Genomic DNA, 288358 nt, shown 5'->3' on the forward strand with positions numbered 1-288358 from the left:
GCAGGTTTTATTCGGAAATCTCCAGCACGAACCTTCTAACTGCAGGTTTGTGAAGACTGATATATCAAAGCAACCTGGGCTTCCTACACCTCAGCAGAATCACAAGCTTATCGCCTCCAGGCCATGCTGCACTGATGCAGTAATTCAAGCAAAAGGAGAACCAGTCAGGTATTGGGTGCATCCAAATGAAAATACTTCTCAGAAACCTTACATTTCAGTAAAAAATATCTTATTTTCAGCACACCAAAAGAGCAACAAAGTACCAACAGTGAGGCATGGAAATGGCATGATTATGGTCTATGGTTACTTTTCTTCAGTTGAAAATTAGATATTTTAATACAATTCAAAACATTTTGAACCAAAACTTTCAGTTGATTGGTTGAAAACTGAAGATGAAATTTTTTAGCATAACGGCAAATTTCACTCAACCAGTCAACAAATGACTGACTTCAGATAAAGAAAAGTGATGGTTTTGGATGGTTAAAAACCAAATCTGATAGAAATAAGGGTTGTAGCCAAAAACCTTTATTACACTTTTTTTTTTTTTATGTCAATATGCTAAGTGACATCATGGTACTTTTGCACACTTTCCATGATTCTGTGGGAATCTCTCACAGGCTAATGCCTCATGACAACTGTAATAACCTAACCTAAACTCCAACAAGCAAATCATTCTTGGAGAAGCTCGATTGTGTGTTAGATTGTTTTTTTTAAGCCATCCATAGTTGATCTATTGTCTTGGAAACTGAAACTTAAAGAGTGACTGCAGCTTGAGATACACCATAATTCTTATCTGCAACATTGTACACACCATACAGTGTCTGTCTATCAAATCCATTCTCCATATGCGGTCCTTAACAACCTTCTGTCTGCTAAAACAAACATGCGTACCGTACGTATGCAGGGCATCTGAAAAAACAAACAGACAACAGCACAGTGTAGCCACGGACCACAGCGTGAGGTCAAGCAGACTTCTCCGACTGTTTTTCATCCTGCTGTCATGAGTTTTGGGAGGCTTTCGCTAAAGTTTCATAAGCCATTTGATTGTAAATTTTAGTGACCTTAAAGTCACTGGAGAAAGCAGAGATCCGTAAACCAATCATCGCTCGGCTGCCCCTGTCAGCCACGCTCCTGTTCACACGAGGACTGACTGAATTTCCTGATGTTGAACAAAGAGAGGAGACAGGATTAAAGCTCAGTTCATGCTTGTATTTGTGAGAACATTGTGCCAGTTTGAAACTTTATTTAAGATCCAGCTCCTATTGGAGGAATAATGCCTCTGCTAAGGAATTATTCAATAAAAATCTGTCTTTCCCTTCAATACTCACAGGGCATCCAGCAAAAAAAAAAAAAAAAAAAAGACGGGATAAAGACAAATCATTCTGCAGGATCCAGCGTTCTCTAACCACTTCCAGCTACTCTGCTCTGCAGCAGCAGCACAAACATCAGTGCTATTATGGATCTGCTGCAAAATTAATTTGAGGAATGTTAATGTTCTTTAAATCTTTCTGACATAAAGAATGTCTGGTGAATTTTTTTTTTAAATGACTTGTAACTGTATCTATATAGTAGTTGAGTGGCTTCTATGACCAGCTGGTTGAAGGATGTCTCCTGTGATGACCCACACAGGTTGGTAACAAACGTTTCCTAGATAAATTTGACAAGCGTGGAGTTGGTTGAACCTCCACCTGATCATACATCTGTTCTCCAGTTTGCTCAGGAACAGAGGCTGCATGTGTTAACATAGTTTATGCTCATCACTGCAGTGATTATTAACTGTGTCGCCTGGAAGAAATGGCACAGTTAAAGTTTTTAGCACAGGTGAACATGAAATGAAGTGAAAATGGTCATTTGGTGAAAAATTATTGCTGTTTGCTACACTTAAAATGGTTCAGTGATCTTCTGGTTACTATTTCTTGTTTCAAGCTTATGAGGGTAACATGAGTGAACAAATTTCCACACGGTGACTTGAGATATCTGTAACCACCAGAAATATTATCAAACAGCCAAATTAATCCTGGGTGGCAGCCATCCTGCTGTGCGGGGAGGGGATATACATTTCTTTATGCTCTTTTGAGAAATTTTTCGATGAATCCAACAGTTTCACAGCAACCAGGAAATACATTAACAGTAACTATGAGGCCCAACTTCGCCAATCAAATCTCATCCACCAAAGGTGATGAGTTCACAGTTGTTCTGACACATGTAAAATAAATGTTCTCTAATCATTTTCTTTTAGTAAAACAATGTCTATGTTTTCCCTATTCCAGGAAAGTCCCTGCACAACTTGCTTCCATTTCAAGGTTCCGAAATTCATTTGACGTAATGACGCAAAAAGGTGCCATTAAAAACTCGATGCACATCCGTTCACTTTGATACACGATAAAAAAAACTGTTTGCCTTCGTCCCATCTCATCACACCTGAGCACCAATGCACCTGGATTAAACCGGAGTGGAGACAGTGGCAGGTAGCATTTTTACTCTTCCTTGTGCTGACAAGTTACAATAATACAAATAACATAACGTGGCTTCAACAGTGACTTATTAAGACCTTACAGTGCCTTGTAATTAGCCACACAGCTTATTAAAAAAGCTCTTAAACTCAAAATCTGTGTACTGGTCATTATCAAAATTACCCAAACAATAGTAGATTCAAGGATTATTACTCATAAGCTGATCTTTACCAGCGTGCTCACTCAGCAATCATATGGAGGACTGTTGATTTTTATGGGGTGCATGTGGCTGTATTTTACTGTGCTTAATTAAAGCTCTTTAAACTAGGCTTAACGTTTCGGAGCAATAATCCATTATACGAAGCCTTCTGTGAAATATGCATCCACCGTTCAGTTGCTGTATACCGGAGTTGCAATACTGGGGTGTCAGAATCGCTGCTGTCACAACAGCATTTAGTGAAAGAGAGCCCTTCCTGCTTTTAATGACCTGACCTACATCCCAGTTCAGAGAGCTAATAAAGGCAGTCTGGTGCAGGTCCTGGAGCTGCACAGTGTCACTCACAGATGCTCAACTCAGCAAGATCCGGAATGCTCAATTAGTTTCTTTTATAGGTCCCATTAATATGCATTAACTCTCTTTCCAGTGTGCGGGCAGAGACAAACACAAGGTGCTGGCAACACGTCAGGTAGATAGGAGAAGGTTTGACACCATTAATGAAAGAAATCTCACATTTTGAACCCCTTTTTCACATTTTGTCACATCACAGCTACAAATGTCAGTAGAATTCATTAGAATTTTATGTGTCCAACAGAATTAAATTTAAAATGTTGAGTGGATAAAAGAGAAGTATGGTTTTCTGTTGTCTTTTTTTTTTTTACACATAAATATAGCTCCCTGAAACAATATTTCGTGCAACCTTATCAGCAGCTGGAAAATCTAACTAGCTTCTGTTTGGCTGCTACGATGCATCCCCACAGCATGATGCTGCCATCACTATTTGTCAGTATGTGAGTGGTGATTTCAAATAATCTTTTTTGCTGTAGTGTTTTACTTGTAGGCGTTTGTTGTTTCTCCTAAGTGACTTTGTGGAAAACTGTACTTTATATAGCTCTCTTTAAACAGTGGCCTCCTTTTTTTGTCACTCATCCATAAAGGCCATGTTTGTAGAGATAATAGTTGGTTGTCCTCTCAACAGATTCAACAGATCTATGCCACCTGAGCCAGGGATCTTTGCAACTCCTCCAGATTTGCAATGAACAAAGGTGAATCCCCAGTATTCATTGAGGTCTGGAGACTACAATGCTTACGAATAGCCAAAACTATTCGTAAGCATTGATGACTACCTGAGATTCCCTCAAAAAACATAACTGCCTACATTAAGAATTCAGCCACCAAATATACCTTAATATGCTTTAATACACATAGTGGAAACCACCTTAGCATTACTGCAAAAGCTAAGATCCCGGTCTTTCTTATCTCTGTTCTTGAAGGTACAGCCAATCACTGCCAGAGAAAATGAATGTCGCTCCTCAATTGGCTGCTTTCCAAACCCCAGCCAATAGCATGCAAAGTAGCCTGTCAAACATTTACAAGTTAAGCTCCAGGGAAAAATCCACAAATTTACGTGAATTATTGGAATTATGTTGCACAGAAAAATCTGCAAATACTAAACCAAGAAGAGGGAGTCCACTATGCCTTGTTGCGTCCCTGATTAATGTTCTCCTTGCCCAGAGCAGCCAGGTTGATGGCCGTGTCTTGGCTGGTCTGCTGTAAGGATTTGCAATATAAGAAGACCAGGGATATATGATGCCAACGATGGTGATCAAGGAACGAACGGCATAAAAAAAAAACCCTCAGATCTTTGTATTTGAAGTCTCTCTGCGTTGCAGCTCTTGGTCTCGTACAATCCGGGACCATTCCTCCCACACAATAAACTGATCTGGCCCACAGCACACTTGAATCAATCATGGCACTTTATTATCCTGTCACTACTCTGTTTCCTGCATGTGTGTTTACCCCGTCCATGGCCCTGCAATTGTGGCTGTTCAGTGTACATTAAGCCGGACATAATTGAGATTGTGGGAGGCCCATAGTACAGGGCTCAACCTCTTGTCGTTAATCTGTCATATCGTCACGAGTCACGGCGGCGGTGACCTATGGGAGGCTCCATTTTGGACGTTTAGCTGAAGGCGCTTTCATGACAGAGGGGTATCACCTATTTTAAGTTTTATTAGTTTGCCACCTACAGAGACCCCCAACAAAGTGTGATCTATTGGCCCACCACTGGCTTTAATTTTCTGATCTTATCTTAGTTTATGTTCAGATGGGACTCTATTAATCCTCATCTCCACTACATTTAGCAAAGGTTTTGATGATTCAGTTTAATAAAGATATGACTTATTTCAAGGTGTTAGAATGAATTATAAGTAAAAAAAACAAACTCTTAGGAGCAGCAGTCATGCTCCATATAATGAAAGCTTAATTCTGGTTTTTGTAACATACAAAATTATAGAGGCAATCAATTTGAATTAATTGGAAAATCCTCAGATTTCAGCACTCTCTTTAAATTAGATCACAGACGGCTGTGCAGAAAATTTGCCTTCGTTTTGTGCAAATTAAAGCTGTGGGAAAGCATTCGCGGAATAACAAGATATAAATGAATGCAATCGTAATGTTGGGAAAGGTACTTTTTACAATCACGGCCCATGTTAGAAATAATAGCTAAATCTCGCCTCAGCGGCCTGTTATTAATTACCTGGCAAATAGAACCTGTCTGTTTTCAAACTGAGTTATAGTGGAGGCGAGAGATCACCAAAGAAAATTAAACAGCAATCAAAGTACATTTCTATCATCATAATTCTGATTGTCAGCATCACCTTTCCCGAGATTGCGCACAGCAGCACAACAAACCCAGTTTTCTTTTTTATTAAGTGCTTCAATTTTCTGCTGTTCATATTTCATATTTATGCCGTATTACAAACTCGTCACGTGTGCATTCCGCCTTGTTTTCTTTGCTTGTATAAAGCAAGATTTATTAGACATGCAGAATGCGGCCATGAAACTGGATCTAATTGATAGTTAGAGAAACCGCAGCTTGTGGCATCTTATCATATGTGGCAGAATATGTTGACATCACTCTGAAGCAGCAGCAGGAGCAATAACATGAGACTATGTGGTGGGTTTTTTATCACATGATGCATTTCAGACTTGATTTTTCACTGCTGAGATTCAAAAACCAATTGGTTAAAGCCTTAAAGAGGATGTTAAGTTTCTGGTTATGGCTCTTTAGACTGTGGCTTCCTTTATACTCGGGGGTTATATCAGCCTGGAGACCCATAAGTTATGAAATGTCAGGATCCTATGCATTCTAATTGAGTGTGGAACAGTTAATGGCTCTGGAAATTCAGCCGCTTGACGTCTTATTCCCCCGTGTGCCGTTTCGCAGCCGAGCCCATGAGCCTCAATTAAATGACAAAATAGGCCCATTCTTGAAGATAACAACAATAAAAATACGAGCCTATAAGGCGATGATATCAGGTCTTACCTTGAATCAACAATGCCCGCAGCTTGAAAATGGCTAAGACACTGAAAAGAGCTTTTTTTTTTTTTTCTTGTGAGAGGTCTTTATCTCTCAGGTATAATTTTTCAATTAGTCCTTAAATGTATGTTCGATAAAATATCAAATATGTGTCTTGCAATTTTCTGAATAGCTGAGGAGCTTAAAATGTGTTTTTCTTTTCTTTGACAAGAACAGAATATTGTCAAGTTAGAAAGTGAGTTGAATGCACTCTGTCCATACACGACCCCAGTCAGAAATTAACATGCATTTATATATAGCTCTCATTTATCTTGGGTACTTAGTGATGCATTTATATTGTTCTTCTAAAGTGTGGATGAATACATTCTAATTTATTGTGGTGAAAATTATGCATTTAGGGTTAAGTATGTTCAAACACCCCCCAACGATATACAATAGAACTCCATAAAAAGCTTTAAGTAGTGATCAGCAAATTTCAAGATGGACAGTTTGGAAGCTTTTAGGAAGCCAGTTCTAGGTGCTTAAAACCTGGATGGAGTTGGGTTTTCCAACATGGATAAATACATTAAGTTTCTATGAAACCTCTGACTTCAATGTATGGACTGCGCTTAAAAACATGACCACAAAAAAAATGACGTAATGCATACATTTAAATAAAGGGCTAAGTGGGGTAGTGAAATATCCAACCAGAATTATACCAGAAACTTGTTTGTTATGGGCTTCAAACAGCACTTGTTTTATCTACAACATGTTAAGGGACATTCAAACAAATATTTGGATGCATGCATATTATCTGCTTCTGAATGTAAAGGAGAAAATCTACCACAGATTCAAAGTTTTTTTCTAAATGTATTGTAGTATTTTGAATTCCATTCACCCTGCAGGATTTTTTTTACAATTTTTTTTTAAATCAATAATTAAAATCCCCAAACTAATATTCATTCCAGTGATGAATGTATATGAACTCCTGTTATCTTGGTAAACAACAGAGAAACTCATCAGTTAATGTCAAAACTGGCCCAGGGCTGGAAGAAATTGGTCTGTCAAAGACATTCTGATGTTTAGATGTTTTTCTCACACTCAAATCTGTTTTGTTTTTTTTTTTGTTTTTTACACTTAAGCTTCTTGTCTCAAAGCTTTCCGCTCCAAAACCTACTTACCTATGTGTAAGTGAATAAAACTTTTAAGATATCGAATCACTGCTGCTTAACCATTTTCCCATTTTCAGCAGAAGTCTGCAATCTACAAATGCACATGGAGCATATCCTATTAAACCCTGTGACATGGTGAGAGGCTAAATATTGACCCATCTCTGATTGGAGAGGATTTTTTTTTCATACCCTTGCTTATTGTTTTTATCACGCTACGACTTTAACCCCTTTACTGCTTCGCTGATTTCATGCGGCAAACAATGGCTTTTCAATAATTCAATTTATAGCTCGCTATAAATGGAATTCAAAGGACAATGTTGTTGCAAATAAACAGCAACGATGCCTTCTGGCTTGCAGCGACGGCCCTGCTTGCTGGAGGGAACTGAGAATATTTATTTTATGGTGCCTCGCATCCCCATTAAAAGGAGGAAGCTACATTTCCAAGCCTATGGAGTAAATGTAATATACAGAGTTGAAAGAGACAGATGGTGGAGGGAAAAAAATCTCATGTGGCAGCAGTGTGCAATGGTACCACCGCAGCCAGTGCCAATGAAGAAATCCTCCACAAACCATCTGAAGCCGGAGGAGATCCATTAATACGTGTTCATGTGCACACGTCGTGTTTCTGTTGCACATGCACCGTCCATGTGGGCAGTCTGATCCACTTTGGTCAAATCTCGTTCATCATTTGTTGCTGATGCCAAAGCCGAGAGGAGTTATCTGTGGAAATGGATCTAAGACACAAAGCAGAGAAATGAATTACAAACCTATTTATTTATCCAGGCCCTTTCTGTCAGTCACAGCCATAATCAGAGCTAACTCATTCAGATTTTGAGAAAATGAAGGATGTATTCCCTCCAATTTTCAATTTGGAAGTGGCCACTATGGCCATGATGAATGTCTGAATAGTCCATCTTCCTCCCCTCATTTCTCCTAACCTTTCCTGACAGCTTAGATATTGCCTACCTGGTAATTTGCTCGACAATAATTGTTAGTGTGAGATTTCCCCCCAGCTTTTTAACAAGGATTCTCAACACCCTCTGTAGGTGACGAAATGCAATTACAAACACAAGTTGGCCCCCGTGGAGACCGGTCATCAGCAGCTGCCACCCCAACTGGTCCCCATTAACATAGAGAAAAACAACGAGGCTCTGTGAACATTTGCTGTGAATAAAAGTCTAATTAAAAGATATGACTTTGATGAACAAAATCAGTGACTGAAGCATACACCCTCTCCTTTTTTTTTTTTTTTAAATAAATTTTCTATTTTGCTCCCGCTGAGATCATTTATTATTGCTGGTTATTGATAAGTGTGCTCGATGAATGCAGATGTGGCTGTTAGGAGAGCGGGCTTGCTGATGGAGCGATCATATTGTGCGAAACACCAGGCTCAGACGAAGAACAGCTGTTCCGGCTCCATCCGGTGGGACGCCATGTTTCACCACCACCCCGGGTGCACATGCAGGCGTGGTGCTGTAAAGCTGCTGCGGATGTGTTTGCACCGCTCTAACAGCTCTATGAATTTTATGACACATCACCAGAGCTCTCTCATCTCTGTCCAGCACTAAAGCCTTAATTATTGGACTAATTGCCATGGCTATATACATCTCTCGGTAATCCTTCAGTGATTACATTTTGTGTTCAATGCAGGGCTTATCCTTTAATTAAAAGGATTATTAACCTTTAAGATGGAGCCATTTGGGATCACACCCTCAAATTCTAGCGTCTATTCTTTTTCTACCACACAAGTTGAAAAATTGCTCCAGTTGCTCTAGGTTGCACTGGAAACGGACTTACATAAGCAATAAGCCTTGGTCCATATCTACTTCTAATTAACGTCTACAAAATGCTGACACATTGTCCCTGGTGGGCTAACAATCAGTGCAAATAGATAGATAATGATACGGCTCTGACCATGGAGAACATAAACGTGGTGAGAGCAAGGTGAAAGGGTGAAAAAGTCAATGATAAAGAGGGGCGAAAAAATCTCATTATGGAAAAGACTGGGAGATTTTTATTCTGAGAAGCTTTCAAGGCCTTTCACCTCCAGAGTAACACGGCTCAAAGTTCAAAGTCGGACTAAGCGGAGCGAGAGGGGAGATCATTGGAAATCTTGGATTAATCAGAATTATTTCCCGACAGTGCTGCACGGTGGGGACAGTTGGTTGCACTGTTGCATTGTGGCAATAAAATCCTGGGTTCAGATGCCCGGCCTGGGGTCGATCTGCATGGAGTTTCCACGTTCTCCCGGTGCTGCGTGGGTTCTCGCTGAGTACTCCGGCTTCCTCCCACTGTCCAAAAAATAGGTTAATTGGTCTCTCTAAGTTTTCCTGAGGTGTGTGTCTCTGTGTTGCCCTGTGAAAGACTGGTGACCTTGTCCAGGGCCCAATGACCTCTGAAGATAAGCACACCCATGATCCAGTAAGGATATTCAGGAACAGAAAAATGGAAGAATGGATGCATGTATTTTAAACAGTGAAGGTGGAAGACGGATTTTGTTGTAGAATGACGATAAATGAGTAATTGACACGTTGGTCCTTATTGTGAAAAACAATAGATCATATTTCGTTTTATTAGGCTGAAACTATCATATATAAATCCTTCAAGTAAAAAAGGCCTCAGGGAATAAAACCATTTGAACTACCTTGTTACTGAAACGTGCCACGCAAATAAACTTATCATTCCAATTGGCTAAAAATGTTTTCTGTCTGAGGAAACACAAAGACTTCATGGAGTCAATGACTTGAAACGATTTTGAAAGAATTATTAGTTGAAAACTTGAAGAATAGATATAAAATGGTTGTTGAGGGATTGTGCAGGCTCTTTTTAGGTCTTTGCTGGATTTTTCAGCTTTGACCTTCATCTGTTGTGGGAACTTTGTAAGACCTGATACTGAGGAGCTTCTTTCTTCTTCAGTTTTTCCCACGTTTTTCAAACAACACATTGTGTTGTCACATTCGCATACAGGAACTGGGATGAGTACAGCAACAGAGAAAGTTTTAGATATATCTTCAAGTGTCCTGAGGAACCAAAGGATCAAGACCATTTTAAAAGATTATGAGAAAACTTATCTCTTGTAAGACATGAATAAAGAAATTAGCTGTGTTTCAAAGCTTTGCAGAGCACTGCTGATGGGCATAAAGTATGTTCTGTTGATAAGTTCACTGTCATGGCTGTTGCTTTGATAGTCCAATGTAACATAATGTAATTTTGTCTGTTCAATACCTGGCGTCATCAATAACTTAGATCAGCTATTTGGCACCAATGAGCCGAGCAAAGGCGCGGGACCGTGATGCTGAACCCGCCTCGGCTGTGTCACACAGTTGGAATCAAGAACTGTTTGCCCATGCAGCATTATCCAGAGCAAGTCTTCATTTGAATGCCCTAATTAGTTAATTAGTTGGTGGTTAAGGATGATATGAGCATCTCATCAATCTCGGTATCTCTAAGAGTAAACACCCTGGGACGACCGCGGAGCGTCATTAGAATACTGATGACTGTGGGAAGTGTGTGCGAGGATGAGAGGTCCGCTTGTGACACTGTTTCCATAAACCACCCGGAAGACACGGGGAAGACTGAGGAGCAGTGCGCTGTGCGCACTGTATGGATGGCAAGCCAAGCATGGTGTAATGAGTTTACGGGAACTCTGAGGAGCTCAATTAATGTTTTTTCAAGCGATTCTTTTTGGAGGATCCATTTGCTTGCTTATCACTGAAGGAGGGAAGCGAGAATAAGACAAGAGAAAGAAACCGGCTTGTTTTATTCCCTTTTTTTTTCAGGGGGAGAGATGCGATTAAAATAAATTTAAGAAAGAATCAGTCATGCTTCAGATGTCAAAGGGGCAGGCTTGTGACTTCTTATGTAGATTCTAAGCAATCATTCCTGGCAAAGCAGCGGCACAGAGATTTGGTTTGTTCTGTATTTCTTCAGGAAGGTGCAAGAAAGAAGGATGGTAGAAGAGAAGGAAAGAACAGGTTAAAAATAGTTAGCACATGTCAGTGTATGATTGAGCTTTCAGGGCTCTGAAATCTCCCTCTAATTATTCAACGGTATGGCTCTGTCATCCTTCCCTACACGAATTTCTTTGTGCAGAATTACAAGTGACTCCAAGTAATATACATAATTCTGCCACTTAATTGGCACAGATCGGGTGAAAGTGGGCTAAGAAATCTCCTTAGAGACTAATAGGGGCACATATCATTGGCTCCATCAGAACAGCAGTCCCACAGGTGATGGGAGTCAGCATATATTTCATGAGCAGCGCTATCACAGCGTCTCACCTCTGGAGTCTTCTGCACTTTCCTGCGAAGAACACTCCGGAAACGGTTGCACTGTCAAGTGTATTTATAGCAGGCCGGGCCCATGACTGATGCTAATGCCACTGAAATTATGCAGTGCACCGCTGCTGTCATAACAATGAGTTAAACTTAAACAGGAAGGTTAACTAAACTAGTCATTTAAGTTATAAGTGGGCCACTGGTGTATGTCTGAGTACACAGATATGAATTAAACTGAGAGCTGCTTTAACCTCAGCCTGCTTTATGAGACGTCATGGTTTAAATTTAGCCTGGTTTTGATTAAACTAAGTTCCTTTGTGGAGGAAAGTATGCCCTACAGCCTGGGGATTAAATCCATGATGACAATCAAAATTTAGAAAACATCTGTCTGTCCACTGCCTACCTGCTTACTCACAGAGAAGTCATGAAAAGATCATGAAGATTCAATAAGGGCAAAAACAGCATAGAAAGAGAGTACCTTCACAAAAATACCCACATGCCTTGAATAATTTTAGATTCTGTGACATCGTAACTGCGATCTGGAATTTATTTTACTGGGACTTCAAGTGGCAAATAAAAAAGAATATTACATGTAATGGAAGAAAAATAATTATATATGGGTTTTTAAAAGTTTTAAAAGTGTTGTGTGTATATATATTTGTCCTATTTCAATTTGATACATCTAATTAAATCATCAAACTGAGCTCAAAAGTCACCTTTTCAGTAATAGAGTCCACCTGGGTGTACTTTAATCTCATTTTAAATCCATCTGTTCTGTGAACACCCTAGAGATTTTTTGGAGAACATTAGTAAATGAACAGCATTATAAAGACCAAGAAATAAAGGTCAGAGGTACAATACACCAGTATATGTCAAAGCATATTTATGTGCTAGAATGACCCAGTCAAAGATTTAAACATAATAGAGAACCTGCGGAAATGTTTGAATATAGATGCTTAGATATACCCTCGGTCCCGTCTGACTGACTTTGAGTCATTTTGCATAATAAGAATAAGAAGCAAACAGTGGAGCTGCAAGAGACACACTCCAAAATACTAATTACAGCAAAAGCTGTGTCCACAAAGTATACTTTTCATATGTTTATTTAGAAAATGAAAAACTAAACAATAATTGTCCTTTTGTTTCACATTTATCTATTACTTAGTGTTGCTCTGTAACATAAAATCCCAATGAAATACAACAAAATATCTGGTTGCTGGCAAAATGGGAAACATTTCAAGAGATATAATTACATTTGTAATAAAATGATATGGGATACATATTCACTTTACTATAGTGGAAATGTTAAATAATGGTCTAAAAACCATAACTCACAAGCATAAGTGTTTTTAAATGCACATCATCAGATTAGGAAGCAAAAGTGAGAGACGGAAGTCCGTAAGTGGCTCGTTGAGTCTGGTGAGAGCAGTCATTCGACTGAGTCGTTAGCACGGATAATCAGCTCAGTAAGATCTCATAATAGGTAGGGAATATGAGGCTATTTTGCAAGACTGGGTGCACCCTAGGGTGTCAGTGCTGTTCACTCAAGATGCTTCTGCATGTAATTACAAAACGAAAATGCCACAACTACATATATTTCAAGAAGGCTTTCAAAACAGCCTGGATGAAGAGCCCAGCAGTTCACTGCACAGTTCAGGTCGTACATGACAACAAACAAGGGCAACTGAGCTTGATATTCACATCCTGTTCCAGCTCAGGCACTTCCATATTCCTCTGTCTTGTTGTTATGCAGTGTTTAGGGCTGTGATGGTTAAGCTGGTGGGAGCATAATAATTCAGTTTTACTGCAGTGAATGAAAGCTTAGCATATTTAGAGATGAACGTTTGAAAGAAGCAGCCTATATGTTTTGTTTTAGGTACTTTTTTTTCTATTTATATTTCACGACTGGTTCATTTCAGCTTTCAAGGCTTGAGTATTTTCAGACTTTAGCTTTTGTTAGAAAATGCTGGCTCAGACTGAAAACCCACATGGAAAAGCCCCTTTAAAGATCTCTCTCGTTTTTCTGTTTTGTCAGATTTAACTGGTCAGATCACCAAACTAATTCTAAGATCAGACAAAGATATTAGACTATATCTTTTTCTATTTTCTGCTTTTTCAGCAAATAGAAAAAAGCAGTTCTCAGATGATGACTTAATTTGTTAAGGGGAAAAGAAACCGGCTCAATCTGAAGAAGTAATGTTCCCCTGAACTCGCTCACAGCCTGTGCCACCCTATCAACTATCAAGTGCGACAGCTGGTAATCAGTCTTTAATATTACTCTGGACGACTTTTCTTCCTAATTTCCTTAGCAGAATTTTAATTCAACCACATCGGAGAGAATTTCTGAGCCTGAATGACTTGTCCAATGTTTTGTTATTGAGACTTTTAGACACGGACTTGCTGGTGTATTTTTAGATCTTTGTCCAGTAGCTGAAGCAGCAAAGCAGCCCCGACATGCTACCACGTTTGTCTGTGAGTATTATTTATTTCTGACACCAGACGTAATGGTCAAAAAATATTTTCCCAACTGTCTTTTGGGATATTTCATATCATAAGCTTCACTAGTCTATTATATTACAGGCTTATTGAGAAGTATTACAGTGTTATGTAATAAACAGTATTTATCTAAAACAAAAGCGTGGAAATAAAAAATCTGATCTAAAGAGCAAAGCAAACTCACAATAAAAAGATTTACACTATATCAGAAACAAAAATTGTGGCCACTAGAAGAATCAACTGCCGACATTTCACCTCTCTCCATAAAGAGTTCACTGACCTTGGCTCTTAAATTTACAGCTCTGTGCAGCCTCTATCAGAGTGGATGTCAACAACGCATTCAGTTGAAAGTTTTAGTGTAACACATTGCTGATCATGACACATACGGATTTAATGGGCCCTTGAGCCACCCTTATGTGTCTCATGTCTCTCACAAAGGATAAATATCTAAACTCTGAGTGTAATAACACAGGAGTAGATTCGAGGAACAGACCACCATTTGTGATCTTAGGTCTACGAAGCTGCTTGGGAATAAATCATCAAAGCTGTTTATGTCACTGAGGGCTAGTTAGATGGATCAATAGCAATTTCGTGAGGAATGATTTCAAATTTAAGACGTTTATTAACAATTTGTGTAGACTCAAACATGATAAAACATATACAGTTGTTGGAAAAACATTCATACTCTGGACTTTCTGCTTGCTTTTTTACATTAAAGTCACAAACATCAATGTATTTTATCGGTACTTTATGTGAGAAGCGAACACAATGTAGTTGAATCTGTATTTTATGTAGAGAATATAAATATCATGACTTCCCTCCCGCCCCTGCTGACTGCTGATTGCTCCCATCTGTACTGCTGCCTATACAAACTCATGCTCTGCATTCACTCAGTGCAAGATCACCTGTCGTCATTCGTGTCACAGCCTTCGAACATTTCATGTCCTTGTTCCCGATCATATATGTGTTGTGTTTTCTGCCTCCTGTCCGTTGCCTCTGCCTGCTCCTTGTCAACACTGTGAGGTACTAACCCTAACCCTACGATCCAAGCTGAGGTCCAAGACTTTGAGGAGAATGTCCCAGGAAACCAATAGTGTTGAGTAATCCTTTACATCCTGTTTCCACTTAGCGTTTTGTTTCCCTTTCCAGTCACTCAAATTCTTGTTTGGTTTCCAGAATCTGGCCTGAAAGCTGTACTCAAAAAGATGCCAGCAAACCATCTGATGCCAGCATTAAAAAATGTTTTAAAATATATATTTTTAAACTATTTTAACTACTTCAATTTCAAATTTCAAGTACAAAGTACAATAAGAAATCTCATGTTCATGAACAAAATCCAATAGTTTTCTTCTGAGAATCTGAGAAAAGTGAAATACTCAGGCTTAGGATCCCCCCTAAAAGCAGAAGAGATGAAGAGTTTTTCCATTGCTGCAAGAGGCTGTTCAGCTTGCCCAGGGAGAGGGATCATGAGTACAATATTGACTTTAAATTACAGCAATAGCTGCTGCTCATGCTGTCTCAGTACCATGCTGTGGATCAAACACAAAGATCAGACCAGGATTAGGAAAAAGCCACTGACTAGCACAGAGACACCTCTCTGTTGCAGCACACTCAGCACCGCCCAAATCTCACCCTAAGCTCTCCACCGCCCCGCAGCATGTAACGCAAAGACCTTACGCGCCTCTCGTTTAGATTTCAAAGCCAAAATTGATCAGGAAAGAAAATAATTTAAACCCAAAGCAAAAGCTTGGCTGCAGAGCTATTCCCTTACATTTCCTTCACACACCTTCCAAGTATACTTTTACTTCTTTTTTTCCCCTCTATCAGTTAAACACAGAAAAGGAGAAAAAAAAAACAGTAGAGATGATGTGCCGGGTTTCATTTTCTTTGCTCCGGGAGGAGTGTGGGATGTGACGGGTGTGATAAATGATTATACCCTGCGCTTGGCGTGACAAAGAAACAGCAGCACAATCTGCATGTGCTCCATCCTTTCGCCATCATTAGGTGTAATTGGGACTCATGGTGAGGCATGTTCCCTTTCCTCTGTGGAGGCATAGAGAATGAAGCCGCTGCTCCCTAATTGTACAGGATACAGACACGCAGACGTGTCCATGCCACTTCTACGGCAGTAATACTACCTGTATGTACTAATGTCACACTCCTGGCTAATTCTAGACTTAACATATATGAGCTTGCAGTAAATTCAACCTCAGACCAGGGTTTATTGTCATGCTCCACTGTTTCGATGTCAAGGGCAGTGCACTGGTTGTTACTGACATCTGTCTGAGAACGCCGGAGCACGTTCCCCAACTATAAACACAAAGCTGATTACAGTGCTGCTCATTAGCTTTAATGGGGACGCATAAGGAATTTACACTGCTCTGCAACAAGGTTAAAACAGACTCATGAATCGCGGTATTTATGCAGAATGGCCCGCTGCACTATTATTCATCATTAAGAATATCCAAACAGCACAGTATACACAGTAAAGCTGGGAGCAAACTGGAATAGCAATATTTAATGGGGAGTGGTAAAATGTGCGTCCTCGTTGCCCCCGTTTCACCGCGCAGCGTTCCAAATCCCATTTTGCACCGTTTTTAATGCGGCGGCAGAGTAAGTTTTGGTGGTGGCAGAAGCACAAAGTCGTCGTTTCTTGACCTCAGTCTGTATATCCTCTCCTCTTCCTTTGGATCAAAGCTCCACCGCCTCCTCCTCCACACGCACGCCATCTTTAGCATTTAGAATTAATTGCACAGTTATCCTCAAATTAATTCCTAACTGTTTTACAACACACACAGAGAAAAGGGCAAACCAATTATTATTCTGTTTTCACCTTACAGAGGGGGATATTATGCAAATGATCCTCTCTACATGAGAAGGAAGAGTGGGCTTTATTTTCCTCAGCAGATGCTGCTGAGACAGCCTTGCGTTCTGTTGAGGGGGGACACAAAAGTAGGGATGCTGTGAAGATCTGATCGCCCCACCTGGCTTCCTACTGACTCCATATCTGAGCAATAATAGAAAACACACTGATTAATTATTTATTTCAAAGATGCTTATCGTTTTTCTCTCTCTCTCCATATTTCACGCCGGACAACTAAGGTTAAATGGAATGTTCTAGGCGATGTCTGGAAGTATTTTACAACTTCTGTGATTATACGAGCTGAAGGTGTTTCTTGATGGAAGACAAAAGTCTCTGGGCTGGGCGGCCCTGGAAAATGTTTTATTTGCCTTTTTCCCAGGAAATGAATACATACTAAGAAGGGCCTGTGAGCCAAAAATTGTAACGTGGCTGGCAGGGCAGCTTCAGTGCCTTGCACAACTATTCGAACCCCTTGAAATGTTTCACATTTCAACCAGAGTGTACCTTAATGGTCTTTTTTGTGGTAGACTAAATCAAAATATAAAGTAATTGTGAAGTGTAAGGGAATGGAAATCTCAAAAGTGAGGACTATTGAGTCCCCTTCACTTTGTCACCCGTAAATAAGCAGCAGGCAGGCCAGGTGCAAAGCTGTGGAGACGTTTAAAGCAGGGAATCAATATCCAATGGAGGCAATGTTCAATCCATTTTCTAAAGACGGAAATCAATATTGCACAACTGCAAAACGGCCAAGACAGTAAGACGCAAGGAACTATAGAGATTCACAGCTAAAATGGGATTATTTTTTGAGTGGAAAACCTTTAGAAATTGCTCCACTAATATGGCAAAAAAATTGAACACAGTGATGGTGGTAGGATTATGATGTGAGGGGGGGGGGGGGAATATGCGTTTTTTCAGTAATAACTTGGAAGACGGCCAAATCACTAATCATTTCTAAGCCCACAACCACAACCCTAAATTTATAATATTAATTAATTCTTTTGCTGCCATTTTTACCGACTTGGCAAAGGATTGTGACACAGTGAATAGCGGGCGGCTTATTGAAAGGCTTGATAGTATTAGCGTCTTTGATGGCTCTTTCTCTTAGCACTTACATTATTTCACAGAGAGAATGCAGAGTGTGAAGTCAGAACAATTTCTTTCTCAAACTCCTCCTGTGATTGGTGACCTGTTAATATAAAATATTAAATTCTGTTGTAGATTAATTAATTCAAATTTATGCCAAAGACAAAATCCTCTTCTCCGTTGACCCTTTCCATGCTACAAGTTCTCAACAATTTAAACTTAAGTTGAATCAACAGGCCTATCCGATTGCATCTTCAGCTAAACAACTCTAAGATCAAAGTCATATTGTTGTTTGGTAAAAAGCCCTTGTACCATTAAATTCCCCATTATCTGCACTTTTGATAGGACACTTCTAGAACAGGTTACTGAACATCTGGGAATCCAGCTACACAATTCACAGTTTTTTTAAATAACACAGTAACAGTTTAAAGTCTAAGATATAATGAAAAACCAACTTCCTCTACAGAATGCATTCCTCTTTCATTTCATCTGCAAGGAAAACATTGATGCAAATGATGATTCTTTTTCTGTTTGATTACACTGATCTCTTTTACAGATCAGTATTTAAAATGTTTGCTGTAAACGCTTAACAAGGCAAGGCAACCATTAAATTCCCCATTTACCTTACCCCTTGGCAAGGCAAGGCAATCTTACTAATCTGTTGTCTGGTTTGTAACTACCACTGCAGTCTGTATTTTTCTTTTACCTGTCAAGTCACAATTATAAATAATTTGTAGTTTTGCCTGATTGAAGCTTAGCAACAATGACGTAGTTCAGAACCGTATCACTGGTTCTAAACCAATGATCTGTGTCCGTTTCTAACAATGATCTTATTTTCCTAAATGTTTCTGGCAAGATTTTAACAAAAGATTTTCACATATGTTTCTCTTACAATATAAATAACTTGAGTTTTTTTCAGAGAAGTCTGGACCAGCAAAATCATTATGTAGATGTGCAATGCTTATAGACTACTGCATAAGAAGACAGGTGATGGGGAAACAAATGCAATCCATACTATTACAATAAATAAAACAACCTCAAATTATTTTCTTCCTGCTTCCCAATTACACACCACAGTTGAATATGCCAAGGTTTATGGTGACAACAAAATAAAAAAATAAAAAGAGTCTTAAAAGTCCAGTGAGTATTGATGCCACTTGGCAAGGCTGCACAAAGGTTGGTTTCAAAGAGGACAGGAGGCATCTCACCTCCCTGCGATGCTTTGCATTTCTGACCATGGCGAGTGTTTATTAATCTGAGACTTTGAGACCTCAGAGAAGTTTCTGAAATGGTGACATGGAGCACTCTCAACTTTTTAGCTGAATGTTTTTTTTCGTGCAGATTACAACAAAAACCGCCTTTTCTCAATAAGGTGCGGCGAACAAAAGCGCTAAATAAGCTGCAATGATGAGCTAAGGTCAAAGCACTTATCATCGTTACAAATCAGGAGAAGATGCATTCATGGAAATAAGCTCCCCTGAGTATCCATCATCACCTCAAAAAACTGCACGCCGTGGCGCAGCTCCAGGTGCTCGAGCAAATTGGGCTTTTCGATGTGGAATGGATCAAACGTCGGCTCAATATCCATTACTCTCCCTCGCTGTGATCTGCTGGAGTTCTGTAAGAGGGTGTGGGTAATTGTGTACCTCATTGTGTGCGTGTTTTGGACCAAACTTAATCATGATGTCAGGCTGTTAATAAAAGGTTATTAGAGGGAACAAAGATCCAGGTTTTACATATGTTAGGCATAGAGAGGTCCCGGGAACCTCTGTCTCTGAGGTAAACACAGGCCCTCATGACAAATGATGTTCACGCTGAGCTCAGATAGTTAACAAGAGACCCCCTTATTATTAGGTCTGCATAGATAATTGCCATTTGAGCCTCATGTTTTGAATCTGGCTCGAACAGTGTCATTTATCAAGAACTCAAGCATGCTGTCGCGGCTGCGTAATAAGCTGCAGTAACTGATGACTCCAGATTAAGTGGCTGGATTGAGAATGAAGGAGGAGAAAATGGGACACGGCCAACGTAGCAAGCACTTGGATGGATGTCCGCAGCAGCAAAGGAGCCACTGTTTGTTATATGAGCGGACTTTTTCTTGCATCAATCCGTGACGTCGTGACATAAGTCCGGCTTGACAGGATTTTTATGATGAAGGGCTTTCGTAACTTTGCTTTCACTAAAGTTCTAAATCCACACTGAAAACAATGTAAAATATTTTGAGTGATCATGTCAATAAAAATGACTACTTTGTCATTAATTTCAGAAAGTGAACCATGTATTGTATAGATTGACTAAATAGAGTGAAATATTGAAAATCCCAAGACATACAACATTGGAGACTCATGTTATTACACCCTAATCAGCTAATTAAAACACACTCTAAGGTTTTCTGAGGCTCTCAATGGTAAAATAATCAGAAGGTAGACTGCTTACTTGAGAGACACCCAGAAGTCAGTCACTGAGATCTTCCACGAGGAGCGTAAGCCACAAAAGGTCACTGCTAAAGAAGTTGATTGTTCACAGAATCCTGAATCCAAGTAGATATTAATCAAAACTGTAATAAAGAATAAAGAGTGTTGCAGGTGCATACATGGATGATGGGAACAGGATCTCCGTTGAGCTGTGGTGAGGCTGAAGGGCTGAAGTTTGGAAACGTATTAAAAATACAATACAATAAATAAAAATAAAAAAACTTCATCTTTATATTAGACATCTTACTATGCTACCTGATCTTTAGTACCATCCATATTATGTATACCTATTTACAGGCTATGCAGGGTCATGTAACAGCTGCCTATCTCCATGCAGAAAGAGTCCAGGCCAGGGATTCACCTTCAAAATTCCTGAATGTAGAATATGTTGCCCCTCCTCCACCTGTTGCTGTGAATTGTTGGTTATCTGGCTAAAGGAAGGTTCTTGCTATGCTGTCCCCATACTTTCAAGAAAGACAAATTTAGCAGTTTGGAAAAATTTCCAGTTTTCAAAATCCTGTAGTTTCATGGTGTGGAGCACCATCTGTCACCGTTACTAACATAACCCGAGTTTACTACCAAGCTTCAGGGGTCATGTCTGTTAAAGTAATAGTTTGGATTGAGATTGTGACATTTTCATCAGGACTAGATCGTCGACCAATGATAGACTAATGCAGTACAGGACGTTTGCAGAAGAAGAAATAGTCAGAAACACCTTGTTTTTCAGATGTATTTTTCTCCCTAAAACATCTCAGATTGAACATTTCTAAACAGTCATTCCTTTGCCAGTGTTCTTATGTCTGAGGCTGTTATCTCAGCTCATTTTAGTGGCGGCTGCATCAGTTCACCTGATGATCTTACTGTACATAACCTTACTTCCCATCAAAATCAAAATGCCAATTATAGCTTTAAAAATCAGTTTTATGTCATTTTAGGACCAGAGTAATAACTGAGCTGTTTCAATTGAAAGCAATTAGATCACATCTTTTTCCTCTTGTTATTATTATTGTGTGTATATGATGATTTTTCTTTTCTCTTTTTTTTTACTTCATGTTGTGAAAGTGGGAGGATTCCCTTCGGGTCCATGCCCCGTACCGTCACTTTAAGCCACTGCTCCTAGTTTTTTTTTTTTTTTTGCAATATGAAATGAAGATGTCATGTTACAGTCATTGAAGGAAAATAATACCTTGAAGTCAGGGTGTGTGTGTGTGTGTGTGTGTGTGTGTAGGTTCACCGGGCCTCCGTTTATCTCTCTGGTATATAAGTGCAGTTAATTACAGATGATGGGGCCGGTGATCAGCTGCAGGTATGGGACCCACCTCAGGCCTCGCCCAGCTACATGCACCTCCAGCCCTCCCCTCGCTCTGTCAGGTGCTTTTGGCAGAGTCTCCTTTTCCTAAAGTCTCCAGATGTCCAGTGGGGTGTGCCAACTCACAGCAGGAGTGCCTGCAGTCCACTCTGTCTACAGCCCATGTCTTTCTAGGAGTGTGTGTGTTTAAAAGGAAGTGGTGGCAGTGAACAGAGGAGAAAGGGGGAGGAAAGTGTGTGTGTGTTGGGGCGGGGGGGGTTCCTCTCTGTACTCGCATTACTCACGAGCAGAAGGAGCTTGCTGCCAGGATCCAGCATGTCTGCCCACACGCCCCTGCCCCGCCGCTTAGACCTCTCGGTTGGAGGAGATGATGGAGAGAATCTGGGATCGAGGAGGGGGGCGGATACCGGAGGAATCCGAGAGACAGAAAGATAGCAGAGACTCGGGTGCTCACCTCGGACAACTCCACCTCATATGGTAGTCCTCATCTCCTTGTTGAGTTTGTTTTTCAGCTTTGGTGAAACTGACTGTGAAATGACAGCTGGGGTTATTTGTAGATGGTTTGTTATTCTTTTATGCACATAGCACCTTTTTATATTCTAATGTTGACAGCTGCCAGTTTAAAAGAAGCAGCTAAATACCCCATATTGACTTTTCTGTACGAGTACTTGCGAGAATTACATATGGGAACTGAATAAGAAATATTAGGAAAGGACAGTGCGAAGAGTTTGACGGCAAACGTTTATGGGAAACAACTTGGTGCAACGCAAGCCTGTTTGCAGCAACAGAAAAAAATAAATAAATAAGTACAACTTCATAAAACAATAAGAGCACTAAGCTGTTTATAACAATTACTTAATTTGTGAATAAAAATCATACCATTTAGGAAAAATTTCTGCTCCTAAATCCTCCTTTAAGAAGACTTATTACTGCCAGCTGGCAATACTCCCATGTACCCACAGGGGGCTCTAGTGTACCACACATTTTTACTGCCAAGACTCGGTTAACTGTGGCTCAGAGACCAGAGCCACTGATTGTGTTCAGAGTGGACCTTTTGAACCGCTGTGTTATACGATTGATACAAACATTAAGCAAGTACAATATGAGCAAGTGGTAATATTCAAATTAAATGCAAAACAGGAGAACGAAAATGGTTAAAAAAGCAAACAGACATGTGGTGTTTGGTTTCATCAGAGGGGACGGAAAGTGGAGAAAAACTGGAGTGAATACATACCTTATCTCTGTACTTATATTTATATGTGTGTGTCTTGGTGAGTGTGTGTGTGTGTGCATGGCTGTATGAAATTCTGAGGTGGTGAGCAGTACTTGATGAGCTAGCTCTGGAGACCTCTGAATTTTAATGATGTTGGAGATGATATTGTGTGTCCTTCAGCTTGTTATACTGACACAAGCACTCCATAAATCATCATACCTAGCTATCGTAAAATCAATACCAAACTGCTACCTCAGCGCTAACCCGTAATAAGTTTTTCAGCCGTCTAACAGCTTAAACTTTGCTGTAATGCCGTTCGACCTATAGGTTAAGATCAGAGCATGCTTAATTTGTTTTGTAATAGAGACTTTCTAATCCTTAATGAAGCGCCTATTAGGGAGGCTTTTGTTGGCACACTGGTGATCAGTTGGTGGAACAGCCACTGCAATTAAGTTTGAATCTTTGTCCTGGAGCTAAAAAAAAAAAAAAAAAAAAAAAAGCCCAGAAGGAAAATAAGAGGGGAGAAAAAAAGAAGCAGAGGCGGGAAAAAAGCAGCTTGAGCGGTCAATAAATGTTAATCCAGTCAGAAGTCGTCTGCGCCTTTGAACAGGGCTCATGCTGGGTTTTTTTTCACATGCACTTGTTTCATCCTTCCCCCTTAAGAGAGGCCATCCCTGAAGGATACTGCCACTGATCCTGAGACCAGACTAGCTCTCACTAATAAGAGCCCATGTGTAAGCAATATTGTCCACATTAAACACATTATTAGTGAGCTTTGTGTTAAACAAAAGACATAAATACAGCCGGGGAAAATAAGAAACGGGAGACCACACTTCTTCCATGGAGGAGCAGAAATAACAAGAGCCCATTTAGGTCCAGAGAATTATCTCTGCACACTTTGTTTGTACAGCGACAAGGACGCAAACACGATGACACGGTCGCACCAACACTTTGAAGTTGTTTTCGTTTTCCTTTAAGGGAATGATAGTTATAAACCGGGGCAGCATTTTCCAGACACACAACATATGTAAAAGCCCTTTGCACAAGAGAGAAGCCATCGCCACAATTTGTGAAGCGTAAACAGCTTATGAAAGTCAAATTGATATGTGGCATAATCTGACACGGCCAGCCGCTGCTTCAAAAACAGCCTTAACAAACCACCGGTCCAGACGGCAGACAGTGGCGGTGTGTGTGTGTGTGTGTGTGTGTGTGTGTGTGTGTTTTCTTTTTTTTTTTAGACACTCCACAGGTGATCGAGATATAATGGGGAGGGGAAACGCAAAGTCCAACAAAAGACATTAGACTGGTGAATTTGCACACTCCACTGCAGATATGATATTGAATTGCCTTGGATTTAGTATTAACAGGCCAACTGGAGGTCAGCGCCCAAAAACAGAAGGTGGGAAAGGTTGAGCAATAAAGCGACCTGGCTCCACCATTCATTCCTTTATTTGACTGGGAACCAATGTACCAGTGAGTTTTTTGGGGGAGATTCTGACTTTGGTTGTGGTTCACACACAGTGAGTGGTGAAACCATAATGTCAGAGATCTGGCTGGCTGACGAAACATCTGTATTTAGGATGTCTTGATGATTAGATACTGAGGTAGCAGGATGGAAAAAAGAAACTGGATTTTCGGAACAAAAGTAACAAACATGGACGCCTGTGGATGTATTTTACAATGACTGGTGTCTCATTATTTCATGTTAAATGGCAATTTGAATTTTGTTCTTTTATGTTGTAAAATTACTTTACAAAATGCAGTGTTCCAATACATAATGAAGTAAATTAATAAATAATTCTGTCCATCTTATATTAATAGAGATCTAAATCACTGCAATTTACACTTCAAACTGAAAACTACATTTAATTAAGTTACATCTCGCAATATAATTTTTAAAACAAATATAACAAAATGTAGTTTCATAAATTCAGGGCAGCATAATGTTAAAATAATGACACTAATTTAAAAATAAACTGGTTAAAATTATGAATTAAAATTCAAATAAAAAAGGCTAGTGTCAAGGGATCTGTAAATTGTTAGTTACAATTTTGGAAGAATGTGATTTAGAATATGGTCAGTTAAAAAATATGTAACAATACTTGAACAACAAAGCTATAAGCTAATAAAAAATAAATTGAACGTATATGAAGTCATTTTTTGTTGTTGAATTTTTAGTGTTTTGACATTCAAATAGATGCCTCTTCTTATTTTAAGCAACATTCAGACTCATATTTCTCTTGCATAAATTGAATTTTAGTTTATTTCACATACAAAAAGTTTTTTTTTGGTCTAAACTTTGTGAAGAAAACACATTTAGTGGTTTGTGAAGGACGAGACATTCCTGTTTTGTTAAAAAGAGCAATAAATAAATCAGTTAAAATTTCTTTGCCTTTTAAAATATTTTGTGAGGTATTATTAATGTAAGTTATTATGACTTATAATAATAATATTTTCATTGTAATTACTATTTTTAGTAGTAGTAATAGTTAAGCTTACATTTGTTCATATTCCTCCCTTTTATTAGGAGTCTATGCAACACAATAGGAAAACCAGCTGAACAGAAATCTTTTGAACTAATCATATTAAAGCCTCATAGATTAAATCTAACTTCACTTTAATGCTAAAAACTTTGTAAAAGTTTTTTTTTTTTTTCCTGCATGTGAAAAAACACCAACAAGCATCAGTGATGAAAGATGTCTGCAGAGCCGTATTGAAAGGAAGCTTTTCATTTGAATACCAGGCTCAACTGCGGCTCCCTGGTACAGACATGTGTCTGTTAGAGGTCTCCCACGTGGCTCTGATCGGGCTGTTAGGCACTGGTAAGGCCAGAAGAGAGCAGAGAGCGAGAGGAGAGGGGATGGATGGTTTTATACTTGAGGCCAGTGCTGGGGGCTGTCGATGTGGGGGTGTGGGAGAGTTGGGTCATCTTTAGTGTGACCTGCCAACCTTTGACGGAGCTCTGAAAAGTGCAATCTGACTGCTCGGGATCGGGGGATCCCGAGCAGTCGTCTCTCACTGTCATCATCCAAAAGGTGAGCTCTTCCCATATTATAGGTTTATAACACTTGGCTCTATTCAAGTGCAATTAGCAACAAAACCAATCAGGACACAACATTAAGCAACAACTGAGAACCCAGGCATGGAAAACACACCAGTGGCTTTTAATTTGAGCCGCACAACAGCATCCACTGCCTCGGAAAACACTGATACAGTTTTTCACAATTGCACGGTCTGCCAAAAAGTCCGGAGTCGCCCTTTGTTGAGCATCTACAGCAAGAGGGGAGCACATAATAAAGGTCTTTTTATGATAAGGGTCTTTCGCACAGAGGGACATAGAAAAAATATCTATCAGGAGGTGGGAATTACACTGCTCTACGAAGCAGGCGTCTCCGAGCTCGGAGGCAACATAACCTTCAGAAAGATCCTATTTTTCATTAGACTTGTGTCAGCTAGCTCTGCCTTTAATAACATTCATCCCCGCACCAAGGAGAGGATAACTCAAGCTTTAGGCGCATAATGAATGGGCGAATCGGCCCAGGCGCTGTTAGGAACAGGAGGTGTGTGCCGGACAGGCGGAGCTGCGTTGTGGTGAGTCTTTCCCACAGGCTGCATTAGCATCAATGCAAATGAACATTCAGAGGCTTTCCTGAGGTGTCTCTCCCTCCAACGAGGCCCTGTTAATTACTGTCATTAAAGCCGAGGACCAGGGGAGAGTACTAACAAGCCATCGTTCGCATGATCCCCGCATTTGAAAGTCATCTTAGGCGTTAAGAACATGTCACAGCCACGCACAAAGAAAATTGCAAATTGCCAAATTTGCTGACAGAGTGGAAAAAGAAAATTCTGCTGACTCCGAACAGCCCGTTGGTGATGGATGCATTCTTGACACAGTCTTGGTGTTTAGACTAAGGAAATAATGAGTATCAATGTCCCAGCCGAAGAATATGCAAAGACGAAAAGAGCAGTGTGTGGGTTTAATTAAGGGAAGCGGAGGCAAGATCGGTTTTCAAACTGACTGACCCGACATGATCAGGTTCTTATCGCTGTCATTTCGGTGCCCAAACATGGCCGCCAAAGTAGTGATGGCGGTTTAACAACTCCAGTGCAATGTCTTGGCAACTTGCACACTATTAATGCAGATATAAACCCCGAGATATCTTTAAGCCAGAATGTTAAAATGTAATGTTTGCATGAAGGGGCGGGCAGGAGGCTCTCTGGATAAGGCCAATTTTGTTTAGAAAAAAAGAGAGAAAAGAATCGGTCTTCACTGCATCATTACAACCACGGGCGGTGAGGGCACTCATTGTTTCCACAGTCAAGTAAAGTATTTTGTTTTACAAATGCCCTCTGGCAATTTGCGATTCCTACATCTGAGCAGGAGGGGGGAAAAAAAATGTTTCTCATACTTCAGAGAGCAAACCAAAATATACCCTATTATGTCTGTGATGCATCAGATCCCTTGTGTGGCAATGAATTTAGTTTTCCCTCTAAAACCGGAGGGTGACACGGTCAATATATTCAACACGCAAAGGCCACCGAGAGAGTAACATGGCGGACTTTTACTCTGTCTCAGGTTTGACTTCCCTCCCGTCTTGTTTTTCAAACGTCTAAGCTGCTGAGGACAAATCAAAAGCTGAATTTTACTAATGTAACATTGAGCAGACTGCGAGGTGGCTGTGGGGATAATGAGGGACTGCAGGGATGTGAAACAGACAGGCTGAAATGGATAATTAGGACAGAAAGTTTCTGCGATTGCAATGACACTCTTCGGGAAATAGGATCATTAAGTTCCATATGAAGTCTGTGCAGTGTATCTGTATGATCCTCCTCGTCCAAATTCGTTCGTTTCATTACAACTTTTCTTTTCATTACACCCAAGTTCTGCTTAACTTAAGGTGCAGCTCTTACCTTTGTTTGAGAAAGATGTCAGAATGTAGGTACTTTATCTTTACAACAACCTGTGGACCTATTTTACATAATTACTACCTTTACCTGCCAGAGAAACACTCAAGACTTGTGAAAGTTGTAATAACCGTTGAACTTTTTTGTATTGGGACCACAAACTTGGATGCATTTTGTTGGGGTTTTTGTGAGACACCAACATAAAATAGTGCACCATAGTAAAGTGGAAGCGAAACAACACCAGCACATGATGCTGCCTCTGCTATGTTTCATGTAAAGGATTTGTGAATTTCTTTCAGCGATCTTGTTAGCATGAATGAGAAATGTATAACTAATACTAATCCTGTTAACGAATATTCCTTCCTGAGCTTTAAATCTCGACAGCTCCTCCAGAGTTGCCAGGCGCGTTGTAGCTGAGACGCTACCTTACCAGGGCTCTCATTTCAGTTGACAGCCATGCTGGGTTTGAGATACAGTCATGCTCTTCCTTTATTTTTCATTTTTGAATGTGTGTGGTTCTTTATGATGCAATTTGTTCATTAATGTTCTCTAATAAATATCAAATAATATCTAATATTATCAAAGTCCTCCACAACTGCATTTATGCAGAGATTACATTTCTCACAGGAATATCTCTATTAGGTGAGATCATCATTTTGCAGAACTGGACTTTATGGGTATCAGAGTGAAGGGGGTGATGTATAAATACATGTGCATGTAATTTAACTTCCACTTCATGGCTATGCATGATCTTTTTTAGTCTTTCACATAAAATACCTAAAAAAAAAACATTAAAATTTGTGCTTGCAATGTGACACAAAGCAGAAACTTTTAAGAATACATTTTACAATGCACTGTAGGTACTTTAACTCTCTTTAGTGGATATATTTTGCATAATTACTACCTTGACCCACCAGAGAAGTACTTGACCACAGTCCATATTTAGCTATCCTGCAAACCAAGTGAGCTTATTGTTCATACCAGGGAAGAAAGCCCTGGTGACATGTGAGGGTAAAGGACAGGAATACTTCATGCTGCAGAGGGTTTTATGCAGGCAAACTGGATAATAAGCTGCAATAGCTGTTAAAAAGCGTTTGAGGGAGATATCACGCTATGTTGCTCTATTATGATTAGATTTCTCCTTGACAATATGAAAAGATCAAATCAATATCTACTGAGATTTTTATGATCCACAAGCCGGCCCTATCTTGTTCCTCCCTCCCAAGGCTCTATTAAAAGAATATGATCTGACATCACTGCCCGTTAGATCTGCTTCTGTGGAAATATCTAACTTCAATTAGAGAAACGCTTCACAAAAAATAAGCCTTGTTTTGGATTTGCTCCCAAATGTTTTGTTTTGGGCTGTTGATGACGGGAACCATTGTGTTCCACTTAAAAGCAATTCAATTAGGAGTCATTAGTCCTCTGAGTGATTACCAGTGGCCTATCGATGGAGAGAAAGGACACTCTAATTAAAGGGCATTTAGATGTTTCTCAATGGAAAAATAATGGGGAGGAACACAGCATTTAAAAAACAGTTTGAAGGAAAACATCCTCGCGCGGCAAATGATCGACATAACATCTTCACTTTGCTCTCTGTAAATTCCCTTTATGGACACATATGCACTAACGGATCCCTCAGGAATAGTAAAACGTTGCCATACAAGAAGTCACTAGCACTACTAAGGAGCAGGTAAGCGTTCAGATGTCATCTTTACCTGCATAAGGGGTGGGGGTGGGGGGGGACAGACAGATTAAATGGCAGAACTGATGCAAAATCATGGCAGGCATTTATAGTACACATGTGGAAGTGAAAATTCCTGGAAGGATGGCGCGGACTATCTTTCATTTTTAATTGACTGTCAGTGTTGTGCATCTTTGAATTCACTATATAAAGATAGATAGGCACATTCACTGCCTATCATGAAGTTAATTCCAGTCTGGGATGAATCATAGTGATTATATTAAAGTCGGGAGGCTTTCATTTTCTAAAACACTTTCTGTACATTTAATATAATCAGCAGAAAAGAAATGAGTGTATGCTGACACTGTGAAATACATATTCAACCAAGACCTATAATGAAAATGAGGGATCATTTTTGATATGGGCAACATAGACAGTTGCCCAGGGTGGCATGAGAAGGTGAGAGCACCAGCATGGAGCCTTTTTACATCTCGACAGCATTTTGAAGGAAAACTTAGTGGACTTAGTTAGACGGAGGTACTTATCCAGGGTTGCGCATTCATGCAGGGGGCCGCCACTGTCTATTATCATGTTTTATTTATATGTTTATTACAGAGACTCATCTACCTAACATTTGCACATTTGAGAGAATAGCATTGAGTTAAGACCAGCATGAATGATGCAGTATGAAAGCAGGCTAGTTACTCACTTAGAGGCAAGACAAATTCATTTTCACGTTCAAAATATTTTGAGTCCCAAAAAACATAAATAGCATAAACGGACACTAAACGAGCACCACCCATCACATTTACTAGTGTGATAATGTTTTAGAGCTACACAAGACATGAGTGCGGTGCATGTTAAGCAGCGGGATGCAGGCTAGCAGATAGGAAAGTTAGTTAATTCAGCAGCTATCATCAGATACATTAAGCACTTACTACTAAATTTAACCAGTGTTTATATTTTCATTTAAATCTATTCATTAAAATAATTAGCATTAGCAATTGTTACAGATGAAATTATTATCATTATCATCATCAATTATCTTTTAGAAAATTAATCAATATTGCTTTTCTGTTTTGATTTAAAGCATTTTTGGCATATTTGCCGATCAGAAACCCATCATGATCATTTAGATACAGTAAAATCAGCTTTCTCCTTCACTTAAAATTACATAAAAAAAGATTAGGTGAGACACAAAGAAAATCAAAGCCGTTTTTATCTCCTTACCTTGAACATAGCTTCATAATTCTTTCAAAACTTTTGCTACACTGTTTCTTATCTTAACAGTCCTTAAAATTATGAGGGTCTGAATGTGGAGAAATTAATTTTATGAAGTCCTATCACATCTATGTGTTGTGTATTCTGTATAGTCTGTGTGTGTTGGGATAAAGGGTGTAACATTGGAATCAGAGTGTGGTGTATTGAAAGAATAAGCTACTTTTTGCAGTGGGGTCAACATCTGTGCTTATTTTTAATTTTTCATGCTTGATAGTGGTCTATCCATATAATTGTGAAGGTTCAGTGGTTATGCATATCTTTGTGTGTCCCTCTTTGGTAAAAAAAAATTAAAAATGTATTTATCTGTATTAATAAAAAGGTTAGACTACTGTGCCGTTGGAGTTACTCCAAGCATTTATAAGTTGTGCAATCTTCATCAGTGTAAACAAAGTGTCAGAGTAGTGTACAGTGTTAACACCACAGAATGTTTTTGTTACATCTTTCCTGAAACATTTGACTAGCACCCAGATAAGTTTCTTAGTAGCGTGATAAACATGGCGTCTTTAAGCTTTGACAACCATTTACAGGTCCTGAAAATGTGTGACAGTAACTGGAGACCAAATTGTGCGGTTTGGTACTGGAGGCATAAAAAGGCGACCGCTGAAAGGTTATGTGCTTAAAGCCACACATCATCACATGTCACTGAAACTCAAAACAGATTCGTAATAATGTGGCGGGAGTATGAGAAACAAGGCAACACATGGCCAGATGAAAAACCACAATATTTAATTACTTAACCACAATGTGAGGTTGAAGAAAACAGCCGAGTTAAAAGTATGATTGTCGTTTCTTTTCAGAATATTATTGCACTAAATTCTAAATACAATGAAATGACTATTGCTGTTTAAAATTGCAACGCACTAATCACTTAGTCAGTGATCAAATTTGATTTTTTTGACTTGATTACCTCTGACAGGTAATCAGCAGATCAAAATCTAAAAAAGTCAGATATTAACTGTGTGCTTTTTTATTTACTTCCTGTAAATGGAAAAAAAAAATTATATGACTAACTGCAACAATTGACAACACTTAAAAAAATACATTCATCCTTCAAAGAAGAAACTATTTACATCTTTGAATAGCGTGTTCAGGAGGATTCTGATATTTTGTATTATGTATAATAAGTGAATAAACTTATTACAAACTTACTATGGTATGAAAAAAAATAATACAACATTAGGCTTCAAATTGAAAGCAAACAATCTCATTGACATGAGCTTTATTTTGGTAGGACAAGGGAAATAATTTAAAAAAAATCTTTAGCAAAAGTAATTTTTTGGCATCCAATTAGAAAACGTAACTGCATTCTCCAACATACAACATATTAAAATGATTGTTTTCTTGAGTATGTGGAGCTAAAAATAATGTGTTTGATTGAATTTGATCACCAGAACTGAGCAGAAATTTACAATGCATTAAATATTCAGTATTCACTGAACGCTGCTGTGTCCAAACAAATGCCGCGGCAGACAAACTCAAATCTGTTGTAGTAATCAGTGTCTCCTGTTCTCTTACTGTGCCGTTTCCTGACATCACAATAAAATGTCTGCATATTGATAACATGTAAGGTTTACTTAATATCTAAAGTGCGAAATGTGAAAAAGTAAATGATGGGATTTTGCATGCCAGCTGCATTCCTCTGTTTTCACCATACAGCCGAAATAACTGTGAAAAATGTCCCCTCGGTCCGACTTTTATCCCTCACCTTATTCCCAATGTCATTCATTTGCCACTGAAGGTAACAAGCCTTTTCCACTCGGTGCTCTGTAACGGCAGACCTTTAATAGCCATTTCCCGGTGTGGCGAGAGGAGAGAGCGGGAACATGTTTATTTGTGTGTCTGCACATGCTTCTCCAATGATTCTCTCTGCTCCACTCACCCAGCTGCTGGCTGGAGGAGTGATTCATGGGCCTGACAGATGCCTGGTGCAGCTGGATCTGTCCTTGATCATCCCAAAAGCCTGGACAGCACTGTCATTCACCATTGCCCAAATTATCTCTGTATTGACTGCAGAACCCTCTGTGACAGCGCTGTAATGGCTAATTACCCAGGATGCTTTGGGTACTTTTAAGCCCCAGAGTGTTCCCTAGCTGTCTTTGCCATGCGGCGGCTGCTGCTGGCTGCCGGATTGTGTTGCTGTGAGGGCGACCGCTTCCTCTGCCCCACCTGAGGTCTGTAGCCTGGAGCAAAATGTCAAGAGAAGGAAATGCACAATGTCTTCGTTTCACTCCCTGCCTCAATGCAAGGCAAGTTCATTTGCATAGTTCAATTAATAGGCAAGGTGATTCAAAGATACTGGAAAATTAAGAAGCAAGAAAAAGAAAATAAAGATCAACATATATTTTAAAAAGAATTCCAGCAACATTTAAGCATCACATTAAGAGAAGTATATGACTATGCCCTGATAAAAGTGAACAGATTAAGATATCTGTATGCTTTATAGAATCAGATTCAGAATCAAATTTATTGGCCAAGTATTTTTACATACAAGAAATTTGACATTTGACATTGACGTTGTAATGCAGAAATTCAGCATTTGAAAGATGCAGCAGAACAACATTTTCAATCTAGATCCAACGATTTCTGTACATTGTAGATTTTAAGGTAGTTGGCTCCAGAGAAACTAAATGCCACCTCTACTTAGTGACCCAAGAATAAAGCCTTGAGGAACCTCACATTTACTGTTATATGGCCAATATAAGTCTGAGCAACAAAGTAGTCCCTGTGCTGCAAAGTACGATCTGAACCAATCTAACATACCAGACTATTCCAAACAGTCTAACCAACACTTCTGTGAAAGGCAGAAAAATGTGTCGTTTACAGTTTGTCTGTTTCTCTTTCCAGCTTTCTGCATCTGGGGAATTACCTTCAGAAGCATACAGTTAATTATCAAAATCTGTCTAATTACAGCATGAATAATTTGCTAGCTGAAATCATTCTCATTTTCCAAACATGACAGTGTGGTTTATGTTGAAGGCATGCGGTAAAAAAAAGAAAAAAAAAGAAAACTATTTACACAAATGTCTGCTAAGGTTCTTTACTGTCACCTGTTTCTTATGCTGCAACATTACTTACAAAGTCTGAGCCACATTTTAGGGTGACAGAGGAAGGAAAGAGGAACAGAAAGGAGAGACAGAAAGAGGTAAGGAGAAGGTGAGGGAATACAGGGTACAAAATCCCATCCTGACTGTTAGAGAAGATGATGAGGTCCCCTGAGAATGGACAGAGTAGAAAGGGAGCAGCTTTTCTCCGCAAAGATTCCAGTAATTTGCCACATCCTGTCCGCACACCCAGCGTGGAAACCACTCTGTCCTTAATTACCAGGATAACAGGCCCAACCCCTCCCTGCTCCTCATTGTCCTGTTCTCCTCACGTTACTTTCTCCCTCCCCCCCCCTCTTCCTCCAGCCAGGGACTCCACCTCCCGGGCTTCTGCTGCTCTTCCTCACCAGCGGCGTAGGGGTAAAAATGAATGGCCTTTGTGGCTGTCTGCAGGCAGTGGAAGAATGGACACCAAATAAAGTGATAAAAGCTGCGAGAGTGACCCTGAATCTGCTCGCAGCTGTGATCCTGATGGACAGGGGCATTATTATGACACCAAGGCCTTTACCTGGATAAACTAGCAGCTCTGGCAGCACTGTTAGTCAGACAGAAAGGAGAACATTTCTAAAAACAATAGGTTTCTGTTTAATCCAGCGTAGTAATTTAGATCTATTCTTTCATAAACATTCAACTTAAAAAAAAAAAAAAGTGTCAGTAACCTCTATAATCCTGCATAGAAGAGACTGCAACATACTGTGCTTGCAACAACAATCAATGTCAGGAAGCAACCAGGGTGTCAGGGTTGTGGCCTCTTCGTCTGGCTGGCGTCTGTCATCTCCAAGATGGCGTTTTGTCTGCTGCAGCTTTATTTGCATCAGCTTTTGCTAACGTTGCTGCCTCACTTATCCTGACTCCACAGAAACCTTTTTTTTTTATATATTTTTTTGCTTAAAATAAAGGAGGAGATCCACCAGTGACACCACAGTCCTGCCCTGCTGCTTATATAGATGCGATGAATGACGAGGCTGAATCAGAGCTGTGTTTGTGCGCCCTTTCACTGAACAGGCAGTGGGAGGGTCTGATATTCCTCAGGGTGAAGGGGTTAGAGAGGGTGTGTGTGTCTGTGTTACCAGTCACCTGCTGCTAAATCCTATTAGCAAGGCCCGGGGGTTAAACCAACCATCACCATTAAAGGCCTGTCAGGGGGAAAGCCCACAAATAATAGGGCTGATCGCTACAACTCACAAATAATTAGGTGCTTTGATAGAGAATAATCAATTAGCAATGATAGGAGGAGGCTTGACTTTTCTGAGATCTCAGAGAGAAGCAAAATACAAACAAAAATCAATTTTATTAATAGTTGTATCCTATTTTTTTTTTTTAAATCAAATTCCACATAATTAAGATAAAACATAAAATTTTTTTATTTACTTTAATTCAATAATAAATAAATAATAAATAAATGTAGAATTTTGCTGGCAATTTTTGATCACAGTCTGATTGACAGAGCAGTCAATGAAAAGCAGGATTTTGCTATTTTAAAACAAAGAAACATCTTTTGTTGACGGTTTCTGTGTGTATTCGCAAGAGACTGTGGAGCTCTACGATTACCAAAACACTTTCAAATGATCCAAATCCATTTTGCTTAAAACGCAAAAAAATTATACAGAGAAACTTTGCAGCGCTACATTCAGCCCTTCCTTTTTGGTCTTGCTTTCTCTCGCTCTCTTGCAGCCTTAGCAAACTAGACATGTTTTAAAACATAGAAAAAATAGATTCCGTATATATTTATCTGTGAACTTCCACTGACTTTATTTCAAACTCTTCACTGAAAGATAACAACTGCTTTTATTCCATCAGTAACAACTTCCACATCTCAGAATGTTGGTAGAAGCGTGAGCTGAGCAATGTGTGTTGCACATTAACTGTGCAACACCAAAGCTGTACATCCTGAATATCTATTACGGTAAAAACAGAATCAATTCTAAAATTACTTGATTTGGAAATTTGATATGAAAGTCTGGGGAAAACCTTAGCCTTTTCTTTAAAAGTTTAAAATGATCATTTTGATAATATTTTGACATACTGTGCTGTTTTTCTGTATCTCTGTCACTTTACATGTGTTGTTGAAATTAAGCTTTTTGCTGGTGTTTTCACACAATGGCACAAAAGCGAGCAGTCATTAGTTTTTATTTATTTCTGCCGTTATTTAATGCTTCTGAGGCAACGTTGAACACTATACGGTGAGGAAGGCCAGATGGAAAAATAAAATCATTAAAGTTGCTCTTTTAAATGTTACCCTTTTCTCCCACGTTGTACTCATCGAGGCTATACACGAGATACCGGCTTATGCAGCGGGACTCTTGAAGCAGATCCCACTGTTCCAACAACTGAGAGTGTCCATGTAAACATATCCATATGTTTAGTGGCTTGACGAAAATGAGGTGAGAGTATATTGGCAAAGCAAGTGTTAAATAAGATGAGAAGTGACAGCTTACATCTCCAGCCACAATTAACACGTTGATAGCGTTTTTCGCTGGCCCCCTCGCAGTGATAATGCCTGTTGTCAAATCTGTTTAGCACACCAAATCTCCCGGAGCCTTCAACTAGGCAGCAAGCTTTTGACAGATTGAAGGTTCAGAGATAGGCTATCATGACAGATGGAAGCTGGCATCGATGTTCAGCTCTCGCCAATCACAGGGGACCTGCCCCCCTTATTCTGCGGGGCGCAGCTCCGCAACCTTCCCCCCTCTGATGGGAGCAGGGGATGGCATTGTTAAGCAGTGCATCTGTGAGACTCAGTCTCCTCTGATGGAAGCATAAGGCAAAGAGCTCTCAAGCAAAAGACGGCCACTGCTGTAAGCGCATTTCAGATATGATGGGAGGCTAGCTCTGGGGAATTGTGGAAGAGGAAAAGTTTGGAACATTTTGAGGAGCTGAGGAGGACCCAGGAGAGACGAGAGAGACTGCATCAAGCCTCAGCTACTCAGTAATGCCATCATTAAATTTGATTATTACCTAAATGCTGGCAAATGCTCTGTACAGTCACAGCACAGTGGAGTTTGACAGAAAGATTTACTTGATCACTCCTCATGTCTGCTGACTAAAATGACAATTTTTTTTTTCCTTGTGACCAACTGCATCACACCTGTTAAATACCAGATTTGAAGAAGGAAAATCAATTTAGATAGCCTTGGTCTGCGCAGAAAGTCCTCCTAGAACTCATACTACAGTATGATTACCCTTAATGAGATCCATCTGAAAACGGTGGCACAGGAGAAACTCATTAAGCAGAGCTTGTTCTAATCAGACAGCCTGTATGGATTTTGTAGACATCAGAAATTGTTCTGAAAAACTAGAATACACCAGGGCCCCTGAAACAGAAGAAGGGATCCGATAATTAAGTATCTGCCATGCGCTGATGATATCACGAGTGTTAATGATCACTATAATGACAGTTCATGCAGCATTCGGTTGATTTACAATACACCTTCTGTGAGGCACCACTGCAGTAAACACATCCAAATGGAAAGCGTTTAGTATGGATTTAAAAGGCATCATTTAGACCCTGTCGCAACGTTTAGGGAAAAGGAATTAAATGCTTACTTGCACGTAAACATTTTTGCAAGAGGAAACGTTTGACAGGCAGCGATGTTGATTTACTTTGCTGGCAGGCAGCCCTCTAAGTTGTTTGGTCTCTCCCTCCCCTGTTTAGGCGAACACATTGTTGATTCAGACCCATCATGTTGAGGCTTGAGGTCACCCTGTCTCAGGCTTGGCTAGTTAGCAGCAGCCCACCTGATGGCCCAGAGGAAATCACAGCAGCCGCGCTCACAGGAGAGGGCCTGACAGCTAAGGCCCCACACCAGAGAGACGGGTCCAGGCATGGCTGTGGAGAGAGGAGGGTCAGTATGGTGGGTGGGGGGAGACAGAGGAGGGAGATTGTGGTGAATAGAGGGTTGGAGGGGGGTCCTTCAAAGCAGGAAGCAGAGAGGATAAAATATAAGATGTAACTTAAGAGGGTGCTGTGGTGGAGTGTTGTGCGTGAAAATATGTACACACACACACATATACATGTATATTTATATTTAACTATATAAATTTCTTTGTATATACATACAGAAATGTCTCATATATGGAGACTTAGGTGACAGGTGAGTCGGTGATATATCTAAAGCAAATGTTTCTGTTAGGATATTACATTAAATAACAAAAATATATCATTTTAAATGCAGACGGCCAGCCTACAGTAAGCAGAAACATGAAATGCCCTAAAATTAGGCTGTGTTGACTCTGATCTCTCAATCAAGACTGACTTAGGAAACTTTATAACAGAACTGAAGCAATGTGGATTTTTTTGCTCGGTTCAGTCTTCAGACACACTCTGGGACCTTGAAATGAAAAATGCATCAAAACACTTGAACTGAATTTGCTTTATTCTCTTATGGTTAAAATTATCCCTGTTCCCGTGCACCTTTTGAAGCACTTTTTCCTTCCACTGAACTTATCATTTTATGTCTGCGTCTTGTGTTTGGAGGTAACCAGCATCATTTATTATAACCTTTTAGGAAGTTATCAATGACTGTCTCCTGGACCACTAATAAAGCTCAACAGTCCTATTTTCATTTTTTTTATTGGCCTTATATAGTATTCACAGTTTCTGAGAAACCAAACTTTGGGTCTTCAGAAGCTGTAAACCAGTATCATCTAATAAATGTCTACATTATATAACTCTGTGTATATTGAATTTATATAATGTTTTTTTTTATTTTTATGAATTTATAAAATAAATTACCTTTTCGGCATTGTTTTCATTCCAATGCATTCCATGGGAAGCAGAGAGTAAATGGTGGAGAAATCCAAACAACAGTATTCAGCTGGAGGGAGAACAGAGATGAGGATCCTCATTATTAAAGAGGGATTGGTCAAATTTTGAGGAAGGCAGAAATGCTCCTTTCTTGGAAGATGTTGGGGGGGTTGGAGGGTGCTCTACTCTAATCGTGTTGTCTAGTTTTTTTCCCTCCCCAACACCCAACAGCAGTTTCTGGTCAGGCAGAAGCAAAACTGCTCTGTGTAAATGAAGTGAGGCATCAGTGCAGACTATCCTGGGGCAGTGATGCTGCTCTTGCACAGAAAACGTTGGCTGTAAAATGCTGTGATGAACAGCAGACATTTCCAGTTCACAGGACTCCCAGTCTCTCCTGAGAGTCTGCTTCATCCTTATTATGGCCAATAATAGCCCATTGTAGTCAAATGCTCTTTCTCTTCACTGTGACTGAATGAGGACGCATTATTTACAGAGAGGAGACAACGCTAATACACGCCTGCAGAAAACTGCTGACAGGAAGAGGGCAGAAATCACAGGGCTTTTCCCTCCTGGAGGACGTTACACTTCTTTGTATTTATAGCTATGTTTAATAAGATCCCACAGTCTGCCAATACACCTCCAGACAACCTCCACAGCCACTCTCCCTGCAGGTTTAGATACAAGCTGTGAGACTGAGATCAATGTTTAATTTCTGCATTCAACAGTAAGCCTGCGCTGACACTAGCAAGGTCATTCAATGATAGACAAAAAGAACGTTATCATCATTCATATTAGGGTTAGGCAGCTCAACAGTATCACTTTGAATACTGATTTTAAAACATTATGTCGATCATGCAAATTTAAGTTTAAATGTGTTTAATGCTTCTGGTAATCCTTCTTCTTCTGCTTCTCTTTTATTATGTCCTCAACAGTGACCCCTTGTGTTTTTGTCATGCGAGTTAGTAAGTCATATTTGTAAACAATTAGGCAACTATGATGATTGCAGCGCACAGAACACAGCAGGGTCAGAATCAAGACTGAGGATCCTGTAGAGATTCGGTTGTGTTTTAGCTCACATCGTTTATGTGCTATTTTGTCAGTTTTTTGTAAAGCTTCACAAGGTTTTTGGTGTTCCACCCAGATATATATGTTCAAGATTAGTTTGTGACTTCAAACTGAGGAAGTGTCTAGACATCTCACTAAGTGGGCCAGAACCGATAATTTAAAATCCAGTACTCGTAGCATTTTCTATTTTCGTAGTACTAGCAGTTTCCAGAGTTGAGCTAGAGTTAATACCTTTGTTTTTATTTTTTGTTTATGCATTTTGTTTTACTCTAATCAACTCTTTAGTAAAAAGATATTAGTTTGATCAAGTGTAAATAGACTAAGAGTCATTAGTAGTCTTCTTATAATCTTTCCATTTAAGAAGATGATTATAAAGATTAAATTAAAAGATGATGCCATAGGATGAGGGCATGTTTTTCAACATAATCCTTACTGACTCTTTATGAATTTCTCTGCATTCCTTTGCTGCAGAAAACAGCTTTAAGTTTTCGCTATGTGCTTATGTCCAAAGGCATTGTGAGACAAATGCCCAACCCCAAAGTCATACACCATTAATGCAGTCAGCAACGCTGCAGCCTCAGAATCTTATTATCTTAGTTGGTTCAGCCTCATTAGCCGTTCTATGCATATTAATGGGTGGGAAATGGGAAACTATACCCTATTTAAGAACAAAACATGCTCCTAGTGCTCGCTGCGTCCTCGGATACAGAACATAACTCACTCGGCAAATTGCCATCATCGAGCTTGTGGCAGAACCCCGCTGATTTCTTTACCCAAAAGCCCCTGGTTCCCTCACAGACACAGAGTTTCATTAACCTGCACTATATTCAGTTGCCATTATGGCTCTAATTATGGCACATGCTTTCATGAGGAAGAGCACGGATTCTGAGGGACTTTTATGTCCGGCTTGTCCTGTCGCCAAGGCCAGGGTCGTCTCCACTGCGGCTGAACGTCCAGGCAGAGAAGACGTTGTAATCTTAGATGCATTGAAGCTAGCTTTGAGGACTTATGCAGGCTTATCTCTTATGGTCACGATTGCATTAGACATAAGACCTTGAGTTCGAAGCCACTGAATCAGAAAGGGAAGCAAATTAAAGTCGTCTCATCTACCTCTTCAGCTGTGTGCAGATAGCATCAGTACAAAAAGAAAAGACACTTGAGAATCTCTTTGATGATTAAATTGGCACCTAAAAGTGCAGAGGTAAGTCTTTTTACTTTCTTTTGTTCTGGCCGTTCAAAATGTTACTAAACAGTTGTGGAAATTTCCAAGCAGTTAGTAGGAAAACACAACGATGACAGCTTGCCATTTTGGACTCCATCTGCCAAGACAGCGATGGAGATCTTAGCTTGGGAAACAAATAAAAACCTCTGTCCAGTGTCTCATTATCCATGAAAGTATCTCCAGACTTTCCTCTGTCCAATCAAAGACAAAAGAAACACAGGAACAAGTTGAAAAATCCCAACATGAGGGAGACTGAAACAGCTCCCTCAGTGGAGAGCATTGCTCACTCACGGCAGATAGTGGAGGTATGAAGATCCTTTTGGCAGGTGCTGTGTGCTGTCAGAGCTTTAGATGAGCTCTGCTGCTGGGTAACATCTTGCCAAATGCTCGAAGCTTGTCAGTTAACAGTCTGCCAGGAAAAGGTGGACAGCTACTAACCTCTCAGAGAAGAGACAAAGACCAACAGCAAGTTCCATGAAAAGAAAGTTTTGAGCTTCCTGAGTGAAGCTAACAGCATCATTGCAATGATACACCTCAATATTAGTTGTTAAGAAATTAGAAACATGTAACTTTTTCAGCACAATATGCTCAACAGTTTCTGTAAGGCACTTTCCATCAGTACCAATTATGATCTTATTTTATCCACTTACATGTAACATTTAGGTTATTTTTTTTAAATGGAACTTTGAAAATATTTATGCACTGAGAACATTTAAGAATTATTTACCTATGTGCAAACAAAGCTGCTATGTGGTGCAGTCCTTGCAGCAAGAAACTCCTGAGTTCAAATTGTCTTGCATGATTTCCTTGTGATGCCTGGATTATCTTCAGGTATTCCAGCTTCTTCCCAAAGTGATAAAACATGACGATTATGTATACTTGCCAAATAATATCTCTAATGAAAGCTTTATTTCTCTCTGAATCATCACAAAATCGTTTATGTGAGCAGCCCAGAGAAGACAACAAAAGCACTCATCTAAAGTCACACATTTTTCATTCTGTTGAATTTATGTTTAATTTAACATTCCAATCCAAGGAAGTTGCACTCTGCAGCCTAAAGGGGTCTGCTGCCAATGTCCCTGTGCCAGACACCACAGGACGCCATGTTCAGGCCCTGATGGGTCAGAGCTGCTTTGGCACAGTAAGGAGACTCACAAACTGTTCATTTAACTTTCCCACTTCCATAAGGACATGATCATTTAAACACGTCACTTAACCCACATTTGCTACTGCCCTCGATAAAGTCTTAAAATAAATTCAGCTGTTATTTTCTTCAGCATGATATTGTAGTAAAATATTTTTTTTAAATGTGTGTGTTTATTCAGTTTTGGGGGGGAAATAGGAAATTATTGTAATTGCATCAAAATTATGTTTGTCAAAAACAATTTCTAAAGATTAATTCTAATTGAGACATTTGATTACTAATAGTTACTATCCAGGAACTTTTAGTTATCAAGAGTTCCTGCATCTCTGACAAGACTCCTCCTAGCCACTCTTGAAAGACAGAGGATGTGATATTCGTTCTAAGTCAGCAAGGGGCTACAAAGGACACTGCCATGCTGAGACTTACCCACTAGTACAGACAGTAATAAATCAAAAGTTTAAAATGATTGGGAACATGGCAGGGCTGCTTGGCAACGCAGTGGGGTTGTCTTGCAACAGGAAGGTCCCGGCTGGGGTCTTTCTGCATGGAGTTGGCATGTTCTCCCCATGCATGTGTGAGTCCTCCACGGACACTCCAGTGTCCTCCCACAGTCCAAAAATATGACTGCTAGATTAATTGGGTCTCTTTAAATTGCTCTTGGTAAAAGTAAGCCCCGCCCCCCACCATATTGGCTGCCAATAGATGTGTAGGATGGTAGATTTTCAGTGAGTTTTTCTCTGTGGATCACTTGACTAAAGCGATGAATCTGATGTTTTAACGCGACACACTGGGAGGTAAAGGTCAAATGTCTTGAACACGCAGAGTACGAGTGATACTTTAACAGGTGTGCAGCAGAAAGATATTTAAATTGCATATTAAAACAATTTACTCAAAGTGGCGTCTCTCTGTGATCCTTTGTTTTGCTAATAAAATGCGTTTTTGCGTGCAAGTTAGGGTGAGTTCATGATTTAAAAAAAGCACACATCCAAAGTGTGCACACTTGCACTGTGCACCACTGATTCCAATAAGCTCAATAATTTTGCTTTAATTATACCCACTATAACAATAAGCCAGTCTAAGATAAATAAATAAGTTGGCTGTCCTCCCTGGAATAGTGCTGATGCGGAGGCCTGCCTAGGCATTATAAACCTAATTAGCAGAAGATTACTATGCAGTGTGCAAGGCTGTGGTCCAGAAAGACATCATTAGGTCTTCTGATGGGGATATGCCTTCAGCACATTGATTGTTTTTCGCTCCAAGAACAATGCAGATTGCAGACTTTATAATTGGGCTTCCAGGTCACTTGTGACTTCACTTCAACTCTGTGTGGCTGCTGATCTCCATTCAAACACCAGAAGCTCGTAACACAAAAAAAGACATTCCTGCACAGCTACTACAATGAAAAGGATCTTATGAATGTTGTAAAAACCACAATGTGTTACACAATTGAATTAGTTGATGAAGCTGTTTTTATAAGATTTAGAAATACAGAGTTGATTTGTTGCATATAAATTATTTATGACATTTTCCAAATCCTTTAATCCAATTAATTTGATACAGTCGATGATCAGAGGAAGCTCTCTCCTTCGTCCTTAATATTTTGACTTTTTAGTGTACTATGTATGATACTACGTAGTGATGTGATAATGTCTGTGGTTTCCTTCCTCAGCTTTAAGATTTCATTATTTCTGAGTCTCGAAACCTTTCAGAGTCTATAAGCACCAAATGGATCGGAGCAGTATTAGTCAGCTTGTTGGCAATATTGTGTGGATGCATTCATGGTCACTTCTGATTACATTTTTTCTGTAATGTTTCTGTGCCGTTTTTCTTTCCTTTACATGCAATACCAGATATATTTACATATGTTATCTTATAGCTTATTTTGTCCACCTTGCAGTAGATGCAGAGTTTCTGGTGGATGAATAAAAAAATATTTTAGTTGAAATATTATATATATTTTTTTTTATTTCTTAGCAACGTCAGAATAATAAAACAATTAAAAACATTACATTTTTGTACTTTTAGTTTGGTCACTGACTTCCTGTTTCACTAATAGATTCACAATAACAAAATACAGTTTTTTGTGAATTTCTAGTTGTATTGTAATACAGAAAATTGTAATGGCAAGCAAGCTTTGAAACAACTTCAATGCTTGCTTGCCATTTCCAACTCAGTTCTTCATTAATATAGAATCAGCAGAGCCACTGCATCTCTCTAAGTGACATTTCACATATTTAAAATAATCACGAGAGGCAAGATCTCAAACTGGAGATGTCGCCATATTAAACTGCCTCAGAAAGTCCTATCTAGTAGCAGTTAGTCTCTCCTGCGTCTGTTGATGTGTAAACTATTATTATGATATAGGTGAGTAGTTTATTCTCGACAATTCACTACAGAAATGGACTCTTATTTTGCAGTAGGAAAGAAAGCAGTTCATGAATCGCTTCCCCAATTGATGACAAAAGCCTTAAATAAGTCACCGCCACAATAAAATTGTTTATGAGGTGGCATGAAAACCTATACAAAAGAAATAAAAGATTTGTTGGCACAAGCTACTAATTTCCAACACTTTTGTGGAGTTGAAAAAGCATGAAAATCAATATGCAGATTAGTCAAACTTGGACTGAATTGCTGATTGTAGATTCTTTAAAACATATTCATTTTTTTTTATCCTTTATTTGTTGAAAATGAAAAAAATGGCATTCTTATTTTTTAAAATATGTTTATATTTTCATCTTACTTAAACTGGATGTATCTTGAATAGAACATGACAGATATACAGTTTGCAGGGCTTAAAGTAAAAAAAGAATCCTGAGCCTGAAACTTATAGTTATGATATAAATTAACTATACTGTTACTATTGCCACAGTTTAATAAAAAGTGTCTTTGAATAGTGCAAACAATTGCTTCTAACAATACAATTAACAAGCTAAACACTCAAACTTAAATAAGACTTCAGTGCATTTCAACTCAAAACAAAATGTAAAATGTCTGTGCCCTAAAGGTTTGCCTTACAGGCAAAAATCCCTCAACATTAAATAAGAGTCCTTTCAGTCAATGTTTTATCAAGTAATTTGGAACATGCAACATTACCAACTAAATCAGTGTTTCTCAACCTTTTTTGTGCCAGCGCCCCCCTAGCCTTTATCCAGGTCCCTCACCCCCCCCAAAGAATTTGCAGGCTACTTTGCACTGACTATTATTTTATTATTACTATTACTATCACTATTGTAGATGTTTTGATTTTTATGCTTGTTTCTGTATTTATCATCAAAAATAATTTCCCAGACAGCAAAAAAGCCATGAGAATAGAAATTATTTTCACAGGCGTCTACAAAAAATGCAATGAACATTCAAGTTAAAATTGGTAGGCCTAACAGCAGCCAATCAGAGTGGAAAAAATATTCTTATTCTTTGTCATTTTCTAGTTGTTAAATATTACACAAAATGACCAGATAAAAGATGTTCAACATGCCAGTTTAAACTTTGATCTATTTGCAAAATGACTGAGCTCTGCAACATTAAAACATGGATAGAACTGTAACTACATTAATCATAGCACTTCTTCTCTTCAGTGTTTGTCAGTTTCTGGTGGTGCAGCTCTGTGCTGCCTTCAGGAGAATGGGACATTAGAGTATCAACCATAAAATTTCACCCACATGGTATTCATTGTGCAAACCAGAGCTTTCAGTAGAAAAACAAAAGTTCCAGGTCATTTTAATGCTATACAAATATGAGACAGAAACATGGATTATATCTTTATATAGACCTGTCTATTGCTTTATAGATTAATAGTTTTACTGGACAGAAATTACAAAGAACAAATCTGGTTCTTAATCAAATCCTAATGAGTCAAACTGAAAGTGTCATGGCGTCATCAGCCTGATGACATTAACACTGGCATGAAAAATAATATTGAAGAAATAAAAATATCAAATCTAGTTAAAAACATAAATAAGTGATGAGTTTATTCTCAGTATTAGATGTGGTCTCAACAAACCCATGGCACTTCAACAATATTATTTTACCTTTTATCTGGAAATAGTGTCTGTTTATTCTTGCCATACAGTCATCTGTATTAATTATTGCTCGAAATGTCTTGCCATACCAGCTTATTCCTCTGTATTTACTTTAGTTTCTTAGTTTATTCTTGCATTTTGTTCTTCATTTCCATTTTGTTTCCTTTGATTAGTATTATTGCTATGTCCACTTTAGTTTCTTTCCTGTTGCTAGATTTACTTTATCGTTTATTGACCATCAGTAATTTTCACTCATCACTTGCTGCGCCGCCTAATGTCATGTGTTTCACATCATGTTTTGATTTTTCACTGTTCAGCGTCGGGTTCTCTGTTTTTATGCCATAATTCACATCTAGTTCGTCACTCTGTTTTATGTCCCGCTTCTCCTGTTTCAGAGTTTTGCGCAATGTGCGCCTCATTTTTTTTTTATTTTATTTTTTTTACCCCGTATGGTGCAGGGCGTTCGGGAAGCGTATCGATGGGGAAAAGGCAAACTGATATAAACCTTTTAAAACAACGGAAACATTGTTTTAAAATCATTCTGATTATTGAAATTTAAAAGTGCTGCGGTACCGTTGTTCTATCGCACCTGTTTCATACCGGACCACTTACATCTCCGGTGTTAACGCTATAAAATGAACGCTACGAAATACAGTTTTAGCAAGTTGCTCAAAGTCTAAACTGGTATTGTTGTGATTGTAAGGTGTAAAGTTTACCCTCGACCAAACGCCCCCCAAAGGCATCCCAGCACCCCTTGTTGTAAAACTTTCCGCCAGCTTCCCGTCTTGTCCTCTTTCCTCTAGCCATGCCCAGCGCCACTTGTTTTTAATTCCTTTCTCAAGTAAACGTGTTTCTTTACCGGGTCAGACAAACTCCATCTTCTTTCATATCGCATTTGATTTAACCGCCGAACCGAACGCATGCGCTTCTTTTCTACAAACCGTTTTATAGTCATTGGTCAAGAACACGGGAGCTAGAACTCTGATTGGCAGACATCTTTGTAGACGGAGCTCTTTAAGCCCGGAGACTACAGTTTGGTTGAGGCGGACCTTTTGGTCAAAAGCCGGAAATCCGGCCCCCGGCCGGAGCTCTTTAAACCCCGGGTTTGTTTTTATGTTTTTTTGAGGTTGTTTGTAGTGACTATTCCTTTGAACAATTCAGACTTTTGTCCAATAAGTGAAAAACATTAAGGGAAAAAAATGTGGTGCACTTTCCACAATAGAAGTTTTAAATTTGAATCCAACAGAAATAACCGTATTATCCTCATTCTGGTGTGGAAGCAGATTTAAAAATCATTCAGTGAAAATTCATCAAAAGAAGATGAAAGAAAATAGCTGTCTGTCTGTTGCTATGCTATAGCACTTTACAAATTCCATAGAGATCCGACTCCTTTGCACACTCAACCAATCACAGCACTTCTAATCTTTACACAAATGTCAAACCTGAGACCAAACAGCAGGTCACAAAAAAGACACCAGACAATAGGCAGACAGATTGTTATAAAAAAGTAATTTAACAAAAGGGTAATATATTTAGCTAAAGAAAATGTCTTTATGTATCAGTGTGTCCAAAACAGACTGCAAGGCTTTGCTCACTAAATAAATTTAATTAAACTTTTAAAACGACATTTGTTGGTTGATGAGTTCATAGACCAAAAATGATGGGAGTTCTTAGATCAGATGCATTTAATATATTGGAATAATAAATCAAATGTAGATATTTCAGGATTTGCTCTACTAAATGGACATCTCAAGACAGAGTCTTAATAGACTTTATTAAATCAACATAGGACCCAGGATCAAAGTAGGCAGGCCACATCGATGTCATAGTAACCTGTGTTTGTATGACCTTTAACTAGTAGGATTATATGTGTGTTGGTGTTTCACATTTTTGACTGGCTGATCACCGATCAGAGCTAATCAATGAAGAAATTGCCTGTTCCAATGGCCATTCATTTCCAGCCACTACATTCCTAATTTTAACCTACTTTACTCTGCTCAGGTTAAAAGGCCGTTGTTTTAAGCCTAATGGAGAGCCAATATTACTCAAAATGTACCTTTTACCACCAACTACAGATGTTTTTAAGCCATTAACCAATATTAATAATAAAATACAACAGTGGAAATCCCACTTAAATGGCCTAAGGAGTAGAAGAGGTAAAAACTGTGATTATAAATATTCTAATGCTATCTTCCGTCTCCTGCTTGGGTTGCGTTTTGTTTGCTTACTTTGCATTCCTCTGTGTGTGTGTGTGTGTGTGTGTGTGTGTGTGTGTGTTTGTGTGTGTGTGTGTGTGTTCATAGGAGTGAGCTTGTTTAATCAGCTCCGCTTGCTGCCTCCCGATCTGGACTCAGCCATCGCTTGCCTGTCTGCTGCACCATCGTTCTTTCTGGCTGGCGTTTTGTAACCGAGCACTACAGCCCCATTTGAGGTATGATAATCAGCTGATTAGCCGGCGAAGTCCTTTTCCCAGAGGCTCCTTTGTGTGCAAAATCCTCACAGCCAATTGACATGTGGACATCATCAAGCTGATGAAATGCAATTGTAATGAACAAGTGAGGCAGAGCATCTGCAGAGGGACCCTGAACGAAGAGGACCCTTCCCTCCTGACATGCTAATGTTGAAAGCTGCTCTCTGCCTGTACTTCCCGTGGGTCCCTCATGGAAATGTGAGAAGATGCATATTCAAACCAGCGCTTTCTGAGGGGGCTATATGTATGAGGAAAAAGATGAGCTAAAAAAAAAAATAAAAAAAAGAAAAAAAAAGAAAAGATGGCGTGGACTTGGCCAAATGCTAATTCTGAGACAGATTATATTGCATCACGCGCAGTAATGATCTGACAGTTCATTTGTGAGGAGAGTTCAGGATCTGAGGTTTAATGCTTGGGTGGACGCAGGTGCCGAGCCCCAGCTCTTCAAAGCTGTCAGAGGAAGGAAGGCAGGGGGCTGCTGTCAAATTATCCCAGTTAAAAAGGCAGAGGCGCCTCCAAATATGAAAGACATTTAAGAAATTAATGCATTCGTATTCAACACATATTGCAACAGCGTTTCATTAGAGGCGCTCTAGTCATATTAAAACTGACATCTGACCTTTCACATTTCTCTGAGGCACTCAAGAACACTCTTATTACATACATGCTTAAGTCAAAGAGAAGGTAATTGTGATAACTAGCAATAATTAAACATACTGACATTTCAGATTCCATGGGTTTTCTCCTTAATTCAGCTTTTTATAGTGTTGAAGAAATAGAGGGAAACAAATAACACACGTTTGTTTATTTGGGTTTTGATTAGAGTGAAACTGTCAGTATGGAAGGCTCTGTGACTAGAATAAGAAGATTTATTACAGTACTATTGCTGCTCTTGCTACTGCATAATATTGCAGACTTGCAGACAGCTGTTTTGGAAATATGCTATCTGCTTTCAAATTTGAATCATGTATAATAAAGAGATGCAAGAATGATTTAATTTGTTGCAAAAATCTGATTGGAAGTGGCGGAGACATCTCCCAAAAGCTAAAAATCGTTGAGGTTGAAAAGCCTCCTTACAATCACCCTAATCTTTAGCTCCCTCTACAGAAAATACATCAGACTCAAGTCAGGACTGCTAGTAAAATCAAAATACTATTTTATGTTTCAACGTGATCAGAATAATTTTGGTCTTCACCGTATATTTTGGGAAACAAACCTGATGTGATTCAGCAGTTGGTGTCAGTGCAATAATAATTATAGTGCTGATAAATGTGTCTAAAAATGCGTCTTTCTTTCTGACAATAGATCTGAATCTACAGATAGTCAAAAGCAAAAGTATTTACAATTTATCAAACAGACTTCCTCAGTGCACCACTTATAATGGGTTGTGAAATTGTGCAGCTAAACGGCACGCAATAACATCTTCTAGTCACGTATTACTAGTTACTGATGTTATCATGGAACCAACAATATAAAGGCCAAACCTGACAGTCTCAACCCTGCTGTTCATTTGTATTGTTTGGAGACATCTTCAATTACAGGTTATCGCTGTCTCATTAAATCGGAGTTATTATAAAAATATATGTATTTAAATAAATAATAGTAATTTGCAGAACATATGCTGCAACGTTTTTTTCCCCATACGCTTTGAACAGTGCAATGCAGCTAATATGTGGCTTCTTACTAATGGAATTTGAACTGTCAGTTGTATGTATTCAATATAACTTAAAAGAAATTTGACTTTGTAATTTAACACCTCTGTTTAAAAACTGCTCTGTCCGCCTTCAGTTAGTCATCACAACATCGCTCCTCTAGTAATCAATTAACAATGTTTTTTATCAGCGTTGCACTGAGAAGTGGATCAAATAGCGAGCTCAGCAGATGTGCAGTTCCACCAGGTGTTTGCTAATTGCTGCTGGCTAGCCTGAAGGAGCAGAGTGGGAGAGTCACAAAGAAGAGCTGCTCTTTCAACTTTGGAAATTGCAACTCTGAGCAGGAGCTTCCTCCTCAAAGGTGGTGCTTGGTCCCACCAAGTGTTTTACACAGATTAAAGGATTCCTCAAACATCCATAAAATAATCAAAGCAAACTACAGGTATGTTTTTGAGGAGGGAATGACATTATAACATGATGTAAAGCTAAACAAGTAAACATATGAAAACCAAGTGGACCTAACTTTATGTGACTAACCCTGATGATCTCTTCATCAAAATACAAGTAGATTGAAACCAAACTAACATTTTTTTTTTCAATGCTGGAAAAGTAGAGATGTATAAGAATCTTAAGGTTTAATAATGGACACATTGTGGTGAGAACTGGGCAAAAGCATCTCCAGAACTGCAGATCTCGTGAGATGTTCCCAATCTGCAGTGGTATCTACGAGAAGTGGCTCAAGGAGGGAAGAGAAAGACGGTCACGAATAGCACAAGCCCAATGACGCACATAGGGAGGAAAAGCTGGTCTCAGTGGTTCCAGCCAACAGACGAGCTACTGCAGCTAAGATGCTGAAGAAGCCAATGTCAGTTCAGATAGGAAGGTGTCAGTATACACAGACCATCACAGCTTGTTGTTGTGCACCTCTCAGGACCCCGGCCGAACCTTTTTCAAGCTAAACTGGCTGCAGGAGTGGTTGAGGAGCTCAACAACATCTTCATAATTTAGAGTCAGAAATACTTTTCCAATCCAGGGAGATTCCATCTTAGAGGACTCTCTGCAGATATCTTAGTGCCAGACCAACAGGAATCTAGTGGAGTCAATGCCTCAGCAAGTTATGGCAGCAAAATGGGATCGAAGCATCATGTTATGCCTCATAAATCTAAATGTTTTTAGAACTCCCAAACTGTTGCATTGAATTATTCTGAGAGATTCTAAGCTATTTGAGGGAAATCAATCCCCCCTTGTAATTCAACCACGAGCAAACAGTTGTGACATTAAATCTTTGAGCAGTTGGTGGAGGTCAGCTCAAGTAAACAGACCAATGATGCACTCCATATTGTTTTTTTAAGGATAGTTGTAGGTCATTGCACCTATGGCCTCCAGCTGAGTCATTTTGTGATGACAGGACCTCTTTGCTTAGACCTGAGAGCCTGAGCAAATGGGCAGTCAGCAGGCCCCCTGCTTTTCTGGGCCTTTTGGGTATCTGAGGTGTCAAAGCAAGAGTGGGTCACAGACCCTGAAATCCAGCCTCCCACTGTTCAGCCCCTTCCCTAACCCGGTGCAAGCACAACTAGACCCTAGGCTACGAGGTGTGCTCCCCCCCACCAGGTGTTCAGGATGGCACGCATGTCTTTAGGGGTAAGGAGTGCTGTGGGCTGCCTGGGACTACACATGGAGCTGAGGGTCAAACATGGAGCCATGCTGGACCAGCTGTCGCTTTGCTGTGTGCCCCATCTCTGAGCCAGTCCTGCTGGAACAGGCCAGATGCGCCCGTGCAGTCACTCCTTTACACCTCAATGCAAAGCTTCCCCTCACTAATCTGACCTTGTGGCACCTTGGCATTACTTTGCCAGGATTATTGCAGCAAACCAGCAGACAACTTTGGTCGTCTGTGTGGATGTAGCTCCTCCCACTCTCCAAGTAATTGACACGGTCATTTTTCTGTATTCCAACTCCGCACTTAAAGGAAGGGCTTCCTTTAATTTGCAAAGGCTAAGCCACCATGTGCACATGTGCACGCAGCTTGATCACAGATTCAGTGCTGCTTTTGGAAGCCACAGCACTCCATCTTTCTTTCTAACTGCGGCTAAAAGCATGAAAGCGGCAGTGAGATTTCATTTGGCTAACTGACTGAAGTGCACTGAGGGAGTAAAGCTCGCCGGAGAGATTTATACACCAAGTCTGACGCCTCCTGCTCTCTGTAATAGAACAAAAGCTTGTTGTCTCTTCCAATTACAGATGTCAAAACGCTTATTTTGAGGGTTGTGATCTTTTCCCTTTTAATCTGCAAAGATAAAAGGTCTCAGCTTCATTAGCATGTGCTCGCTCCCCCCAGACACAGATCTCCAGCAAGCAGCCAGCTCAGCCTTACAGCCTATTACCCACTCTAGGGGCCATTAAGGTCTAACATTAATGATGTGTAATTAGCATATGATGACAAATAATAACAATGCACACCAATTCACTGTAATGGGGGGTAGGATAATAACATGGAATCCCACTGTTTCATCCGTACATAAGGCTCACAATATCTATGTTTCGTGTTCCACGCTATTGTTCTTAGATATAATCAAGTGAGCTGCAGAACATGGGAATACATTATCCTAAATAATATCTTTATTGAGAAATATTGGGGTGAAAGTAAATCAAAGCAGTCAAATTTGTTTTCCTGCATAAAATCCAGTTAGATTGTCCTGTGGATGCAAATCTTTTGTAAATCTGTTACTTTTAGGGGTCAGGTGTACAAGTAATACCAACCTCTCTACATATCTCCCTAATCCATAAATAAATTATTTAAGATAATGATACAAGAACTCAAGTTAAAATTGAGGGGTATTAGCAGACAAGTGATCAATTATGCTGTAGAGCTGAGGCAAAGCGATCAGAAGTGACAGACCGCCTTCAAACGGCTCTTCTCATCCATTAAACAGGCTGCCTGTTTGTGTCAGCCGCGGGTCTGGAAGAAAACCATACAATTAAAGAGACCCCGCATGTTTTTTTTCTTTTTCACTCCTTCACGCACACACATTCATATGCAGCTCCAACATGCAACATCTTGTATTGTCTTTTCAGCTTTTTTTTTTTCTTTTTTTTTTAGTTTCCACATCTGTCACAAAACCAACCCATCACCAATTATATCGAAGCAGCAAAACACGTCCATTTTCAAATTTGTTTGGTTACCTCCCGTAAAGAAGATGGCGGGGCATCTTTGAATCGAACTAATCAAAGCACCTCAAAAGTAGAAACTGAATGAATTTATTGACTAAACGCGCAAATGTTTGCTGTTGTCGAGATAAACAACTGCGGGATGTGATGAGACATCCTATTGGGCTCGTGTTTTAAATATCTGTGGGTGGATTGGGGGCATCTCAGAAGAAAAAACAAACAACACTCATCTTACTCGTCACTAAAAAAATGACAAGCATTTGTAAACAGGAATATTTAGCCGCAGAACTTCTCATTGCTAAGGACAAAGTACAAAATTATAGACGAACATTCATGTAAAAACACACAACTCTGCTGTTTTAAGTGGAATTCAGCGACTGGAAACACAACACAGTCCTCCCTTTCAGGCAAGCAAAGCAGGGCTACTCGAAACCCTGTTTACAGCACCCAGATCTCAAATTGACTTGCTAATGTTAACTTTTATCCCGTTGCCATGGGTTACCGTGTCGTGTGATTTGACACCGAGCTACAGGCGCCGCTGATTAGTAGCATCCAGTTCTGTCCATCTCTGTGCATCACTGAACCATCTGGTCATTTATTCACTAATAAGCCCCTAATGGCCCAAATATTCAGCGGCCTGTCATTGTGACATGGCAGAAAATGCCTACATCTTTCAACTTGCCTTGACACGTTGCTTGTTTCGCATCAAAATCTCGTCATTTACAGGAGAGAAACTCAGAGGGGTAAGAAACTTGACCTAATCTGCAGTGTTAACACAGAGGCATGGAGCTTTGTTATCTGCTAGACTGACGGAAAGGATGTTAATGCATTCATCCTCTCTCCGTGCTTCAAGATCTTCTTTTCTGCCACAGGGAGAAGGATATGAGCGCTGTCAATAGGAATTTGATTATGCACACATTGATTCCACGCTCGAGGAGCGGAGATTACACCCAGCCCAAAAATTGTGAGGTGCTGTGAGAAGATACAACGGTGCAGCTCGTGGTTCTGCAGGCTGTCATTTGTCATCTAAGCATTGACTTTTAGATATAAATATTTCCTGATGAACAAGGCCAGCGGGGATTGTAATTAGTGACAAGCTATCATAAATTTAACCTTCCCCAGGACACTGGTGGCAACCAATTAACCAACTACTGAATAAAAAATACCCTCAATTATCTGTCTCATTATGGCTGAGCTGAACTGCAAAAGTCTGAGACAAGAAACAAGTTTGTAATGATTATTTTTTTCACCCACTAAGTTTTTATTTTTACACGTTTGGGAAGAAATGATTACTTGTGTTGTTGGTTACCCTGGTGAAAATTTCCAGTGATTAGTATTGCTGTTATGAATTAACATTTCTCTGAAGACAGTTAACTTTGCCATGTTTGTTTGCATCTAAATGTTAGTAAATGAAGAGGATTTTGCAGAAAAGCAAGTACTATAACTTCTTAGGAGCATATGTGTCAACGCCTCCATTTCAGAATAGCTAGTGTTTATTTATATTAACAGGGCTGAACTCATGATGTTCTGTAACTGTAACTATTTTATTTTTCATATTAAAGGATCAGATAACCATCTGAGAATGGCATTTCAATACTCCGTTTTTTTTTTGTTTTTGTACCAATTAATCAGAAAGTAGGTCAAGTAGTATCATTTCAAGCATCCCTTATGCAGAGGTGAGAGAAGCATTTTGATGCATTTGCATTTAACAGTGATATTATTAGCTTGTTGCTATGCACAGCATGAGAGAGCTGCAGCATTGATGAAGCAGAAATTTTGACTTGCCGGTTTGTGTATGTCAGAGTCAACTGTGCAGTAAGATGATGGTAGACCATTTTTTTATATCGATGCACCATTTAAATAAAAGGCCAGTAAGAGTTGGCTACACTTAACGCTCCAGTTACTTTGCTAAGTTGAAGGTAGAGCAGATAAAAACAGATATAGCTTAACACAGAGCACAATCTGTTAAAAGTAGAGAGTAGTTGAATTTGGGACTTTTTAATTATGCAAGGAAGGCTTCACCACATTACTAAGTGAATGACCAAAATAATAATACAAGAAGTTGGGAGGGAAACGTTCTGATGAGTGTCTTTGGGTTTTCTATATCGTCAACGGAGAAGATCAATTGAAACACAAAAGGTTTAAAATAAATCTGCACACTGAACTTTAATGAATGTTTAAAAGGGCTGTGGGGATAATATATATTGCTATTTACAGCTCAGTCAAGTAACTATGTTACTGAAGGTAACATAGTTACTGAAGGTAACATAGTTACCTTCAGTAACTATGTTACTGAAGGTAACATATGCTGCATATGTAAAACACAAAATAAAAGGTGCCCTTGCATCATAACCATATCTGATGCCTTGAAATTGGCCTCTTTAAGAGCCTTCTACCCTTTCTCATATTCTCCCTTCATCACAGCAGTGCTTCTCTATGTTGTCCATTGATGCATTTTACTGTTCTTAGGAGCACTCTAGTTTATTTGATCAGCAGACGCACATTTCCCCCAAAGTGTTTGCTAATTGCTGCCACCACTAGTCTGTAGGAGCAGAGAGGAGGAAGAGGATGTGAGGTGCACGTGAGGGTCATTATTCATAAATTAATTCACAAAACCTTGTTTGTGCATTGATGAGAAGACCTTTATTACAGCTATTGCTAGTAATATTACTACTAATAATTTTGCTGCAAGAAAACTGTGAATGAACTACTGTAAAGACAGCATGTAAGAATATGTTTTCCTCAACACATTTGAACAAACCCAAACAAATATTGATAACTGCAAGAAATATTTACATAATATTAATAATACATTTCCAAATCATTACTTCCCTCTTACATACAAAGTAAGTGGGGATTGTCAATACAATATTGAGTCAATATATAATAATTACTTCAAAGCAATCAAAATTCAGCTAACAACCTGAATTTTTGTAATTCTCAATACAATCCTAAAATAGCCCTTTCCTTTATCATTGGTCTGATTGAAGTGCAAATGAGCTTCACGTTGACTGCCAAGTAGCAAAACCTCTCTGTCAACTTAACTAGGAGTCGAAGGATGGTGTGAATGTATACTTAACTCCCTGTCACTTAGAAAGGCGTGCACCCTGAGCCTCCATCAAGAAGAGCTAAGTAAGATGGAAGACGAGCAGGCTTTAGTTGGAAAGGAGACGGGAAATGCCACCTTTGGTGAACTCGCTTGGGACCAAAAAAAAATCCCTGAGACTTATTTGAATGTTGTGCTAAGGGTGAGACGATATGGGCCGTGTATGTGTGCGTGCGTGTGCGCGTTTCACCCATTTAATATGATTTCTATTGCAGAAATCTTAGGAGTTTGGCTGTTTGAGAGATTTACTTCATATTCGCAGCAGTCACAGGAAAATCCCTTATTCTGGCTCATCTTTTCCTCCTCGTTTAAATTTCACACCATGCATTGGCATTGCAAACTACATCGTAGAAACAGAGGAAATCAAATCATCTACGTCTTAAACCATCAGGCGTCATGCAAAAAAAATAAAATAAAGCTGAAAACACAGGCGTTACACACAGGAAAGTGGGAGGGAAATGTTTTATGTATGAAGCACTGTTTCAATATAAAGCAGAGTACATATATTTAAGCTCTTCTAATTATCTGGAGGATTCAAACACAAGCAGCGACAGCTTTGTGGTCTAATTTACGTAAACTTGTTCCATTATATAGGCTGCTGAGAGCATCATTACGAAACGGCTTGCTTTTGAGACTCTTTCGTCTCATTTGCTCCGTGTGTTGGATGTGTATCCTAATGAACGCCTTACAACAATGTGACCTGCCAGCGCAAATAATTAACCTTAAGTGAAACCAATTACATACTTCTCTGCCATCGCGACAGTCTCCAAAAAGCAATCATGTATGCTTTTCCCCTGCACCGTTTGGCTGGTGAAGAAAACCAAACGCTGGCTGCTCTGTAGCAACAAATGGACGCTGAGAAGTCTCTTTATGCTCAGAGAGACATCTAAAGAGGAAGAAGATAAACAACAATTATACCGCTCTCCCTGTCAGCGCAGCATGCCTCGGGTCAGTCCATTTGAGATCACCGCTCGGTGCGCTCTTATGCTGGAATAAGAAGTGCACCCGTTCGCGGCCGGGCTTTTTGACTGGCAGTTGGGACCTGGAGACTGCATGTGTGTGTTGTGAGCTGCCTGCGAATGCAGAAAGGAGGGAGGGAGGGTTATCCAGACATAAACTTCCACTGTCAGCATGGGCAATCATGGCACTTCATTGTCCAGCAGCATCATTACAATATGGTTATCATCTGAGCTTGAGTCTGACACCTTCTCCAGGACCTCTCCAATCACCCCCCCCCCTCTCGCACCCGCATAGTAGGCTTCAGTACCAGGCAGTCAGGGCAAATCTCTGCTTTGTGCTTGTCTGCCTTAATAGACTGGATGTCACTTCTGCCTGTGGAATGTGCCCGGTCTTCAGCTGTCAGTCAGAGGCGCGGGTGTCAGGCCGGAGCGTGGCTGGAGCCGTCTGGATTAGAGGGTAGTTACCATAGCTGTCAGATTACTGACAGCCTGACACCCCCTCTCCCAACTTCCTTTTATTGTTTCTTTGTTTCTCTCAAACATCCTCCAGATGGGGAGAATTACCAACCAGAAGACGGAGATAGAAAGGAGAGCGAGATGGGAGGAGGAAACAAAAGCCGAGACGGGTTTTTAAAAGTTCTATGCCACGTTAGTTTTGTGATGAAGGAAGGCGCGTTTGGTAGATTCTTATGAGACTACACCTATTCCCACCTCTCCTTGTTATCTTTGGGATTCATGTCAAGATAGGTGATGGCGTTGGTCATTAGTGTTCTTATACCCAACAGACCGTCTTAGTTAGTACTTTGAGGAAAGCCTTATCGCCGCTGAATATTCACCTCCAGGACTGCACCTCTCCCGTTCATCTGTAGAGCTGTTCTTTAATTTTGTCTTCCCTTTTAGGACAAATGAACTGGTTTAATGTTGAGATGTAGACAGGCACGATAAAAATCACTTAGACAGTATGAGCTATAATGAATTAGAGGATCATCCGTGGTTTCTGGAAGTATTTTAATGATTGAAAAAGCTGTGGGCAGGCTACGGGTCAGCACTCCTCTCCTACTCCTTTTATTTCCATCCCTTTCATTTCAGTGACCCTTTCTGGGCGACACTGTCATTCTGTCTTTGCCAAATGAGGAATGGAATAAAAGTGGTCTTCTGTATTCAAAAAAAGGATGATAAAATACATTTAAAAGTCTGCTCTGCTTTGCATTTTGGAGGAGATTTTTCTTAAAACTTATTTTTATCAATAGACCGAAAACATGAGGAAACAAATAACATAAAAAAATTTAATTTGAGAATATTAAACAGTGACGGTCCTTGTGAGAATGGCAACCTGGACGAGCCTGTCCCTTTGCTACCTCATACATAACCTTCCTGACAAGGCTCTTTTTATTTTGTAAGGTATAATAAATATTGTGAACAAAGACAGACAGACACACTACCACCTTTTTCCGAGCTTTGCTGTTTGGAAAGCCATACTCACTTCAATGCGGTGAAGCTATTTTGACAGTACAATCTGTAGGCTAGGTGCAGTATGTAGCTAACTGTAGACTAGCTACCCTAGCAGATAGCATGACTAAATTAACAATTAATATCAGCTTGGTAGACTTTTATTGTCTCCCAAGCTGACGAGCTTCTGGCATGGTCAGTAGTGTTTACTATTCTGCTGTAAACCACACATAACACAAAACAACATGACCTACATTTATTTGTTTCCAAGCATTTAGTCACTTAATGATCCTCACAATGAAACCTGGTGGTGGCAGGAATGCTTTTTTGACCTGGGAGATGGAAGTTTTGATGCAATGGATGCAGTAAATTACAAGGCAACGCTTAAAGAATACCTTGGAACTGATTTAGAGTTTCACCTTCCAGTGACGAGAAGCGTCCAGGCAGAGCTACCATGGTTTTGGTCAAACACTTTCATACGTCACCCAGTCAGTAAAGCTATTTATGAAACCGTGACTAGAAAAATTATGTTCATTCTGCAAAGAAGACTACAAAATGAGTCTCTGTTTACCTATGCGTAAAGTGTATAGGTATACATCAAAAGCCTCGCAGCTGTTTTTGAAAAGGAAAGTTGGTCTTCCAAAATATTGACTCGTGGGATGTGAATAAAAAACACATGGATGCTACATTTTCAGTTATATATTTGGAAAATATTTTGAAAATCATGCAGCATTTTCCTGCTACGCTATCATGCAGCACTTTAAAGGTCTGTCGTGTATAACCTCAAGTAACTCATCGGAAATACAGTGAAGTTTGAGGCTCCAATGTGACAAAATGTGAAAAAAAGTTCAAAGGGCAGGGATACTTTCACAAGGCAGAGTAGTTACACTGATGCAAAATGAAAGAAAATGAGGTCTTATGTGCGTAAAATACACGGATACATCACTTCGACCCCTGGCCGTCGGATTTTACCATAAAAATAACGGAAGGCAGATAACAGTTCGCCCTGACCTCCAATCTTCTCTAACAAGCCCTGCTACTAAAAATCAGCTGTGCCGTCATGTACGGGTAAAGATAATGAGGGCCGCTGCCTGAGGAGAAGCTGGATGCAAAACAATTATGGTTAGTTACATGAGCACAGGTTAATATTCTCTCATGTCCCTCCTTTCTCACATTCCCTTTGGTCTCACATCAATCTTAATGAAAGTTATGAGACCTGTCCACAATGATAAGCAGCCACTCAGGCGTACTCTGTGCCGAGGCTCACACATTATGCCTCCCCCTTCAAGCCTATGTTTTGCATTGCCTAAAGCATCTATTAAAATCCCCTTGTAAAATTCATAAAACAAAAATGTGGTGGGTCAAGTCTAGAGGGAGCCAAAGTAAGCTGCTTATTAGCAGGGAGTCGAAAACACAGATCCAATTACACATCCTGAACAAGGAGCACTAAGAATCAGCATTGGGGAATAAGTATTTTCCTTTTCTCTCCCCTTCAATTGGCCTAGGTGCAGAGGAGAGGGAGAGAGGTATCACAAAGCGAGATCCACGAATGGTAATTACACTGTGAGTGTTTAGTGCATGAAGCTGGAGTTGGAGCCATTCAAGTAAAAACTCATGTAAATCTTCACTTTCCTTCAGATAGTAAATTGGTGGGGTTTTAGAGGAATCCCAGCAGAAGAGGAGGAGAGGGGCCGCGCGGAGAGGAGCCATGAGCTCCAGAGATATGTAAAGAATCTCTGTCTGGAATTTAAAGGGCTACAAATTAGACCTGACATTAGCCCTTTTCTTTCACAGAGCAGGCAGAATGTGAATGAAACAGAATAAATAACTGTAAGTCGGCTTTTCCCTCCCTTCTTATAAGATGACATTAATCCTTTCATGTGCAATGACAGCTTACAGGGGTTTGACCCTCTCCCCTGACAGCCATATAAAACCAGGAGATTTCTTAAAATCCCACCAAGAACAAGCTTTTCTTAATAAGAGGTCCTGATAGAGGTCTCCACCTCACGTTTAATACAACAGTTTACGCCACCGTTCAACAGATGGCTCTCATTAAACCCAGCAACAAAACTGTGAATTTTAATTCCCGTTTTTTACTTGAATCATTCTGCGTCTTTAACAAGCAGAGTGCATTTTAAGATGTTTTTTTTTTTTCTTCCTTCCTGTGTAGTGGAGGCTGAAGTGTCCTCCAAGCGTACAATAGTGAGAGCATTTGAGCCCTCTGAAAGAATAAAGATCAAAGGCGTAAAGTCCTCGTGCCGCTGCCGGGTTTAAGCCGTAACCAGCGCCGGCGCTGCTCTTCACATCTCGGATGGCGCATAGTGGTGGGTGGCGAGCTGACTGATTGCCAGGAGTGCACTGTGAGCGTCGCTCCCTTCTTACACAGGACCGTGATGTGGGTGCAGGGTGCGGGCAGTCCGCGTGGATCCACGATCCGAACTACCACCGTGCAGCGACAGAGTGGCATATTCCTTAATGAATTTAGTAAAAAGAGAAATAGCTCAACGTGGTCCTTCGTCTACACAAATGGACAATTTGTCACACTTTCAGGCAACAGAATGTGAATTGAGAAGATTTTTAGCCAGTTTGTTAATAAAAATTGGATTTTTATTCAAAATAAATATACAAGATTTGTAAAAGGAGAAGATAAATAGAAAAATAAACATAAATATTTTTCCCACAAAATACCTTCTAATGTAATGTAATAGGACCTCTACTAATTACTACATAATTATTGTTGGCATTCTATAATTTATGCTCATCTTTTTTTAAGATGACCAGAGTGATTTGAACTCAAGGAACTGCAGCAATTATTCTAAGACTGATATCAGTTCAAACAAAGCATTTTGGCAAAAATATGCAGGATTGGTTATTCAACGGGAGAAAAAAAAAAAAGAAAATAAAAAAGTTTTCTTTTTTCATATTTTTCACCGAGGCGTTTTTAAGTTTATACATTTCATGATTTTTTTTTTTTTTTGGGGCTGATCACAACTTTCATATGACTTCCTGTTTCCATGAAGTAAAAATTTTACATGACAGAATGGACCAAATTGTCTTCGAAATGGGAGACGTGAGCTGACTTTCAAAATGTTCAAAAATGACAGCAAGAAAATTGTTATTCACCAAAATTTTGTCTACAGGTGTTTTTAGCACATCTTCACTGAGGGAGCTGATATGTGTGAATGGCAGGATATGTTTTATGTAGTCATAATGGAGTTAAAGTAGCAATGGTCCTAATAAAAATATATTTTAATGTCACAACAGTATATAGGCAGAGGTGTTTTTAAACGGATAATCAGTCATTTTATCTGTAGTCTCAAAAGTAAAGCAGCATAAAAAGCATGACAATAATAGCGGACTGTGTTGTCTCCTGAAGAGGAAAAGCACTACCTACTTTAATAAATAAGAAGCAAGCATAATCATTATTTATGACAACATAAGATAATGTTTGTATAAGTCGTAGTCATATTTTTGAGATTTTAGCTGTTCTACGATGGTAGAAATTCCCTTCAGGTTTGGTCCCTCTGGACCTAGATATTAGCTACAACCTCCATATAAGCTGGATTTATACCAAATACAGATGCCAAGAGAGTTGTTGACTGCTAGTAAGATACTGTCTGCTTTTAATTTCTTTTAGAAATCCAAAAGTCTCTCTTCAAGACATCACTTGTTTATTCTTTCATCTCAACCTGTCTATCTGTTCACCTCAGATTGTCGTACTCTGTAAAACTGGCAAACTATGTTATCCCATTTTCTACTCTCCATTACATCCATACATGCATTCCTTTGCTTTACAGTCAGGCACACTGCAGTTATGTCAGGGGCTAAGCTAAGTGCAAGGGCCTCACATCCCTTAAATAAATGTTAACACAGCGGCATGAGTTAACAGAAGTGGCTGCACAATTACCAGCCGGTGATACACCGTTGACATTATCAAGCGGAAACCGACGTCGCAAATGGTCCTCCCCTTGAAAGCCGCCGCTAAATGGCCACTTTATATTCCATCACCTTAGATTTTCCTCGTCCGCTTAACCCTCCCCCATCCAATCAATTTCATCTCCTGCCGATGAACCGATACAAATGCAATTCCCGTTTCCGCGGCAGACGGCAGGCGAAAACAAAACTGTGAAAGATGTGCGGTCCAAAACAACATCTGCTAGTCAAAGAGCGCGGATTAATTGGAAGTCTTTGTGCTGCGATTTCAGCTGAGTGCAGTTTGACTAACATCTTAACCTACTTAGTGCAATTAGTGCTTCATTAGAGAGGCTAACTAACTATTGCTTCTCTCCATAATGATGTGCAAGAGTGTAGACATAAAAGTACATAATCAATGGTTTCCAATTACTCCACGAGTGCAACCACTATTTCAAATAAACTGGATAATAATATAGAGCCATTACAAAGTCTAAGGTAGCAGAACCATTTAATTGCAGCACAGTTCTTCTCAGCACCAAGATTTTTCCACACTAATGAAGTGTCATACAAAAAAAAAAAAGGCTGTATTGATTTTTTTTTCCACCACACAGCCTCCACCACAAATATGTAATTATCCTTTTTATATCTGGCAGGGGATTAAAGTAATCTATAGTATCTAGCCTTTGCGCTTCCCTGACAGGGATTGTGTGGGGCTTTTACCCTTTTCAAAATATGCAGCTTCTTTTGATGAATGAACTTTAGACAAAATGATGTTCTGTTCTATATTGTTTTGTCTAAAAAGCTCTATTCTGAAGACATCATGCAGCATGTACAGCTGCCTGAGCTTTCAGTACACTATCATGGCATTTCAAGCCCTGTCATCCCCGAAGCAGGCAGTTAGAGCCAAACACACACGCAGACAGATAGCTTTCACAATCGAACACGGAAATAGAAACAGCTCCTAGCTTTTTTTTTGTTTTTTCAAATAGAAATGTAGCTTCTTTTATTTATTTATTTATTTTTTTGTCCCCCACATCTGGTTAATAAGGTTAATTTCATCCAATAATGCATCCATGAAAATCACTTTTTTTTTCTCCAGAGAACCACAGAGGAGCACCCTGCTGTTCACTGTCAGGCACATCCACGCTCATCCACAGCCTTCACATAATAACAGCAAACGTCCATTTAAACTTTGGGTTAGCTCTTCTCTCTCTCTCCCTCTCTCTCTGTCTGTCTTTGTATCTTCAGACCTGAGATGGACGAGCAACCTTAAGACTACCCCACGCTGAGCTGCCCTTCACGATAATAAAAAGCCATTACCTTGACCGCTGACACGAGGCCAAGTGTGAGGGTCAGAGTGATATTTATTGATGAAACTCTGAGCTCCCAATCTGCTGCACTCAGTGCGCATCATACAGCTGTCAGCACAGACAGGGATCAGGCAGCATGATGGCCCTCGACATGGCCCATCTATAATTTATGAACTACACAGAAAACAACCAGGAGACAACAGAGAAGCCCCCCGGCTGCCCAGGGATTACCCCGCAGCCCGGCTAAAGAGATCTGAACGAGAACCAGCTAAGGGCCACTGCGGGCCACACTGATATGGGGCGGCAGGTATGAGCACAATAACCGCTGTTCCATATTCAGAGGGGGGCCCTCGGTGGGATCCGTCTCTCTGGAGGACGCTGTTGTGAATAATATAATAGACAGTGTTTACAGTGGGAATGTAAAGTGAGTGCGCTGGTGCATCACACAGCCCAGCACACTTCAGCTGAGCCCTGTAAATGAGCTAACAGACGGGGCAGGAGATGTAAAGTTTTACACTTTATTCTACAAGAAGCTCCAGGAAAGCCCCGAGGCAAAGGCAGTCGAGAAGGGCCATCACAACCTGGAGGTGTTAAATGAATGTTTTTTTAGGGGAGTTTCTTTTTTCTTTTTTTGCACTGTTATGAGTAGTATTTGGAACATAATTAGTTTTCTCATAGCATCAAATCCCGTTACGTAAATAATTTCAGGTACATTTTCCCAATTAAAGGTCTCAACCATGAAAAGCATGAACATGATAAAAACAATATTGTTAATAATAATAATAATAATAATACAAATAATAGCTAGTGAGCGAAGGAATGAGACAAGCTATGCGAGCAGCTAAAATAAGAGACGGGGTGAGAAATTCAGTCATTCAGGAGGAACTCAAGAGTAGAGCCGCTGCTCCTCCACATCGAGAGGAGCCAGTTGAAGTGATTCAGACATTTGGTTAGGAATGTTGCTTCCTGGACGCCTCCTTGATGAGTCACGTTTCACTGGGGGAAACCCAGAGGAAGACCCAAGAATATGTTTCGCAGGTGGCCTGGGAAAACCTCGGGGTTCCCCTGGTGGAGCTGGTCCAAGTGGTTGGGGAGAGGACAGTTTGGACTCCTCTACTCAGACCACTCCGCGACCTGACCCCGGATTAATGGATGGCTGGACGGATAAAAATATCTTGAGACTTGCTGGTTTGTATGGGGCTTTGATCAGTCAGCATGAGGCTGAATACAGCTGGTCATTACAGGGCAACATGGAGACACAAATATGCAGCATTGTTTTGGACTATGGGAGGGACGCCTGAGTACCAAGAGAGATTTCCACACATACACAGAGAGAGAAAAAAAGTGCTAAATGTAGCTTCAACGAGAAATATGTAGAGTGCTTGTAAACTATATCTGCTCCCTCAGAGAGATCTCTTGTTTCCGTTTTTGTTGTATAGTAATGTTTCATATCATCAGAAATATCAAAATATCAAACAAAGATAATCAGACATAATTAAAAAAGCAGGTTCCAAATTATGATTTCATTTAGGGAAAAATGCAATCCTAACCAACCTGATCTTGTTTAAAAATGTACTTTATCATCATGAAGCAGCTGTGACGAGTCACATGTTTTGGTTCAGTTTCATAAATTTTAAATGCCAGAAGGCATTTAAAATGAAGTAAATCCCAAACAGAAGCTGTTTGAGTAGATGAAATAGGTCAATACATCTCAAAAAGCTACATTATATTCTGATAATAAGTTTAAAACCAGACGATAGATTTGCCGCTAAAATTAGTCATACTCCTAAAAATGTGGAAAAAAAAATTACTAATAATTTTTACAAAAAGTTTATTTTAAGTTGATCAGAATGTTGAGAAACTTTGACTTAGTAATACTTGACTTTGCTAAGTTAAACATTTTGCTGAATTTTAAATATTCTGTGACAAAGAACTTTTTCTCATAGGCATCCTTCAAAATGGGAAAGACAAGAGAATATGCTTCAAATAAGGCAGATGTGTTTTGATTTCAACATGCCAAAGACAGCAAGAAAATAAATACCTAAATTTTCCCATGTCTAAGGTCAGTGAAATAAATAAAAAACTGGAAATTTGCCAATTATTTTATTTTACATCTTTACCAGGGCTTCTAATGTCTTGTAGAAGTTTTAATATTATTATTATTATTATTATTATTATTATTAGTATACCTTGTTTGACATTTTATAATGGTCACTGTTATGAAAGTACAACAAATAAGCATAAAAAATTTTACCAATCACAACCAAAACATTGATTTCAGCAGATTCAGATTTCCCACTGGAACAGCTTATTGTTGTTATACCCATTTTTTGTAGTGTATTTTAAATCCTGATTGGCTTAGTGTTCGGTGGAAACTTGGGTGGAAAATACATGTATTGTCTTTCTTCAGACACTTGAATATTATGCTTCCATTCTAAAATCCCCACCAAGATCAAATGCAATCCTTCATCAGCCAATTGCACTGACACCATCCTATTATCCTCTGAATTCATCTTTGCATGCCGCGGGAAGACATACATTGTTTCTGATCAATAAATGACCACATAATTGAATACCGTTGCATCTCAAATAAAGCCCTCATTTACCAAGCTTCAGTAAACAGGCTTGATTCTTTGGCAATCTACCGCTGACATTTCAAGACTTCGCACACATTCAGGGCAGTGTCAGTGCGCGGGCCTTCTGTAGCCCACTTAGGCTCCCCCTTTTTCAATATGGAACCACCTCCACCCAATAAATTATTCTGGGCATCTCCAAAGTCATTACACATTTATTTTGATCTCGCATCATAATTCACAGCTTGGCGCACAATGCATTCTCTCAAAATGCATGGTAATTCCTCGGGTGCAGAGCAAAGTTATGATTCATTTATACCGGAGTGACAGCATAATGCAGAGACGTCAAAATCCATTAAACTGTTCAACGTCTTGGGGTTTATTTTTAGATGCAATTGAGATTTAACTGATGGTGAAAAATATACAGTCAGGTGTGTTTACCTCACCTTTGGAGAAAATGTGTTACGGTTCCAATTAATTTGTTATTCCTGTCACTAAAGGCATTGTCTGTGTCAAAACTGTCACAGCGCTTTGGGCTTTGTTTTCTGGAGAATGGCATTTAATTTCAGCACAGGCTTTCATAACTGCATTCATTTAAAAGGTGTGCATTTGATTTAGAGATGCTCATAACTTAATACGTGTTGATTTGATTGCTCATCACAGCGGCAGATTGCAAAATTGCTAGCTGTTGCCTTAACTATTGAGCTGGTTAAACGATCGTGCACGTTCAGTTATTGTACAGGCGCCTCCAGAGATGAGCACACAGCCTAGCAAAGTATTCATACTCTAAACATTTTTCACATTTGGCCCACCATAAACTTCAATCGACTGCATTTAGTTTTCATGTGATAGGCCAACACAGTCGTGCATAATTATGAAGTGGAAGGAAGAATGTGGTTTTCTAAATTGATCTTCAACATTACAATTTTTTTTTTATCTGAAAGGTGTGGCATTCATATCCAGTTGGCCTTCGTCGATCTGATACACGTAAAGAAAATCCAGCTCAGACAATTATTTAAAAGTAATGTAATTACTTATAGAGTTCACACAGCCTCAGAGGTTTATTTGACAAAAAAAAATAGCATCACGAAGACAAAGGAACACGTCCCAGTAGTAGTGAAGGAGCTTAAATCAGGGTTATGTCAAGAAAACAACACCCCACAATTTGCACATCTCACCCAGCCCCGTTCAAGTCAATCATCTGGAGGATAAGAGCATAACACAACTCCATAATCCACGACAACATGGCTGTCCACCTAAACTGACAGGAGCAGAAGCCAATACACCCATGGTAACTCTGGAGGAGTTGTAGTGAACCAAACCACAGGTGGGAGAATCTGTAAACAGTGTGTGTAGGGGGGGGGGTGAAAGCATCATGCAGGGAACCTGGTCAGGGTTAAAGGAAAGATGGATGGAGGCCATTCTTGGAAGAAAACCTTTTGCAAAGATTGTAGAAACTTCCATGAGGTTGAAGTTTCACCATCTAGCAAAATATTGACCACAAATTTACAGCAAGAGATAGATTGGAATTGTGTGCATTGAAGCATATTTATGTTACAATGACCCAGTCAAAGGCCAGATCTAAAACAAAATCAAAATCTGTGGCAAAAATGAAATACCAATAGTCTCGATCAAATGTCACTAAACTTGAGCTATTTTACAACAAAGATTTGGCAAAAATCTCAGCTCATGTGCAAAAAATGATGACGACATACCACAAAAGATTTGCAGCTGCAATTGCAGCAAAAGGTGGCTCTGCAATGTCTTAACTCAGAGTGACTGAATAATAAAAACTCGCCACACTTTAAGATTTTAACTGTAAATATCTGAAAATCATGGATCATTTTGTTTCCACTTTACAATTATGCACACTTTGTGCACATTTGCACGAAGGGTAAAATTCCCAATACAATGCATTAAAGTATGTGTTTGTAAAGTGAGAAAATGTGAAAAATTATTAAAGCTTTAAAATAATCCAGCCTCAAATGTGCCTTTGCTGCCTAGCTGTGCATATTAGTTTGTGCAGGTTACAGGAACCAGCGCTTGTAAACTCCATATTGCTGTTGTTCTTTTCTAGGAAAGCCCACAGGAAGACTGAGCATGGCTCGCTGTTCACTGTCTGCGAGAGGAAGGGCAGCCAGGAGGGATTTTTTCCCCCCTTTCTTCTACACAGATTTTTTTGTGTGCAGTTATGGTCCATCATTATTAAATGTCTCTTGTTGGATGAGAGAGGCGCTTTATCAAAAACAGCCATTCATCAGACACTGCGCGAGACAGCTCACATCTGACCTCTGCAGCAATAATGCCGCATCAAGTAGGCCAACTACCTAGTTTAGCGGCAGAGCAGGGAGCAGGGGCCGGCTCCAAGATTAAGTGCGCTGTTTCAGGTTTTCATTCCCAGGGGCTCTGCTGGCTGATGTTGTATTGATTGCAAAAGTTTACCAGTAAGTATCACAAACAACAATAGCCAGGTCAACGATCGGTGATGCCTGAACTGCTATTCCCCGGCGGAGGGCTGCACGTTCAGGGCTAAAGCACTGCCATCATCATGCCTGTGTGCAGGGTTCAGAGGGGGTTCTCCTGAGTTGGGGGGGGAGAGAAGTGTGCTGGCTGTTCCTACTGACATTTAGGAAAGCGATATGTCAGTGTGAAATGAGCAAGCGTGAGATAATTATAAGCCTTTGCATTATAAAAGGCTGCATCGACAAACTGTCGGATTGGCCATCCTCGGAGGCTTCCAGCCCTGTTAGGTACTCTTATATAGGTTACCTCTCATCCCATTTAATGGTTTGGGTATTTATTTTACCATCAATTGTAAAGATGCCTTTCTGCAAACATATGTGGCACAGGAAAACCTATTTCAAAACAACTCACTTCCCATTTTTATGATAGCACGTCTGAGAAAGGAATTGTTAGCACTAAACAATATTTTCTAGAAGCTGCACTCTGACATTGGTGAAAGAGCTGAGCAGTAAAGAAGACAATTCACCCTGAGGCCATCTCCAGCAGGCTGAATGATGGTGCATCCTTGGCCCTGCATGGGGGACAGCACACAGCCCTCTATCACAACGCTACCGGACCATTACCCAGGGACTGAAACGGCCAGCAACACCGACCAGGCCTGCTCCGCTGCCCCATGAAGCTAATCATGTGATTTGATGCAATGACAGAGTAATGACACAGATTGCTGGTGTGTTCAGCTTCCCCCTGCTGGAGGCAACACAAGGAGATGGAGAAGCACACAAGGCTGTCTGAGCCAGAACCTGAGACATCCCATTTAAGGGCAAACCAGAGAAGATGCCCAAGTCCTCTCACTAGTGAAATCAAGATTAATGGAGCTGCCGAGGGATTGTTTTATGTCCTTGAGTAACTATGTTTCACTTAATGAGGGACATTAGCCATAATAAAACTACTCAGAAGTACAAGCCGTTAATTAATGCCTCCACATTACCACTGAATGAAAATGAACCGAGTTGTGGGACCCATTGGACCAAATACTGAAGGTGCTCGTAATTTCCACAGCTTTGAGCCGCAAAGATATAAATCCCCATGCAAAACCTGTGATCAGTACAGTACAAATTACGAGGGGAAAAGGGGGCTTTGACCCCCTAAAAAAGGCTTTGAGGTAAAAAAAAAACAAGGGAATATGACACACTAACATAGTTAATGTTACCTTCTTTATAGCAGATATAAGTAACTGAAATAAATATGTACTACCACTATAGATTTAAACATAATATATTTAAACCTCTTTGATAAAGTTGCTAATTTCTTCAAAAATCTTCTTAATTTGTCTGCTACTAGAACTAGCAAGAGGCGGTCATGATGTGGAGTCCAAGACGGCTGCATCTTCTAAAAAGTAGTTTCCTTGAATACAATGTCTTGTTATAGTAACGTTAAAAGCAAAATTATTTTTTAATGAAGACATCCAACACATAACTTTGGATTTCATTAATCAAAATGTGTTGATACTAGTGCACATGAGCTAAATGAAGGCTTAAACTAATCCACTTTTAGGCTTTTCCTTCCTTACTTTAGCTACTCAAAGTATTTAGTGGTAACCTACTGCTATACGTTTAGATTAGAGATGTGCCGATCAGGTTTTTTCCTGCCGATACCGATTTCGATCACCCATGAGGGCAGATCACCGATACCGATCACATAATTATTATTATTTTAATCAAAAGCACTACAGGTTACATTATGTGGAAAAAGGAACCATGAATTCACCTTAATTTAGACAAAAACTTATTTTTAATAACTTTTTCCAAGAAAAAAAAAAAAGGGCATTCTGCAAATTGTACTGCTATCAGTAATACCATCTTTAACAGACTGATAACACATGAAGGCTCTGAAGAAGCAAAATAATGCAAAGAGTCAAAATATAACCTCTCAACATTGCCAAAAAATTCAAGTATAAAACTTAACGTTCAAAGGCAAATACAGGATCCATTACAATAAACAATCCTGAGTTACTGAATGAAAACTTCCTGATAGCATGGCGGCTAGTTGATTACTGCTAGTTCTGATTGGTTGTTTCTGACTGAACGGAGTAATTATGCAGAGCAGGGAGGAGATCGATTATTTTTTCTGAGATTTTTCGTCTCATGTTAGGACAGCGAAAGTTTTAATACGTATGTAAAATTAATTTTTTAAGTTAGATGCTGCAGCTTTAAGCAGAGGTTCGGTGTGAGAGTCACTACCAGGTGGAGCAGAAGCGGCGCTCCGTCTGTGAAATATTACTACCTGTAGCGCGTAGCAGAGGTTCAACAGCGAGAGCAGAACCAGCGTCTTACATTGCAGCTCAAAAAAAAAAACAAAAAAAAAAAAACATTTTAGGTGCCATGATTAAAACGTCCACAACCTAAAAGCCATTGTTAGGGAATCATCTAAAATCTATGAATGTTTCAAATTACTCAAAAAGACAATACACAGTCAATATTACTTTTTCCACAATTTAGAGTTCAATCTGATCAATTACCTCTAGAGGTGTGCCGATACTATTAAAGTATTGCAGAAATGTTTGACTTTGTGAAAGTAATTTTTAGTGTTTAGTAGCCTATTAGCCAAAGATAAAGTGTAAAGGTGAGTTATTAAACCTTAAAACCCACTTGGTGAATTTCAGACTCTAGTTTTGAAGTACTAAATAAAGAGGTTCTTGAGTTCAATCTGATCAATTACCTCTAGAGGTGTGCCGATCGATTGGCCACCGATCATAATCGGCCGATTTCCGTGAAAAAGTGTATGATCGGTGATCGCCGATCACGGCCTCTTGTTGCCGATCACACGAACCGATCACCTGCTTCTCATTTCGCAGCCTGCCTGTGCAGCTGGTCTCCTCTTTCCTTCACACTGCACAAACAGCGTAGCAACAAATTCTAAGTGATGTTGTGTGGAACTATATCGCACTGAGTGAATGGGAAAGTTTGCGTGTTGCGGCGGAAAATTGAAGCACGTCAAAATGCATCAACACGACGAATCTAATATGGCATAAAAACAATGCCATACTTGTTTTTATGCCATAAAACAAGTATGCCATAAAACAAGTAAGGCTACATCGAGCCAAGCCTCGATGTAGCCTTGGCTACATCGAGGCTCACTGCAGTAAAAAAGACATATGGAGGATCAGATAGAAGGTAAAGCAGCGCACACTCACCCGGATTAGCATGATGGTAACATAGCTAAAGAAATAACCTGCAAAATTATTTAAGTCTTCGAGCTGCGATGTAAGACGCTGGTTCTGCTCTCGCTGTTGAACTGCTGCTACGCGCTACAGGTAGTAATATTTCACAGACGGAGCGCCGCTTCTGCTCCACCTGGTAGTGACTCTCACACCAAACCTCTGTTTAAAGCTGCAGCATCTAACTTAAAAAAATACATTTTACATACGTATTTAAACTTTTGCTGTCCTCACGAGACAGATAATCTCTGAAAAAATAATTGATCTCCTCCCTGTTCTGCATAATTACTCCGCTCAGTCAGAAACAGCCAATCAGAACTAGCAGTAATCAGCTAGCCGCCATGCTATCAGGAAGTTTTCATTCAGTAACTCAGGATTGTTTATTGTAATGGATCCTGTATTTGCCTTTGAATGTTAAGTTTTATACTTGAATTTTTTGGCAATGTTGAGAGGTTTTATTTTGACTCTTTGCATTATTTAGCCTCTTCAGAGCCTTCATGTGTTATCAGTCTGTTAAAGATAGTATTACCGATAGCAGTACAATTTGCATAATGCTTGTTTTTTTATTGGAAAAAGTTATTAAAAACAAATTTTTGTCTAAATTAAGGTGAATTCATGGTTCCTTCTTCCACATAATGCAACCGGTAGTGCTTTTGATTAAAAAATAATAATTATGTGATCGGAATCGGTATCTGCACATCTCTAATTACCTCTATAAAATATCACACACAATGAATTATCTGTCGCTTTCTTAGGGTAATAAGTTGTAAAGAAAGTTGAATAAAAGTTTGTAGAATTTTTTTTTTTTTACTCCTATTTAAATTTTCTGAAGTAAACAGCTGTAATTGTCAGATCCTGTGCAGGGTTCTTCATACATTCATGTGAAACTAATTACGTCAAGGATGCTTTTAAAATAGAGAAGAATGTGCAAGACCTCTAAATAAATCTCTCTAGTTCTGCATTAGACATCTAAAAATTACCTCTAAGAACACTTTCATGTTGGCTATAATCCCGACTGTAATGTGGCCTCGTTAGGAAAGCACTTCTGGCCCACACCAGTTGTAACACAGGAAAGGCCTCAGGCACCACTGGAATTAATTACAGACAAAAGCAACTGTGTTTGCAATTGTCATGCCAAATTTATCACTAGCCACTTAATGTGCCTCATCTGAAGTGATCCACACTAGCTGAATTGCCCCTGGGCGTCTATTCTTCGTCTTGCTGGGGCGAGGCGGGAGCGCTTAGAGACCGTGTCTGTGTGGCTGTGTGTGTGTGTATGGGGCACAGTCTGCATCTGCTGGGGGCCTGCCTAAATCCTGAGCTGGAGGCGGTGAGTGCTAACAATGCCCCCAGCAAATACAACATGTAGAAGGTGTATAACAAATGTCAACACCCCATCCATACCCCCCCTGTCAGCTCTCCACCCACCCAGCTGGAGTCTCCAGGGTGAGGTTCAAAGCCAATCTTGACATCTTTAATTCTGTCATTTTTGTGATGATAATCCTTGATGTGGTTGGATGGGGTGTCAGTAGCCATTTACTCCACACCAAAGTACATCTCTACAGTATGTGAACAGAAAAATCCTTAAAGATCATAGCAGTCTTTCAACAGTTTGCCCGTACATACTTCACTTTAGTCAGAGAACTAGTGCTAGTTTTGAGAAACATTCTGTTTCTCAAAAGTACTAAAGATCAGTATCAATTAGAATTTGCTTGAGGTTATACACTAAATATGTCAAAGGCTTTCAGCTTATGACAGTGACCACTGAATCCAGAAGGGTTTTATCCCCCTATTTTGTTTTAAGAAATAATGTAAAAGTCTCAATCACTAGTGCGTAAAATAATACTATTAAAGTATTGCAGAAATGTTTGACTTTGTGAAAGTAATTTTTAGTGTTTAGTAGCCTATTAGCTAAAGATAAAGTGTAAAGGTGAGTTATTAAACCTTAAAACCCACTTGGTGAATTTCAGACTCTAGTTTTGAAGTACTAAATAAAGAGGTTCTTGAGTTGGACAGACAAAGTAAAAACATTTATCTGGACCAACAGTTCTCAATTACAAAGCATCGAAGAAGCCTAAGCTGCTTTAAAGCCACTTATCTGACCGCATTTGGGTGGTCTTTAGCAAAAATACAGTAACAGACAAGATACAAATAATTTGTAAGTCATTAGCATCTGACTGTTAGCCACTAATGACGCAAAAGTTAGCATGTGCTTCTTAGCTTCCTATAGGTGCAAAAGCTATTTCTATTAGAGCAGCAGTGCAAAGATATCTAACCTCCATATATGGGGCTTCTATACTATCTACTGCAACACACAGCACCCTGTATGTTCTACTCAAAGTAGAAACCCAAAATTTTGCTATCTATTCTCAGCTATGTGAAAGGGGTTGAGCTTCCTCAACTGGAAGGAGGACTCATGTTCCCCCTTAACCAATTAATACCCCCAAGTGGTTTTACATTATCCTTTCATTTAACCTTATTTGTATTTTGTGCCCTGAGCCAATAATATTACATTTCTCAACATTCATTAGACAACGTCACATATTCATCTTCGCAGACTGACGTCGCAACGCAGACTGCCCCGAGCTGGATTTTTATATTGCACTATGTCATCATACTTTTAATAATCACCATGATTCATAACTTTGGTTAAATATTTCAGTGCAGCAACTAAGTTTTTTGGATTTGCAGTTGAATAGAAATTGTTTTTGGTTTTTTAGATACTATCATGCTTTTCTTTTAAATGTTGTGCAAATCTCAGTTTGCTTCATTTAGTTGCTTCCTTTAATCCCGTCACTTATGTGGTTGTTTATGTCAAAAGAACAAAGGCCGTCCCAAATGTGCACTTACACATAAGCCACCATTATCTTTCTGCTTGTGCAGCTGAAAACCTAATGCCTTAGTTCAATAATAATGCAGAGGGGACAGCTTGTTGGTAGCCCAGTGCACAGCAGAAAAAAACAGAAAAGCTCCAAAGGAGACCTGCTTCTTTAAAACAAATAAGCAGGTGCTTTAGTTCAGGGTAGGAAAAATGCAGCGAAATATCTTATCCACAAGTGCATAATGTCTCATCAACACCAATCGGTTATCAATTAAAGCAAAAACCATCTCATTATATTAATGAATGGACTCAGCTAGTAATAGGGCTGTCTTATTGATGTTCGAACGAGGTAAGCACAAAGCCTCTTACACAGCACCAAGATTCACAGCATCAGCAGCTGAGTGCAGATTTGCAAGGATGAAGAAAACAGGACAAAAAAAATGAGAAGCAAATAGAAATTGAAGGACACAACAGGCTACTCTCAGAGGAACTGCATTTATTCCAGCAATTGTCATGCAAGCCTTGTTGTAAGTAATAATGTGGCCTTTAATGACGGAATGATGGACCTGCCAAACACTGGCTCTGCCATACAGCGCCTGCATGTCCCTGTCGTCCGCTCCTTGCGTACCCATCTGGGACTCATTAGCATATCCCCGTCAATTCGCCGCCCGTTTTAACATAATCCATATTTGTTGGGTAAAGTCCAACAGCAAGGCTCCCATACAGCGGTCACAGAAAGCCATGACACACTTCAGGAGCCCCGGCCTGCATGAGGCATGCTTGGGCAGCAAAGCAATTCAAAAATGCAAAACAGCAGGGCATACCAACCCCTACCTTCTACCTGGAGGGACAAATCCCTTTTGGCCAGACATCTCCAGACTGTTACCTTGGTATTCCTCCACAACAGTACTTTTTGATTTTTATTCTAAGTGCTCAGGGAAAAAAGGAGGAAAAAGAACAAAAAGCAGCCTGCTGTCATAGCTGACAGTGAGTGTGTAGAATACATTGGCCTGCTGAGGCATGTCAAAGTATATGCTTCACCTATCAGAGAATAATGCCATATTTTGATACACATTTGCTTGGTAAATATTCGTATTCAGATTCTTGAAGAAGCGCGACAGCTATAGATTGTGAGAAAAGAAAGCTTTAAATTAAATTGTGACCCTAAAACAAATATGTATACATTTATTTTGTCTAAAACAATTGTGATGGACATCAGTTCAGTCAGAGGTAGTTCATCACATAAATATTGAACTATAATTTAAATTGAATGTTATGTACTGTGATGACTGTATTGCTCGAGAATTAACTAAATTGACCTGAACAGAATTCAGTGACAAATGAATAGATTTGAATTGGATTGAATTTAAAGTATGCAGCAATACAATGCACATCAACTGCGATCAGCTTCATAGTATCTGCTGAAGAAAAACATATCGACAATATGATGCTGCCGACACAATGTCTCGTGGTGGGGATGGCGTAATTCAGGGTGTCAGAGTTCTGCCAGACATGCTATTGACATGAGAGTCAAAAAGTTACATTTTATCTAAAGTGCACAACAAACAGTTGTACAGTAAACAAATGATTCCACCTGAGCAGTAAGTCTCTGTAGCTCCATCAAACTAGCTGCTGTTCTGCTTATTGCTCTTGTTATCCCAAGCTTGTAAGTTTAGGTGTATGCCCATGAGTTGGTGGTATTATTTTCAGAAGTTTGTGAAATGTTCAAAACTTAAAAAGATTTTTAACATTGCTTCTTCTCAAATGTATCCCTAATTTGTCTGCTATGTTCCTTGGTCATCATGATGCTGGTTTACTTGAACTGCATTCTTTTCTTTCTGTGTGATTAGAGTAACTGGGACTCAATGCAAATCCATGCCACACTTTATTATTTTCACTGCAGTTTATGGTTATGCGCTACTTTGTGTTGGTCTATCACATAAAATCCTAATTATATGCATTGAAGTTTGTGGTTGTGTTAGCCTCTGTCACACATGGGTAACATCAGTCCACACTCTCATTTCTTTAGTTATGGTTATTCTGTGTTGTCATTAAAAGCTGCTTTATTCATGAATTTAATTATTTCAAGCACAACACAGAAGCACTGTGTGGTTTTTAACATATATTCTGTTATACTAACTTTGTTTCTTTTTTTTGTTTTGTTTTTGCTGTTGAACTGAGGATTTTTAAATCACAATGGAAGCTCAGCAGGATTTCCAAGTGGTTGTGAGTTGAAGGGTGTTTTAGGCTTAGTTAGGTCAATTTGTATTTAGCTAGCAGTGATGTCTAGCTGTGCTTCCCCTATTGTTTGTAAATGATTTGACCAAGCTATTATATAAGTTACCCACATGTGTGTTTTTGTGTTATTTCAATCTCATGGGTTTAGTTGTATGTGTGTAGTTTGGATATTTTCTTTTTCATTGAGTCAAACTTTTTATAGGATCACAAATTAATTTTTATATTAGCATTTTTAAATATTTTGGATGAAATAAAAACCCATTTGTAAGATTTTCTTTCTGTTCTTTATGTTACTTTGTGTTTCACTGTGGTTATTAACGTGACAAATATGCATAATGTATTATATACTTTGTTAAATCCAGACACAAACAAAACACCTCCAAGATCCTGATATTAATCAGAGATGCTAAGTGAACGTAGTTTTAATGAATATTACCTGGATCAGAAGTTCGATAAATCAATTAAAGCAGCCAAACATGAACTAAATAACAACAATTCCCCATATTTATTGTGGAGTTCTCTGCCGTAAAGAGATTTTAGCAGTATTCCCTAAAACTCGTAAAAGCGACGGCTGTCGTGAGCCATCATCGCAGAAGCCTTTTGAGATATAATCTCGGAGAACTTTTAACCCAGAAATTTCAGACCTTCCTGTCAAAGAGAAAGCAGAAATCCTGGGATCATGACACTCAGCCGGCAGCAGTCACACTCCTCTATGCCGAGTGTTTCTCAAGTGCTGGACTATCTGGCAGACTCAAGGGCCAGCGACTGCATTTTTTAATATTGGTTTAGCTGTCTTCTCTTTATGCGTCTTGGCCAACATAAAACCACTGTACTAATTCAAGCATTCTCCCATCTTCCGTCAAAATGAGCTTGCAAAATTGTAAACACTGAGAGTGTTAAATATTTTGTGTTGTGTCAGCTGTCAGGTGCACCCAGTGTTTGAACCAGAGCTCGGCTTATGATAATGATATTCACTCACATCACAATCTATGGAGTATAGAAAATGCCAAATTAATTTTATGCTGAAAATTTTTTACATTTATCCTCCTTCAATTTTCCCGAGCCATACGCTTGAAAAAAATGACACAAAAACAAACACACATCTCTCAAATCAAAGAGCAGTTTGATTTTCTCGCCAGAGAGGTCAGCCAGTTACCCAGAGGTTCACACACCCCACCATGCCGCACCTCCCCCGCCCCGACCTCTCCATCTGATTCCCCCAAACGAGGCAGTGAGTGGGACGCTTCTCTGAGGGATGTCATGCTGCATGTCATCAGCTTGGTTAAATTGCACTGCCAGTGGGTAAGCAGCAGGGGTCACATGAGGCCCAGTGTGGACTGCAACATGTAACGCATGGCAGCCCACAGTCTGAAGGCTGGCCAGTAATGACTCCAAAACATTCTGATAAAGATTGAGGAGCAGCTGTTTTCATCCAACACAACTCGTCTCAGACACGCGGTGAAGAGACGGCTATGTAAATCTCTGCGGTGAAACCGTACAAACGCTTTGCTTGTTTGCACAATAGTGATCAATACATCAATATCGACTCATTGGAGCCCGTGTGTTACATGGTAATTGTTCAGGTGATGGTCTGCGCGTGTTTTGTTTTAGGAAGGATTAAAAATCTTACAGTGTTGTTTTGGGAGCAGGTCCAAACATTTGCCCTTGTAAACACAAAGCAGCCGTGTGACTGGAAGAGGCCTCAGTTGGGCAGACAGCAGAGGGAGTTAACAAAGCTAATTAGGAGAAGCTGACATGTTAAAGTGAGCTGCGGCTCGGGAGTCGGCTCTATCACATATGTTTCCTTTGTGGTGGGTGAAGTGGCTCCTTTGTTTGTGAATTGATGGCGTTTCGCTCTGCCGTCCCTTTGGGTAGAGGCACTGACCTGCGGAGGCCCCGACAGTGAGAGGAGGCTCCTTTCCCTTTTTTTTTCTTCTTTTTTTTCCCCCCGTCTCTTCCAACGCCTGCAGCTCCAGCTGTCCCACTCTCTCCCAAACCTACACCTTCCCAGAACCGTGGACGCACAACGAGATGGGCAACACCTGTAAAAGAGTGGACACCCCCTCAGCCCAGGCACCTCAACGCAGCCTGCCCACCTGCTACTGCGCTCTCTGGGCCCTGCAGCTTAAACGCTCATTTTGTGCCTCTCAGCACGGGACTTATTGATATAAATAGCTGTGCACAAAGTGCACACTCTGTTTTCTCTTGGTCTGATGCAGTAGGTGTGTGTGTGATTATATTCAATGGCAGCCTCTTTCAGGTGAGGATGAAATATGAGCAGTTTGGACACCGGGTAAATGACAATCTCTGCAAGATTCACTGAAAATTATTACAGCACGTTTGACATTTATCGAAATGGACAACATGATTGGGGTAGCCGTCTTAAACAAGGATTCAATATCTAATATGTAGACACAATGCGCAGTGTATTAAACATTACAGATGCAGCAATAGATTTAATGATGACCTTACCATTTGTCTTTATATAGCTTGTCCTTCCTCACTTTTGAATTGCACGGTTTGTCCTTGAATAAGACACTTTATGGCTGCAATGAAAGAGACAATTTAAAGTCCAAATACAGTGCCGGTCAGAAGATTACATACACTCATCATGGGCATGAATGCAATATTTATTATGAGTTTCAAATAATGTATTATAACTTGTGTTTGTCTGGAATAAAATTATTTTATGACAAAAAGACTTTTAAGCAAGATTTTTTCTAATCAACCCCCGTTTACAATATGAATATGTTCACATGTCTCCAATGATACTTGATTAAATGTGCAGTGGCAAATCACAAATAACACAAAATATCACAGAGTAATGCTATCAGGATCAGACAAGTTAAACTGTGACATGAAATGAGAGGGTGAAGCCAAAATCAAATATAGCAGCTGCCCACATAGATCAGTCAAATGTGTCCTAAAGAAAACTTCTAGAATCTGACGAGGAATAGACTAAAGGATTTTGCAACAATAACAAAAAGAATATTATCAGGAACACTGTAATAACTACAAGGTATGGAGGTGGAGGTATGATGCTCTGGGTCTGTTTTGCAGCCATAGATACTAGGTGATTTCACAAAGTAAGTGAAATATTAGAGCTAGTTCAGCAAATTCAAGTTACTTCATTGGGTCAGCTCTTAACTCTAGCAAATGTGTTAGGCTGGGGGTTAGGCTGAGTTTAAACACAAACTGTATTTGTGATCTAGTATGTATGTATGTAGATGTATGTATATCTTGTTTTGCAGATTTGTGTGTAGCTAGTAGTTGCTACTAAGTTATAGTGTTTTATATGGTGAGCACAAGTTTACATATTTAATTATGAGATAAAGGCAAACATATTAAGTAAAATAAAAGCAGAACCCCAAAGAAAAAGAAATCAATATAAAATTGTGTTACTTAATACTGGAGTTGCTAATACTGCAATTGCTACATTAGACAAGGTTAAAAAAAGGCCACTCTCACCTTTTAAATATTTTAGGACGATATAGGCTTTCTTCTTATTTCTTTAATCTGTCCAAATAAAACATGTATTCAACCAAGTTCATGCTTGGACATCAACTAATTTCACATCAAATCCAGTCTTGATAATAAATGGAACAATGTTAATTGGCATTACAGCAATCAAAGTCCTCTTATTTTTATTGACCAATATTTTGCCTGTTTCCTCTGGACTTTTGAAAATGTATCTTTAAATTCCATCACCCTAATTTTTTGTCATTCAAAGCTTCACTATCAGTTCTATTTCCAATCAAAGGAAGCATGCAGGTAAAAAAAAAAAAAAGAAAAAGAGAGAATCTGGTGTTGAATCTGGCTGAACTACACTAGCAAATAATTTTGGGTATAACTATAAATAGCCATTTTTTTTCTTGCGGTTCTTCCATCGAACAGCACAAAGGCTGTTTAATCCCTATTGACTTGACATCACAGTCGGGAACAATAAAATAACTTAATTTTTAAGTATTTTTGTTGCTCCTGTGGGAAGGAGCACTCTAGATGCAATATTATATTGCCTAATTTGGAAACCCGCTACTGGTTGGCCCTGAGAAAAAAAACTATTCATAAATGCACCGTTACAAGCCTCACGGGCCTCATCAGTAAAATGAGCATACATAAACTTCTAAGCAGCAATGCATTGCAAATCTAACATTTTGTGTCATTTACATTGTTGGATTTGATGGTTTCAGAACAAATAGAAACCAAAGGTTAAGGAGATCTCAGTGAATGAGATCCTAAAGAATGGACATCAATGAGTTAACTTTCCCTTTGAGCATTCGAACAAAGTTGGAAAAAGGTGAGTCTATCTCTCTCTCTCTCTCTTCTCTCTCTCTCTCTCCTATTCGGCTAAGCCTGCATGGACACAGATTAATCCTACCCCATTAAGATGACAAGACAATTTGTGGAGTAGTTGAGTGTAAATAAATACGTTGAGAAGCAGATAATACATTAGGCTGCGGACCGGGCTATTCCATTACAGCAGCACATTTGTTTCCATCCGCGGAGGAAGCCATTCGGGCCGATGGCATCTTTCCTTCATGAGGTGAAAGTGGATTCTTGCCTCTGAGAGGAAAATAAGGACATCAGAACTCTGCCGGTATTAACTTTCATCACAAAAGTCATCTCAGCAACCAGGAATAGAGGCCGTCTCTTTCAAGCCTTGCTCATAAAAAAACGAACAGATATAATACAGAGCCCTCAGTTTAAGAGGTAACAATAGTTTTGTCTCCATTAGCTCCAAACAAAGAATAAAAAATAAAAAATAGACAGCAATGGCAACAACAAGTGCATTTGATGCTTTACTATTTCAACTTCTTGGCTGTAAAAAAAAAAAGACATCCCAATGATATTTCAGCATCACAAAACAATACTACTTTTTATAGGCGTCTTTAAATTCACAAGCTTCTTTACAACTCCAGGTGGTTGTTCGGCTACAGGAGATGAGCAGCAGAAGTCAAGTGGCTGCATTGATTTTGCAGTAATTGATCTGATGGCTCCTTGTGATAATTGACAATTATCCCTGATTACCAGACAGGAGCTTAAAATCAGTCTAAGAAAATGACCGGCATTATGGGATGTTGTACACTGGGTGAACAAAGGTAAATCAATAGCCCTCAGAAACTACTTTGAAAACAAGAAATAAGGGTGTCACACAGGGGCACATGCTGCTCAACCTCCAACAACCCCTGACGGACATTTAAACTACACATTTACTCAGAAGATGAGAAGCCAACAGTGACACAATGGTCAATTTAAAAACAAGAAATAGGCTTCTGAGAAGGTCAGTTTAAGACATTTCTGTGCGTGCATATCCATGCTGCAAGATGCAAACGTCTGCATCTTTGTGTTTGTGTTGCCCGTGTTAAGCATGCATCGCTGTGCATGTGCTGCACGTCCGTTTTTCTCCGCTACTACCCGTCTGACCTCAACTGATTGGTCCTTTTGATTGGAGCGGACAGATGCAACTCATTGCAGCTTAATAAATACTGGGACCCTGGGGATCGACGCTAAACAGTTCTATTAAGTTGGAAACATGTCAGCCAATATAAAAGCAGCCTGACCCCGGAAAAAGGTCAACTGTGACACGCATGTATACTCTGGAAAACAACCAGAGGCTGGAAGGTCTTGTTTTATCGCATGTCTTCAAAAGAGGATGAGCGGGAGAGCGAGGGAGAGCGAGGGGTCGTCTGGTCACCAAATTGTTCGTTTTATGTGATTTTTGGGTATTTGAACCCCCAGAGGAAGGGTTGTGTTGTCACAGAGCATCCCACTACACATTAGATAGATAGATAGATAGATAGATAGATAGATAGATAGATAGATAGATAGATAGATAGATAGATAGATAGATAGATAGATAGATAGATAGATAGATAGATAGATAGATAGATAGATAGATAGATAGATAGATAGATAGATAGATAGATAGATAGATAGATAGATAGATAGATAGATAGATAGATAGATAGATAGATAGATAGATAGATAGATAGATAGATAGATAGATAGATAGATAGATAGATAGATAGATAGATAGATAGATAGATAGATAGATAGATAGATAGATAGATAGATAGATAGATAGATAGATAGATAGATAGATAGATAGATAGATAGATAGATAGATAGATAGATAGATAGATAGATAGATAGATAGATAGATAGATAGATAGATAGATAGATAGATAGGCCCTGCTTTCTGTTGTCACTAATCTGCCTCTTGAATGTGTAATCGGCATATCAAAACATTGAGGGAGAGGAATTTCCGTGCTCTGTGAGCATATTAGGGATGCAGTCGCAGCGCTTAACTAGCATTGATGAACTGTTTGCTTATGCAGTAATAATTAACTTCCATTACATTACTTTGTGTGATTACTTTCTTAATTGCCTGAATTATGCATCAATTTAATATCTAATAACCAGTCCTAGGCATTAGACGCTGTTCAGACACACAGTTTCCCTAGCTTTAATTAAACACACCAGAATAAATGAAACGATGTAGGATGGATGTCTTGCAGTGATTTCCTGGGTGCTTAAATATGCTATTTATTATAAAAGCATGTGAAATCCTCTTTCTCCTCAGGAAAGGAAACCACAAGATGCCAATTATAAAACCCAAGTTGCTTTGCCACGGCTTTTCGAGGTTCCAGACTAATAAATTTGTTGAGTGAGACTTATTGTATATTATGCAAATACAAGACTATGGCATTTTTTAAGTTTCAAATCTGCAGAGCAAAACATGTCCCCAAAGATGATTTTAATTACAGCATGTAGCAAAGTGGGCTCCTGTTTTACATTGTTATTGTCCTCCAGAAAGAATCCAGTTAGTAAGGACAATATGAATGAATGGAGATATTGAAATTATTTATATCACTTAACTACTACATATCTCATTTAAACCCACTTTGCGAATTATGTCCATTTCATTACTTGTTAAAGCAACAGATGACCTAATCAGAAATATAAAATCAGTGTGAAGGTATTATGGCCTCAAAGCAATTATATGAATGCTGTTTGGTAAATGTTAGGTTGAATGTGAAGAAAAACCCAAGTGAAATGACTTTGCTCATCTCTCTCGCTGCAGTGCAGGAATAAACATAGTGAGATTAGGTCCATCTTTCTCAATTGCAACCTTTATGAAGTCTGATGTAAATTTCATTTACAGGTTGTAAGGCAGCTTTGTGTCAAATGAACAAAATATAATTAAAAAGCAAACCCTTGGAGGTCATTCAATGAATTGATATTACCTTTAAGTCCTCTTGCATCATCATTTTGCCCCCACTCAAAAAGTGACACGTGCACTTAAAGAGAAAAATGAGTCCTGTGTTCCTCATCAGCAGTCGTTTTAACAAACATACCTGCACGGATAGGCAGGACTAAAACACATCCCAACTGTTATTAAACTAGAATGTGCAGTGTGTGTGAATTATACGCGTTTTAAAATTATTGCAAATCAAGGTAAAGTTGTTACTTAAGGAAATAACTTATTCCTTAAGTACAAATCCTATTTAGCTGACCCAAAGTCATGCAAATCCCTGCGACGGGTGTTCGGGTCTGGCAGCATCGTTAGTCTGCCTCCTAAATGATTTCCAGAGCCAGTGAGCTGCTGGCAATGCAAGGTTAGACAGAAAATGATGGCAGCACGAGGATGCTTCACAGACCTCATGATAGTTTCCGTCTGTCATTATTTACGTCTGACTAGTCCCGTCATGTCAGCTACCTAGAGAGACACTTTTAATGTGAACGCCCCTCCTCCGATTGCTCCTCGCAAGCAGTGTAGTATACCTTTATTTCTTTGCTTCAGTACCTTTAGGTGAAACTCGCTCTCCCATCAGCCAGAATCAAAGACAGATCCCTGACTTGATATTGCACATGTCCATGGTCTTACCAAAGATGGCACTGAAGCTACATACCACAGAGAGGGAGGGTGATGAGGGGGGAACTTTAAACTCATTTGACTAATAAAAAAATTTGGAAAACATACTGGCGGATATGCAGTTAGCGGACTTAATATTTCAATCTCAGAAGATTTATTCAGCCAACAATGCAGCAGCTCAATACTATATATTTAAAATGTCTTATTCTTCCTGTCATATTGTTGTAGTAACAAACACCTCTTAATTCTGGCCTTTCATCTACAGAGGTTTTTTTTTGCCTACTTCAAATGGCCAGCTATATATTATGATAAAGAAAAATTAACTCATACATTAGTTGATTTCTAAAAATAAGTTAGTTTTTGGAAAAAAAGGGAAAAAAAACATTTTCCAGATCTTCTAATTTGTTGGTCTACTGTTTTTTGTTTACACATAATGTGTAAAATAGCATCGTCGTGGCCAAAATATGGTGATATTTCTTCCAATGTAAACTTGCTGTTAAACAAAAAATATCCAAGTTTGATTGTTCGGTTGAAGACATAGAACCAAGCTCTCAAAAAACTAGTGCAACGAAGAAGTTGTGGTTCACCATGCGAAACCAAGGACGAATTGCACTGGTTGGTATCCAGTTCATTTTAATATTTGCTAGATGGTATGGTATGCTATGTTCAAGTTGTCTATTTGGAAAGAGATCCGTCATTGATGGAAACAATACTTCAATAGAAACCAATCCAATTCCAAAAAGTGAGGTGAAAGACAGCATGGCTCTAACCAAAGATGGCACTTTGGTTAGTGCCAAAGTGCATCATCTGTCAGAATCAGCAACCTGATTCTGACAGATGATGGATTGATCTGGTGACTCGGAAACTTTGTTTTTATCTTGTTTTGTCTTCTGTCATGTAACTTTCCCTCTTAGAATAGTCAAAGTTCAAATGACCATCTGACTATGAAACTGATTCTTGATCACTTTAAAATATTTGTTCTTTCCTCAATTCATAATGTATTACAAAGAAGTTTGTCTTGCAGATTAGACATACTGTAAGGAATAACAGCATTTTTTAAAAGTTCATAACTATGAGTTAGACCTGTGTAATTTGTCGAGATTTATACCAAATAAAGCAACCTTGTCCAAAAAGGCTCTAGGCTTAGGCTTAAGCATGTCTAAAACAAATCTTTAATGACTTTTCAATAAACGTGTAAATAAACATAAAACCAACCAAACATAACTCCTTTCAGTCTAACCATGTCAACATCTACCAATCTAGACCATTTTTCACATAAATGCTCATTAGAATTTTTTGGATTTTGTTGTCCATTACATTCACTATTAGTATGTTCAGAAGTTTAGCAAAGTGTCAGGTTTTTGTTGATTCATTCATAGCTATCAATTCTTGAAGCATAAGAAATATTCTCTTCTTCCTGGAATTACTTTTAATTCTGCGCTAGTGGTGGAGAAACAACTTCCAGCATGTTTGGCCATGCTTATTAATCTATGCATTCATTCTGCAGATTTTGCTGTGGGGAATCACAAACGTGATTGACAGAGCTAAGACCCTCATCCTGGATCTGATTGGTTGTTTCTGACGGAACAGTAAATTTCTACAGATGGCAGTAGGTTCACAGGGAAGAGGCAGAGGAGCTCGATTTGTTCACAAATTATCTCATACTGACACGACATGGGGACAGTTTCAGCAAAATGTAAAATGTATTTTGCTTATAACAGCAACTGCGGCTTTAATTGCTAACCTATGAGACTGACTTGAGTTTTCATAACCCATAATCAACAAGTGTTGATTAAAGTAGCTAATATTTGCTATTATGTACAATGTTGAATAATAGCATAAGAAAGCATGTTTTCTTCAACAGGAGATACAAAAGGCTGCATGGAGCTTCTGATCAACTAATGAAACACTGAAGTCACAGATAAAAATATAATCTTATCAGGACTTCCTCACATTATTCCACAACAGTTACCCAGAGGGTAAGATGGCCATTTATCACAGCGCAACCCATGAATCAAGTCATGTAGTAAGATCGATCATTGATTCACCTCAGTCCCTTGTTTTACCAACTGAGCCAAATAATGATCATTAAACTGACCACTGCATGTCCAAAAATGGATTTATAATACTCTGAACTCTGTCTGAAGCAACGTAAAAATGGTGTCTAGAGGAAAAGTTGACACGGATATACAGAGATAAAACATAAAATAGAGCCGTAATTCCCTGCATCCTTACTTTCTTTTGTATCTGCTAGCATGGTTCAGTTACTGTAAAGGAGGAAACCACAGGCCCAAGACCTCTTGGCTGGAGTCCATCTCTACGCTTTGTGCACGTGATCCCAGCCAAGATGAGCATACTTTAATGGGACTGCTTAGCCCCATCATGACCCAATGAGTGCCGGCTGTGGAGTGGATGTGCTCATTGTGGTGTGTGTGTGTTCCCAGCAGGGAGACTGGTGCCTTATGAAGGTCACAACTACAGCAGTGTGGGGGCTCTCTAAGTGAACCCTGGAGAGGATAACAAGCCACATCTAACGCTTTCTTTGTGTTCCTCCAGCCACTAATTCACCTGAGGGAAGAGCAGGCTAAAAACACAGTTAGCACAAAGCAAAGCAAAAACAAAATATTTTTTTGGACAGTTTATGAGAAACAGCCACATGTGGAAACATTTTCATTTACGACAGAATTATTATCTCAACCCCATTTAAAAGGGTATCAGACCTCGCTCGAAATGAGAAATGCAGTGTTTTGCAAAGCCATTCTTGTACAGCCCGTATACAAAAATGGAAAGATGACGAATACCATGCGTCTCGAGGGAATTTCAGCTCGGTCCAAATGTGATAGCATTGCCCTGTCTTATGGCCACCTAATGGACAATGTAGCATTAATTCAGCTGCAGATGAACAGGCAGGACCCCAGAATCAAAAATGAGAAGGGGGAACTAGGTGTATGAATTATGCATATTACATTACCATATCACTACAATACGCCGTGTACCAAAACAATGCAGCGAAAATTGGCCTTCGACTGAGATATTGAACAATTTTCTACATGGTTCTTGCCTACCATTGAAGTGAAATTGCATTAAGCTGCCTTTATAGCCGCAGAACCCAAGTGAGATTTGTATGTTCACATCAAGCAGGTGAACAAAACACTATGTAAACAAGTCAGGGATAATTGAAAAGAAAGTCTCCTGACCGCCTTACCCGCTACCCATCATTCACATTGATGGGAATTTGGTTAAATGGCAGGTGAGAAATTACTTTTTTCCATTGATTTTCCTTTAGAGATCAAGTGCAAATAAATGAAATGGAGCAAATTACTTTATCAGGCTTTGAAATGGTATTCAAGCAAAACATGTCAGAAACTATTATTTGCAATCATGTTGCTCTTATTAATCTTCAAGAAAGAAACAGCAATGAATCACACTAAGGAATTTTAGCAGGCAACAGCTCATTTTCAGTTTGTGCAGAGCTAAAAGGAGTGGAGAAAAGCAGATGCGGCGAGAGAATATCGAGCAACAAATAAAAGCATAACTTTATAATAAAGTTATTTTTAAAAAATGTCATTTTAAAAAAATGACATGGAACAAATTATTACTATACATTTTGTGGACTTGAAACAACAAAGTAATATGTAATCTGTAGACTTTATTTACAGAATATTAGCTTTTTTTCCTTTGCTGCAGAGGCTTGTTCGGAGAAAATGCAGACAAAAAAGAAATGCAGTATGCATACTCACTCCAAACACGTTGAAAATAGTATTTAGACAACTAAGTTCTGTTGCAAGGTTCCTAGTTCTGTTTGCTTACAAACTCACTGTCCCTCAAACACTGGCAAAAGATCAATGTACTGGTTATCATAGCTGTTAAATGTCATTATTAAAGCATTGTTCTCAGCAACATCAGTACTAAAATATATGAAATACCCTCTACAATGACTATATGTGATAAGTGATTGCCACATGAGGAATAAAAGAATCACCGAAGGGATTACAAATTAGTGGTAATGGCAGTCATTGGAAATTATTTTTTCCTCATATGTAACAGCCTGCAACTAAGAAAAATATTTTAGGAACCAGTGTCTAAACAAAACAAGGTTTTTTGTTGCTGTTAAAGTTACTGCAAAAATTTTATGTCTTCTTGCAGTTGACCTAAAAGCCGTCCCTTTTCTCGTTTTCTGTGGCAGCGAGCTGTGCTGCATTGCTAATGCTAGTTTATAGAGAGGCTGAATATTCGCAATGAGAGGATGTCAGTTTCAGGTTTGAATCAACCCCCTACTCCTAAAGCAATATTTTTCAATCTCCATTATGAAAATAATTAATATTCCTTACTCCTGTTTATATAAGCTAATATTTACATAAACTATTGTGTACTTCAGCTGCAGTGATACACTTCTAGCTCTCTTTTACTATTCGTTTTAGTAACGTCTATAATAAAATGAGTAAAAAGGTATTTGTTTTGATTTTTTGTGCCTCATTTAAATGTTGTTTCTGATCGTCAAACATATTTTAATATCAAACATACCCTGAGTAACTACAAAACGCTGTCAGATTACGATTGTATTCTTTTTATTCAAGGAAAAAGGGTTATGAAACTGACCTGACCCTGTGTGAAAAACTTATTTGTCTCTTAACCTCATAAGTGGCTATGAGGAATCTGTAGGGGAGAATAGTTTTAATTTGACTGAAATGATATCTCAGATTTTTCAAAGCTCTCTATGTGGGCAGCAGATTTGCCACATGCCGAAAACCTCCTCCAATAAATGGTTTACAAATTATTTAGCAGCTACTGAAGTAAAAGTTGTAGAAGGACTAGAACTGACCATTATTTTTGCTGCTTCCTAAAAATAACTTTTGGGGAAACAGATATGCCATGTGGGAAATCAATCCATTAATTCTCACACACTATTCCACAATTTATTAATTCATCATGGCATATGGAAACTTGAAGCTGCTACATTTATAACCTTCCCTGGCGGCTAATTGTAAAGTAGTGCTACTACTAGCATGTGAAATAACAACATCAAGTGAACATTCAGATTTAGCAATTTTATCTTATTAAAGTGATAAAGACAAACAATGTATGGCTGAGATTACATGTCTGAATTATGTCTGATACGTCAATTTGAGAGAGGCCTAAAGGGGTAAGATCTCAGCCATGTTGCCAAAACAGTCTAAACTTCTACTTTTCTGTCTTCATGTTGCAGCTGTCTGTGTTGCAGTGCTAACTGAAACACAGTTGGCACTGCACTGTTAATATTTGCACCACCACTGCACTGGTAAGATTTGCAACACCTAGCAAAAAATCAATAAATGCAAAATAAAAGCTCATGGAAGTTTTAAGAAGTACTTTTCTAATTTACTCTAGCAGCTAGCTGTACTGCAGTGCCTGTAGTACTAACTTGTAATAAAAAGAGGGGTATTCACTTCCATAGCAGAACTAATACAACTGACAACATTTCTGTTTTCCAAGTAACTCCATGTAGCAGATGATTGCTAAAGTTACAGTTGAGCTAATTTGCTAGGTCCTTCAGCTGCAGCCCAGGCAGTCCCCCCATTTCCTGCTCTATTATTATTATTATGATAAGAACTACATGACTCATCTACATCTCTAGACTATATACCTGCAATTCATAAAATAGCCCCATAAAGGCAGCAGCTTTTAGTTATAGCCCACACATGGGGTGAGCTGTGTAAAACAGTATGTGGTATCGGTAACTGCTTCTGTTCAAACCTTGTAATCATTACCTGGCATCTTATTGCCTCTGTGGCTTTTAACGCAGTTGTCTCACCCTCAGAAAACAGGGAGTTATAGCTGATCTTTTATTAAAACTTTAGGAGAGTGTCTCTCTCCGGAGGGGGGCGAAGGAGGAGAGGGACAAATTAGTGTTGACAGTAGACACTTAAAGCGGGAAAATCACAGGCCCACTGGGAGGCAGGAGCCACATGGGGCTCCCCGCCTGTGTAAAGAACACTCCAGATTTCACTTGAGATGCAGTCGCCTTTTAACAGGGCAGGGGGAATGTCAACAGACCCTCTTGAATGAGCCAATAAAGCCACTAAAAGGAGCGGATTAACCAGCTGATATCAGGGACAGCGGTTTGTTTTCAATGCGGCTCCTCCTCCTCTTTGGAGCGCAGCCTGAACACACTGGGCGGAACATTTCCTTTGCCTAACATGCTTTTACGCTTCCATAATTGTGTAGTTAATTGTCCTCATACTTGCTTGTGGTCACACAAGATTTAACCATGTAATTCTACTGATGTTACAAATGCACGACACAAAAGATAATGGAAAAAAAAAAAAGTGCTAATTTTTAACAGAGTCAAGCTCTGACGTTAAAGGGATCTACCTCAGCTCTTCTGAATTGTCCTTTGTCTATTGTTGCTTTTACTGCCCATTTATCAGGGAGCGATGCTGCTGGTGAGTGAGACTACACAACATGAAACAGTAATTACAAGACATCAGGGGCTTTCAATCTCACTTTAATTTCCCAGCAGCTGTGATCAAACATCCTTAGGCCAATTAACTATAATATGACCCAACAATATCACGACCTTCTCACAACCCCATAAACGCAGAATAAACACGGTGGTTTAAAACAGATGTCTCCGAGCACTGACAACAACTCTGCAAAGCACGAAACAAATAAGCCAAAAATGTAATAGTTTCTGCTTAGCCACTTGTGTTTAAATGGAGCGCATTTGATGCAAGGATGAATACGGTTTTGGAAAGGTGTATGATTTCAATTTAAGCTATGTGATATTTAAGCAATCGTGACCAATAAAGGTTCAGATCCTTATCGAGGTGGCCTTCATTCATGACGGCCTTTGTGACATGTTTACATGCAGCTGCATTTTTCAAAAATGTAACTGTTCAGTTTTATTTAGATGAAAATATATGTCAAATTTTAAACTCAACAGAGGTGAAAATGAATGTATTTTTAATTAAGGAATTGTAATAAAATGTTAGTTACAAGAAAATTGGAAACAAGAAAATTGGAGATGAAACGTGTGATAAAAACAGATAAATTGTTATTCTTCTGAAAACAGCTTACAAATGTATTGCTTATGTTAATGAATCCTTTATCTCATGCGACGGTCTTGCAAGTTGCATTGTTGTGATGATAAATGGCCCTTTAAAAGCATTCCATAAAAAATATTTTATGGAATTTTTTTATGGTTTTACTTTTATAAATTAAATATTGTCAAAAAATATATTATTTATTTTTAAAAGGACAAAGATAACATGCATAGAATTAACATTTTGGGGGTAAGGAGCAAAAACTGTCCATTCTTGGTGAATTTCAGTTCATATTCACTATAAGCTGAATATTGGTGCAAGATTTGGTTAAAATTTTGCACCTAAAAAGATAAGTTTGGCTTTACTTCCTTGTGTGTTTTTTTTGTTTGTCTAATTCAGTTAGTTTGAATTAGTTTTTAGAGTGTTTGCTAGATTTTAGTGACTATTATTAAATATTGTTTAATTTTAGCTTAATGTTTATCAGTTGAAGTAGTCATTTTTGGTGAATTTCAGTTTCAGAAAAAAATTCCACAATATTAAATAGGAATGTGGAAAAAGAGCTGGAATACAATTAGTGCTTTTGAGCAGAGACATTTCAAACTTTCTTTTCTATTTCAGGCACGGCGGTGTAAAATGAGTTTCGCCATTTGCAGTGTGCAGCCTATTTATTATGGAGAAGGCGAGACCAAAACATAGAGGGATTTCCCTTTAATCAGATCTCTTAGGAGGCCATGTAGTGAACCAATACCCCAATGACTTCCCCCTTAAAAAAACAAGCAATATTAGATTGGCTACATGCTGCCTTAGTTGGACCATCAATCAGAAGGAATTTGAGAAGATTTTGCTAAATCTAAAAGCCTTTTACGTTTCTGAAAAAAAGCTCATTTCTTTTAATATAGTAACACTGAGCAAGCGGCCATGATCATTTATGCGTTTGTCCATTTAGAAATATTTAAGCTTGTAAGCTCTGGATCTAAGCACAAATTTTTTGAGCTTACGGATGACCAATCACAGAAGTGTGTGAGCCCCAGAGCTCTAAAGCAAATGAATCCTTCACAGCATTGTAAATCAGGACCTCAAAGAGTATTATTTAGCCTCAAGCTAAGAGTGCTTGTTTATCAGATGGTGTCTGAGTCTGGGATAAAAACTTCCTCATAAATTTGGGTACATTTTTATGTGCTCATGGAGGCGGGCTGGCTCATTCCGGGCACAGCGCTCTCAAGAATACAAAGGTAAGCAGATGTGTTTATGTCAAAGATCTTGTTGATGAGATTCCAAACATCTTCTCACTAATGTTAACGTGTTTTCAATGATTTCATTCATTCGCAGCCAAAACATTGGCAAAATCCAGTCGCAAATTAAAATGCAATGCCGATTTTTTTCCCCCACATTCTCAGGTGCTCCAACGTGTCCAACAGATGTATAGTTTTATTTATTTATTTATTATTTTTGCTTTTTACATTTTATTCAGTTGTCTGATGTATTATCACTCAGATACGACATCGCCAACCCCCAGATGATAAATCAGACGAGCGGTGGCTGCTTCTGATAACTCAATAAGCACCTGGACTCCTCCAAACATGTCACACCTGCACTCCTGCGTAATACCACTCTCATTCTCCAGGCCTCACTGGGGGGCTCAATACACCTGCCTCCTGCATCTCAGCAGCCGAGCAGCTGGGAGAGAAGCATCATGCATGCTTAATTAGGAGGCTCAGAAACCACAGGAAGATGTTGGTACTTTTTAATGCACAGGTTTGATGTAAATGCTTCCCTATAAGGAAAAAAAATAAAAAACACTCACTCACATGCTGTGGCATCAGCAAGTGGTTTATTTGTGTAGCCATTTAGTAAACAAAGAAGATGCAGTGGCTGAAAAAAAAAAAATCCAATGATTTCTATGTACCCAAATATGCATATATGTGGTGGAAGTTATTTACATTTTTAACCATTACAATTGGCATTTTCTGCTTCTTTTACAAGGTAGAGAATTATAAGACAACTTAATGAGCATGTCTGAACATATTTACCCACATAACACCAAAGGGAGCCTTTGTTGATCAATAATAATGCATTCTTTCTGTTTCGTCAATTTACTGTCAGTTTAGGTGTCATTACAGAGTATAATGAAACTGGGTTTGTTTAAGAATTAATAACAAACTGGAGGCATTAATTCATTTAAACTGAGGAAGGTTCTGAGTCATGTATGGGCAACACACAAAAACACACTGAATGAATAGATTGTGTCCCGTTACACATTGACTAAAAATACTTACAATTTTAGCCTCTTTGTTTAGCTTGCAGCTATAATTTTGCTGCCGCTAGCTCAGCAACAGCGTTTTGGCTCTTGCAAAAATAAATAAAAAAGATGCAAGGAAATGAAATTCAATTTTAGGAAAAAAGAAAAAGAAAAAAGAAAAAAATACATTGGAAATGTAGAGCTAAATATTTCCTTGAGCTGGAATTTGATATCATATACAAAGCAACTTTAGTTCTGTTACATACACTTCCACAGAGGTAGTGTAATGCATAGGAAGCCATCTCAGACAGGAAGGTAAATTTGCAATGCATTTTTCCTGTGCTTTACAAAGACAATCGTGCAGTGCGAGAGGATTGCTTATAGGAAGAGATTGTTTTCAACTCTGCAAACGCTACGTGTTTATCACAGACTCAGGGTTGTGTATCCAGATCTGATGTTAGGTCCAGAGGCTATAACATCTATAAGGAAGCAGGAGGAGGAGAAGCAGCATGATAACTCAGAACGTCCTGCTGTAATTATGGTATTCATGAAAAGATGAAACTGAGTGCAGACTAAATCTGTAGCTTCGGGCAAAATCAGCAGCTCGGCATTACCGCGTGACCCTGCCTCTCTTGATGGTGCCGCAAACATGTCAAAACTTTGCTGCTATCTGCGCCAGGCAGGAGTGAGGGAATGAAGTGCATCGATTGCTTGTGATTATTAACTAGACTGAGATAAGCCCTCTCCTTATTATGCAGATTACTGAGGCTCCCCGCTCCAGCATATTGTACAGATGCAAGGGAGCAGCTGCTCTTACAGATGGTGGGTACACGGATCTATCATTATGCCTCCATTGTCTCCACTTCAATTGTTTGGGGGACAACAGAACTGCATCAAAGAGGAATCCGACTGCAATGAATTAAGAAAGAGAAACAAAACCCATCAGCTAAATTTATACACGGGAGGCCGCGGGATGGAGAGGAGCGTAAAGCCGGAGCTCTCTCATATATGAAACCGTGGAGTCACCCAGTCATGTATACTGTACCCAAATCTGTTGGATGCAGCACTGTGCACGAAACATATGTTGTTGTTTTATTAACAAACTCATATTAATTCAGGATTCACATATTAATTTGAAAACAAGCTCAAGCCACACACGCATCATAAAAAATATTCAATCAAGAAGAAATCCTTCAAAACACGTTACATTGCCCCACAAGGGCAACTACAGCAGGGGGAAGAATCTGCAGACGACACCAGTTTTTGCCCTTAAGGGGAACCTCTGGTCGTCCGTTTGACTCGCTACAGCTCCTGCTGTGCACCGCTCAGATCAGGACACTAGTAGCTCCTCTGATCAAACATGACATTACACTGGAGGGAACTGCTTGCTCACATTATAACAGAGAAGGTCACACTGTGTTGTAAGTCATGACAGGAGTCTCTTACTGTAATGTAGATCGCGAGGGGTAACACTACCTTAAACTCTTAATGCGGTGACATTGAACTGAGCACCGTTCACGATGCAAACTGTTCCCAAGCAAGCTGGGAATTTAAACTTTGATGGGAATGTCCCTGGAAATGTAAGATGTATTTACTCATTCCTTGATTTCTAGATTTTTCTTCATAAAAAAATATAGAAAAACACACACAAAAAAAAAAGTCCCATATTTCACTTATCTAAAAATTTATATTGCACAACTAAAAGATTATGGACAACAAACAGAAAATTATTTTATTTTCCCTCGATGTTCCCATTTTCTTGCTTTGTGGAACATTATGGAGACAGAATAAAGGAGCATAATAATAAAATAAGATAAATGGTAATAAAAAGAAATAGGAGATGAAGTTCATAGGTATATCTCTTGTGCTTAAATTCAATAAGGAATATAAATGAATAAGTAAATGGTTACATATGTCACTTAGATGAGCAATGATCATATAGAACTGAAAATATCAGCATGTTTTTTTTTTCCAGGGGAATGTTCTCTATGAATTGATTTTCCGATGTGTGTATCCAAGATTATTTTAAAACTTAAAAAACATTTGAAAGTGATTTTTATTTGTTTGTTTTCACAAACAGAATAAGGGTTCATAAACTTAAACTGTGTTTTAAAGAGTCTTTGCTAAGTGTAATACAAAATACATATTTTGATCCCAAGAGGAATGGAATAAGTTATTAATGTTAAAATAGATGTTATAATAGACATTTAAATAAAGATAATCAAATGCAGTCCAGATCTAAAATATTGTAAAATATCCTTTTTTTGAAGCACAGTGTTATCTCTGTGCTTCGCTGCAGCAGAGTGAACTGACTCCCGATTATCCGGAGATTAAAACAAGTATTATAAAAGTACTTTGGGATCCCACGTATTTTTGTGCTGAAATTTGAGTTTCAGTTTAGAGGATAAATAAACATAGTAGGAAAACAAAGACATTGTGATAGTTGGTGACATCACACCAAACTATATCATATTGTTTAATAAATAAAATTATAAAAACAATAATCAAGAATCCTGATTTAAATGTTAGTTTTATGCTAAAGAGAAAAAAACATTAATGGTCACAATAATCATAATAAGTGGCATTGCACAAAAAATGTGGAAAATAACTGATCAGTTTTTGTATAAATGCAACAGTCCTGGTCATATAATGTAAGACAAATACAAGAAGTGTGAAACAAACAGGAAAATAAGTTTATACTGAGCTTCAAAAAACAAGCATCTTAGGAAGACGATGTAAAAACAAGAGGCGCTTCAAAAACTAAAGTCACTGCATAAAACCTGATTTTATTCTGCAACTTGTCATGATTTAATTTGAGAAGTTCCGCTTGTTTAAAAAAAACAAAAAAAACAAAGCCAAACCATGAAGTGATACGTTTTTCATCACTCAGCTGAATTAAATAGGACAAAGAAGAGAAACTTTGAGTTACGCATTGCATGTTTTCAAATTCCTCACAACTGTAACAGTGCGGCTGAAACGTCTTGTTAAGCAGGGAAGCTGGAAGGAAGACCCATAAAAATGTCCAGCCTTCGTTATCCAATCATTTTCCCTAATACCGGTGTCAGTGTAGAAAATTAAGCCCAACCCAGCAGATCGACGAGGGAACTCAATAACCCCTATAACTGGATTCCATTTTATTTCCAGTCGCTGTATAACCGATATAAAGAATGAATGCTGGATCTTTTTTTTGTCTTTTGGTGCATTTATTCTGCATAACAGCAGCCATTGATTACAAAGAAAGCATTTCAACCAGAATGCCCACTAGCATCTATACAGTGTTTGCTGTTATTCCCATAAGGTGGAGAGAACAAACATTATTTTCTCCAAATAGAAAATCAATTCCAAGCAGAATATATTCTGTTCTCAATATCCAAAAGAAGCTGTCTGCAGATGGTCTCGCTATGAATTAATAAACTTCTGCGTGCCAACTTCTTGCAAGCTATGTATTTATTCAGAGTTAAAGTAGAAGTCATTGCATAAGTGGTGCTTGCTAACATTTCAAATTCCAATTACGATTTGCATGTATAAAAAAGAAAACACATAGGTCACAAAGAAAGTGTTGTAGCAGTAATATTGTAACTTGTATCGGCTTTATTCAAATAAACAACATGCCTTTCTTTTACACATGTGTCATGGCTGGATAGATTGAGCTCCTGTCAGAGCACAAAGCTCCCCTGGCAAGGCCACATCGCCGCGTCTGTTGTTAGGACCGGGTCCACATGGGGCCAAATTTGATTGGAAAGCCCAAAGGGAGGAGCTCCACCAGTCACAGGGGCATTGTTAGCGCCTCCAAAATGGCCAGAGAAGAATGACTGATTATACAACCACAGCTAGGGTTACTAATAGGAATTCTATTTGAATTTCTAACATAACAGATGTTTGCTGGGCACCTCTATGGAGTGCGCATACACTGTTATGCTAATTCGCCAGTGTTTCCCTTCAAGTTAGCTTAGAGTCATTAGAGCACACGGCTAGCTTGGATCCCTCTGTCAAACTAATAATTTGCCATTATTGATATTAATTAACATTTTTGCTCTCAATGTCCTTTTTGACCCACTATCTGTTAGTAAACCCAGTTACCGAGTCCTATTAGGGCAATAAAATCCACAGGAATCCATTGTAGCTGTGAGTCATTTATCAGGAGGAAAACATAAAGCCAATTAGGAACGGGTGCAGACAGTTGACTTCATTCTGCACTGACTACTTCTTGATCTCCATTATAAATTGCTAATAGAGCAGATTCTGGTGTAGGGAAGAGGTGGGGGAGCAGGAGGCTGGAGCTGCTCACTCTCATCCATAAAACCAGGTGGATGGTTCTTCTCCATGATGAAGGTACACAACATAAAGCAACGGTTTCATCCGCCAGTCTTTTTGCTGAGGGTTGTCATGGTAAATTTCCCTCTCTATTGCCATGCTAATTGGCATAAATTAGGAATATAACCGAAAGATCCTCACAAGTTGATCATTATTCCTCAAGCAGTTCTCTTATATTGCTTTGTGATGGGAAAAAAAAGCATAAAACACATATAGCATTAATGGCTTAGATAAATAAGTCCTAATCGGTGTATGTGGAATGGTTTATTTTCCAGAAATCTCCACAGGGACTGAGTGAGAAAATACATCAAAAAAGGCTAGTTGGATCTTCCATATAAAATCAATAGCAAACCTTAGCTGGATTTAGTTTTCACACTGCTCTCACATCATTTAGAAGACTACATGGTGCCTGGAAGAACTCACCAACAGTATTTGTCTGAAAGGGACACAACTCAGCAACAGTAAAATCTGTCGCACTATCCATCATCTTTTCTCTGAGATTTTTTTATATAAGATCACAGTGACAGAATTTAAACCTCTGATCAAAACTGTTAGTGCTCCTGCTTTCTGTATCCAGATTTTTCCGCATCCTAGCTTTACGACGATGTACACTGGGTGCTACGTAAATGAGTGGTATTTAATAGCCTGGATTGAAGTGTAAAGGCTTTCTCCCTTGAGTATTACTCCAAGAACCTAATTACAAGTTTCATCATCAATCATCAACATTATTTATTCAGCGAGATGAATTTCTAATTAATAACTGATGAGCGTTATGGCCTCAAACACTGTAAAGCAATTAATTACATTTGGCAACAGGGGATATCCCTGTAAAGTCCTATCTGGTGCACAGTCACAGCAATAGGTGCCAACAGGCTAATGACCCCACCAAGATTGGACATTGGATAGTTATCATTTACTGGGGAATCTCTTTAATACGCATTATTAAAGTGACAAATAAGTTCAGAGAAACCGTATGCAGCTGTTATAAACTGTTAATTTTGATTCAGTTTAATATAAAAATGTACACCAGGTTACCTCACAAATAATCCAAAATCAAAAGAATGACACAATGCTGTTAATTAAGATTCCAAAATACCTGACTTAAATTTAATGTAAGATTTGAAAACTTAAAAGGAGAACCCATTTGGTCGATCAGCACTGGCCACCTCTGTTTGGGAACCAAATTTGGACCTAAGCGGTTTGTTCCTGCGACTGACAATGCTGACAGGAAATATCTCAACAAACACCCGTTCAGGCGGGAAGGACATTCTCAGGCCAGCTGCTGGTCTCTTTCCTGGATTAAACCACCATGTTTTTCATAGATTCCTAGATTATGTCAAACGCCTTCTATCAGGAAAAGGTAGAATGATTGAATACAAACATGTTTTCAAATTATGATTTAATTATTAACTTACAAAGCTATCGAAATCAATCTGATCCTATGTTAAAATGTTTTTGCCCCATGTTAAACAATGAATCAACTGTTGTTACCATATTTGTTTTGGAAAACTAAAATTGTACCTTTGGATTTTACCCTTGGGCTTTGGGACTTTCGTAAACCAGATTAAGAGCTTCTAACCACAACTAGGTAAAACATAAAACTGCAGTGAACCTTCCCAAGAGTCATTAAGACAAATGTTTATCCACTGGTTTATGAACTCAAGTTTAAGAGTTCTCAGGTTAGCAGGACAATGAGCTGAAGCATGCCAGTAATTCCACCTTTGACAGGCTTAAAATAAGGAGATTAGGGAGTGATTTATTCAAAGAGCACACATGCGTATGATTGAGAGGCTGTTTATACTTGAAAATCTGTCTGATGTTGGATAAAGTTTTTCAAAAGAGGGAAAGCTGCATGAAACTAGCAAATGTCAACTGGTTGCTCATTTAGATAAAAAAGAAAAGATATTCAAGATAATCTCACTTTCAGAAGCTAAATATTTCATGATAAACTCAGTTAGTTTTGTATGAAATGCATAAAGATTGTTTTAACATAACAGTGTTGTCATCAACAGCTCTACAAATATTACCATTTTGATCAATTTATAGTGTCAGTGTCTCTTATTAGTTCCCTTTCTCACTATTGCGCCTCTGCTTTAAGATTCATTCGTATAAGAATGGCTCAAGAATCACATTACAAAGTATTTGACACTGAGGCATACACAATCAACAGGTTAGACAGGTTGCTACACATTTTTTGACATGTTTAAAATTCACGTTGTGGGAGGTTCCCAGCTTGAGACACCACCACATACCACTAAGGAACTAATGTACACGCTTCTCAAATGTTATCTCCATAACCTTAAGCCCTCTCATGTTACACTATGCAGACACTCAGTTTGCACTGATGATCATTTCACCCCGGCACGCTGAATGGTCAAATCAGCTCAATCTGATGCACTCTGACCTACTTTATTGATTCATCTAATGATTACTGCATAAATAACTGATGTATAAATACCCTTTACGGGCAGTTATAGACTAGATGTGTATGTGTGCAAAAAAAATAAAAAATACACGACAGTAGCCAACTTCCTTTTCTTTAAAAAATATAAAAATGGTCATGTTTGCTATTTTATTCGATTTGGAATCAAAATAACTAATTGTGAGTAATAATTTTGTGTTTATTCGCAATCTAAGGAGATATTCAAAGTTTAAGTACTTTATATTGCCAATATTAATTGCATACTGGAAATACAGAACACAGATGGACACACCATCTTCTGTACCCATTTCATCCTCAATGGGTCTCACGGAGGTTGGTGCATTTCTCCAGTGGACAATGAGGGAGAGGTGTGGGGTGCGCCATTACAGGTCACCGTCCATCACATGGGAAAAAACAGACAGATACAAAAAGAGCTAAGCACAGTTTAGAGTGGCCAATTAAACTAACATCTATTTGTTCAACTAAATTAAAGTATCCAGCATTTAGAATTAAATGTAATATTTCTCCCTATAATTTTAAGTAAGCTGAGACTATTTAAAACTTAAAAAAAAAAAACTACAGCTGATCAATAAAGTAAATTTTATCAGAAGACATTTTTTTATTTTCATTTTGGCTGGTTTGATTTGTTGAGTTATGGATGCGGTGATCATTTCAAGATATAAATCATGTGAAAAAGCAGACAGATGCTTTCTTGATCATATTAAGGTAAGGTAAGGTAATTTTATTTATATATCACATTTTCAGCAACAAGGCAATTCAAAGTGCTTTACATGAGTTAAATGGGAATATTAGTTTCAGCTGTCCTGCCCAAGATCACAAAAAGGTATAAGCTTATGGCAAGAAGACACACAATCATTGAGGAAAAATACATTTTCTTTTCAGTTTAAATTATGTAGATGATGGGATGAGAAGATTATAAAGAGTGGGGAAGCTTAAGTAAGTCAAAGTGTGGCTACCTTTAATTAGAATTATTTAATATCCATTCAAAGTAAACAGTGTCCTGTCATGTTCATGTTATATACGACTCCCTTTCTTATGCTGTTAATGATTATTTGTAGATTTCTTGAATTATGCTATAAATCTTCATATACAAACCAACTGACATTTATGCCACCGCCGCAGTTTGGTCTAATTTATACAAAGTGTTACATCTTCATATCACTATAATTGTGCTGTCTCTAGTTCTTTTCAAGCCTCATTTCAATCGTAGCATCTTTGCAGTAATCATTGGTCAAATCAAGATTGGTTAAAATTAAAGTAGATTATTGTTTCATCTGCCTCCAGGCGCTAAAATGAAACAATCACATTATGAAAGAAACATGAATAAAGTCCAAAATGATGATAAAGAACCGCGAGAAGCAGTAATTCTTTCATTTAGAAAATGAAAATCAGTGAACCAGCAATTTAATGTATCTATTGTTTCCATTTCAGCACAATTTTTGCCCATTTGTGGCATATTTTTAAATACACATGTATTCATCTCACACCCAGCTCTATCTGCATGGAGCAGAGATGGATTGAGTCATGCATGGCTGTGTGAGCCATTCAGAGTAAATGTAATAAATGTACATGACTTTAATGCTGAATCGCAGTAGTGTCTTAATATGTGGCACTGCTTCTTTATACAACAGAATTTTATTCTGCGTATCCCTTAAATAAGTTTATGGTGACTTCTTGTGGGTACATAACTTAAAGTTTAAGCCAAATGTTTACATACGCCAGTAGATAAAAAAAACAAAAAAAAAAACATAGCCTTTCTTTCTCACTGTGACTTTAAATCAGACTCAACTTTACATTTTGTATGGCAGTAATAACGATTATTTCTAATTGCTAAATTTCAAATGCAAGATAAATTAGTAGAGAAATTTTTATACTTAAAAGTAAGTAAAAAAATGTATACTTACATTTGGTGGTATTGCCTTTTAAATTGCAAAACATGGGTCAAACGTGTCTTCTGCTTTATTTCACAAGTTTCTCACAACAGCTTGCTGAACTTCTTGCTCATTCCTACGGACAGAACTGTACTTTAGTCTCAGAAAGTAAAAAAAACAAAAAAACAACACAGTCAAAAACCTTCAGCTGATTTGAAATGGTGCAACAAAAGTTCTGAAACTTTCCTCTTTTAGATTCCTCAGAATAATCCATGTGTCTATAAATGTGAATACTGAACTATCTGGTGAGTGCAAAAAATAAATAGGGACCCCATGCTTTTCGAAAATATAGATTAAACTTCTGTGCTTTTTTTTATATCATTCATATTTTATGTCCATTAGATTACGAAGCACTGCAGATATTTTAAATACACTTGTAGAACATTTCTCAACTGTTGTAACGTAACTTTGCCTCCCCTACTTCAACCCCACCTGCATATCTCCTTTTTTCCCAAATATGCAAATATTATAAGTATTCCTAATTCATATTGCCAAAATGAAAACCTGCCTCTGTCAATCCGTGCTGTTTTCTTTTGAAGCCTTGTGTATTTGCACTCATTCTTATACTTCGTCTACCTTTACAACGTACAACTTTAAATACTGTGCAACATTATAGAGATTTTAAGTGGGCCAGTCTATAAGTGTAAAACCTGAAGACCAGCTAAAACGTTTATTTTTTGAAAAAATGAATGCATTTAGAATTTTTATTCATAATTTTAACGGTAACAAATATATATATTTATTTTGCTATAAGAAATTTGACTTGGGGACAAATAAATCCCCTACCTTTCATTAGCCATAATTACATTACACTTTTATTTTATACCTATCGGTATTTTAAATAACTGGCTGTAAAACTTGACAAAGAGCTCCAACTCACTCTTGTCTTATACTTCTGGATGAGTGAGACATACAAGAGACAAGAGTGGGCTCATCCTATAAGTGTCCCTCTCTGTAGGTCTACAAAACACACATGCACACACTTCCAAACACACACACACACACACACACACACTTCCAAACACACACACACACACACTCCAATCTCTTGTCTTTCCATCTGGTAAAGTGGGCTGTTGTGATTGATTTGTGGATTTGCTCCCTCTTTTTTTCTCTCCATTTAAGTGAAATAATGTATGGAAGCAATCTGGCGACAGACATTTTGGAAAATCTATTTGAAATCATTTCACTTGAAGCCACGGCAGTTTGTCTTCTTAGGGGAGAGGACCAAAGTATAATTGTCTGCAGTCTAGTAAAACACAGTATAACTGCCATCACACTTGACTGAGCTTATAGCCAGCTAGTCCCGTGGCCTCTAGAAGATAGAGCAGTTAATGTTCCCTTTTATTTTAGAGGATATGTCACTTGTATCGCAGATTTATACCATGATACAGCAATTTTGTCCAAACAGATGGATAATGGTGTCACCAGCAAAAAAAAAAAAAGCCCTGCTTTATTGGGTTTAGAGCATATTGTTTAGATAGGAGGCTGTGCAGAACAGATCCTACAGCATTTTCTCTCTTTATCTCTCTAATCTTGCCCGTATTAGATTTGATCATTTTAGTTTGAAGGAGGAAAATGTGGCTGTAATGGCTTCCTAATAGCAAACACAAGGGATACAAATCCAGGGACCTTGTTCTCTAGTGCTTCCATAAGCACCACTGATTTATAGAGGTCTTTATGACAGAAAAGAAAATGATCTGCTGCAGGTATAAATCAGGTGAGGAGTAGGAAATTGAACTTAGATATCATCTTGTCAGATGCTTAATGCTCTTCCTCCTGTCACATTCGATAGGACCAATTTGGAGAATCCTGCAGAGGTAAAAAGAAGACAATTAACAATGACAGTGTGGTAATAGATGAAGCTATAAAATGAACCCTGCTGCCTGCAGGATGCTTTGTATGATTTCCACATGAGGTGGTGGAAGCAGTTTGCTGTTTTAGCCTTGCGCTTCTTCCCCTCTCGTTGCAGTTTTTAGTGTCCTTTTGAGTGTCATTTCTCAAATACAGGCAACATGAAGCAAGTGGAGATAAATTTATAGTTTATCGTGCTTTATAATTGAGTTATTATTCATCACATAATAGAGCTTGGGAATTTAGATGTACTTTTATGTTATTGAATGCCAGTGCATATCACCCCCTGCAGGTTTATTAATAAGTTTATCAGTGGGGTGAGTGTAAAGTAATTATCTCACAAACAACCAAAATAAAACCCACATATTGTGTTGAATTTTGACATAAATATACCATTTTAAGTAACACCTACTAGAGGATGAGCTTTGGAAGGTGTTAAATATTTGTAAATATTTAACAATATAGATATAGATATTTCAGTCAACCATATTAGTTTCTAAGTGCAACATTTAATAATGACTTCATTTTGGCATTAGGGACTGATTTGGATTCAGACTTAAATAAACTAATTTAAATAAGATACACAACAAAAAACTAGTTTCCAAGTGTGTTAATGTTAGAGTTTAAACTTATTTAAGTTGAAAACTGTCATTATTTTTGTATGTATTTTCAATAAAGGAAATTTTAAATATTAAAGCTTTTTTGGAGTCAGATCCTGAACAATTGTACTTAAGACTGTAAGTTTCCTTAATCGCATTGAAACAAGAGTTGGTATCCAGATTTAATAACAGTGATAATATTCCAAACTGATTTTAACCCAGAGTTACTCATTGCTAACAACGAGTAGATCTCAGATCTGACCGTCATGGAAAAGGTTTACATTTCACATTGTTGAAAATGGAGTTGAAAGATTATGTCTAGCTTTAACTAGTTTAGCAACAGTGCTAATGTTAAAGTCAAACCAGCTGGGATGTGCTGAGGCATGTGCATGGTAAAAATCAACACATCTCTGCTGTGATTGTCGAGTAAAAGCTTCACGTTACTTTGTCAACCTGGGTTCACCCTGTGCAATCCTTGGCCTTCTTAGTCAAAATCTTTAATTGTAAGTTCTCTACAAGATCTTGTGATATTAAAACATCTCCATACTTCTCAATGAAGTGACTTCTGTCTTGCAAGCACTAGCCAGATGTAGTCAGAATGACTTTGTCTGATGAAGTTGTAATAGAAAATGCCACAGCTACTCGTAAAGTATCTGTTTGGCAACATTTTGGATTTCCAGTAGGAACGATAAATGGCAGCAGAGTGAGAGATGAGACACACACAATATGTAAACACAGGAAGTTGTTCAGACACTGAAGGATACAAGACGCATTAATATTAAAAACAATGGTTGGATGTCTAGAGGTACATTGAGTTTGTAACAAAATTGTTAAAAAGGCTTTTTAGCATTGTAAATTTGATCTTTAAAATTTTCTTGAACGTGATATTAAAATCCCATCCCATCTCGTTCTGATGAGGTCAATAACTAGTCTTGTCTTGTGAGTTTTAAGTATCGTTACATCCCTACTGACCCGACCAAACACTAAAATTAAGCAGTGTTATGAATCATCAGGAAATATTTTGCAGTGAGACAGCTACTAAGTCAGATATCTGATTTATTTTTCTTCTTTTGCCTAGACAAGAGTGTTTCGGCCATTGTCTTTTTTTACTTCCTCCTCTCCCTTTTACCAATCTCTGACAATAAGAAGTTTATTAACATCTGTAACTTTTGTAACAAATTACTGATGCGCAGCATCTACTGGGCTTTAGAATAGTTTTTAAAAGATAAGCAGTTTTAGCTAGCTTTGCGACCGCAGTAATGCTAAAGACATCCTTGCTAGTAAGCTGAGCTGCTTCTCCCTACGAAGCTGTTGTCAGTGAAAGTATCTGCTCTTACTCAGATGTTCACAAACTGTTTTTTAGCAAATGTTTTTGTGTTTGTTTTTTTTTACTTAAAGTTAATTAACAAAATTTTATGACTAATATTATCTGCTTTGTTTAATACTGTCGGTAAGCTTAGGCTATCACAGGCTAGTTGATTACATGCAGCCTTTGGAGAAACAAAGTTTTTCAAATCAATAAGAAATTAACCAATTATGTTGAGTTAATACACTTTAGAAAGTGTGGGCTTTTACTCATTAGAATTAGTTTAGCTTTTAAACTTACATAATTTGTCTTTAAATATTTTGAGTCACATACGATGTTTTATTGGTTGAATTACAGATGTTTTAAGGTTACAGTTTTAATAGTAACTCTGCTTATTTGCTTTCTTCAAGTTTTCTAAGTGTTTTAGCATTTTGTTTAGTTTACAGATGTATCCGCTGAGGCGTTACGGTTCTCAAACATGTCATAACTCAGTGGTATAATGAGTACAGGGTAGGACAGAGAATGACAATGCTCTCTGATCCCTGAATGTCACTTTGGTCTAAATGCAACACAGTTTTATAGATAGGATCATGCATTTGGCCGCATGCAGTGACATTTGACAGATACAACTGAGGGGGGTGGGGGGGGGGGATGAAACCCATCTATCTGGGTGTTTAGGTTTCCACTGACTTAAATCTTTTTAAAAATCAGATTTCTTGGTAAGTGATGACCTTTAGTGAAAAGCTCTGTCAAGTGGCAATTCATGCCCAGGCACCCAAAGAGCTTTAGAGTAATAACCAGAGAACCACAGCTTGGGAACCATCAGCCCTCGCAGCTCATCAAGCCAAGCGCTTGTATAATCTAATTTGATTTTAATGCTTCTCCGAAGGAGATTGTGCTCTTATTACTGTGTAATGATGCTGTTGTCAAGATCCAGTGGCGATGTCTAATATCACACCCATGTTAACTACTTCTGTGACACTCATCTCAGCATTGTCTCGCTCCAAGATGGCTTCTGCTGTACACTTATGACTTTGTTTTTTTCCTTTCTGTTGCATTTGGCTTCATGACTGACAGAAACAAAAGCTTTTTTGCACAGCTCCCTTCCTTATTACCTCTGCCTGATGTGGTACTTTTTTCGTATTCAGTACAGTAGATAGAGCATAACGATGAAGGTCTTATCTGAGATGAGGAGAATTTCAAGTTGCTCTCACTCGGGGGCAGCAAATGGAAAAGTGACAAGCCTGGTGCACTTGTCTATTTTACTTATTCTGGCGCCTCTGTTTCATATTCCGCCTCGCACCGCAGGGTTATTTTCCTCCGGGGTTCAGGAGGCCACGCTCTTTCATTTCTTCAGAAAATTGTTTCGCAGGATTTCAATCTTTGGTGGCTAGATATGACAAAACACAGTATCAAGAACACTTATGTATCTTATCTGCCATTTTTTCTAGGTATAAATAAAAGATCAGTATAAATTTAAGTCAAGTGGCCTCCAATACACATGTGAGAGATGAGCATACGAAGAACTATGAACCTTGGGACGGCCTCACTGTACATTTTTATTGCCTGCTCAAAATTACCTTGGAACAGATTTTTTTCCCCCCCATCATTTGTCATCCTTGGAAAAAAATGAGTCTTTACGTGAGAACACTAAATGTCATCTTTAAACATAAATAAAAAGCTACAATTCAAGTAACTATTGATTAACTAATGAAAGTTTGATGCTAGAAAATCATTTGCCCAGTCAGAGGTGCATCTCAAAAAATGAGTAAAGCAGAGAAGCATTTCCGGAATTTATTTGTGTTCATACAATTATGGCTTCCTGCTATACAACTGGAGACCATAATTTTAAAGCTCAGAAAAATTGAACATAGCAGAGGACCAACAAAGAAGGATTTAAAAATGATTATCATATAAATTGTATACATAACTTTTTTCTTCCACTCAACTTTTCATAAATTTGCTAGGCTGCAGCATTCCTCTTCAGCAAAGATTTTTGGTGGCTTACCAAAAATAACACCAATGCATCACTCTGTGTGCAATTAATGGATATACTATGAATTTTACAAAAAAAAAATTTAATTACTGAAATTAAAAAACAAAAACATTTTACTGATATTCTAATTGATTGAGATGGACCTGAAGGGACTTTGCCCCAGATAGATTACCGCAGACAATTTACCGCCAGAGTACCAGAAATATTCATGTTCTGTGATTATTTACCTCACTTTATACCGTCTTTATAAATTATGAAAAAAAGAAAGAAATCAGCAACAAATACTTGGACAAAAAAAATGCATGGTGATAAAACTTCAGAGAAAGATTCACAGCTTTAAAATCCAATGTTTTTCTTTAAACACAAGAAGAATAAAGTACAGCAATCTTTTGTGATGATGCACATACAAGCCGACTATGTATACTGAACAGCATCCCAGCAGTGAGACAAAATCTAAACATTGTCCTATTGATGTTCCATTTTTTTCCCCCCTTTCTGTTCGGCTCTTGTCAGAGGTCAACCTCAAACAGCATGCGGTGGAATCAGGCGTTACTGTTGGGTGTCACATTGATGCATTACAAGGCCCAGGAGGTCACGTCTCAGTAAACATACATTATCAAAACCCATAGAAGATGTGGGATGTTGACCCCCACAAACACTTTACACGGCGTAGTCAGGAGGAGAGAGAAAAGAGGTCACATGACGGCAGAGAGCAACTTTGTTTTCAGCAATGACTTTTCTCGTCACAAATCAAGAAGAGGGTCAAGCAATCAAGACTGGTCAGGCTCCGTGTCAAGCAGCATTATCTCACACTGTCTGAAATGATCAATGAGCGAAAATAAAATAATCACAAGTTAAAATTGGCCTGGTAATGAAAACAGGCTGTTTAAATATGGGGCTAAGAGAGCAGCTGGATAAATAGAAGACTGGACGGCACATTGAAAAGATATGTTAGACTAGTTTGTGTCATTTGGATTGTTAAGGGTGCACAATAAATTATTCTTTCAACACAAATTCTAGCATTATGTTGCTGGAGCAGAAGCTTTAAAGGTTTAACCCAAAAATGTGTGAAATGTTGTGATTCAGCTTGCTAAATAAGAGGCTAAATGAGCCTCATCGGTCTTGACAAGCAGACATTTCCTACTATTGTGCAGACTTTATAGAACCTCTTCAACAGGGTGGAAGCCTGAAATGTTAAAATGGCACATTAATGTTGTACAATAATGAAAGTGAGTTGTGTTGATGACTTTACTTCACACTAGTGAACAGGTTTGTTCACATTCAGTGACATTACCCCTGTGAGTAGTTAGCACATGCTAGTTCTAGCTACATTCAGCATTCACTATTGAACAAAGAATTGATCTTTGAGTCAATAAGTATATATTTCTACAGTGTTACAAAGAAGATTAACCTAGTTCATTGTCTTATATGAACAAAGTTCATATTTATATTCATACTCACTCAACCGTGAATAAAAGTATTTATGAAAACCCGCCCGATTTGGGATTTCTGTCCATGAGGACAGCGAAATCGTCTTGCAAAAATACATTTGGTCCTTTGACTTAAAAGAGGACCTTTGTGTGTTCACTTTTAGTGCGCACAAACACCCGTAATCTGGCTGCAGCACATTATTAACTCTACTTTTTAAAATCATAAAGAATTTTAATAAAGGGGAAAGTAAAAACACGAGGCAACCTGTAAATCTTGTCCACTGACCGGATTAACGACAAGAGCGGGACGACATTTTAATTAAAGCGGACACAACGACAAGCAAGAAGCAACGCTAAATGCACGACACCCAGTTTCAACACCAAGCAGATAAATAATAGTAATATGTAAATTATAAACATATAGCCATAAAAACACACAGCAAGGCTAGTGCAACACTGCTTTAGCTATGGCTAATAGCATGTGCCTTAATTTCTGCTCTTTTTGGTGTATCGGAATCGCCGCTCTAAGGGGAAACTCACTAAACCAGCAGCTGACAAAAAGGAAAAATAAGGGTAATTTCATCAAGCCAAAAACATGAATCCAGTCTTACCTTCGGTGTTTTATGGTCATAATCCGTGTTAGAGAATATCCACTTGGCTCCAGTAATCTGTTGTCCTTGTGTCATCGCTCTGGCCAACGCTTTTCCAATTAGCCCCTTGTTTTAGCAGTTTTAGCATTTGCCTACAGTCTAAAACAGCGCAGAAAATTGACGTCATTGTTCATAACTTTTCCTTCTGTTCGTTGATTGGCCCAGACAAAAATCGACATGAGATAATCTGAGTCAAGGGGAGAAAGCCATAGTTGCAGAGGAAGGCTATGTCCAGGCTAGGATTCTATGGCTCTGAGGAAATTTTCATGTTTTCATGGACTAACAACGTTCAAATGCTGAATAATTTACTGACATGTCCAAGATACGTGTTTTTAGGACACATTTGACATATCAGAGTATCAGATGCTTTCTAACACCTGATACTCTACTTGCCTTTAATCAGAGAATCATATTAAAAAAAAGATTTTTCTTTTTAATATGAAAAATCTATTTGCCTGATTAGTTTTCTACATTTGGCATGCAACTAGTGTGTAGGATGCAGTTTAGTTTTTTGGGGGGGGGTGGGGGGGTTGGCCGTATCAAAACTGGTTTGTTTCGCCAAACTGCAGTGGAAACGACTCACTTGATCAGCAACTGGATGTTGCCACTGGCGCAAACCACGAAGATGATGACAGGACGTGGTAGGAAGATGACGTCACCACGTGTTTTTTTTATTCGTCTGGGAAGAAACTTACGTGTCATTTGGATTTTGTTTCTTATTTAATGGAAACATCAAGAGCAAGACCTTTGAGGTGGACACCAACAATACTTTTAGTGCTTTTGGATATGCATTATCCTTTTCAACAGTTGTCCTTGTAGTTTCTTGTCTAGTTTTGGGGGTGGTAATGTTATACTGGGGGTCGTCTCCAGTATAAAGCGGTATCAGATTTAATCCAATGACTTCATTTAACCCAAAATTTTATTAGCATAAATATTAAGAATTCTTTTTTTCCCCAAACCTAACAGTTGTAAGCTTAAACTTGTCAATTTATCATAGCACAACCTGAACCAGGTGTTATCAGAAACCAGTTCACACAGGTTTTTCTCAAATATTTATTGTGTGTAATTTCTACAACACATGAATTTATACATCGATAGTCTAATAAAAACAGGTAGGTAGCATTGTCTATTAAAATGTTTAATTTTATTGACAAAAAAAAACAAACATATAAAATAGGCACTTAGGAGAAGAGTACAGTTGTAACAAGCCTACTTTCCTTGCTTTTAGTGATAAATACATAATGTTCTGCATGTGCATTGGGTCAACAGTACCGTATCTGTGTAAACATATTTCCACCTATAGGCTGCCAAATACCCCAGTAAGCACTGTAAACAACAAGTGCAGCAATAAAAGAAAATTGGCTATAAATATGTCATAAATAACACTTTTCCCGCAAAATACTTCATGCTTTGTACTATTTCCTGCTTACTGAAACAAAACACCAAAAGTTCAGTTCATCACAAATAGAATAAGGCAATAACCAAAAACATAAAATGCAACTTTGAAAACATCAGATCTGGCATAATCCTTCGCTCTATTATTTTATATAGACAACTTATTACTTCTGCTACAATTTTAAAAGCTTTTTAGCATCAAGGAGTTCAGCAGGTTTTAAGAGCTTGACTATTATTGTATCTTTGTAACTGGAACGGTATTTACTTGTAAACTGACTTATTTACTTTCCTCAAACAAACCCCGATCCAGTGGAGAGAGCTGAAATCGCCACCCTGCCATTTTATTCCACTTCCATAGCAGAAATATCCTGCTCATCATCAGATTTCTCAGAAGGCGAGTCATGTGGCTCCAAGTTGTTTTGGCTGTCTGATGCAGAACCGGGCTCGGTGGTTGTTATTGTGCCTGGCTCCTGGGCATCAGTTCCAAGCGGGACATCAGCAAGCTTGGGTTTTCCTGAGAATTAGACAAATGCTTCATTTTACATGTGAATATATCCCAAGCAAGTATATAAAAAAAGAAAGAGAGCACAACAGATACAATATTGCTAATATTCCAATCACATTATTTGTCTTAAGGCCCCCAAATACTTGGGTGTACTTCTCTCAGCGGAAGTACGCACATGCTTTAAAGCAGACATACGAGCGCAGGTACATTTTTACGATGGTGTACTCCAAGTTGCACAGTAAACTGCCTAGTAGGAAACTGTACTCGTATCATATTGTTTTGTAAGCGCCACCGAGCTGATGAGGTTGAGCATCGGCGCAGCCAGTCAGCCAAACTGCTGCTTTGTACTGCAACAGATGTGTGGCGGCTGCCCTGGGGGAGAAGAACTGGGGTTAAATGTCCAGCTAGCTCTGCGGACTTGTTGATATCTATTTGGATATTGGGAAATGAAGGAATTTGTCATGAGAAATGTAGGCAATTGGTATGCTCAATTATGAAATTTTGCGGACGGTTGTGTGTGGGAGCTTTATGGCTTCAAAAGCGTACAAAACCACAGCTTTACGAAAATAACGTTCCAGCACTGCCCATCTATACACCTGAAAACATAGCAGATTTCATTTACAATTTGTAGATCAGCTTGGAGCTGATGGTCAGAGTTTTAGTCAGGACTCACCTTTGTTGACCAACTCTGGGACTCTAACCAAAAAAAATTTTTTTTTTTAAATCAGATTTTTTTTTCTAATCACCTGAAAGAGGCTGATCCCCTTCACCAGTAGCAGATGATGATGACGAGGCTGCATCGCCTGCTGCCATCTTTAGTTCAGCAGCGAGCTCAGGGAGTCTGGGAGCCTGAGGTCTGGTCTTTCTTGCAGGGTTCAAGAAGTAACAATATGCACATCGGAAGGCTGAAACGACAAATAAAAGTGCCATACATCTAGTTAATACGTACGCTCTAACACACTGCCAAAGAGACAGATTAATCTAAATAAATTTTAACCAACGACAAAATTTGCCTCAGATGCATAAACATTCCAGACTGATGCGACTTTGTGCATTCAATCGTGTTCTGTTTTCGCTTACAGGAGCTTGTAGCAGCGGAGGCATTTAAGAGCCGTGTGATATACTGTGCTGCCAAACGCTAGAGGGCAAATGAAGGCCCGGCCTTTGATTGAGACTGATAAACAGTGCTGTGATTCTCCCAAGTCTTACCGATGTATTCAAATTCTTCTTTTAATGCCATGCCGTTATGGGAGAGACACTGCTGGCAGATGAGAGCATACCTGCAAGAGAGCAAAGGCAATTCTGTGAAAATGGCAATGTTATACAAGATTGGGAGAACGTGAAGGGAATTGCTAATGAATACAATGATTGGATTAAATGTTGCTTCTTTAAGGTCTGTACTGTCAAAATTTGAAAAACAAACTAAAAAAAAAAAAAAATAAATAAATAAATATATAAAAACTACAGTTCATGAGTTTTCAAAACTGCATAACCATGTCAGCTTCACCCATCTTTCCATCAACTCGGATCAGGAAACGTGATTTGTAGATACTTTTACAAAATGTATTTTATTCAAAAGAAAACAAGCAATTTTTAGTATGTTTAAGTACCTGTTCTGAGGGCCGTCTCCGACCAGATACTCAATGACTCTGTCCATTGCACCCCTTTCCCTTGGGAGTACAGGTCTGGCCAGTGGTGGACCTGGGGGGTGCATCCCTGATTTAAAAAAAAAAAAAGTTTGTTAAATATAGCCTTATCTTAACTACTAACCTGAATGCAGAATGACTGCCCAGAGAAACGGTGTGTTGCACAAACCTTTGACTGATTTCCTAAAAACCAGCATCTTTTCCCCTAATGACGCCACACCTGATCTCACTAGGAAAACATGTTGTGAACCCCTGCTATGTTGGTGGGTAGTAATTAATATAATTCAACATCAAGAGCAAATCATAGGAAGATGACTGGTCATTTCTGTGAGACTTGGCAGAGTCTCAGTGTCCTGCTGCTTATTAATTTACCAACATATGGAAACTCTGTGGTGACTCTTTGTATCAAATTGCTTTTCACTTTCAATTTTCAACAGACGCAGGTGATAACATGAAGTCATGTAAGCCATTTGTGAGGTGTTCCCGATGCCAAAAGCAATTTCACCAGGAATTATAAGGTACTTAGTGAGAACCCCACCACCACTGCCCACAGAAGAAATGCAGATCTGGTTAATTAATCATACTTAATGTTATCCAGTATTGTGCATACCTCAGTTGGCATTCCACTTGGCAATTACAAAATGCAGCTTCCTTTACTTCAAAAACATCTCTTTAACCATTTACACTTTTTTTAAATGCAGAGTAGCGATTTCACAGATTTCTATTAAATATATAAATCTAAACTAAGAAGTTCTGTAGTATGCTGGTGAGACATTTTTCTTTGTAAGTTGCAAACAGCCATTTTTATCTTGTGATAAACATATTATTGCCTTGCAGACGTCTTAATACCCCTCAATTTTTACAACATTGTGTTACAACCTCAAAATTTAAATCTCAATAATATACATTAAGTGACAAAGAAACAAAAACAGAGGATACCTGAAGTTGAACAAAATAAAGAGATGATTTAAAGTTTTCACAAATAATCTAAAAAGTGTGGTGTGCATTTGTGTCGAGTCCCACAAGTCAACTTGTGACACCACCTAGCTATGCAGCAAGTCCTAAACCTTTACACGTTTAGAACTTAAATCTAACTTTTGTTTGCAAAATAGCAAAACATGGATTTGGATAAAGAGCAACTTTGAACATCAAATCTTGTAACAGGTTTTTTAAACTGGATTTAGGTCTGGACTTGGATGATACAATTCTAAAATATGACTCTACTTTGATCCCAACTAGAGGTGCTCAGATGAATTGGCCCAGATTTTCTTTATTTTCAGCAATCGGTCGATACTTACAGTGAAACACTGATCTCATCTACCTCTGCAGAAGTTTGAAAATCAGCCACTTTCCCCTTTTGCTTTGCTGTGACAGAGGCCTGACTGACAGACCTGTAGGTTACATCTGAACATACATGGTTAACAATAATGTTGCCAACCTGGACAAAAAAAAAGGATGCAATAAAAACAAAAGGCACCCTATAATTATTCAAAATGAGTCCCTAAAATTGATGATTCGACTTGTAAACATGCACACCAGCTTGAAACAGCCAACCCAGACACATATTTACTCATTTTCGCTCTAAATCTGTCATTCGGTTCATTGCAAATCTCATTTTTATTTATTTATTTTTTTTAAATGGGCGGCACACCAGGGACATAGAGACGGAGAGAAGGGTTGCATGTGTCGACAACCCATGAAAAATTTCTAATAAAAAATATATTGTTTCAATCCAGTTCTGAAATATTTACAAGAAAACAGAATTACAATCTCATCCCTAATTTGCACAATTTCATTGTAGCTCTGGCTGTACGTCGAGCTCCCACCCCAGTAATAAATAGTTTGCAACCTCTAACATGTTCTCTCCCAGGATCGCACTGGATTTAGTTCAATCTATCCTCCTTGTAGGTCTTGCCAACTTCCCTGTACCTGCTGGACAATAACATTGCCACAGCATGATGCTGTCACCACTACAAAATAGTGCAGAGAAAGTTTTCTGAAAAAAGGTAACCAATCAGCAGATGAAGGCACGGGGTTGAAAAACTTAGCAGTAATGTTTGGAGTGAAGCGCATATATAGGAGCATTACTGTTAATGTTCTTAATAAATGCTGTGAAAATCAGATGTCTGGGCATCTCACCATCCATAGGGTTTTCTGCCACACAGAACTTTGCATGCAAGCCATAAAGTCAAATATTATCCCTTCTGATTAGAGCAAATGTTTGCTCTGTTCTCTACATATATGCTGCGTGGCAAACTGCAAACAAGACTTCTCAAGGCTCCTTTTTCAAAATAAAAAGCATTGCAGTTTGTGTTTGCGATATCCCTAAATGTGAAACTTATTTGCCAGGCACTACATGCAATTTTAGGGACTGATCATATGCCTTTTCTTATTTCATAACACCCTATTTGAAGAAAGGTTGAATCGCTTTAAAAGACATTTGAATACAACATTTATGCAATTATCTTTTACAGCTACTGCATTACATACCACAACCTTGGCGAAAACACAAACCACAGAGCTTTGAGCAACTGGGGACACAAAGCCGGGGATGAGTAAATCATACCTTAATCGACCACATTATGATCTGGTCCCCTTGTGTGCAGGTAACTCACCGACTCCTGGAACAGGTGTTCCCGGGGTCATGGGCCTCCTCATCAAGCTCTGCTGAGCAGCTACTGCTGACAGGCCCCTCTCTGGGGGTCCACCTGGAGCAGAATGGGAAGATCGGCCAGGATAGCTGGGCCCAGAGGCGAGAGGAGGGCGGGCAGCAGAACCGTTTGCAGGATTCGGCGCCACCAGTGGCATCTTTGGAGTGACAATCCGCTGACGGAGCTCTAACAAAGAAAGATTGCAGACCACGTAATAGTAGGTAATCCTGGGTTTAAAATCGCATCTGAAGTGGCATCTTCCAGCCCGTAAAGACTAATTCATACCTTGTCCTGGTTTGGGAGTCAGCTGGGGTCCAACTAGAGTGGATTCAAGTTCCTTTACACAGACGGCAAGATAATAGAAGAACATGATTTAACATCACGTAATTAGTTTAATGGCCAGGCTATTTGAGGAAAAAAAACAAAACAAAAAAACTCACAACTCACATTTTTTTTCTTAGACTCAGGATCAAACCTTTCCAAAATCATTTTGGCATTTTTATACGTCTCAGTTTCCATAACTTCCTCAAGCTTGGAAAGACAAAAACAACATCAACAAACATTATAAATCCATGAAAACATAAGTAGACTGCACTAAATAATTCCTCATGTATTAATCCGTCGGTACACCAGTGTTTTAGTGATCATTTGATCAATACAACACAAGCAGATTGAATTCATCGTAAGAGTTACTACCTTCAAAACTATATTCTAAATAAAATATTGAACAGTTGTGCATGTTTGCATTTAATATGAAGAATAATTGGATTCACTACTTCGATAATGGGGAGTGTGAAAATTCATCAGCCCTAATTATTGAAAGTTATTAGAACTTGACAGAGGATGACAAGCAATTTATCAGATTTATCTCCTTTCTCTACTAAATGCCATTAATTAAAGTGACATTAGCGGATTGGCTCGCTGGGTTAACAAACTCAAACTATCTGCATGAATTCCACATGAGTTAAAGTTGCAAAATGCCCTGACCTACATTAAAAGCCAGGATAAAAACACCAATAATTCAGTAAAATGGTTAAGAGTAACAATTTGAGCAAAAACGTAAGAAAATCACTTACTATTTTCCTTTTTTGTTCTTTAAGATCTTCCAGTTTTTCATCTGAAAAACAAAAATGTTGAAATTGCAATCTTTGTAACAAAAAACTTCAAAGAATAGTTACGCGTACAAATCAGGAAGGATCTTACTATTTCTCTCAGTTCTTCGTGAAAAAATAACGACAAGTGCCTTGCGAAGTAGCCACACTCTGAAAGGCGGATTTCAAAAAGAGTTACTCAGTTTTGTCATGTTTAGGTTTTAGTGAACTTTCAATCAGTTCTGTTGCATACTTACAAAGCTGGAAATGCTACAAAGAGTAGAATCAATACGAGTCGTCCCATTAACTGTTCAGGCATGTACCACAAGTACACGACAACGAGAGTGACCAAATACAGCAAACATGAGTACAGTAGCATCCCTCCGACCCATTTCTTTAACTGCTTTTGATACTTTTCACCGTAGTCTTCAAGAGTCTGGATTTCCTGGAATGAAAAGAAAAATTTCAAATTCTATTTGAACAGCAATACTAGTTTACCTTCTTAATTCAAAAACATGCCCCACAATGTAAATGTGTCAATCTTAAACAGCATTTGAAACTGAAAATATTTATGGTGACATACAGGTGCATCTCAGTTATGCTTATTATATTCATTTATATGTGTAGACCAAATTCGAGGTACACAATCACGGGGAAGCCTGAAACCTGGCAGCAGCAGGCACTCATCCACACCTTCCACAAGTTACATATTTGTTTGCTAAAGAAGATTGTTGTTCAAGTTGGTATATCAAAGAATAATAATGGAAAATTGAGTGAAAGAGAAAAAAAAATAACATTGTGGAAAAAGGTGAACAAAAAAAACATAACAGCAATCTTGCCATTTCAAGAGTTTGGGGAAGATTCACAGGCTCAGTACTTGAGCTGAGTATGTGCAATATGTAATGTTCCAATTTAAAAAAAAAAAAGAAAAAGAAAAAAAAGATTTGTTTAGGTTTTCTTTAGCTGTAAACAATAGATTTCAAAATTAACAAAAAAAATGGTTGAAATAAATCACTGTTCATAATCATACAGTACAAATTGTGCTGAAATAAAATAATCTCACGTATCAAATTTATTTGAAGTTAATGAGATGCACCTCCGTCCTTACCTTCCAGAAGGCATTCCTCTACATTATTTTACCTTACTACACTGAAATAAATTTTAAACAGCGCATTCCAGAAATTACAGACTGACGCTGCTTTAAGAGTAGCCACTGTTTAGCCATCACATTCAAACAGCATCTCTTAATATTGTATTGCGTTTTTGCTTAGATGCAAATGAAGGCAAATTCATGTAAGGTTTGAAGGTCTACTTCTGAGAAAGAACCCAATTGTCTGGCATAGGAGTCAAGATTCAAAGGTCACTGTATTACACAGAAGCAGTAATGCAAATACCACATAACAAGGGAACGTCCAATCAGAAAATAATTAGGACAAAGAAAAAAGTAAAAATTACCAACCAATTACATTTTAAAGTTAAACTAGTAATTAATATTCTGATTCTCTAAATGGGAAATGTAAGCCTTGCTTCAAAGTGCTGAGCAGGCTAGCTAAAAATAGCCAGTGGATAGAATAGGACCCCCTCCTCATCCCTGGGATGCCACTGGAACATGTGTGTCTGTCACTCTAGGCAGTAAAATGAGCAGATCTTATGTTCAGTTTTATAATACAGTAGATCCTGCAAGATTATCCTCTCTTGTGCTGTAAAGCAGCAGATAAGAAAAAAAAAAACTATATTCTGACAGAATTACAAGTGGAGACACAAATAGGTCTAATTCCCATCGCTTCCCAACCTAAATACCACTCGACGTCGTTCCGACGTGCAGACCTCTTGTGAATACTACTCCAAGGTCACAAACTGAAAATAGCCCAATGGTGGCTTGGTTTCAATACAGCAATGAAGCTCAATCACTCAGCAAATCAATCAAAATGTTGCCTGTATTTTCAGTTCTTTGACATTTGGCACTGAACGCAGCAGCTTTACTGAAAATGCTACACAAGAGTTTAATTAACCTGAAAAAAAAAAAAACCTACATGAAATAATTTCACTAAATAGTAAATAAATGTAAAGATTATGATCACATTTCAAATATACCAAGATATTAATAAATTTTCCCCATTATATTCAGAAATAAGTTCCCTTTCTGTTAACTTTACCTTTTCAAGTCTTTCCAAAGTTTCCACAGTGGAAGGTTTAGCCTGAAAGACAAAGAAATTCAACGGAGTAACTTATTTTGTGAAACAAAAGTACATTTCCTTGCAAATGGCTTCTTTGTCATTTTCTTTGACACCTTTGCTTCCTCAATACTGTGAAAAGTCTCGGTACATTACATTATTCAAGTTTAATGCAAAAGGGATACAAGAAGACTTTGTCATATGCCCTGGTTACATGATTAATCTACATACCGGTAAACACTTTCAAATGCAATATTAGATGGTTGTAATAGTTAATCAACCAACACTCAGGGCTCTGGAGGACACTCAGAGCAGATATGCAGACTCTGTTGTCCCTAAAGATGTATAATTTAAAAAACACAAAGTTTCTGTAAACTGGTGGGAATGATGAGTAGAAACTTTTTTTTTTACTTTAGTTATCAGAAACTAGGAGAATAAACTGGAGAATTCTCAAAACAAGAGTAGCATGGGAGGATTTGTAGATTTATTCCTAATTTTTTTGCTGCCAGATTTAATACAACTAATAAACCCAAATTACTTTGCTGGTAATAACAGCCATGTTTCCTTGTGGGAAGGCCACTGACACACTTCTCATCTAAATGACCAAATAAACTGATGTACTTCACTGACAACACTGGGTAAGTTGCCACACGGATGTGCGAAATGTTTGGTAGCAAACCACTCATAAATTGGGCTGCATTTGCTAGTTAGAATTGGGTGTCCATTGATTCATTAAAACAAAACAAAAAAACTAACTTTATGATCCACGCTTTGCTCTCCAAGAAGGACCAAGGTGTACAATCTGTGTTGATTTTGCAACCATCTAATCTAGAGACATAACCATGAATACAAACCCTCCATCGTGAAATTGCAGCCCCCATGTTGATGAAAGGGGTGTTGCTTCTCCTCTTCTTAGAATCCTTCCCTGTCTGGTTTTTATATCTCCACCTGTGGACAGCAGTGGTTATCACTGAATCCCAAAACTAATTTGAAGTCAGCTTTCCCCCATCCCCTTTTTTGAGGAACTGAAACATTTGCCATTGCTTCATCTTCGTGCGTTTCATGGCAGAAGTGGGGAACAAACTACACAAAACACTCCGTGTGAGGCAGTTTACCAACTTTGACCAAATCATTGAATTAAACACGGTAATACTTTCTGGCACGGTTTCAGCAGGGGACGTGGTGCCCCTTGCTAACTCCTATTAGCAAATCTTTTCCAACGTAGCTCTGCTTTCGATGGCGTTAGCAACAAAAGACAGACATTTAACGCTTTGTGTTTGTTTGAACGTGGATGTTTCAGCAATATGATACTAAAACAATGTTACAAGCTCCAACACACACGCTCAAATAATACCCGCAAGCGCTGTTGTTACTCTGGCTAACTTTGGATAGCCGCTAGCTAGCAGTAATGCCCCCGTTTGCAACGGCAATCAGAAAAACTATCTAGCTTAAGTTTCTACAGAGTTTGACGTTAAATCGGTTGCAAACGTAGCGTTTCCTATACGGTTACACACGGCGAAGTTACCTTAGCAGCCGAGAAGCCCAGTTTCAACAGCCTTCAACGAAACAGCAGCCCGTCTTGTCTTTACTCCGAGTCAACATGGGGGAGTGTCCTTCACAGAGCAGAGCAGAGGAACAAGACGAACTAGGTTCACTACCCTGGGCGACTCTTTATGTGTTAGTCATTTCAGTAGACCCACAGGGCTCAAATTCATATGATTGACAACTAAATTATGGATAGTTATTCTGGTTATGTACTTAATTGATTCCTGAACCTTCCTGTTTGTCACAGGGCCGTGCAAACGTTTTAAGGATATGTGGGTGCCCAAAGTTTGAGAAGGAACCACACACAGTAAAACAAAACATGCTAAAAAGTAGTACCTTTTACTTGGGTAATGCTACTATAAAGCATTGCAACACTATGGACAAACTATAGTCTCATTATAATCAGACTTTTTTTTAGAAATTGAATTTATAATACTGATGGTTTTTTTTATCTTGTGCAGTGATACATGTGATATTTTAACCCTTTAATTCCAAAACTCAGAAAATGAATGGCTTTATTACTGAAGCCCAGTAGTAGGCAAGAAATGTGGGAATACCAATTCTCTTTTCTAACCCACACCATCCTTAATTCTAACAGATCCATTTGGTTATTGCAGAAACCAAGTGGATCTGTTACACACAAACACACGCGTACACACACACACACACACACACACACACACACACACACACACATACACACAAAAAAGCCTTTTTAATCTGAGTATGTAATGTTTTGCATAATCTCTTTTTGCCAACAGGACAACCTGTTAGTGGTTGACTGAGGTTTGAGCATGAAGAGGAAGATCTTTGAGAAATCCTCTTTGCAAAATCCATCTAATTATTTTAGTCCACTTTATTCAGTTTACCATTTAGGCCTGTGGGCCAAAATGCTCACACACAAAAACTTATTTTGTATGTGTGGTGAACCATTTCTTTGTTAAATTGACCTTTATGGTTTGGATCATATGGCAAAACCTTAAAGCTGAAAGACAATGTTTTTTTTTCAATCTCCTCGTATTTCAAAGAATTAATTGATGCTACTCTAATAACACCCTTTGGAAAAGAAATAGTCCATAAAATAATAGGTCCTCTATCTTGCTTAACAGCCAACGTGAGGTACTTTTCTATTTCATTCTTTGTTTTATGTCAAGCACACCTGAGCGCTCCGGTGAAACTCAATCTTAGTCTGATTTTACTAAGCCCTTATCCACTTATACCTATGAGTAACGATTGCGTGGTAAAAGCCCCCTTTTCAATACCGACTTTGCTGGGGTTCTAAGCATGCTAAGGGGGGCTGAAAATGTCAGAAGACTGCCATTCACTTATTAGCTAGATGTGGAGTCGGTTGTGTCACAAAAGCAACTGGCGTACAACAATTGATTCTTTAATTCGTAAAAACTCACAACAGCGACAAATTAAAGCTTTAAGGAATTGACAATACTGAAAACAAAACTGCGGTCCGACGACAAGGTGCACATGTTTTATGCTTGGTGCATTGTATCACATATGTCATGTTACTTTTCAGACTCACTGGCTGCCCAGCTGTGACTACAACATCACATAGAGTTCCAGGTATTGAGATAAATAAATAAATAAATAAATAAATAAATAAATAAATAAATAAATAAATAAATAAATGGGTTTTCCACCCCACTGGCAAATCGTACAAAAACTAAAAGGTGGATTTTTCAATAGGAGATCTTTTTGTGAGATTATGCAGCTGCAATAAAGGATGAATTTATTCATCCTTTGTACACATATTTACTAGGGTTCGCTAAGAGTGAGAAATTATGGTGCAATATTTGATTGTATTTTAATGGTAACTTAAACTACTAATTTAGACAATGTTATCTGGTTCAGTTTATTTTAGATAATTCTTCTTTCAGCTGGTTTACAACCTGGACTATCAAGATTATTTCAGCGTCTGTGTCAGATTTAATGACATTCTGTTCAGAATTGGTGTGACACTTTACTCGGTTAGCCTTATGATGGTGTTAGAAGAAAAATTGGGGGAAACACCAAACTTATTAACATTTATTGTAGACTGACCCTTGGTAGCTATAAAAAAAAAGGATGCAGCTATTATCCAGCAGATGTGGAGATAAATCGGCCTTTTGGTGAAGTAACAGATCAACAACCCAACATTATCATTTTTAAAGCCATGTTATGCCTTTTTAGCTGTGCAGCTAAAAAGCACCAGATGGTGCATTGAAGTTTTTCATTGATTTAATTTTCACAAGTGTTAGAGGCACATTGTTTGTAGAGAAAACTGTAAATAAACACATCCCCATTAGTGAGGCAGTCCAGGAATGTGTTTAGCTAAAAAGATAGTCGGGTATCCTATTCGACCAGGCACACTTGTAAGGACTGAAAAGGTTTAGAGTTAAAAACACTCTTCAGTGGTTAGTGAGTGAGACCAGTAACAAATAAGATGTATGAACAACTAACAGGATGTTTGTGAACACAAACCAAGCCAGCCTGTTAGATGGTTTTTATGTAATGTTGTCATAGGAAAGACAAGTGCTAAATTATCTTCAGTGATGTGATTAAATTGGTCCCAACAAAATGTGACTATGCTGTTTTGTATGATGTTTGTCCAGTTAGTGCATTGTGGTTACTCACCAAAACCTGATGATAATCATGGTATTTCAAAGATCTGATCAAGGAATGAATACAAGAACTGGTTTGATCCAGTTCTTGTATTGGATCAAATACAAGAACTGGTTGGTTGGTTTTTTATTACAACTAATAAAAAACCAACCAAACTTCTTAGAAGAATGTTATTTGGGTTTCTCATTCTAACTCATCAGTGTGCTGTTTGCATGTTTAACCTGTTTTCTACCATCAACAAGACACAGTGGATTTTTAAACCTTATCATGTACATGTATGAAAATGTCATGTTACATAATGTGAAGAGCCCCGACCCCCCCCCCAAAAAAATAAAATAACAAATCTGTCACAGAATAAATGAAAAAAAAAAAAGTTTAAATCATTTGTAAATTTGTACAATTTAAATCTTTCTTGCAACATAATTGAGGACAGTGGTAAACAATCTATTAGGAAAAGCATAAACAAAAGACAAATCCCATTTTTATGTTATAAGCAGACATCACAAGGTAAGGCTGCAGGGTTTGCTAATTAAATCTATGTGATTTGTTACCATTGGAAACTGTGGCCCCATCTAAGAAAATACATTTTAGGAAGTGTCATGATTTCATTGCCTTGAAGAAATAACATCAGCAATGACTTTAGAGGATATTATAATGGTGCCCAGTGATTTGAGCAAATGTTTTGAGGTTTTTTTCTCCCAAACAATTGGCAGTTGTTCTAGTGTGAAAAAGGATTAAATGTATAACTTTCAAGACCCCCAGTTGTTACAAGATTGATGATTTACTGTGTAATGCTTGACAAATAATAAAAAAGCAACAAGTTAGAAACCGTGGGCTTCAGTTAGCATACTGAAGGTTGGTTTGTTTGGAGGACTTTCCAGGATAATAGATGCAGAGGATTGATGGATTAAACTGTGACTTTTGTGATTTTCTTCAGTGAGCCAGTCTCAATCTTTTGTCCTTCTATTCTTATTAGAACATTGAGGACTTGAAAACACGCAGATCAGCTCAATAGCCTTAAAAAAAAACATTTTGAAAAGTCTCAAGTAAATATGTGGAAAAGATTAGATCTGATGAACTTATATGCATATGTATAAAAAGAAGATGGTGTTGAGGCTTATTGTAGGTTTGCAAAGTTGCATCCAAGAACATTTGCACTACTGGAGCAATGTTCTTTGGACATACAAGACCAGAATGGAGCACAATGTCTGGCTGGAAGAAAACCAGTAGATTGGAGGCATCTTAAGGTCACTTAGATGACCCTGAACACTTCGGAATGCATACTGTGAATTATGACATGCAGCATTTTAATTTTACAATCCAGCAGCAATGAAAAAAATGACAGAACTGGATGCAATCAAGACAATGAAGTGATTGAATAAAACGAGTTGACGTTATTTTGGGACATTTTTACTTCTGCTATGTCCAACTAGCATCATTTGACCAATAGTCAGGTATAACTTCTTCATGTCAACGCCCAAGTGTTAGTTGTTTTTTTATATACATTTTTGTTAAGTTCAGTAAAAAAAAAATATTGTAGGAGAAAAAAACGTCAACATTAGTTGCAAAAATGAATCAAATCATCATAGTGATCGGGGCTTATTGGCTGAAGAAAAATGTTGGACAAACTTTTAACTTGCTTAAATTTGTTTTTTTAATTATTATTTTTGGAAGTGTATTTTTGCATTCATTGATAGTATGTCTAAATTTTCTTTTGAAGTTTTCTTTTAAGCAATTTCTTAATTGTATAAATTCACATTTATCAGATGCTGATTTCAAAGTCCTTCTGCTTTCTTTTAGCTAATTTCTAAGTATATATTTTCTTTTTTTAAAATATCTAGCTGATTCCTGTTTTGCAAATTTAATTCAATCAGGACATACTGGATTTTAGTCACACCAGATCATTTCAGTTTTTACTTATTATAAAACTTATGACATTGAGGGTCTTCCAGAAATAACATTTTCACATATTCTTGTAATATTTTTATAATGACCAGAAATGGAAACAGCTTATTTTCTATTTTGTTTATGGCTCACAATGTATGAAAATGGTAACACATTATTTTATAACTTCATAATAGCAGATTTGTAGCTAATCCCATCAAATGCCAAATTTAGTAAATTTTGAGCAAAATCAGGTTTAAAAAATGTTTTTAGATTAGTTCTCTCTTTTTTTTTAACTTGTGTTTGTATTATGAGTGTTGTTATGGTATCTTAAACCTTTAACAGCTTACTTTTAGTCTGCTTGGATCCCAATCTTCATTAAAAGAAATTAGCATTTAAACAAGGAATTTCTTATGTAGGAAAATAAATTAATATGGCATTGAGTTCCTGAATTATTTAGATAACACTTTAGTTATTTGCCTTTAAAAAAAAAAAGTTTATTATTAAAAATGTGGAGTTGTAAGATATTTTTGATAGACTGAAAGTAAAGCTCCAATTTATATTACCACCTTAAATAAATCCAGGTTGAATGAGCCATTGAAGTAAAAACTCATAAACCAATAAATGGCAATTTCCAAAATAATTGAGAACATGTTTCAATACATATGCATGAAAAAGGCATTTTCCATACCACCGGCTCATATGCGCAGCATAATTGATTGAGGGAATGACCTGCTGTAATAAATGTTATTTCAAAACCATCAAAACGCTACAAAATTGCAAATTGCCCAGCTTGTATCTGAATTAATACCTCATTCATCATCATTATGAGCTGATAAGTTAATTTAACCATTTCATTCTGTCTTAATGAGCTATAGTTGAATTAATGTCATGTAATATATGAAAGTAACATTTGAACAGAGGCAATGATTTGAGACAAACAGAGCAGAGGCTGCTTTAGATGCATAATAGTGGCATGGATCTTTGCAGGCTGCATATAGTCCATAGTGCACAACACAAAAGCAGAGCATTCTACAACTACAATTATGTTTTTATGTATAAATTGCAATGGAATAATCATGTAATTACATTGCTGCGCAAATTAATTTGCACCAGATAAGCCATCACAATTTTAATCATTTAATCACTGCAACTACAAATTTTAGTGCATTTTTTTCAACAGGTCAAAGCAAACTAGTGCATAATTATGAAATGGAAGAAAAATCCTAAGATTTTCAAAAGCTTTTTTTTTTTAAATTAATAATAGGTGTGACTTGCATTTGTACCACCTTTTAACTCTGATACCCCTAAATAAAATCCAGTGTGACAAGCCTTTAGAAATCACCAAGACATGCAGTAAATAAAATCCAAATCTGTGTAGCTAAATCGCTATATAAAAATAAAGGAACACACTAAACAGTTTAGGGATATTAGTTGTGAAGATGTTTGAAGCAGAATGTTTTGATCACATCTGCAAATGAAAAGAGTGTGGTACAAGTGTAAACCTAAAAGGTCTCAGGTTAAGAGGTGTTTAACTCTGGAGGAGCTGTAGATATCCAAAGCTCAGGTGGAAGTATCTGTCGACAGAACAACTGTGATATGAACTCCACAAATCTGGAGTAACAAAAAGACCATTTCCTAGGAAATCCCTAAAAAGTGTGGTTTCAAGTTTACCTGAAGCCATGGGACAGTCAAACATGGGGAAGAGATTTTCTCGTCACTTAAGAAGAAACTGAAACTTTTTGGCAGTTGCACAAAATGCTATGTGGTTGGACGACTAACTCTGCACATCTGCTGAAAACACAGTGACCTCTCTGAAACATGGTGGTGGCTGCATCATGATGTGGGACTCTTGTCTTTAACAGGAACATGAAAACTGATGTGAAGATTGTTGGAGCTAAATTCAGGGCAGTCCAAAAAAATAAAAAAATAAATAAATCCAGTGAAGTTTGCAGGAGAGTTTAAACTGTGGCAGAGGTTCTCCTTCAAGAACCCTAAACATACGACTATGAAACGGTTCAGATCGTTGCATATTCACGTGCTAGAATGGACCAGTTAGTATCCCAACATAAATTCAATTTAGAATCGGTGACAAGGCTTAAAATTTGATTTTCACAGTTTGACTGATCTTGAGCTATTTTGAAAAAAACTACGTATTTGGGTTTTTGGCAAGAAAAATGTATATTTTCCTCCTACTTATGATCTGCTACTGTGTGTTGGTCCACATAAAGTCTCATTAAAATACATTGACTTATTTGGGTGTAACTGCACAAGATGTAAAAAGAACAAAGAGCAAAAACACACACTGTGATCGGTTGAATACTTCGTGAGAACACTATACTTTTTGTTATAGTGGAGTATTTTTACTCTGAAATATCCAGGATACTGCATAATAAATAATAATGTACTTTTCCCATGCCCAGTAAGCAGCCAGTCCCTCCTCTGTTGAGCGATTTGACCGTGCATGTGTGCTCTGTGCTGTCTTCCAGTTCCACCTTAAACGCATTTTGGCCCCGCTTGCTCCCTGTAGTTTAGCTTTTTTTTTTTTTTTTTTTTTTTGTCCTCCCTGCAGCAGCTGTCACCCTGCATTACTCGCAGTCAGCTAAATGAAACATTATTCTAAACATATGCATCGTAATCAGTCCGGTCACACTTACAAGAACACGCGTTAATAAGGCAATCAATCACTCTGGAACAAGCGAGTTGTTCTGTAACAGCTCATAAACAGTGTGTAATGAAGAATTGGAGGTTGGCATGACACGGCGCTGATCAGATAATCAATGTCAAAGATGCGATGAATGTCAGTAAATGCAGTTTTCATGTCGTTTCTATAAAATCCACCAATTTACCACAAGCAGTTCAATTACCCTGAAAATACAGTCAATTAAACGTTGGGGGTGGGGGCAGGGGAGGGGTGAGTGGACAGTAAGGGGCAGGATCATCGATCTTTGCATTTCTATCTCGCTGCTGGACGTTTAATTTGGTTTTTCTATTAGCACCAAAATAAAGAAAATATAAAATATATTAAACAAGCCAAAGATTTATTTTCTTGTCAAAAACCATTCAGTAAGGGTGACAGACAGTCTTCTACATTATCATGTTGTTTTTTTTTTCTTCTTCTTCTCTCTCTTACTGTCGCGCACATTGGATACAAAACTCATCATGTTATAGTGGGCAGTGTTTTTCTGGCCTCTGTCTTTTTCCCCTTTGCAACCCCCATCTATCTCGTTCCAGCCCTCTGTTTAGTAAAGAGCAAGCAAACCTGGTGATATATCACAGCCCCTAATCCCATTTCTTTTTAAGGGGACGTTCAAAAAAGCAACTTATCTTAAAGTCCCCCGGGGACAACTCATGGTGTTGGCTATATTTTTAAACCAAGTGCAATTAACGACAATATCAGCTTGTATCATTTAGAGGTAATGTAAAAATAATGGTAAATTATAGGGCCGGAATGACCCGTGATGGCAGGCCTCATATTCCCTGTAGCTTTCTGCGTATTTTTAATTAATGTTCGAGGATTTCTTTTGATTTACCACTCTCCAAATAAGCCTATCGTCAAAGAAGTTAAATACGAGATATACATTTTCCTTCTAAAATGTAGCAAGTAAATTGATAATTGTGATTTAAAATTAATCTTGACCTTTCATTTATTTTGCAATAACAAACAAATCTATGTAAAGATTTTCTTTTATTTATTTTTCAAGAACAAACACGATCAATAAATAACAGGATTTACATTTCATATTGCACATTTTTTTTCCAAGTTAAAATATTTTAATTGATACAGTCATTGATATTTTAAATACAGAGTTTAACATAGACCCAAAAAGAAAAAGACTAATACTTCAAAAAAAAAAAAAAAAAACTTTTTAGAGGGCCGTGAAGAAATGTTCTCCATTTTAATATTAATTGTTAATTTCGCTCAGGAATTTGGACTACTGTTGAATTTACAGACCAATAGGCAGCTCCTTCCAGTGTTTAAACATTAAAAAAAAAACATTCATCAGGTCACACAAAATAAATTATATATATATATATATATATAAAGGAAAAGTGTTTGGAAAATTGCCTACCATTTACATTTAATTGTGTTTTTCTTTCTTCAGATCAATAGTCCAGTTCTCAGCTATCAGTAGGAATATTTGCCATTTTTTTCTCTCTTTTTTTTATTTTTTTAAAACAATTCACATGTTTTAGAATTAACATATTGTTGATGTCCCAACAGGAACAACTAAAATGCACATTTTTAAAAATTCTTACTGCTCTTTTTTTTTTTTTTTTTTTTACAGGTGCAGACACGTTGTGAAACATTGTGGGGCCATCTGATCGGAGTCCAGTCCCATCACTGTGTGTGCAGAACAGGTCCTATAGGAATTATATATATACTGGACTGATGTAATGAGGTTCGGTAATGTAAATAAAGCAGGTCCTGCTGTGTAAATCCAGTTCACCCCCCCACCCCCCCCACCCCCCTTGGTTGGAGCAGCAGATTATTCAAGGAGCTCTTGGAAAGCTGCTTTATCTGAAACATTTTAAAGCCTCCATGTGTCAGCCGGTCTCCTCGTACAGGGTGCCAGGAGTGTCGCTTTGTTCCAGCTCTTTTGTATGTCTAATGACTTCCCTCCGCGGGTTGTTAGCACTTGACAGCGGGTCTCAAAACGACGAACTTTTCTTGCGGCCGTGTATTCAAAGGAGCTCCATCTAGGTGCGATGATTGGCAATTTTTGTCATGATCCTCTCGTTATTAACATAAAAATTGACACGGAAGTCGCGATGTGAAATTATATGCACCTTCTAGCTGATTAGGGACGTCCCTACAGAGCAGAGACTGGGTGTTGGAGAAGCTATATTGCTGCCAAAATATCAGTCTGCTAGAGGCCTTAGTGAAGAAAGATGGACCAAGCTAAACATAATAATAAAAACGCCTTCTGCTTTTTAAAGTTTGACGGAATGTACTTTGAAGCTGACGTAAAAAGTCAGGTAAAAGTTTGATTTTCAAACCTTAGAAATGTAGGAGTCCATTAGTATGAAATGGCACCCTGATTGAAAAAGCCGATGTAAAGTGATTAAACAGAGGGGGGTTGTTTTTGTTTGTAATAAGACAATTCGTCACTTTGCCAGTTCCTACGTCCATTTCGTACCCAGACAAGTCAATCGGGTTCCCTTCCATTTGCAAATCAGTTCATTTCTGTGGATAAGGTTTTATTGAACTGAGTCAGTTCGCCCCTTACATCACTTATTACCGTTTATTTATTTATTTATTTGCTTCCATTTTTGTGAAAAATAAAAATGTTAAACGAGTTGCTGCATTTTAGCTAATTTCTCCAGGTGGGTGTTTCTGGGAAGAATTATGGATGTTTTAATTCTTGTGTAATTCATAGAGATATGTAAGATTTTACCTCCCTCATATTTCCATTGACTATGACTCCAATGCATATGTAATCCAGTCCGAGTAATAGTAATTTCGTCATTCAATACTTTTCTCATTTTGTTCGTTTTGTATGCAACTTTTTTTTTGGGAGGGTGATGGGAGGCTACGAAACAGTATTGTCTCAAGGGACTCTCCTTTAGTGAGCACATCAATTTGTAAGCCAGCAGATGGAAGTTTTCTGTCGCTTTAACAGCCAATTATTTAAAGCTATTTTCTTTGTTCTACTTTAAGGAGATGTGGTCATATGTCGTTAAGTCAGTGCAGAAGGTTGCGTCGAATTGTTTGGATTTCATCAGATACTCTTTCAGATTTTCTAAGAATAATCTGGTCTTTAAAAGGGGATAGAAACGAATCTAAATGGGTTTTATGTTCCAACAGGGTGTTAATAGGACGTCTTTAGCTAATAATCTAACACTGAATTAAAGAATACGGGAAATTTGAGAATCGTTATCATTTTTATCTCCCCTAATAAAAAATATTTAACTACGAACAAAACTAAACTCATATGCAGTCGTTGAAGTGAAATAAGCAAAATGGAGGTAATGGGAATACATTTTTCAACATGTTATATTATTTTTTTAAATATATTTCTTGGAACCCTTTAATGTCACTGATTTTGATCTGTATCTGAACCAATATTGCAGATTTTGACTCGGATCAAACCGAAATATCTCTGAACGACCTCCTGCTGGCAGATATTTTTAAACTGAATCATAACACATTCCCTTACAAATACATAGGAGCAGACTGAAGAAAACCCCCTTTAAATCATCTCTTCTCAAAGCAGGAAGGAATGGAATCGGGGTCAACACGAAACATCCCGTGGAAGATAAAAATGTTGGGCACGAAACAACCAAAACAGCAAAAGTGAAAAAAAGAAAAATGGTAGAAGGACGAAATAACCAGCCAAGAAAAACTGGTCTACTCGCATGACAGGGGCACGTCTTTTGAAAACTGTTGGCTATATGAATAGCAATGTTTGATGTCCACTCTTGCTGTTGTTGTTTTTTTAGAAATAATACTTAAACAATGTGTCTGTTTACAACGCTTGACGCACACGTGTCTTTAAAAACAGAGGCAAGGGTGACCAGTTATCTGTTAAGTGAGCTCTCCTCTCGCTGATCAGGTGATGGGACTGAGGTCTTGCTGAGAACAGCGGCGGAATACGGCAGAAAGCTGCTCTCTGATCTCTGCGTGGAAGCCGTGCAGGTAAAGTCAGCGCCGGCGCTCCTGGAGCCCAGCGCGCTAGCGGCCTGGCTGCTGCTGTGGCAGCTCAAGCACGAACAGGGCCCGGAGGCGGACGGAGCGCTAACCGCAGCCGCCGCCGCAGCCGCAGCCGCCGCCGCGGAGGCCGCAGCCGAGCTGTTTAGGCCCGCGGGCGACTGGTACAGTCCCGGGTGTCTGAAGCTGCACAGGAGCTCTGGCCGCGAATATGGATGGGAGAGGGCGCGGAAGGTATCAAGAGGCCGGATGGACGTGGCGAAGGGTGAAGAGGCGGCTCCGGTGGCCGCGGCGGCCGCTGCTGCCGCCGTGACGCCGACGTGCGGGTAGTAGTGCAGAGGCATGTGCGAGTGGAAGGGGTATGGTAGACTTCCTGTGGCGGCCGCATGCGTCATCATGTAAGTGTAGAAGCTGGGGTCTGCAGGATGGGGCCAGGACATGGCCAAGCGCTGCCTCTTATCCTTCATCCGCCTGTTCTGGAACCACACCTGCGCACAGAGTCAGAACAAGGCCCATGTTGAAGCTGCCGTGTTGCTTTCAAGCATCACATTTAGAAAAGGGAAGTGTGTGCTTGAGCGTGTGCAGCAGGAGGGACACACACACACATCCCTGCTCTGACGATAAATATTTATTAGAAACGCTCCCGTTTTTATGAAATAGCAATAAAAGTGGGATTTAGATAAGATGCAGCACTTACTATGAACAAATTCGTTTTGTTTGTGCAGTTGATTTATATATAAAAAAAATCCCTAAATGCAAAAAAATGAATAAAATAAATAATAGTAATAATGATGATAATTTCGCGTGCACGTACTAAAACAAATCCTCAAAAGACTTACAGTAATTATTAAAAGATTTGCGTAAAATTGTTAACTTGTAAGATCTGTTTCAGATGTTTACACAGCTACCAGTTATTTTTATGCCCATTGAGCATCATCTTTTGCAGCCTCACCTTAATTGTCGTTTCGGGCAGATTCAGCGCTGCGGCTAATTCGCACCTCCTCGGTCTGGAAACGTAGTTTTCCCGATAAAACTCCTTTTCCAGTCTCCCGATCTGTTCCCGGGTGAAAGCAGTCCGATACCTCCTGACCTGGTCGGTGTTGGAATTGTTGGATCCTCCCGCCGAGTTTCCGTTCATGTTCGTGAGGGAGTTCGAGCTCGTGTTGGAGGACGCTGAATTACTGTCAGAAAAAACTGAAAAAGAAAAAGAAGAATTATAGGCCTATGCTTTTATTATTATTACTATTATTATGAGCTCACTAATAAAAGCAACAAGGAAAAAAATGGACTCTTGTGCATATGTGTGGGCCCACAACTGCATATTGTTTGATCATTTTATTTTTCCTTATTGTACCAGTTTATGGTGCACACGCAAGAGAGAGCATGCTCAAAAAAAAAAAAGAGAAAAAGACAGAAAAATAAAAGGTCTGAAAATTTATTGTACTATTTTTGCTGGAATTGGAAGAAATTTAAATGTAGAATTATGGAAACAAAACATATTTTCAATTGTGTGATTTTAATTTTTGTAAATAACTCCTCCGGAAAAAAAACAAAACATATAGGCTATATATATATATATATGTATATATATATATATAAATTAAAGGGCGGAATGCAGGCAACACAAAATCTCACCCTTGTTGTTTTCCTTGTGCTGGCTCGGCGAGCGATGCGCAGGGCATCCCACCTCCACATCACTATTTATGTCTGATTCTTGAGAAACTTCGGAGTAAAGACTCATTTTCTTTCTGCTCTCCGACGATGAAATCTCCGCAGAAGAGGCGTTCTCGCTGCCGTGGTGCGTCCCGAAAAGACTTTCTATTTCAAATTTGCCTTTCGTCGGGATGTCCCCGAGATTCCCATGAAGGGAAGCCGAGGTTATTCTCGGACTGAGTCGTCCACCGTGTTGGGAGTTTTCCAGGGCCTCCAGAACTGAATTTCCCGGCGCGTCCCCGAGCCTCTTCCCCGCAACAGGACTGTGCAGACCCCTCTCCATCAATATCATCTCTTTTCTTATCCTCTCCATCATTAAGCCGTGCCAAAAAAAAAAAAAAAAAAAAAAAAAGAAAAGAAAAAGAAAGGGGAGGAAAAGGCACTAAGACACAACACTTGTCCAGGGATGGGGCTGGCGCACAAATGAGTTGTGTCAGAGCTAAATCCGCGTGGAACTCTGCTTTACCGTGTCTGGATCAACCGTTTTATAAGCAAGACGCAAAAAATTGTAAGAATCTGAATGCAACCGAGCCGCAGGCGCGCATCCTTCCTCACATGCAGCAGCGGGAGGGGAGAAGAAGAAGAAGAAGAAAAAAAGTCATTCATCAAAAAAGTGCTCGATGTCCGTTGTTAAAATGCTGGGCTGACGCTGCTCCAATGATCATTTATTGTAACAGGTTTATAAGCAAATAAATAGGAGAGGGCTGTCACTTGATGATGGAGGCGGCCTTCGGTCAGACGAATAATATCCAAGTGGAGAGGGAAGAGAGGAGTGAGGAGCGAGGTGCGCGTCCCTGGTTTGATCTCCGAGTCTGTTTCAGATCGCTCTTGGGTTTGGCCTCTTGGGGGGGAATTGACAGTCTGATTAATAAAATGAGCGGAGCAGCATTTCCCTCTTCATTTAGGGATATTATTATGCTTTGATTCTCTATTGTTTGCCTCCTCTCTTTTCGCCCTCCCCCTCTCTAATCCTTGTTCTTTTATTTATCCCGCTTATTACTTTTTTTTATTATTATTTTTGCAACTCCCTTTGATATGTGCATTTCAGTTCCAAGATTAAAGGAAAAACAATGATTTTTTTCCCCCCACCTATTGATAAAACAATTTTTTCTTTTTTGTCTTTTGTTGAAATATGTCACATTTTTCCACCTATAAAGCTTACAACTATGAGTTATTATGCTTTACAGACGCAGCTTCAGGAAGACAAAATGCAGGTTTTTATGGATCCCCCGACAATAGCCCAAAAATATATCTAGGATAAAAACGTAAATGATATTTTAAAAAAGCCTGAACGTGTCAGACAATCATTTAATGACACACTGTTAAATAATAATAAAAAAGTTCGTTTCGTTGACGGATTCCTGTTTTAATTGGTCTTTTATTCTTGCATTTAAATCGAATTCAACAACTTTAATTTTATTGTGGTTTTTTTGCCTTAAGTTTTGAATGAATTTAATGATTTCTTCTGATCCTGAACAAGTTTCTAAGCTTTCAGTAGTTGTTTACTATAATTGTAGTTTCGTTTGTTTAACATTCTTCATGTAATAAAAAAAATATCAATACCCATGCATCGACGCATTGTTTCACAATTTGAAAGGAATATGAAGACGCCTTCAGTTTCCTCTGCGCGTCCTCTGGCGCCCCCTACAGGTTTTTAGTATCAACTACTGGCTTTGACATCAGAAGCGGTTCATTATATGTCCTGACTTGTGTCTTTCCTGACCTTTATTCGGAATATTCGCAGGAATTGTTTTGCATGCCAATGTCTGTAGTTATTTTGATGAAGCAGTTGCAAAAGAAAAACAGTCTACAACTCAGACTGGATTTTGAATTATAAACGTGCCTCAATATCAACATATCTAACTTATGTAAGTTAAGCTTTGACAGACATATTTATATAGTTTTTTTTTTATCGTTTCATCTCGAAACATAGATGAAATAACACACAAATATGTTTGTGCAGGGCCGGTGGGAGGCAAAAGTAAATATTGCAACTGCTGTGGGTCCCTTGCATTGTCTGGGACACCCAGCAGGAATTGTTCACGAAAAGCAAATTGACAAAGGCATCACCTGTATGTCACTTAAAATCACCATAGTTTGAAAGGCATGATAACAAAGACAAAATAATTCATTAATTTCTGCTGTTTGTGTCTGACCTTAGAAAATATTTCATTTGCACTTGTGAATTGATTAGCGAGTTATAGATTGTTTTCTGTGATTGTGAGCAGAACATAAAACTTACCCTCTTCTCTGGTATGTTAAGTAAATAGATCATGAACAGCATAAATAGAAAGTCAGTGATTTATCTGGGAGGTACAGTGTGTGCATAATCTTATACTGGAAAGGACAGAGAAAAAAAAGCAATATTCACTAATATGTAATTTATATTTTATGTGACAGTGAATGCACCTCACTTATTGTCGCCACAGCTGTTAATTCTTTGTATGCCCCCTATTTGTCTCTTGTAACTTTTCACAAGTTTGCAGTCTTGGATCCTCTCTTATGCCACGTTCTTCTCAGTTCAGTGCATGTCTCTACGGTACAAAGATGACCATGGTAAAATGAATTGACTGGTGAAAAGTTTGTGTTTGGAAGTGATCCATATGTTTTGGATTAACACATATGGACCAAAAGACTAGTGGTGACCCATTTCTTTTTTTACACATTTTCATTTAATATCCTGCTATTTTAAATAACTAATAGAGCCACAAACAAGGCGTTCAGTGAGTTTGGAATAAAAACAGGTCCACTTCATTGCAGATCCTCAATCATTGGCAGGTGTGAGGCCCTTTGTTTCACATCAAACTCGCATGGGGTGTTTAATTCTGTGACAAATAGGAAGCAAAGCTTAAATTCTGCTAAAGGGCTCCATTTTTTTGCTCTGTTAAAGTTCTGGTGATTTACATCTAACATAATTAGATTATTTGCTCAATGAATCAGATGTCATAGACACACAAATGTTTGCACTAAAGGCAAACCAAACAAAGCAAGACACAAAAATGGTCAGAGTTCCAAACCCTTTCAAAAGAAGGTAAAATGTTATTTTTTATCATTATCAAACTCTTGGCACTGTATAGGGAACTATAGTTCCCAGAGAAATTGAAGAACAATTTTGCAGTTCAGACACATTATCTCCATTTATTAGTTCTAGGGCAATAGATTCAAGTTTTTATAGTGAGTGTGTTTACAATGATTGCACTTAGCGGATCACAATTTTCTTTAAAAAGTAAAATTCTGTTGCTGAGGTACAGCTTAGTTCTTCCTCTTATAATAAAGATTATGGGAACAATTGAACATGGATAAATACTGTTCTTTATCATGACAAAGAAGAGCCTTTTAACCTTCCTCATGTTTAAAAGGTTCCGTTTAAACCGTCTCTTTAAACGGATGCGAAAAGAAAGCAAAAACAGAACTCTGGATGTGAAATGGCTCTAAATTTAATTTATGTTGTACCATCAACAGTAGGAAGTACATGTAGGAAAAAAGTTATATTTTCAATTGGAATATCGTAACAGCAATAAACTTATACAGGGATGACATCAACCTCATCCTTAGTTACCTGCATCATTGGACTACAAAGAGGTTGTACATTTGAATACCACATTTAGAATAAATTTGCACTGAAGATAGAAATAAAATTCTTTTGACCATGACCCAAATCCATGTTGTTTCACTGAAAACAAACAAAAGCTTTTATTATCATAAAAGAAAGAAAGGCTTGGCAAACCAATTATGTCCGATTTAAAAAGGAATGTCAACTTTTCACATAAATATACTTTCTCTGCGCAAGTAAAACAGAAAGTCAGAATGAATCCCGTTGGTTTATTACTAGCATATTTCATGGCTGCTGATGATCCATTCAGAAACTTGCCAGAAAAAGATTTTGGAAATGACTGATGAAAAATGAACTTAGTCTGACCAGTTTTGTTGGACTCAGTCTCTCTCCAGTGGTCAATGGAGGAACTGCAACATATCCCCATAAGAATCCATTTGTTCCAAAGGTCCAGAATCCTGGTTTCCCCATCTTACCGTTCTTCATGTTTTAGACATTTTAGAGACGCATAATTACATTGAAATCTAAATCGTTCTTAGCTGTTATGCAAAATCAGATATTTTCCCTTTGCACAACAAAAGGAAGCACCACAAAATACTTTTATGTGGTTGTGTTGCCCTGGGCAGAAAACCATATCACCCATTTTCAGGATCTTCAGTGGAATTCCAGTTCCAATAGTGAAGTTTTTTTTTCTTTTAATCTCCCTTTCCTACTTTGTGTGGTGAAAAGATAAATTTGGGTAATGTTTGTCCAATTTCCAGTTCTTTACCACCTTTAATTGTTTATCTATTGATATGGGCTGCTGTCTGGAAGTGGTCTCAAAACTGTGGAAAAGTATATGCCCCTTTACAAATTACTCTGTTTTTGCGGTTCTTGTCTCACCCAAATGTTCCAGATTATCAAGTAAATTTGAATATCTGACAACCCAGATAAAAACAAACAGTAGTTTTTAAGTTACAATGTAATATATTGATGAACAAATCCATTCCAACTAACCTGGGCCTGTGTATCAAAAGTGCTTTGTTGAGTCAAAAGAACAATTGTGAAAAACCATTTATTTGAAAAGCCGAGTTCAAGTTCACCAGAAAATCCAGGTGAGATTAATAACAGATTTAAATAGAACCAGTCTGACTAAATGAAGTAGGCTAGAATATAACAAGCATGTGGTAATGAGACATTTAGTTAGTCTGTGCTATTAGTCTGGAAAGGTTTGAGCAGTCATTCAAAAGACTTTGACTCCAGTGAATAACAGGAAGAGCTATTGTCCACAAATGGGAAAAACTTGGAATATTGTTGAACCTTCCTGGTCAGCCTACCAAACTTGCTCTGCAAGTGCACTAAAGTTTTGGTGCATACTGCATACTCATCCAGGAGGTCAGAAAAAAATCTCAGAGCAACATCTAAATACTCACAGGTCTCACTCGCCTCAATTAGGTTCAATGTTCATTATTCAGCAACAAGAAAGAAATGGGGCAAAAGCATGTAACTCTTCCATGGGAGAGTTACAAGATCAAAACCCCTGTTGAAGCAAAGAACACAAAGACTCTTCTCACACTTACCAAGACGCTCCTTAACAACCTTTTACCATGTAGCTCCAGTGTCAGTGTCCTGACAGGTTTAGATGTGTTTGTGCTCCAACACAGCTGATTCAGACGATCCAGCTTTGTCTGACACATGTCAAACCTCTGAAGAGGCCTGCTAATCAACCTAATTTGAATCTGGTGTGTTGGCTCAAGGAAAAGGCTAAAACATGCTAGCTCTTGAGGACTGACTTTGAAAAATATCCTGTGGACTGGTTTGACAAAAGTTTAACTTTTTGGAAGGTGCGTTTCCCATTACATCTGGAGTTCCGTAAATGAACACACTTTGTAAAAACATACATAATGCTGACCAACATGATAGTGGTAAAGTCATCGTTTGGGCTTGTTTTGTTGATTCAGGATTACTCAACATAGTTTATGGAACTCTTCTGTTCTCTTGTAGAAGATCCGGACACTAATTCACGACCATCAACTCGAGCACACAAGGTTGGAGAGCAGGTTTTAAAAAATAAAATAAAAAATGAAGACTTTGGAATGGCCAAATTTAATCTTTGACTTGCATCCAATTAAGTTACTGTGGTTTTACCTAAACAGGCTCTAAAACATCCCAGTGTCATAAAATTAAAACAATTCTGCAGAGAAAATTGGACCAAAACTCCCCCTGAGGAGCCAAAAACATTGGCAAATGTAATTACATTTAGGATACAGTTATGTTTTCTTAAATGATCAGGTTGGCCTAGATTACTTTTTTTGCTCAGTAAGCTAAATCATAAATTTAAAACACTGCCATTTTTATTTGGAAGGAATCTGTCTAGTATTTAAATTTGTTTAACTATATGAAACATGTCAGTGAGACAAAAAGGCAAAAGTTTGAGAAAGGACAAATTGCAATGTCAAATATGAGCATTTTTGTGTTTGGTGTGCTTTTGGAAAAGAGAATCAAAGCAGATGGGAAGAAGGATGAAATGCATGGAAATCTTGGTAAAAAAATATGAAGTTTGGAAAGACTTGAGAATGGAGTGGTTCACCTTCCAACAAGGGAATGACATTAAATGTACAACTGTGGGATGGTTTAGATTCATGTTTCTCAAAATAGTAGTCCTTTTGCAGCTCGCTTCGCTATACTAAAAGGTCTTGGTCCAAATTTCAGTTCATATCAAGTACCTCATGGAAATGTTATAATATTATGATATGATATTGGCTGGAAATACAATTACTGAAAATACAAACTCCTGTAGAAACTTTGGCTGACATGAAAGGAGCATTTTCATCAGCAGTGTAGTTGGCATTTAATTTTGACTTGATCCAAATCATTAATGTGCAGGAAATCTGACTCCAATAGTATCAACAAAGTAACAGATATTGAATATTAAAAATTAAAAAGTGGTTCAAAGGATCCGGATAGGTCCACACGGAGGGATAAGTATTGGGTCGAAACATGGTAAAATGTGTAAACCTTAAAACGTCATATCGTCTTAACCAACAAGAACATTATTTTTACTTATCAAACCGTCTAATTGTCAGTGTTGGTGTAGTTTAGTACATTTGTCTTCCACAAAAGAGTCTAGCCATTAACTACTCTGATTGCTATCCACATAGGTTTCTATAAACTAAAAACTGTCAGTAGGGTAGCGCGAACCCCCCCAGCCCCCCTTTGTTACAGGAGCCGCGTGATCAACTGTTTTCTTTCCTTAAGTGAGAGGGCCATCTAGTGGCAGCTTCTTGCAAGTGCAGAAAACACAACCAGCAAAATGGGGGTCAGTTGTTCAGGCCAACCTTGTTTTTTAAAAAAAAAAAAATTTAATAAATTATAAGTATTTCTATGTAGATTCAAGCATTTTACTATTTACCGTAGAAATTGGTTACAGGAGATTTACTTTTTATTTTTCCCGGAACCTTGGAGAGTTTTCTCATATTGTCTCACATTCTCAAAAACATAATGCTAGATATTACTGAGTCGCGGAATATTTCTTAAAAGTGCATTTGGTGTTTGCATGTCTCAATTTTTGCTTAGTTTGTTTAAATAGCGCTAATACACATTTGTTTAATATCATGGCGTGTTTTTATTTTTTTATTCATTTATTTTTTTGTTGCTCTGTTTGACGCTTGGTTGCTTTGTTTCATTTCAGGACGTTTTGCAACATAAATAGCAAATTATGTTGCTGTCGACTTGGTCCAAATTTCAGTTCATATCAAATTAATGCATTTTTAACATCCCATCAAATCATTAAAAACAAGTCGATTATATACAATTAACTCGTGCAAGTTTATTAATTTATAAAAATGTGTTTTATATATAAACACACGCACACTTATATAAATGTGTTCGTTTTCTAATAACAATAAGTGGCTCTAAAGACACAAAATAGAACTGTTTGTATGTATATTAGCACAAACTGCTTATACGGCCTGCTGGTTGGCAAAAATGCAGGCTGCTGTCGAGAAATGTATTCAGAAGCAGCGCCTCTTTCCGCAGCAGAAGCTTTAACCAAGACTCTTCCGTTTATTTAATTCCCCACTTTTCCTCGTGGTTCACTGTTTCCTAATTTAAAACGTGCGATCGTGTTGTTCTCAGTGAGCTCCATATTAAAGTGGGAGCTGCATCACAGCGGATTATTATCACCGGCGATAATAAACAAGCCGCGTTTTTACATCAAACGAGCTGTTTAATTTTCCACTCAGTAAAATTAAATTGCTTATTTGAGAAATCACTCTCCGCAGTGAGTCTCAACCCGCTTCCGTCTCCTCACTGTAATAACAGACAGATCGGACAATATTTAGCTGGAAATAATCTGTTTTTTTTAAATTAGTGCCTAATGGCTCTTCTTTCGAGATTTAATTTGTTCGAGCATGATTAACTCACGGCTTCATAATTAACTTTGCAAATATGATAAAAAAAATAATTCAGTTTGCTCCTGATAATGAACACTCGAGTCTAGTTTTGTTTTAATGCGCAATAAAGCTTAGGATGGTTTAGCGCAATAAAGGTGATTTTTTTTTTTTCCACATCCAAAGCGCGTTGCTTATTAACATTTGGGTCTTAATATTAGGCGAAATGAAAAGACTGTTTCTTTGTTTTTTTTCTTTTCGTTTGTTGTGCTTCTGACTAAGCTGTACGCTGCTGGGAGTCTGGACGCCTCGACACGTTTCTCAGTGCAAAGAACTTGAACGAGGGGAGCAGCAAGTTTATTACCAAGGACAATGGACAAGGAAGCGCTTCAGTCAAAGGCCATGGAAATCAGCCAGACTTGAGCTCCTCACTTTGGCTCCTGGCACCGTAAACACGGGGATTGAGGAGCTGTAAACGGCACTAAAACTTTGTCTAAGTTTGCGATTTAGGCGTTTATGAGGGGTGTCCGTGGCTTTGGAGCACGAAATGAACTCAGAAAAAGTTAATTGGCTAAACGGGCAAATATTAACGTCCGCATTTGATGCGTTTGATTCGAGGAAAGATCGAAACAATGTTGCAACATTGGCGTGGCGCTGAATTAATGTCTGTGAAAAAAAAACTATATATATATATATATATATATATATATATATATATATATATATATATATATATATATAATAACTTGAATTCGTTTTCTAAACGTCTGCACATTTTGAGACGCGTACGAAAAATATGACTGCTGTTCAACCTTTGTATCCAAGCGAGGCATCAAACAGCGAGGGGAAAGAAAAAAATCACAACATTTCTGCTAATTTAGATGAGCCGCATGTCAATGATGAGGTAGATAGCTGAAACTCCATTAATGAAGAACCGAGTCCAAGGTTACTAAATGCGCTTATGTTTGACAAAAGGGAGGATGAAGTCGGACACACTTGTAAAACAGATCGTTGCAATTTGATCAATAAGATTGAGTTTAACACCTGCAAGACACTTTAGCAAGTTAGTCGAATTTGATTTATGGTTATTTTTAAATAACTAATGATTAAGATAATTTCCCTTAACTGATCGGGCCTCGAATGCTGTCAAAGCTAAGAATTGTTTTCTGATTTCGGCACAAAACGTTGCTGAAACATTAACAGAGCTTTTTAAGGTTAAATAAAACCAGTTGGACATGTTTTATTGTCATATCTACGTTAGCAAGCTGAAAAAGGAAATATGAGGAGAGTGTGTCAGGCTGGGGGAGGGAATGTTACATTAGAAGGGTTTAGAAACTGTTCTGTATTGCTGTGTGAACTGTCGCACACACACACACACACACACACACACACACACACACACACACACACACACACACACACACACACACACACACACACACACACACACACACACACACACACAAAAGAATAATGAAAAGAATAATGAAATAAAATAAAACAAATCTATTCCACGGAGGTGCATATAAGCCCTTTTCCTGACAACCAAAGCTAGAATGTCTTGCTTATTGCAGCGACTGTCTCAAGGTTTAAAAGCCCCACTTTGGCTTGACTTTAACATAGCTACGTGGCTAAAGTCGTTAAAGAAGAACTTGAACTTTTATTATCACATGTACAGAAACTTTCTCAACCAGAAAACTTGTGAAAACTCTCCACCTTCATTTATTCATTCAGTGTTGCTCATTACATATCAGCCTCACTGTTATGGATGGAATTTTGGACACAAGGAATGAGAAGAAAGATGACTGAGTCAACATGTTCAATGGAATTAAACTTAGTTTGGATTTGTTATTAAAAAAAAGTAGTAGCTAGTAAACAAGGTGTTTCTGTTTTCACTTATTATTTCTGCAAAAAACTATTTTCCTCCTGAAATGAATGACGTGTCTAATTTAGTTCAATTGAAACTTAGAATATAATATTTTTATTCTAAGTTTTATTAAGGAAAACAAACTAATATGTCTGATTGAAACATAAGTAATTTCACCGTCGAATATTGAATACCTTCCAAAATTCATTTGTACAGTGTGGCGTTCGAATAGTGTCGAATTCTCCGAAAAAACAGTTTGAAAGCAAGTTGAACAATGTGTGGACACACCCTGTATGCGTATGAAAGCCGTAGTTTTGGACAACATCAATGCACACGTACAATTGGGTTTAGAGTACAATGCAATATTATCATTCTTTGGCAGGACGCATGGGAAAATAGGAAACATACCGAGCAAGAGCTCACAATCTGTAATCGAGTGCGTCTTCTCTCCAACTGTGTTGTGTGATGTGAACATTTGCCTGAATCATTAAGCATAATTCCTATCAGAGATGGAAATGTGAGTTCCTCGCAGAATCACGTACAGAGAAATGATACGGTCGTTGTGTTCTTCTCTCTGTTAAAAGTTATTTGTGAGAGAACTGCCGTTTTTAATTAAACTGTGACTATTTGCTCCACCGCGGATGTAGATGGGAACATTTCGAAACTGAGTCAACACTTTTTATGAACAAAACATTAAAGATAGAAGAAGAGGAAGAAGAAGAAGAAAAAGAAGAAGAAGAAAGTTGTTGGCCAAACCAAATCCACCGGAGCTTTTCGTGCTGATGTGTGTAATTATAGCTGTGCCTTTTCCCGCAGCTTTAGGGCCTTTATACGAATAAAAAAGGTGGCTTGAACAGCCTGTAAAATGGAGACCACAAAGAAAGAAGCAACAGCAGCAGCAGCAGCAGATCTGTTACCACAGCAGCTCTGAATCTTTCATGTGCGGCTCCCATAATATGCTTATGTTGCGCTTTATATGAAAGAGGAGTCGATCCTTGTGTTTCCTTCTTGACTCTCGGTCACCTTGGTCATGTTATAGGTTCTGTGATCAAACTTATATTCTTAATAGCTGAATGGAAAAAAAAAGTTTCATTAGATGTTGTAATTTAGAGGTTCCAGTGTGAGAAAAGCTGCCTGTTCTGGTTTATACCAACATAATACCCCATGGATTAATTTTGCTTTGTAAGACTGAGACAAGGGTGGGTCGGACAACATATTTTGCATATCACGTGATTCCGCATTAACAAATCAACAATTACCTTCCCTTTATTCTTCTGGAGTTGCAAAAGGACCTTGCAAGAAGGCGGTTTGTGCAAAGCTCCATGGAAATGTGTGAACGGAATCCCTTAAATCCCGGCTATGTTGGTTCTCTGCTGAATTTCGCTGCCCCAGAATCGCTCTACTTCTCCAACCTTTGCGGCAATGGGGCCCACATACCGGGGCTGCATCAGCTCCCTGCGTATGGCAGAAGAGAGGTTTGCGCGCACCCGTGGTCTCCTTCAAGTTCGTGTGCGGCGGCTCCTCCGACTCAGAGCCGCCCCTTCGGAGGCTTCTGCCCGCCGTTTCCCAGCTCCGCCGGCGGCCTTGTCAAGGAGCGTGACCACGCTCGGTGCTTCCAAAAGACCGAGGAGGCTGGCAGGCTACAGGAAGCAGTGTATGCTGCGTCGGAGCACGGGATCCGTGGAATCTCAGAGTTAGAAACTGAGTCACACTGCTCTGAGACTCAGCTTGATCCGGATTCATCGGCGCCTCTGAGCGGCACCAAGCAGGAGCACAAACCCACTGAGGCGCCATCAAATAACCCGTGCTCCAGGACCACATTTGGCCAAGGTGAAGGACAAAACAAAGACTACTTTACTTGCGTATTTCAAGCATAGTTAGGATAATTTGCCTCTTTTTAACCCTTTTAATCAGTTAGTTACTAACTAAAACCTGTGGTTTGGACTTACAATTTTAAGAAACGGCTCCGTAACCCCCTCTTATACAGAGCTTTTTGGAAAGATCCAAAATCCAAGAGTTTGCTTTTCACACTCTGTGCTATGCAATTATGACATGCAAAGATATATTCTGTTCTGAAACAATCATTGTTATCTATATCAGTAGTATATAGCATCGAACCAAAACAAAACCCATTAAAACACAATAAATATAACAGTTAGTATATGGAGAATACTAACTATAAAATGGAATATAGTGATACAAATGGGAAATTGGTCCCGCATTATACATAACAATGCAAATCTGCGAATAAAAACATTAAAAAAGCAACAGAAGATGAAAGTGAAAACTCCCAAAGTAACGTTTCAAATATGACGTATGAACAGCCATACGTTATGGCAGCCACGGTGATATGTGCACGTAAAGTACAAACTGGAATCGACATTACAGGAAGACGCAAGTGCTTTTTAATAATTCAAAAACTTTGAGGAAAGCATCGCTCGGGCTCTTGCTGGAAATTACAACTTTCCAGTTTTCTTTGTTAGCTTAAAGTTTGGACCTTTCCTCTTTTAATTTCCCAAGGACTAGTATCAGGAATATGCGAAAAAAATATATTGATTCACGCTTCAAGTGCAGCACTTTACAACCCAACAGTAAATTATGGAATTACAAGATAACTAGTGCATCGACATGTTTTTGCTTTGGACATTTACAGGCTGTCAGAAATTGGATTCCTGGTGCGTTGGATGAAAGAGGTGTGAAAAAATATCTGCTTCTGAGTGTTTGATGATCAGAACTGATCCAGAGAAACTCGACTGATTCAGGCCTCTGGCCCATTGACCAGTGCAACTCTTGTAATTTGCACCGCTTTTCTGACTTTGCACTTCTGCATCTTTCCAGAACTGAGTTCATTTAAGACCCACTTCCTTTGGGACAATAGAGAAATGCATAATGAAATCCATCCAATTCCGTTCGATTACATGAACAGATTCAGAAGTTACACACAGTCCAATTTGACCGTAATTCTAATAAAATACAGTCCAATTTAGTTGAGTTACATTTACCAGTGGGGAAATGTTGCCTATCCTTTTAATCATTTTTTTCCCCGTTGAATTCATATGTTTTTTTGTTGTTGTTTTTTTGGGGGGTGTTTTTTTTTTTTTTTTTTCCAAAAGCGTGAAACCTGTCGCCTCTCTTTCCTCTTCAGGTGCCCCCTGGTGCTCCTCACACATGAAAGCCCGAAAGAAGAGGAAACCTTACACGAAGCACCAGCTCGCTGAACTTGAGAATGAATTTCTGCTGAACGAGTTCATCAATCGCCAGAAGAGAAAGGAACTGTCAGACAGACTCGCACTAAGCGACCAGCAGGTGAAAATCTGGTTCCAGAACCGCAGGATGAAGAAGAAGCGCCTCATGATGCGTGAACACGCTTTCGCCACGTACTGATGTGACCTTTGGACTTGATCCTGAACCGGCTGGGGAATAATTCCAGACTTGCTGTGTCGTCCCTTCTCTGTTTTCTGTATGTCTCCGCTGGTATTAAATTGTACATCTCATTTTTTTTTATTATTTGGAGTCGTTGGAAGGTTCTTGCAGCGGATTATTGAGCACAAAGCGCACGACTGCCTCTCTATACCGACCGGTTCTCTGATCCTATATTTGCTCCTGTCTGTTTTCTGTCTGAGACAACAAAAGCACTTTGGCTATTTTTAGGAAAGGATGGCAGGAAATGATTGCTTTAGCTCAAACCAGGAGTATTTTCGCTACACAAACGGGCACACTGTTTCACGCAAACACATTTTGTTTCATGGGACTAAAGTAAAAAAGCTTAAAATATTAAGATATAATGCTGGTATTTCTTATCGTAGAGCGCAACGTTCTTATTAGCTCAAGCTAAATCATAACTTTTGTAAAAAAAAAATCAGGATCCCCCTTTTTTTTAAGTACGAAGTTGTATTTCGCGTGAAAGTTGTCTTGTGATGACTCAAGTCGTTCCCTAGTATAACATTACTGTCAAGATTGAATGATTAAAAGTGGTAAAAAATATGACCTAAAAATGTAATAAATGATGTCGTGGTTGCATGTCCTTTTTATCACACGTTTCGGCAAATCAAAATTCGTGCCCGCCTATTTCATTCCTTTCTGAATCTACTTTATAATATTGTTATTTTTTTTGTTTATTTATTTCTGGCTGAGCGAGTCTTTTGTTTGGGTAACAATTCAAACGAGCAATACGAGTTAATGTGGAAGAATTTGAGGGTGCTCCATTAAACAATATATTTTTTGTCTTTTTTCCCCCATATGGTTGAAAAGTGACTCTTGGTTCTTTTATTTAGTTTAATGCATGTCGAAAGGACATTTGAATGCCTCTTTGAATGTTTTTTTTAACACCAGAAATGATGCATCTGTGGAATTCTAAAGAAAATCATGAACAGTCCCCTTCACGGACAGTAGGAAAAAATGGGTCGGTAGTCAGGACGCAACACCGCATCTGCAAATAAACCTAATTTTAAAAAATTTGTTGTTGAATATTGTTGTATAATATATATGGCGATGTTTATGCGTGTGTCAATCAGATATTCAGACATTTGCTCAGTAGAATCTGTACTGTTTTTGCTATATTTAAATTAGTTCTCTCTGCAGCTCTGCAGAAGTGAAACAGTAGTGAAGGAGCCAGAATTTACAATCGCTCCATTGCTTCAAATGCGTGCAACAAAGGGGGTAATCATTATTTTTAGCCACATAGATTCCATAATATCATCTTTCCTGGATATTACGTTATGCACCATATTTGTTGAATTCACAGTCATTTAATAAACCCCACTGCGCTTATTTTTAAAATAAGTTTCCAATTCCACTCAGCAGTCTTGCAGGAGTGAAAAAGTAGTGGAGAAAACAACGGATGCAGGCTCTATCACTACCACTACTGTTTGACATGCGCACACGCAGCGATGAGTAAATGTTATTTTTAGCCCACAAGATCTCCATAAAATATTATCTCCTGATAGAATATCCAGCACTCAGTTTGATACGAAATACCCCAGCGGCTAATACCACCTTGTTTATTTATCTGCGTAAATCTTCCTCGACGTGCGTTACACACAGCAGCCGCAACCATCACCCACAGTGGGCAATTCCTGTGGCTGCGACCTATCGTGTCGGGTGTAATTCAATAGTCAAACACCTCCCGAGTATCTCTATCACGCTTGGTGCACATTAAAAGTCCCCAAAGCAGACGCACAAGCGAAAGTGTTTTTATTATACAGAAAAACTGGCTTCTGACCGTGATTGAGAAGTGACCCGGTGGTCTCATATTGTCATTCCAAGACACAGATAAGAAGAGACTGAAGATCCTGCTTTGGGAGTGGGTGCGTGGGGATGACGAAACAGCAAAGGAGCAGCGTGGGAGACATATAACAATGGAGAGCGTCCATCTGTGGCTGTTCTGCACATAATCAAGTTCTCAACACCGCATCGATGGAGCTTAGTTATTTCTCTGACACTTCACTCACTCTTTAATGTGCAAGAAGAGACGAAACGTCACATTTGTAACTACTGTCTGATTTAAAATAATAAAAATAATAATAATAATGCACTTTTACCATATTTTCCACTCTCAATGAGTTTGTATGTATTTGGCATTTTCTTTGTTTTAACACCTCAATACACACATTTTAAGTGCTGTAAATGCATTTTCAAAGCATTACTTATTTGTAGCATCATATTGCTGCTTCACTTTGCTCTTGCTCCTAAACATAAAAAAGGGATGCAGAAAGAAAGTTAAGGTCAAGTTAGCACGACTGCGGCTTCAAACAGTCCGAACAAAAATGACGCGTGTTTTTGTGAATGCAAAAAGGATTTTTACTTGAAGAATCCACGTCAGTCTTCAGTACACAGTTTAGGATTTTACGCAGTGAGTAAATAAGAGGCTTTGCAACACTATCATAGAAGGTTTTAGAAATAATAGAGCATATATTTTGCATATGTTCTATTAAAAACAACCTTGAGCCAACATTGCCTGTAGTTCACGTCTACTTTTGAGAAATTGATTTGAGGAAGTATTTTGGTGCAACTGTGTTACAATGTTAAAAGTAATAATAAAATAACACTTTTGCCACAAACAGATAATTCATACAATTAACCCTCTTAATTAAGTCCACGGTTCTATGAAAGTCACCACAATTCGGGGTTGTTAAATTGTCAAAATAATTTGCAACGAATAAGGACTCCTGTGTGTTTTCCCTATACAACTTCAACTTCCAGTAATCAACAGCTATGCAGAACTGGATTTGCAGTACTGCATAGCTGTACTATGCAGTACTGCATAGTACAGCTATGCTCTTGATTTCAAAAAAATCAAGAACAATAGCAACAAAAAACGTGATTTCAGAAAAATAGAACTAATTCTAATTTAATTTAGTATTTATACTTGATGGGCAACAAGTTCCTCATAGTGTGGGTCCAGTCAAAAATGATCATAAAAGAGAGAGACCAGAGAGTAACGTACAGGCAGAAATCCTCACTGTTGAATTAAAGAGGATGCCTGAAATCGTGGCGGTTTTGATTATGCAAAGCAGCCATCCAACAAACGCAAACTTTGGTTTCTTTCACATCTACTTGTTGTGGTGCCTCTCAAAGTGGCGTATACTGAACCAGAGGAGTTTGAACATATTTTACCATGTAAAGCCCTTTAGATGCGTGAATATGAAATTTCTGAAAAGCTTTCTGTTTTGTGAGTAATAATAATAATAATAATAATAATAATAATAATAATAATAATAATAATAATAATAATAATAATAATAATAATAAAGCTAAAGAAAAACAATACTCACAATTCCAAACAAAATATTGTTCGAGGCTGGAGTGATGAGCTATCGTCCCCCCGTGTTTTTAACTTGAGTTTTCCCACCGAGGAAGGAGGCGAGCTTTACACGCATGGTTGCCTGCGGGGCAATAAAACGATATGGTTGCAGAGGATACTTGTTGGACATCACCTAGACACGGCAGACGGTCAAAGCCAGTTGTTTTGGACTTGGCAGTGCAGAATGTGTCCAGATATTCACATTTGAATCTACATGATTGTTTTTTTCCCCGGCTTTTTGTTCTTTGTCTGGATAATTTTTTACCTATATAAGTATTGGATTTATTTATTTACTTACTTATTTATTTGTTTAAACTTTTTTTCTTTTAAAATGAATCAGTTTGCAAGCTTTCATACAGATTGAGGCATTTGATTGTTTCCATTGTTGCACCAGTAACTCCTGTTTTCCATCACGCTGCTGGCCGTTGCTATTTGTCTTTTAATTAACATAAACACCCACTTTCTTCAGATCCTTTTGCTTGCTTTATTTTCTTTTTTCTTTTTCTTTTTTGCGTTACCGCACATTGCTCATGAATTTAGTATGAGATTTACCATTTGTCTGCAAGAAAACGTGATTCTGCAGTCCTGGTGACCTTGCATTAAGCGTGCAGATCATTTTTCAACTGTTGCTTACAGACAATGCATTCTCTAAATTTACTGACGCATTGAGTGGGTGTGGCTGCAGAGATCAATCTCCAGCGAGAATGATCCTGCTGTACAGCATTAAAGTCAATATTCCAGCAATGGTTAAAAAATGTCCCTTTTTTTTTCTATGAGCTTTGGGGCAAAAAAAGGGCTGGAGAGGAGTTTCCGTTGCAGCCAGGCAGCCAATAGAGTCTCTTGTAAGCGCTCACATGAGTTGCTTTTTTTTTTCCATGCTGTTTTTAATGACTGATATTGATGTATGGTAATTTCTTAGCTGGATCACATGACACAATTACCTCAGGAATCGATCAAGATGTATTGCAGGTCTGCCTGCGTTTCCGATTTTTCCTCTCTGTCGGGGTCTCTTCGCACACCCGCGGCGCTACAGATGGACAAAGTTTAACGCGGCCGCGCCGCCAACTCCGTCCCTCTGTTGCATGGAGGAAAAAGGAAGAAGAAAAATGACGGAATTCGACGATCGCAGCTGTGCGTCAAATATGTTTTTGCCCAGCTGCACTTATTATGTTTCGACGCCTGATTTCACCTCAGTCTCCTCCTTTCTACCGCAGACTACTTCGTGTCAGATAAATTTCCCCTATTCGCCAAATATAGCCCAAGTCCAACCTGTTCGAGAAGTCGCGTTCAGGGATTATGGACTGGACCATCCCAAATGGCACTACAGGGGCAATTACGCGTCTTACTACTCGGCGGACGAGATAATGCACCGGGAACTGATTCAGTCGTCGAGCGGCAGGGCGGATGTGATATTTAAAAACGAGTCCCTGTACGGTCACCACGGGGGAACCAGCGCGCAGTGCAATTTCTTCGCGGGAGTGGGCCGAAACGGTGTTCTTCCCCAGGGCTTCGACCAGTTCTTTGATTCTCCTAACACGGAGCACCCCAAACAAAAGGCTGCAGAGACTGCTGCCCACGACCACCATGACGATGCTGATGCCACGAACATCAGCCAGGCTGTAACCAAACTGGAGCAACAAAACGCAGAGCCTCCCGGGAGCGTCGACGAGGACTCGTCTTCCAACTGCGGCGACCAGAGTAGCCGTCAGAGTGAGTCTAGTCTGTGTTTTCCCCTCATTATGCGATGAACAAAAGATGTTCGGAGCGTCTGGGATGCACAGTGTCCACCTCCGTGACGATCCGTGGGTTATATGCAGCTTTATAAGCATGCAAAAGCTTTTATATCCCAATAAGATTTACTTTACGGTTGTAAAGAAATTTACAATGGGAAACAGTTAAAGCAACCGTGCTTTAAGGTTTCCTGCGTGCAAGAACAATGCAATGTGAATTGATTTAACTTAGATTGATGGCGCATTAAAAAGTGATCATTTTGGCGGAGGGATCAATATTTTAAAGGCAGATTTAAGATGGAAAAAAATGGGTGCCAAAATACGCATGACAATCAGGTCTTTTTTATGCAGATAACCTCTGAATTGTGTGTGTTTGAGTGAGTGAGTGTGTGTGTGTCTATGCGTGTGTGTGTGTATGCATGCGCGAGCGTTCGAGCTGTCTGCTTAGGTTTGTGTGTGTGCGAGTGGGAGAGTGTGTATACGTAAGGGCCTTCCTACCAATAAAGGCCTGGCTAAATTATTGCATTTTTTTTAAAAACACAGTTTATTTCACTTAACACTCGGTGATCCTGGACACTAACCATACCTTTCTTCTCATGCAGGGGGGTTGGTTGGATTTTGTTCACGATTGTTTTTTTTTTCCTCTGTTTTGCAGGTTCATCAACCAAGTCCAGGAAGAAGAGGTGTCCGTACTCCAAATACCAAATCCGAGAACTTGAACGAGAGTTTTTCTTCAACGTTTACATTAACAAAGAGAAACGCCTCCAGCTGTCCAGAATGTTAAACCTGACAGATCGCCAGGTGAAGATTTGGTTTCAGAACAGGAGAATGAAGGAGAAAAAACTCAACCGAGACCGCCTACAGTATTTTACTGGAAACCCTTTATTCTGATATCTGAAGCTTGCTGTAGCATCCAAAGACACACACACACACACACACACACACACAGACTGAACTGAAAAAGCTTCTTGGTACTATATAAGAACTGAAAGCTAATTTGCCACATATTTTAGATAATTGGTACGTTTATTTTGAGCTGTTCATCCATTTATTGGCTTCACTGGCAATTAAGTCAATCAGAATATTTTCATTGTTATTTTGAATTTATATTAAATATATTCCTCCTTCTTTTCTTTTTTCCTTTTGTAGATATATTTGTAACGTGCATGTACTAGATGTTGTGTATTGTTAAATGATAAGCAGAGAAAACTATTCTCATTTACAAAAATACTCACGTGAGGCTAAAAAGAAAAAGAAGAAGAAGGAAAACGATTTTGTGTTATACTTTTGAGGGGGTTGGGGTGAAACATGAAGGAGCGCAATTTCAGTTTGGTGCTAGAAGTCTTGTATGATCCCGTTGTTTCCTCTGCTTTGAAAAACTGGATTGTTTGCTAAACCTTGAACCGTCTAGACAGCATAATAAAAAGTAGCTGTAAAGATCTAAATAAGGGGCTATTGGACTGTGGTGTTTCAGCCCCCCAGACCACATGAGGACAGATCTTCCATCCGGTCTTAAAGAGCTTTCACTCCACATTCAAGCGCATTTCTATTGGGTTTCCACCAGATTCAGATTTTGTTGTATTTGTTTTGTTGGATGTTTTTTTTTTTTTTTTTTCTGTTGTTGTTGTTCTTGTTGTTGTTTTGGTATGTCACGGACTTCTGGCATCACCTGCAAAGGACTGGGAAGGTGCGGGAGAAAGAGATTTTTACAGGTTTTTCTTATTTTCGAGTTCGCTTGAATGTGCTGAAAACGTGTTGTGCAGCTTCGCTTTACAAAACTGTTTTGCAAAAAAAAAAAAAAAAAAGAGAAAAAGAAAGAAAAGTCTCGACTGCAACAAGTCTGTTTACAGAAACCTGTTAACACTTGCAATGCAGAGGAATAATTAATGTAGTCTCACTGTATTTTTGAGCTGCATTTAAGTCACGAACGAACAGGAATTAATGTTAAAGTTATTCCTGATTCCTTTTTTCATGCACTCTAATTTCCCTGGGTCGTGATTTTATTCTGGCATGAAAAATGGATCACAAACTGCGTGGTGTGTGTGTGTGTGTAGGTGTGTGTGTGTGTGTGTGTGTGTGTGTGTGTGTGTGTGTATGTGTGTGTCTGTGTGTTTTTATATTCACATTGTATCCACATGAGGGCAGACTTTCATATTTAGTTGAATGGAAATGCAGACTCGGGCAATTTTAATATGTATCCAACATGGAAACCAGTCCGAGGTGGAACAATCTGTTCTGCCCAGGGATTACTGCGATTTTATTTTTAAGCAGTTCCTTCAGCTAAATCATCTATTAGGCTTTTCGCAATCTCTTTCCTTTCAGCCTTCCAGGCACACCCATAAAAACACTTGTAAAATTACCAATAAATGAAAAAGAAAAAAAAATACATTTTTGCATCAATTATTATTATTTTTATTAATTATTTTAAATGTCTGATATTATTGCTTAGTATATATATATATATATATATATATATATATATATATATATATATATATATATATATATATATATATATATATATATATATATATATATATATATATATATATATATATATATATATTTCTTCCAAGTGTGTTGAAGAAATGTCCTTTATCAAGCAGTCGGATATTCTAGTGGTTTCATCGGGTCTGAACTAACTGGTGAACAGATTAGATCAGGTCCATCCTTAGGGCTGTAAAGCTACGCAAAGCGAACCATGTGACAGAGCTAAAGGCTAAAAGGTAATATCACATTGTTGATCTTGAAATCTTTGATCTGTTATTTCATGAACAATCTCTCTTTGCCTGTATCCTTTGAAGCATTTGATATAAATAATTGCCAAATTGAAAGAAAAAAAAAAAAAGACATGTTGTTGAATGAGAGTTTAACTTGGGGAAATTTTTTCTGATTATATTATATTATATTATATTATATTATATTATATTATATTATATTATATTATATTATATTATATTATATTATATTATATTATATTATATTGTATTATTTTATGTTATATTATATTATATTATGCTACATTAGACATTGTGTTTTAAATAATAATAATAATAATAATAATAATAATAATAATAATAATAATAATAATAATAATAATAATAATAATAATAAAGTAATAAGTACTAGTAGTAAAACTTTGATTTGCTCATTCATTTACATTTTTTATGTAATGAAATTTTTTTTTAACATATCCAGTTGTATCCTGGAGACAACTTGATATGTTGTGTCCAGTTATATATAATCAATCGTATATATGTTTTAAATGTATTTTATGGCTTCCCTTGGAAACTATAACTCAACGCAACAGAAGTTTGTTTACACATTATTTTGAAAGTGTAACTTGATCAATATGGAACAAGTTCTTATTAAAAGCGAAACATATTTGGCCTAATTTTATCTCCTCATTAAAAATATAATGTTCTGTTTAAATGCGATGTTGCGGTAAATTGAGCCGCATCATCTTAGTCGCAAACTATTAATACTGCCTGTAGATATCATTCAATATATCTAGAATACCTCTGTCGTTATTTCAGACCTTATCACTACGTCTTAAATTGCGTGATTCTGCTTCCTATTGTTATCATTGCCCATAACACTGGGACAAGTCACAGCCAATGTGACATATATTCTAGCATATGCTCAGATATCACTAAGCGCTGATTTGAGTGGAAACACTCCATCGTGCTCTCATTCACCCTCCTTAAAGGCTGAACAATGAAGCTCTTGATACTGCGCACCCCGCTGTTCCCATCAGGTTATTTTTAACGCAACGAGTGAAATTAGGCTTAGATAGAAATAAGAACGAACTAATTTATGACATGAAGAACATAACATATCTATAAAGGTATTATAGATATACTGAATGATATCTACAGGCAGTATTAATAGTTTGCGACTAAGATGATGCGGCTCAATTTACTACAACATCGCATTCTCTGCGGACAAAGTACCAGGGGTACCTTCAGGTTTTGAAAACCCAAAGCGCCAGTCGCATAAAGCTTTGTGCCGTTTTTTGGGGGGTAACGTCTGCGCATATTTTAGCCTCTATGGCTTGTTAAATATATTTTCCAAAGACGATGTCTCACAAATTAGATAAATTAAACGAATAAGCAACAAAGTGTATTTGCATTTAAATTTTAGTTTTTAACTTATTGAATGTTTAGGTAATATCTCTATATCTTTAAATGCACATAATGTGAGCTCTTTTTTGTTTTTGGCTTTGGAAAACATGATGAAATAATAAATGTTTTTAATATGCTAATGCGTTTAACTGATTATAATCTTACGATGTGTTGTCACCAATGCACCATTCAAACTGCAGAACACACACCACGCACAAGCACGCACGCACGCGCGACACACACACACACACACACACACACACACACACACACACACACACACACACACACACACACACACACACACACACACACACACACACACATTGGTACTACTCTATTAGTCACAAAGGGAAATATACATACTTTTAATCTTTGCGTGGAAAAACAACGTTTGCACACTGTTCTTGTGAAACAAAGAGACATCAATGAGAAATAAGAATTGCTCGTGAAATTCCACGTTTTGTTTTTATTTGACAAGTTCCTTTCAACGTAATCATACAGCCTCCTTCAAGTCCTGCAAAACCAATTTCAAGTCCGCGTCATAGGTGTCGCTGTTGACCACGTCTGGCTCGGCAGAGAGAGCGCGTCCAGCCAGAGGAGGCTGCGTCTCAAGGCCATTTTCAAATCTCATTGGTGGGTTTGTCATGTGGTCCGCAGGCATCCTGACTTACAGATTGTTTTTCCTAGACATGTCAGCTTACAAAAAGACATCTCTCTTCTCTTAAGAACTGAAACCCAACAAAAAATATATACACATATATAGAGAGATGTCTTTCCCCAGCAGTTCACCTGCGACCAACCCGTTCTTAGTGGACTCATTGATCGGCGCCTGCAGGACAGACAGCTTCTACTCCAACAGCAGCATGTACATGCCGTCCGGTTCGGACATGCACGGGACCTACGGAATGCAAACCTGTGGACTCCTGCCGTCTTTCGGCAAAAGGGGGGAGATTGGACCCCAAAGCACGGCCATGAGCGTCCACTCGTACATACCTCAGATGGACACCTGGACTGATCCGAGCAGAACCTGCAGAGCAGAGCAGATGTCAAACTGCACGTTTCCACAGAGCATCAAGGAAGAGAGCAACTGCTGCATGTACTCAGATAAAAGAGTCCAAAAAGAGGGATATTCGAACGTCATTGGAGAACCCTGCGCCGTGGAGGGTCCGGAGATCCCAGTTCCGGGCTACTTCAGGTTGAGTCAAACTTACGCTAACGGGAAGCACCCGGAGAACTACTGCCAGGAGCCGCCGAGCCCGAACCCGACACTCGCGCAGCTCAGCCGGGTCACTCCGAAACCGCAGCACGCCACCGCCTCCTCCTCCTCTTCCTCTGGCTTTGCAGAGGCGGAAAAGAACGTCCGGGATCCAGAAACGATAACCAGCACACCGAACCGTGGGGAGAGTCCGGACCCAGTAAAGTCCGGCTCTGAGGAGAAAACCGAAGCGTCCAGCCCAGAGCTGCAGAAGGAAGGGAAAGGTGGGTTGGCTGCAGTGAAATGAAAAGCTTTTATCCGCAGCTCTGAGGAGGCTCCAGTAGCATCATAAAAGCAAGTATAAAACACAAACAGCCCTAAAGTCGTAATGTTTAATGATAGTCTTTCTCAGGTTGCAATAATGGGCAGCTGAATGCTTTTACCATGCTACATGAACCCCTCTGTCTCCTGTCTGTTATTGTTTAGAAATATATATCATAACATCTTTTAAGGGTTATTTTCCTCAAATTGAACTTATAATTAATTCCACAAATTAATTGATTTAAACTAAGTTGTTTCATTAGTGCTAAACAGCAGTTGGAATGTTTAATTGGAACTTTTCAGAAAAAAGATTTTATCAAAAAAAAGAAAGAAAAAAAAAGTAAATGTAATGCAACACCATGGGTTTATTTTTAGTCCTCTGCAATCACCTCCTCTAATTTATTTTTCTTATTCAGGGAAAGCATTTACATTGCGTCTTATTTCCCAGAGGTGAGATCCAGAAGCAGCAGGTGAGATGTTTGTGCTCAGCAGTGTGCAATCGGCCTCGTTTTTTCCCCCTCTTTAATCTGCAGACTGCAAGAGTGACGCGCTGACGAACAACTGGCTCACGGCGAAGAGCGGCCGGAAGAAGAGGTGCCCCTACACTAAGCACCAGACCTTGGAGTTGGAGAAGGAGTTCCTATTCAACATGTACCTGACCCGGGAGCGCCGCCTAGAGATCAGCAGGAGCGTCAACCTGACCGACAGGCAGGTCAAGATCTGGTTCCAGAACCGCAGGATGAAACTGAAGAAAATGAACCGGGAAAACCGCATCCGGGAACTGACCTCGAATCTCACCTTTTCCTGAGCCTCCACGCGCCACTGGTTATAGCTCTTTTTAATAAATTTTTTTTTTGGTGCTTTTCGTGGCATTTGGACGTTTATCTTAACTTTCAACAAAGCTGTGACTGTCTCCTGTGTTGCGTGGCGTCGTGTGTTTGTGTTATTTCATCACAGGGTTGAGCACTTTTTGGTCTTAAAACATTACGTGGCGAACAAGCAGTCTTTCCTTTTTACCAAAAGACTTCCTGATGTAAAGTGGGAATGAAGAAGCTGCGGAGTCACGGAAGCACATTTTGTCGTGTTTTTGTGAAACATTTCTTTTGCTCCTTTTTCGTGCAAGCCTCCATTCTTTTGTTTGCTGCAAACACGTTTCCTTGATGGAAAGCAATGATAAACTGTGGATTTATTGCATGTTTTGGTGCATGTGTATCTTGCAATAAATATGTGGTCAAAGAAGCTGATTTTATTTGCATTCGTGTGATCAGAGATTATTAGATGCTGTTTAAAGTGGAGGAATATGTGCTGGGGGTTGGGGGGGGGGGGGGTGTGAAAGGAAATGTTAGGTTTTTGCACTCAGAATCAAAGAGCGCCGCTAAAACGGTTTAGTTAAAGATATATATATATATATAGTATATATATATATATATATATATATATATATATATATATATATATATATATACTGTAAAAAAAAGTAAAAATCTACGAACTTTCATTTGCGAGAAATACGCATGTTAGCACACCTTTATAATTTTTTTTTGTGTTAAGGTAGAATTAGCAGAATTTTATTTAAACTGTAACCCATCTCGCAAAGAGAAGCTCTTTATGAAGTTCTATGTGAGGCAGGAACGCAAAAATGTCTTATTTATTTGCATTAGCAATAATTATAATTATAATAATTAAAATGGCCCGTAAAAGTAAAAAGCTAAGGACGTAAAATAAAGTTATTCAGATGCAGTTTGTCGCAGAGAAAACACATCGGTGTGTTTCTGCATTGGAATAAAGAAGCTAAGGGAATGCAAAGAGGCGGGGATTCTGTAATTAAAAAAACACGCGAATGCTTTGATGGTTAATCCTGTTTAGAACCTAACTAATACACCATAAACACAGCGTTTATGGGTTATATCAAAGCACGAATTCATTTGGAATAAGAAAGTTCTGCGTGTACTCCGAGATATTCACCCGTCTTGTTATTTATTTTAAAAAAAATAAAATTCACACGTGGCCACAAAATATTAAAAATGTACATATTTTTTTAAATTACAAAAATCCCCAAATTGCTTTTGCAAGATTCATAAACGTTACTCACATGTAGCAATCCAATAGTTTTTAATAAAATGTCATAATTTTGTGGAACTCAGGTAAATATAGTTTGCTTCATATTTGCCTAAGAATTAAAAGTACATTTACAAGAAAAGAAGAAGAATAAAAAACAAACAAACAAACAAGAAAAAGCTCTTTTAACATCTAAACACAGACACAGACCTTTTGGAAAAAATGACGTATTGTCATACGCACCTCATAAAACATTTATTGATGCATTATTGCTCTGTCTTGAATGAATACAGTAATTTCAGCCACTGCTATTTCCTCCTTTAGCATGGAAAAACGAAACCAAGCCGTAATATAATAGAGTTCAACATAATGTACTTTTCCTTGCCAAATATTAACAATGCATACACCGCATTGTGAACGGAAACGGCGTCTGCTACTTTACAGCGTGTTATTACATCTCTTTTACGAGGACTTTGTAAGTCTATAAAGAGCTTTACAGGCATTCAGGGTATGTCGGGGCGATATTAGAAGAGTATTCTTAGACATATAAGGGACAATTCATATTCATCTTACATTTAGATTCTTTAATGTCTGATTTCTTAGAATACATATGTTGATTTCCATCGCATTTTTTTTACTTTATTTTTATGATTTCCTACAATGAAAATCTAAATTAAACCTGATGAAAAAAGGGGGAGGATTTATTCACTGGCTGTATTGGTAAATATGACCACGTGATCCATGCAACCAATCCCTGTAAGAAGCAGGCCAGCAAAAATACTATGATTGTTCATAGAGGGAAGCTTCCCGTTAACAGCGCAGCCCTTTTTATATGAGTAAGGAAGGGATGGAAAAATGTCTTCCAGCGGCGCTCTCAGTAACTGCTTTGTGGACGCTATGATGGGGCAGGAGCCGGAGGAGATGTACGGAGCTCGCTTCATCCAGCCGCCGCACACCATGACCCCGAGGCCGCCGCCAGGTGCCGGGGACAGCGCCGACTTCTCCTCCTGCAGCTTTTCACCTAAATCCGCCGTTTTCACCCCGTCCTGGTCCTCGATGCACCCTCAGGGACTTTATCACCCCTACGTCCACCATCACCACCACCAGTCCCATCTGCCCGCATCGGACAGCAGATACGTCGGCGTGCGCTCCTGGATGGACCCCATCTCCAACCACGTTTCCTTCGCCGGGTTCCACTCCTCCGGCAGCAGACCGTACGGGACTAAGCCGGAGCTCCTCCTGCCCGGGAAGCCTACAGGCGGGGACCCGCTGGAGGAAACTGACGCTGGGACCGGAGCCGAGGCTCGACCCGTGACCGCGGAGTTCTCCTGTGGAGCTGCGGAGTGTCCGGAAAAGGCGAGCAGGGAGCAGAGTGGGAGCGAGGCTTCGAGTCATGGCGATCCCAAAGACGAAAAGCCACAACAACTTGACCCAAGTAAGTTTAAGAAAAAAAAAATAGAAATAGCTGGTGCTGATTTACAACTAGGAGAACTGGATGAGCTGGGTGTGTAAAACTGGAGGTTTTACTAACCTATAAAAGTGTCTGGGACTATACTGAGGCTGCGTATGGGGGTGGGGGGAAGCCGCCCTGAAAAGGTTATTGCAGGGAACTCTGGTCTTTTTCATGCAATAAAGTCACCCAAATATGATGCGTTAATTCAGCAACAATCTTCTCAGGAAGATGAAATTAATCTAATCCAATCACACCTAATTTTTTGTATATAATATCTACCTGTATTCCGCTTTTTATTTTATTTTATTTCCACACTCAGGCCACATCACAAATCCGCTATTTAAGAACTCAAGCCACATTCGAGATCACCTCATGTTGTATCTCCTTTTCTAGATAACCCTGCTGCCAACTGGATCCACGCCCGCTCGACGAGAAAGAAACGCTGCCCCTACACCAAATATCAGACTTTAGAGCTGGAGAAGGAGTTTCTCTACAACATGTATCTGACAAGGGACCGGCGCTACGAGGTGGCTCGCATACTCAGTTTAACGGAGAGACAAGTGAAGATCTGGTTCCAAAACCGGAGGATGAAGATGAAGAAGATGAACAGAGAGAGAAGCGGCAAGGAGGTCATTTAAACTCTGCTGTTGTTTTTTGTTTTTTTTTTCTGTGGCAAAAAGAAAACCCATCTGAACTATCTCACAGTTATTTTGTGCAGCCATTTTTCAAATGGGCCTTTGATTGTAAGTGACAGCATCATCGGACACACATGCATCACATATGAGGAATTTGTCCTGGTGAGATCCAGCGCCGGATAACTTCAAGCCATGCAAACTGGTTTTCATTTTTGTTTAGCCTCATCAGCCGCACACTGGGAAGTTGATGCGATATAAAACGTGCCAGTGTACGTGCCAGTGTGTGTGTGTGTGTGTGCGGGGGGGGGCGGGGGGTATGTGTGTGTGGGTGTGCATGTGTGTGTATTTTTCACCTTTTTTAAGATTTGGAGTAAAATATATCCCCTTGCAGCAAGACATTTTGACACACACACACACACACACACACACACACACACACACACACACACACACACACACACACACACACACACACACACACACACGAATGGGAATGTGATCTGTTATAAACAATGTTTACAGAAAAAAGGTGTGTGTGTATGTGTACAGCTTCTTTAACTAAAAGGATGCGATATATTCCCCAAAGGCTTATTCCATATTTATAATTTACATCAATAATAAAAAACAAAACATGATTCTTATGTTAGTGATTCGATTTTTTTCCCCCCATCAAAAATATCCTTCATTGCATTTTTGACAAATAACACCACGAGATAAGAATCACATATTTTTCTAAAATTAAACATTTTTAAAGGGGACTTTTATATGAGTAATAAAGTGTTTATGATCGGGCGAGGGTGTTTTCGACGGATTTCTAATTTATTGTCCAACTTGCACCAGGAATTGCTTTAAAGCAGGAAGAAGCTCGGTCCAATAAAGCTATAGAACTGGCCAGACGTCTGGCCTAAATTAGTTTATGGGGCCTGCTCAGTAATTGCGCTCGGTTTTTGAAAACCCCCATCAAGCTCCTCTTTTGGCTTTTTGCGCGTCTTGCTGACAAACAGAAAGCATAGACACTCTTTTCTTTTCTTTTCCACCAGGGGTGTCTGGACGATGAATTGTTTTAGAGGAAATCACCCCCCAACACCCCCCCCCCCCACCCCCCTAGCTTAATGGTCAGGTTTATTCATCAACTGCACTTCAAACCGATGGGAAAAACTTCACTTTGACTGCACGGAGCGCGTTGCGACTCCTCAATCTGATGACTCCTATTTTGGTCTAAGATGTGTGAGCCACGCCAGGTGCCACTCCGTCGTCATCATGCTTTGTTTAGTTTTTTTATTTATTTCAATTGTGAATTTTGGTTCTCAAGCTGACTGGCATGCTTATAGGTTAACTTCAACTAAAGCTGAGGGCTGAAACATATAGTTTCAAATGTAATCATTCATCTTCTTCTGAGGGAGGCACTTTTAAGAAGAAAAACAAGACCGCTAGAGGGCGATGTTGGTCTTTAAGTGCAATTGAATTCTGAGGAGCAACTAATGAAATATCCAGTGTCCTACATGCGTCCAGTGATTTACATGGCATAGATGTCCATTCAGATGCAGGTTTGCGCACGTTTTTAAAGCTGGACACTTAATATCTTCGTTTTATACGTTTATTGTGTTTTTAATTTTTTTATTAAATGAAAGCACTTGGTTTGGAAATCTTTTAACAGAATCCAGACCTCCCGCCCTCCTTGTTGATGGAGAATGTCACACAGTTGCACAATGGAGAAGGCAGTTTTAATTGTCGTGAAAGAACAGTTTACTGAAGTCAGCAGGGGTAGCAGGGAGTTCTTTTTAATTTCGCAGATTTATATTTCAACAAAGAATAAAAAAAATGTCTCAATTAAACCCAATTACACGTTTTCCTGCAGAAGCAAAAAGTGTTTTGTTGTTGGAGCAGAAGAAAAATACTTAGATCTTCAACCAAGTTTGATACAATACTTTTTTAACAATACTATTTATTTATTTATTATTGGGTACCACTGGCTCATGTATTTTGATTTTCAAGTCAAAGTTAGAAAAGAAAATGTTACTGTCAAATTGAATAGCAGTAATTCAGAGTTATTTATGCATGAAAAAAAGAGTATACAAACTGCTATATTTTATCATCATGGTTGCTATTACGTTTCTCTTACTACATAAAATTGTGCTTGGTTTAGATAAAGATGAAAGAATAATAATTAATCCAAAATATTCCGGTTAGGAACAGCAGTCTGTTTTATTTCAAGATGAAGAGCTGGTTGTGTATTTCTATGATGTTAATATTACTGTAATTTAAATTATTGCAGATTAGTGTGTGTCCTGGATACTTCCTAGATCTTCAGCGCCTCAGTGTAAATAAATCATGCCAACTTGGAGAAACAACATAGACAACAACAATAACAAAAAAAAAAAAAACTACAACATTTTTTATAAGCAGGGATGACCCAGGGCTTAAATGAACCATAAAGCCATATGAGGCTCGAAACCTACAAAACCCATCCGAGCACTAAAAATAATCTCACAGATCAAGTTTACAGATGAAATATTTTCTGAATGAATTATGCAGCCCTACCCTTGATGTTCAGCTTTGATCTTATCTAGATCATGCAACATGTTTTCTGTCATTTCTTTGTTTTTCTAAACAGATTTATGGTTTAAAAGCATATTAACTTTGGTAAATGCTCCCCCACTTACAATGACCTAATCTTCAAAAGTAGTGACAATAACTACAAGCTTCCTGTAGATATGGAGGTTATTAGTGGAGGTGTGATAACGCCCCCATACTTGCACAGTCTTGACTCAGATCTGGTTGTAAGTGAAGCAATTCTACTGTTAAAACAACAAAAGTTGTTTGCAATAAATGAATACAAGTTTCCCTGAAAGAGGTTTCTATCCAGGGTTAAACAAAATCAAATTCTTAATATAAAATGAATGTAGAAACCAAACTCCTCACTCTTTGTCGTTGAAGTGGTCGAGAAAAAAAATTCAATACCATGAATAACGCTAGCTTAAAAGAATGACAGCTACATTTATTTCAATTAAAAAAGCAAAACAAAAATGACTACTGAATGCTAAGAAAGGGCTAACCACATGCTGGCCGCCGGTAGTCTTGTGGTTGGACATGAAAACCAAAACCTAAGTGAGAAGTTTTATTCCGATATGATCCTGACGCATAACTTGAAAAATAGGTCCAATAAAAACGAGTAGGAAAAATATATATATACACAAACCCCATAGGTGGACACAAAAACCCCTAGTCTCCTCACTACCCTTCTTAACGTACTTTAAGTCGATTTTTTTGTGTGGATATCCTACAAAAATTAACTGAATGAACATGTTAAAAGCATGCTAAATTTAAGAGTCCCTTATTTTGAAATTATTTAATTATCCAAACTGTTTAACCAAGGTGTGAAGTGACTAACTAACCAGCTAACTAACTAATGGATGTTGAACCTTTAACCTCTCTAGTCTTAAAATAAAATAACATAAGACAACATTGTATCATAACTACTACCGAAGTGGAATGAAGAGCCTGACCCTGCACGGTGTGTGAAAGTTTAAAGGGGTGGTCATTAAATTGCCCATAATCCACCCCATGTCCCTCTCCTTGGTGGAACTACTACTAAAAAAAAAAAAACAGAACTTCGAGGATTACATTGCATCAACTTCAACTCAGTTCAGTTATTTTTTTTCCTAATTTGCTAACCTTTGGTTGGATTTGTTTGGAAAAGAAATCACCAGGCAACCATCCTCTCAGACAATAAAAACACCCCTCCAACAATATTAAGACAACTCTCTGGTAAAATAACATAAAAATACCAAATGCCTAAAAACACCACGACCTGTAAATGGAAGTCAATTTATAATATTTACATGGACAAAAACTCTACACAAATACTGTAGAGCTTTGATTCCTTTTGAGACTAACAGTCATGAGTGTCTCCGATGTTCCAAGTGTCCAAACACAAAGAGCAGACGGCGCCGCTAAAGCACAAGACTATGACAAATATTAGAACAACCAGAAGACATGCTGAATTGATTCTTTGGCTCTTAGTCTGCAGGCTTGATGTTTTCTAGGTGTCCGTGTGATGAGCGCACCGCCTCTAATGGAGATTTTAAGGCGACTGTCATGACTGGGGGAAAAAAAAAATCCTTTGAAATGTCGGCCACATGATTATAATTACACCCTTTTAGCTCACAATAAAACATCAGTTCCATATTCCAGCATGTGCTGGAGAGATATCACTTGTCTCAGTTGGTGCAGGCTGTAAAGCAAACAATCGAAGCTGTGGGAGGAAACACTGGTCTGGTTTGCTTTGTTGTGTAACCCGCTGGCTGGCTGCTGAGACAGGCCAGCAGGAATATAACGCAAGCATTCAAATCGGAGTGCATTATGTAGTGTTGCAGGAATTTTTCTCAGTGTCCCAGTTTCCGAGTCAACACAGGGAGAGAGAGACAGAGAGTGAGAGAGAGAGAGAGAGAGACTTGGTGTCATGTGCCTGCGCCGATCATGACAGCAGGGTCAGCTATTTCAGTCTGCAGTGCTGCTGCAGCCGTGGGTTCAAAATATTCACACACGTTTTTGTGACCAGGCTGGAAGGAGGCCAAGAGGCTAAGCATTAGCCACTGGAAATGCACGTGTGGAAGACGCTGTTTATTGAAGCTATTAATTCTATTAATGGAAGCAAGCCAACATTTGTGCTTTAGAACAAGAAATGCTCAAAACCCACACCTATAAAATGCGCTGTTAGTATATTTATGAATGTTTTAGTAAGTGCACAGCGTATGTTTTTTGTTGTTGTTGTTGTTGCTTCAAATTCATTTCAGTTAATTTAGTCACCACAGGACAGTAATAGGCTACACGACATTTCAAGACACTTTACGATTGATCAACTGCTCCAAATCATCTCAAGTTAAATCGATTGAATTCATAATGTTCCGATCGTAATTGTAATGCAATACACGAGAAATAGTTGAATAAATGGAAATAGACATACTTGCATTTTCGTTATAAAGCACAATTTAAGCTAGTTTGGACGCTATTTTCTCTCTAAGAGGATTACGAACAACAACTGAAATATTGTTCTATAAGAAGAAAACTTGATGTTTGTATTTCAGTTCGGTTTTGTCGGTCAAATCTGCATAATTTCGCTTAGTTAAACTGCCTTTGCTCATCTATAGCCTCGTTTCCAGCCTATTTGAGTAAATTATATTTGATTCGTTATATTTCATTTCGATTGAATAGAAGTCGACTCAGAAAAAAGAGCAAAGCCTGAAGCAAGTTTCTGAAGCGCAAAGAGGGTGAAAATAACACAACGACATAATACAGAAACGCACTGCGAAAGGATACACACCCACTTTGTGTAAAATGCGAAGGAAAAAAAAATCCTGCATCTAAAGAGTTCACTGCATCTCAGAGGTGACACTAGAAAATATGTAGGTCGGAATTCAATAAACGAAGCGCTAGTTTTCATTTCACTAGTTTTCATTTCACTAAGTTTGTTGTTCTTGGCTTTTTATGTTTATAATGTTCTCATGACATTAGTTTGTGATCCATATCGATTTTAATCTTCTCCCATGTCTTTTTTCAGTCCTGGAAGGATTGTGAGTGGCAAGCATGAAATAAAAATAAAATAAAATATATATTTTTAAAATTAAATTAAATTAAATTAAATTAAATTAAATTAAATTAAATTAAATTAAATTAAATTAAATTAAACACTTAGCTATCAAAAGCCTGTATAAAAGGATATGGGGCCCAGAAAAAAGCAAACAAACAAACAAACAAACAAACAAACAAAAAAACATTATATTTAGGCCTTGCTACCCTCAGACATTGCAGGTCAACTGATGCTTCCTTCTTACTGGTGTTTGTGATTTATACACAAACACCAGTGTATAATCGACAAACACTAGTGAATTATACATCAGTGTATAATCCACCAAAAAAAAAAAAATCTGTGAATTCTTACTGATTTTACACAAATCAGTAAGAATTTTACTCAAATTTTCAAAAGCTATATTGACATTAAAAGTGGCAAAAAATACATAGATTACTTTTAGAAATGAGTAAAGCAAATAAAAGTAGTAATTCCACTTAATAAATTCAGATCATTTTGCATTTCCTTCTGCTTTTTAGGTGCTTACACTTATTAGGAAAGTTCAGGATAAGAAGCAACAGTTTGGCAACAAAATACGTTGTTCTATTGGTTGAACTCAAGTTTGTTTAATCAAAGACAACACAGCAAACTAAATTACATGTTAAAAACATATCAGCTATTGTTTTATACGTACGTTTTACAACCACAGGCTAATTTGCAAACCTAGTCCTTGCGTGGACCTTTTCTGACAACAGTTTCCATCTGCTTACATGACAGCTTCTTTTTTCATAATTACATCAGTTCTGTCCGGCCAACTAACCCTGCAGCTCAGTTCGCTTGTGTCTTGTCCCAGCCCTGTAGTTATCATATTGACGAAAAAAAAATGCATTAATAAATAAATAAATAAAAATAATGATAAGTTACTGCTAAGGCAAAATTGTGAAATATCGATAAATTCTACTGGAATATTTTAATATTTATGCCAGACATATCAATATTTGATCATAATTACACGATTTCGCTGTGCACTGCAGCTTTGTGCGAGTCTCCAGTCTGTTCAAACCGAGTCAACTAAGATGAACCAAAGCAATTCGAGTATGAGGCAAAATCACTGAAAAAAATTATTGCAGAAAGTTCGTCAGGATGATGATTTTTGTACATTCTCCAACTCAACTGAGATGGAAAGTAGAGAAAGAACAGAAGGGGGGAGGGGAAAAAAAAAAGCCCTGATCTGGTTGTAACATTTTTATTAGCCTTAGGTGTCCAGTAGTGTTGGAGCTGTGCAATTAAATCCATCCACCAAACACCCACCCCCCACTTCAGCTGAATGGAAGGGGGAGGAAGCCCATTTCTTTGAAATAATTAAATGAAAAGCATCCTCGCATTCAGCCGATAAAACTCCACAGCATCAGAACTCTGAGGATAATATGCAGTTGTGGAAAAATGTGGAAAATGCGTTTTCTTCATTTATTTCGAGCACATTGTTCGGTCAATGAGGTTTTAAACCTTTGGAAAAAAAAAATTATGTCGTTTCTCCCAAACGCAGGCAAACGTACAGAAAACAAAAATCAAGAGGCTTGTTTATGTCTCATTTCCATTGAGATCTACTCTGTTTTTTTTTTAGATAAATCTGAACCAAGTTCCTGTAACACATCAGCCCTCGTGTCTATTTGGTTTTGCTGCATAATAGGATCTACTGGAGACCAGTGGAATCCGCTGCAACATGGCGGCTTTCAGACGTCAGACGACTTCAGCATAGGAGCAATAAGTGACAAATATTAAACGTTAATCCTTCTCCCCCCCCCGTCCCCCATTCATGGATCATGGAACAGAAATCTAAATTCACACAAGTTTCCACGTCCACAAGAAAGCACTGCTGAAAACACATGCAGGAAACCAGAGCTACAGTCTGACAATAAATCCCACAGAGCTGACTCCGGCTGCCACCAAGCTGAACGGGAATGAAATGAAGGAAATTCCTCCCTTTTTTTTTTTGCAGCTGGCTAGGAATGCTCACAAGCATGAAACTGTGGTTGCCTTACTATTTAGCCAGCAAATCTCAAGGGTCAGCAGTGTGAGAATATTCACACGGAATCAGATGTTGACTCTTTTTTTTTTCTTTTTTGGAAAAGCTGCAAAGAGGGCAATGCGCAAAATGCGCAAAGGCCGATTTGATTTTTTTCCCGTCAAAAAGGCCAAAGGAAATGTTCCTAAACTTTATAAATGAGAGCTGTCGTTTGTGCTTTGTTTTTGTTTGTTTTGTTTTGTTTTTTAGGAATAGGTGCAAATTAAAATAATATATTTTGTAGGTCTACTCGTTTTGGGGGGAGGTTTCAGCTAAAAATGTGTTGTCTGCCTCTTTTATTCTCCATCTGACCCAAAATGTTTACTAAATTTATGGCTTAGACTTTTTATAGGTGATAGTTTAAGATAGAAACTGCGATATTGAATGAACAAGTAAATGATCTCCCGAAGAATTTAATTATGACTTATTATTATTTTACTATTTTTTTGTTGTTGTTTGTTTTGCATTTTGTGTTAAAAAAATAAAAGGAAAAAGAATTAGGCCCCGCATCTCGCTGTATAGTATAAAATGTAATGTCTGCGTACAAAACGAGTGAGGAAAGCTTTGTGCATGGAGGACATTGAAGGGCTTTTTCATTATGCGCAGAGCTGGGGAGAATTGCTGCAGTCCAAATTCCTTTTTTGTGAGAGGACAATTTACAACTCGGCAATAGAGCATTTTTATGCGCCTCCATCGCCTGTCATTGGATGCCACTGGTCATGTGTGAGAGGCAAACGTCTTCATGGCCCTTTTCCTGATTTCCCAGGCGACTTTTACCCCCTCACTGCATTCTGCGTCCATACGGCGTTAAAACCAAAACGAGTCAGACGCCTTTTTTGTTTTTTCCCCCCTCGTTTAAAATCTCTGACCGTTCGTTTTATAAAAGCGTCTGATCTGATAGGCGCATTTTTTTTTGTGTGCGCACACTTCGAGCTCCCGAGATGAGCGGCACGAAAACAGCTCCTGCTTTATCCCTTCGTCCATTTGCAGAGAAGCAGCAACAGCTCATCGGGGCTTTGCTCAAAATGCGCTGCTTTGGCAAAGATGAAAGAATAAAAGCGGATTTTCTGCAGAATGCAGGTAAGATTTTCACGTGTGTGGCGCGCCTGTGCACGTGCGCTGCCTGACAGCTTCCTGTTTCATTAGTCATGTAAATTAGCAGTGAGGTAATGCCACTTAGGTGATTTCGTGTGATGCGACGTGTGCTAAAATGTATTGGGATTGTTGTTTAGCTGCAGAGATGTTCAAAGCTAACGGATTGAAATCATTTACTGTTAATGCATCCTGAAAGAAAAACAAAAAGTTTGACTAATAAACAATTAACATTTTTTTTTTTATCAAGCAGCTTGTTTACAATGTGCTGAAATGTTGCTCGGATTTCCGACTGGTCTATCTATTAACCTAGATTGTATTCTTTAACTGAACATTTCCCCAGTTGCCTTTTTACTACACATGCATGCTGCTTATTTCATTCCCATATGTGTCAAATCTGAATGCATTTTTATGCTTGGGAGTCAATAAAAACTACAAACTAGTCCGCTGTAACCCTCACGCTACCACAATTCTCGAATCCTGTGCTATGTTGGACACATAAGAGGAGCCCTTTGTTAATATATTCCACATTTGCACAGTCCAACATAAGAAGTCCAGTTCTCAGGGCTGTTTTCAGCTGCTTGGAGACGAGGCCAACTGAACAAAGACAGTATTTCACTGCAGCCTGACAGGCAGCTGCGAAAGTATTTACAGCCTTACTGCAATGCGGCAAAATGGACTCTGCAACGGGGGACAGGCGCAAAATAGAAGCTAGAGAAAATTAGGCAGCGCTTACTTTGACCATTCGTTTATGGGTTTTAAGGATATTACTTTAAATACTAGAATAGAATTAAACAGGTGGATCGTCTCATATTTCAAGCTGATATGCTTTTTCATACTGTGTTTGATTATTTACCATTAGCGTGATATTTGGAGAGAGGCCGTTTCAAGCAAATTGTGCTTTTTTTATGTCATTAGCTATTTATTTATGCATTTTGACTTCAATTTACATCGGAATATCATTTTTAGATGTTTTATTTGTTTCATTTCATTCAAAAAATGCTTTAATTCTGATATATTTTTGGCTCACAATTTTCCTTGACAATTATTTAACAGCAAAAATAAGTGTTTTAATGATTCTGTCACCTTTTAGGCACTTGGAGTCAGAACATATGACAACATTGCATTTGCGTGACCTCACCTTTTGTTGTATCATATCATCCTGAATACATCTGAACATACAGCAAACCAATTGAACTTTTTCGTTGGGTCATTTGATATTTGAAATGACAGATGTCTTTATTCTCAGCTTTTCATTGTTGAAAAATTACTTTTCTTCTACTGAGTCTCTTCTGCATCACTGAACATCCTGCATTACCATAGCTGTTTGGCCCTGCTGTGCAGATACATCAGCAGTGGGAAGGGCTGGTAGAATTCCAGCAGGAGGCGCTGTTGCCCAACACTCAAACGCTCACCTTCTTCAAACGCTGCTACTTGTGAACAGTGAGTGGCCGAGACAGGAGTCACGTGATCAAACTCAGCTCTGAGTGGGATTTAAAAAAATTTTTTTTGTTAGTTTTAGATTTTTTCCGATGATCTTTAGCTGCTTCGAGTGATGCAAGATCAACAAAAAAACCACGTGGGCGCATTTTACATCATGCGGTCACTTCTTTGTGCAGACAGAAAGTGGCTTCATTTTTTATTACATAAAAAAAAAAAAAAAAAAAAAAAAAAATATATATATATATATATATATATATATATTTTTTTTATATGTACTTAAAACTTAAACAGCCAAACAGCGTGTTTAGAGTTAGAATCTACAGGTAAAGGAACGAATCAGTAATTAAGACAGCAGTGCATGCATGTAAGCGCATTTCGGCAGACATTGGAGACCTTCTAGTTGGTCAGAATGTGATAGGAGGAGCAAATATGCGCTGCAGCCAGAGATTGGAGGGAGAATGAATGACATCAGCCTCGCGACAGGCTCGCTTGTGAAAGAAATGCACTTGAGAGACTGTTTAGAAGGAAATTAAAGGGCTGGAGCTTCACCACAGACCCACGCTTGAATGAAGAATAAAACAAACCTGCATTATTAAATCAAATAACTTAGCACCCATCATTTTGCATTATTATTAATATCAATGATTACGTGTTAGGATTGCAAAATTAAATGGCCTGTAGTTGAAATTAAGTAAGTCGTATCTTTTTTTTTCTCTCTCTCTCTCTCCCTCTCTATCTCTCTGGTTCTTAATTTCGGCTCTTTTTCCCCTCCTGCGGCTCACATTAATGCAATCTGCATTATTGAGTAAGTGCAACTTTGAGGATTATTTATGGGCCCGCGCGGCGTTGTGAATGGCTGTGAGGAAGCACGTGACGCCATTAAAGTTTGTTTTATGGCCTGGGACTTGACAAGCCAAAATATAATTCTCATTGTGTATTAGTGAGCGCGTCCAGATGGGCTGGAATAGTGTTCCCAATGACAGACAGAGAGGGAAGCTCCATCGGGCTGAATTTTTATCCTCCTTCACAGTGGATGCGTTTTGGCGCACGGTGCGCCATGTGTTGCGGTCTCCGTGGTAAGCTCTGTTTTATCATTGTGCTATATGGGCGTGTGATGTCACATGCGTAATGCTCAGACCGAGCCGTTTCCTGTCTGTAAAAGCTGGGGCTGCGCAGGGCTGGAAGCAAACGCAGCTAGCTGCTGAGAGGATGTTGGGCTTGATGTTGTTACTTTGGATCGAATCGCCCTGTTAGAAAGCAGCTTGGGAAGCCAAGCTAAGCTGTATGTTTCGGATTTTATGATGCAAATCTAATGTTTTCTATTTATTGCGTTGAAAAGTCAAAATTCACTTGCCTGCCTTGATTGTCTTACATTTTACCAGATAAGGACATGAAGAAATTTGGGGTTGGGACACACAGAAGTTATTCTGTGTCACTTTTCCCCACAACGTATTGTATTATTAATATTATTTATATTTTGCCTGTGATGCTTTTATATATAATAAATAAAACATGCGTCATTTGCAGTCCACTAATTAACATTTCTACATTTGCTAATTTTTTTTAACTTTAAGGGAATTCTGGCCTAAACATTTCATTTGTATTTATTCGTCAATGACCTAATAGTAAGACATACTGCAAAGTTCATCGACAATTTGAGGTTTATTTAGCTTTTTATTTTCAGTCAATTCTGTTTCTTCGCTGTGCAACACGCTGTGTCACCACTTTCTGACCGAACAAGCTGTGAGAATAATTGAAAAGCTGTTCAGACACTCTGGCTGGCCTTTGCTTTAGCTCAAGCTGCAGGAAACGCTGACTTTATCGTCCCCTTTGTTGTCAGGCTCTCGGCTTTGACCCGTCTAAAGGACTGGCAGGGGAAGGTGAAAGGCAGGTCAGGGCGTCTTAAAAATGTTGAAACACGAAGTGGGAAACGTGAGGTTTTTACCCAGATTATCTTTTGCTTGTTGTATTTTCAGCTTTTACATCGGTTGTTGTTTAAATTGATGACTCTGGCACAGAAAAAGACCCTTATTGGTCGTTTTTTTAAAAAAAATTTCTTTCTTTTATTTTTCTGTTAAATTAATTTCTAAAACATAGAGCTTATTCACAAAAACTGGCTTTCAAATCCCTGTGCTTCATTTTGATTTTATTATGACTTTTAATTCTCTTAAAAAAGACGACAAAACATTTACACCATTTTCAACTTTATCGCTAAGCAGTAAAAGTTAAATATGCCAACTAAGTTATTTATTTATTTTTTTATTTATGATCGTGATCGAGTTTTTTTAAAGCAAAAGTTTAATTCGAAAATTTGGTTTTCGAATTGAATAAACAAACCGCCATGAAAACATTTTACTATTAATTGTTATTCTAATGTTGATTGGTGCCACTTTGACAAATACGTACGTCTGCTGGGTTTAAAGAATGAATTGAACAGAATTTCTTAGTTTTATTTAATTTGTAGAACAATTTCTCAGCGCAGGCCTCTCTCCGTGGCGCGCCTCCCTGCTTTGGCGAACGGCTGGCGAGGGCTTGGTAAACTTTTGGACCCCTTTCAGCTGTCAGGAGCAGCAAAAATAATTAAAGTTTTTGATAGTTTTGTAAATGATTCGGTTTGACCCTGCTGGCCTTTAGCCTCATCTTTCGGCCCGTCGGTGATAAGAGCCTCAATATGATCCAGCAGCCAAAAGAAGCGTCTGGGGGTTTATCTCCTCAGTGGTCCAGAGCCTTCGGACAATAGGCTCAACGTTCAATCCCAACGACAAGTTTGGAAAAGTAAAACCTTTTCTCAGATATGTAAAACTTTTTTCCCCATTATTTTTGTTTCTCTTTTTTTTTTTCGTAGGAGGAGTGAGTTTCTGTATAGGGATGAACTTGAGATGAATAAAAGGGGAACCGAAGATTACTGAAGGTTTTTTTGTTTAATTATTATTTTATTTTTACATTTTTGACCAGAAGTAGTCATTATTTATTTATTTACAATCAAAAGTGTTTTATTTTTTAACAAATCAGCAATACAACAGTTATGGTTTTAAAAAATGGGCAAATGTGCAAAAACTGAACAGTTTTTTTAATTTTTTTATTTTTTATGCTTTCAGTCGTTTGATATATAGTGGTACTTTTGCACCAGTGTTAAAGTACGCATTGGACTAAAACCTTCAGTTTTTAGTCCAAATTTCATGGCTTCTTCCAAATTACCAATATCAATTCCAAGATAAATTTTAAAAACTTTGGTTGATGAAAATGGGAATAAATTCAGTAAATTTGACTCATAGTAGGACTGAGCCCATAGCCTTTCCTATATTTTGACAAGAAGTAAAAATGAATCACGGTTATTCCAATGCATTTTACATGCATTCAGTTCCCTTATTTGAAACTTTGTGTTTTCACATTTTTGAGTCTGCTGAGTGGTTTCCACTGTGATAATTTATTGGGTAATTGCAATTTGCACATTGAATATAAAAAGACATTGTAATCGTCCCAGTCGCTTTGCAGATATGAATAGTTTTGAACTTTTGTGCTGTATATATACATACATCATTGTATATTTTGTACATACTTTATTTTCCTTCATTAATATTTTGGCATGTTGGCCTAACAGAAGCTTTTCAACACACTATTATCTTATCTTATCTTATCTTATCTTATCTTATCTTATCTTATCTTATCTTATCTTATCTTATCTTATCTTATCTTATCTTATCTTATCTTATCTTATCTTATCTTATTTGTGTGCTTTTTGCTAGATGCATGAAACAAAAAAGATGTCTAAAATTGGAGAGTCTCGCTTCCCGTCGTCTATATATACCCTGTAGAACCGAATTTGTGTGATGGAATCAGAGTCACAGATTCGTTTCTAGGGGAGTATATGGTCGATGAAAAAACTTCGATTCCTTGAGTTATGGGTGTCTAAGGCTGCTGAGGGCCCAAAGTGTTGTTACAGTGATAGCGCTGGTAAATTTTAACAGCACATTACTCACAGAAACTCTATATGATTACGATGAGAGCGAATAATCTGATCAGGAAAGTGTCTGTTTTGGAGTTTACTGTTTCTTTTTTGGAGTGAGGCTCCAAATGCATTTAGTAAAAGAAGCTGCAGCCCGCTCCAGCTGTGGCTTTTGGCTCCTGTGTCTCCACATTATTGATTTGCAGAGAGGAGTGCTGTTTCTGCCACTGCCCAATGGGATCCTGAGACAGTTTTAAAAAGAGAGAGAGATAGAGAGAGAGATAGAGAGAGAGAGAGAGAGAGAGAGAGAGAGAGAGAGAGAGAGAGAGAGAGAGACAGGGGCAGATGAAGGGATGAGATTGGTGTAACTTTTGGATGACCCCTTCATGACAAAGACACTGTCCATCAATTGTCCCCAGTCATTATTTCACTGCTTTTATGCCAAGGGGCTTTTTGTACCTTTTGTTGCTTCCTCTGTTGAACACCATGCCTTCAAGAAACTGATCTATCTTTATGTGTAGATATAGATGGATACTTGGATAAAACATCCACATGCAAGACTTTTTTTGTGTTAATTATTCCTCTATGTTCCTTTTCTCAAAACAACACGTGGATTTGAATTTGTGTTTTGCGTGCACATGTAACTTCCAGTGTTTATTTCTCTGTCGATGTGCAGCAGATTAATATGTTTGTTTATTCTCATGAGTCTTATCTAGGTGTGTCTTCATTTAGGCAAAAGCGCGTTCGGTTGTATGTTTACTCGTGTTTGGACCCGCATCACCTCCATTGGCCGCTCTGGTCACATGGTTCGCTAACTTTATTCAGTTGACACCAAGTAGGAGGGCTCTATGGAGGAGAGGAAAAAAAGACAACTCGAGAAAAATTAGTATTTTCTACCTTCAGAAATTAATGGCCATGAGTTCGTATATGGTGAACTCTAAGTATGTGGATCCCAAATTTCCTCCCTGCGAGGAATACTCGCAGAATAACTACATACCTGAGCAGGGCTCGGACTTCTACAGCCCGGCGCAGGACGCGGACTTCCAACACCCAGGGATCCTCTACCCGCGGTCAAACTACACAGAGCAGCCGTTTAGCTGCAGCACTGTGCCGGACTCCGCGGTGCAGCCACGAGGTCAAGCCGGCCACACTGCCCACTTTGACGCACAGACTGAGCAGGGCCCCCCGGTCCAAACGGCCGGACCTCGGACTTGTGGGCAGCAGCAAAACGCAAAGAGTCAAAATGGGCTCCAAGCCAAGCAACCTGCAGTAGTTTACCCCTGGATGAAGAAAGTTCACGTAACTACCGGTAAGATTTACCTCCTTTTTGCCTCCTGGTAGTTATAGGAAGTCATTTAATGTAATATTTATGGGCGTCTTTGAAAGGCCCAGACAATTACACAAGTCATAAATTTTTATAGCTCAGGAAATAGGCCACAGAAAGCTTCTGAGAGAACATACTAGCCGCTAGTGATTTTATTTAATCTGAGGGAAATCTGTTTAAAACCATATTTTAAAAGAAAAATAAAAAAACAGGGAGCTTTTTCGTTGGGGTTGCTTTCCTTAAAGTTTTTTTCTTTTTTCTTTTTTATTGCGCACTGCTCACACCTACTTTCTGCTGTAGCATGTTGTTTTTGTCTTCATGCTCCACTTGGCAACATTTGGTGACTCTATTTCTGCTCTCCTTCTTCCACTTCTTCTTGTTTTTCCAAACCAGTGAACCCGGACTACACGGGATCAGAGCCCAAGCGCTCCAGAACCGCATATACCCGGCAGCAGGTCCTGGAGCTGGAGAAAGAGTTCCACTTCAACCGGTACCTGACCAGGCGGCGGCGGATCGAGATCGCCCACACACTCTGTCTGTCCGAGAGGCAGATCAAAATCTGGTTCCAGAACAGGAGGATGAAGTGGAAGAAGGACCACAAGCTGCCCAACACCAAAGGCAGATCGGCGCCGGCCTCCGGCCATCTGCAGAACATTCAAAAGGACAACCAGACTGATATAACAGCGCTATAAAGGACAGAGGTGGAGGATTCAGGACGAATATTTGTACATAAACGAAGACAAAGGCTGCATTTTGACTTCTGCATGGACTGATGTCGTTTGAGCATTATTTTTTAATTTAACAAAAAATATCCCAGCAACTTTGACTCAAGACTGTGTCAGAAAATCAATCATTTGGTATTACTGAGAGGTTTCAACTTTTTTTTTTTTTTTTTTGCATTTTAGTTTTTTTTAATTTTGTTTTATTGATTTCCTCACAGCCATGAAAACATTTTTTTTTCTTTTTCTGCACATTTCTTTGAATATAAAAACCCGTTCACATTCACGAATTTAAACATTTTTTCCCCTCTCACGTCAATATTACGTTGCCATATATATATTTTATTTTATTATAATGCAGCAATGAGGCAAATAGATAAAAATTCCACATATTTTGTTTCACTTTTTTCATCCACGAAAACGCACAACTTAGGTACTTGAAGCAAACGATATTTACATAAACACTCATTGACCTTTCCTTGCAAAAAAAGCAACTTTCTTTTCGTAACTTGTTTGTTTTAACTTATTTTGTAAAAAATGTTCGTAGCTCGTATATTATTCTCAGACCTAAGACATTCCTGCGCGTGAAGGATTCCGAGTGCCCTTATAAATCTCTCCTGACACCTTTGTAAACAGTGTACATTTTCAGAAAACTCTCACATGAAAGATCATTTGTTCTTGCATGGCACCAAATCTGTATTTCTTTCTGAGCATATTCCCAAATCCTGAATATTTAGGAATATATATCTATGTTTTCCTTGATAATTCGTTATTTATTTGATAACATTTTTTTTACATTTTCGCGTAGCACACACTTTCATTAAAAACACTTTCGATCAAAGTTTTTATTATTTTTTTTTACATAATAGGTTTGATTCTTGTGCATTTTTAGTTTTTAATTACAGAAGGGAATCTTTTAAAAAACCAAACCAAACCGAGGGCGAAGAGGGAACTTCTTTCAGGTTACGTTTCCAGGCAGATATTTCTTGTTTTAGACCGTCATTGTCCTCAGACAACAAGAAAAAAAAAAAAAAAAGACCCAGAAGTTTTCCCAGTATGAAAGTCTCTTTTCTAAAGTCTTCCTCAACAGAGAGCTGAAAAGGTATTTGAACCGAAGAGCGACAAAAGCAGCAGAGGCAGGTTCATCCAGGGGACACATTTCAGCCGCAAGGACTGACCCCAGCACCCCCTGACCCGCCGGACAGGCAGCTTTTTCTCTCCCAGGCGCTATTTTTGTTTGGATGGGGGGGAAAAAAACAAAAAGCCAGTTGGACAGTTTAAAACAAAGCTAGACCTGATTCACAGTAAAGGGCCAGTCAGTTCCACAGTCCTACTCGTATTTTAACAGTATTTATATTACCACCCCTCCCTCCCCTGTCGAGAAGGCTCTGATTTGTATTTTGTCGTATTGCATTAATCAATATGCAATTTTTTCATCAATTTTTATTTTTGTAAATGCTTTTTACCTTGTACGGTGCTTTGAAATGTGAGAAGTATATATATAAAAAATAAAGATTTCTACTGATTATTCATTTGAGTATTTGGCAAAAATGTTCTGTCTCCTGGATGCTTATTTTCTTCACGCGGCAAAGACAAACAAAAGACAGATTTCGAGGAAACGACGCTTCCTTAACCGAAAGTGGTATGTACGATCTTTGCGATTGTTTAAAGAAATCTGCAGCTGTTGGAATGGAATTGCAATACTTTTTGTTTATATATACTTTTTGTTTATATATATATACGGTTTGCGTGTTCGCAAGATTCGATCACCATTTGAAGCTAAGCACGTGGAGCATTTTAGAAAAAAACTCACAAATGGAGCAAATGCGCGCTGCGTGGGCTTATAAGGGAGGCCCTGGGAAATTATGACTTTTACTAACAAAGAATGTTTCACTTGCACGACAGCGGAAAGCTCTGTTTTGACACAAAAGGGGGCTCAGTCTTCTGTGTTTCTCGTTTTCAGGTGTGATTTATTTTTATTTTTATTTGTGAACAAACTCTTTTATACGAGTGTTTCACCACACCAAACGCAGGCGCAGGTTAAGAAAGGATAAATTACAACAACACACTACATGTATAAGGACTTTTATTTAACTTAGGTTAGACAAAGAATATATAGATTTGCAGCGAAGTCTTTAAGGAAAGGGTTTGAAAAATGTCGAAAAGACCTAAAAATTTTCAAGGTGATCATATTAATCATTTGCATACTTTTGTTTATTTTTTATTTCCCAGATGAATTTAAAATAAATAATAAAAAAAAAAATCAAGAGATGTGGCCACTCAAGCAGTATAAGACATTGATTAAACTACATAATAATATCTAACACCCCTAATAACCACAACAAATTTGTAATCAAGTGAAAAGCCCAGTTTGCTCTTATCAGCAGGAGCGCATACTGTGCGTAAAAACTTCTTTGTTTAACTGTGCACAGTTAATTCTCTTGCTTATGTTTTTATTCCAAAGGAAGCGTTATTTAAGTCTTACAAATAAAATTAATAAGAATTTTCACGTCATACTCCCCAGTTAACTAGAACCCAGATAAAAAAAACAAAAAAACAAAAAAAAACTAACACATATCTCTCCAATACCACATTAATCAGCTGTGACTCTTTTCCAGTTTTACCACACAAAGACACAGAGTAGAAATGAATACTTTATTTGAGCTGTGGCTTTATTGGGGATGACTCTCTGCAGCGGTGACCTCCGACCCCCCACACTACAGAATCAGCTCTGATCCAAACAAAGCGGCCATAAACAGACATGTGGAAAGACAATCCGCAGCCGCACGCCCCCCAACCCCCCATCTCTATATCATCTAGATTGGGTCATGCTCACAAACTGTAATGTGCAATATAAACATGTCATAAACATGCAGAGGTAAAGGGATGCATGCACATGTGATCTCGGGGACTTAGCATGCCTTATTAGTCTATTAGCACAACTGTGATGCGAGTGGGTTTCAGTTTATGGAGGAATCCCTCCATGCAATCTGAAGCTGCTGGAATCGCAACAAGAATTGGAAATAAAACGCCCCTCAGTTATCAGGTCAGAGCAGCCTACTATACTATACAGCGTGCAGCCACACTGACCTACATGTCTGAACAGCAATAAATGGGAGCCAAAGGCAGTGCCATTTTCAATGACACTGCACCCAGTGCAAAGGAACAGCGCCGCTGCTCTCCATCCGGCCATATTTGATTTCCAGCTGTTGGTTTCGCAGAAGCTTCTCTGAGCCAGACAGGCAACCGACCAACCAACCAGCCAACCAACCAACCAACCAACCAACCTCCCCCCCTTAAGATATATTAAAGTGCGCCGTCTGCATTCAGAGATATAATCCAGAGACTATACCACTCCGCTTCTCTGTTCTCCAACCACGTGATTGTCTAAATAATTAATGCAGCACGTCCCCCTAGAAACACGGCGTCGTCATTAATCGCAAGGACTCTATCAGAGTTGAAAACTGAAGAGATCCCCCCTCCAAAGAAAATAATATCCGATACTCGGCGCGACTGTTAGCTGCGGCTCTGAACCGATGGATGCTCGGGTAGGTAAATATTTCAGCATTTTTCATGTCGCCTCAGCTTGGCAAATGACGATATCAAATGTCTGTGATATTTGATGAATTGCGCCTCCTTTCTCTGATGTGTGCGCTCCTGCATAGGTGCAGTTGTTTAGACTGTGGTCTACGGTCGCTGTAAGCGCATTTCTTCCCTGTTTTAAATAATATTAAATGTCTGCTCCAGTTCCAGAGATGACTGGTTTGCTTGTCTCCGCATAGACATTTGACTAAATGTCGAGGAGTAAATTGCTGGAGCCTAAAGTCGTTTCTGTAGAGAAGATGGAGTTTTAGCTAATTTATTTCTCATTTCGCGTCAGAGTTTTATTGTATCTTAAGCACACGCGCAAAAAAAAAAAAAAAACGTGGACTGAATATTTTTCATACGGGAGCTTTTAAAATGAAGCAAGGATGTGATTTTTAAGGTAATTTTAATGTATAGTTTACTACAGCAGAAGATGAATAACTTCTCGTGTACCTTTTGTATTTTCGGCCATTTTTCTCCCCCGGTATTATTTTTATTCTTAGAGTGGCATGATTTGCTCTCAGTTCCTCAGAAGTGCTGGAAGTTTGGACAGCCTGACAGCTCTGCCTCCTTGTAAATCACTCCCAGTAATTCCTGAAAGGGTGCGAGCGAGCCTGTTTGGGGGGCCGGCCGAAAACTGTAAATCTCTCACTTTTATTACCCCTCTGAACATATGCCGGCGACGCTGTACCAGCCCTGCAACCCCCTTTTTTTTTTCTTCTTCCCTTGTTCTGCAGCGACGACATCCCGCCGCTAAACCAAGCAGCCAGCCTGCGGCTTTGAAATCCTCCTCTGCTAATCCAGTTTGGTTTTTCCAACGCATTTGATGTTTTTTTACTTGGCATCGAACATTCCCTTTATTTAGTGATTAATGCGCAAAACAACACAGGAGAAGGCAAGCGTGCTCTTGTGACTCTTTGTGCTGCATCCATGGTGTTAAGGCAGACACACACACACACACACACACACACACACACACACACACACACACACACACACACACACACACACACACACACACACACACACACACACACACACACACACACACACACATAACAAACGCGGGATGATAATTTGCTTTATTTGAATACAATCCACGACCAGCTGCAAGAGAAGCTCACATGTCATTTATTTCATAAATTTTTTTTTTTTTTGTAAACCGCACATGTCAAACCAGTGTTCTGCAGGAACGCCACTCTCCATTATTTGGTGATACATAAAATGCGTCCTTTCTTCTTTTTATTACTAAATCCCTCCAAATATGTAGAGGTCCTGGATTTCTTGCAAAAAACGTTAGTACCAATGCAACGTGAAATGGACTTGACATTTTACACGAAAGCATTGCAAAAATGCTGAACCCCCCCCCCCCCCCCCCCCCCCCAAAAAAAAAAAAAACAAAACAAAAAAAAAAACAAACAAACAAAAACAATACCGATGGACTAAAATGGACACAGAGCGACAGAAAACATTCTGGAGTTGTAAAACTGAGGGGTGTTGCAGTCCTTCATATTCAAAGAAGAAGTAGGACCATTTTCCCAATCACACACCTCAGACGAGCACATAAACGCCACCCTTTATCAAAATGGACCGGTGAGGTAAGGGTTCCCTGCTTGAAGACGAGAACAAATCACGTGAACATATATGCTTGTATCTAAAAGGCAGTGCCATTTTATTTGTCATCATAAAATCTTCAGAAACAAGCCACCCCAAAAAAATCCCCAATCTACACAGGCCTATCCTCGATATCTCACTGGTTGATTGATTGCCAGTGGATTTTTTTTCTTCTCTCCTTTCCCCCTCTTCCTTGGAATAAGGATACCTTGTTCGCTTTTTTTATTGGTAGCTGAAAGCGAGTCCTTCCATTCTTTCGGGAATACTGTCTCCAACCGGTGTATGGAAATGTCTGAAAAACAGCAAGATCAGGTTTAGGACAGCATCGTCTGCAGACAGGGAGGAAAAAAAAAAAAGAGGAGTGAAGGATTTATTCTAGAAGCTGCACGGAGAGGAAGTCAGAGCTGAGAGGCAGCCGCTTTATGATGAATTGATTCGCAGGTAAGCAATTGCATGGCGAGAAAGCAACCTTTAACCGCGGGTTAATACAATGCAAAGGATTATTCATATTACGATGCATTCCGTCCAAGGAGGCGAGGCTCGTTAAATATGCGGATATGGAGCACCTATCTCTTCCTTTAACCGTTTATATAAAATGTATTTTTCCATTCAAATGGCATCGACAGATTGAGTTCTGCGCTTTTCAGCCCATCATGAAAGCCTGCTTAGAGGAGGAAGAAGAAGTAGAAGAAGAAGAAGAGGAAGGAGTAGGAGAGGAACTTTTCTTTTTTGACTCTTGGATCGTAAATCACATTAATTTGTTGTCTTATCGTCACACTGGCGTTTGGTGTGATTTATGTGGTTTCAGCTGTATGTGGCTTTGTCAAGCCTGCAACGTTGTATGTTTTGCACGGATTCATACTGGCGATTTCGACCAACAACAATAGATTAAAAAAAAATATATTTTTAAAGTTAATAATTCCACAACGGAATGTTTATTACCTCGTGTATCCACATTTTGTCTGTTGTTAAACAACTAGACAGGCGTTGAGACTAAACTTCAACTCATACGTGTTCTTTAATGTAATGCCAGAACGCGTGATTTCACTGCGGTACTACCTGACACATTTCTAAATTACGACCATTCTGTAGTAAACAGTAAATATTTCATCTTCAAATACTGAATTTGGAACAAAGGCTGATTGTTCTCCATTTCCTCCTTTATTTATTTTTATATGTTTTTTATTTAATCAAAATTACACCGGACTATTAAACTGAGATATTGAGGGAATTTCGGAAGGTCTGGATCGACTGCGTGAGATAATAACACTCCACTCCGAGTCCCGACGCATTGTGTGGAGCAAACTTACCGTGACAACGCGTAGGCGAAAAACACAGTTCTTGTGAAAAGGGAGGCTTGTCTGCTACTAGTAATTTAGGGTGCTCAACACCAACTGGAGGGCGCGTATTATCGACCGATCACAAAATATCACAAAATAAAATAAAATAAAAATAAGGAGCAGAATTTTTTTTTTTAAAGGGGAAGAAAGAAATATTTAAATCCCATCATGTTTTACGCATGGATCCTCATGGCGATTAAAAGGAAATAAATGAAAAATCTTGAGATTTATTTTTCCATCCGTTGGTATCCTCCTGCCTCTCTCAGCGCCCAGAAGCTGATCTGAATTTGGTGGAGACTTTTAGCTACTTGAAAGGGGAAAAAAAATCCTCGTTGTTCATTAAACTTTGGCTTAATACAGAATGACCCAAAGGTCACCTAAAAACGCTTATGGCTGCTGGATATTTGGCCTGTCGCTTTGTGCGAAAGTGCAGATGTAAGACTTTTCATTCTTCAAACAAGAAGTAAAAAAAAATAAAAAAAAATGGAATGGTTATTTTATGGTTTTTATTTTCTGTTACTCTCTTTTAAAGCTTTAAATTAACTGAATATTTGTATTTCAGCTAATATTAATTAAAAAAAACATAAATATTGAATGTCTAAATTATCATAAAATGCATATTATATTTTTATGCAAAATAAAATAAAAGAAATAAGAAAACAAAGAAGCAAGTCACCCAATGAGATTTTTTTTAACCCTTATTTGTGTTCCAGGTCACGATGGAGGCGGTGATGAATGCGTGAGCGACATAAAAGAGATCTGCGCAGATTTTGGTGAGTAACATTTCTTCAATTAATAAAGGAGATGCATAACTCAGCCAAGTGCTAACAAGGTGATTCGTTACTACACTGCACATTTACGCTCCAGCACAGGAGGCTGGAATCAAAGGCAGACGTGAAGGATGGCCTCGGCTTTGCATCTGCGCGTAATTCTTTACGCAGAGTCCCAGTTTCTGCACGTTTCAATTTGTTCCCAAACAAAAACAAGAATTAAATCCAGTTGGTGGGGAAATTTTTCCAGTCCATCTTTTTTTTTTTTTTTTAAACAAACTTTACTTGTAAAATAAAAATAAAATGCGTACATTGGGCAGGGGGAAAAAAGTAGGATTTTGGAATCGCAATTTTATCCAAAAGATGCTCCTGTAAATCACACTCTAAGGTTTAAAAACAGGCTCCGTTTTCCAGCCAGAGCTGCTGGCTCGCACTGCAGAGACGGACTGGACGCAGCATCGTTTATAAGCGGTGGAAACCTTGCCAGCTATGAAATGCTTTCCCTCAGACTTCCTCCTACGCACTTCTGAGGGGCTTCGGACTCACTGGGAGTGTTTTGCTTTTTCATTCCTCTCTAAGGCCGTTTTACAACCAGGACATTTGCGGCCATAAATTTCGCCGCGGTCCTCACTGACAGGTGTAATTGTAGTGCGCGGCAAAAACTGCAGACCCCCCGAAGACATCAATGTACAGTAAAAAGGAGTCTTTCTTTTGTTTCTACTTTGGTTTTTATTTATTTATTTTTATTTAGTTTGTTGTACTGAAATAGATAGAAAATTGGGAAAACAATTTGTGAAAGCAAAGTAAAATAGAAAAGTAGAAAATACATAATAGAATAAAATAAATAAATAAACTGTGAATAACACTGGGAACATAAAAACGTGACATGCGCAAGCCATAATGAAAAATTTATGTGCCACCAAATGTGCTACCTCTTTCACTCGCTCCCTCCCTTTCTCTCGCTCACGTGCACGCACGTTCACCTCGTGCACGCTCACGTACAGCCCACTCCCACCCTCTCCCCTTCATAATTCTTTTAATATCAGCCTCTCGCCTGCGTAAAAATGGACCCCTGAATGCGCGTGCACGGAACAACAATTAGTGCGCGGCGGGCTTTGTGAGGCCTGTGATTAGTGAAAAGGGCATTGTGTGTATGTGTGTGACAAATGCTGATTCAGCTTATTTGTGAACGACTACTAAAGCCTCCCAGAAGGTCCCTTTTAGTAAAAAGTTAAACTTTAACTGCTTTGTGGAAAGAAAAAAAAAGAAAAAAAAAAAGCCAAACGTCCAGACTTTGAAGCTGGTAAACCGTTGGAGTTTTGACTTAGAGGTTTTGAGGAGCAGCCACGGCGGTTCTCTTTGTGCGGTCCTGATTTTTGATTATTTGTCTTTCACATTGAAAATGGTGCAGCTGTAACAAGTGATGTGTTTCTGCCTACAGCTCACAGACTGGAGCAACTGTGGGAAACACCAATCACGTGAATAATCAACACCCATTTTGTGGCTTTGAATTCACAAAATGCAGAAGGCAACCTACTATGACAACTCTGGACTGTTTGGAGGCTACACCTACCCCAAACCAGATTCCTACAGCTATGGCCCTGCTCACCAGTCCTACCCTACTCCTAACATTGACACTGATTACCAAGGCTCTGTGTGTCCTATTCAAACCTCCGCGGTCAGGCCACCTCCAGCCCTTAAAGACAGTGACCTGAACGGGGACTGCATGCGGCAAAGCAGCAGTCAGAGCAACAACAACAGCAGCAGCAGCAGCACCAGCAGCAGTGGCAGCAGTCAAGCGAACAGTATTTCTGAGCAGCAGGTACCCCCACTGTCTGCAGCCTCCCCGAGCTCCAACAGCTCCACATCCCAGAAGAAGAAGTCTCCAAACAACAGCGCGTCGGGCCCGGCCACTCCGGCCCTCACCAAGCAGATCTTCCCCTGGATGAAGGAGACCAGGCAGAACTCGAAGCAGAAGAGCAACAACAACTGCACTGCTGCAGGTAGAGATCCTGATGGTGCGTATGTGTGTATGAGTGTGTGGATAGCATGCATGGCCAGCCTAAGGTATGGGCAAACTTTACTCTTATTGGTCCCAGGAGAGCATGCTGATGACACATATGCAGGAAAAGTTTCCAAAGCTGAAAGTCGTGTCAGCAGAGTCTTTGTGGAAATGACTCTCCATCTCCAAGCATTTTCCACTTTGGTCTAATATTTATAGCATAAACTACACTCAGCTGAGTAAAAACCTGAAAAAGTGTCTTTTAGCAGACCAAATATTAATTTCATTAGGAACATGGTGAACAATTTATACCACATCTGATCACATTCTTTCTCTTATGTTCTGAGCTCAGGCAAGCTTCATAGACTCATTATAACATATAAAACACTAGAATAAATCAAATATGTTAATAACAGGCATTATTTTTGAAGTGCTGTTAATTTACAAAATAATTTAAATTGGCTGACTTAATTGTAAGCATAGCATTCTGCATTATGGTCAGTTTAATTAATCTCTACTTTCTATTGAATTAAAAAAAAAAAAAAACTTAAGCAGGTTGAGGCCAGAGGTGCTGTTGTGGCTGGAGGGTGTAACTGGAAAGTTGCCCCCTAATGAAATCCTGCTTTGACCCTCATTCACCTGGCAACTGCAATCCCACTTTCTGGTTTATATGCGAGCTGGAAAATATGTTATTTTCCCCACAACATTTGCTTATCAAATTGCATCAAAATTTTGCAACCTTTAAACAACAGAGTTCTAAAAAGTTCATTTAAAAGACCATTTAAAAACCGTTAGAAAGACCATTAACTTTGTAGAAAAATATGAAGGATAAAGGAAAGACCAATGAATTATGCACAGTATTGTTTGTGCAAACAAGACTGAATTGTGAAGAGAGATCTGTTTGCATTTTTGCTATAAATGTTCAGATTCTGCAGATATTTCTCCAAATTTGGAAGCCACAAGCCATGATGTCTATTTCACATCTAAAAAGGAGTTTGATTTTCTATAAAAAACAATACAAACAAGTAATGTTGATTTAGGTCTTAAATCCAGTAGAAAAATTGGCTAAAGTTCATAAGTGTTGTTCCTTTCAACCTATTTGAAAGCCAGGTTAGCTAAGCTAACTTTATTTATTTATAAGTCACTTTAAAGAATAGCAAGAATTGAGTAAAGCATAACAGAGTAAAATACATTCAAAATATTGTTTAAAGATAATATAATACTTAGAAAAACATGCAGTAAATATTACTGAATAACATGAATGACACACTTAAGATAACATTAATAGTCTGGCAAATATTTTCATTCCAGTCTGCTGATTGGGAAACATGAGTCTGGAGTTAATATTTAGATTCTGTGGCCCTGGATGCCTCCATGTGTGGCAACGCCCCTGGCCTTGTTCAACCTTGAGCCGGCGCTGTTTGTGTCTGGGCCTTAACACGTTTACGCTTCAGACGAACTGCTTTTCGTGTTTGTACGGCAACGCTAAGATGCTGTAATTTGTCTCCTCAGGTGGGGAGGTGAGTGATGAGAAAAGCCCGCCCGGACCGGCCTCCAAGCGGGTCAGAACTGCTTACACCAGCGCGCAGCTTGTGGAGCTGGAGAAGGAGTTTCACTTTAACCGCTACCTTTGTCGCCCACGGAGGGTGGAGATGGCCAATCTGTTGAACCTCACCGAGCGTCAGATAAAGATTTGGTTTCAGAACAGGAGGATGAAATATAAAAAGGACCAGAAGTCAAAGGGGCTGGCGCACTCCCCGATGGGACACTCCCCGGACAGAAGCCCGCCGCTCAGCGGGCCCAATCACACCGGATACGCGGGCCAGCTCCAAAACGTGAACAGCTTGAGCTACGACGCGCCCTCGCCGCCGCCCTTCGCCAAGCCCCAGCAGAACATGTACGGCCTGGCCGCGTACACGGCGCCGCTGGGCGGATGCATCCCTCAGCAGAAGCGCTACCCGGGCTCCGAGTACGAACACCACAGCATGCAGAGCAACGGAGGCTTCGCCAACGCCAATTTGCAAGGCAGCCCCGTGTACGTGGGTGGGAACTTTGTTGATTCCATGCCAGCCTCGGGCCCCATGTTCAACCTCGGCCATCTCCCCCACCCATCATCCACCAGCGTGGACTACAGCTGTGCCGCTCAAATCCCAGGAAACCACCACCACGGACCGTGTGACCCCCACCCCACGTACACAGACCTCACCTCTCACCAAGTTTCTCAGGGAAGGATTCAGGAAGCGCCCAAGCTGACGCATTTGTAATATTATGACGTTTCTTGTGCGTGCGTGTGTATGTGTGCGTGTGTGTGCGTGCGTGCGTGCCAAATTACGTTGCGCTCTTTTTTATTACCTCACTAGACTATTAACTATGCTCCGAGTGAGCCGTGTGTACTATGACAGTATTATTGATATTATTATTAATGCTATTGTGTAATTATTTTCTAAATAATACAGCTTTGTCCATTTCTCTTAAAATTTGGAGAAGCTCTAGCCTGATTGTTAATAGTTCTTTTGTTGTCCCCCCCCCCCCTTTTCGTTTATTCTCATGTGCAATGCGCAATGTTTGACTGAATATTTCATGCCGTTACTTGAAGGTAAGTCTTGTAGATCACAAAAAGTAGAAGCTCATCCTTAGATGGAAAGATTTTTAGGGGGGAAAAAAAAAGAAGAAAAAATTGTCTGCTTGTTAAAGGATCTCATTTTTTTCCCTCACCCTATTTATTTATTGCGTCATTAATTTTGCATAATCCCGGCACTATAGCATATAGCCTATTTAATTATTTAATTGCTTTTGTATTGCACATTATTTATCGTTTATTATGCGAGTATTTATAAGTGTGGATTTCCGTGGCCAGATCGGACAGAGCGGTGCACTTGTTGGGCAAAACAGGGTTTGTGTATTTTTGTCAGAAATGCTACCAAGTATTGATGGCGGAAGGAGCATTTCGAATTGTATAAATCTGAGACAAATGGGGGCATTTTATAGCTAGTAAACATGTCCACGGTTAATCTCGTGTCAAAACCTTAAGCGAAACGTAGACTATCGAAAAATCAAATATTACGCACACCAGCATGTCATTTTGTGTAGTCCTTTGCGTTTCCTTTTTTTGTTGTTGTTGTTATAATTATTTGTCTTCCATTGTTATTCCATTCAGTTGGACACCCATAAATTTATGAAACCCCGATGATATTGAAATGTTATATTTTATTGTGTTTAACATTTTGTAAATAAAGTGCTTAAACTTGTATTTGCTCGTTGAGATTTGTTGGTCTCTGTACACAACGCCGCAGTGTCTCCTTGCTGCCACTGTAGCAGCGCGAAGAAGGTTTATTGACCCGCAGCCTTCACTGTACAGTCCAAACAGACAGAGACGATCAATAATTAGACACCAGGATATCTAAAACTCATCAGACGGCTCTATGCTCCCAACGTAAAGTGCATTTTAGCGGAATAAAAGGCTCTCGCTAATATTGATGTTTTATTGGTATGAAGGGAAGTGAGTCTATGGGCTTATTGCATCCTCCACATGTCACTTATCATATTTTAAGACTCGGCCACATGATTAGCCTTCCTCCCTCGTGCAATAGAAAGGACCAAATAAGCTCTTCCAAGTAAAGAGCGGAGAGTAACCGCTGGCGGTTTAATTGATTTCAAAATACTAATAAAGCAGATAGGTGCCAATAAAATAAACAAAAAGAGAGCGAGAGAGAAAGAAAAATAAAATACATGGTGGCACTTTGACATTGGGAGAGACGCGGCGATGTGTGTGTGTGTGTGCCTGAGAAAGAGAGAGAGGGGGTAGAAAGAGCAGTTCATCCTTTATTGCTCCTGGAGAGCCATTTCAAAGCTCATTAATCAAAAACTCGTCGCTTTCAGGCTCCTCGCTGATTCCCCCCTCCATGTGAACAAAGCATTTGCATTCCAAATCCAAGAAACACATTTCTAACCGAGCCAATCTTGAATGGTGGGGGGAGAGAATTTAAAAAGAGAAGGAGAGAGAGAGAGAGAGAGAGAGAGAGAGAGAGAGAGAGAGAGAGAGAGAGAGAGAGAGAGAGAGAGAGAGAGAGAGAGAGAGAGAGAGAATAAGATGTTCTGGTTTTCTATAAGATGATAGATCCTGCGATTTAAGAGCGCATGAAGGCAAATGAAACTCTTGTCACAGAAATGATCAGCGGCTTTAAATCTGCGCAGGTTCACAGTCACTTTCATTCCCTTAAACTTTCCCTCATGCCAGACAGCCGTCTGAGCGCGCAGTTAAAACAAATCCCTTCAAACAAAAGCTATTAAATTGATCTGATCTTTCAAAACAAAGAGTCATACTGAATCATTTGAGCTACTGGGGGGAGGCTGGGCTGCAAATCAGCCCAGTGTTCAGGGGACGGCGGCCATTTTACCCCCGCTGTGCTCTGATACGCCACTTTCTGTGCAGAGCAAGTCATTTAATTGAAATATGTCTCAAAAATAGGATTGATCATGAGGACAAAGAGTGACAGGCTTATAGATTAAAAAGGCAGCGAAAAAAAACCCATATTTTAATTAAAATATATAAAATCACGATTTGACAGTAAACATCTATTTTAAAAGCTAACTATTAAACATGGAGACAGAACAAGTAGTTTACATATGTATGAATGAATTAATTGGAAAATAATCAGCATCAGAATGTAACCGCTCCAAATAGGGCAAAGTGATTCTCAGATGATATTTACATCTCACACTGATAAAATAATTTGCTAAAATTGAGTCAATAAAACAAGTGTAACAATTTTAGTATTTTCTTCACTGAACTGTAATCAGGATCGCAGAGTATTTAATAGCCCAAAGACTCAAATAAATTGAAATTCAAGAAATTTACCAAACTAATTTTGCTCTTCTGCTTCATCCTACACTCTAAAAATAAAGACAAATTAAGAATTGGTTTTGATCAATGCATAAAATGATGCTCATCTAGACATTCTAACAAGCTGGCATGACAACCGTTTCCCTGACAACCGCAGCTAAGATGTGCCACACAGAAAGCAACTGTCTCAGGGTAAAGAAACTCGGCTTGCTTAGAAGTTTGACTTTAGCATTTACAGAGGGAGTAAACCAATTAAAGGTGGACACAATCATAAATTCTTGCCTCAACACAGAAATTATACCAGTTGCAAATGTAATGTGGATCTTTACTGAATTTATACAATTGAAACCATGAGTTTACATGCATAGAAGACAAATAACATCTTCTTACTGTCTAAATCAAAGTAAACATTTCAGTTATTTTCCCCCTAAATGTTATCGTAATTAAATGTTTTTATTGTTATAATTTTCTTCTTTTAAACTGTGTGATTGGACATTTTTGATATCATTTAGCTTCTCATAGTAGTTTGTTGTAATATTGGCCAATTCCTTTTGACATAACTGGCGTATCTGAGTCAGTTTTATGGGTCCCATTGGTCACACACACCATTTCATCTCTTCCCATAAATTTTCCATAGGAATGAGATAAGAACTTTGTGGTGGCCACTCCAAAACACTGACTTTAGTGTCCTTAAGCCATTTTTATTGTTATCTTTATTGTTGTCACATAGTGTTATTTTTGCATAGAATCTGTTTTGTGAAGTGCACCAGTCTCTCCTCCAGCAAAACAGCCACACAATAGGGTGCTGTCGCTCCTCTGCACCACCAAAATGATGCATGTCTTCCAAATTTAAAGACTTTGTTCCTGGGTGCATTTGAAAATCATAATCTTACTTTTTTGTTGAAATTGCTTTTATAGTAAGGGTTTCTTCCAGTCAGAATTACTTCAGGCCATTTTGCTAGGATTCATTTAACTAAAAATATCTATGCTCATTTGCACGCTTTGGCCAGCAGTTTTGGGACTGATACTGACATTTTGCACCAAAATGTTAGTATCACAGATACAGAACCCATCTCCTTCCTGAATGGTAAAAGATGGCTGGACATTTCCATAGTGTTTGTACTTATACTTTGAAGAAATTAATAAAAGAAACTTCTCTTTCGTTATTCTGACATTCAGCAAATAAAAATATTGTTGGTTATCCAAACTGATCTTTGTTTTATTTAACCTCAGACAGTCAAGAAAAAAACATGTCTTTTTATACCATGTAAACATAATATGCAGTCCTACATATAACAATCTGTTTGAACAGATATGCCAACCCTTTTGCACACAACAAAGGAGAACAGCAGCTGACTAACCAACATCTTTAATTTTTATCTTATAAAAATGTTTAGTTAGAATCTGTCACCTTATTGTTAAAATCCAGTCCTTATCCAGCTCTACATTTCCAAACAAATGTATTTTTTATGAAATTTTAATAGCACTAACTAAAACTTAATGTCCTCCAAGATTATTCTTTTAGTGTGACTGCGTACATCTTAGATCAAAAGTAGCAATCTGTCATGGTGAAAGAATGCTTCAGCTCATTTAGGAACCACAGCAGCACAGTTCCTTTGCTTGGAGCTGTTTTGTAAAAGAGAAACGTAATGGCAGGACGGGCACGGAGCTCTCTCTCTCTCTGTGTGGGTCTCTCTCCCTCTAAACGTGTGTTGGAAGGATGTGCATGCAAATAGAACAGAATTTATTGTTGCAATCATGAGCGACGATGCATGTTTAATTGTCTCAGTCCAATTATATGTTTTTATGTTATTATCCTTTCTTTTTTTTTTTTTTTTTTTTTTTGCAGCTGAAATTTTTAAATAACTAAATCAATCCAGAAGAACTCCAGCGCACGGAGCTCATTTTGTGTCTATGATTGGACACAAGCCGATCAGACCACGCCCTCCCCGTGGAGGCTTGATATTTACATCCGTGGAAGTGGACCAACTATTAACGACAACAAGACATTCTGGTGGCCTTTAAACTCATAGACGCAACGGATGTGGGTGGAAAGATCACGCATCTAATTTGTTTCGTTTTCATTTTTGTAATGTAGGCTATGTCACCAGGACCGACGGAGACAAGATTTTTAAACAAGGGTAGCACTGGAGAAAAGCAGCTTCTCTTGTAAAAATGTTCGGCTTATTGGCTGTACAATGGGAAGAATCGTCCATTCAGAAAGCAGCATCACCCTTCAATCATGCCTCTCCAGGAAAGCTGCTCTGACCGTCAGCGTTTCAGGAACATATCGCGATGACTTCCTCCGTGCAAGTGAGCATCATCCAATCCTACATGAAATTATATACGGAAGTTTCTATTGTTATGAAAAGCGCTGTTTGAAGATGTTGTAAGAAGCAAAAGAAATCTGGTGACGAATTCAGTTTCTGTTTTGTTCTCCAGCCGCTTTGTTCCTTTTGTTAAGCGCCTCCTGCTCTGCTTTGTTGTCATCGCATCTCATTGTGGATTATGACGTTTCTGGGAAAGATCGGCTTTTCAGCTGAACTGATAAATGAAAGGTCTTTGATAGAAAAACAATTAGTTTCAAAGCTAAAATATTTTTTTTTATGCCATTGAGTTTGATTTTGGCAAAGGTAAAAAATTATGTCATGTTATTGTTTCAACTACTAATAATGTGGAAAAAAAAGTTAGAAATGTGCTTGTTTATTATAAAATGTTATTTTTGTATGCAGATGTGAACAAAAAAGATGGGGCCACACAACCTAATCCAAATAAATTTGCACATCAATTAATTTACATAATGTTTTAAGGAGGTTTCAATGTAATGAAGTTATTTATGTTTTTTGTTTTTTTTGTAATATGATGAATAACGTTTCTGGTTTTCCTCACCTTATAAAACATATGCTTTTGAGTTTGAACACAACAATTATACAATAATATTTACTGCAAACCTTGTTTTTATCTGCATTAAAAATGCCTTTATATTCCTGTAAAATATCAAATAATGCACCTGATATTCTGTGGAGTTTCTGTGATTTTATATGTTTTACAATTACCCGAAATCCACGTGACCCCTTTGGATGTTCATGTTCTGTGACGGGGATAATCACAAAAAAAAAAAGAAATAAAGTTCTTCAAACCAGTGTGTCTTTTTGTGTAATATTTTCCCGACATCCTTCCACTTTTCTTTGTATTTTAATTTTTTTAAGAAAACATTGTCCTAAAGAGATTAGGATATTTCTTTCTATTATCTCCCAGCATTTCTTGATTGCAGGTTTCCTCTGTGTGAAACTGTTCTGGGTTGAGTCTGGCTGGATGTGGATCACACACCCTGACCATCTGCTGCGACAGAGGACGCAAATGTCAGAGGACACCACCATCACCAGTCCTTCACTCTGTGGCCTCTGTTGTCATTAAACATTCACTCCACTGTGTGTGTGGCTGAATGGGCAGAGGCGACAGACGCTTTGTCACTGCATGGGGAGGGCATCTGGGTTTGTTTGATAACTCACAGAGTCCACAGTGAGCTGCTGCCTTTCACTGCCTGGACACATCCCATCATGTTTATGTCTCAACATTTGGTTGCGGAGGGACGCATCTGTCCTTCAGTTTAAAATCAGGCATATGGGCAGATCTGGATGAGGGCCCAACTTGATTTAATGAAGATGGAAAAATCCACAGTGAGAAATGCGCACAGCACATACTATTCTCGTTCCTCTTTTATTTCTACATCTGTGTTCACCACAGATGACTGGTAAGATTCTTTAATGCCTCTACATTTGTGGTTGTTTCGCTTTGTAATCGTTTTAATAATTTTATGGTCAAACAGTTTTTGTATCATCTGACATCGTTTGCAACTTTCTCCAGATGTATTTTTTTGATTCATCCTAAACAACTAAACAACACTTTTACTGTAATAAAATAATCTGCCAATGGGAAACAAAAAATAATAATGACAATTTTAGCACATTTTTCAGATATGGGAGAAAAGAATCCCACATGAAGGAAATTCTGTTTCTAACAAAACTGCTGGAGTGGCCAATAATGGTGCCCTTTTAAATTCTTAAAAAAAAAAAAAAAAATCACAAACAAACAGAAAGCTTTTTTTTAATAATTATACAATTAGTGCTTTCAAGATATTTTATTCCCTTTGTGAAGTGACACAGGCCAGCTTCTATTAGTTAGCATTCTTTTAGGTATGTGGTAATCTTCAATCAGGAAATGTCACCAGACAAATATCAACCTTCAGTTGCTCATATCTACAGTCAGAGAAACAAATCTGTTTATTTTGCCCTCAAATAGAACAGCGTTGATGAGAGAGGTCAGAAAACTTCAAACCGAAACCTGAATATGTTAACAACCAAACATTTAAGACTTCTGCACAGATTTTTTCCAGTATCAATGGCACTGTTAGCTTTTTATCAAAACTTTGAAGTCGGTCATTGTTTATGGTAAATAAAAGTGATAAATCCAATTGCATTGTAATTGTAGTCATTCTATGAACTTTAACAATATTGTGTATTATTCCTATGATGCTTTTAAAAAAAACTATCTCAGAATAATTGGTTGCTTGCAATCTGTTATTTTATTTATATTAATTTTTATGGGTATTTTGTAACTAAGACTAGGTGATATAATGGTCAGATTGATTCCGTATTCCACATTTTTCTTTGACAAATGTCAAAGAAAATGATCAAAGCTAGAATTTCTTGACAACTTTAAAAAAAAACCTTTATTCTATATGTTTTAAGCAGCTTCAGTCCATTTTATAACAAAAATATAAATAGAAATGTAAAAACAAAAGAGGAAAAGAATTCAAATTAGCTTGTGTATCTCAGGATCAAGTCATAATCAGATCCTGTTTATAAAGAGATTATTTACATTCAAAAGTGTATATCATTGCTGCAGCTTCAAATAACTAGAATTATTGTGAGGATGATTAAATTAACACATAACACTAATGAATGTGCTAACGTTTGTTTTCAGATATCAGAACCACAGACTCAACCAAATGCATGAAAAAATAAGTTTCAGTTTCTTTCTTGTGGCATGCAAGGCCTTGGAAAAAACATTAATTTATGTAAAACCCTTTTTTTTAATCTTTTTTTTTTTCCAAATTTTTATTGTATTTATTACATGCAAAAAGTGATATCAGAAAAATAATATTGCTCATGTCCATAGTGTAACATGGTGGTGGCGTCATCAGGCTGTGGGGATGTTTTTCTTGTGTAGAGATGCTGCTGTGTGGAGACTGAAGGCGCTAAATACATGATAGACCTGAAGAAACATTTTCTAGGGCTGCAGTGGGATGATAGTGCAGGTTCCAGTACAAGAACAGCCCTTAACATACGTCTAGATGCACAATGGAATGGTAGAAATAAAAGTATATTCATATGCTAGAATGGTCTAGTCAAAGTTTGGACATAAACCCACTGAAAATCTGTGGCAAAACTTAAACATTTGTTTTCACAGACAAATGACTTTCATCCAATGAGACTGAGAAATTGTGCAGTAACAAATGTGCAACTATTTTAACCTATGGACATGCAACACTAACAGAGATTTAATTCAAAAGACTTACAGACAGTATCTACAATATGCCAAGTAAAGGAAGAATACAGATGCACACCACATGTTTGAGATTATGTATCATTTTCAATCCATTTTTTTCTTGCACCCTTTTTCCCTCAGTGGGGTCGGGAGGGTTGCTGGTGCCTATCTCCAGCCAACGTTTCAGGCGAGAGGCAGGGTACACCCTGGACAGGTTGCCAGTCTGTCGCAGGGCAACACAGAGACACACAGGACACACAACCATGCACACACACACTCATACCTAGGGGCAATTTGGAGAGGCCAATTAACCTGACAGTCATGTTTTTGGACTGTGGGAGGAAACCGGAGTACCCAGAGAAAACCCACACATACACAGGGAGAACATGCAAACTCCATGCAGAAAGACCCCAGGCCGGGAATCGAACCCAGAACCTTCTTGCTGCAAGAAGGTTCTGGCAACAGCTCTACCAACTGCGCCACTGTGCAGCCCTTCATTTTCAATCCACTTTACAATTATATATTGCTTTGTTCTGGAACTATAGCACCAAAGTCCAATAAAACACATTGACGTTTCTGGTTGCAACGTGACAAATTGTGAAAAAGTTCAAGGAGCACGAACATGTCTCCGCAACTGACTGCCAACATGAGAGAAATGGCAGGTAGTCATGGAAATGTGTGAAAGAGAAACTTCAGATTAGATTTTTGAGTTTCTCGTTGCAAGATGTGTCCTCTTGATTCATAAAACATGTTAGTGGCAGGAAACATGCACCCAGCCTGTTCAGAACAACAGTAGCTGAGGAATCTCCCTGCATGGATCACACATGCTGTCACAGAAACTAGTGCGCAAGGATTTATCGGAGCTCTTACGTGTTAGTGATATTGATATAATTGTAACTATAATGAATGACTCCCTCCTCGGGGGGATGATTTAGAGGGCCTGGCCAAAAGGCTCTTCTCCTCCTTCCTTGTTTGAAAGATAACTCGGTGATGTGAGGAAACCTGAGGTAATTCATACATTACCCCAAGCCTTGACTGAAACGCCCCGGTAGTCTATATCAAAAAGTATTAGTGCTTCAGCTGTTTTTTTTTTTTTTTTTGAGGTTCATATGGATTTGCTTCACGGCATTTTCTGTGTGAAATTATGAGTGAATAAATTGCATCTTCATTTATCTAGGAAAAAAAAACCTTCTGTGCTGACTGCGATACTCAGCTCTCAGCGCTTTACATAATTATATTAGTCTTCTGCTACGCCATGAAATTGATTGCCCAAGAAAATGAACTTGGCTTTGCTATAAATTACACCTATGGATCATAAGAAATGTGTTATTTTGTTTAAAATAGTACCTAATGTAATTAGAGCTCTAATTCATGGCGAGCTACAAGTGTGCCTATTACAGTAACAGGGTTTGGAATTTAATCTGTCTGCTGGATAAAGAATGATCCTGTGTGGTTTTCATTTGTAATCCCAGACACATTATTTCAGTAAAATAGTCTGTGACTTTTAGATATACGAGATGGATTGTTTGAAAGAATAACTATATTCATAAGCTTCTGGACTGAAGTTAACACTTCATGCAAGAAAGTTTGCCACTCGTCCCATATTCGAACTTTGGGAACTGCTCTGCGGGAACTTTTAGTTTTTCAGAGCAGTGAGAAAGTTACTTGTCAGTGTTCATGCCAGGACACAAATATGACTGAGTAAAACAACCTTCGCATTTGGGTAATAAAATCTAAGGTATTATGACTGAGTTGTAGCTGATAAATGGTAAATGGACTGAACTTATATAGCGCTTCATCCAATCATTTTTGACCACTCAAAGCGCTTTACATTAGAGTCACATTCATCCATTTGCACTCACACATTTATACACCGATACACAGCTCGGCAGGCAATTTGGGGTTAAGTGCCTTGCCCAGGGGCACATCGACAAGTGGCAGGAGGAAGCTGTAATCGAACCAACCTTCCGATCGCAAGACGACTACTCTACCCACAAAGACACAGTCGCCCCAATAAATAAAACCAGAGCAGGAAAACAGTTGAAATAATTTAACACTTTTCCCTTTCAACTCGGATCAGCTACTCTGTCTGTGCTGTAGAAAAGCATCCCCACAGCATCATGCTGCTGCCACCAGGCTTCATTGTCTGGATGTTTTGTTCAGGGAGAAGAGGAGTCTTAGTTTGCCACCAAACATAACTTTTTGTGTTTAGACCGGAAAGTTCATTATGGTCTCAAAATGAATTTCCTGACCATCTAAGAGTGGAAGCTCTTAAAACTGCTTGTGTCCATCTTTCCTAACCATAGATGATGGTCCGCAGATAAATGAACTGGTCAATTGAGAGTTTTCTAACCCTTTTTCACTCAAGTGATTCTTCATCGTGATAAACCAAAACAGACTGCATCACTTCAAGATGTTAGTTAAACTGATACTCTATAGTTTATGTTGGAACAAAAAGAGTGGGCCTCCTTTGAATTGTTTATGGACCAGACATCTCTATATTCTGACTTAAACAAGTTGAGGTATAGAGTTGACCATCTGCTTTTACATTTTTCTAAATCCCACTGAACTGATAATAGATGTATTTCTTTTCAAGTGTGAGTCATTGTCAGTGGACTTAGACATGTTTAGACTGACAATAAATGCACCTTTTGTGAAAAATGCCACTGTATATAAGAGTTATTTCACATAAACTGAAGTGGGTTTTAAGAAAAGGCAAAGAAACAAGCCAAATCTGATACTTGTGCTGTAGCAAATTTATCACTCTGCCAGTAGAAGATAGCATAAAGCAAGTTTTTTTTTCTTCCTGTGCCTTTAATTCAGCCTAAGTCTCAGAGGGCAGCATCTCCAGTGCCATCCATACATGACAATGACGAGGAGCTAAAAATTGAGTCATTTACACACTATTAACCAATAGGCATATTTTAAACATAATATAATAATATAACATAATAAAGACTTAAAAACTGAAACTTTTACCACAAGCCCTTCCTATGTTAAATCCTTTTTCCAGGTCCAACCTGAGGTCAGATGTTAATATCTAGATCACTGACATGTAAGAGTGGAAATTTACAACTTAGTAGCACCAAATGGGGTTTCACAGGGAACTGCTCTGGACCCCGTCCAGCAAAAATCACATTAATAATATCATTATTATGAGGAGACATAATTATTATGTCTCCTCAAGCAGACCAACCATCTGCATCCTCTTGCTTATTTTAGAAAATGTGATTTTGAGAAGCCATGACATTTTCATTATGATCAAAAAGGAAATCACACAATTAACTTCAAAGCCTATATTAATTCATTTAAGTTTGTATATGTACAGCATCAGATAAAAAAAATTACTTCTGAATACATTTCACAAGACAAACATAGTTTGTATCCAGACATGTTCAGTCCAATCAGTTTATAAAATCTAATCATGAATAGATAGATTCAAATTCCTAACTTGATCTTATTATAATATAATGAGATAAAATTTAGTTTATAATGCACATTTTTAAGCCCTCTCTGTGTACGTAACAGACTACTGAATGAAATCATTTTAAAAATCAGTTTTAGTAAATTGATGGAAAAACTCGAATCTATAGCAAGACACAAATACCACATCAAAATAATGTAGTTAAAAAAAGTGCAACACTTTGGAAACATTTTTTTTCCCGGTTGAAACAATCAGAGTAAACAGTTGTACAATATGAAAGCTTTGGACAGGAGAAGTTTTACCTGCAGATCAAAATAGGTACTCATCTTATCAAAAGCTCTAGCTTTTTTTTCCAACATACTGTCTGCCTTTGAGTGCTATAATTGATTAAACTGCAGATTTATAACTCTCAGCCAGAGATGGGAAATATCTGACAATCAGTGATCACTGAGATGTGGCTCAATGGTTAGCAAGATGATTTTCTCATGATATGATTCTCTTCAGGTTAAACAATTCAGTAATTTAAATCATTTCCTAAAGTTCCCTATTGTGCCACTATGTTTTTGGTTTCTAATTATATTAGATACATAAAACATACTGTAGGCATATCTTTGAAATTTGGATCAGATTTTCATGAACCTCTTTACAAAAAAACGTTTGAGAAATGATCATCCTTGTTTTAGGATGATCTGTGTTTAGTCTTTTAAATAAGAATTTACTTAATGAACTGGGTGAAAATAAGTTTTACAAACTCTAAACTTGATGTCACTTGATATTTTATTTAAAAGCACATACAAGAGTCTGAAGCATTCAATATGTTTAAATGAAAATGGCCTTTATTGAATTAGATAATCTACATAAAACATCACTTTCTGACCAAATGGTCTGATTATCCACCTATCTTGGAAGTACATTAGCTTTTTTTCTTTTAAAAAGATACTCTCCTTCCTCTATTGTTCTCATTTCTTGCAGGATTCTGCATTACACTCCAGAATGTAAAAGCGCCATGGCAGCCTGCAGGGTTAAGTAATTCTGCACCATCCAGAAAGACATTTGATTTCATTTGTAGTGTGTCTTCCAGCGGGCGGAGGTGAGCCCACCTTTGGCTGCGGGAGGAGTGAAGCGGCACACATATCTACTGTGGGAGACACAAAATTGACAATGCATTTATCTTTGAATAATGTAAATGTCCTGAGAATACGGTGGCAGTGGTCCCGGTGTGTCCACAGAGGGCGCGGGGCTGTCAGACGGCGAGCTTCCTGGCCCCGCTGCAGCATAATGTGGCCTCCGGCTCCTTTGGAGCATCCCGCTGCTCTGCTCTGCTCCATCTCAGGCCCACATCCCCGTTTCGGCACACTGCTCCGGCTCCCCACTTAATTTACACTCTGGTAGGAGAGGGAGTTAATGCAGAAAAGCCTGCCAAGAAGAATCTCATCTGCTCTCCCTGTTTAAAGGTGAAGCAGTTTAAAAGTGGAGGTGTGGAAGGTGATGGTATTTTTCTATCACAGCCCATCTGCTTCTTTAATCTCTGTTGCTATCTGATCATCTTTACTCATCAAGCGCAGAATAAAATTCGACACATCTGCGATGAGACTAAAAAGCATTTGCAGTGGTTGAAAAACAACTTTTATTTAAACCACTTGGCACAATTTGAATGCTTCCTTGAATAGCATGAGTTATTGTGTGGAAGAAATGTGGCGCTTAGCGACTAAAGCGCGTATTGTTTAAAATGGATGGTTCCTGGCAGGCTGACAGTGCTGTTCAGTGAGGCAAAGTGCCAGTAAATTGTTTGTCTTCTGCAGTGCAGCCCTATAATTCTTCTGGGAATGAATGGCACTGTGTTTGCCAAAGAGAATAATGATAGATGGAATAAAATCAAACTGGAGCATTTTTGGGATGCACTCTGACCACCAGGAATAATCTGAATACATGTGTTCCCTGGAAGGATGCAACTGTAATCTAGTCTGTGTCTAATATTCCTAAATGATGATTCATATGATGTTTCATTTACAATCATTCTAATTGGGACTTGACTATTTGCTGTTCAGGCTTAAATGTAAACACATAGCAATGCAGAGAGAGGGGATGTCTTTAATTTGCCTAGATAGGCTGTACTAAATAACCCATATGCATATGCTGGCAGTTTAAAGAGAAAACAAATTGGGCTCTTTTGAAAACCCAATCCTGTGTCAAATATGGACAGAACCAACCTCTGAGTCGATTACAGCAACAGAGTTGGGTTATGAATGTTTATAGGTTTCCAAGACAAATGCTTCCTCAGAATAGTGTGCACATAATAAACCCTAGGCTGACTGAGAAAGTAATATTTTTCAATGGACTATTGAATAGTGTCAATGGACAAGAGGCTGGGTGCACAGGTTATCAGTCCAACACAGAGCAAAAAGACATGCAGAATCACACTGACACTTAAAGGCAATTTAGATCAACTAAGCAGCTTCTTGGATTCATGAACAAAACTAGAGAAACCTGCATGTGTGCAGGAGGGACAACATGTAAAAGCCACACAGGAGGGAACACTGGTCAGCTACTGTACCACAGTGCAATGACATATAAGAAAACCCAGGATGTCTTTTAGCTTTTGTGTCTATCTGCCGTATTATTAACACCAACGACTGTAATTAAAATTCTCGTCGTTTTCCGCAGCAGAGGCTTTCCAGCCGTCTGCGTTGAGAGTTCAGCTAAATTCAGTGTGAATAACATCTGAATATGCTGTCCTTGGATTTCAAGGGTTTTGTGGCCACTGCTCCTGTTCCACAGGAAGGGAAGCGGTGAAAGCCAGGCTGTCAGTAGAAGGTGATTTGTTGCGAGCTCGGCCTTGCCAACTGTGAGGCGCTGAGGTGTGACCACTGAGATGCCTAACATCTTCAGCTGCCTCAGGGCCAGCAAGTCAATTACAATATACTGCCTACCTAGAGCAAAGACATGTGCTCAATAATAGACCAAAAGCAAAAATAGAAAAAAAAAAAAAAAATCTCAGAGCAATTCGCAGTGACGGACACCTTATCAATAGATTTTCATGATGAAATGTTGTAATTATGGGGACAGTGTTGAGAGCAGTTAAAAAACTAAAATTGTAAAAATAGTTTTGATCCAAAGTCAGACTGCTGTATTTCCAGCTAACTGAATCGTAGAAACGCCATTTTATGGTTGCTTGTAGCCCTCATCTCTTTATGAGGACCATGTGTGGGGAAACTCTAAGTGTGTTCCTGTTCAAAGGAAGCCTGCAGATCCTTTTGTGTAAGACTTTATCGTGTGGATGCAGATGTGCTTTTTGTTGGAGCCTTGCACCTCATCCATTACAGCAGGGCTGCCAAGGAGATAGCTGAGAGTGAATCCATTCAAAAGGACCATGACAGAGCCTGCTGCTCAACTGAACTTTCTGTGAACTAGGCTCACCGGCGGGGTCCATGCATCAAAAAAAATAAGTAATTTCTCTTCTCCGCTCTGGCCTGTGTTTCATACAGATTGCCGCTATCAACACAAACGGCATCCTCATGTATCAATCTGTCAATCTGATATTCGTTTGAGCACTGTTTCTGTCTCTGAAGATTCAATCAAGAAGAGAACTGGAGTGAGCTGGGAATTTTGTGAGTACTGCGTCTTGTTAAACCTAGATTTCACAAGGCAGTCTGTACTAGATATATTCACAATGACAGAGAGCAAACAGTGTACAGTGGGTTCCAGTATTGTAAAACTGAAGCAGCTGTGAATAAGGAAAAAAAATAATTTTGTGAATACTTCAACCTATAGATGTATTAGTGGGTCAAAAATGACCCGGTGAGGTTGTTTTCTTGCAATATCTTTTTAGTAAATAGTTACCAGTTCATATTCCAGCTATTCATTAGAAATGTGTTACTGATATCATGCATTTAAATTTTGATTTTACCTTTGTTACATTTTAAAATGAATATTTTGCAGTAGTATTGGCACTACTACAACTGTTGTCTACTGTTACTACATGACATAGGCTTTCATTGTATTGTTGACTTTATAGCAACCCATCATACTGAGCATGCATGTAACGACAGTGGTGAGGAAAAATTTGTTATTACGTGTGGATTTGAGAGTGTCTGCATTGGTATGTGTGATTCATTTCTAATGTGACTTGACATAAGGTGCAAGTGTGTTCATTTCTATTTTTTTCCTCATTCTGATTTTTTTAAATATTTTTTATTCAATGTCTCTTTTTTCTGTTTAATTAATTTGTTTTCTCCTCTAATATTTCCTCTTTGTATTTTCCCCCTCCTCTCTCCTCCTTTGTTTATTTTCAGAGTTTTTCTTTCCTTTTTATACTTTATGAAATTGTAAATCAGAAAAGTGGAAAGTGGAGGAAGAGCGTGGTGGGCGGGGATTCAGAGTCAGCTTCTCTCCCATTGGTCAACCAAGTTCCATGTGTTGAGCTCAAGAAATTCAGGTTCTGCTTCCTGCTTGTGGTCAAAGAAGCTTGAAAGGCTGATTCCTGAAGCTTGGAAAGCAGGCATCAGCACAGTCCAGCTATCTGAGTCAAAGCTGTTGAGAGAATCCACCAACACATCAAAAGTTAGAGGAAAGTGAGTTTTGCAAATGTCATCCGACAATGTCAGAGTTAGCACAAAGAGCTCCCTCCAGAACTGGATAATCTTACTAGAAAATTCATTCGGGTTAAAAAGGAACATATGTATTTTAGCAAAATTTAACTGAAGAAAGTTGGAAGTCGTCAATTTGATAATTCCTGCTAACCACTAGCTTAAAGTGAGATTTATGAAGTTAGCCGCCAGGGACATGTAGATCAAAGTGTTATCAGCATAGAAGTGATTTCATGATGAGTAGTTGGATCTTCTTATCATGGCTCAGTTTAATCCTAATGTTTTGGATTTGATTACGAACTAGGACTTCTGAAAGAGATGTTCAGATGTGTTTCAAAGACATTTAGACGACAAACAACTATCCCTTTCTCTATAATGACAAAGACAATGGGTTTCCATATAAAAAGTCTGTGCACACAATTTAATTTCTGTCAGGAGTCAGGCTCCATGGCCACAGTGTTTTCCTCTTATGCCTTAGACTGTGATTTTCACTGAGTATCCTTGTGAGCGGGAAACGCAGTTAGTGATAAAGCCCTTCCTCTCCTCTATCCTCTGCTTCTGCCCTTAAGGTGCATTTCATCCACGTAGAAAATGAAGTTATAGCTGAACTTCGACCAATAATCTCCCTTGCCCAGGGGAAAGCTCGCCTTAGTATAACCAGGCAGCACAGACTGCACAGTTCCTCACAAGTCCATCAATCTTCCTCTGCTCTTCACGTACATACATTACATAACCATCTTCCACCATTTGGAAATTATCTGAAGACGAAAATAGGCTCCTTCTTTTAAAGACGCTGAAATTATGTTATAGTTTATGGATTTTAGAGTTACATTATACCATAATGTGTATAGTTTGCTGTATCTATTACTCCAAGATCTTTATTGTTTCAGCCGCTGCAGCAGCTTATACAGAGACTTTGCATCCCACATACACATGCTGTGTCCTTTGACTGCTTGTCCTGGAGGTACATACATACGGAGGGGCTTGGATTGAGTCCAAAAAGGCTGCAAGAACATCCTTCTCAAGAAAAATGTGTTGCTGACAACCTGCATGCAGTGCCTCTCGAAAACGGGCTGTTTTCGTTCCTAATGGCATGTAGCAGAGCAGAGTGTGTTCATGGCTCTTTTGCTATACGTTGACTGACAGCACTCCAGTCAGGTCTGACTGACAGGAAAATAAATTACATAATTTTCCTCCCGGGAAGTGCTGACATTAGCCGTTTTTAGTCAAGAGTTCGATGAATGTGACTTTCTGCTAATGTGGTTCGTGCTCACACTGTTTTCCCAGAGTTAGTACTCTATGTGCACACAGCAGGAACACATAATATTATGTCTCATTGAGCATGACTCTATTACGCTCCATGTATTCAAAACCTGACCTCCCTAAGTCTCCGGGAGAGGTTATTAAATAAGTTGTATTTGACTCTTACATGAAATGCTCCAGAAACAGCAACTTTTTCTGTAACTTATTTCTGCTACTTTCATCCCTGTGTCAATCCACTTATCCTTGCAGTGGGCTGGCATCTTTGAGCGACACAGGACCACACAGGCCAAAACAACCACGCACCTACAAAGTCATACCTAGGGACACGAACAGTTATGATAAAAGTCATGTTTGTGGACTCTAGGAGGAAGCCAGACTACCAGGAGAGAACATGCAAACTTCATGAAAAGGATTCAAAACCAGGACCTTCTTACTTCAAGACAACAGTGCTAACTGTGCAGCCAGTTGTTGCAATGGATGCAATTTTTACATTATAGTTGAAATCAAAAGTTTACATATATTGCACAAAATGATACAGAAGCCCTTTCTTACCATGTCCCATCAAATTTGACTCAACATTTCCTTTTAGGCTCGACAGAACGACCAAAATAATTTTTATTTGGTAAATGCCAGATTTTCAACATTGAAAGTAAGGTTTGAAAGGCCACTTAGTGACGGATACGTTATTGCTCCATTGCAAAACAAACAAACAAAAAAAAAACAAGATTACGTATGAAATTGTGATCTGAAGGTTAACGAAAAAGTAGTTTGTCAATCAGTTACTGGTGAACCAAAACCAAATAAAGTTATGTGAGATATTATTCAGATTTAGATTAAAAAGTATTTTCATAAAACCAAGAATTTTTGCTTTGGATGCAAAATGAAACAAAGTAAAGTTTTGCAGCTCTCATTCTGCAAAGTCCATCTGCAAGCAAGAAATGCTAAACGGATAGAAAATAAAGATTGTGCCCATGTAATTTCTGCTGATAATGCAATATGAACAACACTGATTGTGCTGGAACAGTAAACTGGGCTGCTTCATGCAAATGCTTCAGTAGTCGTGGCACAAACACAGGAAGGTAAGTGGTCATTTCAAACTCATTTCTTTTGTAGAAATACTGAGGTGTCAGTTATGTGCAATGATATTTGATAAGTTAGAATATTACTGAAAAGTTAATTTACTTCAGTTACAAAATGTACTAAGCGAAACACATTATGCTGATTAATTGCACACAGACTGATGTCTCAAAGCCTTTATTTCTGTTAATTAGGAATTTACACCCACAGCTATCGAAGACATGACATTTAATTTCTTAGAAGATTCGAAAACAACATGAGACCAACTGTTTTAATACAAAAAAGTATGCTTAGTACCCGCTAAAAGGTTGTTAATTTTACATATGCTTTTGATCTGACAGATATGTTTCATGTGAACACATATTTATGGAGTATAATCGGATTGATATGCAGTGATTTTACTAACTTTGCTGCTGTCGTGTACTATGGTGTTCAAATCTTAACTTTAAAAAATGTGCAGTATTGAATTTAGACTAGGTATCTGCAACTCTTATAAAAGATCAGCATTTGAGCTAAATCACCTCGATTCTTCATATCATGCTAATATTTTCTTATCACAGTAATCTGACAAATTTTCCAACGACTTACAGGAAGAACACGACTAAACCACCAGCGTATCTTTTTGTAGTTTTATTTCCACTACTCCATGCAACTCAGTCAGACCTGTTGTTCATTATCTTCCCTTCGTTGTTTCCTCCTCCTCTCCTCAGCAGTTTCTCCCAGCTGCTTGTCACATGATGAGAGCCACCTTTGAGACGGTGCGCTCTCACAGATCATTTGTCTTAATTAAAGTTTAATGAAATGCGGCTCTCTTTACCATTGTGTCTCGCTCATAAATGAAACATTGTACTTCGCATCATTGCTCTTACCTTCTTCCTTCATGCATTGTTGATGCAAGGCTACTGCAGCAAATAGTGTGAAGGCATAAAGCTTAAACTCTAGCTTTAGTAGCACTGCAGTCAACTCATAGCTAAACTCTGGGGAAAAATACATAATCGCTTTGGCTACTGTATTCGTTTTATGTTCTTTTTGCATGCATAGAAATTCAATATTGTTCAGTATTCAATATTGTTGACTCAAATATCGGAAATCTTTCATGATGTGAATATCATGAAATAATAATTCTAATGTTTTTGTCACCCATTTAAGAAAATTAAACATATGTTATGCACAATTTTTACACACCGAGAGAAACATTTCAAGCCTTTATTTGTAATTTTAAAGATTGTGGTTTACAGATAATAAAAACCCTGTTTCAGGAAGTCGCTCTGTAGTTGTGTAACAATGTAATGACATGCTACATTTAATATTAATGGTGTTAGTAGGATACATTTTCTATTCCTTGCAGTAAAACTGCATTTACCTTCAGTGTTGGGGAGGTCTATTCATGTAATTCAACCTCATTAAGTGGAATTACATCAGACAGTAATTCACAGATAAAATTAAACATTTGAATCCTTTTGCTGAACCTATTTAGCAGTTTTCCATGACCAGTTAGAAATGTTAATGTGCCAGCACGATATCACTCAAACACTTACTGGCTTTGGCAATTCACGTAAGCTGATAGGGTGAATCGTCAGATAGAAGAACTTTTATGAAGCACAGATTGAAGGTGAGAGCCATTAAATATGAATAATGCTGATCCAATGAGTTTAATTCCCATCTTTGTCTAATATGTCACTATTACCTTCCTCCCAACTAGCTTTTTAATGCTCCTGCCATAAAGCCTGTAACATGTATTTGCTAAACTCACCCTGACCTCAATATCTGTGTGCTCTGGCTTTAATTTGCAGCAAATAGACCTGCAGTCAAAAGCTGTACCCCAGCTGGTAGGGTGAATAGTTCTCAGCATATTGGAGTGTACCATGCCTGTATGTATCAGGTGTTTCCCATTGCTGCGTTCATAGATTATCTGTAAACTATCTGTATATGCATCTCCTTTAAAGGGTGAAACTTTTTACTCAGAAATTGTGAAGTTTTCTTACGTATCCTTGGGCAATGTTCTAGTAGCTGCCTGTAAAGTCAATGACTGCTGGAATATTTAAGTAGACACATGAACTCACAAAATAATTTCTCAGTTTGATAAAAGAAAGTTTATAACTAAAAGAGTTTGACAAATGCAATCTGCTATCAGTTAAATTGCTTTCGGGCAATACGGCTTGTGCCATCCTTGAAGCGAGTGTGAAAATCAGGGGGGAACCGCAAATAGAGAGGAATCTGGCTGGTGCTGACTGTGAAAGAACCAGTTAAAGTTAAAGCCACGTAGGTAGAAAGTAGGCTTGAGTCACTTGCTCTTGTAAAGATTCAGAGCTGTATTTTCTCTCTCTTTACACAATGACTTATTTTAATGGAGAGCATAATTTCTTAGAGCCAGAACTTGTGAATTTTGGACACACTAAGTTCACAAAAACCACATCCTTCGTCATAGTGCTGGGTGTCAAAGTTACTGTTCTCAGAAAACATTTATTCTGATCCTAATCGACATGCTTCTGTTTCCATCTGATCTCTTGGAACTGTTGGTTGTTGTTATCTCATGGACTCCATCCACATGGGAACATATTTTTATAAAATGGGAAAGTTTTTAATAATTTGTGTCTTGACTTCACATGGAAACTGCATTTTACGAGATCCTAAATGTTGTTTTTTTTTTTAATAGATTCCATAGTGAACAATTCCCCCTTATTAATTAATGCTGAATAAAAATATTTTTAGTCTAAGCTGGTTTGTGGAAAACATTTTTTAGACCTTCATTGACATGTTAGTGTTGAGACTATAACAGTAAAGCTTTAAGAAGGAATGTGAGTTACGGTTTTTGACTTGATGGGTTTTAGTGTTAACTGGGCTGTCAAGTCAGTCGTCACACCTTTCTGACATTTCCAGTGTGCGCGACTGTTGTGTTTCTGCACATTACCCGGAGGAGGTGGAGCTGAACAGCAGCGCTCATGTCTTCTTCCTGAGTTTCTTGGCATGGGATGAACTGGGAGGAGACTTTGGCTCTCCAGTGCACCACTTGTGTCTGAGTGCTGTGCTTTGCACTGTGGCTGGAGGGAGGAACACAGGAGCGGACCCCTGGTTCTTTCATTTCATTTACTTTCAGGAAGGGTGAAGGGTAAAGGCAGTGGATTGATGAAACACGGTTAGCGAGCTCTCATTGTGTTTTTTTAAGGGACGCCTGCATGCGTTCACGTTTCTCTTTAACTCCAAGCACAGGGGGAAATTATAATTAATCTGTTAATGACAGTCGGGCCTGTCATAAGCTTGGGGAGTGTATAATAAATTGCTGTAATAAAAATTAAGATTGCATGCATCATTGAGGCCTTCAGAGGGTTTGTTTAATGTAGTTACAAAAATGGTAGCAGCTGATGTGGCGTCCACTGCTCTACCAGGAGAACGCTAATTTCTGAGTGACACTTAACCTGCCGCAGCTCAACCACAGCCGAGGGAGGTAAGGGGAAACCTAATGAGTTTTTCTGCGCCCCATTTTGAGAACCACTGAGCTGGATGGCCTGGTTTGTGTCCAAAAGACAAACCCCCCCCACAAAAAACCACCCAAAATTATAAAATGTAATCTCCTAATTGACACTTCTTGAATGTCAACCATATTTCAAAAGCGGGACTTTAAACATTTCTGAGAAGCAAAGGGTTGACAAATCACCACCAGCTCTAAAGAATAATTCATAAGAGGGCAAAGGTTAGGTTGTCCACTCTAACTGGAACATGAAACATGCTCCAACAGATGCCGTACTTTGAGTACCAGAGCATTGTGACAGCAGAGGAGAACTTCCTTCACTTTGATGAGACACAAAACTTCCTCTGTGACGAGGGTCCCATTAGCAAAGAGGCTTTGACCTCTGCTCCAAAGCAAAAAGGTCAAATGTATGGTAATGAAGTGCCAAACTGGAGATTTGTATGTTCAGATTTTTTGATGAAATTACTTCAAGTTTTGCAAGTGACTGATTCTTTATACATCAGTGTACATGCATGCGCTCCACAAAAAATCTGCTGACTCGCTGAACCAGAAGTTGGCTTTCCAGCTTCCTGTCTTTTCACTATGGTTGTTTCTTCTTCTCTGCCCTTTTTACCCAGAGATATTTGTCAAGGAAGACACTTGGAACCTTATCTATTGCTGCCTTGTTTGGGACACAAGGGACAGCATTTGGGGTTTAGCCTACGGGCAAGCTGGTATATTGCACTAGTAGCCTGACACCAGTTGACATAGCATAGTTGCCCAGGTCACGCTACAAAAACATTGCTCTCTTTTTGGACGAAACCCCCAAACAAAGGCTGTATTTTTTTTTGACAGGCAGCCTACGGAGCTCTGACTGAGGCTAAGCTCACTTGGCTGGAATCAGTGGTGAACTTTACTTCCTGTGCTGTTGAACCCAGCACACACCTTATCTGTTCAAATGAGGTGACGGATGGATTTTTTAAATTTTTTTATTGTATAACACAACAAATAAAACGATTTCAATTAATTTAAGATTTTGCAACAATATCAATAGTTATTTACACTCTTTAAAATGTGTAAAAAGCCATAATATACAGTACATTTCTTTTATATAATTTCACTCTTTTTCTGATCTTTAAACAGTGATATTTGTTTTACTAGGATGCTACTAAAAAGATAAACTTGGATCCATGTCCAGCTCTGTTAGTCTCAGGTTCAGTCATTTTTAATGCCGTAATCATTGCTCTGTCTATTTGTATTGAGATGTTTTCTTGCAGCCTTTTCTTGACTCACATCTGCCTCACCTTAATGACATGCTCTCTTATCTTTCCCATTTTGAAGAGTGGCTAAGCGAAATGTTTCTAGTGGATGCGTCAAAATTATTCTGTTTAAATTGTATTAAATCAATCTGTTTCCTCAAAATTCTACTCAGAAATATCCCATTATGACAATGTGCAAAAAGTTATTGAGTGTCAGTTTGGAACCTGATTAAACACAGAAAATCAAGAAATTACATTCACATAAATCACATTTACATAAGTATTCACAGCATTTGCTTAATATGTTGTTGATCCACCTTTGGCAGCAATTACAACCTCAAGTATGTTTGAATATGATGCCACCAGCTGAGAACTCCCATTTTTAGGAGTTTAGCCTGTAGGTAAGCTGATATATTGCACTTGTAGCACGACACCAGTTAACATAGCATAGTCAGCCTGATGGAGATTCTTGAGCTCCATAGAGTTGGATGGGAAACGTCTCCGCAGCCATTTTCAGATCTCTCCAGAGGTGTACAATCAGATTAAAGTCTGGACTCTGTCTTGGTCACTCTGGGACATTCACATAGTGGCTCTGAAGCCACTCCTTAGAGGTCTTGGTCATGTGCTTTGCTTTCTTGTTCTGCTGAAAAATGAACCGTCACCTCAGTCTGAGGTCAAGATTGTCGCCCTTCTAAAAGGATCCTCTCCCCACAAACACTGGAGCTCTAACAGCGTGACCATCGAGTTTTTGGTATCCTTCTTGACTAAGAAAGAAAAAAACTTATACAGTATGATGTAAATGATAATAATGTGGAACCCAAAAAATAATAAAAATGCAAACAGAATCAATTCAAAACACAATCTCCTGCAGATTGTGACAGAAGTTCATCCAAGGTTTTTTTTTTCATATTTTTTTTACCAGGGGTGCCATTTTATGTGGAGTGTGCTATATTTGTGACCATCAGCATATCTTTGATTGACTCGTCAAAATCTTAATGTTATATGAAGAACAGTACATTTTTACAGTGACAAAGTATTTTCTTCAAATGAGAATTATATTTTTTACTGATTCAATGACAAGTTTCAGATATCAATACAGATTTAACTATCGTTCATGTAATGTGAATGACCGCATGTGATTGGTCATTCAGTTTTAATAATGTCACAACATTTTGAAAGTTTAAAATATTAAAGTGAAACTGTGTTGAAAGCTTATCGAAAATAATGGCCATATCATTATTTTAATATGAACTCTTCTTTTCAAAAAAAGCTCTCAAATGAACTAAATCAGATTATGATTATTGTTATATGATGAACATTAAATAAAAAAACAAACATAATCCATATCTCCAGTTAAGCACTGATAGTGATTCTTCTGTTGTGATGTTTATTTTAGAAGACATCATTTTTTGTCATTTTCTGCAGTGAAAATATATCGTTTGAAGGCACGGTGGCGCAATTATATTAACAATATAATTGCAGTCACCATAATATTAAAAAATGAAAATCAATATTCTGTTGATGGTTTAAATAAAATTATATCAGATGTATTATTTTCTTTTAAATCATATTTTATTGGCTGCAAATATTGGTTCTGATACATTTAGTTGTCTTTTCAAAACATTCTGAGTTGTTTTTGTAAACTCTAGTTGCTTCCTAGTTACAGATGTTTACCTTCTTACCTCATATTCTGACTGTTTCATTTTTCTAAAATCAATTTATACAGATTTTGACAACCTGATAATATGTTTGGCACAAAAGTCTTGTACCGCCATACACTTGCAGAAGCACAACTTTCTGCTGTTGAAGCATTGTTGGAAATCTAATAACCTCATATCTTCCTTTTGTGTGTTTCACTGATGAAAACTTTCTCTCATAAAGATTCCAGCATCCACCATCCTGTACTCAAAGTAGGTAAGGTCAATGTTGCGAGAGATTATTTTCACCAAAAAAGGTTAATACAAAAATGTTAATTCTGTAATTTTGTGAGCTTTTATCATGTGTTTTCTTTTCCTTCAATCTTCAGTCTTGGAAATGAAAAACAGCTGCATATTTGAACGAAGGTCCAAAATATGAGACAGATTCTTTACATTAACGAGTTAACGAATATTTAGCAACCTTTTAAAATGTCCAAAATTACATGGCAAGTAGAAAACCTGTCCAGATGACATGACAAATCTTTCTAGATATAAATGAAAAATTTAAACTTTATTTTAGGAAAGATTAACAGCATAAAAATGACTACCACAATTTAGAAGTTAAGTGATTCACTGTTAACCATAGTGACATATAATACACATAAGCAGAATTCAGCATCAGCATTGTAATGTTCAAAGTACCAAAAACACAAAAACAGAAGGAGCTCCACATGGCAACAAAAGGCAACAGATCCAATCAGCTGGCTGATGGATGTGGGAAAGTTACAAACTGACAGTCACAGATAGGAAACCCAATAGTTGTTAAACTTCAGAAAGAAAAAACCTTAACTAGAGCCAGATTGTGATTGCAGCCGTACTTTGACCTCTATGGTTTGTGTGGAATGCAGAGTTTTTCTTCTTTGCATTTGGGTCATTTTCACTCCTTTAAGAGACCAGATCAGCTGTTGACGGCACATCATATGAGCAGCTAACCACAGGTATCTGCATTCTGAATTGCCTGTGTTGTTTAATATCATGAACATAATTGGTATTAAAAGTCTCTGGGACTCTGGGATGTATGTTAAAGTGGTGAACTTTTAACTGACAGCAGCTCAGTTAAATGTTCACAGCTACTCTGTAGAAGAATTACAGTATATATAGGGGTGATAGGGAAAAATTATATCTTTATTTTTTTTAGTTTTGTTTTTTACTGGATTTTATTATTAATTTACTATGTAAAAGCAAATTGAAAAGGATTTAAGGGAGCATGTAGACAATTTTTTTTAAATTTAATCAGTTTGACCTGTACTATTTCAAATGCATTTCAAATATAAGGAAAATTAATAACACTTGAAGTACATTCTGTACCAAGCTGCTTTGCCAAATTGGAAACACTTTATTTGAAGGGGGGTGAATAAGACTTTCATGACAGTGTCATAAACATGACATAACACCTGTCATGAACCTGAATAAGCCTTCATGAATATTTATGACTGTTGTCATAAAGCGTCATTCGGTAAATTATGAGACTTTTAATACAAAGTTGACATTATTCAAAATGTCTTTGTTATGACAACTTGACATTAACCAAGAAATCATAACTGTTTAAACTTTAATAACATAAAGATACCTAATTTTTAAAGTGCAATCAGTAATACTTTTATAACAAATTTGTAACAGTAATGATTTCTTGGTTAATGTCAAGATGTCATAACAAAGACATTTTGAATAATGTCAACTTTGTATTAAAAGTGTCATAATTTACTGAATGACGCTTTATGACAACAGTCATAAATATTCATGAAGGCTTATTCATGTTCATGACAGGTGTTATGTCATGTTTATGAAAGTGTCATGACAGTCTTATTCACCCCCCTTCAAATAAAGTGTTTCCGCCAAATTTGTCTGAAGGAAGTTGTCGCCTTTCATTTGCAAACTTAAAGCTCCTTCTTCTTCAGGGTATGGTTATTTTTACTGTCTTGTCAAAAAAATCTGTCCAAAAGTTAAATGACTTTGCATTAGCTGATATGTAGCTGCTTGAGCACTAAAAATCAAATTGTTTCCTCTTGGATTTCTTGAGAACAACAACAAATTCAAACAGCTTTTCTGTCTAAAATTAAACATTTTAGACAGAAAACATTTGCTGCTCTATATCCTCACATTTCTTTCACTCCTTTCTACTTCCATCAGTTTTTTCCACATCTGCCAGGAAAAAACAAAAAATAGTTATTAATATCATTGTAAAGGAAAACCAATTTCATGTTAATATTATTTGCAGAGGCTGTAAATAATCATCTGATGTTGAAATCCAGTATTGGGATCAGATAAAACCCAGAGAATCTGGATTGAAGCATCTGATCGTTAGACTATTTGTGCACTTTAAAGTCAGATGTCTTACAATATTTCATGCAGCAGCAGAGTTACTGCAAAAAACAGGAACACTGAAAAAAAGAAGCTCCACTTGAGTCCAAAAGGAAAAACAGAAGACCAAAATAAATAAGACTGATTCTTACACCAGATGGGCATAACAACTATGAATTGTAGAAGATTCTCTATACAGCATGTTCAGTTTCTTTTAAGATATGGCACTAATAAGGTGCAGAAGATATTCCTATTGATAAATTAAGGGGTTTTAAGATTTTTCAACCCTGGGTTGATTTAATTCCACAGAGTTAATGCTGCTTCTATCTATCTATCTATCTATCTATCTATCTATCTATCTATCTATCTATCTATCTATCTATCTATCTATCTATATATATATATATATATATATATATATATATATATATATATTTATTGCTTAATAGAGATAAAAATGTTTCACATGGCCTTGATGTCAGTCATAACAAAACTAGATTTTACTCAAAACTTGTTTAAAGATATTTTTAAATAAGTTCCTTAAAACCTTGACAATGTCTATTTGGCTAAATCACAAAGATTTGTACCAAAATGTAATAAGACCCAGGAAAATGCAACCTGCAGAGGTCTTCCACTGTGATTCAGCACTATCTTTCTGCCTTGCTGCCGTTCGCTCTAGGAGACTATTGCTCCCAGGGCTCCCACAACAATTATAAGCCCTTATTCTTTCAGTTAGGCTTATGACGCCATGCTATTGTCTTTGCTTCTTACTTATCTTTTCTGTTGTGCTGTTTTAGCCGTACATAAACCTGTTATGCATCACCCACCAGCCATGAAAGATAATTACAGACCAAAAGGAGCAATGGGCTTAATTTTCCAAATTAAGTGAAACTTAATAATGCTCGCTGAAATTTTGGCAGAGATTAATGACTTGAAGACAACTAAGCAAAAGTGTTATGTACATACAGGTCAAATGCCTTGTATGGCCTGATAAATACTTCTATTTCTTTTTGTAACATTTTTTTTTAACAGAACAGTAAATATCTGGATAAAACCATAACTAGGAAATGAAATGACCCATGTACAATATTGCATTTACTCTCGTGCTATTTTAGCATAAACTTTCCATCAAAAGCATGGATGAGAAGCAAATAGGCTGTACCTGCTACATATAAGGCTGAATCTGAAAACACCACCCCAAAGCAGCATCCACTTTTTCACACATTTAGGGAAAATATAATCATTCTTTTTAATTACAGCACCTAGGCACTCTATTAAAATTCTAATTCACCTCATCCACCTCGATTGATCTATTCACAGTGGGTGGCTGTGGTGAAATGCACTGTATAATATTCATGCTGGTACGCCTTGGTTGTGCTGCGTGTCAGAAGCCATCTTGCAGAGAATCCCTCACCCACCTTGGAGCGCAGCCTGTGGAACTGATGAGGTGAAGAGCATTGCTCTGCAGCTCCATGCTAGTAATCACGGGACTGAAGAAACACATACATCATCCGCCACACAGGTTGGCATGGCGAGTGAAAAGCCTTCACATCACGTAAGATGTTGGACAAATGATGGCCATACGTGTGTTTGTCTCCTCACAGATGGCTGTGCATCTTCAGTCAGGAAAAAGCTGAGTCTGGCACTTATTCCCCTCCCCCAATCCACTCCTTTTGCTCCTTCTTCCTCCTTGCTTCCATCAGTCTTTTGTAGCACGCCCCCTGCCCCCTCCTTTTTTTCTCTCTCTCTGCAGGAGGTTTGATATTGGCAACACAGTTAGTGCCCTCTATGGAAATAACGGTGGAAAAAATGACATAAATTATTTGGCAAATGTTTGACACATGCAGGGCATTGTCCTTGCTATAATCATCAGCACTCTGTCACCTGGAGGTATGAACGGTGCCACTGCTGTTTTGTGTCTCCCTGCTAAGCGTCCTGAGCTGTTCAGGGTTCTTGCTCTTGTCAGTAGAGAATACACAATGCTCACACTGTCCAGACTGGGAGAAGGGAGGAATGGATAAAGCCATCATTTATTTTTAATGCAAAAATCATAGGTCAGCCGTGTCTTCAAACAATCGATTAATTTGTCCAATGAGACGTTTTGCATGCTGGTAAACAAACACTTTTTCCATGTGTCAGTTGGAGATGTATTTGCAAAATGCCGCCACTTGATTCTTACAGGAAATATTTAATTTTATGCACTAGAAAGAAGAGCACGGATCTACAGTTACCAAATCCCAAAAAAATCCAGTTTTAAAAGAGATGCTACGATAGCTCTTTAAGTAACATTTTGAATACATCAGGATCATTCATTTATGTGATATATATTGTGACATATATAAATACACACATGTATGTGCCTGGAAAATACATAAAACTGCCCGTTTGATAAAACCTACTTAAATAAAATATGGTAGCACATACAATCCTGGTGCTGATACAAACCATTTAAAATGTCATCTTTATTATCATTTTATCTTTGATCTCCAAATTACCTAAAACCAATACAATCTACATTTTCTCACACACAGTGTGACATCACCTCTGCTCCAAATATTAAAAATATAATGACCAATTACGGGTGCAAGACAAATGAACTCGAATGTTGATAATTACAGTTCCTAAAGATAAATTGGAATAAAAAAATATAACAGAACTCTGGTTGTTGATCGATAAATGCCATTTAATTGTTTTTATACTTGTATAATGGAGAAGTATTTTAAATACAAATAATTGCTTTGTAAAAGCATCATATGATAAGTCTTGCTTACAGTTTGCATATGAAGGAACTCATTTCAAGGGATTGCCGATTCAAACAAATCCCAATAGTGTTCATAATGTTCTAAACAGATACTGAACTACGGGTCTGAATAAATAAGGCTACACCTGTTGGAAACAACATCAAAGACCATCAGAAAGTAACAGACGTGGTCGGATCTGCATGGCATTCTCAGCTGCATGCAATCAGAAATGAATGACAACTTGTTTTATTTCCCCAGGCAGTGAAATTAGAAATCAGTGTTCATACTTGCATTAAAAGCTGCACACTTTGGAGAGCATTTGAGACTGCAAGACAAACAGTTTAGTTTCTGTGTTAAATTTCTAAAGAAATTCACGATGTCAGCCAGAAGCAACATTTTAGTTAGCCCATGTAAAGACTTATTGCTAATAAAATGTGTTATGATCTATGCAGCTCACATAGCATCCTGCAGTAAACAAGAACATCTCAGAGAGGCTTGGGCACATTGCATGCACCATAACACGATGCATTATAGTGCATGGATATGAGATACAGAGCTGGATCAATACATGATTTAGCCAGATGAAGAATGATGCGCAGCCGAGAACAAGAAAATACAACAGGAGACAAAAAGGGGTCCCTCCTCATGAAAAATGCTCATTATCAATGGGGGAGGTGTTTTGTCGAGATGTAATGAGATACTGTCATGCTGTGGTACAGTGCAGAACAAGCAGAGCCACCCCTATGCAGCCTGTACTATTCTATAATGTCCTTGCCCTTGATCAGTTCCCGCTGCCTTCAATTGCACTGAAACCCATTATAAATTAATCACCTCATCCTGCAATTTGCATAAAACACACACAGCACCATTTTCACTCACCTCCGTCTATGAACCGGATTAGCAGAAAGTGCATTAAATGGTGCATTAAAAAAAGCTGATAGCAAAAAGCGATAATTCAATGGCTGTAATGGCAACGGAAGCTGTATAATTAATGAGCACCTTGCAACTACATCTTAGCAACAACACGTTCCGTTTTGGTAGCTTCTTCTAATTTCTTCACCTCGCTCTGACTCTGCTGTCACAATTTTCCATTTTTGTGTTTTGACAGATATATGTACACAGAATTATGATACACACGGATATTTTCCTGTCCTATCTCCCCTTGTTTACTTTGGCTTCACAAAAGCACTGCTATGTGCACCTGCTTACCGAGATTTGCCCTGGAGTGATGAGGTAATCAGCTACCCGAAAATGCCTGGAGATAAAGCAGACAACGAGGAGCCAGTCGTGACAATAAACTTCACTGACAGACAGAAGATTGATCGCAGACTTCTTATTTAGATAAACACAACTTTGAGACAAAAAAGGCAATTCATCTGATCTGTCTTAAAGTGTTTTCCCATGAATCAGCAAAAATAGTATGTTCCTTCCAGATTTAGATTAGCAAAAAAGTAGCATAAATCATGTAATTACACTGTCAAAGCAGCATCTGATATTTCCACGCATTTATTTTGCTTTAGAAAAAGTGCCTTAATCTTCATAGTCAATTTAGATGTTCCCAAATTAGTCTGCTTTTCATTCTCACCAATAAGGATTGTGTACAGATTAAACGTATAACTCCTCATATCCTAATGTTTTATTTATTAGTTTTAACATGCAGTGCCTCTAAACATTATTAATAAACCTTGAGGTTTTTCACATTATGCCATGTAATACCTACTATTTTTTACATTTTTCTCAAACTGGGGATATTTTAAGTGATAGAAAAATTCAAAGCTGTGTGGAAAATGTTAAGTAGAAGATTTTATTTTCCAAAAATTTTCCAAATAAAATCTGAAAAATGTGGAGTGCATGTGTATTTAGTCCTATTTACATATTTACCCCTTAAATAAAATTATGTGGAACTAATTTCAAAAGTCACCTGAGAATATATTGTCTACCTTAATCTCTGTTTACATACAGTAGCTCTGTAAAGTCCTCAGGGGTCTGTTAGAGGTTATTAGTGGGCAAACAGCAACTTATTAGTGGGCAAACAGCATCAAAGACAAGGAAAGCTCAATCTGAGCAGCATTCCCATATCTCTGTCTTTGAATATCTAACAAAACAATGATTATTCACCTGAAAGCAGGAAAAGTGGATACCTGCTGTGACATGGCCACCCACATAAACTGACCTGTCCAGTAAAGGAAAGCATTACTCAAGGAAGCAGCAAAGAGGTCAGTGGTAACTCTGGAGGAGCTGCAGAGATCCACAACTTAAATTACAGACATGAGAAATCCCATTTCAGTTTGTGACAAGCCATAAAGGGGACACAGCACAAATATCAAAGAAAGTGCTCTGATCACATCAGACCAAAATTTTACATTTTTTCAGGCATGCAAATTGCAAAGGTACTTTCTAGAAAAACAGATTCAGCTGCAGCTATTTTCAGCTATCTCATGGTTTACCTTTTGTGTGTTTTTTTTTATGACTGTTCTTACCTCTGCTATGCTTGACGGCTCAGTGGGAGCACCCTTAATTTTGTTGTACCTTCTGGTAAAGCCTAATGGCAATAAAGACTCTTCTGCTTTAAAAAGAAGAATGGGCATTTTACTTCTACTAAATAATAAGCACCTCTTTGATTTGGCCAATCACAGAAAAACCACCATAAATGTCCCAACAAGAATTTTGTGGCTTAAATACTTTTGCAATGATCAGTACTCAAACAACATCTCTTCAAACAGACATTTCCTCTGTTACAAGCCTTGAAACATTCATGGACAGTGCAATGAAAAAACACCAATGTGCATTCAGTATAATTATGGAATGATCTGGCTGCTTAATGGGCATCGCGCCTGGGAAGCTGCCTGCCGACCAGTTGAGCTTGGCAGGGAGGAGTCTGCATTAACAGCACAACAGTAGTTATTCTCCCAGTGCTTCCCTAAATGTCACAGTTTGCATTTGTCAGATTGCAATGTATCACTTAGAGGGGGGTGATGGGAAACCCTCCAAGAGTAACCTTGAATGGCAGCCAATCGGCACGAGACCAATGGCCTCCCAATTCCTCTGCTTCACTGGGCCGGTGGTGCACTCTACAGTATATTTAAACACATGCCAACACCCAAGAGGAGGAGAAATAGCACCTGACCCCTTGAAACTGATACCCTCGAAAGCAAGGGAGAGGGGAAATTGTTTAATGAAGATGGATCACAGTGATGGCTTTACATTTCATTTCTTAACAGCGAGCATACGGCTTTATTACAGCCAGTTCTCACCTTTGTCCTCTCTTTCCCTCACAAGGTACTCAGGAGGCTCTGTGCACTCATTTTGGGTTTTTGTGCCCTTTTTGCGAAGCTGTGTTTGTGTGTGTGTGTGTGTGTGTGCGTGTGCGTGGGTGTGTGGGTGGGTATGTGTGGTGTCTGTGGCTTCCTGAATGTAAAATCTATCTGCTGTGTGGATCTTGCTTAGCTGGCTAGTCAACAGGGAAATGTTGACAATTCAGCCCAGTTCCATCTGGCCACGTTCTTCCTGGTCTAGCTGCTCTGTGAGGTCTCCTGTGAAATGATGTCCTCTGTCAGCACTGAATGTCACAAACCCTGCACCATTACTGCTGAGCACGGAGACCGACAGGCTGCAAGCAGTGACAAGAGATTTGAAATCTGCCTTGTACTCGATTGGAAGTTTCCTCTGCCATGTTATGAAAGTAATTCTAAGAGAAATTCAAGAGGAGTCCTTGCACTCAGAGCCCTTATTTTAGTTCAACAAGTCTCAAGACACAAATAACAGCTTTCTGTTTTGACGTTCAAATTCATTGTAAGTTGATACAGCATCTCAGTGGTTGTTAAAATAATAAAAAACAGACAGAAAATTCAATCTCCCAGTGCGCTAGACCCTGAAAATTCTGCGTCGTAAATTTGTACACTGAAAAGTATAATTCTTTGTTGACGTCTGTGTGCAGCCCAAGTTTTCCTGACTAAGAGAAATGGTGCCAATCACACAGCAGATAAAGAAAAACAAAAATTATGCTCGTTTTTAAGAAATACATTGATTCCAGATCTGCTGTTTGACTCATTTAGATAATTTATCTCTTAAGAACCACAGGAAAGGGCTGTGTGTATCAGAGAGGAATGCTGTGCTTACACTGTGCCAAAAATGGGATGAGTACAAGCTTTCATGGATGTAAAAGTATGGTGGTGTTCAAATAATAGCAGTGTGTTTAAAACAGTAAGGAAAGCTCCTAAAACCTTATAAAGCTTTCATTTCACTCCATGCAAATGCATTGGGGATAGTGTCCATTCTTTTTTCAAATCGACACATGGAGAAAATTTGATCAAATTGTCACTGCAGAAAATGTGAAAATAGGAAAACGAGGCTATTCAAAGCAACATGTAGCATTGTAAGCATTGTTTTTCTTCATAAGCTAAGATATTTACTGTATCAACAGAAGAATGCTTGAAAAATTTGCCATGGATGCTGTCTGCCACTTGTCCAATAATTAGTTGTTTACCTGTTGTTTCTGAGAACTGCTTTATAATCACTTTTACACGAAGTCGACCAACTCCCAGCAGGCTACACCTTAGCTTTAATCTTGTTGGTCTGGAACCGATATGTTGTTTGCTTGCTGGGTGTTAGAGGTCATCTTGATTTACTACCTGTTTCAACTACATTTTTTGTTTATCATGAGGTAACATGACTACAGCAAGTATTTTGATGTACATTATCCCTTGTATGTAATAAAAAGGCTCAACTCTGTAGTACAAGAAGCACTTTCATGTCATGATGACAGAGCCATAGTGGTTCAACAAGGTATTTTGGCAATCTTGCTTTTACTAGTCTATAAAATGATGTTGTGGCGAGGCTTGGTTATGACTTCAACAAAAAAATGATAGACCAATGCTGTAGATTGTGTTGATTGTGCTCATCTTCAGGTGAAAAAAGTTGGAGAAGCTGTACAGTATATTTAAATAATGGACATCCAGGCAGGTTAAAAACACACAGGCACAACAAAACAACAGCAGTACGTTCATTGGAGCTCAAAAGTTCATCACCTTCAGTGTGACCTGCTCGGAGTCTAAACTAAGACTGATTGGTTCAGGACCCTTTTTCATAGCCACAGGCTCCGCCCACCAGAAGACAAAACCAAAAAAAAAAAAAATTACTTCTAACTCAAGTAAACTCATATAAAAGTATACAAAATAAATAAAATAATCATAATACTTACAAAAATAAACCTTTTACTAAAATGCAATACTCAATTTAATGAAAAAACGCTCAATTAATACAACGACTCCCTCCCGGCGCGCTTTAATCCGGAAATAGCTTTGTGTGAATATCTGACCAGGGAAAATGTTTGACACTGAAAATGACAAGCTAGGATGGATATGACAACTGAGGCAGGAACACTGCGTGCGCACCCGCACCAGTTTGTGCTGAAACCAAAAAGTAAGTGATTTCGGATGTGCGTTTGTGTGCATGTTTATATATCCGTGTGTACGCGTGTCAGCACGGACTTTACTGTAGGACTACATCGCAGCTCATTTGGAAAAATAAGTATGAGTTTTCAAAAAGGTTGCAACATTTGGTAAACTAAGCGTAATCTGTCATGAAAAAATATCTGATATAAGTAAGAAATACTTTGCATCAACTTTAAACATGGTAAATTCTCATGTCAATCTTACTTTGTTATTCCTTCCATGGATTGTTGAATTTAATGAGTCACAGTAGGTGCACGCTTCTTAAAAATGATTATTAAAATACGCCAGTATTGTTAAAAGGGACAGATTCACAAGATTCATGCACCCTTCAAAGGACAAAACAACCTCATCATCTGGTATTCTGTACATGACATTTGGTTGTTATATATGTGCTGTCCTGATTTCACAAACTGGCTGCAGATAAGAAACATCATCTTTTTAGCTGAACTTGTCAAGAAAACGAAATCTGAGGTCACTGAGTTCAAGATGTACGTTTATCAAGATGTATGCTTTGTTCTTGGCTTGAAACAAACAATTTTTTGTACTAATGCCGGTGTCAAGAAATGTAAGAGTCAGGTTAAGGCTCATTCCAAGCAAATGTTGACTGTACTCAAATTTAGCACAGTGACAGCAGTTCTTTAAAAACATAATTGTATAGTTACTTGTGTACCTAGAAAAATGCATGATCTTCAAAAAAATATATAGCATTTAGAGGTGCAATTAGTTTCTTTGCCGACAGTAGCAATGCTCTGGATTGTCTTGTAAGTTGTTGAGTGTGCACTTCTTAGATCTCAACCAAAGGCCAAGGGTTCAAATGGACAAGACAGCCCTCAGGCAGAGACTCTGAACCCTTGTCACCTTGATGAGACGAGAATACAAAGCCTCAGCATGCACAGCATCTCTCAGAAACCTCTTACAGTACTTGTATTGAATATTTTTACATCACAGGGAGATTTTAATCTACTTATGGCACCAAGCATTCTGAGGATTTGAGGCTGTGCTGCAACAAATTTAATTTAGCACCGTGGGTAATTCATTTTTGTCTGCTACATCGAGATATAGATGGATACGGAGGTATGGTAGTTCCTCATACCATGGCGATTGAATTTTAAATGAAAGTTAATAGAAGTTTCAGTCATCAAAAAACTCTGAACTTGCGCCGTTTGTGCACCAAGGGGAGCGTTTGTCTGGTATAACGAAGATATATGAGTCCAGTAGCTTGCCGGTCTTAATTAGGTAGCTGCCATCAAATGGGAATTATATCATCACATTGGTAAGTGTGCCACAACATACTCACCCCCTAACCTTAAACATCCATGAATTACAATATTAACAGGCCAATAGAATGCTTAGAGGAATAATTAATGCAGAGCTAAATTGAGTTTGAAAAGCTTGTGGTTTGCCATATCATTGGAACAAACTGTCAGCCAGAAACAGCAGCAGAGTGATTGGGAGGGTCAGTGTGTAATGTCCGTGCGATGAGTACTGCTGCTTTATGACTTCCATTTGCTCCGGTGTGGGCAGCCTTCCCACTGGTCCTCACTAATGATGCCTCTCTAATGCTGCATGGAAGAGCAAAGCAGGGGAATGTAAGTGGAGATAGGGGAGCCACTTGGGTAAAAATTAAAACATGATAATTGATAATATTTCAGTGTAGCTTATCAAAATTGCTCCTTGTTGTGTTCAAGAAGATTATCATTGAATGAATAATATAACATACACATTTTTCTTAATTGTGACCGAGCAGATGGGAGCATTTGGTATCCAGGTTGTGGGATCATTGACAAATGCATTGAGTGCATTGTGGACTTAGGAGGTAAGAATAAAAAAGTAAGATGTGAATAACAAGCATGCAACACACCCTTGTCTTGTCTGCAGTATCATAATATTTAGATTTTAAGCAGTGTTTTTTTTGTTTGTTGTTTTTTACACTGAAGGATCTTAGTGATAATATATGATGTTAGCTGAGTGTTATGGATACAAACAGTGGTGGAGATCTTTTCATAATAACCCAGTACAGTGAATATGCAGTATGCAACTCTAGTTTCAAGGTACATCATGATTTCACAGAATTAAAACTTCAAAAACCGTAAAAGTTGATTTAAGACTTACTTAATGTCAAGGCAGAGAAAGCACAGAGTTTTCCTTGGTCATAAAGTGCGTAGAGTAATGCTCCCATACCGCCATCAGTTACTGCGGGCTGTCAGTCATCTTAACCTTTTTACTTGGTAACAAATAACATGAAGGCAGGTGTGTGGGTATTTTTCACTCACCGGGAGTCGTGACTTAAATACCCTGGTGGGCATGTCTGTCGGTAATATGAACACCTTTGCTGATAACACCTGATTAACAAACAAAACCACCCAGAGCTACTTCACAGAGAGAACAGGAAAGACAATAAGACAGTAGGCAATGAATGAGATTTTTTTTTTTTACTTGCAGAACATTTACCTAGATTTATCTATATTTGGCTGACATTTTGAATTGATTTAGAATTTCAACTTCTATCTTCAAAAGATCTTTATCTAACGATTATACTATGATTCTTTGAGCCTAAGGTATTTTTACGTCAGGTTAAATTCAATACCTTCATAGGTACGAGTCTAAAATTAAAATTGTTTCATTAAACTACTCACTTTTTTTGTAGTTTATTTCTTATGGAACTGAAGTCAGAAATGTAAAGTTTTTCCGGTAACAACAAATATAAAATCTTTTGGATTGTAATTTTACACCCCACTTCTCTTGATCAGAGAGGTTTATGTCAATGTATTGTATTTCATAGTTGTTATTGTTGGAACAATGTCTAAATCTGCCTTTAAAATGTTGTGAAAATGTCTTACATTCTCAATATAGACCCAGTCTAAACAAATGCACTTTTTGTTGTCTTCCTCGTCAAGAGTTCACAATCATCCAGCCGCAGTAAGGATGAACCAAAGGAGCCATTAGAGTAAACCCCTCAGTGTCACGGTGCTTTGACTGTGGCAGTGTTGTGCTTCGGAAGTAAAATAATTGCAGGAAGTGAGGGACCCGACTAAATCATGCCAGTCTGTGGGAGCGAGGGCAACAGACAGGAGCTGAACTGTTCGGCCATGATGTCTATAAGTGCATTTCCTCCGCCATGCTCCTCCTGATCCAGCTGTCCCTTATATCTTGGATGCTCTGTTTATGTTTGGGAATCAATTGTTATTGTGCATGATGGATGAGCTGCTGGCAGACCTGCCCTCGCTCTGGAGTGGAGTCAGAGGTGGGCCGATTTTAAAGGATAGCTTGTCTGCTTTCGGACCAACGAGGAACTGCAGCAAGTTAGCAATGAAAAACGTATTAAAGATGCTTTTAAAATATGTTGAAGAGTAGACATTTTTGTTGTGTGTGTGCCACTCAAAGAATGCATAAATCATTCAGGTTTTCAGATATTTAAACTAATGCTAATGCTGTACAGAAAAGCTTTTATGATGCAATATAGACTTTATTGAGGGTTTGATTACCCTACCTTAATAATCAAGTTCTACTGCCTTCAGAGAGACCTGTAAATGTGTAACACTCAGGTGACCTAGATTAGATCAAACTATTTATGTGTGTTTGTGTCTTCCTTGCCTTATACAAATAGGGAGAGCCCAGTAATAGTCGTTGTCTGAACGTGCACTTTCATCCTGGTGCTTTTTCTTGCCTCCAGCGATGGGAGTGGACGACCTTTTACTGTCAACTTCCAACATGACAAATTACAGAGGCTGGATGACCGTGTTTTTTAGGAATGTGAGAGTTCACTGCTTGGTCAGGCCGCGAGCAGGGCACCAGGCCCCAACAATGGAGACAGATGTATTAATTGATAGATAAAAGTCACAGATACATTGACTGGGGGCGCTGTATTTTTGGGCAAGAAATGTGATCGCCAACCAAGGCTTTAAAGGGTCTCACTATTCCATCCCCACAGGGGCTGCTAAAGGAGAACAGACCACAAAAAACTGGATCATGTACCCAACATCGGAACAAGCAGCTACTGGGATGAACCTCCGCTGAGCCTCAACAGGCTTTGTCTGAGTATAAAGACGAAATTATGTCCAGCAGTTACTTCTGAAATAAGCTTGTGTGTGGGTTTCTTTTTTTCTTTTTTTAGCTCCTAAGCTCGTGGTGAAAGCCAAGAGGGTGTGTGTGACGAGTCTTGGCAAGACATGCAGAGGTTGCACACGTGGTCTGCTTTGCTGTTTGATGTCACTGCCCTGTTTAATTGGAGATCAGTAGGGCCAAACGCAGCAAGAGCTTCTCTTTCTGACCTCATCGGGTTGATCCGTGCCATCCACTCAGCCCACTCTCCTGCAACCACATCCGTCACTGCCCTGTCAGCTGGCTCCAACAACCCGTCAGTATTTATTGTGTTGATTAGTCGATACATTTACTCGCCAAGTGCCTTGCCAGGTTTCTTGAGATGTACACCTGATGCTTCATTTACAACCCTTGACCTCCAAAACTTCACTGATGTAGTGATTTAAAAAAAAAAATTTATTCACACCCCATTGAACTTCTTCATATTTAGTCATGTTACAACCAAAAATCTCTAAGCGTTTACAAATGTAATGTGTTTTGAGTCATTAGGAATTTGGATGTGGATAAATGCAGAACAGTTCTGGATGAAAAAATCTTTCAGAAGCTGGAAGAGACTTGAGCTGAGGTTCACTGCTCAGCAGGATAACACTAAACTTGCAGGTAGAGCTCCAATGGAACAGTTTAGATCAATTCATAGTTGTGTGTTAGAATGGCCTAGTCAAAGTTTAGAGCTCAAGCCAATTAAAAAGGAGTGGGAAGTTTTGAAATTTGATGTTTGCAGGTGTTATACATTAAATATGCAAACTGGCAGGTCTTAGAAGAAGAGAGAAGATTGTCAAAGAAGAATGGGCAACAACTTCAGTATACAGATGTGCAAAGCCGATAGAGAGATACCCCGAAAGAATTGCCCTTTGATTCGGGAGCGGTAGATATAAATGCATGCCACACTTCTCGGAATGTTATTTGTGGGGAAAATGGCCTGGACCATTTTCTTTTCTCTCTACAGCTATGTACTACATTGTGTTGGTCTGTAATATAAATGCAAGTAAACACAGTGAAGTCCGAGAATGTAATTTGGGAAAATGAGAAAACGTCCGAGCAGTATTAGGGTACTGTTCTTGCCAAAGGACATGCCAAGTTTTTTGTGAAGTACATCTGATGCTTAATTCAAACAATTTTAATCCAAAAGCTACACCGCGGTCATGGATATGTTCAGTGCTGTCCAGAGTCGCCCATAAGCCACGGAGAGGTCTTTTGTTCATCTCGTCAGTTGTTCAGCCATGTGGAAATCATTACATATTTACTTGCAGTGTTCATTTTGTCGCGCACAGATTGGATCATTACATGCTCCTCATTTGTTCAATGACACCACTGTATTATGCAAATGCCTGTTGTAATGGATTTAGTCCCATATAGTCCAAGTATTATTGGTGTAGTTATCACATCTCGCGGTGTAGCCAACAGTTAGTGAGCTGAGAAAATGAAACAGAAATTGCCCATCCACATTTATGGCACTAAGCATTGTAGGAAAAATTATTTTCTTATCCACAGGGTTTTAAAAGACTCATAAACAATCATAAGGCTTTTCATGCGAACCAAATTCATGTTGGCCGTCATATTAACTCAGGTTTTGTGTGTTTCAGCGGAGTTATTCCGTGGAGTCTTAAATCTGATGAGTTATAAGGAATTTAGTTTATTTTGATAACCTAATTCTGTGCCAACTATGAAAGAACTGGTTACTGGGTTGATTTAACACACTAGGGTTGGTTTATGGCTTTGATGCAGCATACTGGTTAACCCTAAACATGGGTTAAGTAACCAATGTAACATTCAAGACACTAAAAAGAAAAAATATCCACATTCTTAAGTGGGATACATAATAATCTCTTGTACTTCATCAGTTGAAGCTACATATTGACACAACCGCATCTATATTCAAAAGTGGCCTGCCTATGAGGACTAATACTGAGGCATCTTTATATTGCAGGAACTCATGTGATTTCATCACACCCTTATTATGCATTAACAGTTGTCAATACATGCATTTTAGTCGTGGTTATTCTGTCTCTTTTTACAAAACACCACCTTAAACTGTACAACTTGCAGATCAATGTTCCTCTTTCACAGGATGAAATAAGAAAGATAAGGTGTTTGTACCCTGATACAAATCAAAACACAATAGTCTACAAATAAAGTTGTTCCTTTGGTACTTCAAGTGATGTTGGAGTCTTCACCTTACCGGATCTGTGACCATTTCCATGCACCTTGAGAGGCAAAGTTGTGATAGAACTGTTTTGGATTAATAACCTTAGCTCATATTATTTGTTTATCCATCCATCCATCCATTTTCTTTACACCCTTGTCCCTCAGTGGGGTCGGGAGGTTTGCTGGTGCCTATCTCCAGCTAACGTTCCGGGCCAGAGGCGGGGTTCACCCTGGACAGGTCGCCAGTCTGTTGCAGGGCGACATGAAGACAAACAGGACAAATGACCATGCGCACACACACTCACACCTAGGGGCAATTCGGAGAGGCCAATTAACCTGACAGTCATGTTTATTTTTGGACAGTGGGAGGAAACCGGAGTACCCGGAGAAAATCCACGCATGCACAGGGAGAACATGCAAACTCCATGCAGAAAGACTGGGGCCGGGAATCGAACCCAGAACCTTCTTGCTGCAAGGCAACAGCTCTACCAACTGCGTCACTGTGCAGCCCATTATTTGTTTATGCAGTATTAATGTAATGTTTAGTTTGGTTTGGGGGTTTAAACCAAATGGAAACAATTTGGAAACGGGAACAAAAATATGGTTAATTTTATACAGAGATACATGGAGGATGAATTTCAATTCAAATGCTATTGTTAATACAAGTTTTATTTAATGTCATATTTTTAATCTAATCATTTTATTTCAGAATAAAACTAAAAATAACAAATTATTCTAACCTAAATTGTTCCTGTTTAATGTATAAAGTGCTTTTTCTTTTAAATCTTTTGGAGTCTACTTTTGAGGTTTTATTTTGAAGTTGGAAATGTAAGTCCCTCCTTTGCTCTGATATCAGTATGAGAGCCTATCTAACACATCGCTGATCTGGCTTTAACAGCCCTTCAAAAAAAATAAACGTATGAAGCATGTTGACAGTAACTCAACTCATCTGACTAACCTTTCATTTAAGATACTTTGACTGGTCATGCCAGAATTTGGTCATTCTATGCAGAACAAGGATTTCTTAAAGTGCTATTACTTGTTAAGGAAACCTTTATTTGTGAAAATACAAAAATAAAATTTTTTATTGCTTTTCTTGTATAGGGACCATCTTAGAGATTAAAGGTATGAACCAGTCAAACCTGGAACAAATTACTGTATACCGATTACAGACAGATTACACTGTTGTTATTTACTTTTATTTTTTGTTTGTTTTTAATGGAAACAAAAAGCGAGACTTAATACTGTTAAAATCTTGTTTGGTCTGAAGATCTTTACATATTTTGCAAAATCACAATTTTGTTCTTTCCCAGAGCTACAAAAAAACTAAATTAGACAATTATTATTGTGCAAATTTTTATGTTATTGGAGCTGGTTCTTGATCTGTGCTGAACCTTTTCTTGTGTCCTGTCAGAAAGACATTACACATAAAAGCAGCAGGTAGAGGGATCTGTAAGGACTCTCGAGAAGTTTTATTCTGGTGTTTTTGTGAACTAATAAATGTCCTGGCCATAAAGAACATTGTTCTTGTACTTGCCATCTTAAGTAAAAAGGATAAGTATCTCTGCTCTTGCAGATAATCTGTTGACCTTTACACTCATTAACTCAATATTTTGTATTGAATCATCTCAAGAGCTGGACATATTGATACACACCTAATACTCGATATTTAAAACTCCATAAAATATTTTTGTTGTCCTCAAACTTTCCTTGGATAAAACCCTCAAATTAAACAAAGTATGAAAATCATATTCAGCTAAATGCTGAAACAGTTGATAGAAAACCAATATTGGAGGTATCTTAAGTTGTTGACTTAAAATTAAAATGTTCATATTATATATCCTAACTATGTCTTAAACTACATTAACACCATATTATATCATGCTTTTGTTAAATCATGCTTAGAAGTTGATCGCGGGGTTTAGTTCTACCTGGGAAGAATCATGTGGCTTCATTTTTTAAACTCACAATTTTTTTATCTATTGTTTGGTTAAAATATAGATCTGTCCCAGCAATATTATCCCTCCATCTGGGTTAAAGAAATAACCCATCAGTTTCTAGTGTGTACAAACGAATAACGTTCCTCCACTTTTCCCACAGTCGCGTCCCACAATGTTTCTGATTATGAAAGCAAAACTTTGCATTTTGGGGAACATCTCATTTGAAAGTGGAGTTGATGATGTGCAGAGACTGAAGACCACACATCTGTTTGCTGTTTTTCACCAGCGAACTGGAAAGGCACAGTCCTGGGTGCTTTTAGCACAGAGAAACAAATGTTTGGCTAATAAAATCTCTCATGCAGGCTGGGGGACTCAGCCACTCTATGGCAATATCACTGAAGGCTACCTAGATTCATGGTTAGTCGCCCAATAAAATAAACAGCCAATAAAACATTGTTCTGCAGCTCCCCTGACGGCACTCTAACATCATTACACTTTCAACAAGCTTCCATTGAAAACTTGAATACATATTTGACTGCTCCTTATTACTTGTAGTCACCCACATGGGTCAGAACGACGTTTTATGGCTTCCTACTTAATATCGCATATCTCACTGCGCTCTGTGAGAGCACCGCTCGCTCAGCGAGGGCAAGCATCTTGTGGGGAGATCTGGGGCTGATTTGCACTCACCGTTGCTTACATGAACTCCACTTCCACCTAATCACTCTGCCTTGACATCAGTAGCCAGAGAGCATGTGGTGGATATGTGTTTTCCAGCCACTGAGGAATTGTCTGGAACTTTACCTATGCAGAAGGAACTGGAATATGGAAAGCAACAAAGTGATTATTCAGCAGATTATTAAATCTGCTTATGAGCAAAAACAAAAAGGCTATATTAATAAACCGGATCATAGCTGTCAAATCATATTGTTTTTTTTATGACAGCTTATTAGTGTTAACTAATTTTACTGAGTTTGTCCATTCAACATTTTTTTTCTTCTAGAAAAAGATCACTTCTCTAAGGTCAATCCTTTTGACCCCTGTTTTTACTACAGTGCTTAACCTAGTGTGTATACAAAAAGTTTCAAGAGGATTAGGAAAGTTCTTAATAGGGGATTATCTTAATCCTTCTGTTGTCCTACCTAAGATATGTTACATGAGGGATCAGGCAGACAGGGGTAGCTGAAGGCAGTTTAGTTAGGAGGATGGTGCTTAAGGCATGTAGTTCCTCATGTTCTAATTAATCAACGATCACTGTTAAACTTCAAATATAAGAGCTGCATATCAGTTTCAGCTCAGATCAGTGAATACTGTGAGGGTGTGAAATACATCACACCAGCAGCAACCAAAGAACATTTGATTTTTACTCCTTTAAAGGTGCCATTTTTATTTATTTTTGTTGTTGTTAAAATCCATAATTACAAACTGATGACAGGATTATATATTCTGTCAGTGTGTGGCCCAATGTCTATGTGTGTGTGTATACGAGTGTGTGTGTGTTTCCTGACACGCAGCAGTGATGTCAGACTCCCTCTACAGGATCCCAGAGGTAATTCAGCTCTCCAGTGGAACGTCACCTTCAACCTGCAGAGCTTGTTTTCATTTATAAATGAGTGATTCCTCATTTGTAAGCAACTGTTATTTTATAGTAGATTTATAATATTTAGGCCCCTACTGTTTGCAGCAAATTGCTAATCTAAGTATATGTCTTTTTGTGCATCACATCTTGTGCAATGTAAGTCCATCTAACACAATGCTGTGTAGCAATTTATCAGCTGATGACATTTTATCAGTAAACAATAATCCTTCAGGTTAACCTATCCGAATGTGTTGATGAATATGCATACAAGAGAAATAATTGTACGTTTTAATATAGTCAAAACATTTTACACAACAATGAACTAACACAATATCAACACCAATAGTGACCAATATTTTAGATTTTGAATGAGAGATGGTTAAATACCGTAAAGACACATTCTTAAACTCTGAAATAAGTGTAAGTATATTCTAACTACTAGCTGTAGATACTATATACAATAGATACAATCTAATTTCAAGATATTTCTGTGCATGCTATGTGTTTAGCCACAAAAGGATCATTTTGACAAACAAACAGTGCTATGTGTGCCAATGGTGTGCAATGATCCAAACTTTTTGAAATGCTAATAAACAGCTTAATTCATAACATGTCAAATCTGAGTAAAACTAGAGCACCCTATACTTACCTCACCAAAAACCAGCTGGGTAAAGGTTCACAAGACAGACATAACATTGATGAGATCTTGCCTCACAGGCTGACAACCTGTAACAATCAAAATTACATGCAAGTCATTTCAACCCACTTGCAGCAGACTTTATCGCAAAGAATTTACAAGAAGTCATCTTAACTGGCCAGCATGAAACAAGACATGCCGCTTGTGCTCATCACTAAACATCCCACAGATCTGCCAGTGCTTGTCTCGACAAGCATGGGCACTTTGGCTCCAGGAAGCTATTGTTCTTATGTTCAACACTCATAATTAACCATCCTGTATTTTCCTGTCAGTACTGATCTGCCACCACGAACGAAAGTCATCACACCCTCAGCTTTCACGTATCCCAGTCACTCTCAAAGCGACACTGAGTGGCCACTTCAGGCAACACTCTATCTTAAGCCACATTATTTGTTTTAGCATTTGACTCCTTTGTGCATGCGCAAGGCTGCAGCCAAAGGCCTTCGACGTTCTCTCTCCAGGTTGAGCTCCTCTGTGTTTACTCCTCAAGAAACACAAACAACCCAATTTGTTTGGGTCTTAATTTTGAAGCTATCCCGTTTGTCAACTGATATAGGTGGAATTTCAGCACGGGCCTCGCTGTGAGCCAGAGCAGAGACGCAGGGGAGGCTGACAGCGCTAATGGCTGTAGAGATAAGTGGAAGAATGTTGACGCTCCAGAAAGCCACAGGCAATGGAAGAGGATGAAAGAGAGAGTTCACCACTTAGACCGCTCCCTCACTATGGGGGGATGCAACCAGTATTTATCAGCTCTCTCTCACTTCAAATTACTCCCTTCAAACGCTGCTTACAACAGTGAATAAATAAAGCTGATTCATAGAATTTTGCCAGCCAAAAGGGGTGTTAGATTATATCCTATTAAGGCTGTGATTGTTTTCAACCACTCGCCTGCTGCTTCAACATAGATCAGCAGCAAAAGAGAGACAGAAGTACAGCACATTGTGAAAATATTCCTACTCAGCAGCTTCTAACATTTTGTGATGTTACAATCACAAAGTTCAATGAATTTTATTTTGTTGCATCATGTTACAGTTGGAAAATGCTGGATTCGACAACCAGCCTGGGGTCTTTCTGAATGGAGTTTGCATTTTTTTTTTTCCGTGTGCATGTATGATTTCCCTCTGGTTACTCCAGCTTCTGTCCACAGTCCAAAAAGATGATTTTTAGGTTAATTGATCTCCATAAATTGTCTTTAGGTGTGAATGTGCATGTGTATGGTTGTCTACACTTTGTGTAACCTTGTGATGAACCAGTGACCTGTCCAGCTTGTATCCCAGCTCTCGCGCAATGACTACTAGAGATGGGCATTAGCTCACAGTACAGACGATGAATGGATATCCTAGTTTACACAATGTAGAGAAATATAAAGTACAACAATGCACTGATTAACTATTTTTTAGAAATACATAATTTCGATGTTCCTACATAAAATCCTTTGCAACCAATTGTCTGACGAAATAACTAAATGGTACAAAAATATACCTTTGAGGTATTTAATCTCACAATAATAATCTAATAATAAGAGTATTGCATTATTTTAAGCATACTGAGACATGTGCAGGTGCCTTATGTGAGAAGCAGCAGAAAGGTTCACAGCACATCAGGAGAAGTTGCAAAGACGCACGGCTTGGGTGAAAGAATCTGTTGACATTTATTAGTGACACTCTGTGGAAACCTTAAAACATTCCTTTTAAGGTTTACTGATAGCTTTAAAAGGGAGTACATTTAAGATGTGGAAAAAGCTGATTTGGTGCAGAGAAACTTCCAACTAGCTACCACCATTATAGTGGTAGCAACATGTTGTCCAAATGCTTTTTCCCAACAGAGAAAAGGAAGCTGGTAAGAGTAGATTGTCCCATTTTTAGATGGAGATAAAAATGGGACAATTTTGGAACAGAACCTGTCAGTGCAAACTAAAGGCCTAAAACATAATTTATTAGTAAACCTTTGAACACAGTGTATTATTTTCCTCTCAGTTCAAATTTGTGCAACACGTCAGGTAGGTTGTTCATACCTCTACTTAAAAGCTATTCAATGTGAAATGAATGTGAAAATTTCAAGGTGCATCAATACTTTTGCAATGCAATTTTGGCTTCTTCTGCCTTCTATGTTGTTCTCTCTGAGGTAATGTAAACAGCACACACTCAGTCTTCTCTATCACAGGATCTCTCAGAGGAAGAGTGGTGCACTGCCCTGGCATCACGCAGTGGGCCGGACACGGGGTCTGGGGAGGAAGTAGACCACTGCCCCAGAAATCTTGTGTCATTCCACCACCAGCAGGGAATCCACATCTATCAGAGCATGCGCTCACCAACTCGAGTGCTCGTGCTTGTCATAAATATTTGCATGACATCGACTGACATGTAAGATCCTATCATAAGTCAGACAAACTCATCATAGCCCATTACATGCAGCGTTCACAGCGACCAACAAGACAGACAGTGGCTAAGTAGAGAATAATGGGTGACTCCTGGCCCGGCAGCAGCTACAGTTACAGAGACATGGGATCATTCTGTCATCACGTTTTTAAACAAAATGTCATCCCAGCTATTACATTGTCATTTTTAGCTGCTCTGTCACAACCCTGCAAGTTCCAGTGACAGATAGTCCTCCTGCTGCATGCCTCTCAGCGTTTATGCGCCTGTGCTTTTTCCCACGTACTTCACCGTTTGCCTGACTGCGACACACATCACTCTCAATTGTGCTTTTGTACGGCAGCGCGAGGAAGAGGCTCTCTGTTATTTCTGGTACATGAATGTGTCCACGAGGTGCTGTGAGTCTGAGACAAACCTATTCATTTTAGTCTTGTATATCAATGCTTACTGTATTTGAAAGGGAGAGCAAGGCTTCATGCAGCACAAGGGGATGTGCAGTACATTTGAGTATTTCCTTATACCTAAGCAAAAATAAATGAATAAATAAATAAATAAATAAATAGGGCAGCATCTGTGGTTTATATTAATGCTGAAACCTATTCTGAGTAAATGCCATGAAGAGCTTTGACTCTTTGACCAGCAGAGTTTGTTATTAAGTAAGTTAAGTAATTTTGCTATTCTCATAAACATATATCTGCTGTTAAAATGTAACTCCTATAAATAGTCCTCACTGATTTGTAAAAGCAGCCTAAATCTGATGACTGGTGTTCCAGATGTACTCCGAATTGGGAAAATCCTACTTTCTAGTCAGAAAAATAAACTGGAGCGGCCTATAAAATCAGACTTACTAGTGGATGCTGGTATCTGGCATCTCTGACTAATCCCAGTTACGACTTGTCAGTCTGACTTTCTGTTTTAATATGGCCACATAAACAGTGGGGGAAATATGCTTATTTTGCAAGCATCGACTTTACATGTGGCGCGTGCAACTATAAACTGAACAAATTAAAAGTGATGTTTGCTTATAGAAAGTAAAGCTTAAAACGATGTCCGTAAGATCTACTGCAAACGATGTTTATGTGTTTCTTCATGCTGAAATTCCGACGTCACCTCAGGTCTGATGTCAAACCCAGCTTTGAGTTCTGACTTCCGAGGTAAAAGGAACGCAGCGTGGCATTACATTTTTACACAAAAAGTGGACTCTATATACTGATTTGAATGTTTCTAAAAGCAATAAGCTTGGTTTTATTCATGTGCCTTAGAATAAGGTGGACTGAAAACAAATGCGCACCACACTTTTCAGATCATGAAAGTTATTTCCTTCCACTTCCCAATATTTCACCACCTGTCACTCCAAATCCAGGCAAAATCTGTTGAAGTTTGTGAACAGCATGACGACATATCCGTGTGGTATGAATACTTTTACACAGCAGTGTAAATCTCTTCTATTTGTACAAGTAGAAAAGTTTTCTTTCATTGCCCATATTGACATCTAATCTTGAAGCTCGGCTACATACCCACAATTTATTAGGATCTGTAGGATAGATGGATCAGTTCAGGTGTCTGTGATCAACGTAAGCATGACTTGCATGCATTTGTGCTGCGACGCAGAGGAGAATGATCACTGTCATCTTGCAACAATAGAGCTGATGTATGAAATATGACAATACTGAGACATTCACTGTTATTGATTGGCATTGTTAGGAGATTTAAAAGAGCCATATGTCTTCATCTTCAGCAATGACACATAAATAAGTTTGGTGCAGTGTGTGAGCCAAAAAAAAAACCCCAAAGACAACATTGTTGCATTCTGATGCGCATCAGATGGCTGCTTCATCACATGTTGTGTCATCATGGTGGGATTCTTGCATGAATATGCAAAATAAATGAATATAAACCATCCTCATGACAAGCACATTTATAATAGTATGCAAGAAGGATGTGCTATTGAAATAGAGATGAGTTTCATATTATACAGGTGTGCGCTTAGTGAATGATACTAAATATAGCATAATAATAGACTTATAACATATGCATCTTTGTTTTCATCATAGTGAATCATGACGCCTGTTTGGGATATGTGTTTATGAAAATTATCCTTGTTTTATTTTATCGCGGACAGGAGGATGTTGCCTCCTCTCAAGGTTAGCGGAGTTGCTCAGATGAACGGCTACTCGGGACCGAGCTCGTATGTCAATGTTTACCCCATTAGTGACAGCTCTGAGGCAGCGGGCCACTTAATATTGTCTGCGCTGGCCCCCGACTGTCCCCACATGCCAGTTCAAAAGTTCAGTCACTTCCTCAAGGGTCTCATCACGTTCTCACCACATCTTGATTTTCAAAGCTTCACAAAGAGACTCGAGCTGTCAGGAGAGATACCGCAGAAAAATGATGATGAAACGCAGGTTTGGAGCCAGGGCCGGTCCAGGCCGACACAGCCACCACTCCCGGCTCTCTCGTGAGGGGGGCCTGGAGGATGGAGCTCATTTTGAAAGGTCTGTGCAGTGGTTCAGGGCACACTGTTGTACGCATCCAGCCAGAGGAGGAATTGATTGTTCTGGAAACTGATGAAGCTCGAGCACAATTAGATTGCAAGGCAGCACGGTGAGGTGAGAGAGAGCAGCCTCCCTGCCTCGCCACTGATTGATGGTAAAATAATAACCGCTGCGTATTAACTGCAGAGTTCACAACCAGGTTAAGGTGGGCCAAAAACTGCTGCTCTTATTAGATTCTGATACGAGTTGCGATGTAAAAAGATCTTTCTCTTTGTGGGAGTGTGCTGTCCATTTCGCAGTCCTTCTCTAAGGAGTTGAGTGCAGTGCCCTGCAAGAACATTCACAAGCATTAATCTTTTTGTAACATTTTGTTGCACTGCAATCTCAACGGTGTGTTTTATAAGGAATTTTTTTGATAAAACAAATATTGAAATAATTAATGAGCAATTGCTTTACACCAACAACATTGTGGAGAAACGTAAAGCAGGCTTGGGCCTTAGACCAAAAGCCCAACCTTTCAATCCATCATTCGAATATGGTAAGAACATAGTACTGCTGCAAATTGATTAGGAAATGGCCATCCACCTAAACTGACAGTCTCATGCATTTTTTTTTAAGAACAAGGAGTCCAAAGTAGCTGTGGGCGAACTACAACTCTGATGGGAGAATCTGTTGGACACTCTTCAAGTCTGACTTTTATAAAAGAATGGCAAGAAAGAAGCCAAGTAGGGCAAAAGAAAAAGTACTTAAGACAATCAGTCAGAGACAGAAACTAAACTTGTTGGCTTACATGCAAAAAGCTGTTAGTTGTAGACGTCTAAAACTCCACATCACCTATAAGATCTGTAACAATGGCCAAAGCTATTCATACAGGACTTGTGTCAAAGGATGTACTGTATATGTTAGAACTGGCATAGTCAAAGTCCAGACCTTACATCGATTAAGTAACAAGACATGAACACTGATGCCCAATTGGATTTACCTTGACCTATTTTGTAAAGAAGATGGTGAAAATTTTAATCTCTAGAGCAGCAAAATCCAAAGATTGACAACTGTATTTGCAGCAAAAACAGATGACGGGAAATACATAATTCCTGGCACAGTGTTCTGATATTAGTTTAAAAAAAAACAAAACAAAACAGCCATGTATTATTTTTCTTCTGCATGACTACTTTGTGTTGGTCTGTTACATCAAATCCTAAATAAATATATCAACATTTGTGGATGTAAATGTGACAAAATCTAAAAAAAAAGAGAAAAAAAAATTGTTCAAAGGGTATGAATACTTCTTTCAAGGCAGTGCAGTTTCCTCCAACAACTCAAGAGGGCAACGGGTCAGGAGTCACACCAAGGTGTAAACATATGTTACCCTAACAGATGTGAAGCAAATACATTAATTCACAGTGAAGGTTCAGGGTCCCTCTACGTTTCAGTGTTTCCTCCCCTTCTCTCTGCTACATCAATATCTGCTCTACGCCGGCTCTGAGCTCCTGAAAAGCTGGGAGAGCTTCTGTTTATCATATTACAGGACTTCAAGATGAATATCGCCTTTCAAACACATGTCAGCGAGCCAAACAAGTGAATGTACAACCATATCATAATTTATGACTGAAGAAATATATGCTGCTCGTGGACAGAGGGGGTTTCACCACGCAGTCTCTCCTTTCTTTAGATAAGGATTACGTGGGCCAAACAGTCAAACAGCCAATGCATTTTTCTTGAGCAGTGTCTCCTCAGCTTGGTGTTACAAAACAATCCCCCACCTCCCCCCTTCTTCTTCAAAGTGTGTATTCTGCTGGTCATTTGTTTGCCGGTGCAGCTCCCATGTGGAGGAGGAGCTGAGGCCGCCGGCAATGTTGGAGTGTACAGGAGGTGAGAGCGTACAGTTGCATATCTGAGCTCCGGGATCCGCGATCATTTATCTCCATTTCTTTGCACATGGTGTCTAGTAATAAAGGCTCAAGTGAAAATGGTGTTTATCATTGGAATGACAACATCTCCCAGATGCCGTGGATGAAATCTAGAAAGCAGATAACGCATTACAAACAACAAGTCCTTGCTCTGCAGAGAATCTTATTAGGAGAGCGTTGCATCACGTTAATCAAGCGGAGGTGGACTGCTTCATTTAGGCCAGTGGATAAGAGAGCAGAGGGAGGTCTGGTTCAGGGCGAACGGGGTTACATGCAGTTAAACCTGCAGCATACATCAACAGTCATCAAGTGTGGGGAGCTTAACCCCCTAGTGGTTCAGTGAGGAAGCACAAGTGTTGGCTGCCTTTAATAAACATGAAGGAGATTCTGTTTAAATACAGTCAAATGCACCAGTGTGAAAATATCCACCTAAAGCTAATATGTTTACTTTTTAAAAGTGAGACTAATTGCAGTGCCTTGCAAAAGCATTTGTTCCCTTTGAACATTTTTTGCACACACATGCACAGCAAAATTCACTCGTTTTTATTCTTCAAGAAAATAAAAATCATGCATTATCAACTTTTTTCTCAGATATATTCAACGTTGTTTGCTTGTTCCTGTGGGGACGCCAATACACACTGAACTCTGAGGTTCCATAATGACACAATGCGTTAAAGCCCATGCGATGTGAATACTTTCACATGGCACAGTAGCTAATTTCATTATGCATGGCAGCAAAAGTGTATGAAAGTTTGCACTGCAGCAAACAGCAGGGACGATGTACGTGCAGATGTTTATACGTGCGTGTGTCAGTAGAGCTCTGACGGGTGGGGGATTGTGGTTGAGTAGATGTGGAGAGGGAGCACCGCTGGGCCTGTCTGTTCTGGTGTGCTGCTTTCCGGCTGCTCAGCACTTTGCAGGTCCTTAGGGGTACAAAGAGGGGACACATGGCTGGGCCATGCAAAGCTGAACAAAAGGCATCATTTCTGCACTCTGTATGTCTTTTACTTTGTTATTTGTATTTTTATTGTTGTTCTGCAGTTTACGCACTGCCACAGACGTATCAAGCATTTCTCTTCTCCGCGCTACTTAATGGGTTTAGATTAGTCCCTGTACATGTATTTGCAGATAAGCAGGTGCACATGCTGTTGCCACAAGGACAAAGTGGACATTTGTGCACTTCTCTCTCAGCAAAGCTCCATGCTGACAAAACAATTTACCACCCACCAGCAGGTACTATGTATGGATCACTCTTTAACATTTACATGACCATGCTGTGATTTATTGGTGCTTTGATAATTCTTTGTTCAAGGATGCGATTTAAACTCTAGAGACAGAGGGCACCTAAGTTGAGGAAATGCTTAGAAAATGTGATTTATGGAAAAAAAAAAGAACAAGGTCTCAAACATTTCACTAAACTTTCACTCTGTCACTGCAAAATAAGTGCATAAGCAGTAGTGATCAAAGCCTGTCTCTGTTTAAGCATCATCAATAAATAACTTTATAAATCTCTCACATTGCTGACAGCTACACCAGCTTCAACTCGTCTGGGAAGACTTTTCACAAAGTTTGCAAATGTATTTTAGGGGATTTTTCATCATTTTTTGAGAAGCATTTTTGTGAGATCAGACGCTGATGTCAGATGAGATGGCCTGGCTTGTAAACTGCTCTTATCCTTCCCCATTTTGTTCTGTTGGATTGAGTCTTTGTGGCGACTGACCAAGTTCTACCACACCAACCTCTCTCTTACATGCTTTTCTGTTCCTTGCTCTGTGCAGTGGTGAAGAGGCGACTGCCAAACTGTCCAAAAATTAAGCATGAAGCGTGAAGCTCTCTGTACACTGAAGGCCACATAAATTCCAAAAGTCTGTAGCTTTAGACTCCACAGAAGGTTGGTGACCTCCATGCTACTTAGCGTCCACTGAGCTTGCTCTGTGATGTTTTGTGGCCTGCCACATAAGACTCGCCCTGTCACAACATGTCCAGCAATCAGGTCTTGCAAAAATTGATCAGAATTTTTCAACTCCTGTGCAGTTTTCCTTTAACAGTGTCCCTCTAACATTTCTCAGCCCCAAGCGATTTGGCCTGGTCCAGTGAGTCTTTTCTCTATCGTATCCTGAAATAAGTTATTTTTATATCAATGTAAGATCAACTCCATTTAACTTAACTTTCTTCAAAGAAGTCATTTTACGTCTTTGATGTTGCTGTTTCCACTAAACCTTGTTCTTGTCTGTAATGCATGCGATAACGTTGAATTGCATTTATGCACCATACAACTGGAGCGTAATGCAGAACAACCTCTTTGTGTGGACTCCTAAAAGAAATTATTGTACGTAAAGCACAGGGTGTTGTTATGCAGAATAATGAACAATTGTTAGAGATAATTATTACAGTGCGTAATAAATAGCTGTCCCTAATCTACTGTGAAACATGCAAAATATTCTTGTAAATATTTTCACTATTTTACAGTTTTTGGTTTAAAATGAACACAAGGCAAATCTCCAGTGCCTGATTTGCTTAATTACAATCAGACTCCTGTGAGCAGTCTGTGGTGGCCGGCTCTTCTCCGTGGTGTTGGCAAAGCACCACATTGTTTGTGATGAGCATGAATGCTGACCTCTGCCCTCCCTAGTGGCCTCTGCAACTCCCCTGAAGGTTCACAGGAGGGTCAGAGAGTCCCTGTGCCTCCACAGACACTGTGTTGATGGAAGCCCGGCCCCTATGCCTCATCCACCACCCCCTCGTCCTGTGAGTTCGTCTGTCTCAGTCAGACACAAACACGCTCTCAAACCAAACAAACAAAACACAGTCATGACAGGAGCACGAGGGCTATGCAAAGTTTCAGGTCTGACAGTGAGGAGGTGGGTTTAGGCATACTCGGATCACCCATGGAGACTTTTCTTCATTTTGTCAAACAAAGTACGACCTGAATGTATTTTACTTGGAATTTTATATAACAGAGTTCGACAAAGCAGCAGACATCTGTGAAGTGGAAGAGAAGGGATCTATGGTTTTTGCACAAAAAAATATAGCAGACATATGTATTCGCACCCCCTACATTCTGATATTTTGAATTAAACTGTGCAGTCAGTAAGTAAAGCTGATCTGTGTGCATTCATTCTGTTTATAAATGCAGCTGTTTTGTGAAGGCCTGAGAGGTTTGTAGGAGAACATTCTTGAACAAACGCCACCATGAAGATCCAGGGTCAAAACGTACAGTTTGGGATGAATTTAGGTTAGGAATTCCCCAAACTTAAGATATTGTCTAGTCTATAACTAGGTGAAATAGTGTGTTCCTGCTTGATTGTGACACCTAGTCACAATTCTCTTTAATGACACTGGCTGGCATTTGCAAAGCAGCCAGTCCAGGAGCATCGTTTTGCTTTACTCACTGCTGATTAGCTGCACCTCCAAAAGTGGAGACCAGGAAGACTATATTAGCCTCTGTAGTCTCCTTAAGACAGCTTCCATAGTGCACATTAATGCATATTAGCATATATTTGGCGTTAGACCTATTGAACTGGATAGTTATAAGCATTTTTAGAGGTAGTCTCAAATTTTTCATGAATTTCAGGGGTCCAGTATATCAGCACTGCATATCTTACTTCGGTGGGAGAGTCTCAATAAAAAAAAAAGCCAATCTTGAAGTCCGATTTATAGCTTGACACAGGCCATGCAGGGGACCAGGCAAACAGCAAAAGAGGGATCATTGATCTGCTTGGATCAAGACTGAGCTTTCTGGCCCTCATGCAAATGCTATGTGTGGCTCACACAGAAGATCAGCTCAAAGATACCGCCCCCATTTTGAAAAATACCGGTGGCAGCATCATGCTGTGGACACATTTTTAGCCATCAGGGACAGGGAAAGTTGTAGAAGTTGATGGGGAAAATGAATGGAGCTAAATCCAGCGTAATCCTGGAAGTAAACCTCTTAGATCAAAGCCCAGTCGAGAGTCCGTGACGAGACTTCAATAATGATGTTCATATCCAATCTGACTGAGTCTGAGCAACTTTGCAAACAAGAATATCTAACATTGTAACTGCAAGAGACTCCAAAAATACATCTAGAGTTGCAGCAGATGGCCACTTCAGCAAGAAGACTCAGGAAATTGAATACGTAATAAACTACTTTCTTTTGTTTTAGATTACTGGTGTCATGTTGCTCTGTAGAAAATTAAAATAAAAAGTAACTGAAGCATCTGTGACATAGGTTTATAGTGTTTTGTACAGTGATCAACGATCATTGATCTTAGTGTCACAGGGAAGCTCTCACCACCTCAGCTGCTGGGCAGATCTATGCATTTTTTTCCAGCATCAAGCTCAAACAATGGCAAACAGGGTTGATGCTCATCACATGAGACATCACATGCTGCTAGGTGGAACATCCACTGTGACCCGATTGGGAGATAGGCTGCTGTAAAAGGGGGGATCATTTTCATTTGGGATGACCATTAATACCAAAGGCTTCCCAGTCACACAGATTTCAATATGTAAATCTTGTTTTTTTTTGCCTAAGATGATGCAGAAAGAAGTCTGTGTTTGCTCTGATAGTTTGTTTAGGGATGAGCTTAGACCCGGTGTCATTTCATGCTGCAGATGATAATAATAGCTGCCACTGCTGAGATTGCTGTTGACATCGTTACTCATGCGTTCTGCCACGCGCATCAATCTTCGCACGGTGTGCAGATGCTCCTGAGGTGAATGAATTTTTCACGTTGGAGTTCAGAGCGGGGTCACACAGACTCATACCTGCACATGTGAAAGAAGCACAGCAGGGAAGGCAAAGGACTTCCAGCACTCATTTTTCTTCTTCAGAAACATTATCACAAATTTTTGGACTTTTTTTTTGAGAGCTTCCCGTCAGCATTTCTGATCCACATGCAGATTTAAAACTAGGTCAGTACCATGACGGGTGGAGGTAGTTGCATGTTTTATCCCAATATTAAATTCCCTTAAATAGCTGGGTAATCAGGTTTCTGCACCGCTGCAGATCAGTTTGATCTTTTATCCCCTCAAATCTCACAGATCTAGACATTTAGAGTCAAAGAAGACATAAGGCGCTTTGCAAGACGCATTCTTCTCTGACATGTCCAGCGAAGGTGTAAGGAAGGCAGGCTTTACCCTCCTAAACTGTGCGCTGTCATCTTTACAAAGTATGTTCAGAGGGTGTGAAAGGGATCATTAGTTGCGTGGCAGTGGAAGCAGCAGCGTTGTCAGCTACCTGCTATTTACTTCCCCTCATTACTGTACACTGGCTGGTGCTGGTGGGAGTGTCAACATCATTAACATGACTGTCATTAGTCCTGTCCCATACTGCATGGAGAAGTTAGTCCTGGGGAGAAAAATGAAGCGTCGTTCACCACCAGCCACCACATCGGTGCAGTGATTTAAATGCCTCCTCGCAGTGGAACTGAAGAAAACACCGAAGGGGACGACGAGCTGAAATAACTTCTGCTTCATCTGGACATTTAACATGCTGGCCAGAATTTTTGCTTACACTTTTTAGGAGCATGAATGTCGTACTAATTTGGAATTCATCATGATTTATTCCAGTCCCACCTTTTTTTTTCTGAATGAGTTCAAAAACCAAATATTTGGTAAACAGGTTGGCACAGAAGAGATACAGTATTTGTGTCTTTTATTAAGTACTGGCTTAAAACTCCCCGGATATTTGACCACTCTTCTTATCAGCATTGGTTCATTTAATCTAAGGTCGCACACTGATCAGGTTGAGTTATTCCAGTAGCATTTTATCCATTCAGAAACTCTTTTTTATTATTTTTGGCATGATTGTTCTGGGATCACACAACTGTGTCGACATTTCATCTAGCAGTTGATTTAAGATTAAACTGAAGAATTTAGAGTTAGAGCTCTACCCTTATAATCCGTCCACTTGCAATGCACCAGTTCCACTTGAAGTTAAGCAGACCCTCAGCATGATGCTGCTACCACCATGCTTGGCACTTAGTATGGAGTTGAATCTTTGGCTGCTCCTGCTTAACCCAGCTGAGAATCCCTGCAAACAGGGAGGGATTTTCACATTGATAATAACAAAAGCCAGGCTTAGACCATTATACGAAAGGAAGAAACTCAGAAGACATAAAGTGGTGGTACTGACTTGGTACAGGTAAAGCTGCGAGTTTTAAATGGAGATGTGTTTGGAAAAGTAAGAAAAGCTGAGAAAAAATAAAGGTAAGGAGCATTTGGCTGAATTTCGATATGTATATTAAGAAATGAAAGGATCAGTCTGTCTGAGCATGGCAACAATGAGGCTTGATTGAAATATTGAAGAGTATCTGTATTTTTTGTAATCCATAAAACATGAAAATCTGAATGCATAATAACTTCAGTAAAAAAAAGTGTGAAATAATAATGCGAAAACGTCCTTGTCATCCTGCTTAATTAGAATGTCATACGACACGAAGGGCTATTTAAAGCCGTAAGAGCATACAAGTGAAGTGTCTTTGAAAACATCCCATTGCTATGGTTACAGTTAAGTTTGAGGGCTGTATTTTTACTCCTAAAAAAGTGTTCTTGTCACAGTGGCCAAATAGCTCAGTCTTGATCTTGTGTAACCACACACCTTTTCTCTAGAGGACTTTTAGCGTTTCCCACGTGGGAAGCTGTAGATTTCAGTCAAACTTGAAGGTCAGATGAACACGGGTTCCACTTGGATGTTTTAACATGGAGATTTTCCTAATCAGTCATGAAATCTAGTGGGATGAAGGAAGGGATGTAAGGCATGTAAGCCTCATGCCTTACTGCCTTATTCATGCCTTACACATTCATGTGAGGCATGAATGTGTTAGTAATTGAGCCTATATGTATAATCTTTGAGCTTGTATGGACTGGAGAAAACCTCAATTGCACAATTCAAAAAATAAAACCACCATGACCACATGAGTAACAACATGGTTAAGAGCATAAAATTCCATGTTAATCCAGAATAAGTCAGACCACCTGAAGAAAGATGAAACCATTTAAATACTCCGAATCCATGTGAACCGATGCTCTCAAGAAACAAACTAAATGACTATTTATCTGTTTCTTAAAGCAACTAAGTCAATCCCCTGTATGTGTTGTTTACCTGACGAGGTTCTAAGCGTCTACAGCAGAAACCAACAAAAAACAAACAGCCTCCCTCACACCTTGTCATCTGCCTGGCTTGACTGGATGTTATTTTAGCCAACTTCAAGGCCTCAGCAGCAGCTGCAATCACTTATTGCCGTCTGGCTTAGTGCAAAGCCTCTCCATGCCCCCAACCAGCTTCCCATCAGCCTTGAGGGGATACAGCTCCTTGCACTCAGTTTCAACTCTTCGACTCTCTGTCTTGCCTCTCGAAGACTTCTCCGACCTCTGCAGAGGTGACTGGAGAAGGGGAGCATCCCGGAGCGTGGCACCGCAGAACATGTCCCCATGCAAACCGGCTCAGGGTGGCTTCGCATACTGTGTTTCCACATGCCGTTTTGTACAGGGCTCCATTTCACAGTGGGACGGGCTATTGGGGGCAGAGCGCTGTCCAATGGCAGCGCTGGCTTTACTGTGTGGCTCGCCTGATTTACGGTGGGTCATTAAGCCAGCACATTCCTTCTCCCTGTGGCCCAGGTGGTTGTGGGGCCGGAGGCCCAGACTCGGAGAGCGAGAGCTGGGCTCTCTGCGGAGCTCTGCGCAGCCAAGGGGAGCAGCTGCAAACCAGCGGATCCAGCTCCATCCCACAGCCATGCCACATCCCTCCATAACAGGAAGCACTTAGTATAATACATCTCAGCACCATCCGTTTCTATGAAGGATGAACTGTGTGTTGTCTCTGTTTTAGGGTCTTGTGCCTGGTTTCAATTCCAGCTGTGCAACAAAAGATTTTAAAGGAAGAATTTCTGAACTAACCAAGTCCTTTTGTTGGGTTACAGTATATTATATGTGTACATGGTTATAGTCAATAATTTAGAAATTATTGCAGTTGTTTATTTATTTCAGCAACTCAGTTCCCTATATGAAAAAGATTTCATAGATCAGTTTGACACAGACTGATGTTTCAAGGCTTAATGTGCATATTTGCATGCAAATAGTAAAAGTAGGAGCAGCAATATTAGAAGTATTAATTACAACAACAACTACTTCTACTATTATTATTATTATTATTATTATTATTAATAATAATAATAATAATAATAATAATAATAATAATAATAATAATAATAATAATAATAATAATAATAATAATAATAATAAAACACTTGAAGAGAGTCATCACAACTTGTAGTATACTTAATGTGTATGAATATGTAAATATGTAGCTACAATTACTTCTACTGCTACTACTACTACTACTACTACTACTACTACTACTACTACTACTACTACTACTACTACTACTACTAATAATAATAATAATAATAATAATAATAATAAAACACTTGAAGAGAGTCATCACAACTTGTATGTGTATGAATATGTAAATATGTAGCTACAATTACTTCTACCACTACTACTACTACTACTGCTACTACTACTACTACTACTACTACTACTACTACTACTACTACTACTACTACTAATAATAATAATAATAATAATAATAATAATAATTTTCTTCATTCTTTACATTTTAATGACGTATAATCAGTAGTTCTTTCTAATTTCTGCATTTAGTCATTTGATGCTCATTTATCTAATTATCTGCCAGCCCTTTTCTACCCTCTCAGCAGCCATAGAAAGATGAGGGGAAAGTTAAGCCATGAGAGATTTTTGGAGTTGCTTTGCCCTCTAGTGGCAGCTTCAGGTCTCAGATTCGACACAGACATGAAGCTCCCGTGTTTCTCCTCTGACTCACCACCAGGCTGCCATTCAAAGCGTGAGCCCCCTTGTTAAACTCTGTTGGACATGTAATGAGACGACTTGTCAGTCCACACAGGGTTTAACTTCAACAGCTTTGTAAATTTCTGCTCACTGACAGTAAAAAAGAAATTTCAGCACTTTATGAAACTTTACAAGCTGACTTTAATATTTACAAGGCTGCTAAAAACCCTTGGCAAGGCATTCATGGCTGACCCAAGCATACCACGGGGGCTACAACAGGGGAAAGAGAGGGATGAAGGAGACTGCCTGTTCAACTGGCTGATACAACAGTTTTATGGTTTGTTATGCAACTAATTTACACATGTGAACGAGGAGGAATGCAACACTGTCTAACAGAAACATAGTATAATGATACAGCCTGTTTGACAGTGTAGTCTTCTTTTTATAGCACACAGTTAATTTCACTTTGTGTGCTATTTTTTTTTTTCTCCTTACCCTGCATGACACACACAGGCACTGGTGTTTTATTCAGTATCAGCCATGAGTTCATTCAGCAGAGAAAACATAGCCATCCCAAGCTCTTTGGCTGCAGCTCTGGGAAATAGAAGCAGGGTGGTGATGAGGTACTTCCTGAACAAAGTTCCTGTGTGCATGTGTGTGTGGACAGAGCCCAACAGAAATTGGTGTCGGTGTCGGTGAAAAGCCCCCTCGCCCCCCTCGCTGACAGTGGGTAACGCGAGACAAACGGTGTGCCATTTGCTGCATGTCTGACTCGGATATGCTGACCCGGCCAACTGGACCAGCTTGACTTTCAGCTCTGGCTTATCTCTCTGGCACAGCATTGGTCACCTCACACCCAGCCACTTGATGAGTCACATTTGCATGAGATCACCTACGCTAGAGGCGGGTCAGGCCTCGGAGCTCTGTGATGTACACCGAGTTTTGGTCGGATCACTTGAAGCATATTTGGTTACTGAATACAAATTGCATGCCAAGATTTGTAATTACGTCTGTGATTGATGAGATTATATATTAGCATCATGTAGTTGGTCCAAAAGCAGACGCTGATTCTGCCGATTCCTAAGATACACTATTTTACATCAGTTTATGTTAACATTTGGAAAATTGGAACAAACACCAATTTTAACAGCAACTAACTAAACTATCGCCATGATATAAGAGATATATACAGTAGAGTGTACAGTTAAGGTAACATAGCTTTGTTATACAATCCCAGCAATCTTTACATACTGTGAGCAGCTTTAAAGCCATTCTTTATACGTTTGGTTTTCTCAAATTATTACTTACTTCAATAAAAAGTCAGAATAAGAATGTTGCACCCCCCAAAAAATTATTGATAACCACATAATATCAAAGACATCTCAAACTCACCAATCTCTAACAGCATTGTAGCACGTTTCTTGAATGTGTCAGGTCAAATAATTTACGACAAACGTTTTTTTTGCTTGTTTGACTCTGTCCAGCATGTTTGGCAGGAAACGACCTACATTAATGTCACCAATTTGTTTCTGGAAAAGTTATTTTAATTATTTGAAAACAAATAAGGAAACATGTAATTTCATTCCCCAATAAAAAGATTAATGATGCGAATAAAAGCAACTGTTGTGTAGAAGGTTCCACTTCTGTGCGGATTAAGTGTGGATTTTATGATTAAATACTACGCTGACAGATGTTTGCGGGTCTGCAGTGAACATTCATTATAACTCTCGACTAAAGGAATACTTTAACATGCAACTAATACCCACACAGAAAATGAAACGCCTGTTTGCTGACACAGTAAACCTACACCCATCGAGCAAAAAAATAAATGTTCCCCCCAATAGGAGAGCCATTTTGCTATGCATCACTTTAAGTGAGTGGACCTCTGTGTAGCGAGCAGCATCTCTTAACCTTTCCTTAATTTGTCTTGTCCTGTTATGAGGTCTGAGGAACAACAACATCCTTTCACTCTCTCCGTTCAGAGCGCACTCATAGGAAGACCACATCACTCTCACCATGAAAGGTGAAAACGGCACCACTAAAGTCACATTAAAGTCTAATTCCCCCCACTCCCGTGCAAAAATCAACACTGCTACTGCATATTTTCTTGCTTGGAAGAACTCAGAAACTCTTCCCCGAAGCATTCATCAGAAACTCTCAATTGAGAGCTACTGAAGAATAAATTACAGCTACTTTGGCTGCAGTCTTGATTTACAGCCGCACAGGCTGCCACCTTTCCTCAGCACACAAACATGAAACACTTCATTTCAACAGAGAGTTGATAAGGAAATGTTATCTTGGTGCCAAAGGAGGCAGTGACCTCCCCTCCGGCTTGTAAAAGCTTGCAGGAAAGTAGCTCCAACACCGTCCTGTATTAGTTTCCTCCGGGAAACAAATGCAACCCTTCATGACTCATTCGCAGCAGTTGTTGCACGTGAGATGAACACACGCTCGTGTATTATGTTTTCAGTGCATTAGTTCTCTCTGTAAATGCCATTTAGAGATTTTTTTTATTTTTTTTCCACTTGAAGAGGATATCATCACTCCTGTTCAACACCCCAACACATATTTTGGCGCGATTGTCGCCACGAGAAGGAAGTTGTAAACCAGAGAGGCTCCCTGTGCAGGAAGCCTCCTCTCATTGTGGATAAAGTCACCTTGAAAACTTGATGGTCCTCAGTAGACTCTAAGTTTAAGGCACGGAAGAATTTGTACCCCTGCGAATGAAGATTTCAAGTGCATAAGGAGATCCTTGCATGCTTATCTGCAGCGGTTGCAGGCAGCATGTTTTAGATTGACAAGCTTAATTTTTAGGACTTGTTTATGTTGTGTTTATTCCCTTTCATTCCCCGGACACTTTGGTAACTCCAACCTTTCATTAGGCCTTATTATGCGCACCACTCACTCAGCATCTGGCCTGGGGCTCCCAGAATGCCTCATTTGCTGTGCTTTTTATTGCAGTCATATAGTTGGAGCTGTAAATGCCTGTGTGGCTGTGTATTGTTTGTTGCTGCAGAGGAAAACCACAGTATCCTCACCGGTGGCAGGCAGTGTTAATACGCGGAGTCACCAAGTCCCATGAAAACCTTTCAACAAGTTGCTTTTATTTGCAGGATTTAGTCTGGAAAGTTTGGGTCATTTTTAATTGAGAATGTCATCAGCGGACGGGGTATTTACGCTTTGTATGAAGAGGATCATCTAATACAGTATTTTGCTTGTGGTCGGTTTAGTTTGTGGTACAAAACGGAGGAACTGGCAGCTCTATAACTCTCTCGGACGGGATTGTCATCTGTGTCAATGAGCCACCAGGGAGACGGCCCCTCATATCACAGCCAATGCTGATGGATGACCAGGGCTCCAGCTTTTAAAGCACTGTCACAATCAAGTTCCTCCACAGCCTGTCACCCTGCAGTCCATGTATTTGCTAGAGAGCAAGTGCTGCTGTTGGGATGTTGAACCATCTTCAGCCATGTTTTACCAGGCTGTGGCACAAATCCAGAGCTGAACCTGTCATCAGGAATGACAGCGCTAAATCTCGCATGTTCCTCTTTTTTTCTTTTTTTGTAGCTTTAAACCAAAGTGCTTCATAGTTTATCTTTGGAAAAAAAAGATAATCACAAGGTTGTTTTTTTTTTATTTCAACAGTGATCTTCTTAACTTTATAAGTCATAAAAATATGAGAAAATGTTACAATCAAACCCACTTCTTCTTTTGTTCAGATTTTTTTTAGAGTAAAATGTATGTTAGTATAACATCTTAAAGACAATAAATACAATATTTAGATTTCAAATAATTTCTAAAATATGTTTACTTGACAAAAAATCTTGAATTCTAACCATTAATTGCTCAATCTTTTTATTACTTTAAACCTTCAACACAAGTGGTATTTTTAAATTTATATTTCATTAGTCACATTAAAAGTACAAAACATCTGGTCAAAAACAAGCAGTAATTTATAGAAACAGGATAATCTTATTCTTGCAAAATCTACAAGATGCAACAATTGGATTGTCACAGACATTTCTCTTTTTCTCTTTGTCTTTGTTTGTGATGTGAATACATGTTCAAGGAAATGAGAATTTATCTGTCAAAAATAATTCATATGACTATTCTATAGAAGGTAGAAAATATTTTCTTCCAACTTTATGGGCAAAAGCATAACATTTTTTGTGTCAGTTCGGTTTTCTCCTATAGAGCAACATAACAATGTATGACAGTTAATTTTTTTGTTGTTGATTTGCAGATTGTTATGTAAACAAGATATAATTCAGCCTCCAAAAGACAAGTTCCCCTGCTGACATTATGAAGGCAAGAAGTAATTAAAGATATTTTTAAAATGCCAATTTGCAGTAATGATCATAATCTTTTTTAAATGTATTTTCTTCTGTTCAGTGCAGCTACATCATAGTTTATGCAGTGTATGTATGAATTTCAGAACATTTTTCCCACAATAAAACATCAGAAGCAGTTTGTGAAGAGTCGCGGGGCTTGACTGGAGTTCATGAACCTTACCACAGAGGCCGCGTTTCATTGGCTAATGCCCATTTTACGTCACAGCGCAGCTACCACGTGCGTGAACATCTCACAAACACAAGCTACATTAGTAAACACATGCTAATGTACATTGTGGACTAGCAGACCGGCAGAAAGTTTTTGCGTCAGGACTCGAAAAAGAATGGTTCTCCACTGTCAGTGTGGTATCTGTACAGGCGATGTCAGGTATCCTGATCGTATTTGTGGAACTAAAATTCACAGATTTCCAAAATCTGAAACGGAAAGCCTTGCTTGGATCAAAGCTTGTGCACGACCGCATTTGCAGCTCAACCGTCGTAGGATCAATAAGAACAAAGGAGTGTCTGCTGGTGTAAGTATTATTGCTTTGCTTTCTTTGTGTTTAGTGAATGAAAAAAAGAAAGTCAAAAATAAACACATCCATTATGAAAACCTTTTAGCCAAGTACAGCATAATGGCAGTACCGATACAACTTCTACACCTTGAAGCCTGTCTGTTACAGTCTTACGTTAGCTGAACAAATCAATATGCAATGTGTACCATATCTAACATATATTAAAGATTTTATTTTACCTGAAAAGGCTTTTTACTAAACTGTAATCGTGTTAGCCACGCTAATCGTGTTAGCCTCCGAGTACAGTGTGTTAGGCCTAATCACATACGAACATTTGCCAACAGAAATCACCCTCAAAACCATGAATGCCCGACTTACCCAGCCTTGCAAGAACAATAGGCGTCAGTGATCTTGCCCACAGCTATATTTATGCTGAGGGTCTGAGGATCTGCTGTGTTCCTCATCGACCGGCAGCATTTAGCTGTGACGCGCACAATCTTGGAGGCATTGCGTGGCTCAAACACCTTGATGTCATCCAAAAAAGATGACATGAACTTGTTGGTTCCCCTGTCCATTGTCGTGGCTCTACATTCTTAAGATAATGAAAAATTAATAATAAAGACTTTGCGGTATTCTGATTTAGTAATTTAATTATATTAGTTGTGTTACCACCCCCACGCCACTAGAGGCAGTAGTGGCTGATATTTTTTGAAAATCCGGCAGAAATGCTACACTAATCGACTCAGAAATACTCTGCAGAGTCAGTCGAAATGAAATTACACATATAAACTAAGCACCGTGAGGCTTTGTTTGTGAGACATGCAGTCACGTGAGACTTTTTAGGGGCGTTTCTGGGTGGAGTTTGGTAAGGTCCATTAGCTGTAATCTTCAGCAAACATTTTGAGCCAAGTTATTCGGAAATCACGTGGTCTGATATACGCTTGATATTCAGATCGCTTTTTAAATTACAATGATGTTTCTCACAGAACTGCAGCTTCAGCAAAACGTGACTTATAATCAGCACAGTGGAATTTGTCTGAGTCAAACTTTGTAATTCAAATGCTGCAGAATCCTGGTTGAATTCAGCTGGGTTTGTGCGCTTCTTGTGATGCCCGTCAACCCAAATACACCCAGAGCAGAATTTGCAGTTTCTGTCTCTTTTTTTCTTCCATCAGTGCTCTTAAAAAAATGGTAAAATCCTACATTACAAATCCATACTTCATCCATACTTCCAGTAGTGTTTCTACACTACTGGAAAGCATCTTTAAATCTCCTTTAATTATGCATATGAAGTTCAGATCGGTAGATACCAAACCAACTTACAGATATAGTTTGACATCATCCTTAGTATGCACAAACAAGTTTTATGGACAACAAGGATCTTTTCTTTTTACTTCTGTTTGGTCTTCCTTGAAAGTAGTATCATGGTTGATAAACATTTTTCTCAATTTATTTCATAAAGTCATTCGGTTTGACCCCAGTTAAAAATTATGAATTGTTTTTTAGTTTCAGGGGTAAATTGTTACTCAAGCAGTGAATCTGTTCTTACAAAGCAGGATATAAACTATGCTATTCATTGAAGACAACAGTCTCTAGTTTAAAAAGCCCAGCTTGCTCTCAAGTCTGACATTAGCATTAAAAACTCATACTCTAGATCAGTGGTTCTTAACCTGGGTTCGATCGAACACCAGGGGTCCGATGAGTCGGTCTCAGGGGTTCGGCGGAGCCTCTGCCGCGGAGGTAAAGACACTTGTGTAAAGTCGTGATGAAGCCCCGCTTTGCCATCACTTGCTGCAGAGGATCACGTTACATTGCTTAGCCAATCAAAGCTGCGGAGGAGCACTGATTGAAGGAGTTCCACTCTCAGCATGGATTTGAACTTGTGTCTTTAATTACTCCTTAGTCGCATCTTTTCGGGGTTACTACTGCCTCTAGTGGCGTGGGGGTGGTAACACAACTAATATAATTACATTACTAAATCAGAATACCGCAAAGTCTTTATTATTAATTTTTCATTCTCTTAAGGATGTAGAGCTAATTAAATGATCTAAACAAGACCTTAAAGTGGTTCCAGTTTCTCTCGATGGCCAACCTGTTGAAATTGTTTCAAATTTTAAATACCTTCGGTCATTCCTGAACAGTCAGCTCAACTTTGCTGAAAACACTGACTATATTTTGAAGAACTATTCTCAGAGACCCTACCTTTTAAGAAGACTTAGTGATCTTGGGGTAAAAAACAAAGACATAGGGGTGACCCAACTAGACCCTAGTGCAGGGGTGGGAAACTCCAGGCCTCGAGGGCCGGTCTCCGGCAACTTTTATATGCATCTCTACTTCAACACACCTGAGTCAAATAATGAGGTCGTTAGCAAGATTCTGGAGAACTTGACTGCATTTAGGAGGTGATTCAGCTGCTGGATTCAAGTGTGTTGGACCAGGGAGACATCCAAGAGTTGCAGGACACCGGCCCTCCAGGACCAGGATTGCCCACCCCTGCTCTAGTGAGACATGCACTAGAGTTGGGTCACATAGGGGTGACCCAACTAGACTCTAGTTGGGTCACCCCTATGTCTTGAATTTGGGGGGAAAAAATAATATTGTATTTATCACTACAGAAGGATTCAGTGAATGCGCATATGAAACTGGTGGGTTTGGTACCTCAAAAAAGGTTAAGACCCACTGCTCTAGATCAAACTCAACCATTTTCTGAATCTTAGGTCCTTCAGCTGTTTCTAGTTTGCACTGAGGACATCCTAATACAGAGGTGTGAAAGAGTATTAACGCCCTTACAGATGTCTTCTGTTTTTGCTTTGTTGCCAAATGTTTCCAATTGTATGCCCAAGTTTATTCTTGGAGACAACCTGAGTAATTACAAAGTTCAGCTTGCATGATTTCTTTTATTGAAGAAAAGAAGATTTCCAAACCAATGAAAACATAATAAAGCCCCCTAATAAAAAGGAATCATCGTTTGAAAACCGATTTTTGTATTTCCTCAGGTCATCTTAGTGTGAGATTAAAATGTGTTTTATGAAGTGGAACTTTCAGATGTAATAGAAGAAAAGTTAAAGTAATATAAATCATGCCTTTCAAGACACTGTGTTCATACATGATACATGTAATATAGACTTAACCTTTACACCAAGGTTAAGTAATTAATGTTTCAAATGTAATCTTTTTTTTAAACATTATATTTACAATAATATTGGTTCAAATAAGAATACTCTTAATGGTAAATATTAATACATTCACCTTTCCTTTTTATAGTGCAAACATTAAAAAAAAAATACAAAGGTCTCCCATGAATTCTTCACTCAGATGGATGTCGGGTCTGAAAAGGTGCTGGAAGCTAAAAGAGATTAATACTGAAAGGTATCATGAAGGTGTTACAAACCACATGTCAGGCATTACTCACTGCCTTGCACTGCCTCTCTGCATGGCCTCATTGTTTCATTGTTCTGCCTCGCTGCTTTCAGCAAACGTGCTACGTATAGCGGCTCAAGTGTAACCTACAGTGCATCGCAGGAAGGAAGAGGGACTCAGTGGGTTGATGGGGGTGGGGGTTGGGAGCAGGATCTCAGACCATAAAACACAGCAGCCGCCCTCCTGCATTGTTCACCGCCACCGTTCCTGCCCTGTTTTGACGTTTTCTCCCTGCGGTCAGGGGTATCCTGTCCCTCATCTGGGGCAGTAAACATTGTTGACCAACATGAATCCTGATGAGGATGCTTATCCTTCTTTGTTCTTACAGTGAAGACAGTATGATGAAGGAAAAAAAGACGGTTGTGCTGAAAGAAGCACATAAACAACCTGGTGGTTATAAAGTCTGACACAAACATCATATGGGGCCAATTAGATGTGTATCAGCTTGCTTTGCACTGTAGGAGTACAATAAATACATAAGTTCACCAGAGCCGTTCAGCTGTATCATCACAACAGTCAAATGTCCTCTTAGAGCACCACCTTGTGGCGGAATTGAACATTGCAACATCCTTGTAGACCTCTGCTCAGGAATTAAAAACATCAGAAATTAGTTAAAATATTTTTAATGTACCCATCTCACTCATTTAAAGCAGAAATATTAACATTTTAATATATGTGAAGATTTCAAACGTATTTGCAATGTCACTTATACAATTTTCTCTGAAAAAAAAATTTAAAATCCTGGATTCTAATTGTTCAGTTCCCAAAAAATGGCTTCTTTGTTCTTATGCATGTCATGAAACACTCACCGGGAACAGAACTCCAGCGTTCAACTTTTTCTGGAACGCAGATGCTACTTCTTTCAGTCCATTCATGTGATTTAAAGCTGTCAAGGAAGCCCAGCAGAGCACCAGACAGCAGTCCGGACATGGCAATGAAGCTGAGCTGAACTGCGCCCCCTGCTGGCAGGGTTGAGGATGACCCAACTTAAAAACCAGCCAGTAGAAGGAATAGCTGGCGGATCTCTTTATGCACCTTGCTGAATATTTTTAATTTTTTAGTAGATTTCCCAAATCAGCTGTCATATTTTACTCACTTAAACACAGTAATGAGTCAAAGTTTAGCTAAGCTGTTTCATCTTTCCTCCCTTAAAACATACTAATTTGACAACCACACCGCAACTTGTTCTGCAACCAGTCTAGATTTTTACCGCTCTTTCTCTCTCTCTCTCTCTTTTTGGCAGGATCGGATCTATAAACACAGGGCCGCTGTGATCTCAGCTGCAAATAGAAAGTTGAGGACGTGGGGACATTTTTCTTCAAACCGCCTGTACGCGTTTTGCTAAATGCAGCCTTTCACTGAGATCACAAGGACTGATGGAGCCTGTCATAATCATTTCTGTGCAACATCAACACAGGCAACACTGTAGTTTGCCTTGGCATGAGCAACTGTGTCTACTTGCCTCAAGCATTTGTACACTTTACTCTCATATCCTGCTGAGACTAGAGGCAAAAGTTGCACATGAGGAGCGCTTGGGAAACTACAAAAATGAAAATACTGGTGGGATATTGTAGTAAGCTGGGCACAGTTCTGGTTTACCTTTGCAGCCTTAAATGTTCATAAGGCTGCAACATTTAAGGCTGTTTCAAATAAAAATTTGAAACAATTTTTATTTATTGTTTCAAAATAAATAAAAATCAGACTGAGGATCTATTCCTGACTGCTGATATTAAAACAAGTACTGAATTAATTATTTTCTATAATTACAGTGTTAAGGGAGAATATTTGAGTGTGAACATGCACAACTCTAACTTGTTAAAATTGTAGCTTTATCGAGAGCTAGTCACTCTAAAGAAAGCCTTCAATGAGTTTTAATTTCAAAGACTGAGGAAAAAAAGAAAATGAACTCAGAGGTTCCATAGTTACTTACCAGCTTTCAGCACCAGAACTGATATAAAAGAATTGAAATGTAGGTCAGATGTAGCTGTACACTTTTTTTTTTTATTTGTATAAAAGCCTGCATTTCTACTCAGATGATTCCCCCTCCACTGTCTCACTGTATTGAAGGGATTGTCATTTTCTACTCCAACAGCAGTTCTGTCAGCTGAGTGCTGGAAAGAAAGTTTCTAAGTGACACTGACCACACATCCCAGATGTCTCGTGCAGCGTTGCATTAAAATAGCCAAACAGTACTATTTGATGCAACCAAAATCACTTAATTCATCTGAATATTTTGAAAGAGTGATCAGTCTTCATTTCTCTCAGTTCAACAGACTTTCTTTATCAGCACTAAGGTTCTTTTTTAGCCTTAATTCACACAGTACATTCAATGAAGGAAGGAGTTTTCTGGAGGAATTCAATACATTTCACAAAAATTAGAATAAACCGAGCTGCTGGCAGGGTGAACTCAAAGACAAAATTTTGAGGGAGTTTCAACACAGTATTAGTTTCAGGATGTGCATACTTATGCAATCATGTTAGCATTTTTTTTTAAATATGCAAACACAGGTTAAAACCAAAAACACAACCCTTGTCAGCATAACAACTGACAATGTCAAATGTGCCTCATGTGAGTTGAATATTTGACTAGACCTTTGGTCCAGCAGAGATATTTGGAGCATTTCAATAGAATTGTATTCCTGAAGTTAAGCTGTGCTCTTCACCTTCAAAGTAAGACTTGATGCAAAAATCCTAAAAGCCTGGCAGCCTGTAAGATTTTTATCAAACTTGCCGTTGTTATGCAGGTCGACATGTTTCAGTCCTTTATCTGATTAGAGCACTGATGGGGAAAACATGTAACAGCTTCCAGGTGCCTGCCCCGTATATTTAAAATCAATTTTTGTCTCGTAGTTGGTCGCCGTGCCACTGAAGTCATCAGGGTCACACACCTTTTCTCCACAGTTGTATGCCAGCCGTTTCCTGCTGAAAAATGGAGCTTTCTGCTCTGGAAGGGTGCATGAGCAGAGATAGCTTGACACAACCATTTGTTTGGCTCAGGTGAATACAGCCAGACAGCAACAGAGTCCCTGCTCTGCAGCACAGCTTGCACTATGGCCAGATCTGACTGGGCACTCATTCCTCAAACAGACTCTGAGCCTGCGCTCCGAGATGCTGCTACTGTATAGTTGATGTCTTTTATTTACTCTGTGCACTTATGCCTAGGAGTTCAGCTTGTTAGGACAAATAAAACAGGCCTATTTTTTTTTTTTTTTGCAAAAAAGAAATGATGCAACATGTCTGTTTCAAAGGTAGCTTGAATACAATTATTTTCTAAAATTCCTTTTTACAAATGTTTGTAAAGTTATGTAAAGTTTCAATCTTTAAAAAAATGCTATACTAATACAAAACAGTCAGCTTTACTTTTGTCACAGTCAGTTGTTTTATCTGCTTAAGTTGCACCACAGTGCTGCACGATGAGATGTCATATAAACCAAGAGCAATAAAAGAACCTCTTAGCAAAACATAAAATGAACAGAAAAGAAATAAAATCATTCAATAAAATTAAACCAAACACCAAGATAAAATTAGGTCTTCAAATAAATAATTTTTTTAATATGGTGGACAACAGAACATGAAAACACGACAAACCTTAAACTTTGTAATGTATCCAACAGGAAGTAAAAGGAGTGAAGCCAATACTGAAAGTAAATCAATCTAGGTAATCTGTCTGTCGCTTGACCTGACTGGAGTACCCAGAGAAAACCTATGCATCCAAAGGGAGAACATCTAGAAGTAGATGTTGCTACATTTTAGTTCTTCTGTTAAAGAGGTAAATATTTTTAGCAAAAATGTTAAAGTGCAAATATTATTTAAGAGGATGAAGACCTCATATTCTGAAACTGCAATCAACCATTCCAGTGTTTTTCAAAACAGTTTTTCAAAATTTCAAAACACACCATTCTGAAAAGAATCGTAAAGCCCTTTATAAACAGAAAGTATTTATGTTTAAAAAGGTTTCATGTGCTGTGCGTTAAAAATGCTGTCACCTGACGTGGATTGCTGTACTTAGTTAAATCAAAACCCGTCCACCTCCCTCAGGGAGCTGAGCTATTTCTTGTTCTATTGCTTGTTCTATTTATATAATTATAAGTTAGCCCTGTTTTTCCATGTTTAACTCTGTCTCTCTCCTGCACAAAGCGGCTAAAGAAGCTATAGCTGCAGCTCAGTTTGTTATATACTCTGTTTTTGATGGCAAAGAGTTTTTTTTTCTACTGGCTCAGAGCCAGGGAGTTCATGCCAGTGGTCTCAAATCTAGCTTCAGGCTGTGGAGTTCAGGCTCACCACAAGGTTGTGTCCTGCCCCCCTTGCTTTTTATAATGTCCACAGATAGCTACAGAACGTCTCAGGATAGAAGAGCATAGAAATAACCTTTATTGTCCCTCCATGGGGAAAATCAGGTGTATCAGCAGCAAAGTCACAGGCAAATGGAAGCATGCAGATTCACTCAGAGGTAAAAAAATAAAAATAAAAATAAAAAACAAAAAATAAGAATAAGAGACTGTACAGTAAGGGTCAAGGTACAATGAACCACATAATTGCTTGAAAAACAAAAAAGAAACAAAATATTGGTATTGAATGAGATAAATTGGACAAGGAGCTTGAACATGAAAACAGGCCATAGAACGAACAAAACCAGAAATGAACAATGAAAGATCAGAAGCTTACTATGTCAGGGGTCGAAAGTGACAACGGAACCAGATGAGGAAATGTGGTACAGCTGTGACTGGGAGAGAGAAAAGAAACTAAGGGAAGAGACTGATTAACACAGAGGGAGAGAGATCTAAGATACAAATTCTGACAATAATCTAAAAAAAAAACTATCTACAAGGAATATAATACAAGAAAGGAGTGAACTACGGCAACAATAAAAACAGAAAAACAAAATGAATATGACAAGACCAAAGGAACACGAATAGACAACAAAGAAATGATAAAAACAAAAATGAAACCCAACACCAAAACACAGAAGAACAATGACAGCGAGGCTACAAACAAATTGCTGATGGTATTAATAAAGTTGTCTGACTGTCTTGCGCGAATGAAAAAGGAGAGTTTACAAAAATAAATTATTGGGCAGTGAACAGGACTGTGGTAAAACAGGCACCCTAGATAAGGAGGCTATTAGCCTTTAATGCAGGTTTGGACTCGTGACCTCTGGACCTGTGTGCTGCCCTTCTCTTTCTGCCTTTTCTCAGTCTGAAACATTGTGAATTAAGGCCACTAGTGCACAGCTTAAAAACAAAAACAAAACCCTTCCCTTAAGAGCACAATTGTTAAAAATATCAATGAAAAAATGTGATCTGTGCGCCAGAAAAGATAAATCTCTTTTTGAAGTAAAAAAAAACTTGCTTGGTTTTGATAAGCAGAGCAGAGATGACATTGATTAAGTTATTGATGTTTAAAAAAAAAAAAAAACAGAAGTCATTTTAAGTTTCTGAAATTTGTCACACGCTTGGTGTTTTTCTGCCACCTCCTCTCAGACAGTTGTAACATTCATACCCACACACACAGGTATTAGAAGGCACAGCTCGCCACCCAGCTAGTAATAAATTTGTATCTGCAGCTGATTCATCCCTCGGCCCTGCAGGGAATGAATTGCCCTTTATTTAACATTACAGATTACAGGTCACCCACGCCGAGGAAAGCTTTGAGTTTGAAAGGTGCGAGCAATAGATTTAAAGGGGCTAATGATTCCCTCCAAGATTCCCGTCGTGCAAATGCAAAAAGATTAAATGACAGAGGGTGCTGGGAAATAATTCGTGATGAACCTAATGCAGTTAGGGGCCAATAGCTATGTCTGTATTCATCACAACTATATCAAATTAAGTATTAGGCTGCATTACAGTGATTTGTTGTTTTGAAAATTGTGATGATAGCAGAAGGATGTGAAGTTGGGATCACGGCGGGGATGAATATGTCCAACTGCTTCAAGTTACACTGACCAACATCCTTATTAGACATCTCAGATCCTGCAGGAAGGATTAAATCCTCGCAAGTCCGTTGGCACCTATGAGTAATAACTGAGCCAAACGCCGTACAGTGAAATCAACCGGCGGCTACTTTTTAACGTTGTTCCTCTCGATGATTATTCAGTCACTTCAAGCACACGTTAAGCTCACATTACAGCAAAGATAAATCCATCACTCTGCTTGTAGATGCATCGAAGCAAATGTGCTCCAACCACGCTTTACACCATTTTCAGCCCCCTCTCCACCCAGCGGCTTGGCCCACTGAGTAATGAAGTGCTGGGCTTTGGTAATGAGACTGTTTACAGGGCGTGCTTGTTTCACATGAATCAAGCCCAGTGTGTGGTTAGATAAATACCAGCTTGGGCACCGCACGAAACCAGTCAAACGCTTCTCCTCAGCTCAGGAAACGGCAGCCAAATTCCTGCGGAATGAATGAAGAGGAAATCTGCGAGTGGCAGCCGTACCACAGGATCGCTCCGAAAAGGGAGAGGGTGGAAAAGCTGCGGCCCTTCCTCTTGTATGGACGCGGGCCAGGGCTCACTAGGTGAGACTGATGGAATAATAATACACATCCTGAGTGTTCTTTTCATTAGCAGCACGGTTTCATGTTTTTCATCATCCTGCTGAGAGAAATGGAGAGACCCTTATTCCTGAGCTGGACAAATTACCCTTTCCCCTCTGGGAGATGCAGCTGCATTTAATATCCAGTATGTGTGTCCATATGTGCTTGTGTGTGTTTTTTGAGTCAGTGCGTTTAAGTTCGATAAAGGGATTTCCTGTGGAAATGATAATTAACCTCAACATGCACACAGGGCTGACAATAAAGCATTTGCAATGAATATTGTCCTTTGAAAGCTGCCAAGAGCCTGGATTCATCTAATTTCCTACAAGTGATTTAGACCAGAGCCAAGCTTCTGTTGGGATTCATGAAGTATTAGCTTAAAGCCACGGCGTCAGTCTGTCATTTTGCATGGACCTATCAGTCTGTGCGTCACAAACTGAAGTGACAACTTTGGAGCAAATTATCCACGATTCTTATAATCCCTTAACCAAAGCAGCTTTTCCAACAACTCCACCTGCAAACACCTAAATATCCCAAGTGACCTATTTTCCCCAATTACCAACATCATTACTCCCCACTTACTTTCCTCACCAGCCATCAGCAGACATCCAGATCTGAGCCTGTTTCACAGAAACTCCTCTGACGACTGCATTAGTGCACATTTTTCTGCACTCTTATTACAGAGCAGGGAGAGGAAGAGTTACGGCGCCTCTCAAATCAAACGGGCTCCAGCGATAAATCTATCGCACTAATGCACTCACTTAGGATTTTTTGACTGTAAATAAAGTCATGGTAGACGAGCTGCACTTATAGGGAGAAAGCCGTAAGAAAATAAGTTCTCCCCCCTTAGAAGGGACATAATAGGCGTGTGTGTTGGCAGCCAATCGTGGCGCAAACTGAAAATCCTTTTTTTTTTTCCTTTAAACCCCTTAAGGTCTTATCACTGGTTTGCTGCTCCATAAAGAACCCTCCTTGTTTCATATGCATGTATATATTTATACAGGTTTTCCTTTAAACTCACAATGAAACCACACTGATACAGTTTTTAGCCTGAATGAAAGGCAGAGCACATGGAATATTTGTCAGATAAGCTGAATGTAAGGTCTTTCTGGGTCAGCTTATGGCTTTTCATCATAATCATCAAACTGTCATCCATCTCTCTGTGCAAACACTGGTGACACCTTAATTGCTTCTGATAGTACATTCATCCTGTCAAAGTGAGGTGATAATCAAGTTGTTTCCACAGCAGCTATTGATGTCTGCATTAAATCAGCATTTAAACACAGTTTTTAAAAAAAGTTAAAGTAAGGCACAATCGAGCTCATCTTTGGTCTATTAATGCATTAAGTCCTGTTTAAGGTGTGCAATGACAAAATGATGTTTTTTTTCCCACAATTTTAATACCTGAGTCACATCTTCTGTAGATATTCTGCAGGATAGCACTGTTTTATGACTAAACCACAGGGAATAGATATTATTACCATGCTATTATATGCAACCTGTCACATTTAAAAGTTTAATAATTATCACTAAAACTGTACTCAGAAGATATTCTGAAAGGTTTTTGAAAATTTTTTGTTATCTTTGGATACATTTTGCTTTTTTGGTGCAAATTTCATGTGGTTTAGCAAGACTTTTACTTCTTTTTTCCAGGGTTAAATTTTAATTGGATTTTTCTTGTCCTATTCATGACCTAAATAGAGCAAATGGCTTATTGTGGCATTGACTCTGACTGAATTTTTTCCCAAGGTGTTAAAATATCTCTATAAGTTCATATAAAATAAATAAATAAATAAATAAATAAATAAATAAATAAATAAATAAATAAATAAATAAATAAATAAATAAATAAATAAATAAATGTTCAAGTTTTACCAGAGATTCTTAGTTAGATTAAAGTTATCATGCATTTTGTACCCACATAAAAAAGGAAAAAAAACAACAACTCTCCAGCATGATGCTGCCACCACCATGTTAAACTGTGGGGATGGTGTCTGCAGGTTGAAATGCAGCGTTGCTTTTCTGCCAAACATTATATTTTCACGTGGGCCAAAGTGTTTCTTTTTGTTCTCATATGATCAGAGAACTCTCTTCCACATTTTCCACATCAGGCAGGCGTCTAAACAGTCACAAAGTCAAACAATAAACTGCTGCAGTATCTAAAGTGTGATTTTAAACACAAATGTCGTCTTGCAAACCCATTAATTATCATCACATAAATGACTAAATTAACCCGGAAATGAGCACCATTTTCGTTCCTTAAAACATAGTTTTATTTCTAATCACCATGAGATATTTCACTTTGATGAACAGGAAAAATAAACTGGAGCAAATTCTGTTTATATGTTTTCCCTCTTGCGTCTTATGTTACACATATAGTGCTTAGAAGATATAGCCTGTGGTCTACAAAGCCCTGCCTATACATGTCGGTTTACTTCCTATATCTTTCTTTTAAAGGCTCGATGGAAAGCAGACGGAGTGAAGTTGGTGTGGCAAATTTCAAAACACTGATGAAACAGCAGCAAAAAACCAAACTAGAGTTTAGCTTTGCTATAGTTGGATATAAATGCTTCATAAGCAAAATATTATCTGTCTGGTTGCTCTATTTATTCTGCTGCCTTTTGTTTTCATTTCACTCTTAAAGAATCTGAGTTAGTTAGAAAAAATATAATCACACATAAGTTAAATGCATTCACTGTCATATACTAAAATACTGAGCACTGAATCTCATCTCCATTTTCCTTGTATTCATTTTATTTGATGTATGAAAAACACACAATTTAGGGACATAAACTGTATTGGTAGAAGTTTCGCCCTCCAACTAAGATGTATAAAATTGAGCACCAAAACATTTCAAATGCTTCTACAATGGAGGAAACTATTCTCAGGAGTTCCGGGAAATGTCCAAATTTCTTATCAGTTAAGTATTTCCAGTTATCTGCTGGCGGTGTTAAAACAAAGTGGAAAAGTTTGACAATGACAACAACCCAGCAATAAAGCGGTAGGTAACATAAAAACGCAGAGCAGGATCAGAGTTAGATGTTTCAGATCTCCAACCATCATGTGACCTTCAGATTAGTTAAAGAAAAGTGTGTAGAAATCCTCACTTAATGTGTTTGCAGGCTGGAGCAGCTGCATCCAGGTGTTATATCATCAAGTGCAATGCAAAGGGTCAGATGCAGCTCTGAAAAGCACACTACAACCAAGCTCTGTTGCAGTCGAGGCTTGTTTTCTGGAGGGACAAATTGCTTCTAGCCCAGTAGGCAGGTCTGGGTTTGTGTCAAGTTTAGAGCCCGGTAGAGTAGGAATTAGGGTGAGGGGCTGTTTTTTCAGGAGTTTGTTTCAGACTATTAGATTCAGTGAAAAAAATTCTTAAAGTTGCAGCTTACCAAGGATTTTTGGACAATTGTAAGCTCAGGAAAATATAACCCTGAATAAGCAACCAAGCCTGGTAAAAACCAGGCCCTTGTTCTACGCTTTATTCACATTGGTCTGGACCCTCGGCTACTGAGAAATGAGTCCTCGCTAAAATTGTGGACTCTGTTAAAATTTTAAATTTTACTCAATCACTGCTGCTTGTCTGTGACATCTGTAAATTTTGAGTTGTTGTAAACAACTTTACTTCACTGTGAAGGAAATCAACATCATTGTTCACAACTCATTCTGTTATCTGATTGGCCCGGTTGAAATTCCACAAGAGAAATCAAACTCAATGGGTGAAATCCCAGATGGAGCACTGAAGGGCGATGAGAATTGAACATATTTGCATAGGAAGGCGACAAGGCTATCATCATACACATACCTATTGTAATTCTTTTTATAGAGCTACCTAATTTAGTTACACCTGAAATATAATGTTACTTTAGATGGTAATGCAAAAAAAAAGAAAGACAATAAATATGGGTTGACTTCACACTTTTAAAAGTGAGAATTAAAAAGCTACAAGAAGAAAGAATATATCAGATACGGTAATTTAAAATCAAGATGATTGCAATTTTTAAGGATAGATAGAAAATGAAATTATGAATATGACTGAATATGTTCTTTATTTTAAAAAAACACCACACAGAAAACTCTAAAAAGGATTGTTACACAGCACATGCGTAATAGTACGGTTTTTCTCATTTTGTTTGATCCAAGTTTCTTATATAAAGATAAAAGATGCATATCTATGTATGCACAAACTTGGGGCTGCATTCTGAGACGAACTGGATCACAATCAGTTTGGTGGTGTTGTTACTTTCAGCTGTTATCAGCAAGCACGAAAGGTTTCAAATAAAAACAGAAATCAGACATGCTCTTAATATTCACATGGTTTGTTCATTCTCATAGCTCAAAAATCTTTAGAAATACCAGTTATTTATACAGTTAAAAGGTAGAAAAAGAAAAAAAAAAACTCAAAATCACGTACTTGATTCACATGCATGGACTTCACTTTGAAAATCCTGCCGTTTCAACTCAAAGATGTGCTTGTTGGCCCAGCATTGACTATTTAGATTAGTTTTCAGTGAAGTGGAAAGCGCTTTCACGCAGACCATCAAGTGCTAATTGGTTTGGAATGGAGCAGAGGTATCGGGGAACAGATTCCAGATGACACTGCCGTGATGGAAACATCCTTTAAGTAAATGTAGCAGTCGGCTCCGGCGTACTGCGCCATGATTCATCTGCTCGAGAGGTCTGATTACGCAACCTCAAGCACTGGGTTCCTCTCTTGGTGTGTTCTTCTCTTTAATGAAGTGCCCTGCTGCAATAGCAGTCCTGCTCTAAGTCCGTGTGGAAGTTATCCGCTCGGTCCGAGTGTGGGAAAATATCTGCTCCAGCGTCCCAATGGGTTCTGTACAGATGGAGCAATTAAAGTGAAACCACAACAATCGTCTTTTCCCGAGCCAGGCGTGTTGGAGAATGAGCAAGAACAATGCATCCAGTTTAAAACTTATTCAGAGGGTCCATGGACACCAAAATAACAAGCCACAGGAGGGGGGAGAGTTACATACTGCATGGAAAACCGCTCAAAAGTTATTTGATTAGAAATGTTTACGTTTTATTGCTAAGAGCAGCATGCATGTTAGAGAGGCAACATGCTGTTTTCTACTCAGACAGAGCCAGAATTACATGCAAATAGTGCGTTAATTAGAGAATTTTTATAATTCATGCTGTGAATTAAGTGATCCTGGTTCCCTGGTTGGTCAGAAACCAGTCGGATTAGTGCCTGGCTCATCAACCTGGCAGCCTGTCCCTCCATCTCAGCTGGAGAGAGAAGAAATTATTAAATTGAATTTTCTTTCTCATCATGGACTCTTCCACATCCTCCCTGCCTGGATACTGAGCTCAAAAAACACAGAAACAAAACTCTGCCCTCGTTGCATATGCCCTGATTTTATGTTTTTCTGACTTGTCAACATGATACATTCTCATCTTCTCAGGATATGTTTTTCATATTTTTTTTTCTAAGCGTGCTCTCAGGCTGTTGCTGCTTCTCACAGTGTGAGTTATCTATGGGCATCGTGCTGGAGCTGTTTTCATGCAGCAGGTAAACAGATGGCGGCCCAAACACAGTTGATTGTATTATGGCAATTAAAAAAGGAGCGCTGGCAAGTACAAAGTCAAAATAACTCTTGGTTTTACAGAAAACCATTGCATTATTTTTCCGGATTTGAATAAGTATAGAAAAAGAAAAATGAGAGTATAAAAACATATTTTTATTTCCAGTTTTTATGCCCCATATAATCTTTCCTAGCTACCTTTTTTGGCATAATTCCTTCATTCCCTCTTTTCTTTTGTTCCTTCCATCCTTGCATCTTTCTTTTCTTTCTTGTGTCCTACTTCAATCCCGTAATTCTTTCCTTCCTTTCTTGTTTCCTACCTTTCTCACTTTTTTATTTCTCATGTACTTTCCTTCCTTCCTTCTTGTATCCAACCTTTATTCCCTTTTCTTTCCTCCTTTTTTTGTTTTCTTCCTTTTCTTATGCCTTTTTGCTTGTTCTTTATCCTTTAAAAGTTTTAATCTGTCCTTCCTTCCTTCCTTCCTTCCTTCCTTCCTTCCTTCCTTCCTTCCTTCCTTCCTTCCTTCCTTCCTTCCTTCCTTCCTTCCTTCCTTCCTTCCTTCCTTCCTTCCTTCCTTCCTTCCTTCCTTCCTTCCTTCCTTCCTTCCTTCCTTCCTTCCTTCCTTCCTTCCTTCCTTTCTTCCTTCCTTCCTTCCTTCCTTCATTCATTCATTCATTCATTCATTCATTCATTCATTCCTTTCTGGTATTTCCGGAATATTTAAATCCTGACCACTGCAGAAACACCTGTCATAAATGAATAGTGAAAGTTAGCTTTGTACATTTTTAATGAACATAAGACATAAATGTGTAAGAATCCTGTGACAAATGTATATACTGGTCATGTTAACATCATTGTCACATGATAAACACAATACTTACTTACTTACTACACAACTACAGTGTAGTGTGATTTGTACCATTTTTTTTGTATCTAAAACAAGAACTTTGATTCTTTATGAAATTATGAGATGTTTCTTTTATAAAAATGTTTCTGTTGTTAAAAAAGTATTTCAAATGAAGACACCCAACACTAAAAGATAGAGGAAAGTCTACAGAATGGGTCCTTTTCATTCTTTACAATGAAAAGCTTAACATGCTGAAATACTTTGGTAGTGCTATATGTCTCATTTCCTTTGAAAGGCCTCAACTGAATCCTGCATTTCATTCCTGATTAGGTATAAACACTTCTGAGCTCCGTTATAAACATTTTGTTCTGCTTTACATGATCAAAGTCCTTGGATAGTTGTGATGATTCTAGCGTCTTTAGGGATCCAGTATAAAGTCCTATAGTGCGCTAATCAATCTACATTTTCCTGATAAAACAAAGGATCCAAAGTGATTTGTTGCTTTCTAGCGTCGCTTCAGTTTACAGCAGTGAGGGTTGGGTTCAAAGCAAAATGTCCGCAGCAGGCAAAACCTGGAAAAGTTCTCAGACAACAAGCCGTGTTTGCAACAGATACATCGCTTGAGCTTCACTGATATGGATCACAATGTGACAAATGATTATGAGGATTTTTGATATTCCTCCCCCAAGACAATTCTACTTTTCATTTCCTGCTAAATTTTCTCAGCATCACTCCCGGCTTGTTGGACGCTCCTCCCGTTCCCGTCTCTGTTCGCTGGTTTTATTAAAGCTAACATTTGTCAGCAGGAAGATGGTTGATATGCAAAACGTGGAGCCGCTTACACCTCACGCCTCAGTAATTCTGACTGTTTGAGAAATGATATATGAGGAATGCTGGACAACAGATAAGAGACATGAGTAATGTTCAGAAGATTTCGAATTTATTACTCAGTTATGTGTTTTAATTTGTGCGTCTCAAGTGTGTCTTACAGACTGATGCCTCCATTCTATTGCAGCTTCCATGGACACTTTAGTTCTGAAAAATTTGAAAATCAAGATTATAATTAGACATCATATTGGAAATAAAAGAAAATATGCATTTGCCCCTTTCTTCACAAAGCAAAATTATTTGCTAATTATTCTTCCTTCCTTGATTCTAAGACATATGTAGTAAATAAGGTAAATAGTCCAGAGAAAGACAAATGGTGACTAAATATGGTTAAACTGACAGGCTAACCAAATCTAGTTTCCGATCTTTATTGCACTCAATTTAACTTGTTTTTATATTGGTCTTAACTGCTTTGTGTGTCTTTGTCATGTTTATGTCTGTTTTGTCTTAAGTGGGATTCCCACATATTCTGAAAAAGTTCACATTTAATTATTTTTTCTTTCCAGACTTTTCATTATAGTATGTCAAGACAAGAGCGTCCACATTCAGTCCAGGAGAGCCATTTTACAACTTTTAACTTCATTCCTTCAACACACCTGACTCGCATGGCTGACTGAGTCTGGTGTGATACCATATAAAGCTGTATATGGAAAATACACTGTGTGTACTGTATTTTCCACATTATATTTTTATTTACCAGTCAAAAAATGCATCATGCCGTGGAAAGACAAATATTTAAGTTGCACCTAACTATAAGTCGCAACACCAGCCAAGCTATGAAAAAAACTGCAACTTATAGTCTGGAAAATACAGTATATTGTATTAAAGTGTGATGGAGAAGGGATGCATCTAAAAGCTGCAGGATGTTAGGACAGGTTTAAAAATAGAGAAGATCGAGAGACCAAGCACAGCAGTGTCTGTAAGATGCAATCTTTCTTCTTACAAGAATTACAGACTATGTAAAGTGCCACAAAGTCTTTCCATTTCCTAAATGGGGGATTGGTTTGCAAATCCAGTAGCAAATTACAAACAGTTGAGTCGTGGAGGATTCTACACAGCATCACATGAAAGAGTCACATTCTGTTGACTCTTTCTAACATCAAAGTTTGGCCTGACAACCTGTGGACTGGAAGACAATGGGCATCTGCAGCGCCCCATTTGGTTGTGGGGTGTGAAAGCAGGACGACCTGTGTGAAAACAACATCCTCTCATGTTCCAGGTAGCTCTCCATGACTAGAGTTGGGCACCACTGTCCTACGTTGAGTAAATTCTTTCCTTTCTTGTGCACTTTCTTCCTTCCTTATGACCTATGTCCATTCTTTACCGCTGTCCTTCTGTGTTTTATTCTTTTAATCATTAATTTCTGTCTTTGATTCATTACTTCCTTCCTTTGTTTTCCTCTTTGTGTCCTTCCTTCTTTCATTTTACATACTGTGTCCCTTTCTCTTATGTGTCTTTCCTTCCTTTGTCATGTTTTTGCTTCAGTCTTTTTTGAGTTTTTTTTTGTCTTGTGTCCTATCTTCTTTCCCTTTTTTCACCTTCCTCCCTTCTTCCTGTCCTCCCTTGTCTCCTTTTCGTGTCCTTTCTACCTTTCTGTTTATAATTTCTGCCGGTTGTATATTTAAAGCTTCCTAAAATTAACATGAAAACAGACTCAGAAGTCTGGAAAGATTAGTCAAGAAAAGTAAGAATAAAAACTGTGTGGATAAACCTTGTCTATTGTACAGAAATCCTCCTGTTATTTGCAGCTTTTTTCTACAGCACCTCGCTCTACATGGTTATCATCATACTATTGGAAGGTAAATCTCTTGAGTCTTGAGTCTTTTTCTGCTACTAAAAATGTTAAACCATATTATCCTCCTCCTTCACTCTCACCAGGTTTTGATAAAGAAAAACATCCCCACAGCATGATGCTGCCACCACCACTGTTAATCTGTGCATGTTTAGGTGAGATGGAGAAATTCTAGGTGTCTAGGTGTCTCTTCAAAAGATAGATATCTCAGTCTAGATCAAACGTGAAGACCGTCCGTTTGATGTTAATGCCTTCACACCAGGTACTAAACCCTCACTGCAGTTCTTACTTTGAACAGAAGAGGTCGCTGCTGAGAAAATCTGATTGGACTCAAGAACAGAAATTGAGATCATAGATATTTTTGAAGTGAAATGCAATGCTTTGTAAATAATATTATGTCTGTGTTTATGTTCAATCATGCATGTGCTTATAAAAATCAAACTCTACATAACATGGCAGACATGCGTAGTATCACTGTGTAAATATATTTTCTTTTCCATTTGACACAATTTAATGATTCAAGCATATAAGTATAACTGTGTGATACTAATTTTAAACAATATTTTTTTGTATAAACTCTGGATTTTAACTCACAAACACAATGTTAATTTCCATTTCTGCTGAGTAAAAGCATCACCACAGCATGATGCTGCCACCACCATGTGTTACCATGGAAACTATGTGAAGCGTTGGTCTGGACATCAGACTCAGTGTCTTAAGATATCTCTTACCATTATTTTGCAGTTTAATTCCATTTACTAACTCGAGCATATGAGTTTAACAATCTTGATATTAATGTGAGTAAAACATATTTTTGTCATAAAATTCATATAAAAATCTTTAGCGTTCAGATTAATGCTAAAGTCTAACTCAGCCACACAATGATAATTTACAACAATAATATGCCCAGTGATTTGTTCCTTATTGCATTGTTTAACAACTCAGAGGAATGGATTTATTTTCCCCCTGATTTTACTGTCAAACACAATCTGTGATACAATAAAGCACAACTCTTCATAGTTTAAAGCCAAGCAGTTTCTCCAAAATATGATTTGTGCTGGTGAAATGAAACGAAAGGGCTGCGCTGTGTGAGGAAATTGCTCGGCTAAGTGACTTCCCCCCTCCACCCCCCACTCACATTGCCAAGCAGCATCTCACTATATAAATAGCCGTTGTCAGGAACACACATCAATCTCGGCATGTACCACCACAGAGCCAGAAGGCGAGTCGTTGTAGACTGCTGCTACCAGTCAGAAAATGGGCCGGGCTTGTCTCCTCAAGCCATCCTCGCGCTGCACGGTTGAGGCACAAACTGTGGCCATTGTTCTGAAGACTGGCTACTTTCATTAGAGAAGTCATTAAAGGAATTACAGGAGCTCGGCTATAGATTTTTTTTTTCCGGGATTATTGTGCTCATATTTCCCTCAGTTCATCAGGCACATAACTGAAAGGCTGAAGCAGCTGTTGCATAAATCTTTGTCTTTGTGTGTGGGAAAAACAATTCTTTTCAAGGGCGTGGACACGTCATTTGTCTTCAGATTTGACAACTTTAAAAATGAGACAGAAAGTCCGTACTTAAATTTAACGAAATGTGTTTTTTTTAAATATCAACTAATACTTTAGTTTATACCAAAAATAAACCTTTTATTTTTCTTTTAATTAATGTTTGCTTATAAAAACTGTGTTTCTGATTCATATGTGCTTGAGCTGTTTTGATGTCAAGCTATCACTAACATTGATGTGGACAATTGCTGATGTTTTCTGTAAGAAAACATCAGCAATGCTTTATTCATACAGCTGTTTTCATTTGTTCACCGTGATTAAATGTTCATTTTTAAAGGAGTTTAAACTTGTTCAGACTAGTTCCTCCACTCAGCACCTACTGAGTTTCAAAACAAGTATGATGTTCAGTGGATCAGACAAGAAGGAAACACTGCGGAAATTTTCCAGAACATGCTCTACAATAAGACATATATTTCTACAACTTGAACAGAGGAAGTGATTGAATGTCCAGGTGAAAACAGTTCATAACATACTCAGCAGCTTTAAGTTGAAGAAGAGCAAGTAGAAGTCAAGCATTTATTTTGATAATCCGCCACAACTTCATTCGTGGGTTTCTTTTTTATAATAACTTAAATCTGCATATTGGAGATATCGGGTTATTTTTGATAGTTTTATTTTCAAGTAAAATTTGTAAAACATAGATGAGTGTTGAAAATATATAAATACATAACATCAATCAGATAGATGTTTATTCTTCTTAATAGATCCAATAACTTACAAAAGAAATACTGCCTGTCTGTTTTGCTAGGGGAGGAGGCAAAGTACAGCCGCTGTTGATCAGCATCCACTACACTCACATGCAAATTAGTTATGACATCACTTAGCAACAGCCAATAGCAACATTCCTCAATAGTACTGGATAGACTCTTACATGTGCATCTTTTCTACAGGGAGATAAAAACTGTTTTAACCGATGATTTTTTTTTTCAACCACTGGTGAAAATAAAAATGGAAGATTCTCTCAAATCCAATCCACTTATAAAGCACATTTAACAACAAATGATACACAGAAAACAAAAAACAACTAAAAGCCCAGAATAATAGATGCAGCAGAATGCTAAAAAAAAAAGCTTATTTAAACCATCTTACAAAAATACTGTCAGTTGTTATATCTCATGTTATTACTAATAAAGTTAGAGTGATTTTTTTTAAAGTTGGTTCATTTTTTCAGTGGACTAAAAGATCAGCCTGTCAAAATATATGAAGGTTGGCATCATCTTCTCCAGCAGGTAGATTTGAACCATTCCATCAGGATAGATATTTAAATTTAAGACAGTGTCATGTCGGGAAGGAGTTCTTTATACTTATTTAATGTGATATATATCTTTTAGTAATAAAGCTAATTAGTCTTTGGTTTCTTGAGGCAAAGTACGCTGAAAGCTGAAAACTGAAAACTGAAAACAACAACGAGAAATACATGACAGCTAAAATAAAAAGTAAAGGAAAAACAAAACAGTGTTTAAATGCAAAACATGCAACATAAGACATAGAGATGTTTTAGGGATTATATAAGTATTTAGCAATACGCATAATGTTCAGTTATATGTTGTAGTAACTGAACATAAACTATTTTAGTAACAGGAGCCTCATTCCGAATCATCACTTATTTAGAAGTGGCTCTCAACTGATTACAAAATAACGATATCGCCACAATTATTTGGAATCATAATAATAAAACTTTAGATTACTTTGCAGGCTTGTTTGCCTGATAATAATCAGCTATAATATCTATATGTGGTGTTTCGCTATTTGCCTCTTCAACTCATTTTTCATGCGTATGTTGTCATGACCTAGAGGAACGTGTATTCAGGCGGATGTTTCTGATCTCGCGTCCTGAGCTGTGGAATAATGTAAGAGCACTGGTGTGTTGCTGCTGTGGCTGGGGGAGCGTGTTGCCATAAAATATTAACGACTTGGAAGCCCAGCCACATGACAAGATGAATGTAATTGGCCCTCGCAGTTCTATCTGTGCATGTTAATGAGATGGGATGGTATTTAAATCAGTTGCAAGCCCCAGACAGCACGGCTGCAGTGTGGAAAACCACAAACAAAGACGCAGTGAGATAGACACAGAAAATGTCAGCACAGGAAAGCCTCCGCCAGCATTTCTTCTAATTAATATTGTTTGTCTGAGCAGAACAATGTTTTGCTGCTGAGCCTTTTGAATGACTTGACTGAAATAATGAAAGCTAAATGTGAGATTTGTTTCTATTTCTTTTTTTTTTTAGCTTTTGAGTGAGAAGTTAGGGAAAAGTGGTAGGTTCTTAATGGGAAAGGTTTAACAAGATCTGGATATTAAACATCTACTGCTTTTCAATTAAAACCAGCACAATCCTGCAACCGTTTAATGAGACTTTGTCTGACAAAGTAAGTTAAAACTATAATTATGAATCTAGGATGTGATGGTGAGTGCTAAAAGCTTGACACCCTATTGTAGTGATGTAATCTTATTTTAAATAAAAAATAAGTAGTTGTTAACCTAATCCTGTTGACAGTTAACTAATGAAGATGTGTTGACAACTCTTCGTCACACAAACAATGATAAAACCTCAATCCATCCAAATTGTGCACAAAAGCAATTTGTAAACCTTGTGAGAACACCTTGAATGTCTTATTGTGATTTGCTTCAGAGCATCCTTCCTGTGCTTATGAGCTCTACTTAATTTTAGTGAATCTTGACAGCATTTAATTATCTCCAGGTCAAAATCTGAAAAACTTACAATGATCTGTCACAAAATGGAGAATTCTTCTCTGAAGAAAGAATTATTTTAAACACTTTTTGAGAATTAGCATTTTTAATATTTTAGGCATAATTGGAAAATTTAGAGTTAGACTAGAATGAAAACATAGCGACTCCTTGAACCTAACCTGATGCCTATACTTACCACAGATTTTTAAAAAGTTGAAAAAACTTTTGATCGTCTCAACAACATGCATTATGTGAAAAATTTCAAGACTTAAGCAGTTCCTTTTATTTGCTGCTTCATGCAAATACACAAGAATAGTGAGATTGACAAAAGCTCAAGCGGAGGAACGCAGCTGGATTTGATATGTAAATATCACATGACATCATCCGCAGTCACATGAGTGCCTCGTGCGCAGCTGTGTAAAGGAGTTTAGAAATGTCCTTCAACTTCAATGAGTGACTGGTGACTGAAATCAATTCATCAAAAATCCCAAAGAAAAAACTTTTCATCTTTAGAAGAAAATGTATGCTTCTTTTTTTGGGGGGGGGGGTTTCTGGTAAACTGAACTGATAGAAGAACAATTATAAGATGTGTTTCTTTACTTCTCATATCTTGACAAGCCTCTTGTGTGGCAGCACTGTGTGCGTCCTCACTGCCACGCTGTGAAAACATGCACACGTGTTCCCAGTTGCGGTCGCGCAACACTGAGTGGACAAAGGTGTGCTGCATCAAAAGCTGAACACAAATATGTTTGTTGTTGTGTTTCTAAGTGTGTGAATGAATGTAAGCCTGTTTGCTTTTGTGCAGGATACGGAGAGACCTGATGCCTGACAAAGGGTTGGGGGGGGGGGCAGAAGGACAGATGGTCTGCCTCATGGTGGCTGAAATAAAAGAGGGAATTAGAAGACTCCAAGGTGTACACTCTGACGGCAATTACAGCAAATAGATTGGAAGTGGACCTCCAGGCGCCCAGGGAGATCACTCTGCGGGGGAGAGCTCCACCTCACTGCATCTGGTTCCTACGCCCTGAAAGATTTAAGATTAAGAACACACACACACACACACACACACACACATACCTCAAGTGTCCTCAGAAGAAGACAACTATCAGCATATCTCTGTCTATCCAAATAGTGTCAGAACATGACAAAAAAGCAACAAAGAGCAAAGAAAATAAACTTCATCTGCACTATAGAGTTTGAAATGGATTTCTATATTACCATTTTTCTTGGGCGGAACGTGTTGCCGAAGGATTTGCAAAACCAATTTCCGACATCCCTGGGAGCTGTTTTTGGTTAGTTATTCTGCTGCCTGCAGGAGTTTGAAAAACAGTCAATTATTTTTGTCTTGCTTGCTTCCGCCCATCGATTCTCAAACGATTTTCACAGCACCTCCAAGTAAGGATATGCAGCAATTGAATTAAATAGACCCACCCAATCAATATAAAATACGTAAAACATTCACAGTTCTCTTTCATTGCCCGTGGAAATAAGAATTCATTGCAGATGAAAATGCAAACAAAGTGAAAAGATATATTTTTTATGGATCCATGAGAGCATTTATGAAGTTTACTGATAGTCATCAAATATTTCAAAGATAAAATATTTAATGTGTTTCTTCTGGCAATATTTGTGCAAAGAATCTTAAGCAGAGTTTGGGTTGCAGTTTTTCTTTCCTGGTACCATTTGGAGCAGTGGGGATCAGTGGATTCCATTAGTCTTGCCCTGTGGCTGAATGAGTAAAGTACCATTTAGAGTGTGTAACCCCAAAACCTTGTGTTCCCATCAGTGCATAAATGATGAAGATGGTCTAATGAAACAAGCGGCTCCCTGCTACAGCCGGTCATAAAAAGAACATTCGGGTCTCTGAAACTTCGGTCCGTTCATTAATCTTTCGAAACTTTCACTGTATGTTCCAGCTCCTGAGGTACAGGAAGACAAACTCAAGAGATTCAATCATCACTGTATCTTCTGTGAATGCTATGGTGCCTTGCAAAAGGATTCATCCCGCTTATTTATTTACCTTTTTTTAATTTAGGCGCAAAATAAGCACAAATCTGTTTTCTATGAAGGGCTCAGAGATTTGTTAGATTAATATCAGGCAACAAAAAATCATCATAAAGACCAAGGAACACAGCAGACTGGTCAGAGAAGTTATAGGTTATAAAACAATGTCCCCAGGTTGTAACATCTCGCAGAGCTCTGTTCAATTCATCATCTGAAAATGCACAATTGCAAACCTGCTGTCCACCCAAACTGACAGGCGTGGCAAAGAGAGCATTAATCAGAGAAGCAGCCGAGAGGCCCAAGGTAACTCTGGAGGAACTGGACCTTTGTCCACGCACTCCACAAATTTGGTCTTTATCTTGGAGTGGCCTGAAGAAACCTATTGTTTAAAGGAAGCCACATGTCATGTAGGGTGGCAACTAGTTATTGTTTTAGGAGTTAACTACTCTATCACAAGTAGTTAAATAATCAACAATGTTTTTGCTTTTTTACTCTTCTGTCTGTGAATCTTGTGTTTTAAGTATGGCACGTGTTGCTGCACTTTTTCAAATCCCAGAAATAAAAACCCAACATACAGTCACATTGAATAAATTGCAACATTTCAGAGAAGTTTGTGTATTTTAGTAACTCAGTTTACTATGTGGGACACATTTTATAGATAAATTACACTAAAGTTGTCTGCTTAAAGCTAATGGAAACATGAAATTTATGATAATAATATTATATTACAGCTTTTATGCGGAAATGGGAGCTCAATGAAAAGTATGTTCAATGTCTGTTGAAACCCTAACCACTGAACCTTTTGAAACCCTAAAGCTCTAATTTCAAAGGATACTTCTATTAGATTTTACCAGTCTAAGAGTCTTAAATTTTAAATTTGAGCTACACAATTGTCATTGAAACTGTGAAATAGTTCTTCGATAAAGTGCTATACTAGATTACAACATCAACTCTGTATTTTTACCAAATTTACTTTTGTTCCTAACGTGTTATCAACCTCACCTGGAATGACTTGTCTTTGACTAATCAATGAACCTCTTAGGTCATTTAGAGGACACAGCAAATGTGTATCTAAAAAGAAAACTTGTTAGAAACTAGAATCTCCCATTGAAACAAGGCACAGGTACATGTGTAGGACTATACTAAGCTTTACTAAAAGGATAATGAAACAACTGAGACTAAAAGCCTAAAATTCAAGGTCTACATCAAATTAAAGATCTGTTTCAAGATTTGAAAATTGATATTTCCAGATGCTCTTCATCCAAGCCTGAGCTTAAGCCGTTTCCAAAAAGAAAAATTGGCTAAAATATTTAGTCTGTGAATGACTAAAGCCAGCTGAGACTTACCCCAGAAGGTTCAACCGCTGTAATTACAGTGAAACGTGGTTCTACAAAGTGATACGGGGGAGGCTGAGAATAAATGTACAGGATTGTATTTTTATTTATGAAAAGTTGACAAAATGTAGAAAAGCTCAAGGGGTGTTAATGCTTTTTCCAAGAACAACATGTATAATCCCACCAAACACTATAAATAGAATGAAAGGGATTCAACTGGAACAATGTCTTCAAGTGTGCAGAGTCAGGTGTACAGGTTTAAGTAATGTAAATGTTCATTGCTGGCGACAAAAAGAACAAAGTTCTGCATGGTTACCAACTGCATGCATTCTTATAAAATGTACACACATGGCTTAAAAGGAAAACAAGAAATCAAGATTGTATTGTATAAAATGTAAATAAGGCCAACTTTAGGCCCATGAGTTATGGTCTCTCGAAGAAGCTGCTTTCCCCCGTTGCATATATGCATGAACAGTATATCACTTGCCTCTTGGAAAACAAACAAAAAGTGGGAGAAACAAAAAACTAATGCATTAAAGATAATTAGGCAGAGAGCAGATGTAACCAACAAAAAAAGAGTTTGACGAACAGATAGAGAGAATAGCAATAACAAACACGGTTTAAAATTTGCAAAGCTGTTGTCTGCAAACATCAAGGTTTTTGTTCACTCAGAATTTGATTGCGTAATTAGGTGGGGACAGATGCAGTTGGTTTTATATGACAATCATGAATGGCATCATGCAAGATAAGCTCTGATTGTTATCATGCATCAATGTGAAACATTATAATAAAATAGTCTTTTACTAATATTACAATAGAAGTAAGTCAATACTGCAGACTTTTTTGTCATGTATTAAAAAGACTAAATGACATTCTTACCCTCATGTCTGAATATCATCAGTGATGCAGTGTATTCCTGTACATGTTCGGATTGATCACTTGGCAGATGTGACGTCTCCTGAAGCCCAAACAGCAGGAGTCACTCAAGCAATCTTTGGAACTTCTCGGTGAGCAACTTATTTGTGCTAGCCTGTATTTAATATATCCATGGTAAACATTCTGTTCTATCGTTGTTTTATGTTTTAAAGATGCACCGCAGCAACAGGATATGACCCACAGCATTGAAAGAAAGGAGTTACAACCTGTTAGTATATTTCACTGGCTTCAGTCTTTTTGTTTTTGCTGTGGTCAAAAGCAAAAAGGCTGCAGCGTCTGACATCTTGTTTCACATGGTACGTGTTTATTTCCAGCACTATTTAATCTCCCTATGTGAAGATCTTCACGGTTGCTAATTATGAAGATCTTCATCAAAACGACCAACCCCGGAACACATAAAAAAATCTATGTGTTGCAGCACATTAAGCTAAAGCTTCTTCGATATCGGTGTTTATTTGTTCTAATGAAAAGCAATCTTGTAATGCAAGACACTTTCCTTCCTGTGCTTCTTCCAATTTTTCCATATCTGAACATAAACCACAAAGCAGATAAATAACAAAATGGATATAACTGTCAAACAAAATCCCTAAAAACTTTAACACAACTCTGCCTTGTTTTCTGTTTGTTTTTTTTTACCTGTTTTCATGACTCTTCATGTTTGCCAGAGAGGATGTGAGGTGGATGAGGTCGGGTTTTCAGGTGAGTATTATCATCTGGGTGTGGCAGCAGCTTCAAACATTTGAGAGATGTTTTCTGAACATCTCCTTTAAATCAAGGCTAAAAGCCCACCTCCTAAATTTCCCTTTGACCAATGATAACTGGAAGTTTGATCAACGTATTTGATGCATATTTTCTTGATGATAGCGTTTGACAAAATGTAATGTTTATTGCTTCATTCCTAACTGGTGACTGTATAATATTTTAATGATATAAAGCACTTTGAACTGCCTTGTTGCTGAAAAGTGGTCTAAAAATAAACTTGACTTCAATTCTGGATCACAGAGGAAACAAAAGGGAAGGTAAAAAGGAACTCAGAATGCGCCTGGTTTCCACAGGAGTGACAGCCAACCAGCAGACTCTTTGAGCTGCAGGCTTGATGAGTTGATTGGAATCAGGTGTGGCTGCAGCAGAGAGAGCAGCCCTGCGCTCACAGGTAATCAGCAGCACACAAGGCAGGGTAGAGTGAGACCAGGAAGTACACACATACAGACAACAACCAAAGGATCACGATAGAAAGCTGCTTCTTTGTGTCACTCCCAGTTGTTTTTTACTATGTGAGTGTAGATTCTTATGAAACCTCGGATATCGGTGAGCTAGATGTTCACTGTGTTATTTTTTTTTCTTCATTTTGTTAGATAATTTTGCTGTTTTAATCAATATTTTATTTCTATTAGAAAAGTACAGTAGATGTAAAAAAAAAAAAAGTTTTACTTTACATGAATGTCATTCTTCTGTTACACCATGATAAATGTACATTTTATTTATCTACTCCCCCCTCCCCACTCCCGATTTAGTATAAAGGTACTTCGGCAAGTACTTGCAGCTGATTCTTAACATGGAGGGAAAGAAAATTACCAACATTCACTGTACATGACTCATGTGTTTGTGTTGGAATTGAAACGAGTCTGAGAATTAAATTGAAACAGGCTGTTGGAGTCAGCTCGGACGTGGCCATAAATCACCGTTAATATTTCTTTGAGCAGGAAAATCAGATATGAGATGTTAAAAAACACTTCAATGAAAATCATCAAACTGTAAAATCACCACGAAAATCTGTTTTGCAGTTCGATACAGTAAGATTTTTTATTTTTTTTGTAGAGACTACATGATGTATTAAAATTGAATCTGCAGAAATGATAGTTCATCCTGTGCCTCAGTGGCATCATGATGACATTATGCTGCAGCCATTCAGTTTTTTTTTCTATCTTATTTGTTTGTACTCTTTCACATTGTATTTGTTTTTGTTTTTTGCCGCAGCTCAGCTTGGATCTGTCTGCAGCAACCATCTGGTAATTACTAACAGAAAAAATGTCGCTTTGGAAGAGAGGCAAAGTACCTAATCACTTCCATTTAACATTCATAAATAAAGTAATATTCTTTAACATCTACTCTGTCAGAAGGCACTTTTTAAGTAATCAATCTCAGCTTTTTTCACCTTTCATCTCAGATAGTTTATTCTAAACATCTGAGAATCTGCAGCACACAGCGATGACAGTACATCTCATTGGACCAGACTGTTGCCTACAGTGTGGACTGATGATGATATTACTGAATAGATACAACTATTCATGAGATTGATGGATTGTTTTCCCATAAACAAATGCATGATGTGCCAAACTAATAACCACACACAGCTGGAATCAACTCTTTTTTTTTGACTCAGTGGTACTAATCATAAATAAAACATTCAATTAAATGGAAAAAGATGTCTTATCAGATATTTGAAGTCTTTAAAGAACCATTCAATATCCTTCCTGAGTGATTTTAATAGAGTGAGTCATATTTCAGGTGGCCTGATTTTCAGATTGTATCACAGCTCAACATTTGTCACCTGTCAAATTATTTCCCCCCCTTGCATGTCACCTTCATTTGTCAAAACGCCATTGTTTAAAGTTGCCTACTGCTTTACGTCCAACTAAATCAGATCCCAGAGGATTTTTATTTGGATGTCACGCTTATGGTAATGCTACAATAATAAAATTGCGCGCAATTTCAAATGCAATTCATCTAAGTCTTAACGTCTTTAAGCAAGTATCAGGAACAATGACGGGAGCGACAGTGTGAGAACAAGCAGCTGAATATTTCAAAAGGGGGCTTTGGTTCTGCAGAAATGGCAGCTACCTGCCGTTGCCGTGAATGAGTAGCTTGCCAAGGAGAAACCGTCATATCTCTGTAAACATTTTCGATCCGTTCTACTCGATGTTAGCTAAAGCTGCAAATTCACCAAGCAAAGAACAGCGAAGGCCAAGGCTGTTTTCCTGTTTGAGTTTTAACACCTTTTATTTCTGCGATGTCTGCTGGATCCGAGGGAAAACCATTTTTCACCATTTTTCCAGCCACTCAGAGTGACGTTTGAATTACGGCCGGTGTATCCGATGCACATTTATTCTTCCTCCCTGACAGTTTTATGGAACTCATTATCTGCTTTGTGGCCATGGCTGTGAATGGGGAACTTGTGGGGGTTTTATGTGTAGCCAGTAGCTCCTCCACTGACCACATTTAATGTCCTCTTTCAGGAAAAAAAAAAGAAGAAAAGCTAGTGGTGTCCTGAGGGGGCATCGAAGTCGCTTGTAGGACCAAACCCTGTGCGCACGCAGAGTTCCAGCACAGGAATTTTTTTTTTTTTTTTTTTGATGAGAAAGAGAGCCAGACCACAGTTTTATTTACCTCAGGTGCAATGGCTCATTATAAGAGTGTTAATGAGGAGCAGATGTAGTGAAGACGGTGGAGGGGGCGGCTTCAGGAGCGAGGTGTGGTCTGGGGAGAGTCTGCATGGAGGTCTGTCAGGGGAGCTCCAGCCCCCCTCTCCTTTTCAGCTCAGCCAAAACACCCTTTGTTCACGTGTTAATATCTACTCAGCAAAGGATATTAGTGCTGAGAAATGCCTAGCACAGTGAAACCATAGCTATGCTGAGATGTAAGTCGCTGCAGATCTGGGGATTTTTTTTGTTGTTGTTGTTTGTTTTCATACTGAACTCGTGTGGGAAAAAAAACAGGCTTACTTTCAAATATTTATACAGTTACATATGATCCTTTGAAAGCCTAATGACACTCACTCCTTCTATTTAGAACTGGATATACACTGCAA

At 38.6% G+C, this 288358-nt stretch overlaps 8 protein-coding genes and 2 long non-coding RNA genes across 21 annotated transcripts; 6 read left to right on the top strand and 4 right to left on the bottom strand.

Annotated features, from left to right (window-relative positions):
- Nucleotides 1–7516: 7516 nt before the first annotated feature.
- Nucleotides 7517–111413, bottom strand: LOC145550035 (uncharacterized). Of its 4 annotated transcripts, XR_014085879.1 has the most exons (6): nt 110989–111413; nt 108067–108341; nt 104825–105004; nt 103166–103268; nt 79840–79913; nt 7517–7877 (listed from the first exon to the last, which is right to left on the bottom strand). It is a non-coding gene; the product is annotated as an uncharacterized LOC145550035 (long non-coding RNA). The 4 variants fall into 4 exon arrangements; XR_014085876.1 differs by lacking the exons at nt 104825–105004; nt 108067–108341; XR_014085877.1 differs by lacking the exons at nt 7517–7877; nt 104825–105004; nt 108067–108341 and adding an exon at nt 56882–57495.
- Nucleotides 111414–112066: 653 nt separating this feature from the next.
- Nucleotides 112067–122221, bottom strand: lnpa (limb and neural patterns a). Its single transcript, XM_008398949.3, has 13 exons — nt 122015–122221; nt 121344–121437; nt 120472–120513; nt 118573–118760; nt 118428–118486; nt 118301–118341; nt 117672–117755; nt 117510–117561; nt 117189–117410; nt 114538–114643; nt 114137–114207; nt 113674–113832; nt 112067–112936 (listed from the first exon to the last, which is right to left on the bottom strand). The coding sequence occupies exons 2-13, from the start codon at nt 121368–121370 to the stop codon at nt 112764–112766; spliced, it is 1224 nt and encodes a 407-aa protein (XP_008397171.2). The 5' UTR covers nt 121371–121437; nt 122015–122221; the 3' UTR covers nt 112067–112763.
- Nucleotides 122222–130663: 8442 nt separating this feature from the next.
- On the bottom strand, nt 130664–140669 carry evx2 (even-skipped homeobox 2). 2 transcript variants are annotated; one of them, XM_008398937.3, is made up of 3 exons: nt 134819–140669; nt 134136–134377; nt 130664–133671 (listed from the first exon to the last, which is right to left on the bottom strand). In XM_008398937.3, the coding sequence occupies exons 1-3, from the start codon at nt 135210–135212 to the stop codon at nt 133054–133056; spliced, it is 1254 nt and encodes a 417-aa protein (XP_008397159.1). In that variant the 5' UTR covers nt 135213–140669; the 3' UTR covers nt 130664–133053. The 2 variants fall into 2 exon arrangements, with proteins under 2 accessions (XP_008397159.1, XP_017164235.1); XM_017308746.2 differs by having other exon boundaries at nt 140009–140665.
- A 4101-nt stretch (nt 140670–144770) lies between these two features.
- hoxd12a (homeobox D12a) lies at nt 144771–149595 on the top strand. The gene is made up of 2 exons (XM_008398932.3): nt 144771–146516; nt 147832–149595. The coding sequence occupies exons 1-2, from the start codon at nt 146009–146011 to the stop codon at nt 148068–148070; spliced, it is 747 nt and encodes a 248-aa protein (XP_008397154.1). The 5' UTR covers nt 144771–146008; the 3' UTR covers nt 148071–149595.
- A 2975-nt stretch (nt 149596–152570) lies between these two features.
- hoxd11a (homeobox D11a) lies at nt 152571–155040 on the top strand. The gene is made up of 2 exons (XM_008398921.2): nt 152571–153198; nt 153874–155040. Exons 1-2 carry the CDS (start codon nt 152571–152573, stop codon nt 154107–154109), a joined length of 864 nt encoding a protein of 287 aa, XP_008397143.1. The 3' UTR covers nt 154110–155040.
- Nucleotides 155041–157951: 2911 nt separating this feature from the next.
- hoxd10a (homeobox D10a) lies at nt 157952–160105 on the top strand. Of its 2 annotated transcripts, XM_081603386.1 has the most exons (3): nt 157952–158824; nt 159278–159311; nt 159395–159527. In XM_081603386.1, the coding sequence occupies exons 1-3, from the start codon at nt 158113–158115 to the stop codon at nt 159405–159407; spliced, it is 759 nt and encodes a 252-aa protein (XP_081459512.1). In that variant the 5' UTR covers nt 157952–158112; the 3' UTR covers nt 159408–159527. The 2 variants fall into 2 exon arrangements, with proteins under 2 accessions (XP_081459512.1, XP_008397132.1); XM_008398910.3 differs by lacking the exon at nt 159278–159311 and having other exon boundaries at nt 157956–158824; nt 159395–160105.
- A 1580-nt stretch (nt 160106–161685) lies between these two features.
- hoxd9a (homeobox D9a) lies at nt 161686–163637 on the top strand. The gene is made up of 2 exons (XM_008398901.3): nt 161686–162354; nt 162766–163637. Exons 1-2 carry the CDS (start codon nt 161775–161777, stop codon nt 163008–163010), a joined length of 825 nt encoding a protein of 274 aa, XP_008397123.1. The 5' UTR covers nt 161686–161774; the 3' UTR covers nt 163011–163637.
- Nucleotides 163638–171244: 7607 nt separating this feature from the next.
- Nucleotides 171245–191726, top strand: hoxd3a (homeobox D3a). 7 transcript variants are annotated; one of them, XM_081603390.1, is made up of 4 exons: nt 171245–171721; nt 186418–186477; nt 187916–188492; nt 189989–191726. In XM_081603390.1, the coding sequence occupies exons 3-4, from the start codon at nt 187994–187996 to the stop codon at nt 190738–190740; spliced, it is 1251 nt and encodes a 416-aa protein (XP_081459516.1). In that variant the 5' UTR covers nt 171245–171721; nt 186418–186477; nt 187916–187993; the 3' UTR covers nt 190741–191726. The 7 variants fall into 7 exon arrangements, with proteins under 7 accessions (XP_081459516.1, XP_081459535.1, XP_081459528.1 ...); XM_081603409.1 differs by having other exon boundaries at nt 187916–188477; XM_081603402.1 differs by lacking the exon at nt 171245–171721 and adding an exon at nt 173496–174252.
- On the top strand, nt 175462–180697 carry hoxd4a (homeobox D4a). The gene is made up of 2 exons (XM_008398888.2): nt 175462–178431; nt 178840–180697. The coding sequence occupies exons 1-2, from the start codon at nt 178032–178034 to the stop codon at nt 179136–179138; spliced, it is 699 nt and encodes a 232-aa protein (XP_008397110.1). The 5' UTR covers nt 175462–178031; the 3' UTR covers nt 179139–180697.
- Nucleotides 191727–280530: 88804 nt separating the features above from the next.
- LOC103458210 (uncharacterized) lies at nt 280531–285804 on the bottom strand. Its single transcript, XR_532556.2, has 3 exons — nt 285187–285804; nt 281495–281585; nt 280531–281300 (listed from the first exon to the last, which is right to left on the bottom strand). It is a non-coding gene; the product is annotated as an uncharacterized LOC103458210 (long non-coding RNA).
- Nucleotides 285805–288358: the final 2554 nt, after the last annotated feature.

Source organism: Poecilia reticulata, chromosome 2 (assembly GCF_904066995.2).
Source record: "Poecilia reticulata chromosome 2, P_reticulata-male-v2, whole genome shotgun sequence".
Taxonomy (NCBI): domain Eukaryota; kingdom Metazoa; phylum Chordata; class Actinopteri; order Cyprinodontiformes; family Poeciliidae; genus Poecilia; species Poecilia reticulata.

Bases quoted from the DNA above. Each gene is read 5' to 3' on its own strand.
- hoxd3a (XM_081603390.1), top strand. From the start codon at position 187,994: ATGCAGAAGGCAACCTACTATGACAACTCTGGACTGTTTGGAGGCTAC. The intron at 188,493-189,988 runs GTGCGTATGTGT...TTGTCTCCTCAG, and splicing joins TGCAGGTAGAGATCCTGATG to GTGGGGAGGTGAGTGATGAG.
- hoxd12a (XM_008398932.3), top strand. From the start codon at position 146,009: ATGGAAATGTGTGAACGGAATCCCTTAAATCCCGGCTATGTTGGTTCT. The intron at 146,517-147,831 runs GTGAAGGACAAA...TTTCCTCTTCAG, and splicing joins CAGGACCACATTTGGCCAAG to GTGCCCCCTGGTGCTCCTCA.
- hoxd4a (XM_008398888.2), top strand. From the start codon at position 178,032: ATGGCCATGAGTTCGTATATGGTGAACTCTAAGTATGTGGATCCCAAA. The intron at 178,432-178,839 runs GTAAGATTTACC...TTTCCAAACCAG, and splicing joins GAAAGTTCACGTAACTACCG to TGAACCCGGACTACACGGGA.
- hoxd11a (XM_008398921.2), top strand. From the start codon at position 152,571: ATGGAGGAAAAAGGAAGAAGAAAAATGACGGAATTCGACGATCGCAGC. The intron at 153,199-153,873 runs GTGAGTCTAGTC...TCTGTTTTGCAG, and splicing joins CGACCAGAGTAGCCGTCAGA to GTTCATCAACCAAGTCCAGG.
- hoxd9a (XM_008398901.3), top strand. From the start codon at position 161,775: ATGTCTTCCAGCGGCGCTCTCAGTAACTGCTTTGTGGACGCTATGATG. The intron at 162,355-162,765 runs GTAAGTTTAAGA...CTCCTTTTCTAG, and splicing joins GCCACAACAACTTGACCCAA to ATAACCCTGCTGCCAACTGG.
- evx2 (XM_008398937.3), bottom strand. From the start codon at position 135,212: ATGATGGAGAGGATAAGAAAAGAGATGATATTGATGGAGAGGGGTCTG. The intron at 134,378-134,818 runs GTGAGATTTTGT...TTTCTTTTTCAG, and splicing joins GCACAAGGAAAACAACAAGG to TTTTTTCTGACAGTAATTCA. The intron at 133,672-134,135 runs GTGAGGCTGCAA...CTCTGTGCGCAG, and splicing joins TGCCCGAAACGACAATTAAG to GTGTGGTTCCAGAACAGGCG.
- lnpa (XM_008398949.3), bottom strand. From the start codon at position 121,370: ATGGGGGCTGCAATTTCACGATGGAGG. The intron at 117,411-117,509 runs GTATGAATTAGT...TTTCTTTGTTAG, and splicing joins GACTCCCAAACCAGGACAAG to AGCTCCGTCAGCGGATTGTC. The intron at 114,644-117,188 runs GTGAGTTACCTG...TTTTTAAATCAG, and splicing joins AACACCTGTTCCAGGAGTCG to GGATGCACCCCCCAGGTCCA.
- hoxd10a (XM_008398910.3), top strand. From the start codon at position 158,113: ATGTCTTTCCCCAGCAGTTCACCTGCGACCAACCCGTTCTTAGTGGAC. The intron at 158,825-159,394 runs GTGGGTTGGCTG...TTTAATCTGCAG, and splicing joins GCTGCAGAAGGAAGGGAAAG to ACTGCAAGAGTGACGCGCTG.